The 286879-nt window shown below is 43.5% G+C and overlaps 10 protein-coding genes, 1 long non-coding RNA gene and 3 pseudogenes across 26 annotated transcripts; 7 read left to right on the top strand and 7 right to left on the bottom strand.

The window, feature by feature from the left end:
- Positions 1 to 60884: 60884 nt before the first annotated feature.
- On the bottom strand, positions 60885 to 147167 carry Znf70 (zinc finger protein 70). Of its 2 annotated transcripts, XR_011708811.1 has the most exons (7): positions 147051 to 147167; positions 77963 to 78094; positions 68179 to 68391; positions 66404 to 66474; positions 65831 to 65982; positions 62642 to 62867; positions 60885 to 61066 (listed from the first exon to the last, which is right to left on the bottom strand). XR_011708811.1 is itself a non-coding variant. In XM_071617687.1 (2 exons), the coding sequence occupies exon 2, from the start codon at positions 143716 to 143718 to the stop codon at positions 142387 to 142389; it is 1332 nt and encodes a 443-aa protein (XP_071473788.1). In that variant the 5' UTR covers positions 143719 to 143797; positions 147051 to 147167; the 3' UTR covers positions 139760 to 142386. The 2 variants fall into 2 exon arrangements, 1 of the variants encoding a protein (XP_071473788.1); XM_071617687.1 differs by lacking the exons at positions 60885 to 61066; positions 62642 to 62867; positions 65831 to 65982; ... (1 more) ...; positions 68179 to 68391; positions 77963 to 78094 and adding an exon at positions 139760 to 143797.
- Positions 71580 to 72444, top strand: LOC114081770 (KATNB1-like protein 1 pseudogene; annotated as a pseudogene).
- Positions 109142 to 109774, bottom strand: LOC139704978 (protein lin-28 homolog A). The gene has a single exon (XM_071609147.1). The coding sequence runs from the start codon at positions 109772 to 109774 to the stop codon at positions 109142 to 109144; it is 633 nt and encodes a 210-aa protein (XP_071465248.1).
- LOC114081793 (lysophospholipid acyltransferase 1 pseudogene) lies at positions 112117 to 114165 on the top strand (annotated as a pseudogene).
- A 1559-nt stretch (positions 147168 to 148726) lies between the features above and the next one.
- Positions 148727 to 150121, bottom strand: Vpreb3 (V-set pre-B cell surrogate light chain 3). Of its 2 annotated transcripts, none has more exons than XM_027923305.2 (2): positions 150008 to 150121; positions 148727 to 149151 (listed from the first exon to the last, which is right to left on the bottom strand). In XM_027923305.2, exons 1-2 carry the CDS (start codon positions 150057 to 150059, stop codon positions 148877 to 148879), a joined length of 327 nt encoding a protein of 108 aa, XP_027779106.1. In that variant the 5' UTR covers positions 150060 to 150121; the 3' UTR covers positions 148727 to 148876. The 2 variants fall into 2 exon arrangements, with proteins under 2 accessions (XP_027779106.1, XP_027779105.1); XM_027923304.3 differs by having other exon boundaries at positions 148727 to 149199; positions 150008 to 150119.
- Positions 150122 to 154206: 4085 nt separating this feature from the next.
- On the top strand, positions 154207 to 157253 carry C1H22orf15 (chromosome 1 C22orf15 homolog). Of its 10 annotated transcripts, none has more exons than XM_027923292.2 (6): positions 154222 to 154748; positions 155461 to 155547; positions 155640 to 155777; positions 156018 to 156092; positions 156174 to 156330; positions 156659 to 157253. In XM_027923292.2, the coding sequence occupies exons 1-5, from the start codon at positions 154724 to 154726 to the stop codon at positions 156311 to 156313; spliced, it is 465 nt and encodes a 154-aa protein (XP_027779093.1). In that variant the 5' UTR covers positions 154222 to 154723; the 3' UTR covers positions 156314 to 156330; positions 156659 to 157253. The 10 variants fall into 10 exon arrangements, with proteins under 10 accessions (XP_027779089.1, XP_027779093.1, XP_071473760.1 ...); XM_071617659.1 differs by having other exon boundaries at positions 154660 to 155333; XM_071617649.1 differs by having other exon boundaries at positions 154660 to 155333; positions 155619 to 155777.
- Positions 157225 to 159131, bottom strand: Chchd10 (coiled-coil-helix-coiled-coil-helix domain containing 10). Its single transcript, XM_027923294.3, has 4 exons — positions 158990 to 159131; positions 158513 to 158732; positions 157539 to 157680; positions 157225 to 157438 (listed from the first exon to the last, which is right to left on the bottom strand). Exons 1-4 carry the CDS (start codon positions 159028 to 159030, stop codon positions 157419 to 157421), a joined length of 423 nt encoding a protein of 140 aa, XP_027779095.1. The 5' UTR covers positions 159031 to 159131; the 3' UTR covers positions 157225 to 157418.
- A 3526-nt stretch (positions 159132 to 162657) lies between these two features.
- Mmp11 (matrix metallopeptidase 11) lies at positions 162658 to 172679 on the top strand. 3 transcript variants are annotated; one of them, XM_071617601.1, is made up of 8 exons: positions 162658 to 162787; positions 167485 to 167741; positions 168624 to 168767; positions 168847 to 168980; positions 169124 to 169365; positions 169461 to 169677; positions 170645 to 170764; positions 171761 to 172679. In XM_071617601.1, exons 1-8 carry the CDS (start codon positions 162677 to 162679, stop codon positions 171892 to 171894), a joined length of 1359 nt encoding a protein of 452 aa, XP_071473702.1. In that variant the 5' UTR covers positions 162658 to 162676; the 3' UTR covers positions 171895 to 172679. The 3 variants fall into 3 exon arrangements, with proteins under 3 accessions (XP_071473702.1, XP_027779082.1, XP_027779083.1); XM_027923281.3 differs by having other exon boundaries at positions 170507 to 170764; XM_027923282.3 differs by lacking the exon at positions 162658 to 162787 and having other exon boundaries at positions 167588 to 167741; positions 168521 to 168767; positions 170507 to 170764.
- LOC139707237 (uncharacterized) lies at positions 170375 to 173840 on the bottom strand. The gene is made up of 2 exons (XR_011708810.1): positions 172683 to 173840; positions 170375 to 171079 (listed from the first exon to the last, which is right to left on the bottom strand). It is a non-coding gene; the product is annotated as an uncharacterized lncRNA (long non-coding RNA).
- On the top strand, positions 173826 to 206246 carry Smarcb1 (SWI/SNF related BAF chromatin remodeling complex subunit B1). 2 transcript variants are annotated; one of them, XM_027923216.3, is made up of 9 exons: positions 173826 to 174109; positions 177753 to 177864; positions 179552 to 179681; positions 182800 to 182937; positions 185316 to 185443; positions 192949 to 193115; positions 198329 to 198519; positions 205510 to 205641; positions 205898 to 206246. In XM_027923216.3, the coding sequence occupies exons 1-9, from the start codon at positions 174017 to 174019 to the stop codon at positions 205935 to 205937; spliced, it is 1131 nt and encodes a 376-aa protein (XP_027779017.1). In that variant the 5' UTR covers positions 173826 to 174016; the 3' UTR covers positions 205938 to 206246. The 2 variants fall into 2 exon arrangements, with proteins under 2 accessions (XP_027779017.1, XP_027779016.1); XM_027923215.3 differs by having other exon boundaries at positions 177753 to 177891.
- Positions 206247 to 208312: 2066 nt separating this feature from the next.
- Positions 208313 to 210448, bottom strand: Derl3 (derlin 3). Of its 2 annotated transcripts, none has more exons than XM_071617684.1 (7): positions 210297 to 210448; positions 210107 to 210169; positions 209939 to 210012; positions 209736 to 209828; positions 209165 to 209361; positions 208658 to 208748; positions 208313 to 208538 (listed from the first exon to the last, which is right to left on the bottom strand). In XM_071617684.1, the coding sequence occupies exons 1-7, from the start codon at positions 210387 to 210389 to the stop codon at positions 208445 to 208447; spliced, it is 705 nt and encodes a 234-aa protein (XP_071473785.1). In that variant the 5' UTR covers positions 210390 to 210448; the 3' UTR covers positions 208313 to 208444. The 2 variants fall into 2 exon arrangements, with proteins under 2 accessions (XP_071473785.1, XP_071473782.1); XM_071617681.1 differs by having other exon boundaries at positions 210107 to 210172; positions 210297 to 210444.
- A 21407-nt stretch (positions 210449 to 231855) lies between these two features.
- On the top strand, positions 231856 to 253972 carry Slc2a11 (solute carrier family 2 member 11). The gene is made up of 13 exons (XM_071609142.1): positions 231856 to 232000; positions 232207 to 232323; positions 234584 to 234676; positions 240041 to 240201; positions 242855 to 242979; positions 245639 to 245768; positions 246316 to 246464; positions 252109 to 252296; positions 252427 to 252537; positions 252910 to 253011; positions 253084 to 253159; positions 253390 to 253517; positions 253732 to 253972. The coding sequence occupies exons 2-13, from the start codon at positions 232282 to 232284 to the stop codon at positions 253930 to 253932; spliced, it is 1506 nt and encodes a 501-aa protein (XP_071465243.1). The 5' UTR covers positions 231856 to 232000; positions 232207 to 232281; the 3' UTR covers positions 253933 to 253972.
- A 3512-nt stretch (positions 253973 to 257484) lies between these two features.
- On the bottom strand, positions 257485 to 259800 carry LOC114081792 (cysteine and histidine-rich domain-containing protein 1-like; annotated as a pseudogene).
- Positions 259801 to 267679: 7879 nt separating this feature from the next.
- On the top strand, positions 267680 to 268609 carry Mif (macrophage migration inhibitory factor). The gene is made up of 3 exons (XM_027923309.3): positions 267680 to 267907; positions 268065 to 268237; positions 268412 to 268609. The coding sequence occupies exons 1-3, from the start codon at positions 267800 to 267802 to the stop codon at positions 268476 to 268478; spliced, it is 348 nt and encodes a 115-aa protein (XP_027779110.1). The 5' UTR covers positions 267680 to 267799; the 3' UTR covers positions 268479 to 268609.
- The last annotated feature ends 18270 nt before the right edge of the window (positions 268610 to 286879 follow it).

The raw sequence follows: 286879 nt of genomic DNA, 5'->3' as shown, positions 1-286879 counted from the left end.
TCACCCACTGTGTAACACAGGACATATTATCTTGCAATACAGGTGCAAGTAAGGTAAAAGTGAGTTCCACAGTCTCCTCAGCAACAATGAGTTGATTGACAAGGGAATACACAGGGAAGTTTACATAATGGGTGATGGGATAATAGAACATAATATTGACATTGAGTCTTGCTCTATTGGGGAGCAATTTCCTCCACATCCACCTCAGTATAACTTTCCTCTCAACATGATGAATCTGGGTGCTAGGTGCACAGTGAACATTTAACCATCTAGCCTTGAAGTCCTGTGAGAGGTCATGCCTCTTTCAAGAAAAAGAAAGCAAACACATTTTGTTTTATAAATTTAAGGAGACAATGAGATATTTTAATTAATGTATACATTGTACAATTTCCAAATCAGGATAGACAGCATATTCATGATCTCAAACACTTATCACTTGTTTTAGTGAATCATTCAATACTTTCTTACAGTTATTTTGAAGTCTACAAATATTTATGATAATTTCAGTCACTACTCTGGCATAGAACTCCAGGAAATATTCTTCCTATTTAACTTTGGACTTCTTGACCAAATTCAATTCATTTTTCTCTGTCCTCTGACCTCTCCAGCTGCTAGCAAGGACTTTTATATCATCTGCTTCTATGAGATCCATTTTTTTTAGTTTCCACATTGAAATCATGTGGCATTTGCCTTTCAGATCCTGAATTTTTACTGCCCTTCCCTGCCCTGCTCTGCATCAACATGCCCTGTCCCTACCCAGCCCTACTTGTCATGCCTTACCTTCCTGTGACTTGTCTATTAGTGGGGAGGTAAGCCAACCAACCTTGCCTTGCATTGTTATGGATTCCCTGTTGAGGGGAAGCCAGGACAAACATGCTTTACCTTGACCTGAACTGTACTTCTTGTCTTCCCCTGCCTTTTCATGCCCTGTTCTGACTGCCCTGCTCTGCCTTAACTGGACTGGCATTCCTTGCCTTGTCATGGCTTGGTTATTGGGGAAAGTCAAGCTAACCATCTTTGTCTTGCCATGAATTGCCTATTGAGGGGAAGGGAAGCCCAGCCATTCTTGCCTTACCTTCATGTGACCTTGTTAATGGGTTGAAGAAAAGCCAAGCCATCCTTGCCTTCCTTTTTTTTCATGCCATATGATAGCTTGACTGTCACAAAGTAGCCAAGTCAAGCCAAGCTGGGCCTATTTTCTTCATGCTTTGTCTTGCCTTATATTTCCATATTTTAGCTGTCTATGAGAAGCCCAAGCGAGCCAAGTCTTTTCTTCCCTTCCCTTGTCTTGACTTGCCTTGCTACAACTTGGCAGTCAAAGACCTGCACTAGTTTTACCTGCCCTGCATTAACTTGCCCTCTTCCTGACCTACATTTTTTGGGGGGATGGGTGGGTAACAGGGATTGAGCCCAGGGGCACTTATCCACTCAGCTACATACCCAGCCCATTTTCATTTTTTATTTTGACATGAGGTGTCACTAAGTTGCTTAGGGTCTCACTAGTTACTGAGGCAGGCTTTGAACTTGTGATCCTCCTACCTGAGATTACAGGCATGTGCCACTCTTGCCTTGCTTGATTTCCCATGCCTTACCACTGCTTAACTACCAAAAATAAGTTAAGCCAAACCAAGATGTGCCTTTCCTCTTCATGCCTTCTCTTGCCTTACATTGTTATATTTTGGCTTTCAATGAGAAGCCAAGCAAAACAAGATTTGATTTCCTTTTCCTTTTCTTGATGTGCCTTGCCACAGCTTGGCAATAGAGGACAAGCTTTGCCCTGCTCTGCCTTGCCCTGCCCTGTCCTGCCTGTCCCTGTGCACATGAGAATAGAGTGTATTTTGATATATTATACAGACAAGGAGTATAATTTCCCATTCTTGTGGTTGTACATTAATCTATAGGATATACAAAGACTCCACTATTCGGAGACAAACTATATACCCCTAAGGCATGCCCTACATGCCCTACCCTGCCTTGCCTTGTCTTACCTTCCTAAGCCTTTCCATTATTTGTCTATCAGGGATCATGCAAGACATTTCATCCCTGCTTTGCCTTATGAAGCCCTGCTTTTTGAAGGAAAGTGAAGCCCTGCCATCTTTGACATCCCTTGCCATACATTGACCATGGAGGGAAAGGCAAACCCATTCATTCTTGTCTTGCCTTGCAAGACTTTGCTATTGGGTTGACTGCAAACCAAGCCATTTTTCCTTCCTTGGTTTCCCATATCTTGCCATGGTTTGACTATTGAGGAAAAGCCAAGTCAAGCTGTGCCCTTCTTTTTAATGCCTTGTCTTACCAGATGTTGTCATATTTTGGATATCAATGAGAAGTCAAGGCAAGCCAAGTCCCTCCTCCTCTTTTCTTGCCTTTACTTACCTTGCCACAGTTCAGCGATCCAGGAGAAGCCCTGCATTGTTCTGCTATGCCCTGTCTGACCCCACCCAACACTGCTCTGCTCTGCACTGCCCAGTACTACCTTGACTTGATTTGACTTCCTCTGCCTTGCCTGGCTTGGCTTACATCAGGAAAGTGACCCAAGATATCTTTGTCTTGTTTTGACAAGAATTGACTATTGAGGGGGAAGTGGAGCTCAGCTACGCCTCACTGTGCCATGGTTTGAGGGAAAGCAAACCAACCCAATCTTGTCTTCTCTTGCCAAGGATTGACCTACAAAGGGAAGTGAAATCCAGCCTTCCTTGTCTTGTCTTGCCATAGATTACTGTGGAGGGAAGGCAAGCCCAGTTATTCTTGCTTTGGCAAGACTTTGTTATTGGGTTGAAGGAAAGTCAAGTCATCTGTGCCTGCCTTGGCTCCCCATGCCTTTCCGTGGCTTTACTATTGAGAAGCCAAGCCAAGTCAAGCTGTTCCTGTCCTCATCATACCTCGTGTTGCCTTACTTTGCCATGCTTTGGGCCATCAATGAGAAGGCAAGGCAAATCCAAGCCTTGCTTCCCGTTTCCTTGCCTTGCCTTGTATTTCCACAGGTTGGCAATTGAGGAGAAGCCCAGCTCTGGCCTAGCCTAGCCTTTCCTGCCCTGTGCCACATTAATTTGCCCTCTCCCTCCTTTGCATTTACATTCACTGCTGTGCCCAACATTTACTTGTCCTGCCTGGCCTTGCCATTGCTCATCTATCAGGTGGAAATCAAGCCAACCAACCTTGCTTTGCCTTGCCATGGATTGCTTATTGAGGGGAAGCCTGTTCTAACAGGGCTTACTCTGCCCTGCCCTGGCCTTCCTGCCTTGTCCTGCCAGGCCTTCCCTGATCTTTTCTGCTATTCCCTGCCCTGCCTGAACTTGACTTGCCTTCCTTTGCCTTACTGTGGCTTGGCTATTGGGGGAAGCACAAGACTAATGAGGGAAAGTAAAGCCCAGTCCTTTTTGCCTGGGCCTGGCATTATTGTGCTATTGTGTTGAAGACAAGACAAGCCATCCCTGCCTACCTTGTATTCCCATGCCTTTCCAGAGCTTGACTATTGAGAAGTCAAGACAAACCATGCTCTGCCTGTCCTTTTCATGCCTTGTCTTGCCTTATGATGCCATGTTTTGACTGTCAATGAGAAGCCAAAGCCAACACTTGTTTTCCCTTTCCTTACCTTTCTTTGTCTTGCCATTCCTTAGTTCTCAAGGGGAAACCAAGATAAGACTAACTAAGCCTTACCTTTACTTCCCTTGCCTTCCCTTGACTTTCCATGACTGGGTTATTAATGAGAAGTCAAGGCAAGCTAAGACTTGATTTGCCTTGCCTTGCCATGCCTTGACTTCCCTTGTCTTGCAATGGTTTGGCTACAAAAGGGAATGGAAGTCAAACCATCCTTGCCTTGCCTTGTCTAGCCTTTTGCTGCATGGCAAGTCAGGCCAAACAAAGTCAGCCTTGCCTTGCATTGTTTAACCTAGACTTGAGATGGCTTCTCATGTCTTGAATATTGAGGAGAAGTAAAAACCAAGCCAGACCAAGTGTACCTTTGCCTTGCCATGCCTATCCTTATCTTGCTATAGGTTGACTATTGAGGGGAAAACCAAGCCAAAACCAAGACTTGGTTTGCCTGAATTGCCTTGGTTTACCTTGATTTGCCATGGCTTTACTATTGATGGGAAGTCCAGCCAAGTCAAATCTTGCTTTGATTTCATTTGTTTTACCTTGCATTACCATCACTTGACTTGCTTTGCCATGATTAGACTATTGAGGGGAATGTCAGCAAAGTCTCCTTGCTTGCATTGCCTAGCCTACACCAGACTAGCCTTGCCTTGCTTTGACTTGCCATTCCCTGGCTATCAAAGGGAAGCCAAGCCAATTCTAGCCTTACATTTCCCTGTTTATCCTTGTCTTGTTTTACCTTGCCATGGTGTTGAGGCTTAGATATTTTGTGTCTCCCAAAAGCTCATGTGTAAGACAATGCAAGAACATTCAAAGGAAAAATGATTGGGGTATGGGAACCTTAACCCAACCAGTTAATAATTAATTCCCTGATAGGAATTAACTGAGTGGTAACTCAGAGCAGATAGGGTATAGCTGGAGGAAGTTAGGTCATTGGAGTGTGCCTTAGGGGTATATATTTTGTTTCTGAATGGTGGAGTCTTTCTTTATCTGATTCTTTTTTCTTCCCTTTTTTTAAATTTGTTTTTTGTTTATATATACATGATAGTAGAGTGTATTTTGGCATACTATACAGGCATGGAGTATAATTTCCCATTCTTGTGGTTGTACATGATATAGAGTTACACAGATAATGTATTCATATATGAATGCAGGAAATTTATGTCCAATTCATTCTACTGCCTTTCCTATTCCCATTTCCCCACCCTTCCCTTCATTCCCCTTTGTCTAATCCAATGAACTTCTCTTCTTCCCCCTACTATTGTGTGTTAGTATCGACATAACACAGACAACATTCAGCCTTTGGTTTGGGGGGATTGGCTTATTTCACTTAGCATGATAGTCTCCAGTACCATCCATTGTCATAATTTCATTCTTCCTTGTGACTAAGTAACAATCCAATGTGTATGTATACCACACTTTCTTTATCCATTAATCTGTTGAAGGACACCTAGGTTGGTTCCATAGCTTAGCTGTTATAAATTGAGCTGCTATTAACATTGATGTGGCAGTGTCTCTGTAGTATGCTGATTTAAAGTCCTTTGGGTATATACTGAGGAGTGGTATAACTCGGTCAAATAGTGATTCTATTCCAAGTTTTCTAAGGAATCTCTGTACTGCTTTCCAGAATGGGTGCACTAATTTGAAGTCTCGCCAACAATGTATGAATGTACCTTTTTTTCCCATATCCTCGCCAACATGTATTGTTACTTGTATTCTTGATAATTGCCATTCGGACTGAAGTCATATAAAATCTCCATGTAGTTTTAATTTTGCATTTCTATAATTGCTAGAGATGTTGAACATTTTTCCATATATTTGTTGACTGCTCATATTTCTTCTTCTGTGAAGTGTCTGTTCAGTTTCTTTGCCCATTTATTGATTGGGTTATTGGAAAGTGGTGTTAAGTTTTTTTTTAATTATTTGTATAGCCTGTATATTAATGCTCTATCTGAGTTGCATACAGTAAAGATTTCCTCCCATTCTGTAGGCTCTCTCTTCACATTATTGATTGTTTCCTTTGCTGTGAAGAAGCGTTTTAGTTTGATACTATCCCATTTATTGATTCTTGATTTTACTTCTTATGCTTTAAGTTTCTTGTTGAGGAATTCAGTTCCTAACCTGACATGATGGAGATTTGGGCCTACTTTTTCTTCTAACAGGTACAAGGACTCAGGTCTAATGCCTAAGTCCTTGATCCACTTTGAGTTGAATTTTGTGCAGGTTGAGAGATAGGAGTTTAATTTCACTTTGCTACATATTGATTTCCAGTTTTGCCAGCACCATTTATTGAAGAGGCTATCTTTTCTCCAATGTATGTTTTTGGTGCTTTTGTCTAATATGAGATAACTGTATTTATGTGGGTTTGTCTCTGTGTCTTCTATTCTGTACCATAGTCTACAAGTCTATTTTGGTTACCAATACCATGTGGTTTTTGGTATTATTGCTCTGTAGTGTAGTTTAAGGTCTGCTATAGGGATGCCTCCTGCTTCACTTTTTCTCACTAAGGATTGCTTTGGCTATTCTGGGTCTCTTATTTTTCCAAATGAATTCCATGACAGCTTTTTCTATTTCTAGGAATCTGTCTCTGATTCTTGGTGGCCATGTCCTGACCTGCTTTTCTCTACCCCACTCTCTGCCATCGTGTTCTGCCTTACCTCAAGCCCTGAGGAATGGAATTGTTCATCTATAGACTTGAAACTTCTGAAACCATGAGCCAAAGAATAAACTTTCCTTCCTCTAATTGTTCTTGTCAGGTCTCTTGGTCACAGCAATAGAAAAGCTGACTAAAACCACCATGGTCATGCCTTTGACTTGCTTTCCCTTGCCTTGCCATGGCATGGCTTTCAAAGTGAAGCCAATCCAAGCCAAGCCCGCCTCGACTCACTTTGACTTGGATGTAAAGGGAAACCAAGTCAAGCTTAACCATGCCTTGATTGGCCTGGCTTGGCCTTGCCTGGCATGGCCATGGCTTATCAATAAAGGGGAAGTTTCACCTTGCCACGCCTTCCTTTGCTATGGCTTAGCAATGGAGGAAGAGCCTTTTCTTGTCTTTTCTTCTCTTGCCTTCTCTTTCTCAGCCACAACTTGGCTGTGTATGGGGAGCCAAACCAAGCCAAGTCTTCTGTTATGGGTGAGATAAAGGTGTCCCACAAAAACTCACTTTCAGAGATGACATAATTAGATTATGAGAAGTATGATCTAACCCATGGATTAATCCACAGTATTAATTGGGCAGTAACTATAAAATGGTAAGATATGGCTGGAAGAAGTAGGTCACTGGAGTTGTGAATAATTTGTCCCTGATAAGAATAGCTCTCTCTGCTTCCTCGTTGCCATGTCTTGAGCTGCTTTCCTTCACCACACCCTTCCACCATAATGTTCTGACTCATCTCAGGCCCAGAGCTATGGAGTCTGCCAAACATGGACAGAACCTCTGAAATTGTGAACCAAAGTGAACTGTTCTTTTTTTTTGGTTCTTGAGTATGTATTTTTAATGAAAAAAAATCATTCATAAATTAACATACAAAAACGTACAAACACATGAGTCAATAAAGTAATGACAAAGCACTATTTTTTAAAACATCTTTAGGTTTCAGTGCAAAAATGTACCCCTAAGTGAACTGTTCTTATTATACATTGTTCTTATCAGGTCTTTTGGACACAGTGACAAAGAAGCTGACCAAAATTGGTACTGGGAAGTTGGATTGTTGATATGACTAATCTGACCATTTGAAGGACTTTTGAAAACTTTGGAGATATAATCTGGAAAAGATTTACAATGTTGTTAACAGAGCTTAATGAGTGATTCTGATGGGAACTCAGACCAGAATGCTGATGGAACTGTGGACAATAAAGACTGGGCTCATGAGGGCTCAGAAGAAAAGGAGGACTCTATTAGGAACTGAACTAGAGATAATATGTGTTACATTCTGGAACAGAAATTGTCTGCACTTTACCCATATCCTAAGACTTTCTGTGAGGCTGAATTTAAAGGTGATGAACTAGTTGATCTGGTAAAGGAAATTTCAAGGCAGCACAATATTCAGGTGGTGGCATGAATATTGATGGCAGCTTTTATTCAAGTTTACTGTGATAATCTGGAGCAGAAAGCAGAGCAGAAGATTTTAAAAACCTTTCTGTTTGGCCAAAAACCAGTGCAAGTAAAACTGGAACTAATGGTGTGGCTATTAAAGATATTATAGCCACTAAAGAAATGCTAAGTACTTTTACCGAGAAACAAGACCATACCCATCTCAGGCTCAAGGGTATAAAAGTAAAAATTACTTTGAGAAGAGACTATGGGGCATGCTGTTTTCATGGGGTTTCCTAGGAAGTTGTTCCACTGTGACCAGCTGTGTAGGTACTCAGAGTCTTCTATAGCCATGTCCCAGGAGGCTTGTCTACTACTTAAGATAGTGTCAGACCTTGGCATCAGTCACTTGCTGTTGGTTCTGCAGGAATTCAGGATGCTAGAGTTAGGGGGTTATAAAGGTTTCTGCTAACATTTTAAAGGAAGGCTTGGGAGTCCAGGCCAAGCATAGCAGGGTCAGAAACACTGCAGGCTGCCTCTGAATGGGTGATGCCTGAAGACATGAGAAGGAAGCTGCAGCTACTGTGGAAACCTACCAAGATAAAGAGATACCAGTAATATGAAATGTATGCCTAGGAAAGAGCAAGAATGGAGCAGAGACAATCCAATAGAGAGGTCATGTGGGCTACAACCAGAAAGGTCATAGAGGCAAAGCTACACAAGCCTTTTGGAGAGAACATCACAGGGCCATGGTCCCCAGATGCTGGATGTGAAGCTACAGGATTTATTTGACCAGCTGGATTTGGCTCCATCCCTCCATTATATGCCCCTATGTCATTTTTTTTGTAATGGAAATATTTACTCTGTGCCATTGTATAATGGATATATGTAACTTATTTTTATCTTTACAGGGGTAACACCCAAGGGTTTTCCTTGAGTCTCAGATGAGATTTTGAACTTGGATTTTGGGTAATGCTGGAACTGTTAAGACTACAGGGACGCTTGAAAATGGAATAAATGTATTGTTCATTGTTCATTGATCAGGAGTCAGGAATGGAATGTTATGGTTTATATAAATATATTCCACAATCAATCATTTTCAGAAGTGAAATGATTAGATTACGAGAGGTGTGACCTAATTAGTGTATTGATCCACTGATGGATTAACTGGGCAGTAACTGTAGTCTGGTAGAGTATGACCAGAAGTAGGTCATTGAGGGTGTAACTTTGGGGTTTACATATTGTCCCTGATAATAATAGCTGTCTGATTCCTAGTTCTATCAGCTGCTTTCCTCTGCCACACCCTTCTACCATGATGCTCTGTCTCATCTGAGGCCCAGAGCTGTAGATTCTGCCCAGCAGGGACTGAACCTTTGTAACCTTGAGACAAAATAAACTTATTCTATGTTATTCTTATCAGTTATTTTTGTCACAGTGATTACAATACTGTCTGAAATGCCTTGCTTTGTTCACCTTTGCCTTACCTTGACCTACCTTGCCATGGCATGGCTATTGATAAGAAGTTAAGCCAAAAATAAGGTAATCCTTACCTTGCCTTATCTTGCCTTGCTATGAATTTGGCTTGCTTCTCTTTGCCATGGTTTGGCTATTGAGGGAAAGGTCATTCTTGTCTTGCCTTGCCTAGCCTAAACTTTTTTACTATGGTTTGGCTATCAAGGGGAAGCCAAGCCAAGCTAGGTCAAGCTTTACCTTGACTTGCCTTCACTTGACATGCTTTGGCTGTCATGGGGAAACCAAGCCTTAGCTTGGTTATCAAGAGGAATCCAAGCTAGGCCAACCCTTACCTTGTTTTGTCTTGCCTTCCCTTTCCTTTCCATGGCTTGGCTATTAAGGGAAAACAAAGACAAGTCCAGCTTTGCTTTGCCTTGCAATTGCTTTGTTATTGAGGGGAGGTCAAGCCAAGCCATCCTCTCCTTGTCTTGCCTTACCTAACCATGGCTTCAGTATCAAGGGAAGCCAATCCATGCAAGGCCAAGTCTTCCCTTGCCTTACCTTACATTGACTAGTAGCTGGGATCCAGGGTTGGAGCTGTCATATTCACACATTGAAGAGAGCTGTTAAATATTGGGATTCCATGCTCCTTCCCATCTGTGGCCACAAATATGGGTTGGGAGGTGAATCCAGAGTTAATGGGAAGTTTCATTTGAGTGGAGCAGAACAACCTCCTGGAAGCCAGGGCAGAAGTGTCCATGACTTAGGCCATGATGACCAGGAGGGGTGTGGGGCATAAGAAGGGCCCAGATAGTGCGGGGAATGCTCCCAATGACCAAAGCAGCAGGGATTGTGCCAGAGGAAGACTCCAGGAGGAGAAACTGAGAAGGGGTGAGCTGTTCAGGGTGTTGACCCCCAAGTAAGACATAAGCTAGGGAGCCAAGAATTCAGATGTGTTGACTGAGGGGCTAGGATTGAGGACAGAGGTAGTGATTGGGAGAATAGTGGAGAGGGAAGGCACTAGGCTCTGATGTATGAGTGGGACTCTGAGACAGGAGAATCCACACACATTAAGGTGAGGAACAACATTTGGGAGGTGCTAAGAGTATCAGGGAGGGCAAAGTGGCACCTCTTTGTTGCTTTGGGATACAAAAGACCTGGGTCATAATTAGAGGGCCCTCCAGATGGGCTTTGACATAAAAGGGTGGAAAGCCCCACTTCTACCACAGGAGCAGTCAAGGCAGGAGTTGGTCTTATGAAGCAGTCCTTACATGGATCCTAGGACTAGAATTTGGGGTCAAGGGACAGGTCATCTCTCTGGCTGTCCTTGATAATGGGAAGGAAGCAGAAGTCAGCAAGGTGACTGTGTCTGAGAATAGTGAATGTGAAGAGGGGCCTAGAAGTGGCGCTGGGGGAGGAGAAGAGTATGTGCCATGAGTCATGCTCCCTCCCAAACACACAGTGCACAAAGGTGGCCACTTGGACAAATCTTAGGGGGACCTTGGGCCCAAATAGTCCTGCCTCCTCCTGCACCTCCTGTGTTGCACATTCCAGATGGGTGCTGGAGGAACATCAAGAGGAGGAACAGTTCTTATACTAAGCAGCAAGAGACAGCAGGAAGGCTGCATTTCAGTCTCAGATGACCTGAGACTAATCTTTGAATACAGTGTTCATGTACCACTTGTTTCTCCAGGTCTAGATATTGAACAGTGACATGAAAACCCAGTTTGGGAGGAAGTGGCTACAGCAGAGGGTCCTTGCAAAGGAATCTTGCAATCTTGGAGTCTAGAATTCTTAGGGGTAGGTGTGCAATTCTTGGTTATATGTCTGCCACCCTCTCACACTGGGTGTTCCTCTGGGAAACCTCTGATGCCAGAGAAGTTGTTTTAGTCAGCTATTTCACTGCTGTGACCAAAAGATCTCACAAGAACAATGTACGGAAGGAAGGGTTTTATCTGGGGCTCACATTTTGGAGGTGTCAGTTCACAGATGGTCAATTTCATTGCTGTTGGCCCAAGATGGGGCAGAATATCATGACACGAGAGTGCGGAGAAAGAAAGCAGCTCAGGACACAGCCACCAGGGAGCAGAGAGAGTGAGCACCACCCACCAGGGATGAAATATATACCCAAAAGAGACATCACCATAACTTTCCTCACCCAGCAACACCCTACCTGTCTACAGTACCACCCAGTTTATGAATTCAAGGGGATTAATGCATCAATTGGATTAAGGTTTCCAAACCCAATCATTTCATCTCTAAACTTCCTTGCATTGTCTCAAACGTGAGATTTTGGGGGAGACTGCATATCCAAACAAGGCACAATCCTTGTTTACTTTTGTGGACAAGCTGCAGAACAGCCTGCAGTGTGATAAGGCTGGAACTTTCTGTGCAGCAACAGAAACCTCAAGTGGAGTTGCATGAGCTTGTGATGTTTTTTGTTGTGGCAGGAACTCACAGAGGTAAATCTGGGAACTCTGGTAGACTCTTTCTTTGCAGTTCTGGATATGAAGATTTCTCTGCAGAGCTCCACTCTTAGGCATGAAGGAAGAACAGCCTCTACTGACCTCCAGGGGCCTAAATGAGAACCATGCATCTCCAGTACCATTGGAGACTATTCTATTATGATCATGCTTGTCCATAACCAGATGTGACCAAAGCAGCAGGGATTGTGCAAAAATACTGCAAACAGGGTGCCAGAAACAGATGTACAAAACCATGCAATTCCCAGCTCCCAGTATGCTGGCCTCCCTGGGCCTTGGGATACTCCATGTAAGGCCACCTGGGGAAGGAAGGGATGTACATTGGGAAGTTTTTTTGCTCTGGTCTGTCCTTCCTGATGCAATATCCAGTGTTCCTGCCTTCTCCTGATTCCCTGTAAAGGGGGATGCAGATGCTCATGTGTTCCAAGTCTGTGCCAGCAAAAATTTTTTTGTAGAAATCCCAGTATAGGGCCACACACACACCCCCTTTGTTTGAATACCCTGACTTGTGCTGCTGTAGAGACCTAATTTCAGAGCCAAGCAAGAAGTGCCATCCTAACAGTGACTTGGAAGGGTTGAGGGAGGAGAAGTAAAAGTACAGTCTTTGGTATCTAGGAAGAAGAGTGACTGGATTCTCCATGACATTCTGGGGTGCTGTCCTTACCCTTATCTCACTACCAGGAAAGGGGAAGCCCTGGGATGTTATAGTATAAAACCAGTATAAAGGGTTTCAAAAGGAAGGACGGGGATATCTATGATCTAGCATCTTTTCCTAGGAATAGTAACAGGCTCATTGTGCTCTGAGTCAGAAAATATGTTCAGAGAACTTTTCTCTCCTCAGCTGAACCCTGTTGTCCAGTGATGCAGAACCATCTAGAATCCAGTGCAATTCAGAGCAGAGTTGAGTAGAGGCAGGGCAGGAAATTAAGTTTGAGCACTAGGGTCTCAGGAAGCATTGCTCTTGGGGCCTTTCTACCATGGCCTGGGCCCTGCTTCTCTTCACCCCCCTCAATCAGGAATTAGATGTTGCCTCCAGAGAAGGGAACATGTGTGATGATACTTTGTCTCCTCCTACCTAGGTTCACTTGGGCCTGCATTGATGTTTTTCCTTTTTCAGGGCCCTAAGCCTAGTCTATCCTAATTCAGCCTCCCTCAGCATCCAGGACCCTCAGGCACTGGACAGTACCAGCCCCCTGTGCCCTGTACTATAAACATCAGTGACATTGAGAGGTATATAATATCTCCTGGTACCAACAGGTTTCAGGCACCCACCACCTAAACTTCTGATTTAGAGTCAAAAACAGGCCTCAAGAATCCTTCACTGACTAGAACCAAATATGTTAAATTGAAACAACTTGCTGGAAGGAACTCTCTAGGGCTTATTTTCCAAAGAAAAGTAGAGGAACAAAACTAGAAACCTCCCTGGGTGTGTTGTATAGCTGTTTGAAAAGTAACTCAGCAAGGCTTATGAATGGAAACATAAAGTATCCAAGTCACATTCTGCTTTCAAGGAGTTTTTTAAAAAAATTCTTGATTCTCTGGATCCAAGTCTGACAACCCAGGCTCCCTGAGCATCTGAGAAGTCTAATTGCCACTGCTGCTCATAGTCAAGCCACAGCACTTTCCACAGTGATTCATGTACATAGAGAAGTGAGACCCAAACCTGCTCTGAACTCACAGTCTGCTCCTTACTCTGAATATTGCTTCCTCAGCTCTGTGCAGAGGGTGCTTCCTTAAACAAGGTCCTGAGAATTCAGTTTAAATTTTTAGGCAATGACACCTTCCTCTGCTCTTAGAGATGTGGGCTCAGTAGATGTGAAATTCTCCAATGTTCCTTGGAAAACAGAGGGTTAAGCCAATGCCCACAGGTGCCATTTAAACAGTTCCAGGGAAATCCTCATTGTAAATGCCTCCTATGATGCAAACCTGTCTTGCTTTATTTACATCAATGATCTTGTCTTAACCCATTCATGTCCACAATGCTCTAGTCAGGGGGAAGGAAAGAGCAACTGAGTAATGTTTAATGATGTTACAAAAGGAAAGAGACAGAGGGGAAACTGCAGGTTCTTTTTCAGTGTCTCTCATTTCTTGTCCCATTGTGTAGAAAACTGAGCATGGGAGAACATGGGTGTAGTCTGTCTCATGTAGCTCTGCCCTCCCCTCAGATCAATGAACTCCTGTCCTGGAAGGAGATCTGCATGTGGACTGCCCGCTGGATGGTGAGGGCTCTTACCTCAATGACTCTGTTGTTACATAAAACCAAGGATCTGTTGTTTATCCCCATTCCTTAGGGACCTGTGATTTGATTTCCACAAAGAGCCACGAATTATAATGAATCACTAATTACATATACAAAAAAAATGTTCCTTGAATTATGATGGCTGAAAAAAATTCAAATTTACAATATCATAAATTGAAATATGTTTAATACATATAACCAACTGAACATACAGCATAGCAAAACAGCACAATGTAGAGCATTAGGCGTTGATCCTCATGAATTCTGGGCTGACAGAACTGCACCGTAATGAAACTCACCAGAATCACAAGAATTTCAAATCCCATCTTTCTAGCCTGAGAAAACAGAAAAATTTCAAAGTATGATTTTTAATGAACATGTACTGTTTTGCACCATTATACAATCATAAAATAAAATTATTGGAAGTTGAAGAGTATCGCGACCCCTCGCCGGCAAGGGAACACACGACACAGGATTCTTCTTTCAGCAGTTTATTCAGGCCTTGATTCAAGTATCATCTTCTAGCGACCCCCCGCCGAGCGCCCAAGCATAGCCTAATAAAGCCTCCCGCATACCAATCTTAAGCCGCCACGTGGATCTTTCTCATAGGGTGGTCAGGGATTGCGCGCCAACTCTCCATAAAAGGAGTTGTTTACCACAGGCCACAGTGGAAGCCGGCACCATCTTCTAATGGCGGCCACGGTCTATAAGAATGGCTTACCACAGTTCCCCCTTTTATTTTATAAAACAATGCAGGTGAAAGTAGAGGTCCTATCCCACTGTGCAGAAGTGGCTGCAATGTATGGTTCAGTCCTAAGGAGGCGCCTTCCCCAGACCTGATCCCATATCAGCCGACGCCTTTTTTTGTAGGGCGGGGCGTGGACGTCAAACCCGCATGCAATAGGACATGCTTTCCTTGAGGTCCGTTGAGGGATCACTCAAGTGCAGTGCTTTGCCTCGCATCCTGCATCGTGACGACGGCGAGAAGTAGGATAACACAGGTAGCCTGGTAATAATAACAAAATTTAAGTTGGCAACACAATCCCCAAGCCCCGGAGGAAGGTAAAGAGTCTGTAGCCGAGAAGAAAGACCAGTCCTGAAACCCATCTGCGTGCAATGGTAACAAGACCTGCAGAGTGCAAAGGCTATTCAGCACTGGGAGAGAATAAAGAAGAGGACATGCCAATCCCAGTGCAATGTGAAACTAACTTGGGGTGCAATGGTCATGCCCAGAAATCACTGTTTAAGATGTGCTAGCCAGATTTGTGGAGAAATGCCATTTTCCAAGGCCGCAAGAGCCTGTACGATCATAGCCTTGTCTTGCGCATGGCGAGTTTTAAGGCGACAGAGAAGCCACAAACAAAGCACAACACCGAAGCAACACATTGCCCCAAAAATGCCCACTCCCACCCATTCCTTAAAGAAGGAAAAAGCAGAGGATAGCCAACTGGTGAATTGACCCAAAGTCACTGGTTCGACACGGGTACTGTTCAAAACAGCAATCTGAGTTAGTTGAGACTGGATCAAGTTTTCTGCTTCCATGGACCAGGTTCCGGATAGATACTCCCCGATGATGCGGGAGGCATTCCTGGAATCATTAAATCTGACAGAGGTTATACATAAATGTGCACGTTGATCAACACAAACTAAATGTACTAGAACAGACAATTCCTCAACTTGAGCTTGAAGCAGATCTATCCTTTGATTAGCAGCCAGAATCCCAGATAAAATGTGTTGATTAATTATACTTTGAGATTCAAGTATGGTGGATGTTTGTTGAATAACCTGATTAATAGTGGCAGCAGTTTGTACCTGGCTGGCCATGGCTACTCCAGCTGTAACTGCTGCAGCAGCAGATACCGCCACAGCTGTCACTATAGCTGCTGTAATTCCAAAATCTCTAATCAGTTCAACAATAGGAAAAGATTCTGGATCTGCAGTAACCGGGATTGGGACAAAGGTTGGAATTTTCATAATCACTGCCATAGTCCAGGAGCCATTCCAACACTCAGACAGATAGCAGGTAACATTAGAACAATTAAGCATCCCCTGTGATGTATCATTAGCCAAAAGAAACAGGAACGGAGATTGGAGACAGACTGCTGCTGAGGGTAACATAGCATTACTTAATTGTGAATTGTTTGCAGAAATTTTAAGCCTCCTACCTCGCTCCGAGTCTTGGGTAGTGCCAGAAACATTAAACAGCCAACTTTGGACTCCTCGTAATTGAGCCAAAGCGGAAATATCAGCTGTGGCTCCCTTTTCATTGGAAATCAACCATTGAAACCAGGACCAACCTGTTCCTACAGAGGAAGCATTGCTGGAAGAATTATACAAATATCTTTTGAGAGAGGGGGAAAGAGAGAAACCTTTAGCGACCTGATGTTTCTCCCAAGAGTGATCTTGACAAGGCGTGAATATTGGGGGGAAGCCATACTCAGGGGTGCAATAAGGAGAAGCCTTAAAATGAGTGGCATTAGGGGTCTGATTAGAAGGAGACAACGGAATTAACACCTGGGAAGTAATGGCCAGAGTGGTAATATTAAGCTCAGAAGTATTTGTCAAGTTTCCTGAGCCCTGGTTTTTCCCTGAGCTAATTTGTAGGAGCGCTGCAACCAAAACTCCCTGTGAGATCCGACTGTACTGCAATGGGTCCTCCCAGTTAGTCAAGTTCTTAAGTTTTAAATGGATGCAATCACCCTTGGAAAAACTGAAGCAAAAAACTCCTGTGAGATTGATGCTGGAGAGATTGAAGGATCGATCTTGGTCCCCTCTAGGGGAAACACAAGGAGCAGACATCTCACATGAAGTAGAAAAAAGAGTGGGGAGAACACTAGAATTGCTATGAACCGGCATCGGCATTGGCCACGTTCGAGCTACCGCCCACCACTGCATTGATGTCCCCTGTACCATCAATATCAGCATTAGAACCAGGGCACTCAGCAGAGTGATGGTCCTCATCATGAGATTGTTGTAGCGCCTCCTGTTGTTGGTTGATTGATGTCGGGACTCTTCTTGTCAGGCGTTCTGGAATCCACACCGGCTCCGTCCGGTCCTGTGGAAAAACACAGACAGAACCTCGTGCCCATGCCAGCACGGGATCAGGCCCATACCATTGTCCAGAAAGTACATCTTTCCACTTAACGTGCCCAAAGTTTGGGGCAGAGAGCGAACAGTGCCTAGTCGCAGCAGAGCGCCCTTGGATGTCCAGATTCAAAAAATTAATAGTGAATAGAGCCAGGGAGAGGCGCTCTTTCGGGGTGTGGCCTAAGCCAATTCCCCCTTTTTGTTTTATTAACATCTCTTTTAAAGTCTTATGAGCACGCTCTACAATACCCTGACCTTGTGGATTATAAGGTAAACCATGGACAAGCTGGATACCCATCTGGCTGCAAAAGGAAGAAAATTGTCGTCCAGTATACACTGGACCATTGTCCGTTTTAATGGTCTGTGGTAAACCCCATGCTGCCCAGGCTTCCAAGCAATGCGTGATAACATTTCCAGCCTTTTCACCAGACAAAGCGGAAGCATGGATAATGCCAGAACAAGTATCCACAGACACATGGACATACTTAAGCTTGCCAAAGTCAGGGACATGAGTGACATCCATTTGCCATATTGTTAAAGGCCGCAAACCACGAGGATTTACGCCCACAGAAGGAGGATGATGCAAAATGACACAATTAGGGCAATCTAAGACAATTTGGCGAGCATCAGCACGGGAGATAGTAAAGCGCTTTTGAAGTGCTCGTGCATTAACATGAAATTTACTGTGAAAGTTTCTAGCTTGGTCTAAGGAGGAAACGAGGAACATCCAAGAAGGACGAGTAGCAAGGTCAGCTTGGGCATTGCCAGCAGAAAGAGCACCCGGTAAACCTGTGTGAGCTCGAATATGTAAAGGGTAAAAACAGGCAGAGCGATTCCAAATCAGTGTTTGAAGATGGAGAAAAAGGGAAGACATTACTCCTGAAGTGTGTATGGGACCCACTGCTTCCAACACCTTTAAAGCTTGAACTACATAAATAGAATCTGAGATTAAGTTAAAAGGAAACGGACATTGTTCAAAGACTTTTATGACAATTTGTAACTCCACCCATTGTGGATTGCCAGGAGCAAACTGATGTTGGATAGGAGGTTGATCATTTACCACATAGGCTCCAATACCAGTTTTGGATCCATCTGTAAAGATATTTGCAGCTCCTGGGATAGGCGTAGAAGAAGTGATTTTAGGAAAAATGATAGGATGTTCCTTAACAAATGTTATAAGAGGATGTGAAGGATAGTGATTATCTATCTCTCCTGGAAAAGAGCATCGCAATATAGCCCAATTATCCAGGTTAGCACACAAAACTTGAATTTGTTGACATGTATAAGGGACAATCACAGACGTTGGAGGAAAACCAAAAAATTGTATACTTTGTTGTATCCCTAACATAGCTAAGGAAGCAACTGCATCAGGATAATACTCAAGAGATTTTCCAGGGGATATACGTGGATGTATCCACAATAAAGGACCATCTTGCCACAAAACTCCAGTGGGTTGCCGTACAGTGGTGAGCACACATAATTGAAGAGGCTTATCCTCTTGACGCCTGCAAAGGCTAGCATGTTGTATAGCCTCCTCCACTTTCAGCAGCGCTAACCTGGCTTCCTCAGTAAGATATCGAGGGGAAGAAAGGTCTAAATCACCTTTAAGAATTTCATACAAGGGTTTTAATTCAGCATTGGGAATATGTAAATAACCCCTAATCCAATTTATGTCACCCAATAGTTTTTGGAAATCATTTAAGGTACGTCAATTATCAGTCCTGAGAGTCACCTTTTGGGGTGTAATAGTTTTACAAGAGATACTAGCACCAAGATAATCAATAGAATCTCCTGTTTGTACTTTATCAGGTGAAATAAGCAAGCCCTTTGATTGCAATAAATGTACCAAATCAGTGTAAGCTGCTTCCAACATAGATTTGGTTTTGGCTGCCAGCAATATATCATCCATATAATGTATACACTTTAACAATGGATACTTTTGTTTGAGTGGAACAATGGCCGCTCCTACAAACATTTGACACATTGTAGGACTATTGGCCATGCCTTGAGGCAAAACCACCCATTCAAACCTTTGATCAGGCTCCTCATGATTACAGGAAGGCAGAGTAAAAGCAAAACGCTTGGAGTCCTGAGGATGCAATGGAATGGAAAAGAAACAATCTTTAATGTCTATACATATCACTGGCCAATTTTTTGGAATTGTTGAAAGCAAAGGCAAACCTCTCTGAATGGGTCCCATGAGCTGCATTTGAGCATTAATGGCCCGTAGATCATGTAACAACCGCCATTTTCCAGACTTCTTTTTAATAATAAATATGGGTGTATTCCATGGAGAAGTGGAGGGCTTTATATGTCCCAACTTTAATTGTTCTTGTACTAAAGCACAAGCTGCAGTCAATTTTTCAGAGGGGAGCGGCCACTGAGGAACCCACACCGGCTCCCCTGTATTCCAGGTAATGGGCACCTGATCCTCAGTGGCCCCTAGGAAAAACCCAGCCCATGTCTATTAAGTTTTTGCTGAGGTTCTAAGGGATGTCTACGTCCTTGCAAATTTTTTCCTAATCCAAGACCTGGTCTATACCCCATGTCCTGCGTTATCTTTTGGGCAACTGTTGAATATTCATTATTAAGTTGAAACCCCATGTCCTTCATAAGATCACGTCCCCATAGAGAGATTGGGAGATCGAGCACATATGGTTGAAAAGTGCCAGAACGTCCTTCAGAATCTTTCCATGATAAATGCCTGCAGCTGACTTGTGGAGCTTGAGCGTATCCCAAACCTTTTAGTGATTGATCTGAGAGCTGCACCGGCCACCCCTTTGACCAGTCCTTTAAAGCAATTATGCTACAATCTGCCCCAGTATCTAGTAATCCTAAAATTAATTTGCCTTCTATAGTTAACTTTAAAGTAGGACGGTCATTCATATCTAAGGACAAGTAAACGCAATTCCCTCCGGTGGTTCCAATCTCATCACTTGTCCTCAAAAAGGAATCAGCAGGAAAGCGGGTATGTAAACTGGGTAGAATTAGCAATTGGGCAATCCGATCTCCTGGGGAAATGGACACAATGCCTTTGGAGCCTCCACCATAACCTTTACTGTTCCCACCGTGTCCGGATTAATAATCCCAGGGAAAACATGAAGGCCTTGTAGGACAGAGGAAGCACACCCAATTAACAAACCCACAGTGCCAGGTGGTAAAGGTCCTTTAAATTCAGTCTCCACCAGTTGGACTCCCATTTTAGGTGTTAATACGAGTCTGGCGGCGGAGCAGAGGTCCAGTCCCGCGGCACCTGCAGTGGCTCTCCGCGATTCTTGGGATGGCGCAGGGACGGCCATGACTCGGTTTCCATTGTCCCATTTTCCATTGCCCCATATATTTGCGGGCCCTGGGGTTGGGGGCCCCCCCCCCCGGCCGTTTTTTGACATGTTTCTATCTTTTAAAGGTTGACCATGTATATCTCTGACGGACCTACACTCATTAGCCCAATGCTTTCCCTTTTTACATCTGGGGCATAAGCCCGGTGGACGGCTAACAGAGGCGGGCTCAATTTTGGATGTTCCTTTCTATTAGGACATTCTCGTTTAAAATGTCCTCCTTGGCCGCACCCAAAACACTTTCCGGCAACAGGGCTGGATTTATGTGATAATTGAAGAACAGCAGCAGCAAGGCCTGCATTAGTTAACGGCCCACCTATTTCTCTACAGACTTTCATCCAGGCCTCTATGCCTTTGTTTTTATAAGGAGTAATAGCTGCTTTACATTCTTTAGTACATTGCTCAAAGACAAGTTGTTTAATCAAGGGCATTGCTCTATCAGGGTCACCAAAGATTTTTCCTGCGGCGTCCACCATCCTAGCAACAAAGTCTGAGAAAGGTTCTGTGGGGCCTTGTATAATTTTTGTCAAATTACCAGACACTTCTCCTCTATTTGGGAGTGATTTCCATGCACGGATACAAATATTATTAATCTGTTCATATACCTCAGGGGGGTATCCTGTTTGTTGATTAGCAAACCTGCCTTGCCCCAAAAGCATATCCTTATCCCAGGCAGGGCGTCCCGCTGCATGATTTTGGGCAGCTTGCTCTACTGCACCCTCTAGCATAAATGCTCTCCAATCCAAGTATTTCCCTGGGGAAACACAAGCGCGGACTAGACTAGCCCAATCTGAAGGAGTCATGCAAAATCTAGTAAGTCCCTCCACCTGAGTGAGAGTGAAAGCGGCATCTATGCCATAAGTGCGGACAGATTCTGCCAAGGTTTTAATTATCTTAAAGTCTAAAGGCTCATGATATCTTCCCCTGTTATTATCCTGAAATACAGGGTATGCAAGTCCCATATCTGTATTAACTGTCCTCCAAACTTGCGCATGAAAAGATCTCCTGGAACCTTGGCTCCCCCCCACATACGGGGGTGGGGCAACCGGCACCATATCTTCTTCTAGATATTCTACCTCCTCCTCCTCAGAGTTTTGTTGATCGATATTAGATCCCTTCCCCTTCTTACAGTAGGCCTGCGTGCCCTGCATCTCCTTTTTCTTCTTCTTCATTTTTATCTTGCGTAGTTGTTGTAGCAATATATCAAGGTCCTCAGAACTCTCTGAGTCGCTTGTGTTCTCAGGCGTTTTTAATTTGGTCAAGTCTGGGTAGAGCCTTCTCCTATTTTTATTTTCAGGCTCTTTTGCCTTCTCACTACTCTTACTCTTAATACTCTCTGCCACTTCACTATGTGATCCTTCAGATTTTTCCTCATGTAGTTGCTCAAGAACAGCTTGACCCTCACTCACAGCTTCTTGGCATTTACTATCTACTATACATCCTCTAACTAACTTCCAAAGTGGTATAACACCACCCTCTAAGGTGCCTTGCTCACGAGCGAAATCTAGATCTTTCCCTAATTTGTCCCAGCTAGGAATCGTAAGACTCCCTGAAAAGGCAAACCAAGGAGCCGCTATATCAGCTTCTCTCAAAAACATTTGCAAAGTACTCTGCTTTACCTTAAGTCCTTTTGAACGTAGCAACCCATCTAGGGCCAACAAAATTGGGCTTGAAGAAGTAGCGCCCATAATGTTTTCAGAGCTATAAAGAAAGTGAAAGTACAAAAGTCCCGCTCTCTCTTAATTTACAGAGGAGCGTCCTATTCTATTATTTCCTCCCCCCCTCTCTCTTTGTTTACAGAGGAGCGTCCTATTCTATTATTCCCCCCCCCCCCTCTCTCTTTGTTTACAGAGGAGCGTCCCGCTATTTGCTTGCGGATTCCCACTTACCTGGGAACTTACCGGTGCACCACCCTGACTGCTGAAAGTTCTGGATCCTGGGTTCGAGGAATATTCTTCCCCATGCGGGCCACCAAGTGTCGCGACCCCTCGCCGGCAAGGGAACACACGACACAGGATTCTTCTTTCAGCAGTTTATTCAGGCCTTGATTCAAGTATCAACTTCTAGCGACCCCCCGCCGAGCGCCCAAGCATAGCCTAATAAAGCCTCCCGCATACCAATCTTAAGCCGCCACGTGGATCTTTCTCATAGGGTGGTCAGGGATTGCGCGCCAACTCTCCATAAAAGGAGTTGTTTACCACAGGCCACAGTGGAAGCCGGCGCCATCTTCTAATGGCGGCCACGGTCTGTAAGAATGGCTTACCACAGAAGAGCATGGACTGATATACAAATGCATATGTGTATGTGTGTGTGTGTGTGTGTGTGTGTATCTTTGGGAACTTTTTCCAACTGAGTGCTGGCCCCAGAGGATCTAGGGCAGTGATCAATATGAGTTTGCCCAGAATTTTCCCAGTGTTAGCAATTAAATTAAAATGTCTTAAATTTTACATGCTCACTCTCATATGACATTTTTGGCATTACCAATCCACTGGGTTCTTGTGAATGTGGAGATTGGAATTGCATGAACATCCTGTGCTTTCTGAAATAATTAAACTATATACATTTTTATTATTTTTTTAAAAAACCACAAGAACATGGTTTTGTTCAACCATTAAAAAGTTCAATGTTTCCATATTTCAAAACACCTACCAGTGTTTTACTCTTGAATGCCATCAGGTAATTGGCCCTCAAGGCAATTTGCATTCCCTCTAGGGATTCCTCAATAAAGAACCAAGGCGACATTCTTGCCTCACTCTTTAATTCTCCCAAGGAGTCCACCTTCAGGCTTATCTTTTCTTCTTTCCCACCTGCTGCCTGGACCTGCCCAGGCTGTGCTGCAGGGGAAAGAAGAATAGTACAGGCTTTGACCTCAGCCTCATCAGAGCAGTGTGAAAGTAATGAAGTCCTTGCTTGGCTCCATCTTTGTCTTCCCCTGTGCTCTGTTCATCCATTCTGGACGACTTTGTTCCCATTGCCTACAAAAGAAACCATAAGAGCATATTTCATTCATCCTTTATTCTTGCTTATTTTTTTCTAATGGAAATTATCTCTAATTTTACTTTTATTCTGAGCTTCTATTCTTCTTCATACTCAAGTCAGGTACATTTTATTTTTAAAATTTGCTACTGTGTCATAAATCATACTTGAAGAGAATTTTATGAAATAAACAGTTAAAACTCCAACAAATAGTAAAAATAACAAAAAAGTCTTTTACTTTACCATATTAACTTATCCAAACAAACCGGTGTAATGGGCTTTCCTCAGGGGTTGCTTATTTCCTCATCTGTCGTTGCTGAGCTATGTGCCAGGTAAAGGGCAATTTTTGTTGTGATAAAACTGACTGCTCTTTTCTCAATCTAGCTTGAGGAAAGTTGTTGTTACTTAATTTGAAGTTGAAATAGTTTCTGTGCTCAGTGAATGCGAAAACATGCTAATATGTATATTTTCCTATTATGATAGACCTGCAGTGTGAAACAATTGGTTAAAAACTGGTTAAGTGAAAACTTAGAAGACTCATGAAGTCCAGGAAGAATGACGTTTTCACCTTTACCTGCACAATATCCAGTGTCTTAGGTGAATACTAAAAACAAAATTTACCAGGATGACCATAAAAAGTCTTCAATTCTCTGAAACAGAGATATGGTAGTAGTTCAGCAAAGGGGGGAAAACAAGCATTTGTACAGTAGACTCTGACTGAATTATACCATTAAATCTTTAAAAGCATTTACTTTACAACCCTTTGACAACTTCATATGTCAAACTATGAAAAGTTTTAGCACAATGCTCACAGAGTTATCTATTTGAAAATTATGAAGTGGAAAAATGAGAAAAATGCCACCCCATCATTTTTGCTTGTTCCTTTCCATCCCACTGTCCTCAGGGCTCCCTGGTTTGACATAACTGTCTACATAGCCTCTTGGCCTGAATCATATCTACATTCCTAACAAAATTTTTAGTGGCAAAATTTATAGTTATGAGTAGATGACTTAATCCAATACCACTTTTCATTCAAGATACATGGAGACTTCTAGAGATAATGCACTATAATTTAAAAATAGGGTGGAAAATTTTGACCCTATCAAAACACTAAGACTGTTATGAAAATGTCATCCTGGTTGGAGAGTGTAAAGAGAACAAGAAATAAGAGACATTCACTGCCATTTGTAATGATGAAAAAAACAACCTTAAAAAAAAACAGATATGAATGACCCCAAGTTTATATTTGAAATATATGAAGTTGAATTAAATATTCCCCCATTGTCCTTCCCTCAAATCTAGAACACTATTTTTTTTATTTGTTCAAATTAGTTACACATGACAGTAGAATGCATTTTGACACATCATACGTTAAGTGGAGCATAACTTCTCAACCTGCTGGTTGTACATGATGTATAATTGCACCAGTCATGTAATCATATATGAATACAGGGTATTAATACCTGATTCACTCTACTATCCCTTCCATCCCTATACCCCCTTCCTTCCCCTCCCTACACTCCCCTGTCTAAAGTAGAACAGTATTATTTCTTGGGTGTGTGTTGGGGTGGGTAGGGGGTAAGACAGGATCTTACTAAGTTGCTGAGGGTGGCATTGAACTTGTGATCTTCCTGCCTCAGCTGCCTGAATCATAGAGATTAGAGGTGTGCATCACCAAACCAGGCTGTTTCCCTAGACCCGTGTCACCAAGGCTCCAGTTCATGCCTATATCTGCTTCTTTGTGGGTTCAATTCAGAAAGAAACCAAGATTCACTTACCCTCCGACTAATAGAGGTCTCTCTAGTGTCCGTTTCTGGACATGACTGAGGGTGCTCGGGCTGAGGCATGGAGCTCTGGAGCAAGATGACTGGGAGACTGGTGATACTGGTCAACGGGCCAGGGATGATGGTCCTCCAAAGAAAAAAAGTGTCGTCTGTCACACTGGTCAACTTCTGTGCCTGTCTACACATTATAACATGGAGTTTCCTGAACATTTAATGGTGATCTGAGAATAATCCAGTCTAAAATGGAATTCCTCGATACAAAGACAGAAATCATACTCTAAAGACTGATTTTGGAAATCAATGGATGTGTAACTGATGTGATTCTGCAATCTGTGTATGGGGTGAAGGTGGGAGTTCATAACCCACTTGAATCAAAGTGTGGAATATGATATGTCAAGAAATTTGTAATGTTTTGAACAACCCACAATAAAAAATTAAAAAATAAAAATAAATAAATAAAAAAAGACTGATTTTGGAAGAGAGGAAAGAGTACAGAACTATTTCTTTAAGGAGAAATTCTTGGTCTTCTGAAAAATCAGGGAACTGAGGAGGAAAAACATCATCCCAGAGTTTGGGTTTAGGTGAGAAGCTGAGGCTGGAAATGTGCTCCAGGTCATGCCCTTCTTCCCAGGACAATGAAGGTTTTGCAATGATCCCAGACCAAATATTCCTTATGTCATTCACCCCTGGGAGTGCCCTTCACACAAGAAATAAACAGTAAGGAGAGAACACGAAGGCACTACTGAGTCCTCAAAGTTCAGAAGGAAAAAAATCCTATTCCATCTACATCTATGCCCCACAGTAGTTTTAAGGATGTGCCTGTGAGAGAATTGGGTCCCACAAGATTCCCTCCATCAATACTCAAAACTCAAACAGTCCTCTCAAAACTCACAACCTCTCCACAATCCCCAAGGAGTGCACTAATAATCACCACCCAAAGCTTTGCTGTTTAGAAGTGCCTGAGGCAAGAAAGAGCATGTGTTCTGGGAAAGCTCTTTAAATATCAGCAAGAAATGAAGTGCATTTAAAACTCACAGACACAGCACTTGTTACCATTAAGCCATTAATCAAAAGAACAAGACTCACTTTCAAACATATTTTCTTTTTTCTCCCTTCTTGCCTCAGCCTCCTCGGCAGAAGGTATAACCTGACTATTCCTAAGACACTCTTCCATTTCAACCTACCTGGAATGTGGTTTACCTACCTGCACCATAGTCCTCCCAGTCACTGCTAATGCTTTCAATCTCCCATTCCTCGGCAGAGGCAACTAGAGGAAAGTCGACATAAAGAGTGACTTGCCCATTCCTCCCTGTATCAGGTGAAGCCACTTTGGCTCACACAAGATTTACCTAGTCTTCCCTGTGGTTCACAGGGTTCCCCAGGAGCCTCCATGGTCACAGCTCCATATTCATGAAAATCATTTTGTCTCGCTGAACCCCCTCAATCCTCCCTCCCAGCAGAAACCCAGAATCAAGATTCCCTAGACTAAAATCAGTCAGGTATTTTCTCAGCAACAGAGTGATTTCAGAATACATACCTTTGTTGATAATAGGAGAAATCTGCAATTAGAGAAAAGAAAACACTATAAGGATCAGACAATGCTGTACTTTTGGGGAGACAGAGCAGGGGGGGAAACTGGGAATTGAACCCAGGGGCACTTCACCACTGAGCCACATCCCTAGCCCTTTTTTATATTTTATTTAGAGACGGTCTTACTTAGTTGTTTAGGGCCTTACTAAGTTGCTAAGGCTGGTTTTGAACTCTCAATCCTCCTGCCTCAGCCTCCCAGCCCTTGGGATTACAAACATGCACCACCACGCCTGGCACCATGTGGTACTCTTTACACAGATCAGTTTTACTCTTGATGACTTAAAAAAAACAGATAAGGAATACAGTGTAGCGAAAGTTCATAGACCCCAAAAACTATGGTAGAGGATACCAAGAAAGAGCCCTTCTTGCAGAGCATACCTCTCAAGTCCATTTAGATTTTGTATTCACAATCCTCAATCCAAGGAGTAAAACTGGTGCATAAGGAAAAGCTTCTACTATACATTTTATAAAAAGATGCAGTTTGTAACTCTGGGGTCAAGTGTCAGTTGGTTGTAGATTCCCATTCAACTCTACCCAACCAATGACATTATGTTTTTTCAAAGATAAGGTACATGGTAAGATTCTGGTATCTAAATTTGATTGAAAATAGAACTACATTTCTATATGAGACACAAAATGTGGTCTTACTCTTTGCAGTGAGGGCATCTCAACCAGGTCTTCAGGGAAATCTAGGATGAAACAGAGTAATTGCTAGTGTGTTTCATTATTGGTAATTATGGATCACTTGGGGAGCTTTCTTGGTATAGACACAGGGGTGGAGTGTAGGGATGTTCATGGATAACAAGCATCTGGGTGGAAGGAGTTGGGAAAAAACAGGAACAGGAAACAAATGAGACACAGAGGCATTGGCCTTGTAGCAAAAGGCATCATAAATAGCCCAAATAATCTAAAACAGTACTAAAATGCACAGCATGAATCACTGTAAGGATCCCTTCATTCCACCCACATTTTGTAGGGATTTTTTATTTGTTTGATTTTGGTGCATTAATGTTATATAAAACTGTGGAGTTCATTTTAGCACAATCATAAATGCATATAACATATTGTGCTCACGTAAAATTTCCTCCAATCCTTTCCCTTTCCATCCCCCTCCTCCCTCCTCCTGATCCTCATCCTCTCATTTCCAGGTCTGCTTTTCATTTATTATTTCCTAAATTTGTGTATTATAATTATACACAAAAGAGGAATTCATTTTCATGGATGCATACATGCACCTAGCATGATTTAATCTATTTTGTTCTGTTTCCTTTTCCCACCCTACTTTCTTCCCCCCCCTCAATTCCCTTCCTCAACTTCACAGTTCTCCTTTTTTATTTTCACAAGAACCCCCTTTTTTATTCCTATTTCTCTGCTGTTTCTGCATATGAGAAAAAAAATTGAAACTTGACTGAGTCTGGCTTAAATCATTTAGTATGATTTTCTCAAGTTCCCATGATTACCAGAAAATGACATAATTTCATTCTTCTTTAGGGCTGAGTAAAATTTTATGGCATATATGTACCACATTATCTTTATCCATTCACCTGTTAATGAGTCCCTATGCTGCTTCCGTTACTTGGCTATTATGGATAGTGTGCTTATAACATTGGTATGCATGTCTCACTCTATTATGCTGACTTTAGGTTTTCTGTGTAAATACCCAGGATTGGGATAACAAAATCATAAGGTGTTTCCATCCCTAGTCTTTGTAGAAATCTCCATACTGCTTTCTGAGTGGGTTGTACTAATTTGCAGTCCCACCAACAATGCATAAATATACCTTTTCTCCTACATTCTCAACAGAAATTATTGTTATTTGTTCTTGATAATTGCCATTCATTTTAACTGAAATGAGATGAAATCTCATTGTAATTTTGATTTGCATTTCCCTGATTATTAATGGTATTAAACCTTTTTTCATATATTTGTTGTCTATTTGTATTTCTTGTATTGAGAAATGTTTATTTAAAACTTCTGCATATTTGTTGATTAGTTTGGTTTTTGATATTAAGGTTTTTTTTGTTGTTTATATGTTCTGGAAATTAACCCCATAGTATATGAGTAACTTCCATGAGGCTTGAGTTCATATACATAAAGGGTGTGCAATGTTTGTGTTCATGAGGAGTTTTAATTTTTAGGAAGTTGAAAGGAGCAAATAACTGCACTCTCCTAGTGGGAAATAATACATGGAGTCAAAGATATTCACAATCACACGTCACAGAACCACAGTAGGCACCCCAATCATCAAGGACACAACCCCACATAAATCTAAGGTGAGCACCATTCTCCAAGAGGTAGAGAAACCTGGCTTTAGGTTTTTTTCTCAATTAGGTTTTTCTTTGACTATCCTCATTTCCTCCAGAAACCCAGAATTAGGGTGACTCTTCAAAGAGAAGCTGGTAAGGATATCACACGTGTCTTCAAAGCAAGATTGTTTTCCTCGCCAAGAAATTTCAGAATACTTACTATCATCAAGTTGTTTTGAGAACTCCTGCAATTACAGAAGTGAAAGCATTGTGAGCACTATGTCATGCTGTGAGCATACAGTTTTTATTCTCTTAATATTGAAAGCACTTGAGAAACACTGGAAAAAGTCAAGGGTTCCCCAAAACAGCAATAAGGGTACACCTTTGGAAGGCACACGAGTTTTTTCCCACAGGTTGTACCTCAAATCTGTTTGTAATCAATTATAAAATGCTTAATCCAAAAAAGAGACATTTGCAAGGAAAAGCACACCTAGCACAAAATTTATAAACTGATGCTGTGATTTGCAAATGTGCTTTTGCAACCAATATTTGTCAAGAAGGGTCTATTTTTCCACCACTTCAGAAAACAGAATCTAATAAGGATAATGTTCATTTTCCTGTTTTAACAGCTGTATTTAACTGAAAAACAGGAAATTCAGAAAGCAATATTTATACTAAAAGCCATTAAGTTCATCTTACCTCAGTAAGGTATGATTCCTTGTCATCCTTCCTTGTAGACAACTCTTGCTCTTGCTCTTGCTCTTCCTGAATATCTAGAAGGACAGAGTGTCACTATCAGTCACTGGTGGTGTTGCTGATGATTTACTCTCCTTTTCCCTCTGCTAAGACTTAGAGGGAAAAGGAGAATTGCAACGTTTGGCTGTAAAAAGCACAGATTGAATTATTGCAGGAGCATCCTGCTCAGAGGAAGTAGACAATGAGGAGAAGGAAAGGCATGAGAAATTGAACTCATGAGTTTCTGCTGAGGGGAAGTCAAGAAAAAAGAGTTAATCTTCAATGGTAGTAGAATACCATCATTCATAGTGCTTGTTTTGAATCTCAGATAAATACTGTTTTAAAATACATGAAACAATTGAAGCTATGATTACTACTGAAGGCCACATAATAAAACTCTTGAGGATAAATTCTCATGGATTACAATCCAATGGTGTTCAAAAGAGTATGAAGAAAAAAGAAGAAGGTGGACTACAGGAAATCAGTGTTTCTTGTAGCTCAGTGACCCAAGATTCAAGCAGCAGGAATGCTGCTTCTCTGCGAGACAAGAGAGAGAAGGTCTTCACTAAAACTCAATATTGGGCAGCCAGAGTGTCTTAGACTCTGAAATTTTGGGTACATTAAACAAGAAAAAGGGACAAAATTAAAGTTAAGCTGCTTTCAGGAACATCAGAATTACATCACTAGGTTGGAAAAAGTTGAGAAGTACTATGGTCAGTTTTAGAGTAGAAAATCCTATGATTGGAGAGGCAGCCTACTAATAGCCCAATTCTGTCATTCTTTCACTCTTTTATATTTCTATGTTTTCTGCTCCCCCCTCATAAACATCACATCCTATGTTGCTTTTGCATTTCTCCAGTTCACCTTTTGAAATTGCAAACCCTTTTCTACCCACCTATCTCTTCTTTCCTCTTAATTAACTCTGTTCTTAACTTCTCTTATAATATATAGACTAATTGGTTTGTATAACACCAGACCCCACCACTAATGCTATAGTAATAATTAATACAGTGAGGGTCATAGGTAACAACTCTTGCTTGATTTTATGCAAGACCTAACACATGAATACTTACTGGTTTTACTTACAGCAACTGCAGATCCTACCATTTCTGCTTATTATGCCAATTAATATTGTATATGCCATAATAGAAACCAAGTACTTAGTTTAATGCTATATATTGTTTGTATAGGTTGTTGTTATTATTTGGCTACCCCAAATTTGTGAAGTACTGGAAACCTACAAGAATACTACTAATCAAGAGGGTATAAACTCTGCTGCTTCAGATCCATTCAGATAGATGGAAGACAAACAAACAATATGAAAAAGCAAGGGAACAAACTTTCTCAAAGAACCCATAAAATGCCTAAACAACAAGCTCAATTTACACCACATTAGAGGAAACATCAGAGAAGGCATTTAGAAAATTCATAGTTAAACTGATTTATGAGGTAAAAGATGATGTAAGGAGTGAAAGCAGAGAGAAAAATACAAAAAGCAAAAGATCACTTCAATAAGGAGGATAAAGATTCTGAAAAGAACAAATTTGAAGTACTCAATATGAAGGAATCAATAATCCAAATTAAGAATTCATTGGAAAGCATTACCAGTAGACTATACCACTTGGAAGACAGATCTTCAGGCCTCAAAGATAAAGTATATAATCTTGAAAATAAAGCTCAGCATAGAAAAAAGGTAAGAGATCATGAACAGAATATTCAAGAAATCTGAGATAACATTAAAAGGCCAAATTGAAGATTCATTGGTATAGATGAAGGCTCTGAAATACAAATTAAAGGAATGCATAAACCTTTCAGTGAAATAATTCAGAAATTTTTCTAAATATTAAGAATAAAATGGAAACTCAAATATGGAAGATGAACAGGTCACCAAATACACAAAATTACAACAGATCCACTATAAGACATATTATTGTGAAAATGCCTAACATACAGAACAAGGATAAAATTTTAAAACCTACTAGTGAAAAATGACTGGTCTCATTTAGAGGTAAACCAATCTGGCTCTCAACTGATTTCTCAACCCAGATTTCAAAGCTAGGAGGTCTCAGAATAATACATACAAAGCTCTGAAAGAAAGTGGATGCCATCCAAGAATACTGTACTCAGCAAAATTAAGATTCAGAAGTGAAGTTGAAATAAAAACCTTTTGTGACAAATTAAAGTTAAAGCAATTCACAACTAGAAAGCCTGCACTACAAAACATACTCAGTAAAACCTTTCATGAAGAAGAAATGAAAAATAAAATTAAAAACCAGCAGAGGGAATTACAACAGAAAAACTGTCAATCAAAGGAGAATCAAATTCAATTTAAACACTAGAAATAAATCAAAATTACATGAAATAAAAGTCATCTCTCAATAATAACATTCAAGTAAATGGTCTAAACACTTCAATCAAAAGACAGGTTGGTAGACTGCATTAAAAAACAAGATCCAACAATATGCTGTGTCCAAAAGACTCACCTCATAGGGATATATATGCATAGACCAAAGGTGAAAGGACAGGAAAAAAAAAACACACCATTTACATGGATCTTGTGAACAAGCAGTAGTTTCTATTCTCATGTCAGATAAAGTGGACTTCAAGCCAAAAATTAATCAGAAGAGACAAAGAATGTCATTTTGTACTGCTTAAGACAATCATACAACAAGAAGAAACAACAATCATAAATATTTATGCCCCAAACAAGGGCACATCTATGTACATCAAACAAATCCTTCTCAATTTCAAGAATCAAAGAGACCACAACACATAATACTGGGTGATTTTTAACAAGACTCTCTCACCACTGGACAGATCCTCCAAACAATAACTAAATAAAGAAGCTATAGAACTAAAAAATACAATTAATAATTTAGACTTAACAGACTATAAATATAGACTATTTCATCCATCAATGACTGAATATACTTTCTTCTCAGCAGCACATGGATCCTTCTCTAAAATAGACCCTATCTTAGTCCACCAAAATAAACATGAAGACCATTGGAATAGAATAGAAGACACAGAGACAAACCACATAAAGATAGTTATCTCATAGTTGACAAAGGTGGAAAAATATACATTAAAAAAAAAGATAGCCTCTTCAAAAAATGGTCCTGGCAAAACTGGAAATCCATATACAATAGAATGAAATTTAACCCCTATCTCTCATCCTATACAAATATGACCTCAAAATGGATAGAACACCTAGAAGAAAAATTAGAAATTAGACCAGAAACTCTGCACATACTAGAAGAAAATGTAGGCCCAACACTCCAACATGTCTGCTTGGGAACCAACTTCCTAAATAAGACTCTTAAAGCACAAGAAATAAAATCAAAAATTAATAAATGGGATGGCATCAAATTTAAAAACTTCTTACATTAAAGGAAATAATCAAGAGTGTGAAGAGAGAACCTATAGAATGGGAGAAATCTTGACACCTGCTCTTCAGATAGAGTGTTAATATCCAGGATATACAATGAACTCAAAATCTTAACAAAAATACAAATAATTCAATCAGTAAATGGGCAAAGGAACTGAACAGACACTTCACAGAAGAGGAAATATAGTCAACAATTGTATGATAAAAATGTTCAATATATCACTATCAATTAGAGAAATGCAAATTAAAACTAAATTGAGATTCCATCTCACTCTAGTCAGAATGGCAATCATCAAGAATACAAGTAACAACAAATGTTGGCTAGTATGTGGGGAAAAGGTATACTCATACATTGTTGGTGGGACTGCAAATTGGTGCAACCACTCTGAAAGCAGTATAGAGATTCATCAAAAAACTAAGGATGGAACCACCATTTGACCTAGTTGTCTCACTCCTTTGTATATATCCAAAGGATTTTTAAAAATAATCATACTACAGTGATGCAGCCACATCAATATTTATAGCAACACAATGCACAATACCTAAGCTATGGAGTCAACAACCAAGGGGCCCTTCAACAAATGAATGGACAAAAAATGGCATATATATACACAATGGAATATTAATCATAATAAATGGGATGGCATCAAATTAAAGAATGACTTTATGGCATGTGCCAGTGCATGGATGGATCTGGAGAGTATCATGCTAAGTAAAATAAGCCAGTTCCAAAAAAAAAACAAAGGTCGAATGTTTTCTCTGCTATGTGGGAGCTAACTCACAATAAAGGAAGCAGGGGAAACCTGAAATTTAGTGGATCAGACAAAGAAGGATGAAGGAAGGGGAGTGTGATGGGGAGAGGAAAGACAGTAGAATGAATCTGTACATAATTTTCCTATGTACATAAATGAACATACCACAGTGAATGTCACCATTGTGTACATCCACAAGAAATTAACTTAAAAAAAACTATGGGTTGGGGCTGGGGATGTGGCTCAAGCGGTAGCACGCTCTCGCCTGGCATGTGTGCGGCCCGGTTTCGATCCTCAGCACCGCATACAAAGATGTTGTGTCCGCCAAAAACTAAAAAAATAAATATCAAAAAAAAATTCTCTCTCTCTCTCTCTCTCTCTCTCTCTCTCTCTCTCTCTCTCTTTAAAAAAAACTATGGGTAAATGGTACAAAGATCAAAAAAACTATGGGTAAATTGTAGAAAGATCGATTGGGTGAAGAGAGTCAGGGATGAGGCGAGGGAAGGGGTAGAAGAGGTACTGTGGACTGAATAAGAACAAGATATAGTCCATGCTTTTTTTATGTCAAAATGGATTCTACTATCATGTATAATAAAAAGAACCAATTTTAAAAAGAAGATAAATGAGTGAAAACAATTAGCATACAAATAATCTAGTAACTTTTGTTGATGAACAAATGTATCAAAAATTAATGAAAGATGCTATTAATGGGGACAATGATGTGGCACTTGTATGAGAAGAGGTACGCTTGGGAACTTTATGTATTAATTTAGTCAATATTTTTATAAAACTCAAATCTCTTCTATATTAAGAAGTCTAATAATTTCAAATAAATAATCTGGTATAATATTTTCATGGAGAAAATCTCATTTGCTAAATTTCAAGGATTTGGTGACATCTAGATACTAGCTAAACATACTGTCTGTATTTCTATGATAACCCTGCTTGATATCTAAATGCATTTTTAAATTTTGATATTGAGACACTGCCAATTGACTCCGTAAATTGAAATTTTCACGTATTAAGAAAATACTGTTGAACCTCTTCAGAGTTTTCTCTTACATAAGGGACAACGAATAATCTACAGCTATTATTCCTGATTCAACCTAATTGTTGAATTTCCACCATACCTTCAGCTGAGTCAAATTCTTGTTGTATATCCTCGGGAAAAAAAACCATGCCTGCCTCAGTCTTGATGCGATTCTTCCTCAAGCGCTTCATCGCAGAACGTACTGAGAAATGCATTCATAATACGGAAAGAGATATATGAGCATCAGAGCACAAAATTACTAACAACCCATTCTGCATTTAAACTTTTGGTTCCTTAATTTACTGGCTTTCAAGCAGAGCCACCTGAGTCAGACAGGAGCTTCCAGAAGACCATGGAGTTCAATGTGCACTTAACACACATACTATTGGATTGTGAGGGCAATGTCTTTATGTACATACAACAATATAAACCTCAGAAAAGTAAAGTGATTGAGAGTTTGAGGGCTGGTGCCTGATGGCCTATGCCCATATGGAACTTGCAGAAGATTATGAAATCCCTGTTCTCAGTTCTTTGCTCTGTGGATGAAATTTTCCATATGGCCTGCATATATGTGTTATAAGACTAAAAATAACTGAGTGAAGGTAAAACCTCAAGAAAAAGGACCCATACTTCAGAAGTACTTTATAATGTTCATTGAATGCCAGAAGGAATGAGACGGATGGCAGAGGTTGAGTCCAGAGAAGGTGTATGGGTGGATATTTACTCTTCATTCTTTATGTACACATGAAGGTTAAATGATATCTCCAGAGGGGTGGAAAGATCAGGTGCTGAACATCCAATTTTTAATTTGAAGGTATTAATATTTATAGATGTTAAGTTATTTGCAGAATCATAACACTGTTGAGGGATGAATCTGGGACAACAAATACATCTGGTTCCCTGGAAACAGAAATTCCCAAACAACTGAGACCTCTAAATCATGCCCTGTGTTCTAAGAACTCTGCTCACTCTCTTTCTGGAATCTTCACACTTCAAGGTTTTGTGAGAGGACAAAATTGATTCTGAGATGCTTGAGGTAAGAGCAGATTCCAAATCACAAGCAACTCCTTTTCCTCTTTCGCTCTCTGATTCAATGAATTGAGAGTTTCCTCCTAAGAAAGTCCTCCAAGGTACTGTAGGCATTGCAACTGTGTGACCTTCACCACTGTCTTCACGCTGTCAGCTGCCCCTCTCCCTAAGTCCTTCTAATGACCTGGTGTCTTCACTGAGACCAGTCTCTGCTGATCTTTTGACACGATTCAATCCACACTATTCCAAATCCACTGTCATGTGATGGTTCTGCAAAGCATAAATCTCCCTTCGACTGACAAATCCTGGGGGAGATGTCATGTGAACTATCTGGAAATATAACCATTTTCACTGGAGTTTTGAATGTTTAATAACTGCATCTGTAACCACCACTTTCTTAGTGATCACTGATCTCATATCAAGTTATTTGTGCGGCCTGGACTAAGTCTGGCTAAGGAAAGGCAGTGTCCACAGTAGTACTGAAAGTGTACCTTCTCTGTTCATCCCTTCCTTGAGAGTACAGTTTCTATTCCATGAACATCTCTCTTCCAGCCACAGACACTGCAGAGGTAGTTAACACAGATCTATCACCTTTTAAGAAAACCCCTCCATAGCTAAAAACTGACCATTATGGACATTTTAGAAATACTGACACCTGGCCATACTTTTCTTTAATATATGTATAAATTCATCTAGTGTACTGGCTCCCTATGCTTGCACTTACAAACCAATATGGAGATACTCTATTGATGAGAGGGAAGCACTCTCTGAGCACAGAACCTCTAATGCACTTTCAAAAGCTGGTGTAACAAGAATGATGAAACATGGCTAATAAACAAGTGATAATTTGAGTTCTTATTAGACGCTATTCCTAGATAGCTCTTTGGGCTCATTATGGTAACGCTGTCCAGTACACTAAAACATTTCACCAGTTCTTACTAGAACTTGAGTAATGCTTTTAGGAGAGACCCAACTATGGCATATATCCAACACATTGCCCTACATAATGACTACCATCTTCAGATTCTATGATCTGACCAGAAAAGTGTGAGCTTTTTCTCTCTTTTCACACTGGTGCTTATGCTAATGTCTGCAGACAGATACATAGATGCTATCTTGGGATTGTGACCATTGAGGCAATCACATGGTGGATTATTTACAATTCTCTAACATAAATGAGTAGTGATCCTTGACAGAGGGATAATTTGAGGTTCTAGTCTAAAGCACCATCTTTGAAATACTGTCACCCGGCCATAGTGACAGTATGTCTGAGTATACATCTTGCCTCTTCCACTTAGTAGCTAGTGAGCTTAATCATTTATCTCTGTTCCTTGGTGTATTCATCTGTAGAGGGGTACAGTGAACAATCAAATCTTCCACACAGAACTGTAATGAGGTTTGAACTAGTTCACGGGGTAAAGTATGTACTCTTGATCTTTTAGTTGAGAAATTTGCCACTGGTGATTGTGTTGGGCAATTGGGGTGTTTGTCAAGGGGAAATACAGAGACAAATCTTGATGCACACAAACCCATGCCATCTAAAGGGAACAAAACTGATTCCAGGGACTCCAAACACATGGCTAGGGTGTTTGTTCATGTAAAGTTGCTTCCTTTTATGAAACTTCAAATTCTCATTCCTACCAGGTGGTTCAGATCACGGAAGTGCTCCTGACAAAAGCCAGACAGTATTTATACATTTCTGATCTGACTTATGTCTTCAGACAGAGAGTGATTGCAGAATACATACCATTATTCCACTTTTTTGAGGCTGCCTGCATGAGAGAAAAGAAAATGCTGTGAGGCCCACATCATGATGAATTCTGTTTGCATAAATCTTTGGTTCTACTAGTGAATCTAGATAAAGAAAGTACACTAAAAAGAGTGTACAGAAAAAGAGTGATAAAGTCAAAGGTCCTGAATTAGTCTGTTATGTACTGTTAGTCTGTTATATCACTTTGTAGTTTAAAAAGAAGTTTTATTTATTTCTCAGTCTTGTTGATGTCAAGTCCAGTATCGGGCAGCCCAATTCAGTTGGCTCTATTGCAACATGGCAGATGAACCAAAAGGGAATCAGCCACTTAAAAGGGGGTCTGAGAGTGTAAGGTGGCTTTGCTTTAAATAAAAAACTTTATTGTGATAACTAATTCATCTTTCAGGATTATCATTCATCCCTTCGGAAAGCTAGTCTGAATTGTTCTACCACCTCAACACTGTTACACCCTGTATATGAAGTTTGCATCACCTGAATCTTCAGGGAACACACTCAAACCACATCTAAGCCTCAGAAGTCCTCACAATCAAGAGCAGAGGACACATGAAAAACAACAAACTTTTCATGGATGATATATCTATCAAGTCAACTTCTGAGTGAAAATTACAAAACTCTTAAACAAAAAGAAAGGCTTGTTTCAGAAAGAAATTTCCCCTAGCATATAGTGAGCAATCTGACACTGCCAATTTTGTATGCCTTCCTGAATCATGGATTAGTTCTTAAAACTGCTTCTCCTCCTCCCCCCCCCACTAAGTAAACCACTTTAACAAGTGTTATAAAGGACAATCTGATTTTGATTTTAAATAATTAAAGAAACCACAAAAGTAATATTTCTGTCTCTGGTAAAGAAAGACTATCTTACTTGAATGCATGAGGTCGTTTTCCTCTTTGGATGCTCATCCACTGGGAAGTCTAAAAGAACAGAGAGTAACCGTTATGTCATTTGTGGTGCTGATCATTAACTACTTAGGGAATTTTAGTTAGGTCATTTGTGGTGTTGATCATTAACTACTTAGGGAATTTTAATTAATATGTACAAAGGACTAGACTTAATGGATATAATTGATTTCCTTGGTGGAAAAATGAAGACAAAGAGAGAGTATCAGGAAGCAAATGAGAAATAGAGTCTTTGACTTTCCAGATAATGGCAACCTAAAACAATATGAAACAAATCATCCTCAAATGGATAAACATTAAAATTAATCTGATGATTGTACAGATTCCTACCACTGCTTCTGACCATATGGAAGCCCAGTACAATTGTCACTACTTTCTTGACATCTAGCAAGTCTACACTAACCCCAGAGGTTCACATAGGCTGATCTGCATTTATCCTTCATTACAGCATTCTCCCCTTGATAATCGGACGTATCTTATTAGAGAAATGGATTTACATCATGTCCAAGATATAGCCATATTCGTTTATTTATCCTTTAAAAGAATACATTCTTAAAGAGTGGAAAATATTACCGAGTGACATTATTACATTTTAAAAATAACCACCAGAAATCATGCTTTTTACCTTCCAGACTTCCCTGTCTATGCCATGTGCTTGAGTACATTGTGTGAGGAGGATATTTTATTTCCAAACCAGCCATCCAATAGCACAATAAGGCTTAATGGGGATGTAGCCCCATGGAACACTAAGGCTCTCAAACCCAGCTCTGCAAGAGAGCGGCAAAAAGGGTAATACTCCAGGACAACCTGTTACTGTCCCCAGGTTTGGAGCCAGAGCTTCAGCACTTCTAAGGTTCACCCTTAATAATGGCACCAAATATCCCTGAAAGATCTCCCTACTTTTTTTCAGCTTTGCAAGTGGTGCTGAGGAGTGACCCAGAACTAATGGAGTTACGTCAAATAATAGGTTATGTCAAATAGTGTGTCCTAACTCAGACTCTGTTGACTAAAAGTACTGGGGCTTTCTATGTGCTTTCCACATAATGACCATGATGAAACGCGTAATATTACTGCATTAATACCTGCCATGTTGTATGTGACCTTGACACTACTGTATAATGTGGGATAATGTGTGGGATTTCTATAAGTCTGGATATTTCTAGATATTTATACACATGAATGTCTAGAAAGGACTTAAGTCCCTTGAATAGTAACTAACGATCTCACAGCTGAGTAGTGAGCACAGGTGAGTATTTTAAAGCATCCAAATTGGGAGCCACACCAAATCCTATTAATTCCAAAACAGGAGATCTAAGCCACTCTAACATACTGCCTTGCTATTAAGTATTGGGTGTAAAAAACAACTGCTCTCTTACACTTCATAAAGATCTGTTTCATCTATTTTGACAATATTAGTAGCCATAATTAAAATGGGCTGGACTTTTGTGGGTCGTAGCATTAAGCTGGTGGAAAGCATGGCAGGGCAGTCAGGCCTTTATATAACGTAATACAGAGATACCATTGGCCTTACCATCCACTCTGTCAGCCACAGGAACATCACCTTGTTTCCCTTTGGCATCTTCAGCGTTAAGCACTTTGCCTGGAACGTAGTAAGTGTTTAACAGATGCTTAATAGTGGAATGGTGTAGACACATTATTAGCATTATACTAACAAGAATGGACTCAAAATCAAACATAAGTGTGTTCAAATCCACGTTCCGCTTATTCAACGTATGAGTTTGGTACAAAATCTCCCTGAATCAATGTTTTTGTCAGAAACACAGTTCCCCCATAATTCATATCTTGTATTGTTAGAATGATTAAAATTAAATTAAATATTTAAAGCATTAAGGATGGTGTCTTAGAATGCAATAAATATTGTCTCCTGTTTCTTCAATTTCTTTTCTGCATAACCTGTTGCTTGAAAGATTAAAAAATAATAAAAAAAAAATATTCCCATTAAATAGGAAAAAAAAAGAACTGGGAGCCACACAACTGGGTTCTCAGTTTGGTTCTTTTGCTTAGGAGAACATGGACTTGGGTATATTCACTTCTGTGTCTCCTCTTCTCCCCCCAGAGAATGGAGATAGTTAATAAAGCAGGACATACATCTGGGATAAGGGTTGGATAATTTAATGGATGTAGTGTATTCAGTCTAAATTCTCAGGAGGTTAATTCTTGTGGAAATGTTCACAGCTTAACATGACTCAGACACTCATTAAAACGCTGGATTCCAAATTTGTAGGCCATTGTTCTTTCTATAATATGTACTTGCTTGGCCTGAAAGCAGACATTAAGATTTCACCCAGACTTAGGTTTTCAATAATCAAAGAGAATTTTTTTAACATGCTGCCCTTTTCTCCCTAAGTGAACCCTCTGTGTCTGTTCCACAGAAAGGCAGCATTGTTCTCCATTGTGTTCTAGAATATTCCTGATCATTCTGTTCTTATCGGACACTAGACTAGGTGAAGCAGCAGCATTCATTAAAAAGTTTATTATCTTGCTCTGTCCAATGGCACAAGCCTATAATATCTCAAAAACTCAAGAGGCTGAGGCAGGAGCATCAGAAATGAGGCTGGCCTCATCAAATTAATGAGATTCTGTGTTTAAATTCCCAATACCAAAAAAAATGCTATCACCCTAACCCTGTGAAAAATAAAAATATCATTGTATGTTATTTATTCCTATAAATACAAATGCCACTAAATTTAGATAGGGGTCAAGTCACAGGAGACTTATCATAATGTATAACAAGAGCATTAACATTCAACATATCTTTTGAAAGCTATAGCTCTATATGTAGATATATACAATTAAGTCTATATAATTCATGTTCGTCATCACATGTATCTACCTTATGTACTTCTGAGAGCAAATTACTATGTTTTACCCATTTACATTATTGTTTTACTTTTGTATACTCAAATGCTGACTTCTCACCTGTGGGAAAGTTGCTGTATGCTGAGCTTTATAAAGTAAAAGGGCTGAGAAATTACCTATAATTAATATCTCTGGTATACTGGATAACCCACAAAACATAAAATTGAATATGTGTTCAGTTCACTGACACAAATCGGTGCTCATTCTCAGGATGTATTACCTAAATGGAAAGGACATATCTCCTATATACTAAATAAAATAAACCTTTTGGGAAAAAGAAGACAGGGACTGCATGTTAAAAACAAAGACCTACCTCACAGTGTGGGATCCCTCAAAACAACCCACCATTCAAATTCATTCTAAATTTCTGAAATTTATAACTGTATATATATACATATATATATATATATATATATATATATATATATATATATATACACACACACATATATATATATATATATATATATATATATAAACTCCAATTACACTGAGACCTGCATTACAAAAGATTGTCATATTGACCTCAGAGAATGCCTGTATACCTAATTAGGGGGAACTTAATGGGTGCATATAATTGAGGAAATGTTTAAAAGCAAAGTGCTTTACATAAGAATCTAAACTATGACTTCAGGAATAAAATATAACAATGAAGAACTAATAAATATAGCATAACAGAAAGGAAACACATTTATATTAAATATTTTGAGAATAATTAAATAGTCCATTTAAAGGGAGATCATTCAATGGCTAATACTAACATACCTTTTCCGTAACAATTCAAGTTCCCCATAGCTAAACACTATGGAAATGAAAGAAAGTAGTTTTCCACCTGTTAAAAGTCTGAAAAACCTCAGCACAGATAGAATTTAGAACTGGGGAAAACGAACACATAATCACATAACCATGGAGACTGAGAGTCATAGAGCTTTCAGTGAATGCACAATCCAGACTATGGGGTCCAATAGCTGCTATACATACAAGCATGCTTATACTGTTGTAGGGGACAGATGAGGCAAGGCACCAAAAATAAAAGAAAACAGTTTTATTTGGCTGCAGCCAGGTTCTGAGGGCACAGCTTTCACTGTAATCAATTAATCCCCTGAACCCCAAGTTCAGGTAGTTTCAGAACTTTGAAGTTCACAGTCAGCAGAAGTTCAAATAAAAGCAGCTTTTTCTTTGACTGCTTTGGGCAAGTTAACCCTTCAAGGACCACCCCTGAGAAGGGGAGAGCTTCTCTTCCCCTTTCTTTCCTCCCCCTGCCAGCTAGTACCATGAAGCCCAATTGGTAACTTCTCTTATCTTTGAAATGGAGACATCTTTGTGAAGCTACAGCTTAAGGCCAGAGGACTTGTTAAAGAATTTGTTTTTTTTATTATCACATTTTGCATTTTTAAACACACTTTTACAAACTACTATACTGGATAAATGTTTTTGAAAAACTAGTAAAGGGGGGTTTAGCACCTGGAGTGCTGATTTCTCCCAGGCCACCGGCCAGGTAAAATAGAGCAACAGGAAAATAGGAAGTTTACCTACATTGAACTCTTTTGTAGAGACTCTTTTGCTGATAGTCCTAAAATCAATTATGGTGAAGATTTCTGGAGAAGCTTAGTTAAGATTTTCTGTGGAGGAGGGGGTGCCACTACAATACAACTACAAGAAATGTCATGTAACAATAAGCATGTTAATATACAACAATTTTTTGTCAACTTCCCCTCAATGAATGGGAGGGAGAGAAAATTAGAATAAGTGTGATATTTCATACAATACATACAATATTTTGTTCAAAATGGTCACATGAGAAAAACAGATGGTAAACAGTGCTCCAGGCAATAGCCCCAAAATAAAGCATAGAAGGCACTTGCGAAAATTCACAGGCTTTGTATGAAAAATTTCCCAAGCCCAGTTTGGTTGCCACATACCCAATTCTTTAGAAACCAGGAAATTTCTACAAGAAAATTCCCAGGGCTACATAGTCTGTAGCTGATTGTGCCTTTTAAGAGTGCCATCTGGAATGAGGTCAGTTGAATAAAGACTTATTGCTGACAATAAGTTGACAATCTTCCATAAAGGAAAATGTTTAGGTAATCTATGACATTCATGGCCAGATTTTCATATCTCAAGCAGACTGAAAAGGAACAAAACTTGAAAATGACCTCTCTATCTCAGGCAAAGAAAGGCAAGGCCTTACCTTGGCAGGATACTGGGCCAATGTAGACTAACTCTCAGTACCTTTGTGGTAGGGACTCTCTCAGAACACAGGAAAGATACTGTTGGCACCAATAATATCAATGTGCACATTCAACAACTCTGTTGTTACACTATTGCAACTCTAACTACAGAAATAGAAGGTCCAAACAGAACGTGTATTACTTTATATGGGAGACAAAGAGCTAGCATGAAAAAGAGGGACTAACAAGGTATGCAAGACTATGCCTCCAGTGCTGGGTGCTCAGCCTTTAGATAAGAACCTGCTCACCAATAATGGCACTAACAAACACTGCTTCCTGTGGAAGGCCCTAGTGCTCTGTCTCTATGCAAGCATCCTGCAACATTCCTTCAGGGCTCACCCAGGATGCAGAGACAGTGATTTCACCTCCCTTATCACTGAGGAATGGGCCCTTGGGACACCAGGAAAAGATGACCTTGTCTGGGGCCAGTGAACCAATTGATTTATAGGGGACTAGCCCTTCCCGCATGTTGGGGTAAGACACCAGGGAGCACAAAGGAACCTGGTGGGGTACAGGGACCAGTGTAGGGAGCACTGCCCACCAGATAGATAGGAACTGGGATAAAACTGCCCCTAAGAGGCAGAAAGGAAGCCTGATCATTTCCCAGTAGTCTTGATTGCACAAGAAGTGAAGGAGGACTGGCCAGCTTAACCTTTGATTTCAGCATCCACCATACTGACAAGGCTCTATTCCTAATGTTCTCAACTCCAAAGGCCCCTTTCAAGTCTGGGTCATACTGTAACAATCTGTGACAGGGTCTATTTTAATTTCTTAAGGGTTAAATCTAATAGAGACGTTAATAAACACCTGTAGCTCTTGTCTCCTACTTATGAAGATCCGGTGTCTACTAATAAGCTATAAGATCTATGTTTCCTGTCTGTTTTATGTATGTATGTCCACCTGTGTGTTTTATGCCATGTGCCTATATATGTGCTTGTGTCTATATCATGTACATGCGCAAATCAACATATAGATAAAAAGACTACTCATAAATTAAGTTAAATAATGAAAAAGAGAGTGGATCCAAATAACTTTTAGTTCATGTGACTTAAACACTTAATCAAAAAGTTCAATTTAGAAGGGGATAGGAAAGGCAGCAGAATACAACAGAGACTAGTATGGCAGTATGTATAAACGTGGATTTATAACCAACGTGATCCTGCAATCTGTACACGTGGTATAAATAAGAATTCTTACCCCACTTGAATCAAATGTATGAAATATGATATGTCAAGATCATTGTAATGTTTTGAGCAACCAATAAAAAAAAGAGTTCAATTTAAGCCAGGCGCAGTGGCACATGCCTGTCATTGCAGCGGCTTGGGAGGCCGAGATAGGAGGATCACGAGTTCAAAGCCAGCCTCATCAAAGGCAAGGTGCTTAGCAACTCAGTGAGACCATGTCTGTAAATAAAATACAAAATAGGGCTGGGGATGTGGCTCAGTGGTCAAGTGCCCCTGAATTCAATCTCTAATACCCCCCAAAACAATCAATTAAATTGGTTACACAGATAAGAGTAAAGATGTCTTTAAAACTACTAACCCACATATTTTTCTGGGTGATCAGGCAATCAATAGTGTTGGTTTCTATAAAATGTTTAAAGTATAATTCCATGGTTTCTATGACTCTTCTTTAGCAGGAAAAAATATGCCTATAATGTTAACTACACTTGTCTTATATTTTGGTTTTCTTGGGAAATGAAAGTCAGAACTGGGTAAATTTTAACATAATAGGATTAATTTTCATAAATATGTTTATTAAAGAAGACATTTGATTAATATGCAAAGTTAACATACTAAAACATTGACTGCTAAATATAAATTCAAGCACTCTTCACTTCTTGAAGTCCATTAGGTAATATATATTTGAGATTAAATGTGTTTTTATAAATTGGTAAATTTAAAAAGGGAGTTTGAGACTGCTTTGTTTCTGGTCTTCACTAAAGCAAGGTTACTAAGAGTGAAAAATTTTAACACATAATTCTATATATACAGAGTCCAAAAGTTTCAGCTTTGCTTCAATAAAAGTACTGCAAAAAGCATAAAATAACTCATCTTATAAAAATAGAGTAATATGACTGAATTCAGAAATTTCATAAGGATCATTTCAAATGTAAATTTAAGAGGGTCAGCAACTAAAAAAAAGAGATAAAAGGTTTAAGTAAGAAAATATATTTTAATATAAAAAATTAAAAGGAAAGAGAAATGTTTCTTGATGAGAAAGTATTCTGTATGGTAAACAGGTTACAGAGTGTCTTAAGTAAGCTGCCCAAGGTTTGTGGAGGGTAAATCTCAAAAAGTTGGTGAGTCATTAAGTTGGATACAATTAGCACAATCAGTTGAAGTTATTTAAGGGTTTTTCCTAAAGACAAATATTAGTGTACTGATATAAACTAAAAAATAAATTGGGCCATGAGGGGGGAATGTGAGAATTTTCTGTACTATCTATTTAATTTGTATGTTAACCTAAAAACCCTTCCAAAAAATTGCATTATTTTTTTTAAAATCTGATGCTACTGTTTCAGGAAGAGATCTGTTTCAACTAACATTCAATAATCAGCTGAATGACCAAGAATTAGCTTTAGATATTGTTTACCATTACAAGTAAACCAAACTTTAAGCTGTAAATAGATCTTCCCTTCTGTAGTTTTACCACCAATGATTGACTTAATAAATTTAAATTTACACACATGAAATAAGATTATGATATAGCACTTTTAGTATTTTTTCTTAGACATGGGGCACTGAATAACCTGGAATCATTATTTATGAATGAGTTATTAATGGACTTTCCACAGTACCTTCATTTTACTCTTCTGCAGGGTGCACCCTGTTATACACAGATGTGGATTTTTCTGACCCACTGCATGAGATGGGCAGTAGACTGTGCTTAATATCTGGCCCTCTGAAGCAGCAAAGCTTTGTCTCAAAATAAAATTTTAAATAAGGTCTGAGGAGGTAGCTCAGTAATAGGGTGCTTGCTTAGCATGCATGAGAGCTGAGTTCAATTCCCAGTACCAAAAAAAAGTACTCAGACCACTTACATTAAGCCTACTGTTGGGCAGAATCATCTAACACTAAACCTATTTTCTGTGAAGTATTGGATATTTCATGTAATTTATGGAATAATGAACCAAAAAGTGGAAAACAGAATGACTGTGATGATTGGTATGCTATCACACCATCATAAATTAAAAAATCAGTCAGATCATTGTAAATCAGGAATTTTCTGTACTCAGTAGCAGAATTGAATTGCCTCACTTAATGTGTGGTACACACCATATTGCCTTGTGGCACAGGCCCCAAAATAAGGTACAGTCTCCTCAGCCACAATGAGTTGACTGACAAGTGAACACACAGGGAAGTTTACAAAAAGGTCATAGGATAACAGAAAGTAATATTGACATTAAGTCTTACTCTATTGGGTAACAACCACATCAGGATGTGTGGCTTCTATACCTCACGGCTCCCTGTCCCTTCCTTTCAACACAATGAATACACTTCTGAGTGCTAATGTATTTGTGTGTAAGGTGCAGAGTGAACACTTTGTTTGCTAGACTTGAAGCCCTGTGAGAACAGAGGTCATGCCTCCCCTAGGAAAAGGATAGCTGACACATACATTTTTACAAATTTAGGGGGTACAATGAGATGTTTTTAATTCACGTATACATTGTACAGTTATCAAATCAGGTTACATAGCATATTTATCACCTGAAACATGTATCAGCACTTTGTAGGAAATCATCAAATCCTCTCTTAGAGCTGTTTTTTTTTTTTTTTTTTTTGGGGGGGGGGTAATAATTTCTCATTTTTCTGAGTGTCAACGTTGCAGAATCATATTGGTCATGTAGTCACATATATACATAAAGTAATAATGTCTGTTTCATTTACTATCTTTCCTATCCCCACATCCCCTTCCCTCCCCTCCCATTACTTCCCTCTGCCTAATCAAAGGCCACCCACCTTATTGTGAATTAGCATCTGCATATTAGAGAAAACATTTGGACTTTGGTTTTGTGAGATTGGCTTATTTCGCTTAGCAGGATATTCTCCAACTCCAACCATTTACTGGAAAAAGCCATAATTTCATATTTTAAAGCTGAGTAATATTCCATTGAGTATATATACCACATTTTCTTTATCCATTCATCTATTGAGGGACACCTAGAATGGTTCCATAGTCTAGCTATTGTAAATTAAGCTACTATAAACATTGATGTGACTGCATCACTATAGTATGCTGATTTTAAGTCCAAGGAGTGGGATAGCTGGGTCAAATGGTGGTTCCATTCCCAATTTCCTGAGGAATCTCCATACTGCTTTCCATAGTGGTTATACCAATTTGCAGTCCTACCAGCAATGTATGAGTGTACCTTTTTCACCACATCCTCGCCAATATTTATTGTTGCTTGTATTCTTGATGATTGCCATTCTGACAGGAGTGAGATGAAATCTTAGAGTAGTTTTGATTTGCATTTCTCTAATTGCTAGAGATGTTGAACACTTTTTCATGTATTTGTTGATCAATTGACTTTCTTCTTCTGTGAAGTATTTGTATGTTCAGTTCCTTAGCCCATTTATTGACTGGGTTATTTGTGGGGTGTCTTTTTTTTTTGGTGTTAAGTTTTTTTGAGTTCTTTATATATCCTAGAGATTAATGCTTTATTGGAGGTGCATGTGGTAAAGATTTTCTCTCTTGGAGCTGTTTCGAGGTCTACAAAATGTCTCTGTTAATTACATGCATCATACTGGGTGACAGGACACCAGGATTTACTCTTCCTATCTAACTTTAACATAGTACCTGTTGGCCAACCTCTCACCATTCTGTCTCCTACCCTCTTCCCTGACCAGCCTCTAGGGAAGAACATTAATCTCCTCTACTTCTGAGATCAATTTTTCAGTTTCCACATGTGATTGAAATCATATGGCATTTGTTTTTCTGTTCCTAACTTGTTTTACTTAATGTTCTCTAGATTCAACTAGGTTTTTGCAGATGACAGAATTTCAACGTTTTAAAGGCAGAAAACTATGTCACCGAGTGTATGTACATTGTTTTAATCAGTTCATCCACTGATGGACATTAGGATAATTCCATGTTTTTGGCTATGGTGAATCGCCTTCCCTACTGTAAACTGCCTTCCGTGATGGCCTGGCTGCACTGGACTGGCCTTGACATCACTTACCTGGTTGTGGTGCATTGCCTTTGGCCTGGCCTGGCCTGACCTTGTTTTGTCATCCCTTCACTTTTTTTTTCCATGTAACCATTTTACTTTACAGTGTTTGTAGTATTATTCTTAGTGGAAAAAATGTTATTTGGTTTTCATATGTAGGGTGTTTTTTTCTTTTTTCTTTTTAGTTATGCATGACAGTAGGATATACTTTTATATACCACACATACAAGGATTATAACTTCCCATTTTCAACTACATGATGTGGAGTTACAGTGGTCGTGTGTCCATCCTTCACTGGCTCTTATGAACTGACTGGTCTATCCTGGTCTGACCTGGCCTTGCCTCGCCTCGCCCTCCCTTGGCTGGCTACTATGAATAGCCTTTGTGCTAGCCTGTCCTGGCCTGTCCTTGACATCCCTTGTCTGGCTGATTTAACTTCCTCTGGCCTGACCTATCATGGCCTGGCCTGGCCTTGTGCTACCTTGGCTGACTATTGTGAATTGCCTTTTGCCTTGCTTGATCTGGCCTTGCATTGCCAGTCATTGAATGGGTACTGTGAATTGCCTTTGCCTGGCCTGGCACAGCCTGGCCTGGCATGGTCTGGGTTTTTCATTGTGAATTGTCTTTGTTCTGTCCTGGCCTAGCTATTGTGAATTGCTTGTGGTCTGGTCTTGCCTTGTTATGCCATCTCTCATCTGGCTATTGTGCATTGCCTTTGACCTGACCTATGACCTGACCTGAACTGACCTGGCCTGGCCTGGACTTTTTAGGCCATCCCTTGACTGGCTACTTTGAACTGCCTCTGACCTAGCCTGGCCTATCTTTGCCATCCCTTAATTTGGTGTTGTGAATTGCTTTTGATCTGGCCTGGCCAAGCCTGGCCTGGATTGGCCGCTTCTCAGCTGGCTACTGTGAACTGCCTTTGCCTGACCTGGTCTGGCCTTGTCTTGCCCTGCCATCCCCTGGCTGGCTATTGTTAATTGACTTTGGTCTGGCCTGGCCTTTCTTTGCCATCCCTTGGCTGTCTATTGTGAATCACCTTTACCTAGCCTGGGCTTACCTTGCCTTACCCTCCTTTGGCTGACTACTGTGAACTGCTTTGGGCCTAGAATGGCCTCATCACCTCTTCTTGTGGTCTCGCCTTGCTGCCTGTCCTGGGCTGGCTATTGTGAATTGCCTTTGGCCTGGCCTGGCCTTACTGCCTTGCCTAGAATGGTTATTTTGTATTACCCTTGAACTGGCTTGGCCTTGACTTACCGTCCCTTGGCTGGTTATTTTGAATTGCTTTGCCTTGGCCTAGCTATCCATTATCTGGATAATTGAATTTCCATAGCCTGGACTAGCCTGGCCTGGCTTTACCTTTCCATTCCTTGGCTAGCTATTGTCAGTGGCCTTTGTAATGGTCTGACTAGGCTACAGAGAATTTGCCTGGCCTTGCCTTTTTCAATTCCATGCCTTGAGTACTGTGAATGCCCTCAGGAGCTTTCCCAGTCTTTTTCTCCTTGTCATATCCTGCCCTGTTTGGCCTTTCCTTATAGTTGCTGTGGCTTAGGCTGGCCTTTCTGAAGCCCTGGCACTGCTTGCCCTTGGATATCTCTGAAGATACAAGGAAAAGTAATGCCAGATTCGTGGGACCCCCAATAGACCTCCAGAAGCCAAATCCAATGCAATCACACAAGAGGCTTTATTGCAAGCTTGAGCCTGGAATCACAACCATTTCCGATGCAGCGGTCTGAGGAGTGAGTCCTGGCCCTTAGTTCAATGAGGATTTATAGGTTTTGGGGGATACTCTAAGCGTCACAAAAAATCATTTTACACCACAGGAAAATCAAACCACAACTCTTAACATTGATTAGCACATTCATTGGCGGGAACAAGTCGGTAGGGGTGATTGGTTAGTGCAAGTGGTGGATAGTTTGAACTGATTGGTTTAGGCCATGAGGGGTTGCAAGAATGTATATGCTAAACTGCAGGGTTTCCTCATCAAGTTATCAATCACTGAAACTACTGGGAGGGTCACCTAGCATTTCAGGTATTTTCCCTGTCTCATGCTGATTGGTGGTTGCTAGGGGGTTGCTATGGGTCACCGTCAGGCATTAGGCCCCATTCTTTGGTCTTTCCAGGAACTAGCATAACTGAGTCAGGGACACCTGGCGCTGCAGATCTCTCCTGTTATTTGCAGACAAACAACTCAGCAGGGTGGCTATGTGCCTAGGAGCCTCTGTGGGTTTTTCCAAGGACAAGGGTCATGCCCCCTCCCTTTGGACAGGCCTTGAGGTAGAAGTTGGTATTTCAAAAATGGAGTCACATCAGTTTCTCAGAAACAGGATCCAAGTATAATATGTCCCAATACATATTTTCCTGTAAGGTTCAACAGATGGCTCCAGAATCAGCCACAGGCCCCTTTCTCAAATCAATGCTGTTACAGGATAGATATTGGCTGAGGACTTGTCTCTACTAAAAAAAAAAAAAAAAAAAACAACTGCAGATAGATGGATGAGGAATGGGAGATGATCAATGCTGTTTCTGTACCATGAAAGGAGGAGAGATTCAGATATCTTCCAGCAAGACTGGGTCCTGCTACTCAATCTTTTCCCACAGCATGCAAAAGTCCTGATTCCTCATCCATGTATTGCCACAATAGCCAAAAACAGGGATATCTCTGGACCAGCCCAATGTTTGGGGCACTGTAATAGGTTCAGACTGTCCTGACTCAGAATATCCAAGTATTGAATCCCAGTAATATAATCAGATTTCACTCTTCCACTGTAATTTTAAACTTGAAGCTGCAGGGGAAGGTGAGCACAGAAAGTCTTATAAGACCTTCTGAGAGTCATGGAAGGGACTCAGAGGCTTGCATTGGAGTAAATGCTCTGCATCTCCCTGAGTTGGATCAGACAGATCCCTGAACAGCTCTGGGCCTGATGAGTCAGGAACCTCAGCCAAGGTCTCTATAAGATCAGACAGGCTCACTCTACATGGAGAGTTTTCCTTTCCATATGAAAGAGCAGGATTAGGCATTGCTCTTGCCTCTAAAATGTAGTTTTGCCTTAACCTAAAACACTGATTTCTGCTTATGTTTATATCATTGTACAGAAATTTAAAATAATTTGTTGAAGGAAGATGGTGGATTAGAGGAAAGAAGCATCTCCCAGCACTCTCAGCACTGGACTCACAAAGTGAGAAGACAGCAAGGTGGGTAACTAAGGGAACTCACTGAAACTTAATACTGAACTGTTAACAAATTAAAATTATAAAGATGCACAAATCCAGAAACTTGAATGAAAGAAATCAGAATTTAGAGAAGCACCCTCTTGGGCCCCAATGAAGGAGATGGGTAATGCAGACAAAGGAGATAGCATGGCTGGTGGATTAAAATTTTTTAAAAATTGACTTGGGGAAAACTGTGTGTTAGACAGGTAGACTGATTTTAATGGCAACAGAGTCAGTAGGGAAAGCAGCTTAGGGTAAGCAAATCCACAATTACTTCCCCTGGACTGGGAAACACTTCAGGCATGAAATCACACCTGGTCTTATACACCTGAAAGGAGAATATAAGCTAAGCACAGTCCTACATGGACACTTAAAAGGAAAAACAACAATTTTGTTGTTATTGTTGTTGTTGTTGTTAATGTAATTTGAAATGAACACATGTGTCAGCCCTACCAAAAGTAAGTAAAGCTGGAGATTCTAAAGGAAGGGTTCTTGGGTGAGCACGCCTAATAATGATGATCACAAAGGAGTCTAGAGTTGCAAGTTTGTCCTGAGTTAATTTGAGCCTTATCTCCTACACCTACAAATTTTCCCAACCTCCTACACTGATAAACTCCGTCTATTTTTCACTGATATGATTATGAACTACTGTCTTCATGGATTTCAGAGGCTGCCTGAAATACTAATTGCTTTTGTGCTAATTGTTCACACACAAAAAAAAATAATGCTTCATCTTATTTATTGCTTTCTTAATATGATCCCTGCCCTATGTGTGCCTTGTCCAGTCACCTGCCATCTGCCCTGTGAACCTCTGGACTGCCCTGATGCTGAATATCCTTAATTGTCCATGCCCCACCTGATAGAGAACAAGGACTTGGGGTTATTTCCCCAAGAAGAAAATAGACCATATTAAAACATAATAGGGGCAACAGTGTTCTAGAACCAGACCAAGCAGGTTAAAACTCGAGAATACAAAGCAGTGCAGTATTCTGCAGCCATTTTGTAGAGGACACAAGTAACTAGTCGCCCTTTAAACCAACTGCAAGAGTCCAGGCAGGGAAGAAGCGCCACAGGCAGCCTCCGCAAAATGCTGGGCAAGGAGAGAGCACTCCATAGAAGCTGAGGCAGGACTTGATTACACAGGGAAAAAGCCTCTACGACATTACATCCCTCAAAGACCCAAACACAGCAATACTGGGGAATATCAATACACCCTTATCACCAATAGATAGATCATTGAAACATAAAGTCTTAATAAAGATATCTCCAACCTAAACAACACTATAAAGAGACTTAGCAGACATCTATGGAATATTTACCCCCAAACAGCTGAATTTACCCTCTTCTCACTATGCATGGAACTTTTTCCAAAACAGATCATATTCTAGGCCACAAAGCAAATCTTAGAAAATACTAAAAAAGTTCATATAATCCCATGCATACTATCAGATCACAATAGAATGAAGCTAGAAATCAATAGCAAGAAAAATAATAGAAACCACAAAAACACATGGAGTTTGAACAATAGTCTCTTAAATGAAGAATGCATCAAAGAAGAAATGAGAAAATAAACCAAGGAATTCTTAGAAACAAACAAGAACACAACACATTAAAATCTCTAGGACAGTATGAAAGCCATTCTAAAGAAAAGTTATAGCACTGAGGACCTACATTAAAAAATTAGAGAGATCCCAAATAAATGAGCTTATGCTTCACCTCAAGGCCTTTAGGAAAATAACAAACTAACACCCAAACCAGTAGAAAATAAGAAATAATTAAAATCAGAGCCAAATTCAGTGAAATTGAGAATATGGAAATAATATACAAGATCAATATAATGAAGAGTTGATTCTTTGAAAAGATAAATAAGATTAACAAACACTTAGCCAAACTAAACAAAAGAAAGAGAAGACCCAAATCTTGTTAGCTAAGAGACGAAAAAGGAGATATCACCATAGAACCATCTGAAATCCAGAGGATTCCCAGAACTCATTTTGAAAATTTATACTCCAATAAACTGGAAAATCTGGAAGACATTGACAAATTTATAAACATATATAACTTACCTAAATTGAATAAGGAAGATAGAAAAACAATATCAAGTAATGCAATTGAAAGAGCAATTAAAATCCTTCCAGAAGAAAGCCTCCAGGATTCTGATAGAGTTCTACCGGACCTTTTAGAAGAACACACACCAGTGTTTCTGAAATTGTTCCATGAAATTGAAAGGGAGGGAACTCCCAAATATTTTTTTTTTAAATAGATGGACCTTAATTTATATATGGCATTGAAAATCCAATCCAGTACCTTACACATGCTAGGCAAGCCCTCTACCACTGAGCTACAACCCCAGTCCCCCCAATATTTTTATAGCCCTGATACTAAAACCAGATAAAGATGTTCCAGGAAAAAAAAACTGCAGACCAATATCCCTGATGAATGTAGGTACAAAAATCCTTAATAAAATATTAGCGAACCACATTTAAAAACACCTCAAAAAGATAATGTTCCATGACCAAGTGGGTTTCATTCCTGGGACACAAGGTTGGTTCAACATATGCAAATCAATACATGCAATTCAACACTTAAAAAGAATTAAGAAAAAAAATCACATAATCATCTCAACAGATGCAGAAAAGGCCTTTGATAAAATCCAACACCCATTCATGTTAAAAATGCTGCAGAAGCTAGGGATCAAAGGAACTTAACCTCAACATCATAAAGGCCATTTATGACATATCTAAAGCCAACATCATACTAAATGGAGAAAAACTAAAAGCATTTCCTCTAAAATCAGGAACAAGACAAGGCTGTCCACTCTCACCACTCCTATTCATTATCATCCTCAAAACATTAAACAGAGTACAGGTGTGTAGGTGGGAGTGGAGCCCCAAGCAGGAGAATGGAGGAGAGGCGAAGGGGATCGGGTTCAAGTAGGAGAGTGAAGGCAGGAGATGGCAATGAAGTGGGGTGAAGGTAGGAGGGGCAGGGATGGGGACGGTATGGTGAAGGGGAGATTAGTGGAGGTAAGTGGAAGATGGGGTGGGTGCAGATAGAAGAATGAGGGTGAAGCAAAGAGAGAAGCAAGGAGGTGAAGGCAGGGTGTAGGGATAGGAGGGTGAAGGTGAGGGTATATGGTGGGGGCAGGAGGGTCAAAAGAGAGGGAGGAAGGGTGTCGGGTGAGACAGGGGAACCTGGGATGGGAAGAGTGAGGTCCTGACCTGAATCCATCCCAGGGTGGATACTTATGGGGGCAACCCCTTCCCTCCATGGTATTCAGGGTGCAGGGGTGCCTCTCATCTCCCAGCTCCACCCACTTGTTTCTCTAGAAAGATACCACTGCCCTTTGTAAGTCCCATGCAACCTTCTCTCTGCACCCATTTATGTAACCCTGACCTGAGTAACCCCCACCTGGATTCAGTTCACTTATCCTCGCTAGAGCATGCTTTCCTCAGTATTCCCAGCGGGTTTGGATTTCCAGGGCTTTTTCAGAGGTTCCCATGGTTTCCTTTAGCTCTACCACCTCCCTTAGTGCTGCTCCCCTACAGAGCCCTTCAGAGGACTTAAGGGCTTCTGACATTTCCCAAATTCAGGGCTTTTGACCCCCAACAGGAAATACCTGTTGGTAAATCAGGATGGGGAGCCAGTCGTGAAGGGCTGTGGATTTCCAGACTGCACCTGTGCCCCTTGACCACTATGGGGAATTGTGTGGAGCCAGATGGAGGCCTGGAATCTCTGGGATGGCTTGCAAAGCCTGTCAGCTTTTGACACTTACTTCCTCCCAGTCGCTTTTGTGGGTAGGGGAGGCAGAGTTAGGCTTCTGGAGAGATGTGGAGGATCTTTGTTAGATGAAGAAGTCGGGGAGGGGTTGCCACCAAAGTGGAAGCCACATTCAAGCTCATTCCAATGGGAGACAGTGATCTCTTTGGGTCTTTTGAATTCAACTTCTTCACTCATGCCTGGGGAATACTCAGCCTACACAAACTGTATTTTTTTTAAAGGTGGTGGGGGAATGGAGTCTGGGACTGTGTCCCTGTTTTCTAAGTGATCCTAAATCTCTGTGCCCAGGCCATGGTGACCCTAGTGTGCAAGAGAAATAGGCAGTATACTAGGGTTGCTGTATTTCCTGTATCTGTCCTGCTATTGACCAAACATCTCAAAGCCTGTGAACTAGGGGAACCTGAGGTTCCCAGCTACACAGTTGAAGGAATGAATGAGTGGAGGAATAGTGTAATAGGTACATTCAAATGAAGTCTTGGTATTGTTCCCCATTGGACTTGGGTTTGCTGCACAGAATGGGACTAATAAAAATCTTCCATTTTCACATGCAAATGGAGCCTCTCATACTCTTCTCCCTTTGACATTGTCCTTGAGGGCTGTGGATACAATGAAACAAGGAGAAAAAGAAACATACACACACACACACACACACACACACACACGATGACCATTATTTTAAGTGACAAATTGTGGGCCTGGGATGTATCTCAATGTCAGAGCACTTGCCTAGCATACAGGAGGCCCTGAGTTCAATCACACACACACACACACACACACACACACACACACACACAAAAGTCCTGTAAAGTGTCAAGGTGTCACTAAATCTCTGAGAAAACAAACAGGCTGGATGGAAAGTTACAAAGACCGATGAACTGGCAGGGTTGCCTAGCTATTACTTTCTGAGGCCTAAGCAGCAAGTAGCTGTAGGAGCTGGAAGGGACCGAATTCAAGGCATGGACACAGACTGCACACAGGCTGAGGTAGCAAAGTGCCTGTCCAGTTTGAGAACAGGAGGAAAATGAGTGGTGGGGCGGGGGAGAATAGGGCTGCAGTGAAGGCCAGAGGGATCCTGTAGCACTGGAACTGGGGGAAGAGGGAACTCAAACATTCCGACCTTAATGGTACTAGATGAGAAAAGGGAGATGTTGGTGCATATGTCATGACTCTTATGTCCAGTCTGTTGTGGATCTTCTGAACAAAACCAGGATTATCCTTCTGAAGTCTTGTATACTCGGCTCTTGTGTCTTCAACTTTATCCCACAATCTGAATCTACACTCACCAAATGGCACTTATTACTTCTCATTTCCTCTTCTTCGAACAGCAGCTGTTTCATAGGAAACAACCTGGAGAGGCCTCTCCTTGCCCATGTGGAATCAGATACTGATTCTCCTTTGTTTTTGTAACTAACTCCACTCAGGAGTGAGTCTGGTATCTTTGCAGAGATAAGAATGCACAGAATTTAACAGGTCATCATCAGGATCTTCCTAGGATCTGTGATTGTTACCTTATATGGCTAAAAATACTTTGCAGATGTGATTAAGGACCTTGAAATGGAGACATTGTCCTGGGTTATTCAGTGGGTCCTAAATGGAATCATGGTTGCCTCTATAAAAAGGAAGCAAAGGGCTGGGGATGTAGCTCAGTTGTTGAAGTGTTTGCCTTGCATGCCCAAGGCCCTGGGTTCACTCTCCAGCACCACAAAAAAACCACACCAACAAAAGGAAAGCTAAAAGAAGCCTTGAGGACAGAGTTTGGATAATGTAGCTACAACCCAAGGAATGCCAGCAACATCCCATATAGCTGTTGAAGACATGGAAGTGATTCTGTCCTGGAACCTCCAAAAGGAACCAACACTGTAGATACCAAAATTCCAACCCTTAAACCTCATTTTGGATTTCAGGCTCCCAGGACTATAATAAAATAAATTTCTGTTATTCTAAGCCCCTTAATTTGTGGTAATTTATTACAGCAGCAGTAGGAATTTAATATACCTGATATCAGACATTTTGGACATCCTGTCTATGTATTATACCCTTTTCATTTGTGCTGCACTTGGCCTCCTTAGTGCTATTGCCCTCTCACCTTGATAAACCTTGCGTGTGTAGGAAATTGTTTTTTAATATTCTCCAGTATATTCACTTTGGTTTTGTAAATGACAAGTTATATCTGTGAGAATTATCATGTTTGTCTCCTAATTTGCAGCAAACCAGCAGCTTATATCTATTGATTGGTTGAATGGGCAGTTTCTTCTAGAACAAATTAAATGGTCATACCTGCTTCATGGGGTGTCTGGAGGCAAGTATCACCTGCTAATTGCAGAGGAGAAACCTTTTGTTTGCTTCTTGGAGGAAGCACCTGGAACCTTCTTATTGGAAGCAGCCAGTGCCTTCTAGCTTTTTAAGGGAAATTATTCTCTCATTATACCCCAGGTGATGGGGCCTGGTCCCCAGTCCAGTGCACATCATCCATCTGGTGGGCATCTGACATGATTGTTTACACACAGACTTTTTAATTTTTGTTGTTGTTCTCACAAAAATAATTATTCATGCATTTGTTTAAGCTTAGAGTTTCTTTCTTTCTTTAATTGGAGATATTTCTTTGCTCCCATTCCTTAATAATTTTAAGTATAAGACACAAGATTTGCAATGAGAGATTTTGTGTTATACTGACATATAATAATCGTACATATTTATGGACTACAGTGTGATTTTTCAATACATGTATACAATATGTAATAATCAGATGAGGGTAATTGGTGGATCAATTCAAACACTTATCCTTTTTTTTTTGACTCACAGGTATTTTATTGTTGTTTTTAATCCTCTGATGATATGCAGAATTTGAAAGGTGCCCAGAAGGAAAGACACATAACTGAAGTCCATTCCTCCCAATTCCTGAGGCCTTTCCCCAATGGACCAGAGTCTCACAAGCTCAAAGTTTTCAAATGTATCATATATTATGTTGGAAATGCTTTTTATGTTTCATCTTCCCTAGGGCTTTTCATTCCCAGCACTTTGGCTGAGGGAAGTGAATTTCCCACTTGTTGAAGAGTCAATGACATGGATGCTATGCTCTTGGGCCCAGATCCTCCTTTAGGATTGAAGGGCGTTGCCCCACAGCCAGCAGTCAGCAGTCACCTTCAGCTTTCCCCTGGAGGGATCTTCCCTCTGCACTGTCCCCTTCCCATGTCACACCCTCCTTTCGGACATTAGCTACAGCTAGTGATTGTTGGACACTGGGATATATAGTCCATGTCCCCTTTCTGTACTGTGGGAGCTCCCTGAATGACCATCCCAGAGGTGGAGGTGGAGGTGGAACCCTGGTGGATGCAGTTCCCACATTGGCTGAGATGGAGCCACAGTGCAACAGGAGGGGTGGAGCTGTAGCAGGCTGAGCCCCTCAGACCTCCCTGCCTGAGGAACCTGCCCCAGGTTTGCTGTGGGCATCACCCACAGCCTCCAGGTGTGGGTATCCTAAGGATCTGCCTCCGCTTTCCAGCTGTGTCCTGGGCAGAAACTGAGCTTGTCATGGTTCTTGAGGTCATCATGAACTCTGATGGCTTGGGAGCCCTTTAATGTCACCTTTGCTCCACAGTTCTCTGTGGAGGCCAGGATTATTTTCAGTGCTGCTCTGCCTTCTGAGACTCTTGATCCCCAAACCCCATTTTTGTCCCTGCTCTCTACACAGGGGTCAATCTGTAGCTCCATCCCTACTCTAACTCTCTTTCCGCTTTATCCTTTGCTCAGGCCCACACACATCCACATCTAACTTGGTGACTTCCCAGGGAGAGCCAGAAGTGTCACACCACATGACCGTTTCCCCTAATCCTGTGCCCTCTCTTCCCTTGCACTGGGGTTTATGCCAAAAGCACTCCATGATAAACCTCTATGTGCTCATCTTGGCCTTAGTCCCTGTTCACAGGAGACCTGGCTTGTGACAGTTGTTACCAGTGAATCAGGTGGGAGAGATAAGACTAGGCAGATAGGAAATGGGTCCCCAGGCAACTTCCAGGGCAGTAGAGCACTACCAGAAGCTGTAGATTATTTTTTCCCCCAGTACTAGAAATTGATACCAGAGGTGCTTTACCACTGAGTCACATCCCATGTATTGTGCCCCTTTTATTCTTTTATTTTGAGTCAGGTTCTTAATAAATTGCTTAGGGCCTTGCTAAATTGCTGAAGCTAGCCTCGAACTCTCATCCTCCTGGCTCAGCCTCCCGAGCCACTGGGATTACATATGTGTGCCATCATACCCAGCTCAGCAGTAGCTTTTTGCTGAAAAATTTGCAAAAAAGGTTATTTTTAAATCAAGACATACTGACCTGGAGTTCACAGCCTCTCCAAAGAAAGAAAAATGCCTGATCTATGTTTTGATTGGACTAAATTCTGTATGAATGCCTCCTGGACACCTAGTTCCTTACTCAAGATTGGGCTGGGGGCTGACTTCCTTAAACATATAAATCCATATAAACTCCTAGACAATAGCCAATCACTGGCAACCCTCTTGGTTTCCCCTTCTAGGTGAGATTTGCTTTGTTTTGCTTTAATACATTCTTAAACTTTGCTTTTAGCCATTGCTGTCTGTCAATTTCATTTTTTGATTGCAAGACAAAGAACCTACCCAACTCCCAACTCCATGCTTCATGGTACAGCAGGAGAATGTTCCTGTTTGCCCTAGACCAAGAGGTTTCTCCAGGATATGGATCTTTCAGTGCTAAAACCAGGACAGTCCTGGGACCAGGAGTATCTCAGAAAAGAGACACTGAGGTAGAATTCTAGAGCAATGAAGACCCCAATATGATTGTGGGTGGCAGCGAGTTGAGAACACAAACTTTGCCAAAATGGAGTAATGTGATTATGTAAACTTTTACCGGTGTTTAATATGGATGCTTTACCTGTAGGAGTGAATGCAAAAAATAAAAAATAAAAAAGCCATGAGTCAGGCATTTGAGAAATATGAAAAAATGATATTTTAGGGAACATGGAACCTATTCCAATAGTGCCCGTGTTCAAGCAGTTTGGTAGCACTGTGGCCAAGTATGATTGATGATTTGCAAAAAGTAAAACACTGCTTATACAGAGGTGTTTTTCTATGATACATTTTTATTTTATGGAAAAAATCTTTAAAATCAATTGGTAGCAAGTGTCTGTTATTTAGCATAAAACATCAATATTAAATATTGCACTCATTTTCAAAATTAACATTTAGACTATACAAGTTAAAATAAACTGCATCTAATTTAAACTATGGAGAGAACAAGCAGGAAATTGCTCCTGTACTTTGACCTTAATGCTTCATTCTTGCTTCCCATTACTCAGGAAGCTCCAGATCCTCCCAGCCGCCAGGTGTCCATATAGGAATCTGCAAAACAGAAACAGGTACAAGGTCACTGGGGAGACACAGAGAAAAAGTAGGGTCTCACTGCGGGGGAGGAATACAGGAATAGAACGCTTCTCAGGCCCTGAAAAGTGACCCTGGGATCTGACCTTCCCAGGGGTTCAGGTCAGGGAGCACTGAGACCTGTTTGCTGTCCTCTGCTGAGGGTATTGTCTGTGGGCCCAATGTCTACAACTGTCCTTCAGGAGCAAATTCTCCTGTGCATACACCTGTGTATACAGCCTTCAGGGGCTGCTCCCATGGACAGTGAACTTGAGGCAGAGGAAAGAGTAGTTTCTATGACCCTGGAATGGAAAGACCTAGTCCCACACACCTGGGCCACCTGAGGAGCAGGAGATCTGATAACTCAGGGGGAAGGTGAAACTATGTCCCTACATCCATGAAATCCCAGGATACATCACGTGACCCACATGGAATTCTTTATTAATTCCTGGAATTCTTTATTATTTTCCCCTAACACTGTAAAACTTCTTATTTACACCCTCATCAAACTTGTTTTTTTTTAATATCCTTTGCTGTGGTTTAATATATATCTCATTATTTCAAAATGTTCCAGTGGGAAAATGGTTACTGAGGACAATACTTTTTTAAAGAGTGATAAAATTTATTATATTTGTTATTAAATTATAAAATCAGAAAATACATAAAATCAAGGTAAACAACTTATGATCTGGCTCTTTTAACTCACTCATATGAGCAATGCATTGCATTGCTTCAGGTGCTTGCTTTGTTCAAATTTGACAAACATACAAAAATTTGTACCATTCATCTCTATATCCAAAACCCTTCAAACCTCAGAGAAATAGTGCCATGAAGTGAACCCAGGCCCCCACAAGGCTCCACAGAAGATGAGGTCCCCAGAGGCATGATGAAATCCCACCTGTTCTTGGGTCCTGTAGTGTTCCCAGATACCACGACTTGCTAAGTGCCTATAGCACTCAAAGCTGAACCAAGAGGGCTGTCCTTCCTGCATGAGCAGGAGCCACTCTCCACCCCACATTCTTCCAGGAGGCTTGAACCACACAAGGTCAGGACAGCTTTCCAATGTCTCCCCATACCTAGTGATTCACTGGCCATGCTCCCTGATGGCTTTAGTGGGTTGGGCAGGCACAGCTGGTTACCAGAGAACGAGAGGTTGTACAACTTGGTGGCATTTCACAAATGACACAATGAGTAGCACCCTCAGAATTCATGCACATGTTGGATCTACCAGTTCTTACAGCCTCTCCTAGTTAAAGCGGCTATGGGAGGTTTGGCCTGACAGGAGTAGGAGAAGCTATGGAATGGGTATCCATTTCCTGTGACACTAGGACAATAAATGTAGTCACAAACACAATGCTGTGTAACAAAACCCATGAACACAAAGTTTCTTACTACTATGTCATTAAATGGTAAAATAAATATATCATATTTTTTTCCTTATTTTTCCTTTTTGTTTTTTCATTGTTTGTGATTTCATGCCCCCTTCCCCTGGCTCCAAAGCAACAGGTGTAAACCAATTGTTCCCAAATACTGGCTCTGATTGGTATTGTTACATACCTGGAGAGTCTTCCTTTTCATTATGGAGTCACTGATATTCTCTACAAGCAAATCTTTAGAAACACAAATATAAACAATGAGTTATTTGAACTTGGTGCTCCCTATACCAGTTGAGGATATGCAGGCTCACATAACATCTCACAGCTCTTTCCTCTGGGTGGTAAGTTGCGCTCTGGGCTCTACAGACTTGGAGGCCTTCATCAAGACATTGCAATCAGTTGCAAACCTTCAAGGGAAATAGAGGAGCTGAATAAATTATCTTTCAACTTCTCACTTCCACTAACCCATTATGATTCTAACTTCCAAACATACAAACCTGAATTTTCAACTTTGCTGCATATGCATTGAGATTTATGAGTTCAATGGACAGACCCCAGGCCAGGCTCAGAAAGCAACTGCCCACAAGAGGTTGGAATATTCTCTTGAGGTTCCAAATGTTTGATTTCATTTAGTTAAATTAAATTAAATATAGGTAGCAACCATGGAGGACTTATACATTGAATGGCAATGACCTAAAGTCCAAAGATGGGGAAGACAAAACCTCCCTTCCCTTGGCATTCCCTTTCAGAGTAATTTGCTAGCCTGATCCAATTATTCATTAACAAGTGCACTCTGAGAACATGCACAAGGGCCAGTATTTTATGAGTTCCTGGAGATGCTAAAACAATGAGGCTAAAGTCCAGGCCCATGTGGAGTCCCAATAGTGCCCAGGAAAACCTATCCGGAAGTGATGAGCCCAGTAAGAGCTAAGAGGCAGGGGAAACAATGTTGTCTTCAGGAGCCTACCTTTATCCTCCTGAGCCTGGGTCAGAGCCTGAACATCCATCTGCCTTGGGGTGGGGCACAACAGGACAGAAGAATTAAAGAGGAGACTTTTCCCACCTGAGGAAGATCCTAGCCCAGGGTATTTTAATCAGATACTCATGAAACTAAGACAAGCTTACCAGGACTAAGCTCAGGAATGAGAAGGAATGAAGAGTATATGGGTCCTGCCCATGTAGTGACTGCCCAGGGCCAAGACCCCCCTACCCATGAAAGGAGGACATAGACAGAATCTAAGGCTGGCAATTTTAGGATATGTCAGAGACACTTTCAAATTGATGTCCTCTGAACCATACAAGGAAGCAGCTACCTTATAGTAGAGCCCATGCATCCCACACTGCCATTAGAATGTGCTACAACTGCACTGACCAAACACAGTTTAAATATGTTTTCTGGGCCAGACAATCCTTAGCCAGCACTCTCTCCATGAGAACTGATTGTCTGAAAACTTTGAGAAGCAATAAAAAGTGGACTTCTGTCCCAGCATATGGAATTTCAGTCTTAGGACCAACCCTGAAGTCCATCGCTATAAACTTAATTCCTGCCAGTTTGGACCAGAGATGTGGGCACCTGACTGCTTTTCTCTAACTCTCACTATTTTCTGTGGGTATAACTGTCATCATTATAGTCATTACTATCACACAGGGAGATAGAAAAGACATGCACATGAAGAAGGCTTCTCTCTCCTGGCTTTTAAGAGACAATTGTGCAATGCTTATGTCACATGTAAGAGTCACATCTTGCTCATTCCCACTCAGGAAGGGCCTAATTGTATGACTTGCTCAGATAATGATATTAACCTGATTCTGTAGACCTGCAACCTTGGCATCCACCTTCATCCCAGGAGATGGATTCCTTTATGTCTTCCTCCAGCCTGGTAACTATTGTCCTTCATAAGGTCTATACTATGCTCTGCCCTTCTTCTCTCTCTCATGGAATCCACTGGACAGCTCTCCATAAATTCATGGAGCCCAAGGGGTGGTAACACTGGTTTTTATCTCACACACAGCAGAATTATTAGTGAGCTATCACCTAGAAATTCAAGATTTCTAGGATAATTTTGTCTCAAGTCCATGGTTTCTGAGGGTAACTAAGTGAAATTTGTAAATATTAGAGTCTGAGGGTAACTAAGTGAAATTTGTAAATATTAGAAATTTGTAAATATATAAGACTCTAATATTTACAAATTTCACTTAGTTACCCTCAGAAACCATGGACTTGAGACAAAATTACCCTCATCTTGTTTTTATGGGGAAAATATTCACACCTATAGGGTGATCAAATTTTATTAAAATTCAATATTTTCCACAAAAAAAAAATGTTGCCAAAGTAAACTCAAATCATTGCTTGGCTTATTTTATATTCATTTAGTCTTAGAACTATGTTGACCTTGTTTCATTGTAAAGATCTCAGAAACAACCAAAGAGATATGATGGAGATTCTTTTCCTTGGCTGCATTTATCTCTCTCCACCTTGCAGTGAATGACTTCCCCTTAGTCATTCTAGAAAGGAAGCTCAACCTGATGCTCAGTACCTCAAGCAAACCTCTTTTTCACCATACATTTTACAGTATTTCTGTCCAGTGCAACAAAACCATGACCAGAGTAAATGAGGGGAGACAGATTTTTCACATACAAAAGGCATGTGCTACTCTTAGTAACATTATCAATTATTAGACCTCCATGGAGAAATTTGGAGTGAATTTCCCAAACTCTGCCTTCAGGCTCTTTCTGTTAGATTTCTACTAGAACTGTGGTTGTACCAGGGTTTCATTACAAAGGAAATACCCTTCCCAGCACTCCATGTTCAAACTGGGTTGGATAAATTAATTCTAAGGTCTTTTTGAGAAAAGGGTTATGTATAAAAAAATTGTCAAGAATAAAGAATTATGACTAATCAAATGCCAAGAACAAGTATAGAGGCCTGCTGCCAGGTGATTCATTATAAAATGAAGTTGCTACTAGCTCATTAACAGGGATTATGAAACACATCTTTGTCCCCTTTATATCCTGGGAACATTGTCCTGGGTTTTGATGTGATATTTTCCATGTTAATTGAGGTATACTTTACATGCAGTAAATTGCACACATTTAGAGTGTATAATTTGGTTAATTTATATCTATTTATAATCATGCTGCAATAAAGATAGCATTTTTATTGAGAACATTCACACTGGTGACTAAGGGAATAAATATTTAGTAAAACCCACACACAGGCACAATCAGAATAATATCACACAAATGCACACACAGACACACTGCTTCCCTGAACACACATCCTCATACCACCTAAAGGGAACAAGTTGCTTTCAGAGGAAATGAAGAATAGCCATCAGTTCAACTGGAAAATCAGTTCCTACCACCATACCCCAGTCCTTATCCATGGCAGACAGTTGGAATCAGGGCGGCTCTCCACATGAAAGTTAGCAAGACAGTTCCACCTTCCTCATCATCTAGACAATTCATCAGCAAGTGAGTGATTCCACAGTGCATACCATTTTCAGTACCTCTTGCATCTACCTGTAATTACAGAGAAAGGATCACTAATGTTGACAGTCCATCCTGATTCTCTTCTTCATTTTGTGACATTAGGAAAACAGATGGAAAGCAGGTCAAGTCAGAAGAACCCAAAGGCAAGGACAAATCAAACCTGCTTTCGCCAGGACATCACATCTTCCCAGGTGACGTATATCTAAAGTCTCTTGTGGTTGGAAATTACAAAATTATTTTCCAGGGAGTTGCTGAGGAAAATGCTTTCAACTATACACTTTAAAATGATCATGTGATTTTTAAAAATTGTCTTGAATCTGGTATCAGTTGCTAATAGACTCTTCACCAAGGAAACTGTATATATCATCTAAACTATGCATCTTCAGATTTTCAGTAGAAAGAAACCAAGAAGACAATACTTCCATTTCAAACGAAGATAATGAGACCTTACCAGGACATTCAGTGGGTCCTCCTTGTCGTTTCTGTCACTTGCAAGTGATTCCAACAAGTCCTCAGAGGAAACTAAGAAGACAAAGAGTAATTGTCAGTATCTGGTTGTTTCTGCTCATGAATTATTGAGGGGCATTACTTGATATGGATGCACGGCAAGCGTGAAAGGCAAAGGAATGGAGCAGGAAAGAGATGAGAAACAGAGCCTTTGGCTTTCAAGCCAAAATCAAACTAATTGATGTGAAATAGTCTAAAAAGGAAATAAACACTAAAGTCCATGCTGTGTTTCAATAATTGAGTCCCAGGCCTCTTCTTGCCCATTCAGATGCAGAGCTAAATGGTCATAATCTTCTTGATATCTTCCAAGATCACATTTTACCCCTGGATGCACAAATGCTGCTACTATGAATATTGTCTCTTTAAAAGGTTTTTTACTTTATTAATAGCAACATTGTTTGGCAGACTGGATTCAATTATAGACAAAATATTCTACTACATTTACTTTCTAATTTTTATAGAAAATAATTTGTCACTAAAGATTTTAAAACATTAAAATCTTACCATTTAAAAATAACCACTACTGATCCCTCCCTAAATCTTTTTCCTTCCTTTCTTTCCATTATTTGGGATCAAACCCAAGGCCTTTTGCATGCTAGGCAAGCACTCTAGCACTAAGCTACACCCCTAGTGCTCTTGAGAGTGGTTATCACTAGGTTGCCCAGACTGGCCTCAAAATTGTGGTCAGTCCTGCCTCAACCTCCAGAGCAGATGGGATTAGAGGTGTATACACCATACGTGGCCCTTTCTGCCTTTTCTACACAAGATGCATATCCACTGTGTCACTTGCTGCTCACACTCACACTAGTCCTGGAATAGTGGGTCAGTTCATGATGGAGTTCAGCAGTGGTGAGTGCTGACACCCTAACCCAGCTGGAAGGGAGATTTGCAACAAGGGTGATAAACCAAGGCTAACATCTAAGTTGTAGTTTAGTTCTTATTTGTCACTATCCCTTGATTTTGTGTGCTAATGAGGTTGAGCATTTCTAAAGCTAGTGGTAGTCATATTATTAAATACTACAGAATAACTTCTTGATTCTTGTTCACAGACAGCAAGAACCCCAGCACTAGCAGGTGTGAACCTTGACTATCCTACTAGGTGCCTCACACCTGTCAAAATATGTGAATTTACCAGAACCCTGGTAAATGGTGGGCTATGTGTCCTTTGCATTATTGTCAGTACCAAAGTCTGATGTTAAATGTACCTAATGCACTCTAGGTTACTCGACTACAGGGATCACATAATGATTGACAATGTTTGGGACCTCTGTAAATATAATCCTTCCAGAGCAAACAGATGTGCTGAACTCCCTAGCCTGGTGACTTAAGTTATTCCATAGCTGAATTATGAATACAATTTTGTAGCCCAGAGTATCACCACTGGGACCAGTGCCTGGGTTCACATGTGCCTATTCTACTTACAGGGTCAAGAGTCTGATCACTCATCCCTAAATCATGTCCATCTAAGAATTGGTGACATTAAACTAACTTTCAGATTCTGCTGGGGAGATGGCTGAATAAATTGATTTATATTAAGTGTGCAGGGATGTGGGATTTTTATTTTTAGAAAATTGCCATTTGTGTTGTGCTGTGAACGTGGGAACATATCTTCTGGGGAAATGCACACAAGTGAACACATTCCCACCCACTATACACAGACTCACTGGTTAATACCTCCTATTGGTCATGCCAAAAACCACAAAAATAATAGAGCTTCACCTGGGGACTGTAATAGATGGTCATAAGTCTTCACTGCACTATCAGTTTCTTTCACCAAACCCCCAGTCCTCTTTTCCAGCAGGAATCTGGAATCAGGATGGCTTTGTAGACAGAAACAGGCAAGAAAGTTGAAACTTTTTCAGCACTTCAACTTTCCCTCAGCAAGTAAGTGAGTTGAGAATACATACAGTTTTCATTTGCTCCTGAGTCCACCTACAATTAAAGAAAGAAGGACACTTTGAGCATCACATCATGCCACATCCTGCTTGCACAGGACTTTGTTTACCATGATGACATGGGAAAACTAGATGGGAAACAGAGATCCAGGAAATGGTCAAAAAGTAAAGCCTAGAGGGCATATGCACCAAGGCCATCGTCTTTACATGGAATATTTCTCAAGTCCATTTTGGTTGATACATATAAAATTCCTTAATAACCAGAAAATGTATTATAAAGAGAAATTCTCACTGATTTTTGTAACTGATGCTGTCATACATGAATACAATCTGGAGTCAGGTATCCGTTGGCAAGAGACTTGCACTTGACATTCCTTGGCAAAGGGAATTGTGTAGATATCTATAAAGTACTTGGTCAGATGTTCATGTCTGAAGCTGATTAAAAAAGAAAGCAAAGGGGGCGGGGGAGCATGTATGATGTCAAAGAAAGAAAGACATCATTTCCTTGCTGATAGATAGAACTTTACCCTCTGCCTGGAAACTTGTGAGCTCTTACATCAGCACCACTGGGGAATCTAGGAGAATTCAGGATAATTTTCAGTACATAGGAGTTGCTAAAGAATGATTTGGGGATCTTTTTTGGAATAGACAGATAAGTGATTGAAAATACAGACTGAGTTTCTGCTGGAATGTACTCCTCATTGGATATAGGAACAAAAAGTAAATAGGAGAAAGATCAGTAGAGTAGAGAGGAAGGGAGAGGGGAAATACTGGGGACTGAATTAGAGCAAATTAATTTCCAATCCTAATGTATAGCTAAAAAGAATCAAACCAAAATTTTTAAAAGGAATAGAAAGGGGAAATAACAAAACCTTGGCTTTCTAGCTAAGTCTAACCAAATACACCTGAAACAGTCCATTTACGAATGGATTCATAATAAAATGCACTGTATGATTGAGTATCAGTAGCTTTTCAATCTTTCATCCCCATCTTGAAGCCCAGACATCTCCCCTAATTTTCACTTTAAATTTTGCCGAATTATTTGACTTTAACAGATCCATCACCTGCTGCTATTGCATTTATCATGTATTCTGTTTCACTTCTAGTCTTTGTGGTGAAATATATGTAATATTAATGATTTTAATCATTGGCAAGTGTTTATTTTGGTAGTATTAAAAGCTGAAAACTGGACTCAGGTTGAAGCTCATTGGTAGAGCGCTTGCCTTGCATATATAAGGCATATGGGTTCGATCCTCAGCACCACATAAAAATAAATAAATAAAAGTATTATAGGGCTGGGGCTGGGGCTGGGGCTCATTGGTAGAACACTGGCCTAGCATGTGTTAGGCACTGGGTTCGATTCTCAGCACCACATATAAATAAATGAATAAAATAAAGGTCCATCAACATCTAAAAAAATTAGAAATGTATTATATCCATCTGCAACTAAAAAAAAACATATATTTTTTAAAAGGCTGAAAACCTTCCACAAAATCAGCAACAGGTCAAAGATGTCTACTTTTACTATGGCTATTTATCACTGGACTTGATATTCTAGTTACAGCAATTAGATGAGAAAAATATTAAAGGTATCAAGTTTGAAGGGAAGAAATTAGATTATCTCTTCTCCCAGAGGACATGATCCCACACATTAAAAATCTCAAAGACTGCCCAAGAAAGTTCCCAAAAATTGATGAACAAATCCTGCAAAGTTGCAAGTCAGAAGATCAAAAGAAACATTTTGTCTGCCTGCACCAGTAATTACCAACACAAAAAAGACATTTTAAAAAGTAATTTCATGTATAAACACATCTAAAATAAAAAATACGTGTAGCAATAAATTTAAATAGGGAAGGAAATTTTGGTACACTTAAAACCAGAAATTGTTACTGAAAGAAACTAAAGACTAACTAAATAAATGTTAAAGCATGTGTGCTCGTAAATTTAAAAGACTTAATATTGGACTTAAAACAGTCCTCAGGACAAGAAAATGATTAGGGAAAATAGAGGCATTACCTAATGATAGAGAGATTGATTCTCAAAGAAGTCAAGAGAGTCTTTTTTTTTTTTTGTATGCACCTAACAACAAAGCATCAAAATTCTTGAGACCAAAATGGATGGAATCACAATGAGAAGTATATTAATACAGTATCATAGTGGAAGAGTTAAACACCCCTTTATCAGTACCTAAAGGATCCAGCAGGAATAGCATAAACAAGGTCATCATGTACTGAACAACTCTGTTATGGGTCAAATTATGTCCCTGAGAATAAAAAAAAAAAGTCTCACAACATGACCTTTTTTGGAATTACAGTCATTACAGATGAAATCAGTTAAGGTGAGGTCACCCTGAATTGGGGTGGACCTCTTATCCATTTGGCTGATGCTTTTGTAAGGAGAGGAAACAAATCCATGAAAAGGGAATGCCAGGCACTGGTGGAGGCAGAGTAAAGTGTTGAAGTTGCAAACCTGGAAAGCCAGCAAAGTGGTCAAAGGTAGAGGGGAGGGAAAAAAAAAAAAACAAGGAAAAATCTGCCCTATAGATTTGATACATGTCTACACTCTGATTATGGACTTTCAGCATTCAGAACTGTGAAACAGTTTATTTCTTTAAAAAACTGATTTATTTTATATATATATATAAAATAACTGATTTTATATATATATATATATATATATATATATATATATATATATATATATATATATATATATATATAAAATCAGTTATTTCAAGCCAAAGAGTTTAGTACCTTGTCATAGAAGTACCCCCAATAAAACTAAGAAAAGGGGCTGGGGCTGTAGCTCAGTGGCAGAGCACTTGCCTAGCATGTGTGAAACACTGGGTTCAATTCTCAGAACCACATAAAAATAAATAAATAAATAAATAAATAAATAAATAAAAGCATTATGTCCATCTACAACTGAAAAGTATTTTTTTAAAAAACTTCAAAAAGCACTATCATTCAACCAGACCTAATTGGTACTTGCACAATTGCCACTTCAACAATTAGACAATATAAGTTCTTCTCAAGGTCACAGGAAACATTTCTCAAGATGGACAACAGGGCCATCAAACATACCTTGACATAAGAAAACAAAAAGAATGGGAGTTTGAATGGCTCTGAGTGGGGCCTGGCCCTGCAGCTAACGGATGCTCTAGGCGGTCCAGTGGGTGGTTTGCCAGCACCAGTGCTGGTGTGAGGTGCCAGAATTTAAGAGATTATGACATCTGAAGCGCACAATGTTAAAAAGTGTAACTTTTGTAATAATATTGAGGATCATTCCATTGAAGAAAGATCTTCCTAGAAAAAAGATCTCTAATTTCACTAATAAAAACATGAAGCATGTTAAGAAATCTCTAAAAGAGTTGGCTGCTTTTATAAATACAACAGTTGAATGCTACATCCTTTCCCAAATCCTTGTTATAGTAAAAAAACAGCTCTCTAGATAAATGGGAACTGCTACATGGCAAATAAAGAAAATGAACTGGCTTGTGCAGGCTACCTGACTGCAAAATTATGCCATGATGATCATACATATTTGGTTAACTCCAGTGATTCTGGTTCTTCACAGACAGGAAAACTCATCATCTAAATACAGTGGTTTTTTTTTTTTTCCTGAGGTTTCTCTGGATCATGAAACAATGGCCCAAGCTTTATTTAGCAGGAGTTTGAGATTGAATGTAGCTTTAACTTTCTGGACAAAGAGAAGTATAAGTGAACTTGTAGCTTATTTAGTAAGAATAGAAGATCTTAGAATTGTGGTAGACTGCCTGCCTGTACTCACTAATAATTCACAGGAATAAAAATAATATCTCACTTGGCTGCTGAGTAGACTTGTTGACTCTTGTAAAGTCATTACTTAACAGCAAATTTGAAGAATATGTGATAGTGGTTTACACTGGCCTTAAGCTGTAATAAAAAGGTGGTGGTCATCCAAAACAAAAAAGTGATGAAAATATACAGATAAAGTTTTAAAATAACAAGTAAGTGGTTTGTGGGAACAAGAAAACCATCTTACTTTAGTTCCAGGATATACTGGTAATATAGCTAAGGATGTAGATGCTTATTTATTACAGTTGCATTGAGAGATTTTATTTACCAAAGAGCATTTGGTTATTCAAAACATCCTGGATTATGATTTCCAAAAATAGGCCTCTTCTGAGAACTGAGGAAGAACTGAAGCATTTTTTCTTTTAAAAATTCACTCAACAACCATAATTATGTGGGTTAGTCTCTGTATCCTCTATTCTGTACCATTGGTCTACAAGTCTGTTTTGGTGCCAATACCATGCAGTTTTTGTTACTATTGCTCTGTAGTATAGTTTAAGTTCTGGTATAGTGAGCCACCTGCTTTACTCTTCTTGCTAAGGGTTGCTTTAGCTATTCTGGGTCTCTTATTTTTCCAGATGAATTTAATGACTGATTTTTCTATTTCTGTGAGCAATATTATTGGAATTTTGATTGGAATTGCATTAAATCTGTATAGTGCTTTTGGTAGTTTGGTCATTTTGACAATATTAATTCTGCCTATCCAAGAACAAGGGAGATCTTTCCATCTTGTAAGATCTTCTTTAACTTTTTTCTCTCGCATTCTGTAGTTTCATTGTAGAGGTCTTTCACCTTCTTCATTAAGTTGATTTCCAAGTTTTTTTAATGCTCTTGTAAAAGGGGTAGTTGTCCTTGTTTCCCTTTCAGAGGATTTGTCACTGATATACAGAAATGCCTTTAATTTATGGGTGTTGATTCTGTATCCTGCTACGTTGCTGAATTCATTTACTAGTTCTAGAAGTTTTCTGGTGGAACTTTTTGGGACTTCTAAGTATAGAATCATATCATCGGCAAATAGTGCTAATTTGAGTTCTTCTTTACCTGTCTGTAGCCCTTTAATTTTTTTGTCTCTCTCATTGCTCTGGCCAGTGTTTCAAGAACTATGTTAAAAAGAAGTGTTGAAAGAGGGTATCCCTGTCTTGTTCCAGTTTTTAGAGGGAATATTTTCAATGTTTCTCCGTTTAGAATGATGTTGACCTGGGGCTTAGCATAGATAGCTTTTACGATGTTGAGATATGTTCCTGTTATCCCTGTTTTTCTAGTTTTTTTAACATGAAGGGGTGCTGTATTTGACAAAGGTAACAAAAACATACATTGGATAAAAGATAGCCTCTTCAACAAATGGTGCTGGGAAATTGGAAATTCATATGCAACAAAATGAAATTAAACCCCTGTTTCTCACCATGCACAAAACTCAAAGTGAATCAAGAACCTAGAGACACTGTGTCTATTAGAAGAAAAAGTAGGTCCAGATCTCCATCATGTGAGTTTAGGTCCCAACTTCCTCAATAAGACTCCTATAGTGCAAGAATTGATATCAAGAATCAATAAATGGGATGGATTCAGGCTAAAAAAGCTTCTTCTCAGTGAAAGAAACAATCAGTGAGATGAATAGAGAGCCTACTAACTGGGAACAAATTCTTACCACACGCACATCAAATAGAGCACTAATCTCTAGAATATATAAAGAACTCTATTTAAAAACCCAAAAAATAACCCAATCAATAAATGGGCCAAGGAACTGAACAGACACTTCTCAAAAGAGGATATACAATCAATCAGCAAATATATGAAAAAATGTTCAACATCTCTAGCAATTAGAGAAATGCAAATCAAAACTACTCTAAGATTTCATCTCACTCCAGTCAGAATGTCAGCTATTAAGAATAAAAACAACAATAATTGTTGGTGAGCATGTGGGTAAAGAGGCACACTCACAAATTGCTGGTGGGACTGCAAGTTGGTGCAGCCAATATGGAAAGCAGTATGGAGATTCCTTGGAAAACTTGGAATGAAACCACCATTTGACCCAGCAATCCCTCTCCTCAGTCTATACCCAAAAAACTTAAAAATAGAATACTACAGGGACGCAGCCACATCAATGTTTATAGCAGAACAATTCATAATAGCTAAACTGTGGAACCAACCTAGATGCCCTTCAGTAGATGAATGAATAAAGAAAATGTGGTATATATACACATGGAATATTATTCAGCATTAAAAGAGAATAAAATCATGGCATTTTCATGGATGAAGCTGGAAAATATAATGCAAAGTGAAGTTAGCCAATCTCAAAAAATCAAAATGATTTCTCTGATTTAAGGATGATGATCTATAATATACTGTGGGGGGCGAATTAAATAAACTCTAGATAGGGCAAAGGGGGAAAGGGGAGGGAGGGTAAGGGAGGGGGCATAGGGGTAACAAATATGGTGGAGTGTGATGGTCATCATTAAGACACGAAGAAGACACGAAGGATGTGACTACTTTTGTACAACCAGAGATATGAAAAATTGTGCTCTATATGTGAAATATGAATTGTAATGCATTCTGTTGTCATATATAACAAATAAAATTTTTTTAAAAATTCACATAATAAGACCTCTAATGAAAACCTAACAATCTATTTCACATCCAGTGGAAAAATATCCAAAAGGAGCAGCTTCAACTTCAATGATGTGAAAGTGCACTACAAAGATTGTTCGCCTTTGCTACATTTGGGATTTATGTGATTTTCTGGTAAAATTGTTTAAGAATTACTGGGTCTTAATGTAGTCCTGCTTAAAAATATGATTTATACTATGTGAAAAAATAAGACATGACTTATTACTAGGAACCACAAAGACCAATCATTAATTTTTATTGTATTTTATTAAAAAAAACTTGAATGTGTAGTGCTATTTTCTTTTGTTGAATAGACTTTCAAAGTTTAAAACATAATAGTAAATAACCAATATTAAAAACTTTTGTCCACACTCAGATATAGTGTATGCAAGTGCCTTAATTATTAATAATTAAGCTAATGTGTTATGACACCAATATCTTTTTTTTTTAAATAAAAAACCTCCCAGACACCATGGATTCTATAATCCCAGCCACTCAGGAGGCTGAGGTAGGAAGTCCAAGGCCAGCCTCAGCAACTTAGGGCCACTTTATCTCAAAATAAATAATAAAAAGAGCTAGAAATATAGCTCAATGATAGCCCTGGGTTCAATACCCAGTACCAAAAAAAATTTTTTTAAACTAAAAAATTAAAACAAACCATGTTTCTGGCATGATAAAATCATGAAAGTAAATCAGGGACTTACATTTATGTAGAATATTGTTGCTGAAATATTTTCCATGCTATTTTTAAAACTTGAGAATGTTGTTAGAAGCTCTGATTTTTTTTTTAGCCAGAATGTTCATGTCATGTATGTATGCTATCTCTATAAAGAAAAAGGTGAATTTGGGTTTGAATGAATGATTAACTGGAAGTGTCCATGGAGTTGACTAATTTATATTCATTTTTATTATGTATATATTTCTAATATTTTTCACTATTATATCATGTAAGCTTCATTCATTTGAGTAGATTCACTAAATATTTTGAAAAACAAAATAGAGTGGGAAAATATAAAATATGCTTCTGGAACAAAATTAGAATTCAACAACAGAAAGAGAACTAGAGAACTCCCCAAATATTTGGAGATTACACAACATAATGTACAAAACTCATGGGTCAAAGAAAAGCCTATATGAAAATTTTTAAGTATTTTGAACAAAATTAAATTAAAACACACCTTTGTAAAACTCTGTTGAATGCAGTTAAAACAGTGCTCAGAGGGAAATCTATACCACCATATACAATATTATAGAAAATCAGTAGACCTAAAATCAATAAGTTCCCATCTTACAAAAACAGAGGGGGAAATCACTGTAATATAAAACAGAAGAAAAGAAAAAATAACAATTATTTTGGGAAATAGTAAGGGAAAAAGAATATCAATACCTAAAATCAGAATACCTAAAATCTAGGTCTTTAAAATAATCCAAAAACTCTATAAAACTCAAGCCAGTATACCCACATAAAAAGGAAAATACACAATAAACCAATAGTATTAAATTAAAGAAAAGATATCACTAGTGAGTCCATAAACAATAGAAGAAGGAAAATGAAGCAATATTTTTAACAACTCTCTGCCCACAAATTTGATAGTTTTGATGAAATGGGCCAATTCTTCAATGGCAAAAACAACCAAAAACTCACTCAAGGAAAAAGACAATTTGAACCATCGAATATCTATTAAGGAACTTAAATCATCAACTAATAACATTTCATAAAAGAAAGCACCAGACCCAGATGGATTCTCTTCCGAAGCCTGCCAAGTTCCTACAAAAAAATATATAATCTTATCATTCAAGTTAGTAATCATAATCTTAGGTATTTGCCCATTAAATTAAAAATCTTTGTCCATCAAAATAGAAGGGAGACTATTAGACAAATGGAAGGGTCTCACAGAAAGGAGAAGGAGAGGGTAAGGGTGGGTAACTGGGGGTTAAGGGATGAATAGATCAAAGTATGTTATATTCATGTACAAACATGCCACAGTGAAATCCATTATTCTGTTCATTCATATAAAATTTAGAAATATATGCACACAAAAACATACACAGGGCCTGCTGTTGATATTTACATCTGTCATCCGAGCAACTCAGGAGGCTGAAGCAAAAGAATTGCAAATGCAAAGCCAGCCTCAGCAACTTATCAAGCCTGTAAGGAACTTAATGAGACCCTGTCTCAAAATAAAAATAAAAAAGGTTGGGGGCACGAGAATGTTTATGGCAGCTTTAATTATAGTTGCACAAACTGCAAGCAAATGAGATTCCCTGTAACAGGTGAATGCACCAACAAATTCTACTACATGTATCTAGTGAAATTTTATTCAATAATAAAATCCTTCAGTTACAAAGTTATAGAGATTTTAAAATCTTAATTGTGTACTGAAAAAATGAAATAAGTCATTCTGAAAAAAGCTGAATACTCTATGACTCAAACTATAAGAAATTCTGGGGGAAAAAACTATAGAGACAGAAAAAATGCTGGGCAAAGAAGAGAGGGATTTAGAAGTGAAGTTAAGGGAATGTTCATGACAGGAAAATTAATTACATGTAACTAGCATGTATGACATTATGCATTTATCCAAATCCATAGAACTGTGTAACACTAAGTGAATCATAATGAAACTCTGGACTGTAGTTAAGAATAATTTACTAACATTTGTTCAGTCCTTGCAGTAAATAAACAAATAAATAACACTATGGCAAGTTGTTTAAAAAAAGGAAACCAAATCTAACAATTATGCATAATTATAATGCACAACTAAAAGCATTTTTTTAAAAAGGAAACTGGGGTAGGGTTGAGAACTTTATATACTGTCTGTTCAGTTTGTATGTCAACCTAAAACTGTTTCAAATAAATCCTATTTTTAAAAAAATCTGGTGACATTATTTCAGGAAGAGATCTATAGCAGCTAATTTTCAAAATTTGGCTACATGTTTAAATATTGCATTGAGATGTTGTTTGTCTTTACAAATGAACCAAATTTTAAGATATAAATATATCTTTACTGAGTACTTGTAGAACTCCTGATTTGCTTAATGAATTAAAATTTTCATACAGAAAATGCAAGAATACTGCATAGTACTTTTAAAGTTTTCTCTTAAATATGGGACACTGAATAAACCTATATTCATTATTCTTGAATTTAGGAAATGATTGAATTTGCACAGTACCTTCATTCGATTCTTCTGCAGGGTGCACCCTATTGTGCAGACAAAGGCAGATACTTGTGACCCACTGTGTGGGGTTGGCAGTAGATTATCTTGACCTCTGAGGAGCAATTCTTCTAGTGGGGAGGCAAGAACCTGGGAAATGTATTGTAAGAGACAGATGTTGACATCTCACTGGCAGAAAACCATTGATAATTAGTAATTTTTTCATAGTTCCAACTTTTTTTGAATGTACACATAAAACATGTACATTTCTCTGAGTCCACTGTGACATTTTATACATGTATGTACAATGATAGTCATTAAGTTACTTTGTGGTGAGACCAGTCCTGTCCTTTACAAAAACAAGGGTGTACCTAAAGGACATTATGTTAAGTAAAATAATCTCACTCATATGTAGAATCTAAAAATGTTGATCTCAGAAGTTGAAAAGAGTAGCTACCAGAGACTGGGAATATGTTGGTGAATGTGTTTCATGTCACAATTAGATATTAGGAATAATTTCTGATGTTTTATTGTATAATGACTATAGTTCACAATAATGCAATGTTATATTTCAAAATAAAAGAGAGAATTTTGAGTGTTCTCAGTCCAAATTTTTGATCTCCCTTTTCACTGTGCATACATCAAAGCCATCTGAGTGAGAGCTGGAGTTCAGGAATATCCTTCAGGATGGTGCACACTAAAAACCTCACTGAATGATTATAAAGACAATGCCTTATTATGATGAGATCATAAAGAAAGGTGGAGAAGATTTACTCAGTGCACAGGGGCTGGGCCTCATAGCCTAGAATAAAACTCTACTTAGAAGCTATACCTGTGAAAGGCATCTACACCCCACTATACCTCAATCTTCTGTTTGGGGATGTAGATGTTAATATGGCCTATGTTATGTTGTAAAGATAACAATTATTTAAGAAGAGACATAAACTCTCCTTCCTTTGCATGATTTGATGCTTTGCAGCTCAAGGAAAATATCGTTACTTCCCAAGATCCCCACATCAGCACCACAGAGTGGGCAGAACAGGGGCTGACATCCACATCTTACAATTCAAGGAATTGAAATTTAAAGCCAATACAGATGCCTGATGGATCTGAGACAAAAAATGTAGTTACTTCCCTGGGGACAGAGATTCCTGAACACCTGAATCCTCTAGATGATGCCCTGGAGCCCTAAACCAAGAACTCTTTCCACTCTTTCTAAAATTCTCCTATGCCAAGATTTCCTCAAGAATACTGATACCCTGAAAGAAGTACCTGAGCCCCACCCCACCAAAAAAAAATTAGTTCAAGTTACAACCCCTACCTTTTCATTCCTGACCTAAACTTAATTTATTTTGCACCTATTGTTTAATTTCTGGCCTAAATGAAATAAAACCCATATGAAGGACAACAAAAAGCCCAACCTTCTGACCATCCTCCTTAGCATCTTCTTACTGTCAGCTGCCTCTCCTCAAGCCCTCCTGATAAGCAGTTAACCACTCCAAGTGACCAGTGGTCTCCCTGGCTCTCAAACTGGCTCAGAACTTAGGACATCCCAAATCAACTGCCACTTTATGGCTGTGCCAAAAATCAATGTTCCTTCAACTGTCCAACAGTGGGTGAGTGATTAATGCCAATTAAATGTTTCCTGCTGGGCTGGTGCTTTGATGGTTCAATGGAGGAAGTTGGCATATCCCTACATCTGCTACCTGCTGATCTGCCCACTGACAGAACAGCTGCACCAAGGCCTGGCTGAGAATAGGTAATGGCTGTGTCCACTCTGATCATGAGTCTTCCTGATAGTAATGTTTCTCACCCAAACCCAGGCTCACAACCTCTCATCTCTCCCCAGCTCCTTCAGGGGCAAGGGACAGTCTTACTTACCTTTTGTCACCTCACCCCAAGACCCTCCATGAGAGAGCCACTAGGCTCTGATTCCTCCCATCACCATATGTCCACACCTTTGGTCAGATGGCACTGTCCCTGGTCAATACATTCTCCCAGCATCCCCAAAATAGCAAAAATTCTGTACTCATCAAGCCCAGGACATCTCACTCAGAGATCTCAGTTTCTTTCCTTTTTCTTGAAAGGTTAATAAAATAGGTACTTGTCATTCCGTTTTTCTGTATGCTTAACAAAACACTGTTGAAATCTTAAGAACTGTTTGCTAATCTTGTTCCCAGAATGTGCTGTCCCCAACTGTGAACTGTTTGCTAATCTTGTTCCCAGAATGTGCTGTCCCCAACTGCCAAACTGCAGAATGTAACTTCCCTCCCTGCCCTCTCCAAGGAATGTATATAAGCTCTGCTTAAACTGTTCTCAGGGCTCTTTGCTCTATTCAAGTGAGCTCTGAGCCCCAGCATGCTGGACCCCCAATAAACCCTTTGCTGTTGCATGAGATAGTCTCTTGGTGGTCTCTTCCTCCGACGCTCGCCTGACCTTTACATTTGGAGGCCCCAGCGAGATCCGGCAGCGGTGGATGAAAAACCCCCAACGGGCCCCTCTCGGGGTAAGTAAGGCACCTCTTTCTGGTTTCAGGTTTCAGGTTCCAGGTTCCAGGTTTCAGGTTTCAGGTTCCAGGTTCCAGGTTTCAGGTTTCAGGTTTCAGGTTCCAGGTTTCAGGTTTCAGGTTCCAGGTTTCAGGTTTCTGGTTTCAGGTTTCAGGTTTCAGGTTTCTGGTTTCAGGTTTCAGGTTTCTGGTTTCAGGTTCCAGGTTTCAGGTTTCAGGTTCCAGGTTTCTGGTTTCTGGTTCCAGGTTTCAGGTTTCTGGTTCCAAGTTTCAGGTTTCTGGTTTCAGGTTAGGGCTGGCAAAGTGGCTGTCAGTAAAGAGTGTGAGCTCTCTCCGAAGGTGGCTAACAGACATGTCACAGAGCCACAGGCCAAGTCCCTGGGGGATGCCCCAGAGGACTCGGGAAATCGAGGAACAATAGTCTCCTCGACTCAGTGATATTTTGTTTCGGATTCAGTATTGCCAGCCCATCGGGTTTTGCCTGCTACTCAGTCCTAGTCTCAGTGTTAGAGGTCCATTGCCTGTCTTTATTGTCTTGTCTTATCTGTGTCGTGTGTCCTTGCTATCACTGTTTGTGTATCTTTCATTATGGGACAGAGCACTTCAAAGCCTCTGTCCCTGACCCTTGATCACTGGACCAAAGTCCGCTTAAGGGCTCAGAATCTTTCTTTTTCAGTAAAACGCCGGACCTGGCAGACTCTCTGTGCCTCAGAATGGCCCACCTTTGGAGTCGGATGGCCCCCAGGAGGATCTTTCTACTCCCCACTAATTCAAAAAGTCAGAGATATTGTCTTTCAGCTGGGGCCACATAGCCATCCAGATCAACAGCCGTATATCTTAACTTGGCAGGACCTCTGCGAATTTCGTCCTCCATGGGTGAAGCCTTTCCTTGTCCCTGCCCCCGCTCCTATTCCTTCCCCCACAATTCTATCTCTCAAACCCTCTGCTCCTCCTCCTCCACCACCCTCTGTTCTCCCTGAGTCTCAAGATTTGACTCTACTGGACTCTCCTCCCCCTCCTTATCTCCTGCCCTCGTCCCCCAACCCCCAACCCCCTCTAAGTGATTCCCCTGCTGCTGACTCAGCCTCTCCACCATTGGAGGAAACTGAGCAGGCCCAGCGCCCTCCAGATGACTTCCCCGCGGCACACACAGCCCCTCCTCCCCTGGAGGAAGCTGGCCTGGCTAAAGGAACTCGCCGGCGGCGAATGATTAAAAACCCTGAAGCCCCCGTGATACTCCCCCTCTGTCCTTACGGGCCAATGATAGACGATGGCCATGGAGGAGAAATGCAAGCCTACCAGTATTGGCCTTTCTCCTCTTCAGACCTATATAACTGGAAAAATAACAATCCCCCTTTTTCCGAGGACCCCACCCGGCTCACAGGTCTGATTGAGTCATTGATGTTTTCACACCAGCCTACTTGGGATGACTGCCAACAACTCCTAGGCACTCTCTTCATGACAGAGGAACAAAAGAGAATCCTCCTGGAAGCTAGAAAAAATATCCTCGGACCAGATGGGCGACCAACACAACTTCCCAACATAATCGAAGCCGACTTCCCCTTGAACCGACCCAACTGGGACCCCAACACCTTTGAAGGTAGGGAGCATCTGTCCACTTATCGCTGGGCTCTAATAGTGGGTTTCCAAGCGGCCGCTAGGTGACCAACTAATTTGGCCAAGGTAAGAGAGATTATTCAAGGGCCTGATGAATCTCCCTCTATGTTTCTAGAGAGAATTATGGAGGCATATAGGAGATATACTCCTTTCGATCCTTAGGCAGAGGATCAAAAGGCATCTGTCACGATGGCCTTTATTGGGCAAGCTGCCCTGGATAGTAAAAGAAAGTTACAACACTTAGATGGATTACAAGATATGACTTTGAGAGATTTAGTCAGAGAAGCCGAGAAGATATACTATAAGAGAGAAACTGAGGAAGAGAAGGGAGCAAAGGGAGGATGAGAGAAGCAAAAGACAGACTAAGTCGTTGACTAAGGTCCTGGTCACAACAGCAAATAGGCCAGAAATTAAGAAACAGGGAGACAGGAAGGAATACCTGGGCCCACGCCAAAAGCCACCCCTGGCCTCAGATCAATGTGTCTACTGTAAAAAAAAAAAAAAAAAAAAAAAAACACTGGGCCAAAGAGTGCCCTAAAAAGAGACAGCCATGCCAGCCAGCCATTCTGACTCTGGAGGATGACTAAGAAAGTCGGGGCTCAGATCCCCTCCCCGAGCTCAGGGTAACTTTTGAAGTGGAGGGGACCCCAGTAAACTTTGAAGTGGATACAGGGGCAGTATACTCAGCCCTTAAGGCCCCATTGGGCCCTCTATCAAATAAAAGGTCTCTATTTCAAGGGGCTAACGGCAGTAAATATTGGGCTTGGACAACTAAGAGGACCATAGACCTGGGGAAAGGAAAAATCCATCATTCCTTCCTAGTGATCCCAGAATGCCCAATCCCATTGATAGGCAAAGATCTGCTCACCAAGCTCCAGGCCAAAATAACTTTTAACCCTAAAGGCCCCCAAATGAAATTTCTAAATCCTTCAATATCCTCTGAGCAAAGAAGCTAAAGATGGGATAAGGCCCCATATTCAGAAATATCTGGCCTTAGGGGTCCTAAGGCCCTGTCAATCGGCCTGGAACACTCCCCTGCTACCAGTAAAAAAAAGCCAGGAACCGGGGACTATCGCCCCATACAAGACCTAAGAGAGATCAACAACAGAGTGCAGGACATTCACCCCATGGTACCTAATCCATACAATCTGCTTAGCACTCTGAACCCTGAACGAAAATGGTATACTATTCTGGACTTAAAAGATGCTTTCTTTTGCTTGCCTCTGCATAAAGATAGTCAGTTGCTGTTTGCTTTCAAGTGGGTAAACCCAAAAACCGGAACGTCTGATCAACTAACTTGGACCAGACTCCCACAGGGGTTCAAAAACTCCCCCACTCTCTTTGATGAAGCCCTCCACAGAGATCTCAACAACTTCAGAACTACGCACCCCGAAGTCACCCAGCTTCAATATGTGGATGACCTGCTACTGGCAGCTGACACCAAGGAAAACTGTGAGTCTGGGACCCAAGCACTATTATCCGAGCTTGCTCAACTCGGGTATAGAGCTTCTGCCAAAAAGGCCCAAATTTGCCAGCAAGAAGTAATCTTCCTGGGCTATTCCCTTAGGGGCGGTAAACGATGGCTCACTGAGCCCAGAAAACAAACCGTTGTGCAGATACCACCCCCATCTAACAGGAGGCAACTCAGAGAGTTTCTTGGGACTGCTGGCTTTTGCAGGTTATGGATACCTGGGTTTGCATCCTATAGCCTACTTATCTAAAAAGCTGGACCCAGTGGCTGATAGATGGCCCCATTGCCTAAAAGCTATAGCAGCGGCGGCCCTACTAATCAAGGATGCTGATAAGTTAACCCTGGGGCAGAAGCTAACCATTATAGCCCCCCATGCCCTAGAGAGCATCATCCGCCAGCCACCAGACAGATGGCTATCAAACTCTAGAATAACACACTATCAGAGCCTGTTGCTTGACAAGGACAGAATAATGCTGGGACCCCCCGCCCCGCTTAACCCGGCTACACTACTACCTGAACAATCATCAGGACCCGTCACTCATGACTGTCAACATATACTGGCAGAAGAAACCAGTATACGATGGGATTTAAAGGATCAGCCACTGCCCCACCCTGAGGTCATACGGTTTACTGATGGCAGTGGCTTCCTCCAGGACAATAAGCGGCGAGCTGGGGCAACAATAGTTAGCGGAACTAAAGTCATCTGGTCCTCTAGCCTCCCGGAGGGAACATCAACTCAAAAGGCAGAGCTGATCGCCCTCACAAAGGCATTAGAACTAGCGGCAAGCAAAAAGGCCACTATATACACAGATAGCCGCTATGCCTTCGCTACCACTCATATACACAGGGCTATCTACCAGCAAAGGGGACTATTAGCCTCGGCAGGAAAGGAAATAAAAAACAGAGATGAGATCCTCCGCCTCCTCTCAGCAGTGCAAAGCCCTAGAGAACTAGCTATAGTGCACTGTCCAGGACACCAGAAAGGAAACGATCCCGTAGCGGTCGGGAACAGGAGGGCAGATGAAGAGGCTAAATTGGTAGCCCTAAACAGAGTAACCATGTTAACACTTTCCACACCGGGGGAACATAAGTCAGGAGATTTAACTACATCGGAGCACCCCGACAACTTAACATCTAAGGACACTGACACTGAACTCCTCAATTTCACTGAGCCCAGCCTGCAATTTCAGAAAGCCCTACACTACGTTAAAAATGTACATCAACTCACTCACCTTGGTTCAAAGAAACTGCAGGCATTCCTGAAAGATCAAGAACAGAGTTTTCCACTAACCGACTCACAGTGAAAAGAAATAGCTGAACAGGTAACAAAAGCCTGTCAGGTCTGTCAATTGGTTAAAGCTTACCCTTCCAAGCTTCCTGCAGGAAAGCACCTACGAGGAACCAGACCAAAACAATTCTGGGAAATGGACTTTACTGAAATTAAGCCAGCAAGGTATGGACTTAAATATGTCCTAATCTTTGTAGATACATTTTCAGGATGGATTGAAGCCTTCCCCACAAAAAAAGAAACGGCGCAAATGGTGGTCAAAAAGATCCTGGAAGATATTTTTCCAAGATACAGCCTGCCTAAGGTAATAGGGTCTGATAATGGACGGGAGTTCGTGGCCCAGGTAAGTCAGGGGTTAAGCAGGACCCTGGAGATTAATTAGAAGTTACATTATGCTTATAGACCCCAGAGCTCAGGACAGGTAGAAAAAATGAATAGAACCATTAAAGAGACCTTAATGAAATTAAGCTTAGAGACCGGCATAAAAGATTGGACTATGCTCCTGCCTTATGCACTGTTTCGTGCAAAAAAAAAAATACTCCCTCTGTTTCTTTGTGTAACCTCACCCCCTATGAAATTCTCTATGGTGCCCCTCCTCCAGTAAGGGACCTGGTGGCAATCTCTCCACCCAGACATTTGTCAGCTGGCTATAGGTCTTTCCTATTGGGATATCCCTGATGAAGAGGATCCCACTAAAATTCCATTAAATCCCTTCCGTACCATAGATAATGGAAACAAACATTATGGATGTAGGGACACGCAAGCCAGATGCAGGTTGGCTAACCTAGATTACTATGTTTGCCTGGCGGACTATCAAAGCCACAGTCACGGCTGTGTAGGGGAAAAACCGACTTCTTCTGTAAGTCATAAGGATGTGAACATACAGGGGCTACCTGACGGAACCCAAACCTCCGCCGGTTCTCAGGCCATTGCCCCCTTGCTGAGGTAACAGGTACTGAGGTACCCCTCCACCCATTCACTCCTCTCTTCTCCTGTCAGTGCCCACATTGGGTCCCACCAGGTCCTCTTACCAGCTAACCCAAAGCTCAAACCAGCTGAGGACAGCCCTCAGACCCCTATCCAAAATGTAATGAAAATGGCCTTTAAAGTTGCTTTGTCATCACTGAAAACAGGTTACTAAGAATTTAAAGTCCCTCACAGGCTTTTTGGGATACTCACTCCAGTCTTCCCCTCTGCTCTACCTGTTCTACTACTCAAGTTTTTGTTGCTAGGAAAATCCCAAACCCCTTTCCCATTATTCTTTTACATCTCTCCTTCCTCATTCTCAGATCCACGGAGCTGCTCTCAGCCCCACTTTCCCCGTCTTCCCCCTCTGTACCAGGCCCACAGAAAAGTCTTAACTGACCTTCTCCAGAAGTCTTCACCATGGCTGACTTTAGGACTTTCAGCAAAAGAGTCCCTATAAAAGAGTTCAGTATAGATAAACTTCCTCTTTTCATGTTTTCCTGTTCTACTTGGCCACTGGTTGGAAAAATCAGCACTCCTAAGCTAGACACCCCCTTACTAGTTTTTCACAAAATATGTGAACAAGGCCTCTGGCCTTGAGCTGGGGCTTCACAGAGATGGCTACATTTCTAAGATAAAAAAGTTATCAACTGGGCTCCATGGTAACAGCTGGCAGGGGAAAAAAAGAAAGGAAAAAAAAAGTTCTCCCCCTCCCAGGTGTCCTTGAAAAGTTAACTTGCCCAGAACAGAGGAAAAAACAGAACTTTTTGTGAACTTCTGCAGACTGTGAACTTCTGAGCCCCTTCCCTTACATGTTGAGTACAAAAATTCTGAAACTACCTAAACTTGGGGTTCAGGGGATTAATTGATTACAACAGAAGCAATGCCCTCTGAATCCGGTTGCAACCAAATAGGACTGTTTCCCTGTCTTCGGTGCTATCTTAGGTGCCTTGCCTTGTCCGTCCCTACAACAGTATAATTCTATATACTTAAACATTATTTATGTTTTCATGAAATGGTCAACAGATGTGATTAATTGTATAATGGTGCAGATGTTTCCCAGAGTGCTCTATCATGACGCAGGTTCATTTAAAGATCAAATAGGGGGGCATACAACCCGGTTACGCCGGGAACCTGTATCCCTCACTTTAGCCATCCTATTAGGAATGGGAGTTGCTGCAGGGGTGAGCACAGGAACCACTGCCCTCGTCCATGGGACACAACAAATGACCCAATTAAAAGCAGCAATGGACCAAAACTTAAAGATATTAGAAACCTCCATCACAGCTTTGCAGGAATCTTTAACCTCTCTCTCTAAAGTTGTTTTACAGAACAGGCGAGGGTTGGACCTCCTCTTCATGAGAGAAGAGAGCCTTTATGCTGCATTGAGGGAAAAATGTTGTTTTTATGCCAACCATACTGGAGTTGTAAAAAATCTATAAATAAATTAAAAAGACGCCTTAAAGAGCATCAACGAGAGAGAGAGAGACACAAAAAGGGTGGTTTGAGTCTTGGTTCACACAGTCTCCCTAGTTAACTACACTTTTATCAGCCCTGGCCAGTCCATTAATAATCCTCATATTATTGCTAACTGTAAGACCCTGTTTGCTCAACCATGTAATTTCTTTTCTCCAAGCTCAAATTAGACAAGTTAAACTTATGGTAATCAGACAACAATATACCCCACTAGCAGACATAAAATGTGACACCCCCCAATGATCACTTTTATGATTAAAAGTAGCCAGAAGAAGAAGTGGGAAATGAAAGGTTAATAAAATAGGTACTTTTCACTCCGTTTTTCTGTATGCTTAACAAAACACTGTTGAAATCTTAAGAACTGTTTGCTAATCTTGTTCCCAGAATGGGCTGTCCCCAACTGCCAAACTGCAGAATGTAACTTCCCTCCCTGCCCTCTCCAAGGAAAGTATATAAGCTCTGCTTAAGCTGTTCTCAGGGCTCTTTGCTCTATTCAAGTGAGCTCTGAGCCCTAGCATGCTGGACCCCCAATAAACCCTTTGCTGTTGCATGAGACAGTCTCTTGGTGGTCTCTTCCTCCGATGCTCGCCTGACCTTTACATTCTTATTGGTGCATTACAGTTATACATAATAATGGAGTTCATCTTGATACAATCATACAAGTATGGAATATAATTTACTCCAATATAGTCACAAGTATGTCCTCTTTGTCTCCCCTCCTCCCTCTTTCTGTTCCCTTTTCTCTACTCTAATGGTCTCTCTTCTATTTACTTATAATTTTTTAAATTAATGCTAAATAGGTAGATAAAAGATGAAATTCACTATTATGTAGTCATATATGTACTTACGTGCCTAGCATATTTCACTGTTCCTCTCCTTTCCTCCTTCACCCATCAATCCACTTTCTTTGCTCCACAGCTCTCTTCTATTTGCCCACCCTTGTATGCCTTATTTGATCTAGCCACCCCATTCATATGAAACATTTGACTTTTGACTCTGTATCTGGCTTATTTACTTCACATGATGTTCTCCATGCCATAATTTCATTCTTTATTGCGGGCTGGTTCCATAACTTGGCATTGTGAATGAGCAATGTTTGTACATTGATGTGGCTGCAACACTACAGTGTGCTGATTTTAGTTTTTTAGATAAATACCGAGGAATGAGATAGTAGGGTTCTAGGGCTGTGGGTTGTGGCTCAGCAGTAGAGTGTTTGCCTAGCACATGCAAGGCCCTGGGTTCAATCCTTAGCACCACATATCAATAAATAAATAAATAAAAGATACTGTGTCCAACTACAACTAAAAAATAAATATTAAAAAAAAATTTTAAAGAGAGATAGCAGGGTCCTATGGTGATTCCATTCCTAATTTTTAGAGGAGCCTCAATACTGCTTTCAACAGTGGTTCTACTAATTTGCAGTGCCACCAACAATGTACCTTTTCCTCCACATCCTCAGCACTTATTATTATTGTATTCTTGATGATTGCCTTTTTGACTAGAGTGAGAAAAAATTCCAGGATGTTAGGAGAGAGCTAGACAGTGATCATGTCACTTGTTCATTCCCACTCATAAGGCGCCTAAACATCCTTAACTTGCTCAGTTGATGATGTTGATCTGCAACCTTGAAATCTACCTCCCATCCTGTGGCTTTGCCCTACTGTCTTTCTCCTGCTCCCTAACTCTTGTTCCATCCCAAGCGCCATCCCAGGGCTTTGCCCTACTGTTCTTCATGGAGCCTACTTAACAGCTCTCCATGAATTCCTGGAGCCACTTTTGAGTTTTATCTCCAAATTCACATAGCTGAGTCTCCTTCAGAATTCTTGGGAAACTGTGACCTGGAGATTTAAGCTTTTTAGGACAATCTTGTCTCAAGCACATAGTTTCTGGGTTAAACAAGTGGCATGCTGTTCTGTGGGGGAAATATTCTCACCCACAGTGTGATCAAAGTTTATTAAAATAAAATGTATTGACACAGAAAACATGTTGTAGAGGTGAACTCCCATAAAAAAAATGGGTCATTTTATGTTGTTTTTTTTTTGTTGTTGTTGTTGTTTTAAAATAACTACCTTGTCTTGTTTCCACACAAAGGCCTACAGAAGCAACAAAGAACTATTTCAACTTGTATGTTCAACAGGCATATTATGGAGATTCTCCTGTCCCAAGGCTGCATTGGTTTCTTTCTTACTTAAATGGATGTCTTCTCCCTGAGCCTCTTAAAAAGAAAGCCACATGCTCACCCTGATGCTCAGTCCCTCCAGCAAAACTCTTGTTTCTCTGTTCAGTTTACAGTGTTTCTGGACAGTATATAGAAACCATGACCAGGATAAGTGATAGGAGACAGATTTCACATGCATATGGCATTGCCTAGTCCTGGCAGCATTATCTGAAGGTAAATATGAGATCTACATGGAGAAAATTGCAGTGAACTTTCTTCCTCATTCTCTTCCAACCTCATTTTCCTGCCATTACTGGATGTGGCACATGAACAGCTATACTAGGGACTCACTGCAAAGGAACACTACCCAGAACACCATACTAAGATGGATTCTGGGAATGAATTTTAAGGCCTTTCACAGGAAAGTGAGTGAGAAAAGTGTCAAGACTGAATGACCAATGAAATGCCATGTGGATGAGGCTGATAGGTAAGATTTATGATAATATGTTACTAATCCAACAACAGAGACTAGGAACCAGCTTTGTCCATTTAGGGCCTTGTGAACAGTCTTGGGAGTTGATGGGATATTTGCCCATGTCCATTCAAGTATATGTAGCAATCAATATACATATAAAGTTTATAATTTGATTCATTTTCTTCTATATATATTCACGTTCCAACAGTGACAGCATTTTTGATTGAGAACATTGACACTGGCAGCTAAGGGAACAAATATCTTTCAGAAAGAAAGACACAAAACCTCAGTCACAGGCATCATCAGAATCAAACCACATGGATTCACACATAGACACACCCCACTCCCATGCACATATCCTCACTCCCAGGACTACAGAGAATGACTATGGTTCTTTATCTGAACAATTAATTTCTACCACAACTTCCACAATCCCCATCCACAGAAGGAAGCTGGAATCTGGGTAGCTCTACACACTAAAGCCACAAAGACAGTTTCATCTATCTCATCATCTAAATGATTTATTGCCAAGTAAGTGACTTCACAGTACATACCTTTCTTCGTCTATCTTGTGTCTACCTGCAATTACAGTGAAAGAATCACAATGAGGATCATGCCATGCTGTTCCCTGTGTGCACAGGCCTTCTGTTCCCTTGTTGATATTAGAAAAGAGTGGTCAAGTTGAGGAAACAAAAGAGTAAATCTCCTGCATCTTTACATGGAATGTATGTGTCAAGTCGACTGTGGTTGGCAATTAAAAAAAAAAAAAATCTTCTCCAAGGGGGAAAAATGCTGTTGATGAAAGGGCTTGCTGCTATTCAGCTTGTACAGATGTTGTCATTTTTCAGTGGTATCTTGATTGAGGTGTCAGTTGGTAACAGATTTTCCAATGGAATTTCTCCTAGCAAGGAAACTGAATATATCATGTAAACTATACATGTTCAGATTTTCATATTTTAATTTAATTGCAATAGAAAGAAATTGAGAAAGCAACACTTCTATTTCAGAAGAACACTTGTCTTCATCTGAAATAGAAGTGTTGCTTTCTCAGTTTCTTTCTTTGTTTCTCAGTTTCTTTCAGTGGGTTCTCCCACTGGACATTCAGTGTGTCCTCCTCATCTTTGCTGTCACTTGCAAGTGACTCCACTAACTCCTTAGTGGAAACAAGAGGACACAGAGTGATTGACTTTATATTGATAGTGCCGCTCATGAACTATTCAGAAGCATTTGCTTGACATGGAATTTATTTGTAAGTTGATCATTTTTATAAAGCTAACTTAAAAGAAGATTTGACATTACTGAAATCCCACCATTGAAAAATAACCACTATTGGGGCTGGGAATGTGGCTCAAGTGGTAGTGTGCTCGCCTGGCATGCACGGAGCGCTGGGTTCGATCCTCAGCACCACATAAAAATAAAATAAAGATGTTGTGTCATGGAATATTACTCAGCACTAAAAAATAACGAAATCGTGGCATTTGCAGGGAAATGGATGGCATTAGAGCAGATTATGCTAAGTGAAGTTAGCCAATCCCTAAAAAACAAATGCCGAATGTCTTCTTTGATATAAGGAGGGCGACTCAAAACAGAGCAGGGAGGAAGAGCATGAGAAAAAGATTACCATTAAACAGGGACGAGAGGTGGGAGGGAATGGGAGAGAGAAGGGGAATTGCACGGAAGATGGAAGGAGACCCTCAATGTTATACAAAATTACATATAAGAGGATGTGAGGGGAAGGGGAAAAAAGAGAGAGAAATGAGTTACAGTAGATGGGGTAGAGAGAGAAGGTGGGAAGGGAGGGGAGGGGGATAGGAAGGAGATAGGAAAGGCAGCAGAATACAACAGACACTAGTATAGCAGTATGTATAAACGTGGCTGTATAATCAATGTGATCCTGCAATCTGTACACGTAGGAAAAATAAGAATTCATACCCCATTTGAATCAAATGTATGATATATGATATGTCAATATCATTGTAATGTTTTGAGCAACCAATAAAAAAAAGATGTTGTGTCCACCAAAAACTAAAAAATAAATATTAAAAAAAAATTCTCTCTCTCTCTAAAAAAAATAATAATAACCACTACTAACAATGTGATATTTTTCCTTTCCTGTCTTCTTTTTCTACACAACATGTGCATATCTGTTGTGTCAGTGGCTACCAGTGCTCACACTAGCCCCCTGTGGGACAATTCATGGTAGAGTTCAGCATTTGGTGAATGTTGGTGCTTTAATTCAGCTAGAAAAAAAAATTTTTTTCAACAAGGTGGGTGGGCACCAAGCTAACAGCCACACTGTATTTTGAATTACGATTTGTCATTGTCCCTTGTCTGCTGTTAAATGTACCCATGTCCACCAGTGTTATGTGAACACTGAGGCCACGTTATGATGATGGAGAGTGTTGGGGATATCTGAATACTATAATCCCCCCAAGGGTACACACATGTGCTAGAACTCCCTGGCATGGTGACTAGTTATCCCACAGCTGAGTGATAAATACAGTTCTGTAGCCCAGAGCCTCAGCACGGGCTCCAGTGCCTGGCTTCTCATTTGCCTTTTCCTCTTACAGGATCTCTTGACCTTGCAGGGGTCACTGCATCATCTCCATCTAAGAAATGATGATATTAAAGAAACCGTCAGATTATGCTGTGGTGAGCATTAAGTGAATTGATTTCTATGATGTGTAAAGAGGTGTGGATTTTTTAAATTGCCACTTATATTGTGCTGTACGTGTAGGAACATATTTTCTGGGGAAACACGCACAAACACATTCACAATCACTACACATGTACTCACATATAGGTACATCCAAAACCTCCTGCACACAAATCCATACATGCAAAATGATATAAAAACTCCCAGTCCTCTTTTCCGCAGAAATCTGGAATCAGGGTGCCTTCCTTGAGAAAACAAGCAAGAAACTCCAACCTTTCTCAGCACTTAGATATTACCTTAGTAAGGGAGTAAGTTGGGAATATATATAGTTTTTATTTGCTCCTAGTATTAGAGAGAGGACACTATGAGGATCACATCATGCCATTTCCTGTTTACACAGGACTTTTGTCACTGTGGTGACATGAGAAAGCTGAATGTGAAACAGTGATCCAGGAAATGGTCAAAAAATAAAGCCCAGAGGGCACTTGCACAAAAAGCACGAAATGGCATGGAAGATTTCTCAACTCCATGTACAAAATTTCCTGTTCATTCAGAAAAGGTATTGTTTAGGGAAATTCTTAACCACCATACAGTCTATAACTAATGCTATCACACATGAATGCCATCTTGAGTTGGGTATCATTTGATAATATGCTTTCAGTTGACATTCTTCAGCATATAAAATTGTGTATGTCATCTATAATGATCAGATATTCATGGCTGAAGTTAATTTAAGAAGAAACAAAAAAGTCTATGTCAGAAAAGGCAACCTTAAAAAAAAGAAAAGGCAGCCTTACCTTCCACTAAATTGTGACTCCTCCTCTACTTTGTCCCTTGTTAGATCTTCCATCAGACTTCCATGGGATATAGAGGTACATAGAAGAACTGTTTGAGTACATTCACATTTCTAAAGAATGACTCAGGAAACTTTCCTGGTACAGAGAGATAGTTGGTTAACAATAGACTGAGTTTCTGCTGAATTGTGTACCTTAATGAAGGAAGGTTCAAAAAGCAGTGGAACAGGAATGAACAGAGCCTCAGTTTACCCAGCTAACTGCAACTTAATCTAAAAGAGTCCATTTACAAATAGGTTCTAGTTGAATGTCAGTGTCTTATAACTCTTCCTATCCATTTTGGGGCTGAGGTAACTCCCCACTTTCTCTTTAAATTTTACAAAGGATCTATATTTTCTACTTCATTTATTATGTATTCTTTTTGGCTTTTACAATTTTTTTCTGGTGAAGCATATATAATATTATATAAGTCTATATTTTAACAGCATTAAAAGCTAAAAACCGGGCTGGGGTTGTAGCTCAGAGGTTGAGCATTCACCTCATATGAGTGAGGCACTGGGTTCAATCCTCAGCACCATATAAAAAAATAAATAAATAAAACAAAGGTATTTTAAAAAAAGCTAAAAACCTTCCACATAATCAGCAGTAAGACAAAGATATACACTTTTATTATTGCTATTTATCACTGGACTTGAAATTCTACCTGGATCAATCAGAAAAGAACCACAGTAAAAGCATTCAAGCGTAAGTGAAAAAAATCAGATTATCTCTATTCATAAAGGGCATGATCCCATATATCAAAAATTCCATAAAAAGTCTCAGAACTAATAATCAAATCCTGCAAAAATGTAAGGCTTAATATTAATGCAAAAGTTGCTTTTTCCTGGGTGTTTCAACACCAATACAGAAAAATGAATTTAAGACAAATTTGTTATTCACAAAATAACATCTAAAATAATACCATATGGTGGGATAAATTTAATTAGGGAAGGAAAGATGGATACACTTCTAGAAATTATCATTGAATAAAAAAAGACCACACCAATAAATTTTAATATCTGTATGTTCATGAATCAAAAGAATATCAATACGATGGCAATATTACAAAAACTGTTCTACAGTGTCATGCAGTGCATATCAAAATTCTGACACTCTTTTTGTAGAGAAAGAATTCTAGAAATTAGCATGAAATTGAAAGAAATATAAATGGACAAATTTATCTTGAAAAATAGCATATTTGGAGAACTCAAATTTTCCAATTTTAGCATTTACTATCAGAGCTGTGTTAATCCAGTGTGGTACTTGCATAAAATAGACATAGAGAGCAATGGGATAGATATGTGATTTGAGAGCTAAATTAACTCATCTCTGGACAACAAGATTTTTAACAAGTCTACAAAAAGTTCTACTGTCTGTACAATAGTCCCTTCTACAAATGCTACTAAAACAACTTAATTATCACATGCAAAAGAGTGAAGTTAGACCTCTACTACATACTATATATAAAAATTAACTCCAAATAGATCAAAAGCTTAAGTATAGGAGCTAAAATAGAAGATGCTGATTAAAAAAAAAAAAAGAAGAAGAAGAGGGCTAAGTCTTTGTGACCTTGGATTATTTGATAAGGCATCAAAAGTAAGAGCAAACAAAAAGAATAACAGGTAAATTGGCTTTCATTAAAATTAAAAGACATTTTCAGCATAAATAACATATTCAAGAAAGGGAAAAAATCTATAAAATGATAGCAAATATTTTCAAATCATGCATTATGGGGAATTAATATATAAAGAACCACTACAACTCAAGAAAATTAAAGCAACTAAATGGAATATGGAAAAGGACTTGAGTAGATGTTTCTCACAGTTTAAGTCAGCTTAACTGAAGCAGAAGTCACTGGAGCAAGTACCTCCTGCAAACATTTCCATGGTGATTTTAATGAATTTCTGGAGACTGAATGTAGAGCAGCATCAAAATTGTTTAAATTAGTGTGTTGATGTTTAAATTTTCTGTCTTCCTGATTCAATATGGGTCGGTCATATTCATGATTTTCTATTTTGTTGGAGTATGGATTTTCAAAATAGTTTCTGTCATTTGTGGTTTAGTGGTATCCATGGTGATGTTTACTTTTTCATCACAAATGTTAGAAATCTGATTTTTTTTGGAAGCTTGGCTTTTTGTTTCTTTGTGGTTTTTTTTTTGTTGTTGTTGTTGTTGTTGTTGTTGTTCGTTTGTTTGTTTGTTTCAGTTTCCTTGGCTTCAGCTCTGATTTTAATTATTTCATGTCTTCTACTACTTGTGGTGTTGATTTGTTCTTCCATGTTTTCCATTGAATTTTTAATTTGGTTGATTGATTCCTTCACTTCAAGGATTTCTGCTTGGTTTTTTTTTTTTTTTCAGAGTCTCTATATCTTTACTGAAGTAATCTTTCACTTCCTGTATTTTCTCTGTGATTTCACTCCTTACATCATCTTTTTGCCTCACAGATCAGTTTATGATAATTCTAAATTCCTTCTCTGATATTTCTTCCACTCTGGTATAGATGGATTCTGCTATTGAATTATTTTGGTTTATTTGGGGTGATTTTTTCCCTTGTTTTTTCATGTTGTTTGTGTGTCTACCCATCTAACAATATAGTTTCGAGGGAATAGAGTTTCTACCCTGTGGACCTATAGTATCCCTGAAGTTTTACAGTACCTCACCATTTAGAGGGAGACAAATAATAAAAAGAACCAATGAAAACAACTTGCAGCATTAAACCAAATGGTTCCTGCTTTGGTCTCTGTAACATTAATTATCACAATAAACATAAATTAAATGATCATTTATTGGCCATGGTAAAAACAGCAAATTTACATAAGGTTTACAATTTTAAATGATGAATAGGGATAGAAAAGAAGTGATGTAGGATCTGATAATTGTGAGGAAGGAGGAGAGAAAATAGAAGTAAAAAAGCAAAGGCAGAGGGACTGGGGTTGTGGCTCAGCGGTACAGCACTCAACCTACCACGTGCCAAGACCCTGGGTTCGATCCTCAGCACCACATAAAAATAAATAAAGTAAAGGTATTGTGTCCAACTACAACTAAAAAAATAAATATTAAAAAAGTAAAGGTATGGGCTGGGGATGTGGCTCAAGCGGTAGCACGCTCGCCTGGCATGCGTGCGGCCCAGGTTCGATCCTCAGCACCACATACAAACAAAGATGTTGTGTCCGCCGAAAACTAAAATAAATATTTAAAAAAAAAAAAAAAAGTAAAGGTAGCATAAAAGATCATAGAGCTTGGCTGTTAGCAGAAGAAAAGAGAAACAGATGAGTGAGAGAGAAAAATGCATAAAATAAAAATTTCATAAAAATAAAAGAGTACAAGAACAAAACTGATATATACTACTCAAATATCTCAGTCCTCAAAATACTGATCCATGAAAAATAACTGCCTTCAAAAAATGCTAGGAATGAGAAAAAAAGAAACAGATATGAATATGTGTAAGTGTCCATGAACCATTCAGGTCACAATTAAACATAGAGAAAAAGAAAAGAAAAGGGGGGAAATGGGATCAAGGAAACATTAAGAAATTGTTTCTGGAGTTCAAAATATTCTCGGCCTTTCTCAGCTATGTTAGGTGGGGTTGCTGGAGTGTGGAGGGAAATCCTGTAGGTGGGGCTCCTGGGGGAAGGGTTTAGGCTTAGGTAGGATCCAGGTTCTTCCTTGAATGGTGATTGGTCTGAAATTTTTAAATCAGTACACCTCCCAGGCCAAACAGTTGCTGGACAATGCGGGGAGACTGTCTCCTGGAAAACCCCTGGTTTTCCCTTATGCAGTGGAGAAGCCAATCCTTGTTTCCCTCAGTCACTTGTGAACTCCACGTTTTCTGGAATCTCAGATTATCTCTGAACTCAGTCAATTCCTCCCCAGCTGTGAGAATGGCCTTAGGCCTGAGCCTAAGCAACTCCATTTTTAAAACTCCAGTTTAAAACCTGCAGTCTCAGTAGGCACACCTAATGGAGCCCTCCAGTATGGCCCTCAGACATAAACAAGTCACTTTCCCTCACCCTGATAAACAGAGTGAAGCCTCTGGCAGGCTGTCCTCGCCTGATAAGAGGGAAAGGTGAGAAGATCAGTGTGGAAACCACCAGACCAGATGTTTCTGACCCCAGGGTAAATGATGTCATGGAGAAATCCAGTGGTAGCTGATAAGGATTGAAGGGGGGGGGGGGTCAAAAGCCCCAAAATTTAGTATAAATAATAGAGCTAATGAATAGGGATTCAGCCAGCTGAAACAAGGATGCACTGGAGCCGGAGGGCCTGAACTGACATCCCATCATTTGTCATCATTTTCCTGATCCTCTATGTGATTCTCAGTCCCCTCAAACTCTACCACCTTATCGGACCCTGGTGAGAGCCACAACTTCTCCATATAACCCTCTCTCCAACCTTTTGTCCACTCCACACCAGTAGAAGCCTGCCTTGGTTCGGGACCTGATCACCGCTGTCTGAGTGAGTGTGAATTTGCTGGACGTAAGGCTTAAGACTTTTGAACTTAGCATGCAGAGGGAATGTCATTAGCCTTTCATGATTAAGTATGTTTGCAGTGCTTAGAATTAATCTAGAATTGTTTGCTGTGAATTGATTATGTCTATTGCAGTGCCTAGCATTAAGGATTGTTGTTTTCTTGATTAGGAACCTATAGAGTGAAATTGTATTGAGCAATTTGAGTGAATAAACCATTGAAAGGGGCAGAAGTGCATGAACATTCTTTATTTCTCGCCCTCTACTGCATGAATCACAAAAATTTTGCCCCTCGAGACACCAGCCCTTTTGAATTCCTGGTCAGGGGCATCTCTCCCAAACCATCTTTCAAGCAGCCAGAGTAGAGGGTATGGGAAACCAAATAGGTTTCCCCATGAGTTTTCCCCTGTAAAAACCCCTCACCATGTTTGATCTTCTCCTGGTCACGTAGGCACACTCTATTTCAAGATAGGCACAGTTGCCAGGATTTGGTTCCCCCATCTGTTAGCCCTCTGCACTGCAACTGCAAAACGGTTTCTTCCTCTGTTCTCCCCAGCAGCCAGGATAAAGAGATATTGTGGGGCTAGGGTTGTGGCTCAGTGGCAGAGCGCTTGCCTAGATGTGTGAGGCACTGGGTTCAATCCTCAGCATCACATAAAAATAAACAAATAAAATAAAGGCATTCTGTCTATATACAACAAAAAAAAATTTTTTTTAAAGAGAGATATTCTGCAGGACACCCTTTAGGTTAGTTGGGCAGTCTATTGTGCATACACCTTTCAGGTTAGTCTTTGATCTCTGATCTCTCCATACCCAGGAATGCCTCAGACCTTCTTAAAATGCAGATCCCTTTAATTAATGTATCCCTCCACTATTTTTGCACAGGGAGGATTTTGGGGGCACTGGGGATTTCTTCTTTATTATGTTATATCCATTCTCCTGTGTCCCCAATCTGCTTTGAATGTCCAGAATTAATCCCCAGTAAATTCTCTCCTTCTCACCTTGCAGAGAAGCTGCATGTCTGATTTCTTGGTTTCATACCATGGAGCAACCAGGAAAGTGACTTTCTCTAATTTGCCATTTTGCATCCTACAGTGGGGTTGTGTTCTGATAAACCCATCAGAATTTGAACATATAAGTGCTAATGCATACATACATAGCTTACTGAGCATTATAGCTTATCAACACAGTACAGTATAGAGTATTGGGTGTTTACTCTCATGATTGCTGGGCTGACAGAGAGCTCCACTTCCCAGTATCAAAAGAGAGTTTCAAGTCACATCTTGCTAGCAAAATTCCAAACTTAAGTATGGTTTCTGCTGAATATGTACTGCTTTTGCACCGTAATAAAGTCAAAAACTCCTACAGAAAACCATTGTAAGTTGAACACCATCAATAGATACATAAGTGTGTGTGTGTGTGTGTGTACATCCAATTTTATCTTCAGGAATTCTTTTATTAGCTGGTATGGGTCCCAGAGGACTCAGAACAATGATCAACATTTACCAGCTTGCCAGAACTTTCCAGTGTTAGCAATAAAATAGCCATGATTTAAATCTTCATGTTCACTTCTATATAACATTTCTGGCATTACCATTACACATTGCATTTTGTGTAAGTTGAGACTCAAAATTCATAAACATTTCCCTGTGCTTTCTCAAATAATTATATATATTTTATTAATTTTTAAAAAACATGAGAAAATGGTTACATTCAACTAAGATAATTTAAAATGTTTGAAGTTTCAAAATACCTGCCAGTGTTTTATGTTTCAATATCATCAGGGATCAGCACTGAGGGCAATTTCCATTCTCATTAGAGAATTCCTCAGCAAAAAGCCAAGGCCACATTCTTGTTTCATTATTTGAACCACCCAGGATTCCACTTTCAAGGTTATCTTTCTTTCATTGCCACCTGCTTTCTGGGCTGGTAGAGGGGCAAAAATGAGAGTTCAAACAGGCTTTGACCTCAGCCTAATCAGAGCAGTGTGAGAATGACAGTGTCTTTTCACTGGCTCCATCTTTGTGTTTTCCATTTCTTTATTCTTATATTCTGCAAAACTTTTTTCCATCATCTACAAGAAAACCCACAAAGGTGCTCCTTTCACTCTATTTTTTTAAAGAAAATTATATCTATTTCACTTTTATTTATTTTTTCTTTTCAAAAGTTTTTTAGTTGTTGATAGACCTTTATTTTTTAAGTTTTTATTTGTTTTAATTAGTTATATATGACAGTAGAATGCTTTATGCAATTTAATATTTTTGATCTTTAATGCCCATAAGAATCACCTTGGAATCTTATTTAAAAACAGATTGTTGAGTTCTACTCTCAGAGAGTTTGATTCAGTAGGTGGGATGGGACATGAGAATTTACATGCTCCCCAATGATGCTTAAGTAGCTGGGTGGAAGACTACACTTTGAGTAGAGCAACCTCTCTAGTGATGATTGTGGTGGGGATAAAATCAGGTTTCCCAGGACATCAGAGTTTCTGTTACAGCCAGGGATTATAACTTTATTTTATTCATTTATTTTTATGTGGTGCTGAGAATCGAACCCAGTGCCTCACACATGTCAGGCAAGCTCTCTACCACTAAGCCACAACCCCAGCTCTCCTTTTACTTTTATTCTGAGTCCCTGTTCTTTATCATTAAGAAAAGGAAAATAATTTAGGTATATTTCACTTTAATTTTTTAATTTTGTTATTGTGTCTTGATGCATCATGAAATAAGTATTTACAATCCAATGAATAGGTATAATGGCAAACATGGCCATATATTCCTATATCTCTTAATCCCAAGCAGGCAAGAATCTGGAAACAGATAAGGTCTTTTCTTAGCCGGTCACCAAAGTTTTCTGAGTTGTATGCCAGATAATAGGAATCCTGCAGGAATCTTGTCAGAAGGGATCATGTTCCCCATATTCTCTGCTCCTTAACCCAGCAAGGTCTCTGCAAGTAGGTCTGAGAACAGTTCCCTTGATGGGAAGAAGGTAGATGAAAATTCTGGATGATGGGGATTTGGGCATAAAGGGAAAACAGGAAACTTCCAGCAAGAGTAGCAGAAATGAGGAAGTATAGTCAAGAATCTGGATCTCACCTAGGCATTATATTCTCAGGATTATAAAATGTTCCTGCTGACAATGCCTTGGCAAGTCAGCTTCCCCTGGCGGAAGACTCTGAATGGGGGTGATCCTTAGAGGGAGGTGATCACAGCACTCAGCATTTGTGAGGCACATAGGGTTCTCCTTCTGATACTTCAGTGCCAGCTCTGCCTGGACTCTCCCTTACACAGATCTGTGCTTTACCTTCTGCAGAGAATAAAGAAGGGTAGAGCCATGGACAGGGAAGTATGGAGACCAATTTGCTTTTCAATCATCTCCACTTGTTCTATTTTTCCATTTTCCACACACCCATCTCCTCCAACCCTCAGACACTGAGAATTGCAGACATCTCAGGATGGCTCTGACTGCACACTGAAAATTTGGCTTTCTCAGGTCTAAGTACATTATCACCTGTCAATCTGATCCCAGCTTCAAATCTGTGTGGCTCTCCATTCTTCTGTTCCTGGAATCCTTGTTTGTGAATGTTTTTTAAATGCTTAAAATTTACTTAAACTGAATTGTCCAGTTTGAGTGGGGATTCAGGAATGAGCAATATGTAGGTATGTATTCACACCCATTCAGTCAGCATAATAAATGAATGCCCCTAGGGGCATCTTTCCTGAAGTTTTTTGGGCCATGAATAAACAAGTCACTTCTGATACCATCACCAGAATTCAGCTCCCCTGTGGAAGAATGAGATGGTGTCTTGAGACGGGTTTGTGTTGTGAACAGTGGGGCAGAATGAGAAAGAAAAAAAATTTCTGATAGAATCTTCAGGGAGCAAATTTCTGTAGCTAACATTTTATTAGTCATTGAATAATTGCTGAAGCACAATAGGATGCTAGAGGTTTTCACCAAGCTTTGCATTTGATGAGCCTTCATGTGATTCTCTCCATATGCCTTTGCTGACATTCCTTGAGCTTTTTGAATCTACAGATTTATTTGTCCTTAACAAACTAAAGATTTTGCTGTTATTTCTACCAACATGTCTTCTCCTTGAGGGCACTCACTGTATATATAATAGGTCATATGATTATCCCACAGGGTAGTGATAATTTTCTTCTATTTTTGAAGAGGATTCTTTTTTTCTCATTTGTCTTTCCCTTCCTTATTTAACCTTGATTCGTTTATATTGCAAGACCACTCATCTGCCACTCATATCTAATCTTCAGTCCATGCCTCCTTGGAGAGTTTTCCTTTATCATTCTACTCAGTTCTTCTTTAAGCTTTCATTTCCTTACTATAATTTCTAGCTTTCAATACACTTCAACAGGGTTTGTCCTTATTTCTGGGATGATTTTTATAATCACTGCCCTGAAAGCTTTGTCAGAGAGATCCAACACCTCTGTCATCTTCTGACTGTCTTTCACATGACCACTGAGGTTTTCTGGATCCTCTGTATGTCCATATTTTTGGATTCTGTCCTGGACTTAGGCAATATTATTTTATAAAATTCTGCATCTTATTTAAAATTCTGTTTGCATAGTTCTGTCTTAACAGACAATCTACCAAATCAAATTCAGGATGCAAATTCAAGCCTGCCGTGAGTGGATGATGGTTTCTATGCCTATTTAATTAACAAAAGCTTCTCAGTTCTAGCAGCATCTGTCCTATGTACCATGCAGTTTCCCATCTGAGAACTGGTCAGTGATCTATCCCTTAACCCTATTTTCAGTTTTCCTATCTTTTTTAGTATCAGAATAATATGTGTGCAGTACGGAGGTAAATGCAGAAAGTTAAAGGTAATCTGGGGGACATTGCGTTCCCAACCACATCCCTCTATACAATCTCTTTGGTTCTTTCTTCCTCTTGTGTTCTACTTTTTTCCCCTCTGGTCAAAAAAAAATGGGTGCATTTCTTGCTATGCACACCTGTTCCTATGCACATGTAAGTACCAGGGGAGTACCAGAAAGATACAGAGGGGAAAGGGAATTTTTGTGCCATCCTCTTGACAATATGCTCCTACATCCAAAAAATAAGGTCCTTCCTACCTCCACTGTGACTGTTGTCAGTGCTAGAGAGTGTTCTAGAGTCTGGTGTGTTTAAAATGGATTGTAGAAAACAACAAAAGGAAAGGGAAACACATTTTCTCAATCCTACTTTGAGCGTCAGGAGTCACCTTTCTCATGATGCAACCCTGAGCAAGGAGATTTTCCTGTCTCCTGTGGTGCCCTTTTCCATCCCAGGGCTGTGTGGAGTCCCCAACAGGGGAGACCAAAGAAGAAACAGAAAATTCACCTCTGAATCAGGGACACTTAAAACCCCTGTCTTCCTACCTGTGCTCTCCTCTCTGCTCTCCCTCCCCCTCCTCCTCTTTCTCCTTCTCCTTCTCCTTCTCCTTCTTCTTCTTCTTCCTGAAGTTCTGGGGATTGAACCCAGGACTTCATGCATCCTAGGCAAGTGTTCCCCAGCCCTCCTACCTTCCCTTCTATGATTTACATTTCAAATTACACACAGCTGTTTCATGCATTCTGGGAAGATTTTCTTTTTTATCTGAATTGATATGGAAAGAGAATAATGTGTGTTTACATCTTACTTGAAACCAAATCATAAATGCACTATTCTCAATATGAAAATTGAATCGGTATGAATCAAAGAAACTGAAAAATTGAGGCTGAAAATCATTTTATGTTTTCATGAGAAGCTTCAGGGCTATATATATATATATATATATATATATATATATATATATTTTTTTTTTTTTTTTTCTCTCTGATTCTGTATCTCTTATGTTCCAGGGTTTAAACCATCAATTGTATCATAGACTGTGGATGAATGGTATGCGATGGAAAAGACCCGAGAAAGCAAAGCAAAAAAAAAACTCCTGGTCCAAAAACTAATAAACTAGAATAAAACTAATAAACTAGAATAAACAGATAAACTAGAATGAATTTTCAGACAATTATGGACTTCAGATAAAGATGCTTCATTTTTAATGCTCTCCTTTTCCTTCTCAAACTCATCTTCTATAGGTCCCCTGCATGAGTAGTGCCATTGATAATCCTCATTTCAGAATTTTAATTCAGAGAGGGAGGCATCCATAAGTTCAGATGATTATCTGGCAGTCATACAACTGGAACAACATGAAAATGGAGCTGTAAATTTCACAAGTTGGTCTCTTAAAAATTTCAATACTTCTTGATACTATTTGAAGGTCCTATAAGAATTGCTTCCTTTATGATACATTATAGAGCTGAGCATGGTGATATACACCTTTAATCCCAGCTGTTCAGGAGGCTGAGGCAAGAGGATCACTTGAGCCCAGGAGTTCAAAGTCAACCTGGGAAACATAACTAGACCCCATTTCCAAAAAAGGGTGTGTGGGGGGGGGGGGGGGGAACTACACAAAGTTATAATCTATGTCCCAGCTCAATATTCTCCAGCCTGTGTTAGCTAAGTGAACTGAAGAAGAAAAGGGGATTTTTGTTTTATTTCCATCTACTTTTGAGCCTCTGATCAAGTCATCTCATGCTGTGTGTGTTCATCTTGTCACCTATAAAATGGAGGACACCCTAAAAAAATAGGTACAAAGGTTGTACAACTTCAAAAGTAATTGTCTTAATTTGTTTTAGAATACCAATGATATCTAAAGTATCACTGCAACCGATCTGGATATTTTTCTGGAACAACCCATCCCTAGTGTACAAGAACCAAGCTGAAGGTGCCATGACACTAAAAGAAAGAGAAGCAGCCTGTTTTATATTTGCACAGAATACAATCTGTTGGGAGCTTACTGAAAGAAATGTGATTCTATGCAACAGCAAGACTAAATGGATCCCTGCATTTGGTTGAGAAGGAAGAGTGTATATATTGGTCAGGATAAAAATGGCTTCATCTTCACCAAAATGTACCTGTTTTAGAATAAGCTAATACCCAAGTCAGGCATGTTCCTGGCTCAAGAGTCCTGTTGTAAAGTTCCATATGTCATTCTAATGGTTTCGTCTATTTGTACCATGTTGGAAAATCATGTAGGAAAACCAGACTAGAGTTTACTCCGGGACCGGCAATGGTGGCTATGACTTTAGATGGCTACAGTCACATCAAGATGAATCCATAGATATTATTTTGAGTCGTCTACTATGACTTTGTCAAAACAAAGAAAAGGAAATGGACTCTGGGAAAACTAGGACATTCCCAAGGAGACACAATTTTTTTGTGGTAGATGAGGGACAAGACCCTCATCTCCTGGATCTCACTCCATTGTTTTATCATAGGTCTTGAATACAGAGTAATAAACAGACTGGTACTACTACTCTCTGCCTGCACTACCTGACAAGTAGACCAGGAAGTGGATCCCATGACATTCAGTTCCCAGAGGAAACACGGTTGAGAGCTCTAGAGAAGACTAAGGAAGGGGTAGAAGAGAGAGAGAGAGAGAGAGAGAGAGAGAGAGGAAAGAAAAAGTGGATGGCAAAGGAATAAGAGGAAGATCAGGAAGAGAGAAACCTGTAGGATTTTGCAATGAGGAATTAGCAAAATCCCAATCTACCTCATCCCAGTGAGGTGATCCCATAGACTTGGTGTCTTCCATAAGCAGCTTCTCTGTGGCCATGATGTCCCCAACTCACACAGCCCTGCTGGATATGTCCTGACTCTGAGACAACCTGAAGCATATAAAACAGTGCTCTCTGACCCAACCCCAGACTGCCTTGTGATGCCAGAGAAGTTGGTCAAAGAAGTCCTGAATGCAGATCATCTGCCTAGCTCTCCAAGCTCCAAGGGTCAAGGAAGGATATGCAGGGTGAAAAGTCTTCATCTAGTACATCAGGCATCTGTTCTCTACCCACAGCTGCTAGTCATAAGCCCGGCAGAAGAAATTGTCCATGCCAATGATGGTATGGCTTCCATTACTTCTGCTAATGCCACATCTGTGGGGTCTAGGTGAGCTGTCCCAACCTTCTAACTTTCCTGGTCTTGCTATTGAGGAAGAATTAGGAACTCTGCTAATAACAGTCAGTGTCAAAAGAAGAGCAAAATCTTGGAAGTTAAAATGGAGGCCTTGGAGGGTAAAACAGACCACAGCAGACTACACGACAACTAATCCTGCCTCTCATTTTCCCCACCTGCTGCAGCACCGCAGACTCCCTGCCCCTACCCACTTACACTTCACAATTCCCAGAAATTTCTACCACAACTGACTTGAAAGACTAGGCTGCTGGGCTCCCAGTCATGTCTGACCCTCTACCTTCCACCACACCAAATGATGATAGGAGAATAATACACATACTCCCTCTCTTTGTCTCTCTTTGTCTCTTCTTGTCTCTTCCTCCCTTTAGATTCAGACCCAAATTTGGGGATTCCACCTAATGAGAACAAAGCTCCTAATCATTTAGTCAGAGCTTCAGTACCTCCCGTTTCTCATCTCCCACAACTCCTAACCCAGAACTTTTTCTTCTTCAAGATGGCCTCCTAACATTAACCTTTTTCCCCCAAATCCTCACTAACATTTATTATTATTTGTAATTTTTTAATATTTTGTTAGTTGTAGATGGACACAATACCTTTATTTTTTTTTTTTTTTTTTTTTTTTTTGAGTACCAATAAGTCTTTATTCATTGATTTTCCCAGGGAGAGGAGAAGGAAGGGAAGAGTCAGAATGTGTGTTATAAAATGATTAGAAAATAGGAAAGGAAGAAAGTATCTGGGTACAGCAAAATCAAATCATAATATAAAAACACCCCAATGGTGGGGGTCACCAAAGCCCAAGGGGGCTTAGTCTCCTGTATTTCAGGAATGAGGGGAAGAGATCAGGGAAAGAACAGATAGGTACATACTTTCCCACCCTCCCTCCCTCCCTCCCCATAAAATTCAAGATTTCACACAAAGCTTTGGTTTCTAGCAGTAAACATGGAGTTACATTCGTCCGTCTCCTATTAAACAATCTTGTGGCCACTTTGACATAAGTTTCTTGCACCTGAATAAAAGTTCCTGAGTGACTTGAACATACATTCATATTTTCTTTCCTGGTCTCCTGACCCCACTTTGTACATGGAAAGCCCCCAATTGCTTCTCTCTACTTTAGAATTACAGATTAAGTAGGTTTGATCCATGCAAACAGTAGTGTGGTATTTGGCATGAATTGCATCAAGAGCTGGTCTTGACTCCAGAGGTTAGGAACAAGGGGCAGGGAATCCCAGCTTCTTTAGGAATTCTGCATAAGTCATTTAAGAGTTGTAGAGACACTCAAAGGATTAAATGTGTATGTAGGTTTTCTTTTGAGGAAGAAGGTAGGATAAGAGTCAGGCTTTTAGGACAGAAGATCTGACCCAAAATAGCAAACAGGGAAAGAGGAACATAAAAGATGGTTTAAGACCCCCATTTCAAGAAGAGGGCCCCCCAAACTTATGTTTCAGATCCTTTTGCCTGGTGCAGAACCTTCTGTCAAAGATGCTTTGGCTATTTTTCTCTCAATACAAAAAGAAGTTTGTAAACAATAAAACCCCAAAAGAACATGGAGAAAGACCAACACATTATATTTACACAAACTAGGCCACCTAGCAATCACCAACTCAGAGACTCAGTAAAGTCCTACAAAGCCCAGACAAATATAATAACTAGAGGGGGGCAGCATCTGGGGGAGACAAGAAACCAGGATCAGACACACACCACCCAATGCGTTCTATTGCATTTATCCCGTTTCAACACAGTGAGGTAGGTTTGCGGTGATCTCACAGCATGTAAACGAAACCCCCTTTCTTTCCTCTTTTAGCTACCTTGACACTACTCATAATTATTGCAGCAGGGCAGGACACTGGCTCTGGGCGCCACATAGAGTCCTTGCTATGGGTCTCCCTGGAAGCCAAGAGTTTTGGAAGGTTAAGGATTTTAGCCCTTTGTTCATATAGCCTTCCTAGTACAGCACAGGGTGGGATAAGGGTACTGGTCTTTGAACTCAACCTTACTCTCCTTTTTAAAAAAAATTTTAAAACAAAAACACATATACACCCTGTTGTACATGGTAGGCCTAGGCTAATCTGGTGAAGGATGGGTCTATAAAGCAAGTTCCATGCCTTAGCATTAGACAACCATCACTTAACTTTGGCTTCCTCTCTGGACCTGTTAACCTGGCCCCCACCTCTCAAACTTCCCTGCACCACTTTTTTTTTGTTTAGACTAATTTCCAGTCTTCCAGTACAAGGAGATCAAGTCATGGGGCAACTCAATTAAAACCTAGTCTCCTATGAAACATTTAAGGTGGAGGGGGTTTCAAGAGGACAGTATAGCAGAAAAGCGAGCTCTAATTGGCAGAAATGAGGTAGTTCAATAGGCTGTGCACTCCAAATGGTTGCTCTCCATGGTGATAAAAACAACAACAAAAATTATTCCTGCTGTGCAGACCTGGAGCTGCTGCCGCCTTATCCCTGAGATTGCTCATGTACCTGAGAACACAGTGCAGGAATGAGGGCCTTAGATTAAAATATACAAAAATACAAAACCAGAATATTTATATTAAGGGGGGAAAAAAAAAGTTAAAATGCACAAGATACGTCATTCGCACACAGATAGTGCAGTTGGCATCCTGGAGAAAGTGGGACCCAAGGTGCAGTTATCCAAGGGAGCAAATAAATAAAATCACATTGGCCCAGAAAGAGTGGGAGTGAGCTAGGAGCAGTGGGTCTGCAGCTGTTTCCCCAACCACCCCTTTTGCCTATCCTCACAACCCATGACTTGGGACAGTTTCCAGCACTATATCCCAAGATTGGATTATGAGGAAGGTAACAAGATGTGAAAATCCTGCTTTGCTCCTGAGATTCTCCCACAGAATGTGGTAGTTTGTGGGTTGGGTCCATTCATCTGATCTTCTGTGTTAACTGTTTCATGCCCTGGCAAGGGAAATATTATTACATTTCCTTCTTTGAAAGGAAAACAACCTCCCTATCATCCAGGCCACTTTCAAAAGCTAGAGGTTTTGGGGTGAAGAATCAGATAAAGCACACAGGTTTTAAGGTGGCTTTGCCCCAAAGCCCTTACTTGCATTTCGATAGAGCATGGCTGGAGTTCCTTTGCCTCGCCCCTTCCCCCCACTGAAAGGGAAGATGGGATGATGCAGGGGAACCCCGGCCTGAGAAACTTGGCACTGCCAGCTACCCCCAACCCACCCTTATCCCCACTTTCTCCACTCTGCCGATTGATGCCTGCTCCTTGAACTCCTGATAGCAAAAGAATAGCCCCCACCCGCTATGGCTCAATTCTGGGCCTCTGCAGGGAGCAGGGCAGGGCTGTGGATCTCTTCTTCTTCCTCCCGGAAATAGGCTGGCTTGCCCTGGGAGCTGGGCGCCTGCTGGGCCTTCAGTGGACATGAGGCTACCATATGATTGATGCTTTGGCAGAAGTGGCACTTCTTGGGCTGGGGTGGCAGCTTGCATTCCTTGGCATGATGATCTAGCCCACCACAGTTGTAGCACCTGTCTCCTTTGGATCTGCGTTTTTGCATGTTCTTCCCTTTTGGCCGCCTCTCACTCCCAATACAGAACACACCACCAGGGCCAGTAACACGGATGGATTCCAGGCCCTTGGCAGACTTCTTAAAGGTAAACTCCACTGCCTCGCCCTCCTTCAGGCTCCGGAAGCCCTCCATATGCAGCTTACTCTGGTGCACAAAGACGTCCACTGGGGGATCGAGCGCGACCCCGGCGCGGGCGGTCATGGACAGGAAGCCGAACCCCATGCGCACGTTGAACCACTTACAGATGCCGGCACCGTGCAGCAACTGTGGCTCGTCTGCTGCCCGGGCCGCGTCCGCCGGCGCCTCCTCGGGCGCCTTCTCCGCCGCTTTGGTGCAGCCACCTGCAAACTGCTGGTTGGACACCGAGCCCATGGTCGTCTGTTGAGCCCGTGGCCCCGGGCCCCTAGTCGGGCGGCTGCTGGCCCCAGAGAAGTCCGCAGGCCACAATACCTTTATTTTACTTATTTATTTTTATGTGGTGCTGAAGATCGAACCCAGTGACTCACACATGGTAGGCAAATGCTCTATCATTGAGCCACAACCCCAGCCCAATTATTATTTGTATTCTTGATAGATTGTCATTCTGACTGGAGTGAGATGAAATCTCAGAGTAGTTTTGATTTGCATTTCCCTAATTGCTAGAGATGTTAAATTTTTTCAAGTGGTATTTGCTGACCATTTGTATTTCTTCTTTGAGAAGGGTCTAAGTCCTTTTCTCATTTATTGATTGGATTATTTGGGTTTTGGTGTTAAGGTTTTTTGAGTTCTTTGTGTATTCTGGGCATTAATACCCTAACTGAGGAGGAGGTGGCCAAAAATCTCCCATTCTGTAGGCTCTGCCTTGATCCTCTCATTTTCTTTGATATGCAGAGCTTTTTAATTTGATACCATCCCACTTCATGATTTTTTATTTCTTGTGCTTTAGGAATCTTATTAAGTAAGTCAGTTCCTATGCCAACATGTTGGAGAGTTGGGCCTACATTTTCTTCTTGAAGTTGCAGGGTTTCTGATCTACTTCCTAGATCTTTGATCCACTTTGAGTTTTGTGCAGGACGAGAGATAGGGGTTCAATTCCATTCTGTTACATATGGATTTCTAGTTTTCCCAGCACCATTTATTAAAGAGGCCGTATTTTCTCCAGTATATGTTTATGGCACCTTTGTGTGAGATAACTATTTATGTGGGTTTGTCTCTGTGTCCTCTTTTCTATTCCATTAATCATCATGCCTGTCTTGGTGCCAATACTATTCTGGTTTTGTTATTCTAGCTCTGGTATTTTGATGCCTCCTCCTTCACTTTTCTGACTAAGAATTGCTTTGGCTATTCTAAGTCTCTTGTTAGTTTTCCAAATTAATTTCAAAACTGCTTTTTCTAGTTCTGTGAAGAATATAATTGGAATTTTTAAAGGAATTGCATTAAATCTGTATAGTGCTTTTGGTAGTATGGCCATTTTGATTATGTTAATTCTGCCTATTCAAAAACATGGGAGATCTTTCCATCTTCCAAGGTCGTCTTCAATTTTCCTCTATAGTGTTCCATAATTTCCATTTTAGAGATCCTTCACCTCTTTTGTTAGATTGATTCCCAAGTATTTTTAAGGCTACTATGAATGGGATAGTTTTCCTAATTTCTTTTTCAGCAGTTAGGAATATCAGAATATAGGAATATAGGAATATGATTGATTTATGACTGTTAATCTTATGTCCTGCTACTTTGCTAAATTCATATCTGAGTTCTAGAAGTCTTCTGGTAGAGGTTTTAGGTTACCTTTGTACCTTTCTTGAAAATCAATTGTCCCTTTATATGTGATTCTAAAGAACCTCTGTTCTGTTTTACTGACCTATTGTAACTAACTCTTTTTTAATTTGTTTATTTTAATTGGGTATATATAACAGCAGAATGTGTTTTGGTTCATTGTATGCAATTGAAGCACAACTTTTCATTTCTCCGGCTGTACACAATGTAGCATCGTACCATATGTGCAGTCATACATGTACCTAGAGTAAAGATGTCCATCTCATTCCACCATCTTTCCTGCCACCATGAACCCTCCCTATCCCTCCCTCACCTTTGCCCCATCAAAGCCCCTCCATTTTTTAAAGAATATTTTTTAGTTTTGGGTGGACATAATATCTTCATTTTATTTTTATGCAGTGCTGAGGACCGAAACCAGTGCCTCATGCATGCTACACGAGCACTCTACCACTTGAGCCACAACCCCAGCCCAAGTTCCTCCATTTTTAACTCTTGATTATAATAAATTCTCTTCCTGACTGCTTTTCACTGGCTCCCCCTGCTTGATGCCCTCACCATTTTAATCCACATACCTAGACATACTGAAAATGAATTTTATGAGTTCAGTGGAACTTGGATTCAAACTAGGGTTACTTCAGAGAACCACTTTTAAAATATTGAGATGTAAAAACTGTATTTTACAGATAAATAAACTCAAACAAATTCATGGTCATCTGTCCCAGAAAGCTGTTCGGTATGTGTGGGAGCATGTAAAAGCCAGGTGAAGAAAGGTAATCCTAAAACATCGTTATTGGGTAATGAAAAAAAAAAGAGAGAGAATACAGATAGGAAAACTTGAGTACTAAATGTTAAAATAATTTATTTCTATAAGTGCTTTAAAAATTAATTTGCATTGTGAGATAATTGAACAAATCCTTATAAGATAAAATACAGAAATTTAAAGAATAGCCCAGCTTCCCATGGCCAGTGGCCACCATGCCAACACCAAGTTTGTGCTCAGATGGTTTGTGGCAGTTGCCATCCCCTGTCTCTCACTCAGTCCCCCACAAGGCAGGCAGCAACTGCATGCCTCTCTGAATAGGTATTCACAAGCACCCAGGTTGGAGGACACCAAGAAAGGTGGCATGGACTGGGGTCTTGGAAGCCACCTCCAGAAGATGCAGGATGACAGAAGGGCCCCTCCATCTGTCTGCTCCCACTCAGTGAGCATCCCATTGGACCAGATATACATTTTTTTGTGGCAAAGGGATATTACAACATGTCATATCAGTGAAATGGAATCATATGATATGTGACCCTTTGTCTTTGGCTTTTTTTTTTTTCTTCTTTGGTACTGGGGATTAAACCCAGGGGCATTTAAACATTGAGCCACATCCCCAGCCCTTTTTATTTTTTGAGATAGGGCTTCACTAAGTTGCTGAGGCTGACTTTGAACTTGCAATCCTCCTGCCTCAGCCTCCCCAGCTGCTGGGATTGCAGGCATGTGACACCACACCCAGACAAAATATACATCTTTCACTATGGAGTTCTCACTATGTATTTTTCCGGGCCTCTGATGATTGTCACTCAGAAGACCACAATCTTGACTTTCCATTGTGTCAAAGAGAAGACCTCTCTGCTAAGCAATATCAAGTTCCTATAAAAGCGAAACTCTCTTTTCTGGAATATTTAAACTGCCTTCTCAATCTCATGAGTGTCATAGCTGATCCTTGTAACAATTTCAAGGATTACATAGTCTTCACTGAAAGGAGACATTTGCACATGAAGTTTCTGGAAGTGAACTGGAAGCACAAATGTTTCCACAGCTTACCAGAGCCTTTTCCCACTGGAGCTATGCATTATGTTGGCGTCTCTCATTTTGTTTTTGACACTCATGAAGTCCTTCCCAGTTGTTAATTGCCTTGCTGATGACTGGTTTGTCCATAAAGCACAATTTCTGACTCAACTCTGCTACTTATATGTCATTGTGCACACCTCAAAGCCCAAGTATTTTTTTGCATGAACACTGGCTGATGCAGTGAACAACTCTGGCTCTGGCTTCAGTGGAGTAGATAAGAATCAAAAGTTCTAATGGGATCTACTTTCTATACCTGAACATCTGGAGAACTGAGACAGCCATAAGTTTCAAAATGTACTTAAAGAATTGAAATATTCAAACAGTGTCTTGGCTAAAGTACATATGTTATGAGTAGGTTCCATGGTACCCTATGATGCTCACCTTTATTCTACCTGTGGCATGGTGTCTATCCTTTATTCTACTTTACATTTTTTTTTCTACCTTAATTTTATCTGTGCACTATACTTGTACATAGTGGTGGAATTTGTTGTTACATATTCATTCATGCACACAATATAACAATATAATTTGGCCAGTATTGCTCCCCAGCATTTCCCACTTCACTCCCCACTTCCCACCCCTTGGTCCCTTTCCTCTACTGAACACCCTTTGATTTTCATGAGATCCACCCCCACCTTTCTTTTCCTTTTTCCTCTCTAGCTTCCACATGTGACAGAAAACATTCATTCCTTGACCTTCTGAGTTTGACTTATTTCACTTAACCTCATGGTCTCTTGTTCTATTCATTTTCCTGCAAATTACAAGTCTTGCTTTATAAAAATATTCCCTGAAGTAAAAAAAAATCATGTAAACACTGCCTCTAAGTCTTATAATTTCACTTTTCTTTATGGCTGAATAAAACTCTATGTGTGTGTGTGTGTGTGTGTGTGTGTGTGTGTGTGTGTGTATCTCACACTTTCTTTATCCATGTGTTCATGGACAGCTGGGCTGGTTCATAGTTTGTGTATTGTGAATTGTGCTGCTATAAAGATGGGTATTGCCTGTATCACTGTGGATACTACTTTACCCTCTTAACTGGCATCTTTATCTTAGTAGCAGCTAGGGGGTAAGAAACAACTACAGATATTGCATCTTTTCTTCAAACATTCTCAAGGTTGTTTATAACTGTTATGATTTAGATATTAGGTGTCCCCCAAAAGCTCATGTGTGAGACAATGCAACAACATTCATAGGTGAAGTGATTGGGTTATGAGAGCCGTAACCAATCAGTGACTTAATCCCCTGATGGAGATTAACTGAGTGGTAACTGATGGCATGCTGGGATGACTGGAAGAGGGATCACTGGGGGCATGCTTGGGGGGGTATATATTTTGTATCTGGCAAGTGGAATCAGAGTCAGTCTCTCTCTCTTTCTCTCTCTCTCTCTCTCTCTCCCCCCCCCCTCTCTCTCTCTCTCTCTCTCTCTCTCTCTCCCTCCCTCCCTCTCTCTCTCTCTCTCTCTCTCTCTCTCTCTCTCTCTCTCTCTCTCTCCCTATCCCTCTCTCTCCTTCCTGATCATCATGTTAGCTTCCCTCTACCACACTCTTCGGCCATGATGTTTTGCCTCTCCCCAAGGCTCAAGGAATGTAGCTGACTGAGACTATAGATTGAGACCTTGGAACAGTGAGCCCAAAATAAACTTTTCCTTCTCTTAAATTGTTCTTGTCAGGTCTTTTAGTTACAGCAGCAAGAAAGCTGATTAAAACCATGACTTAATTACTGGGGCTGCCACTCAGTATACAGTGCCACCCTTAGTTATGTTGGCAGTTGAAACCAACCATCACTTTATACAAGTCAATGTACTTTTTTTGCACATCATAAGTCTTCTGATAATATTTTTCTGCCAATCAAACCACAAGGTCATATTTAAAGGCAGTTGTAGACTGTGAATTCTGTTAATAAGAAGAAAACAGATTGATACCTTCAAGAACGCTGAACAATTAAAATTGCGAACTATTGGAAATATGAGACAAAAAGGCTTAAAGTTTTTCCCAGTGAATTGGAGGCAGTGTTTACATGATTTTTTTTTACTTCAGAGAGTATTTTTATAAAGCAAGATTTTTTGTACAGATAAACTGGCCATGTCAAATTAATTTCTTTTAATACTTTATAGGATCTTTTAGTGGTGTAGAGGTATGGAGAATGTGCCAGAGCTTTAGAGATGGTCCAATCAGGCTGCTAGGTCTTTGTTTTATTTTTCCTCTCAGTTTTTTATTGGTTCATTATAGTTGTACATATTGATGGGATTTTTACATATTCATACATACACACAATATAACAATATAATTTTGGACAATATCATTCCCCAGCATTTACCCCTTCTCTCCCTACCTCCCACCCCTTGGTCCCTTTCTTCTACTGATCTTCCTTTGATTTTTAGGAGATCCACCCCCATCTTTGTTTTCTTTTTACCTCTCTAGCTTCTGGGACTTTGCTTTTTTGATATGATTTCCATCCACTGAAATCTGGATGCTGGGAATTCAGGCATATTTGGCTCCCAAAGTCAGAAAGTGGTTGCTGAGAAGATCTGTCATAGATGTCTTAAATCTAAACATAACCAGACCTGGTTGTTCCTTGGGAAGCTCCAAATCCTCTAATGTGTGACATTATTTGTTTGTGGATACAATAACTACACTCAGAAGACCGTGGAGGAGAGGAATCTTGGAGGGAGATTTTCAGGGTACTGAAAACTCTGCAAGCTAGGAGGACTAAGTCTGAGTACTTGAATAGACTGATATGTCCTCAAATAGGCTGCATCGCCCCCCCCCCAAGGAATGTAACTCTTCCCTTTTGTTCTTTCTTATCTGAGCCAAGATTAGAAATCAAAACGCCTCCTGTGTGTGTACACCAGGAGCCTGGGAGGGGTACCGTTTCCATTTCACATACACTTGCTTTCATCTGCTTGCCCAGGGATGGCCTGAGAAGACACCCAATATTCATACATCACAGGCAGGAGAATGCCTTCTAAAGAAATAATCTTTTTGAAATAAAATTTGAAGTCATATAGAAGTTTCATAAGAAGAATCAGATGCTTCTCTCTTTTCTCCCCTCATTTTATGACGGTGTTAATGATCATGGTCATGATGTATGCATAAACTGATTTTCATTTTTTATTTCATATTTGATTAAATTCTGTTTTGTTTTAGTTAAACCATCATATTGGAAAGCAGAAATTGAAATACAGTTTTCTTTTCTCTCTTTGTAATAAATATATGGTGGTTCCTTTTGGGGATTTCGGTTGGGTAATATTCCATGTGGGAAAAGGAAACATGGTATTAAGTCATGTGAAAAATGCTAATGCTAATGATAAAATGCATGCTGTGAAGGTGTGCCTTCAATCAAATGACTTAGGAAGAGAAAACTTGTCCAAATCAGATGGTAGTTTCTCACTGAATAAACATAATTTAAGAATATTTTGAAATGTTTTTATTTGCCAAATGCATTGAGATACTAGGTATAATATAGAGCATTTCTTAGAACCAACTTGTCTTTATTTTTCATCCCGGTAGGGTGATTTGTTGTATGATAGTCATTGTCTTATACATGTGGGTGTAAATAAGCTTAAACTTCTCTTAGAAGTGAACAAGAAATACACATTGTCAACTTATTGAAAATTTTTTTATGTTCTGACTCCTTTTTCTTTGCATTGACAGTTTGAGAGATTTTGTTTTAATTGTTATTAAAAAAAACAAACCTTGGTAACTTCAGTGAAATCCCATGAAAACAATATAAGAACAGTAACAGTGAGGTGCTAATAATAATCAGAACTGGCATATTTCAGGTCAATATTCTTCTTTGCCTATAACAATCACAAATCCTAGATTAATTTGACTTGCTGACCTTCACCACTATCTGCGGGCTAAACTGGGTCCCTGGTGATGGGGGTGGCAGAAAGCTGCTTGTGGACAACCTTTGCAGCCCAGCCTAATCCTCATGCTCCCCCTCCCCAACACACACACACACACACACACACACACACACACACACATACACTGTGCTCCCAGAGAAAGCAGAATCTGATTTCAGGACAGCTGGATTCGACACCATTAGTCTTTGTTCTCCTGAGCAACTGACCCTTTGGGGTCACCTGCTATGAAATGGGGAGGCCTCTTCTGACCTTAAGAAACTCATTTTTTTTGAGAGGAGAGAGAGAGAGAGAGAGAACTTTTTAATATTTATTTTTTAATTCTCGGCGGACACAACATCTTTGTTTGTATGTGGTGCTGAGGATCGAACCCAGGCCGCATGAATGCCAGGCGAATGCGCTACCGCTTGAGCCACAACCCCAGCCCTAAGAAACTCATTTTTTAAAATCAAATGATAGAAAACCCTTGAAGGGGTCTAATTACTTAAAATCAGATTCAGAGGGGTCAGCCACTGACCCAGGTCTTGGAATTTCCCATACTTCTTTCATGACAGTCCCCGAAGGGGACTCAGCAAAGAGTTCTATTTGCTGGGAACAGTCATCTCCAAGTCTGAATAAGCAGGAGGTTTCAGTTTCATCAAATCCACCACCACAGGCCCAAAGCAACAAGGCCAACCAATCATGGACTAAAGTCTCCAAAGTTGTGAGCCAAAATAAACCTCTCTGTATAAGTTTATTTTCTCTAGTATTTGCTAAACGGACAGAAATTTAACACAGCAGGAATGTGGAATCAGAGTTCTGCTCCTGCATCCTAATCCCCACTCTCCCTGCTGAAGAGCTCCAGCACTTTCCAGTTCAGGCTTTCCTACTGTTGGTCTCTTCTGCCCCCTAGTGGATTCTCTCCTTCAGCTTGTACTCCAAGCAGCCAGGTAGAGAGTTTGAAGTTAAAGAACTGAAATTTCCCAAAATCCTAACCTCCAGTTCCAGGCTTGCTCCACACCATGTCCAAAAAGGACTGGTCTTCCTAGGTCCCTTACTGGTCCTGGTCAAGTCCCAGGACACAGTCTTTACACCAAGTTGCTAGGTGTCTTAGGCAAGAAATCCTCACTCTCTGTCTCCATTAACTCATCAGAAGGAGCTAGAAAATCTTTGCTGGGTAGGTAATTCTGATACATCTACAGAGGGAGAAAGGACTCTAACCTGATTTCCTGGTAAAGAGCTAAGGTAGGGGTTGCCCCCACCAAGGATCTACAAAGACAGTCCCCAATTATAAGGATTCTGAAAGACTTAGAACCTTGGTTAAGTTCCCAGGCAAATTCTTTGTCATTCTTTGCTTCAGATCATCCAGGGTCTTCCAGGGGGAAGATATAGACAATAAGGACCAGTGGCTAGTGTTTAGGGACAGCAGGGCTCCATGAGCATGTTCTGTATTTTGTGGGGGTAAGGGCAGTGGGGATTTAACTCAGGACTTGGCCCATGCTGAGCACTATTCTACCACCAAGCTATACCCCCAGCCCTGTTCTGTGATGATCCAAGAGAAGGGGTGTTCTGCAAAGCAAACTGAGAGGGGATCAAGGGCTTGTCTTGGTCTCCCTCAAGTACATACACTCACTGACTTGTTTATAAACATTTATTGGGGGCAAACCTGGGGACACAAAGAGGGTAGATCTGATCCAAGGGGGTCTGTCCAGTGATGGAGAGAAACCCATGGCTATTTTAGGAGCAATGAAGGGAAAGGAAGAATGCTCCCTTTATGGGCGGTATATCCATGTGGATCTCACAGATGAATGGGCACTGGCTGGTGCTGGGGGCACCTAGCAGAGGCAGTAGCAGGCAGTGGAGAGGGAAGGGTGTGTCCCAAGGATAACAAGAAGCACACGGGGTGGGGCCAGAAGACCACAAAGTTTCCAAGCATTGGTCCTGCAGTCCAGAGGCATACTTTAGAGAAATCTAAATAGGGGCCTGTTAAGAGTCAGGCTTCATTTTGAAAAAACGTTTTTCAAAAGGTGTGAGGCCAGATTTGAAGATGGGGACCCCAGCACTAGGGATGGCAAGAGGCATAGTTCCACATGGTGACCAGGAGCCAAAATTCCTATGAAATTGATGAGTGACAATACCAGAGAGGAATGGACACTTGTGGACTGTCTGTAGGCATTTAAATGTACAACCAACTTAGAAGAGGCAGCAAGTCATTAAAAGAGAGTGTTTATCTAAAGTATATAATTCCATAATTCCACTGCTAGGAATTTTTCCTGGTAGAGCAGGAAATAATCAAAGCCATAACCAAAGACTTACAAACAAAATGTTTAGTTCAACATTAATAATGATAGGAAAAAAACTAGAAATAGTCCAAATATCCATGAGAAAGAGTGGGACAAAGCAGTGTGACACAACCATCATAAAGCATCTTACACAAACCTTCAAAATGTTTGTGAAAAATAGAATCTGGCGTGAAAGTTAACACTCAATGAAGTTTTATTATTATTATTATTATTATTATTATTATTATTATTATTATTATGAAAAATAAAGACATCAGTATCATAAAAATATTTCTGAAGCATTTCTAATATAAGAAAATTCATATTTTCAAAAGAAAGATACTAATAAATAGAATGCTTCCAATGAAGTTCTGAATACATATGTGCTTGTAATGGTTAATCTTGATCATCAAATTGATTGGATTGAGAGACGTCCAAGAAATTAACAAACTGCACTCCTGGGTGTGTCTTTGAGGGTGTTTCCAGAGATAGTTTGTACATAGGACAGCAAACTGAGGGGGTGGCTCTACCCAATAGGTTGGAGACCCAGAGGAAAAGTGGAAGAAGGAGCAGGTACAAGTTGAATTCTTGCACCGAAGCGTCTTTTGCTGCTGCCATCACCCACGGACATCAGACAACAGCTTCTTCAGCCCTTCAATGTGCACTTGCACCAGTGGCTCTCCACGGAGCTTCCAGGCCTTCAGCCTTGGGTTGCATCATTAGTCCCTCTTGTTCTGAGACTCCAGCTTCTTAAACTGAGCAGCTACTGGTTTCTCTGGCTCTCCAGTATGTAGACGGCCATTGGGACTAGCCTCTGATGGTATAAACCAATCTAATAAATCTCCTTTTTATATGTGTGTGTGTGTGTGTGTGTGTGTGTATTCTGTTTCTCTAGAGAATCCTGACTGATCACTCCCCTTCCTCCTCCCAGTACAGGACCCCCCTAATCCCTGGTCCTTCCTGGACAGTCATCCATGGCTGGGACTTCCTGAGATACTTTTTCTCCCCACTCTTTTTGGGCCAGTCTAACCTACTCCATGTCCTTTCTTCCTCAGCCTGGAAACCCTGCTGTGGGCCAACCCACAGGAATCCCCTCTTCCTCTCCGTCCTGCTCAGCTCCTGCCCACCCCCAATCCCTCCCCATCACTCCTGATAGTCCATGGAATTAAGAACATTTAGTGCTGTTGACTTCACAAGCTCTTAAATTCTTCAATTTCTTATCCAGTGGTAGGTTCAGAGCTAAAAGAGAAATCAGAAGAAGCTGGGAAGAAACTGCCACACAAAAAGCCCACAAGAACTTTAGGACACTTGCCAAAGATAAGCTCCTAACTCCCAGGGAACCAGTGTGAGGAAGGAAATAGGTGCCTCATAATTTCTATGAGGCTAAACAAAGTCTTTGCTGGAGGGAATTTATGTTTTGACACTGAGAGAGGGTGTCTTGTACAATTAGAAGTAAGGACATTTTTACCTGAGGCTTCAGCACTCAGGGGACCTGGGCTCTCTCTCACACACACAGGTGACCAACCAGTGGCCTCAGGACATGGTGATTCTCTAAACTCTGTGACACAGAAGGTCACCTGTCAGCTTCCTTTGGTGGAGAAAGCAATATTCATTGGAAACACTTCATTCAATGGTGAATGTCAGCAGGAAAACTAGGTCCTTTACTGATATTTTCTCTGTGAGGCTGACTAGCAGGATCTAGAGCTCCAAACACTGACAATGAAGGAGACAACTATACCCAGCCCCATCCCAGCCCCTCCTGCAGTCCCTGGGCTTCAGCCCCTTCACTGTACCATGGGAGTTAGAGGCAGTGGGTCTCAAGACCAAGGGTCAGGTCTGTGTCACCATGAGTGGGGGCTGTGAGGGTACAAGGTGTCTCCCCATCAGCTCCTATCAGAGTCTCCTGTGGCTACTGAAACATATCACCTCAAATATAGTGGCTTAAACTAATATGCATTTATTCTCTCATAGGTCTGGAGGTCAGAATGTATTTGGGGTGGGGTGGGGATTAAAACCAACGTGTCAGCAGGGCTGGGCTCCTTCCAGAGGCTCTGGAAAAGAATCCATTTCCTGGCCTTTTCCAATTCTTAGAGGACACTGCATTCCTGGGCCACCTTAGTGACCCCAGATATCTATCTCCTGGCTCTTTCCTCCAACTTCAAAGTTGGTAATGCAACATCTACAAATCTCTCTTTCTGCCCTTTAAGTCTGTCTCTCCCTTTTTCTCTCCCTCCTCTCTTCTCTTTCTCTCTCTCTCTTCTCCCTCTCCCTCTCCCTGTTTCTCTCCTTTGCTTTCATCCCCACATCTTCTCTCACTCTGACCTCCCATCTCCCTCTTTCCCTTGTAAATACCCTGCCTTGAGACCACCCAGATAATCTGGAGCTATCTCTCAGGCTCCTTAACATCATCCTCTCTGTAAGATTCTTGTGCTCACACAATATAACACATTCCCAGTTTGTGGGGTTAGGAAGCACAGTCTTTGGAGTCCCTCATTCAGCTTACCTTAGCTCCATTCTCAGTTCTCTGGGTATTTGGAGAGCCTTCTTCCCTATTCCTCTCCCTCCATGTGTCCTGTACAGTCTCTGGTTTGGGCTACCATTGGGGCCTTCCAGCCCAGGCTCAATCCTGCCATCCTCCCCAGTCTCCCATGGCCTTGTCTGCTTTGGGAGTCATGCAGAAGGGGCTGCTTTCAGGCACAGCTCTGAGGCATTTCCTTCCTATGCCCCCCAACAAGTTCTCTCCAGACCTACTTCATTGCCAAACCACCCTTGAAGGAAGAACCTATGAGAATCCTCATCACATGGTAGAGAAATGATGGCCCAGAGACCCTGACTGACCTGATCAAAGCTACAGAAGAGACTCAAGTCCCAATCTCATTGCTAACTCAGGTGCTGGCTACCCTCAGTCCATACCAGATGGACCCCTGCTCTATCCAGCTTTCTCCATGGAGAGCTCAGGGCCCACAGGACCTAGGACACCTGCCCCAGGAACCATAACCTAGGGACAGGGACTTCAGACAAGGTTCCTTGTACTTTTTACCCTACTTCTAGATTAAAAAAAAAAAATCAAGGTTGAGACACGTGGGGAAGGGACCATGAAAGGGTCCAGACCTTGTGTGGAGTCTCCAGGAAGGGGGGGGGGGTCCCTCTTCCTGGAGATGCCACACAAGACCTGGTCCAGGGCTCTTGCTCTCCCCTACCTCTGGGAGGGTCAGTTTTTGGCAAGTGCCTCTTTCAGCCCAATATCTGCTCTCTATACCCAGTTGCTCCCTCTAGTTCCAGGAATTCTCAGCAATATCTTAATGAAGGACAGGGAGAGCTTTCCCAAGGGAAGAACCATGGAGCTTGGGGTTAGGAGTCCAGGAAAAGGGGAACCCATGGTCTTCTCAGGACCCAGAACTAAGGATCAGTAGGGACTCCAGGAATGACTGTTGAAGGTGACTGTGAAACTCCCTGGGAAAAGGCCAGGACAGCACACACATGTCCTGCAGAATACCAGGCCTGTCCCCATTTTCACCTCCTGATCCCTGTAGTATACTTCCACTCTTGTCCCAGGAACCATGGCCTAGGGACAGAGACTTCAGACAAGGTTCCTTGTACTTTTTCCCCTTCTTCTAGATTAAAAACCTAAAGTTGTTAGGGCCCAGAAATCAGCTGGTATGAGCTGGGTCATAGCTCAGTGGCAGAGTGCTTGCCTAGCACATTTAAGGGACTGGGTTTGATCCATAGCACCACATTAAATAAATAAATACATACATACATACATACATACATACATACATACATACATACATACTGTCCATCTACAACTATAAAAAAATTTTAAAGAAATCAGCTGGCACCGTGGACATTCAGTGACCATTGACTTGAGATGAGAATCAGGAAAGCCCTATCACTAAGTCCGAGTACTTATAAGGCCATAGGAATAGGGATCATTCACCATAAGGGGTGGTCTGTGTGGAAACATGCCTGGTAGATACCCTGGGAGTCATCCTGATCATCAGCTACTCTGTCCCCAGTATAGACACAGGGCTTCTGATGACTCTAGCTCTGTGATACAGGGCATCCTATGGGTGAAGGTGAGGAGGTCAGCAAGAGCAAAAGCACAAGAAAGTACACTTCTTGCTTCCTTCATGGCTAAGGCCAGCACACACAGGCCCCACTGAAGCACCCCGGTCCCTCCACCTTGAAGACCCCAGACTCCTGTTTCCTGGACTGCCATCGTGTTCATCAACCAGAAAATCCTTGGGTTCTGTGCCACATGGCTAAGCCCTGGTATGTTTCCAGGACTCTGCCAGATCAGGGGACAAAGGGAGGAAGGAGGTCTAGGGCCTCACCCTGGGAAGGAGGGAGAATCAAACACAGGAAGTAACCACTGGCAGAGAGAGGGAACTAGGAGAGGATGCTGGGATGCAGGCCCAGGGTGAGGCCTCACAGGGTGCATAAGAATTCTGAGAGCAGATGAGTAGAATAGGCCACAAGCAAGGGGAGAGGCTTTGAATAAGCAGAAGTACAGGGGCAGGGCCCAGGGGGACAAGTAGAAGCCCTGCAGACCTTATCTCTTATCAGATCTGCCATTTCAAAAAGCAGATCCAATATTGAGATATTATTGAGCTGACTTCCCCCTTCCTATTACATTTTTAAACACAAGGACACTAATTATTGGGCTTAGTACTCACAGATTTTGTGAGGCTGATATCAAGGATCATCATCCCATTCCACAGGTAGGAAAACTGAGGCTGAAAGAAGTTAAATCCCAAAGAGTGAGGCAGAATGAACTACTGGTGTCCTGACATTCCAGCCCAGGGTCTCCCATCTGAAGAAATGAGGCCAGGGGCTGGGATATAGCTCAGTTGGTAGAATGCTTGCCTCACATGCACAAGGCCCTGGATTGGGTCCCCAGCACGGAAGGAAGGAAGGAAGGAAGGAAGGGAGGGAGGGAGGGAGGGAAAGAAAGAGAGAAAGAAAAGAAAAAGAAAAAGAAATGAAGCCAGAAGAGGAAGGGATCTGCCGATGCTCACACAAGGGTACTCTTATATGGAGCACTGCCCTCTGTTAGGAACTAGACATGCTTACATGAAGGACTCTCCCTCCAACATTCCAAAGCCTAACCCCAGTCAGAGGTGCAGAAGGAGCCCCAAGAGCAGACATCAGCAGAGTCAGGGTTGCAGAGTCAGGGCTACAGACCCAGTGGCCATCCCTCTACTGAGTGGCCAGGGGGAGGAATGGCAGGATGGCAGCAAAGGGCCTGTAGGAACCCAGGATGTTGTTGTTCCCAGAGGAGACTGTACAGGGAAAAGAGGGGAAAGAGCTGCATTCAGCTCAGCCCTCATCAGCTCTTGACTTTGGGTAATTCACTCCCCCTCTGTGGGCCTCAGATTTCTCCTCTAAAAGGAATGATAACAACAATCTCTCACCTGCAAAATGGGTTTGGATAATAATTGAGACAATGACTACAGTTTGTCTGGCCCATGGCACCAATTCTCAACCATAGCTGTCATCTCCTGGCCTCTTATCCAAACCTACCTCAGACATGCTGTGTGACCCTGAGCAAATAACTTCCTTTCTCTGAATCCCAGCCTTACTATGTGCTGGAGCCTATATATTTGGGGCTGGGGGAAAGATTGAGAGACTATATTGGTGATCATTGTTCACATTCAGGACACAGGAAGAGGATTTGATCCCTTCTGCCCCAGCTAATACCTGGTCCCTTAGTTTATGCTGGAGGTCACAGTCTGGTCTTCTTGGAGTGGCTGCCTTTGATATAGAAGGTTGGTGGGATCTCCAGCCCCAGCACCTCCAGCAGCAGGGATTACTGCCCTCTTACTCTGCCTGGACCTCAAAGCCTGCACTGTCAGACCCTCAGAAGTCCCAACTATCCAGTCTAGCTGCCCCAGGAGCCAGAGGCCTAGGAGCACCATGGAATCACTGGGGGAGCCTGGAAAGGAGTCTTAGAGAATGGACCCTGGCACTCAGCTACACAGAAGAAACTGAGGTCTGGAAGGGTCACACCCAGAGCCCTATCCACCAGTCTCAAGTCCCAGTGCTCCCCACACAGGCTGTTGTCATATGCCTCTGACCCTAAGGGTATCTCTTCTCAGTCAGCCTTCAGCCCATGATTTATACATTGAGACTCAGCCAGGGACCCCAGGTCTGTGAATGGGGCCAAAAAGCCAGTGCTCCTTGCCTTCTGCCAGGCCTTCCAGCCTCAGGTTCCCCTCTGGTCACACAAGCTCATCACTGCCTGCCTTTGTCCCTCTGGGCCTATGAGGCTGAAGCACATTCATTGCTAAACATCCCATCCCCGATTATTGATCATGATTGACATGCAGAGGGTGAGAGGAGCCATTCCTCCTTCTAACTTCCAAGTGACTCTACATTACAGACCCAGACCCTACTCTCCAAGATCCCCCCACCCAGCCCAAAGGCCCCAGGACCATACTTGGGAGAGGAATGTGGAGTGGTAGGGAACTTACCCAGGACAGTGGACAGCCAAGTGGTCAGAATCCAGTCACACAGTGAAGATGCACAATTCACCTGCATCACCTGATTATTGTCTTCCATGGGCCCTTGGAAGTGACCCAGTTGTATTTCTGGCCAAAATATCCAATACTTCCTGTACATGTGTCCTCCTCACATACATATTCACACACACTCAACCACACACCTCCACACATCCACAAACCCAGAACTCCAACGTTCTAGCCAACAGTGTCCTCTAGAGGCCTCTGTTGTCCCCTCCCTAAAATGTCTCCACCCCATCACTAATAACCTCCAGGAGTGTGGTGGAAAATCCTCGGGTCATGGATCTTGGAACAAAATTGTCTCCTTCCACATGGGAAGGAAATGATTTCTCCAAGGCCACACAGCAGGCCTGGTCCCCTACTCCTGGTCAGTGTTCTCATCCTTTCCCACCTGGCCTGGGTATGTGGATTCCAGCTAATCCCAGGGCCCTACCAGAGCCCAGGGTTGTACCTTCTCCCAAGGGAGGGGCTGGGGCAAAGGATATTCAGGTGCCACATAACCCTCTTCTCCTGACACAGGATGTACAGCTCTCCAAGAGGGGAGACATCACCTTGAAGAGAGTAATTTTCAGACCAAGAGTACCAGAGATGTTTTCTCACTTCTTCCAGGTGGGATGAGTTATAGGTAGGGGAGAGAGCTGAGGTTTATGGCAAAAATGCTAAGAACATGGACACAAACACCAATACACCCCCAAGCAGAAGTAACAGATACTAATGTCAACTATTGCATATGCTTTTACTAAAAGGAAAAACAAAGGATCATGTTAGGTCCCCTTTGTTCCCCTCCCCAGCCCCAGATTCAAACCCTTCCTCCTTCCCCAGTATAACCTATAACTACTCATTCCACATATATCCACTGATCATCTCAATACCAAACAAAGCTTTGGGACCTGAGGACATAGCCTAAATGACCTAGGGTCTCAATCCTAGGGGAAAGTGCCAATTGATGACACAGGCCCAGAACAAATACCACATGATGTCTAATATGGTGTCATGTGTTCTTTAAGAGGGGAGAATGACAACTGCTGGTTAGCTGGATGGTCACCACCCTAAATGAATAAGGGGACCAACACTTCAGGTGCATGGGGAAGAGTGCTCCTGGCAGAAGGAACTGCAAGTGCAAAGGCCCTGAGGTGGAAAATATACCTAGCAAGTTGCAGGGACAGCAGGTAGGCTAGGAGTCAGGATCCAAGGAACAAAAAGGGGAAGGGATGCAGGACAGGAAGCCCCAAGTGTCCTTAAGGCCTTGCAGACATCTGTAATGAGCACTTTAGGATATCACGTGGGACATACCCTTTTTCTTTTTTTGAGACAGGGTCTTGCTAAGTTGCCCCAAGCCAGCCTGGAACTTGTGATCCTCCTACCTCAGCCTTCCAAGTATCTGGGATTACCACCATGCCCTGCTAGCAGCCCCATTCTTGAAGAAGCAATTCTATTTTTGCTAATATGAACATGAGTAGTGCTATGGTTTGAATATGTCTCCCAAAGGTTCATGTATTGGGAGCTTGATCCCTAATATGTTAATGTGGGAGCTGAGAAACCCTTAAGATGTGGGACCTAGCAGAAGGTCTTTGGGTTTATGGGGGAGCTGCCCTGAAAAGGCACATTGAGGTAGTTTTCATGCAACCCATTGGTAGTTTTTTTGCTGAGGGTTGTAACAAAAGCCTGAATCTAGCCTCACGATACAATCACTTGCTCCTGCACACACTCCCACCATTGTCATTGGCCATGAGGTGTTGAAGTCCAGGGAGATGCTTTCTAGTACCTGCACCATGCCATTTGGACTATGAGCTAAATTAACTTCTTTCCTTTATAAAGTTAGCCTGCATCAGGTATTCAAGCTCACTAATACAACAAGTATGCACTATTGTTTGTGATTTTAAAACAAGACCATTATAGACATAGGCACAGGAAGAACAAACCTGAAATTGGCTAACCAGGGCCAATTGTTTCCAAAGATCAAGAGCATGTGACTACTATCAGTGAGATGCTGGCTGCAGAAGCTATGTTCACTTAACTGCAAACAAAGAACCTATGGAGAACAAGGCTTGAAGGGACAAGGAGGCCACTTTCCTAGAATAATGTGATGGATCTGCAGACTGAAGAGACTAGAGGTGGGCTGGCTGTTTCTAGCCGCACTACAGAAACTCAAAACCTAGAATTCTCACTTCAAAAAGGGTCATTCCCATCATAGATGCAGGACCAAACATGTCTCCATCTTTCATGACTCCCATGATCTGTTAATGGGAGGGTGAGCCTGTTCTCAGTGCTCCTGGCTGTCTCAGCTCCCAGGACATGTCCTCACTTGAGGGGCAAGAAATAAGGGACAATGGGGGCTAGGGCTATAGCTCAGTGGTAGAGCACTTGTCTAGCATGTGTGAGGCACTGGGTCTGACTCTCCACACTACATATTAAAAAAATAAAGGTCCTTTGACAATTTGACAACTAAAAAATATGTGTGTGTGTATTGTGTGTGTGTATATATATACACACACACACACACACACACACATATTTTTTAAAAAGAAAAGAAATGAGGACATGCACCTCTCTGAAAGCCAGGGCAGTTCTCTTGGTTCACTATTTGCTGTAATTTAGATATTGAATGTCCCCTGATATTCTACAGGGTGATCCTATTGGGAGGTACCACGGACCTTTAGAAAAAGGAGTTTCGGAGAGAGGTCTTTAGATCATGGAGGCTTTCCCCCCAAGGGGATTGTGGGACCCTTGCCCCTTCTTGCTTCACCTGTTTTCCAACCATAAGGTGAGCAGTTTCCTCTGCCATGTAGTCCACACCATTGCCATTTGGCATCTGCACCAGAAACATAAGTTATGGTTCTGCCCAATCAGGGAAAAGAACCTCTAAAATCATGAAACAAAATATTTTTCTCTTTATAATTCAATTAGAAAAATTATTTTGTTACAGCAATGGAAAGCTGAACCCCCAGGTTCCTCACTTGGACCAAGGAAAATGACCAGAAAATACAAAATTTTGGAGTAAGAAATTTCAAACAGGGAAGGTATTGTGATATCCTCTGTAAGGAGAGGTAATTCTGACATAAGAGAGTTGGTGACATCAGAAATGCAGCCCAGCAAGCCTTCTACAAGCCATAGAGAAACTACTGCTATGATTTGGATGTGGTTTATCCCCCAAGAGTCCATATGTTGAAGATTTGGTCTTTGATGTGGCTGTATTGTGATGAAATCTTTACAAGTAGGAAACAGGTCACTGGGGGGGGGGGGGGGCTGCCCTTGGGAGGGATTAAGGTAATTCTCATAGAATGCCAGTTAGTTTCCGTGTGAATGGTTATGAAACAGCAAGCCTTGACCCCTCTCCACTCTGGCTTCTTGTCTCATCATGTGATCTCCTCATCTTGCATGCATTCCTGCCATGACACCATCCACTATAATGAGATGCAGTCAAAGGAGGCTTTCATCAGAGGCTGAACCACCTGGGCTTGAACTTTCAGCCTCCAAAACTGGGGGATAAATAAACCTCTAAATAACCCAGTGTCAGGTATTTTGTTATAATAACAAAAAAGAAAAAGAAAAAAAAAACAGACTAATCCAGCTAAATAAGCTTGTGCTAAGAAAAAGAAGTGCTGGACTCAGAATAGGCGAACCCAGATGGCCTGATAGAGGTGTACAATCAGACAGAGGTGTGCAGCCAGGCACCTACCAGGAACAGTGCATCCCTTAACCAAATGCTCTGTTATTCTGGTGAGTGTGCCCAGGGCTTGCATCTCTGAGGCTTTTGTGCTGCATTTAGGCATCTTTGACACAAATTCAAAACCACAAATATAAATCAATCACACCTGGAAAAGAAGACACCTGCCCAGACACACTGGATAACTATCTCTAGGTATGACCCCAGATGTGCCTGGGGTGTTGGGGAAGAGTACAGAATTCCAGAGAGGACTTGGAACACAGAGGGAAAATTCTAGAAATTCCTCTTAATCATAACCATGAAGCCCAGATGATCACAATGGGCGTGTTCTCCTCTTTTCCTTCAAGAGGATCCAGAATTTTCTTTACTCTTTTTTGTTAAGATTTCATGATCTATTTATCAAATTCTAACAAAAATGAATCAGAGTCTGAACTTTTGAATTGGTTTCCTGTTGAATTTACAGACTAAATAAGGAAGAACTTACATATTGACTGCTGAGCCCATCAATCTATAAACCACTATGTACAATTAATAGGTTGTTTTTACTTTCAACAAAGATGTATAAGTTTCTCCATTTAAATCTTGAACATCTTTCTAGATTACTCCCAAAAGTGATTTATGTTTTACTGTAAATTGTATCATTTTTAAACATACACACACAAAAATTGTGCCAAGTTTTCTTATTGATTCTATTAGTCTATCTGTGAATTCTTTGGGAATTGCTATATATATATATAAAACATATCATCTGTGAATAGTGACATGTCCTCCCAACTCTTGTATCTTTCTTTTCCTTGCCTTATACCCTTCATCCAGGCTAGCACCACACAACCATATGCAACAATTAAGGGGCATACTCATCCTGTTATGAGTCATAAAGGGATGTGTTTAAACAATTTACAATTAGACAAGATGGCCGATGTAAATTTCCTTAAAGATATCCTCATCAGGTTAATAAAGTTTTTTCTGTTCCTTGTTTACTGTTTTTATAAATAATTAATTAAATTTTATTGAATGCTTATTCTGCATATTTTTGTATGCTTATGATTTTTCTCTTTTCTCTCTAATGTGCACATAACGTACTGTTTCTGATATAAAGCTGACCTTGCATTCTTCAAATAAATGAACTAGATTTGTCCATCATGTGCTGTCACGTAATATTGCTGAATTCGGTATGATAGTGTATTGTTCAGAATACATGCATTTATATATCTGAGTGAGATTCAGCTATAATATTATTTTTCTGACTGTTCTCATTGGTTTTGTGACCAAGGTTATATTTGCTTCATAAAATGAATTTTGAGGGGTCCTCTCTTTCTTTGTTCCCTGGAAGAGTTTGTTAAAATTGAACAGTGTTTTCCTTGTATGGCTAATCAAACTTGCTAGTGAAACTATGTGAGCTGGGAATTTCTTTTGTTGAACAAATTTTAACTAATGAGTCAATGCCTTTAGTGGCTTTAAAAAAAAATTGAGATTTTCTGTTTTTATCGAGTCAAATGTGTGTTCAAATAGATTGTTTCAAAATTTGCTTATTTCATCTTCAATTACTGGCATAATGTTGTTTATAATAGCTTCTACATTTCAGGCTCTGCAAGTGTCAAATGTCCCATTTCATTTCTGATATAGGTGACTTATGTCTTTTTTCCTTTTTCTTGCAACTTTGCTTTTTTGTTGTCATCTAATTATTTATTTTCTATTCCACTAATTTTGCTCTCTTTCTTACATCCCTCATTTTTTGTCTTTCTTACATCCCTCATTCTACTTTCTTCTGTTTATTTTGCTATTCTCTATCTGACTTCTAAGGTATATTCTTAGCTCATTAATTTCATCATTTGGTCCTGAATAGATACACACTTTAAGGCTATCAGTTTCCCTTTATGTACTAACTTAGCTGCATCCTGCCTGTTTTTACATAGTAGTCTCATTATTACTTAGTTCATTTATATATAATCTTCAGTTCAAATATTACCTCATTTTCATTTTTTAATTTTCTGACTGTTGGACAATTTAGCAATGTATTAATCTGCAAACATGTAAAGGCATTCTAGTTATATACTAGTTTAATTTTATGTGTTTAGGGAAGATACTTTGAAATTTGACAGAGACTTACTTTATAACCCAATACATATTTGTCAAAGTTCCATGTCTATTCTTATCTCTGAAGATAATATACACATTGTAACTGTTGAATATAATGTTATATCTCTAAGTCCATTGAGTTGAGCCAATAATGGTCTTCCAATCTTCAATCTTCTATTTTCCTTTCGATTTTTATTTCTCTTCCTCTTAGAATTGTGAATATCTCTATATTTCCTTGCAAATTAATTAGTTATTTATATATAAATATATATTATATATAATACATAAATTCATATTTATATTTATATTTAGTGCCAGGGATTAAACCTAGGAGCACTTAACCACTGAGCCACATTCCCAGCCCTTCTTATATTTTGAGACAGGGTTTCACTAAGTTGCTCAGGGCCTTGCTAAGTTGCTAAGGCTGGCTTTAACTTGAGATCCTCCTGTCTCAGTCTCCAGAACAGCTGGGATTATTGGCATGTCCACCATGTCCAGCTTACTTTTTATTGTTTAGATTACATTATTAGGTATATACAAATTTAAAAGTTTCCTTCCTGATGAAATGAAAGTTTTATTAAAATAAAGTAACTGTTTATTTCATATGGTATTTTTTACCTTAAAGTTTCTTTTATCTGATATCAATATAACTACACCAGTTTTCTTTTGGATAGGAATTTCATGGTATCTTTTTCCATCTGTTACTTTTGGCTCTTCTCTGGCCTAGCCCACAATTCCTGAAAATGGGAGTTTTTCCCCAAATTACTTTCTTCATGGAGCATTTCCTTGTAAAACGTATACCAAGCACTTATATTACACAAGTCATGTCTGTTCTCCTTATGTTTCCAATTTAATTACATCTGTATTGTAGGATTTCTTGGCCTTTTTCTACTTCATTTATGGGTAGGAAAGAATTATCAGGTGCCCTTCCTTGTTGTGCTTTCATAGCATGTGTACTGATGTCTGCTATGGTCCATGTCAGTAAGCAATACTACAGGGTGCAGAAAACCCCATTCAAATGTCCTCAAACAAGAGACTTTTGAATAACTGAAAATCCAGACTCAGGGCTGCCTGCATTCAGAGCCCCTGGCCCTGTGTCTCTAGAATTCTCCCTGCCCTGCCCTGCCCTTACCCCACCTTGGCTGGTTTCTTTCATGGAGGCAAAATGGCTCCAGCAGAGCAGGGCCTAGCCCCTGCACATGGCACCACCCAAAGAAAGAGGTGGTCATCTGGACTGGGGTTATGGCTCAATGGTACAGAGCTTGCCTAGCATGTGTGAGGCACTGGGTTCAATTCTTAGCACCGTGTATAAATTAAGAAATAAAGGTCCATTGACAACTAAAAAAATAGTTAAGAAAAGAAAGAAAGAAAGAGGTGGTCATGAGACCAGATTCCAGGGCACAGAGAGGGCTTCTCAGTGGACCACCTCTGGTCACATGCCCACCCCCACCACTGTGATCAGGTACCAAGGATTAACAGCCTTTCCCCTGGGCACAACAGGAGAGGGACAACCTCATAGAGGCAACTGGCCATCCCCCCCAGGCCAGGGATAGTGGAGATTCCTGAGCAGGCACAGCCCAATAACCAACCAAAACTTCTAACAAGAGTTGACAGAATTCTGGAAATATACAGCTGGAATAGTGCCCAAGGCTTCTCAGTATAAGGAAACCCAGGGGTGGAATGTGATGAAGATGTTCTCATTGACCAAACTTTAGTCATGATCCTCTGACTAGCCACCTTCTCAATTAGGCTTGACTTTGGGCTTCAGTTTTTGTCCTTGCAGAGCCTGAACTGCCCAGTTTTAGCAAGAATCCTGCTAAATTAGGTTAGCCAGAGTCTCATACCCTGAATAGCTGTTTACCTCTGCTATATAAATTATCTCATCTTCCCCTACCTCCCCCAGCCCATGTCTGAACACCTGACTTACCTTCAGTAAGAATCCTATTAAACTGGTTTAGCAAGAATCCCTCTTTACCTTGGTGTTTTCTCTTAGTTGTTTTTCATCTACCAGCTCTGACCCTGCTCCTTAACTACAAATTCCCATTGGGCCATCATGTATCTGAAATTGAGCCCAATTTTATACTAAGGCCTCTTTTTTCCTTATTGTAATAGTTCCTGAATAAAATCAGCTTTTACTAATGTCAAGCTCTGTAACAAGTGGGGAATGTGCAGAGGAGATGGTTTCAGCCCATAGCAGAAAAGTCAGGTCAGCAGTGCTTTGTTCTTACAGGTCACTCTTGGGCCTACTTACTTCCTAAGAACAGGGAGAACTACCACAAATGGTAGTTTCAAGCAGATTCAACATTTAAGGAGTCCTCACTCTCAGGCTCTAACCCTTATTCTTGTGCAGCCCTGAGAATGGGTGCTTCCTATGTATAAGCTAGCCCCAGGGACCCTTGGCCTCACTCTAATCCTAGTATCTCTGCCTCTCACTATTACCAATTGTGATAGCTGTCACTTCCTTTCTACCACCCTGGTGTCTTTCAAATGTCTATTTAGGGCAATGCTGACTCAAAATCAAGTATTGAAGGTAATTCTGGGAAACTTAGCTCAGTTAGGCAGGTTATAACAGTACAAAACCACAACACCCCTTTGTCAATGTGGCATTTGCACACACCTCCTTTAACTATATCAACTTCCAAATAATAGATAACAAAATCATGTTGTGCCCAGGGAAAAGGCTGTTAATCCCTGGTACCTGTTCTCAGTGGTGGGGGTGCGCATGTGACCAGAGGTGGTCCACTAATATGATAGCTGCCTTGTATAATCAAAAACATATTAATCCTGTTCCTTATAGAGGACTCAAGTCTATATATCCTTCATTTACTGTTAGGTGACATCTATTCCTCTAGCTATTGTACACTTTACGTGCATGCACGTGCACACATGCACACACACAACACCTTTAATATTCTGTAGTTTAGCTACCAAAATCAAAGGTAACCCACTATAAACACATTTTGTGTTGGATCATAGGGAATTTGGGGGTGGGAAGAAAGTGTTACAATAGGTTTTGTGTCTCTAATCTGAAAGCCCAAAATCTGATACACTGCAAAATCTGACATTTTTTGAGCAGCAACATGATTATGGTTTCGATAACAAGCTCATGTGTGAGACAATGCAAGGATGTTCAAAGGTAAAAAGATTAGATTATGAGAGCTTTAACCTAATCGGTGAATTAATCTACTGATACAGATTAACTAGGTGGTAACTATAAGCAGGTGGGGTATAACTAGAGGAAGTAGTTCACTGGGGGCCTGCCTTTGGGGTTTACATTTTGTCCCTGGTGAGCAGAGCTTTCTCCACTTCCTAGCTTCTGGTAGCTTTCTGCTCCATGCCACACACACCTTCAGGTAGTACTCCCAGGACTGAGACACAGAGGGCACTGTATCCCAAGCTCTGTTCTCCAAATTTGTCCTGATAGATTGATGTATCTTTTTCTCTCCCTCCCTTTTACTCCCCTTTCTCCACATACTATGGTGAAATGAGCTCCTGCCAGCCTTCTTACTCTTTGAGAACATGAAATGACAAGGTCTTCCACTGTCACCTTGAAGTGGGAAGAGAAATCTCCTCCCCTCTCCCTGCATCCATGAAACAAGGAAGCAACCAAGAGCAAAATGAACCTTGACCATCATGAAGGTCTGCGAGAGGCCTGGGAGTTCTTAGCTGAGATATAGTTTGCAGAAGACAAGGGCTCACAGAGAATCATGGTTGGGGTGCTTGTGAAAAAGTTGTTTTTAGGAAAACATGAATATGGCATGCATTAAGATTACAACATGAAAGTATAACAGTGAAACACAAGATGGTTGCAACCTATTTTCTTATTCTCCACTAGCCAAAGTGCTGACCCTAACCCTAAACTTGGTCTACTTTCCTGGTTAAATAAGTGCACCTCAGACCCCGAATACAGCAGAGCTGATGAGAATGGTGGGTGTTGAGGGGGAGCAGGCTTTCTCAGAGTAGCTATCTTAGAATAGGAACCCCACCACCACCTTCAGCCCATGTTCCTTTGGTGGCTGGGAGAGGAAGTGGCTGGACCATGTGGAGTTAGATCAGAAAGGGCCTTCAGACTAGGCTGGATAGTTAGGTTTCCATGAAATTCAATATGGTATCTGAGGAAGAGAGTGACCTCATCAGAATTGCAGGTCACTCTGCAAAAAAAAGACAGGCTGCCAAAAGAAGAAAGGAAGGACAGAAGGGAAGGGAGGTCAAGGAGGACCTGTGTACTGGGCCAGCAGAGGAATGGCAGCAGCCTACACTAAGGTGGGAGCAATCAGATGAGAAAGAGAAGCTGTCAAGCAAAATACAGAAGCAGAAGTTGGGGGGAATTTGTGAACAAGAAGGCAGATGAGGAGGTGGTATCTGATTCCTGACTTGAGATCAGCAAACTGGAAACAGGAAACAGAGGGTGAAGAAACATTCTTGATTCACAGAGCAAATGCTAGTGGAGAGCTTACACCACAGCCCAGTGGGGTATGGTGCACTGTGAGACCTGTAGGCCCTTCCCAACCTAGTAGAAAGAAAGATGGACAGAGAGGGAGACCATGCTGAGTGCTTCTGGAGTGGGCACTGATGGGAGAGGGCTTCAAGTGTTGGGGTAAAACTCACATTTATAAGCCTTGGATACATACCACCCGCCTCCAAGGGAAGACCTGTATCCCCTGATCATCCCCTACTGTGAGCCCAGGACAGCTCCTCACTTTTGAGGGTGGTCAAAAGTGGTCCCATGGTCCTGAGAGGTGAGTCCCAAACCCAGGAGGTATCTCTCCCTTTTCTGGGAGATGAGAGAATGTGAGGATTAAGTAGAGAACACACTGACCCTAGCTTGGTTAGGTGTGACACCCTCTCATTTCTGGAGTTGCAAGAATTAGAAGATTTAAGAGAAGTAGAGAGGAGAGAAGTAAGAGGTGCTTCCAGCCATCTCTAGGGCGGGGAAGACAAACTAGCCAAGCTAGGATCAGTGACAAGGGAAAGGAGGGATTTAATTTAGGTTTGCTTTTGTTTTGGGTACTGGGGATTGAACTCAGGGACACTCAACCACTGAGCCACAACCCCAGCCCTGTTTTGTATTCTATTTAGAGACAGGGTCTCACTGAGCTTAGCGCCTCTCTTTTGCTGAGGCTGGCTTTGAACTCCCAATCCTCCTGCCTCAGCCCCTTGAGCCACTCGTGTTACATGCATGCACCACAGTGCCCGGTAGCTGGGATGGATTTAAAGACAAGGGCGGGGGGGGGGGGAAGAAGGAAAAGAAAATGAAGGCCAACGAAAAGACCTTCTGGACTTCTGGTGATCTACTAAAACCCTTTCAAATGCTTGCAGAGAACCACCAGAGGGCACTCGAAACACCTCCTTCCCTCACCACCCTCATTTGAAACACCAGGAGGGTGGCATAGTGGAAAGCCATCTGACTTCAGGGAACACAGATAGCCACAAAAGCAGAAAGTGAGTGAGGCAAACAGATGTTCTCCAGCACATGCCCCAATAAACATTTTGACAACTAGACCAAGTGTTTGGTCTCTGTGATGTGGTAGTGGTGGTCCACACATAGCATCATGGGGCAAAATCCTCTATCATTTTATACTCCAATTCCACACTCACCAAGCAACTTTATAACATGTTTTTCTGAGATATCAGATACTGATACTATCAGAAGGTAGTTTTCCTACAAGAAAAAGGTTTATCTTTCCTCACTCCCAGAAAATCAATACATCCACCTTATGTGATGATGGTGAATGTCCACTCATCCCCAAGAACTGAGCAACCATGGCCTGTGATGGCTAAACACATTTGCCACCTCTGACATGTTCTGGATTACAACAGACTAGGGCTCCAATATTATATTAAGAAACGTTCTTCCCCATGGTTGCTGGGTAGATCTGACACTAAATCACCACATACTTTGGGCAAGTCATCAGCTTTAATTTCCCAACCTGCAACTGGAGTGAACAGAAGTGACCATTCTCATAAGCCTTTGCAGCTGTGACAGCACTTCCCTCCTCCCACTGAAGAAGGTGCTGACAGTGTCTTGTGGGTGGGTGGAGTGGCATGAGAAGGCCTGGGCAGAAACAAAAAGGTGATAGGAAAGGGAGATGAGACTAAGTTCCCCCTCTCTCTTCAAATGACCATTACAGGTTCACTTAGGGAGGTGGGATGGATTTGGATGTGTATTTCTTTGCTACGTCTGCAAGATTTTCCAAAAAGGAAGGCACAATGTAATGTTAAAACAACTTTGCAAGTGAGAATAAGAACTTAAAAATATATATTGTAAGGCTGGAGTGTTGCTTAATGGTAGAGTACATGTTTGTTATATGTAAGGCCCTCAATTCAAGTTTGTTATATGTAAGGCCCTCAATTCAAAAAAGTTTTCAAAATACCAGTAGCTTAATAATCAGCTGTACCTCATAATTTAATACACAGGTTTGCTTTCTGTACACCTCTGAACCCCAAAAGGTTGTAGAGTGGCATCATTCTTCTATATTTACAACTAAGGACACTAAAGCTGTAGGTTATGACTTGAAAAGTTAGCTCCAGGCAGAGTGTGACACTGAACCCAAATGCAAGAAGTCAGAGAGAGGCAGCAGCAGGCAGACCTCTAGTCTACCCAGAAATAACACTCTACATGTGGTTAATAACTCATAGAGATGGGCAGGAAATGAGCATGGGCTACTTGGATTAATTGAGCTAATATATTTTAAAATATAAAGATGAAAATTAATTATGACTTGCTTAAAATATTAATAACAGAATTTCTTAAGTAACAAGAAAATAATTTTATAAAAAACAGAAAACAAAGTTCAACAATTTGCCGTTTATAAGTTACAGGCACACAGCAAAATATATACACAAGTTAAAAAAGTAAAACACTAAACTCAATCATGCAAATGCAAATTCAAGAAAAGCAAGAGGCTTCAATCACAATTTTGGAAAAGTTGAAGCTAGAAGCATTAAAAGAGGTAAACAGGGTACTAAAAGGCACAGTTTTTAATATGTAATTATTAAAAATGCCTATTTCTCAAAAGAAGATTTGAGAAAACTACACCAACATACATAAAAAGAGAAATAAATATTGAAAGTGAAATAGAAGCCAGACATGATAATGTGCACCTATAGTCCCAGCTACTCAGGACACTGAGGCAGGAAGACCACTTGAGCCCAGGAGTTTAAGGTCAACCTGGGCAATACAGTGAGACCCTGTCTCAAAATAATAATAATAATATTAACAACAACAACAAAAAAAAACAATTTAAAACTAAAACATAAAAGTGAAATATAAATCACACAAAAAAACAAAAGGAAAAAGCATACAAAATCAGACTATGAAGGGCATATGTGAGGCACTGGATTTGATCCTCAGCACCTCAAAAAAAATAAATAAAATAAAAGTAGTGTGTCCATCTACAACTAAGAAAAAAAATCAGACTAGGACTAGACCAGGTAAATGAGTGTTCATAACTGTTTGGGGGTCACAGAATACTTTCAAAAGATGATGGATGCTACAAGCCCCCTCCCAAAACAATCCATTAATCCACAAACACACACAACTTGTTCAATTCTTAGGGGCTCCTAAATCCCCTTCATGCTTAGTCCCAGGTAGTTCCTTAGACCCCAGATTAAAATCTCTAAATAAATGAAATTTATACAGAGTATGGATTTGAATTAAATAATCCAAAAATTGAGTTGACAAATAGAACTGATGAAATAAAAACAGTTTTTGAGAGAACACAAATGCTTTATAAAAGTTGATAATATACCCTGGCCCAAAGAAGTTCAATGGACATTTAGAAATGTTGATAATACAGTACAAGAAATAAGCAGCAAAGACCTACGCATTAAACAATTGGGAATATTTTTTAGAAAACATCTGGGCCAAAAGGAAATTTCCAATGCTGAAATAACAACCCCCCCAAAAAAAACAAAACAAAACAAAACATCAAAATGTACATAGAGAGCAAACAAAGCTATGACTATAATGAGAAAACCATAGACCAAAGTGCCTACATTTATTAGTGATAATAAAAATATGATTAATCAGCCAGTCACAGTGGCTGTAATCCCAGCATCTTGGGAGGCTGAGACAGGAGAATCGAGAGTTCAAAGCCAGCCTCAGCAACTATGAGGTGCTAAGCAACTCAGTGAGACCCTGTCTCTAAATAAAATACAAACTAGGGCTGGGGATGTGGCTCAGTGGTTAAGCAACCCTGAGTTCAATCCCTGGTACCAAATATATATATATATATATGAATGATTAATCATATCTAAATGATTAATCTTAGAATTGGAAAGTATTAAGCTGAGAGAGAAAACATGTTTTAACAAAACAAATTAGCAAACAAAATCAAAAACTGGAGTTTTATAACACTCAACAACATCTATATAAATCACTGTAGGAAGAAGAGAAAAAATGTAAAGCAAAAAAAGACAACTCAATTAAAAAATAGTTAAAATATTATCAGGGACCATATCTTATTATAACTTTACATTGTTTGGGAATCTAAATAAAAAGATAGTTCTAAAAAATACATAATAGAACAGTGAAAAAAATTAAAAAACAAAACAAGGCTCTGCTTATACATACATCCAAAAAATAGAAAAGTGCCTGGTCTAACCATGTTTACAGAAGAATCTGTTAACCCTTGGGGGATGGGTTAATTCCTATGTTATATAAAAAGAAGGAAAGGAAAGGGGGAGGGAGGGAGGAAGAGGAGATAGAAAGTGCATACTCCAAAAGGTGAGAACTGCATAAAGTGAATTATGAGAATCCAGGCATGAAAAGAGAGGGCAACAAACAGCCTGAATTCTGTGTGGCTTTTTCAGAGGAGGTAAATCAGTTTGGCTGAAATAAGGATCTATGTGCAGAAAAGCTCCTGAAAGATAGCTTTAAGGAGAATGGTGACATGTGCAAAGTGGTGCTTAGAAATCAATTTGGCTGGAACACGCAGGAAAAGCAGAGAGAGACCCTGATGGACGCTTCCTGGATAAGGACAGGATGACCAGGGCTGAGGTGGGATGCGGATGGGTAGTAAAAAAGAGGTAGATCTTTCAGGGGACTCTGCCTAATGCCACCTGCTGCCCCAACTGTTTCTTAGCATTCTCTCTTCACTTCTGATAAATGACAAGACCTTGGGTGAAAGCTGCCTGTAAACAGCACCTGGGACCACCTGTCAGGCCCTGGACCTCCAGAGTCCAGCTGGTTATGCACAGGATTCTTGGGGACACTGGGCAGTCAGAACTCTTAGCGGGATTTCTCCAGTCTATCACACCCATGGTTCCAAACCTCTGGCCTACCAAGCCTCACTTATTAAAGAACAAATATGGTTTTCCGTATTTATTCATCAAAACTATATATAAATGCCACACTGAGCTTCTGAAAAACTGAGATAACCAGCATCACCATGATAAATTCATCTGATTCCAGTGGTAAGTAAACTTTTGGAAAACTTCAAAAGAGCTCAGATTGTCTCTTTCTCCACTACCTCTGAGAAGCTGGGAGCCTGGAAAGAGGGATAGCCAGCACTAATATACCCATGATGCTGGGGATGTAGCTCAGTGGTAGAGCACTCACCTAGCATGTTCAAGGCCAAGGTTCAATCCCCAGCACCACGAAAATCAAGGGGGTATTCCCTGGCCAGGGACAAGGGCTTATTTATTGGCCAATCATCACTGCCTGAGCTTATACCCAGGGGACTGGGGGTAGGAAACTGAGACAGAATGGCAAACAGGCTTGCTTGGCCAGAGCAAGCAGGCTGACATTAGATGCTGTTGGGGCTGCATGAAAGCTCAGCACAGGGCTCCCATCTTGGCCACACACTATAACTTCTAATTACCTGGGGAGTTTTGAAAAAAACCATTGTCAGGGACCCAACTCTGGGGATGCCAATTATTGGTCTAGTGGGACATGGGTAAGGGGACTTTTTAAATAGCCCCCAAGTGAATTCCATTAGGACAGAGAATACAGGAGCATGGATGACACTGCTGCAGCAGAAGGCTCAAGTTGGTGTCTAGTCCCAGTATGTGGGACACTTCTCTGGTCTGCAGGGAATGTGCTTCTGGGTAGGCAGGGGTCACTAAGGTTCTCCATTCTCAACTGCCAAAACACTTTCAAGTGTAGCCTGGTTCCTACTCTTAGAGGTAAGTGTCCAGGTTCCATCACCCCAATCCCTTGGAAGGGGAAACAGACCCTGGGGCAAGTTATGGGACTTGCTCAATGTCATACAAATAGGATGAAGTAGTCCTGGGACTTGAACCCAGCCTCTTCCTCTCATCACCTGCTTCCAACGTCCCCAGCTAAGTCACAGCCAGATGTTGAATATACTTTGCCCACAAGAGGACCAAATTTCCATCCTCTTATGACAGAGCCACCTGACAGAATCTTCCCTAATGATAAGTTATAAGACCACACTAAGGGCTCACTGCTGTCACTCCCAATCCCTCTCACCCTCCTTTGTCCTATTAACCTATTTTGGTTCTCCCTAATGCCCAACCCCGGCAAACAACTCTATTTTGCCTCTGCTCTATCTACTGAATTCATTTTCTTCAGCTGACTTGGACTGTAAGCATGGTTTCTAACTTCTGAAAGTGTCAGACTGAGGCAGACTGATTTAAAGTTCATTTGACATTTTCCTGGGCTTAACTAAATTTTCTGCCTCTTGAAATTTCTTCTTCTTCTAGACTTGGAAAAAAATGAAGAGAGGGCAAAACAAAATTTCATAGGCTTGAGAGTCAAAATGAGAATGAGAAACTGAAAACCTGTTCTCTTTGGGGGCTCACTTCCCTATTATCCCATCCTCCCTTCACCCAGGAAGCCTGTTGAGAGCATGGTGTGCTTGGCCAGGTGTCATGTGGAACCTTCCTGCTAGGGGGAATGGTCAGGAGGGCCTTGTGGGAGAATTTCCATCCAGCATTGTTATCAGGGAGGTAGGTGGAGTCTAAGAGACAAAGAAATGTATGTATGGGCTCCATCTGGCAAAGGCTTCCAACATCTGGAAAAAGGCCCCATCTACAGCTTCTCCCCAGCATGGATTTTCTGATGCCGGATCAGGTGTGAGCTCCCCCTAAAGGACTTGCCACACATGTTACACACATAGGGCTTCTCTCTGGTGTGGGTTTTATAATGCTCAATGAGAGCTGACCTGTGCCGGAAGGCCTTTCCACATTCGCAGGAGTAGGGTTTCTTGCCAGTGTGTATTCTCTGGTGCTGAATCAGTGCAGAGCTGTGGCAGAAGGCCTTGCCACACTGACAGCACTCATAGGGTTTCTCCCCCGTGTGGATCCGCTGATGCTCAATGAGCGACGAGCTCTGGCTGAAGGCCTTCCCACACTTATGACACTTGTAAGGTTTCTCACCAGTGTGGGTCTTCCGATGTTCAATGAGGTTGGAGCTCTGGCTGAAGGCCTTCCCACACTCTTCGCATTTGTAAGGTTTCTTCCCTGTGTGAATCCGCTGATGCCGGATAAGGTGGGACCTATGACAAAAGGCTTTTCCACAAAGATCACATTCGTGGGGTTTCTTCAGAGTGTGGATTTTCCGATGCTGGCTTAGGCCTGAACTCTGATTGAAGGATTTCCCACATTCCTTACACTGATAAGGTCTCTCTCCTGTATGAATTCTCTCATGTTTTCGGAGACTGGAGCTTCTGCTGAAATCCTTCCCACATTCCCTGCACTCATAAGGCCTCTTTCCTGTGTGGATTTTCTGGTGTTGTGTGAGGGCTGAGCTCTGGCGGAAGGCCTTCCCGCACTCCTGGCACTCATAGGGCTTCTCCCCAGTATGGATGAACTGATGTCGGAGAAGGTGGGAGCTCTGGCTGAAGGCCTTCCCACACTCACAGCACTCATAGGGCTTCTCCCCAGTGTGGATGACCAGGTGTCGGAGAAGGTGGGAGCTTTGGCTGAAGGCCTTCCCACACTCATGACATGCATAGGGTTTGGCTGGCTGTGGGATATTGTGAGATACCTTAGACCCCAAGTACCCCCTGCCTGCTTCCTTACAATCAGGTGGACTGGACTCTTCTCTACCATGGATTATCTGACATACACTGAGATCAGATTTCTGGAGAAAGGTTTCACCAAATACCTCCTCATCCTGGGGTCTGGTTTCAGAGGGGATAGTCTGATGCTGAACAGGGCTTGAGCACAGACTGAAATTCCCCTCGTAATCATCCTGTTCCACATCTTGCTCCCCAAGAGGGACCTCCTTGTAGATAACAGCCATTTGTTCCAAACCTCTTTCCTGAAGAAAAGGGTGCCCCAGGTCCTCCCCTGGGAAAAGTTCTTGCCTGTCCTCAAACACAAAGGTCTCACCAAACTTCGTTGCTGAGGGAACCTCCATTGTGAATCTGGTATCACCCCCAATGACTGTGTATCTTTAAAAATGCTCTTCTTTGGGTCACCTTTACTGTTCTCACAATCTGAAAATAACACAAGGGACGTTGTCAAGTCAGCAAATCAAACAACTGTCAGGTACCTTCTTCCTTTGCTAGACTCTATGGTTGAAAAAATCTTGCCCTTAAGATGACAAGTTTCACTTACCAGAAACAATTGTAAGGAAGACAAATAGACACAATCAAATGCCACATCATTTCTAAGGGCTGAAACAAAGGTAGGTTAAAAGAGGAAGTGGAGCCATTGTGGAAAAGAAGGCAAGTCTCCAGCTACATGACAATGCTATGGGTGGATTTTCTTGGGAAAGAGAGACAAAACTTCTCTCCTACCCTAGGTTAATGACACAACCACCAATCAGGTGCCCATTCAGAACCCTAGTAGTTATTCTAGACCCTCTCCATTATTGCCCCACCTGGCCCATCCTGTCCTTTTCCTGGGGTAGCATGCAAAGGGTCTCTGCCCTCTGCCCTCTGCCCTCACTTGCCACTGTGCAGCTCAAGCCTGACTGCAACTCCCCAGGATTTTTTCAATACTCACCTCTTAACCAGCTACCTACCTACAGCTTCTATCCTTCCCCCTGGTCCATGCTCTATACTAGCACCAGAGTGAAGTACCCAAAGCACAAGCCTGACAGAGTCCTTTTCATTCTTGGATCTTCTAACATTCCAGCTCTTTCACTAGGGCCTTCACACCTGGTCCCTCAGTCTTCTCTCCTGTCTCTCTTTCCCACATACCAACTTTCCAGCTCAACATTCATTTGTACTGCTTTTGTATTTTCCCAAAAGGTCCTTCCCCTGTTCTTAGATTGCCACTTGCTTGTCCTTCCATACTCTGTCCAAATAACCACTCTTTTCTGCACCCTTAGATTCTTGACTATCTGAGACATGCCCCCTTAGTGACCTGAGGTAATGGGTATACCCACCATACTGCATGTTTATAATACTCTCCTCCCCATTAGCCTTCCAGCTCCCTAAGGGCAAATACTGTGTTCCCTCACCATGCAATCCCCAATCCCCAGTATAACAATACAATCCCATGTACACAATAGTTGAATAAATGATCAAAAGGAGGAAAAGTTATCTGATTTTGTGCTACAACTGCCACACATTTTTCTTTTTTGCCAAAAAAATATTTTATTCAAATAATTGTCTAGGGGAAAAAAAGAGAAAATCAAAACAGGAAAAAAAATAATTGTCTAGATGATAAAACCAATAAAAGAGACAGAAGCAGAATTGCTCCAGTGGAAGAAGGGTATTGTAGCAGGGACAAAGAAGGGAGTTAGACTATTCAGCTCTCCCACCCACTGCAGTGTCCCCTAAGAGTGCTCCTCAGCACTCCATTCAGAAACTTATCTGCTACATGAATGGGAAGTCCTCAAGTGATGGAATTATGACAGCAACACAACTCACAGTTTCCCACTATGTGCTGGGAAACACAAGGACTTTCACAAGCATATCTCATTTATTCCTCACAACTCTATACAAATGTATTATCCTTCCTCTGAAGCTTAGAGAGTAATTGACTCAAAAAAATACTAAATTAATCAGGTGGTCACCATGGAATTCATGCTATTTGGATTTTTTTTTTTGGGGGGGGGTACGGGAGATTGAACCCAGTTGAACTTAACCACTGGGCCACATCCCCAGTCCCTTTTATGTTTTATTTAGAGACAGATTCTCATTAGGTTGCTGCAGCTGGCTTTGAACTCATGATCTTCCTGCCTCAGGCTCTCGAGCTGCTGTGCCCAGCTAGAAATTTTGTATGCTTGTTTGTTTCAGCCACCAGGCATGGTGGTACACACCTATAAACCCTCCCAGCAGTTCAAGCGGCTGAGGCAGGAGGATCGTGAGTTCAAAAGCAGCCTCAGCAACCTAGCAATGAATGAAACATAAAAAGGGCTGGGGATGTGCCTCAGTGGTTAAGGGCACCTGGATTCAATCCCCAGAATTTAAAAAAAAAAAAAAAAGTTTCAGTCAGGTGTAGGGGTAAAAAATAGCAAAGCACAGAACTAAAGTATTCTCAAAAATCCTTTGATCCCTTTGACTCCTCTTACCCTTCCTCTCCTCTTCAACAGCCCATAGTAAGCCTAGGCTTACTGATCACCTCAAATTCAATAACCCCTCATTTACACAGGGTTCTCTTCTTTGAGTTCCACCCCTTTGCTATCTGGCTCAGACCCTCTCTCTCTACAGTAGATCTAACTATGAGCTTCCCTTCCACTCTCTAGCCAGGATCATTTTCCTCTTTTCCTCACTTCTTTGTATTGCAGCAATAAGCTTGCTAACTCCCAACCTTCCCTAGCAATTAAGATGTTAAGTGTTGCCCAGGAAAATCATACCACTATGCAAGAAACCACAACAGATACCAAGTTTTCAGTTTCAGCTGGAACCTCAGCACTCAACACTAGCATCCAATGACCTTATTTGCCAAATCTCTCTGTTCTTAGTCCTCATCTTCCCACCCCATCTGGCATTGCTAATCAATACCTCCTCCAAACAGAACATTTCAGAAGGTATAAACTGTCAAGCCTGGGGATACCGACACACGGACACATTTTGTTTGGCACACAAAGAGTTGGACTTTTCTTTAATGGTCAATATTTAAAACTCAGTAAGTCTCTAGCTTCCTCTTGAAAACCTGGAAGATGTGGCAATCTGGGCCCACCCTTTCACTAACCCACGTTGCCTACCTAAGTACCTGAAAACTTTTAAGTTGTCCCCATAGTCCCTCATCCCTCCTTTATTCCTTTGGCTTCTGCAAGTTTGCTCCACAATTTTCATACCCTCTGATCCCTCCTGCCTGATTATCTGTGGATTGCAACTCTTCCTCCACCCACCTGTTAACTCCTGGCGTTGCCAAGGTTGCCTCCTTAGAGGCTGTTCGTCACTATGTAGTCCCTACCCGCTGAAGTCTCCACTCAGGAGTAAAAAAAAAAATTAGTAATCCTTTATCTATCCCCAAGAATGTGTTACATGTTTTTGGACCGAAAATACAAAGGTCTGGAAACTCCATGTTTCCCAATTCTCTCGGTGCCTTTCCCAGCTCCTCTTGCATTCGTCACCCCAGCCTCCAGGTAGCCCCTAGGTCCTGGACACCTGGTAAACCCTTAGTGCGGTCAGGATCTCCTGACTGGAGGCCCGGGAGCGGCCGCAGACCCACACGCGCTCCCCAGCGCCCCTACAGGTTTCCCACCGATTAGGGACACCCATACGCGGGGACACCCGAGGGACAGGTGGTCAGGAAGACTTGGGTCACACTAGCGGATGCGATGCAACTCACCTGGGCCGGGGCGGGGCGAGGCGGCTCACCTGGGCCGGGGCGGGGCCGCGGGAGGGGCGGGGCTACACCTGACCCGCTCCAACCCCCGGCAGACGCGGCCTCACTCCGCCGCAGCTGCTGAGATCGCCGGAGTGCCCGGAGCCCCGCCCCCTGCCCCCGAGCACTTCCGGGACCGCTCTAGTCAGCGTGGAGGTCCCAACGTCTCGGTGGTCCTGCTGTACGCTTCAGCCACCTCGATCCAGAGGCACTGGGACAGCCAGGAGAGTCTCTTCTGGGCGGTGCGGTGATTCCGTCCGTCCCAATTGGGAGTCTGGCCGTGGAAAAAACAGCTGCCCCAGCTTTGGTCGGAGTACTGGGAGGAAACAGGCCGGGAAAGGTGGCAGATCTAGAGCCACAGGCGCCTGTACGACTTACCCTGGGGCTGTATGCAACAGAGGCCTTCAGGATAAGGAGAGGAAGGTCTCAGAATTGTTGACAGATCCAGGGGTCCGGTTTGCATTCACCACCCAGGTTAGATCTGGGCCTGCCCCTTCCCCACAGAGACAGGAACTTTGTGCATCTTTGTGCTGACCTCCAGGAGGTTAATCTTGGGGCACCAGGAAGGAAGAATAATGTGTTTGGGCTTTTTTATTTTGTTTTTATTTTGTGCTGGAGATTACATTCACGGCCTTGTGTAAGGTAGGCAAGCACTTACCACTTAATTACATCTCCAGACCGAGGGATGTCTGTTTTCCCACATTGGGGACTGAACCCAGAGCTTCACATATGATAAGCAAGCACTGAGCTACAACCCCAGCCCTTTTTATTTTATTTTTAAAATATTTTTTAAATTATACATGGACACAATATCTTTATTTTGTTTACTTATTTTTATGGGGTGCTGAGGATCAAACCCAGTGCCTCACATGTGCAAGGCAGGCGCTGTGCCACTGAGCCACAACCCCTGCGCCCTTTTTATTTTATTTTGAGACCGGATTTCAGTAAGTTGCTCAGGCTATGCTCAAACTCCCAAGCTTCCCAGATACCTGGGATTACAGGTATGAGCCACCATGCCCAGCAAGGCTGTGTTTTTGAATGTGCACATGCCCCTGTCCCAGACACTCAACTCGGCTTCTGATGGCTGCATCACCTGTCAGCTCACCCTCTCTGTCCAGTTGCTCCATCCCTTGATGTATCTGCTCAGACTGTGGGGAAGCCTCCCTCAAGAGAACACACTGTTCCCAAGAGGGGGGATATTGCTCTTGCCTTCTGCCTGCCTTCCTCCTTCAATACTTCAGCTCTAGCCCTCATATGCCTCAGAGTCTCTTCCATGTCCCACACCACCTACACACACCTTGCTATCTCAAGGATAAGTGGGGCCTTCGGCAAAAACCAGGTAGGGAGACAGAGTCTGCCCCTCCCCAAACCAGCTGGTCCATGGGGACCAGCCACCAGATTTGTGAGCGTTGGACCACAGTCAGCCAGCCATGCAGAGCCGGGGGTGGCAAGGGCTGGTTCCTTTTTCATTCTCTCTAGCACCCCAGGTCACCAGAAAGCCAGGCCACCAGTTTGAGCCTCTGGGGGCCAGGGGTAGGGCCGACCACTCCCCAAGGGTCTCAGGTGTTTCCTTTTCAGCAGCCATCCCCAGAAACCCCCCCCCCCCCACACACACACACATAGTCCTAGACCAATCACAATCACTTTTTCAGCCAGGATTTCATGGCTGTTATTGACATGTTGAATGTTATTAGCCCGTTTTACAGAGGAAGGCTCAGAGAAAGAGAGGTTCCAAAGGTCAGGGGCAGAAGTGGTAGGCAGGCAGGAGAAATTCACTCCGTACCCCACCCCTAAGGACCAAAGCCGTAGCCAACAGAGCAGTAGTAATCCGCATCATCCTCAGGCTGCACAGGGCTGATGGTTAGAATACAGGCATTGTGAGCTATGTCCTTGGCAGCTGAGAATCGGTCAGGAATGTCAGCAGGCCGGTGGTGGTCCTCCTCTGAGCGGTAGTAGAGAAGGTAACGGGGGGCACTGCCTGCCCGCTGCTGGTACCAGGATACACCGTAGTCCCCAATGGTGGTATGTGGGGGGATGAGCGTGCAGGAGAGCTGAGCCACTTGGCCTGGGAAGACCAGCAGTGCATCTGGTTGAGCCAGAACTGGCTGGGACACTAAGAAATACAGATTCATTCAGGCCCAGCCTGGGCCCCTTCCCTCCTGCCCCTGCCTATGAAGGCTTGGTCAGACCTCAAAAAGATGCCCATTCCCAAAGGGTTCATAACCTAGTGTGGTAGGACTAGCACTGAATCAGATGCAGGAAACCTTGTTCCATGTGACTTATGGTGTTGTTTTTAGGCCTCCATTTCTCTCTGTGAGTAAGGGCTTTGGAACCAGTGACCCTCATGTCATTGTTACTACCATGTCCCAAAAAAATCCATGTTCATTTGAAAGCCTAGCATTCAAAGAATTGGACTAGTGCCCTCTGGGTATTTCTGATGTCCGGCTCCCTTTCTCTCAAGATTCTTCCCTGTCTGTTTCACAAACTCTGGTTATAGGCTTACACCCCAGGAAACTCTAGGCTGCACCACCTGTCAGCTCAGCCTCAGTCCACTGGCTTCTCAGGACATTTTCAGTGTTAGGTTGCCTCTGAGGCCTTGTGGGATAGTAACTTTCTACTATCCCTTTCCTCTATAAAACTAAGGTGATTATCTCCATTCTCCTAAGACCCCAAAGGATAAGAGCCCTAAGGGACCCTGGCAATCTGATCATTCACAAATGGAGAAACCAAGGCCCACACAGGGAAAAGATTTACCCCAGGTCAGTGGCAAAGCTGCCTGGAGCCAGCTCTCCTCTTCACCTGAATGCCTTTCCCAGGATCCTCCTTATAGTCCCTACAGATTTGCTTCCTTGCAGGGGCCTTCTGGGGCTAGTGCCTCCCCCACCCCATTCTCAAATAAGCCAGGCCAAGGGAGGACTCACCTGCTAGGAAGACTCCCATCAGAAGGAGGACCAGGCACCTGGGGCAGACCATGGCCAGAGACTGGAAGGCTGGCAGTCTTTCTACTAAGCTTAGGTGCTTAGGGGCACAGGGCTAAGCAGGTTGCTGGACCACAACAAGGCATGCAAATCAGTCCATTGACTGAGAAGGGAGGGGTATAGCTGGGGCCAATGGCCAGGCCCTATCTTCCCAATGTCAGGATCCTGACACTAGGACATTGGGAGTTCAGAAGCTTGGAAATCCTCAAGTGATAGCAGGAGATTGGAATCTGCTTTTTTGTAGCACTGGTGATACAAACCAGAACCTCAAGCATGCTAGGCAAGTGCTCTACCACTGAGCCACATTCCCAGCCTTAGAATCTGTTTCTTCATTGAGATACAACTGATATACAGGAAAGTGTGGGAGATCATCCTTGCATGAGATTGAGTTTCCTCCCCGGCTGGGTGTGAGGCGCTCAGTCACTTTTTAATGTGGTAAAGAGCTTTCCACACCCTTCTTGGGTTTGAGAGTTTGTCATTGTGGAGGCGTGTCTCACCACTGCCCCAAAGATCCAACCACCGCACCTAACCTTGCAACACTGCCCCCCTTGACCTTCACTGGATGGGATTTTCCCCAGAATTCTTGGTTCCCCAATAAAAGCCCTCTTCCTAGTGTGCTCGCTCTCTCTCCCTAGCCTCTTCAGTAAAACCTCGCTGCCCCCCTGGGAAGCTTGAGGCTGAGGGTTCGAGGAGGAACCATCCAGGAGCTGGTTTAAAGGTAAAATGGAGTCTGTGTCTTTAATTTAAACTCCCTGAGGATTTTTCCGCATGACCGAACCACTTACACCATCTGTGCTGGCTGCAGACTAAAGGAAAGTGCACATATAATTAACCATATAGTTCGATGATTTTATATATAAATACACACAGATTTATATATAGTGTATATACGTGTAATATATAACACACATACAATACAAACATCCCTGCAACCCTACATCTGGATCAAGATTTAGAACATTTTCATGTCTCCAGAAGGCCCCTCAGCACCTTTCCAATCAGTAACAGCCTCCACCCCTGCTATAGTTTAGATCTAAAATGTCTGTTAAAGGCCCATGTGTTAAAGCCTTGGTCCCTGGCTTGGCTCTATTGGTAGACCCCAGTGGAAGACAGTCAGATCAATGAGGGTGTGACCTTAAAGGGGATAAATGGGACCCAAACTCCTTCCTCTTCCTCTCTTTCATTCCCTGGACTGCCTTGAGGTGAGTAGCTTTGCTCTATCTCATACTCCCCACCATGATGTGCTGCCTCAGCACAAGCCGAAAAGCAACAGAGTCAACCGATCATGGACTGAAACCTCCAAAACTATGAGCCAAAATAAAACTTTCCTATTTAGGTTGGTTATCTCTGGTATTTGTAATAGTGACAGAAAGCTGACTAACATAATCCCCCAAGGGAACCATCATTCTGACTTCAATCACTTTAGATTAATTTTGCCTTCTTTAGAACTTCTACTATAAATGGAATTATAGTGGGATATGTGTATGTGAACCTACTTCTACTGTCCAACATTATGAGAGTCCTGTGTGTGCAGCAATATGTAATTCAAAGTTCTCATAGCTGTGTATAATCTATTGTGTGAAGATACCACAACTAGTTTATCCATTTTATCCATTCTCTTATTATTAGATATCTAGAAGCTTTCCAGTCTTTGGTCAGGACCAGTAAAACTGCTGTGAACATGTTTGTCAATGTCTTTTGGTGCACCTATGTTGTCATTTTTACTGTAGAGCTACCCAGAGTGAAATTGCCAAGTGGTAGAGAATGTGCACATTTAGCTTTATTAGACACTGCCAAGGTTCCCAACATGGTTGTAGCCATCTGCACTTCCACCAGCAGGATAAGAGTTCTAGTGACTTCACATCCTCACTAGCCTTGACATTGTCAGTCCCTTTCCTTGGCCAAATGAAGGAAAGCTGAAATGGTTTTCACTACGGGTTAGAATCCCAGCTTCTGATCTCAACTGCATGATTCTAGCCAAGTTATTTCCCCTTCCTGTACCTCAGTTTCACCATCTGAAATGCACATAAGCACATTGGAAGCTGGAAAGCAATGAAGATGCAAAGATAGGATATATTGTTTCAGTGCTGAGCACACTGCATTTATTAAGTGCTATATTTTGGATCTTCAATATCACCAAAAGGCCCAGATAATAAAGGCTTGGTCCTCAGGTAGGTACTATCAGAAGATAGTAGAACTAGAACTTTTAAGAGGGGGCCTAGTGGGAGGTCTCAAGTCACTGGGGACATACCCTGGGAGGATAGTAGGAATCCATTCCCTTACTAACTGTCACTTTGCTTCCCAGTCAACATAAGATGAGCAGTTTCCTCCATCACACTCTCCCACCATGATCTGATGCCTCACCACAGGCCCAAAATAATGGGGCCAACTGATCATGGATTGAAACTAGCACTCTGACTTACAGGGGTCTGGTGGAGGTTAATGGGGAAGGGTGAGAAAAGAAGCAGAAAGAGGGGATGCAGTAGGCAAGAAGGAAAGAGAAAGAATGACAAAGAGAAACAGAGGAAAAAAGTCAAAGGAAGGATGAACACAGATGTAGATGCAGAGCAATAGGTTAAGTGTGAGACCATAAAAAAAGAAAGAGAGGAAACAGAAAGGAAAGGAGGAGAGACAGACAAACAGATATAAGGAGCAGGGAATATGGCAAAAGCTAGTGAGAAGATTAGGGTGAATGTAACTCAGTGCTAAAGCACTTGCTTAGCATGTGTGAGGCACTGGGTTTGAGCCCCAGCACTGCAAATAAATAGAGCTGATAAGAGGGACTAACTAGTAGTGAGAACTAAAGAGACAATTATGACCTGTTATTGATCCAGGAGACCCAGAAACAACAAGACAGAAGGCAGGAAAATGCAAAACAGTGAGGACAGGCTGAAAACAGTTGGAAGTTTCTTGTAAATTTAAACATACATTCACTAGATGACCCAGCAATCCCTCTTATGGTATTTACTAGAGAAATGAAAACTTTTGTGCACACAAGAACCTATAAGCAAATGTCTACACTGACTTTATGCAAATCTCACCAAACTGGAAAAAAACTCAAAATGACAGGACGTGAATCCAGACAATGGAGCACTCCTCAGCAATAAGGATACACACAACAACCTTGATGGATCTCAAGTGCATCATGTTGAATGAAAGAAGCTAGACACAACAGGCTGCATGCTGTATGGTTCCAATTATAGGACATACTGGAAAAGGCAAGGACAGAAAACAGAGCAGGAACTATTTTGACAGAAATAACAACTAGAGATTTCCCTAAAGATTAAGTTTATTGCTGAGCAGTGGTGAACAACGGTAATCCAGGGACTCAGGAGGCTGAGGCAGGAGGATCATAAGCTCAAAGCCAGCCTCAGCAACTTAGCAAGACCCTGTCTCGAAAAATAAATGAGCTGGGGATGTGACTCAACTGTTAAGCACCCCTGGGTTCAATCCCCAATACAAAAAAGAAAAGATTAAGTTTACCTGGGAATGTAACATTGCAATAGAAATAAATGATTCATAGTTAACTACCAGCATATTCAAGGAGATTGAGGCAAGAAGTTTTTGAAGGTGAAATGGATTACATAAAATGTTTTTAAATAATAATCCTTGGCTAGAAGTATAAATAACAAGGGTGGCATCAGTCCAAGGTTAAATACACAGTTGTTGGGCAGATGTCTGTGCAGAATTATTTCTGTGTAAGGTTGTTGTGGCCTTTGTACAAGATTGTGATTCCAGCCGAGACCTTCGTGAATATTTCTTATTATCAAACATGCATAGGTAAGATTCCCTCCTCTGTAAACCTCCCAACTTTATTAATTTCGGAGAGGGGTGTTCAGGGCTCGACAAAAGTGACTCCATTTTGATTCTGACAACTTTCACAACTACAAAGAGGCACAAAGGAATTTGGGGTGGCGATGGAAATGTTCTATATCCTGACTGTGATGGATGGTTACATGAGATTTCTTAAAACTCGAAAACATTAAAAACAGCAAATTTTACTGTTTGCAAATTTTATCTTAATAAACATGGCTAACAAGAAAGAAGGGCAGAAGAACGTGAAAGTTGAGAGAGGGAGGAGAAAAGAAAAACGAGCACAGGAAGATGGCCTCGAACTGATTGGTAGCCTGCAAAGATTGGTGACGACAGACAGACACACACACACACACACACACACACACACACACACACACACCTCTTCCAGCTTGGGCCTCTTCCTGATAACCGATGTGGTCTCCGACTCCTTCATCTGAGCACCCCTGAACCCCTGGTCTCGAGCCCCCACTGTGGGCGGGACCAGAACCCGGCCTCAAGGAATGCCCGCCCCTTCAGGTCCGTTACCCGGATACTGGGGCTAAGGCATTTCCTGCCTGGAGGTCTTGGCGACTCCCGCTGCCTTGGAGACCTGCTTGGGAGCTAGGGGACGCTACTCTGGCCCAGCGAGCGGCAGAAGAAAGAGGACAGAGGTCTTGGACTAGTTGAACAAGTGGCTGGCTGAGCAGGGATCTGGGCTTGGGACCACTCTCCCATCCACCCGCACTTGTACACACCTCCCCAACCCCACCCCGGAGTAGATCTGTCCCAGGCATTTCCCGAGTGAGGAAGTCCAGAGTTGGTGGCTCAAAGCCCCACCAGATCCGTCTCTTCCCCGCTGCAGCCATGTTTGTCACGGTGATGTTTGGAGGTAAGTGGGGTTCCCCAGCCCTGGAAGGCCGGTGGGGGTGAGTCACACGCAGAGGCGTGCCTCCCTCTGCCGTGGGAAAGCAGCGGCGGGAAGAAAATGTGCAGATGGGGAAGGGATACAGGGCTCAGAGAAACCGAAATAAGGAGGAGGCAAAGTGAGCACCTGGAGTGAGGCCCTTGGGGAAAATCCCGGTGGGTCCTGCCTTGATACTTCATGCAGGTTCCTCCCGGGAAGGGCTGCCAAGCCACCGGGCAGCACGTTTTTGAACCTATCGCTTTGCCATTCCGTTAGTGGTCCTCAAGCTTCAGCTCGCAACACACATCTGAAGCTGATTCACTGCTCCTCTGGTGGGAAGCTGGTCAGCGGGATGTAGGAGGCGGGGTTAGAGCGAGGGGGCGGTTCCAGTGCGAAGTAGGCCGTCGGGGGCGGGGCCAGTGCCGGACACCAAGCTGGTTCCTAGATCAGGGCTGGGGTCTGGCCCGTGCGGGAACCTTGAGTTGTGCGCCCCAGTTATCCACATCTGTCAAGATGGATGGATGTCTGCAAAGAAGTTTATGCAAAATTGCCTGGACTACGGTGCCTGGGGTAAGTCCTAGTTCCATAGCCCTAGTCGCAGCTCTAGGGAGGGGAGAAATGGGAGAAAGTGGCAGAGGGCCCTGATTGAGGAGAAAGTAGGGGATCATACCTGCTCACCTTTACCCCTACCCCACAGCCGGCTACGGGGAGCTGGTGAACCCCTGGTGCAGCCTAATGACCCTCACTGCCCACTTGAAGCAGAGGGGACAGGTCCCCCAAGATGGTAAGGAGATGGGGAGGGATCAGGGGAGGAGAGGCTGAGGGACCCCATGCAAGGGTACCAGCCCTGCCCAGCCTCTCTCCATGCCTTCCCAGAAACCATTGCCCTCTTAGCTGAGGATGGACAACTTGTGAGCCTAGGTGAGGACCTAGAGGAGAAGACTTCCCCAGCCTCCTCCAAGGGCAGTCCTCTTCTACAGGAACGAGGGACATATGTCCTTGTGAAAATCATCAGTAAGTGGACCCAAGACTCTCCCCTGCGGTTGTATTGGATTATAAGGCGGGACAGCAGGCCACAGACCACACAAAGCCCTGCTTAGCCCTCACTTTGACCAGGACCTAGCCCCAGCTTGTCCCTATCCATTACCCTGTCCTGACCCCCAGCTTGGGCCAACAAACAGATCTAGAGTAAGAGGTGGGATAGGGACCATCAGGCCAGTCAGGGGTCTTTTGTTCTCTCTCCATACTCCACAGGGGGGGAGGATGGGGCACCTACCCGCTATGAGTCCCTACTAGAGAACCTGGATGATCAGTGTCCGGAGCTGGCAGGTAAGTGTCAGGGTAGAACCCAGGGGGGAAAGGCATTTCTTCTCCCCCAGTCCCACCATCAGGGTTTCCTGGGTCTTTCAGAGGAGCTGCGCTGGCTATCAGGCGTCTCCACCATGGGCAATGGCCGGAGGAGACGCATGAGCACTCGGCGTAGCCATCGAGAACTAGAGCCCCCTTCAAGAGCTGGAAGGGTGAGCTCCCTGCCATCCAGGACTCGCTAGCTGGTGCCAGGAGCCAGGTATGGAAGAGGTATGGGCACCCAGAAGTGGAACCCCTTACCAGAAGGCAGACACATATGTGCTAAGAGAGGCAGACCCTCAGTGCCAACCATGCATATCTATGCTCCCAAGATGGTTGTTACACATTGTACTGGAGATGGATCACCCCACTGGAGTGTAAGCACCCTAAGGGCAGGACTGTTCTCAGTGCTTAGGGGATGTAGAACAGGGCATGTAGAACATGATAGGTGCTCAATGCAAAGTTGCTTAATGAACCCAAGGAAGGCAGAAGCAGTGTATGTTAGAGCAATCTGCACTGAGTTTGAAGGGCCTGCTCCTTTGTTCCAGCAGGTCCCTGGACATACCACAGCCTGGCATACCACAGCCAAGTGGACAAGCTGGACTCGGAGTCAAGGGGGCTGGCCGTGACCTCTGACTCTTGTGATAAGATGCAAATAGACAACAGCCCAGCAAGATTCCTCTGCCCAATCCAGAATTACTGAGACTTTGCATCATTAAGAGGAGCAAGGTCACAGAAAGGTTGTGAGGCCTCTGAGGGGGAAAGCCCCTATGATGTGGGTGCAGAGAAAGGCGCCCAGAGTCAAAAGCACAAAAGGTGCCTTCTACTGAGAAGTAGAAACAAAAGGCTTCTTCTGGGATTCCAGCCCCCAAAGTCAGATGCTCTTGAGATCACCTGCTAATGCCTCATCACCCCCCTTTGGGCTGCCCAAAGTAGTCCACCCTTGACTGCCCCAAGTACAGATTATTACAAGACTCTTCCCACCCTACCCAGGATGCCTGTTTCAGGTGATACACAGCACACTACAGTGAGATATCCATCCATCTCCCCTAATCCCAGTTCATTAGCTAGGGTGCTTCCAGCAGACAGGCCAGCAAGAGGACACACAACAGGCTGTGATTTAAAATAAACTCTTTAATTGCACATTTGTGTCTTGAGTTATCTATGGGGTAGGAAACTTCCTTCTTACTCCCAGTCCCAGTTACAATCTGTCTTCATGGTCCAGCTGTCCGTAAGGGGATGGGGTGGGTACAGGGTTAGGACCCAGGAGCCATCTCAGAGCTGGCCAATGAGTCTGCACCAACATGTTCAGGGGAGAGAGCTCAGACCTGTGGAGGGAAGGAGCAGCATAGGCTGTTGTCGCTTGCAGGTGCAAAAAGAGGGTCTGCCCCTTTCAATCCCCACCTGGGATAGGGTCCAATTTCTCACCATGGTTATATTTGCACTGCTTCAGGGCCTCACTGAAGCCCTCACACAGGGACAGGTCGCTCTGAGTGGTTGAGCAGTCCAGAAATTGTTTGATCTCATAGGAGCAGGGTCCCATCTGTAGTGGGGCAGCACGGGTAGGGGCCTACAGGGGGGAGTGTGACAGGCAAAACTGTCAGCTCAAGGTTGATACCTAGAGATAGGTTCCAAAGCTGGGGGCTGCCTGCCTCTCCCCATATCCTGTCTTGCTGCCTCAAAGATCCCAGGTCTGACCTGCCCCTGTCTAACCTCAGCTGAGCTGCTACATCCATGAAACAGAGCAAGCCAGCCACCCTCTTCAATGTCATTAAACTAATGCACACAGGGTTTCCTTGCTGCCTCACATTGGGCATGCTGGGGAGGAGCAAGGGAGGGAGGAGGAAAAGATTCTAGAATCTTTTATATACTCTGAAAATAGCCCCACCTCCTGGCTCAGCCATACTGATCCTTATGACCCTTGACCTAACTGCTAAGCGGCATTTGGATTTGGCTCAGGACTGGTAAGGCCTCAGTGGGGGACAGGTCATCAGAGACCGGGAGCCATGACACAGGCTGACCTTCACATTGGGCCTAGCAGCTACAATACTGAATTTGGGTAAGGAGAACAAGGGCTTGGTAAATTCAACATCCCTTGTCACTCTACTAGGGTTAGGTGAATTTGGGTAAATCTCTGGGTCCCACTGAACCTGGGTTTCCCATTTTTAAAGGGCTGGTTGGTATCAGTCCCTAAGCGTCCAGGGACCTTGCCCTCAAAGAGGGACAGAGCCTGCCAATAAAGCGACAGTGAGCTCAACAGCAGAGTGAGGAATAGGACCCTCCTTAGTCAAAGTCCTAGGCCTGAGGCAACTCTGTATACATCAAGACACTCCACTGGACACTCTTCCCTATGTGGCCTTGAGAGAATCCTGCCTCAGTTTCTCTTGGGTCCTGCTGCTTACCTGCTGGGCAGCAGGCTGGGCAGGCTCTGAGCTTCCTCCACTGAAGGCTCCAGTCAGGGCACTGCCCATGACATGTCCCACAGCGGAGCCCACGGCTACCCCAGCGGCCGTGGATGCCATCTGTGCCATGAGACCTGGCTGGCCCGAGGGGGCAGGAATCGGGGCAGCTGCTGAGGGCGGTGGGTGTGCAGGTGGATGGGCAGAAGGTGCCGCTGGGCGACTACAGGGATAGGAGGAAGCAGGGTTAATCCTTGCTGGACCCTAGGCCAGGGTTCTCAGGACCCTGCAGCTCCTGGAAACGACCGCCTTTACTCCCGGAAAACCAGGAGGGCGCCCCCGAATTAGATACTTGATTGCTGCCCCCCAGACCCTCCCCCCACCAAGATGGCGCAGTAACAACAAAGGTCACTACGGACGCCCTTGATAGAGTGCCCGCACTTTCCCCTCCTCCCCATGGGGTCCCTGTCCTTTTCACACCTGGCTGGCCGGGCGGCCGCGCTTCGGCTCCCGCGTGGCATGGTGGCTGTGGTGGGACTTGGATGAGCTGAGTCAGAGACCGCTTCGTCCCCCGGAAGAATGCATCAGCGCTAGTCACAAGGGGCTAAAGGAGGAGTCTAGGGCGGAGTCTTAGGGACACGCCCCCAGCTGAAAGAGGCGCTATCTCAAGCCCGGCCCTCTTTCGCGGCACCAAAGATCTGTCTCACCTGGAAAGGAGAGGCTGCTCCCTCCCTGCGCCTGATCCCAGTTATGAAAGCTGTAGGAACACAAGCCAAAGTCGCAAACCACCGAGGGCTTAAGCAGGGCGACAGGGCCAGGAAGGTATGGCTCACCCCTGTAATCCCAGCGACTCGCGAGGCTGAGGATCGCAAGTTCCCGGCCAGTCTCAGCAACTTATCGGGCCGGGCCGTAAGCAACTTAGCGAGACCCTATTTCAAAATTAAAAAAAATAAAAAATGTCTGGAGCTGTATGTAGCTCAGTGGTAAAGCGCCCCTGGGTTCAATCCCCGGTACCAAAACCCAAAACAAAAAAAAATACTGCGGAGAGCAGGGAATGAAGTTGGGGTTGTGAAAGGGGACGCGAACTCTAGTTCTGGCTGAATTCCCTGTCCCTGCTCGCCGTACAAGGTTGGCTGACCGTCACGTGGCCTCGGGGTTAGGAGTGGAGTTGAGCCGAGGACTGCAGAAATCTGTCCCCAGAACTCCCACTAGGGGGCGCACCGATACTTTTTGACTCTTCCAGCGCCCGCAACCTCTAGCAGTGTTGTCCTCGCACTCACCCACCCCGCGCGTCCGGGTGCTAGGAGGCTCTGCTACGCGACTGTTAATCCCGGCTGGTCCCCTGGGATCTTGACCCCACCGATTCAGCGCCAGACACTGATAGCATTCACGCGACATTCAAGTAATGTGTCCGTCCTAAAGGCTGTGACCAGAGTGCAAAGACATGTTTACTTGGCTAAGGGTCAAACCAAGTACACGAATTATGAATGTTTAATTTTGAAAATTATATATTTTCATATGTATCAGAAAATGTATTGATTCAATTCATGAATTCAATTCAAATACAGATGTTTGAATCCTGAGATCTAAAGATTTTAGCATCTTGGTTTCAGGCCAAGGTGAAGCCAGAGGCCTAGATTTAGAAGGCTTTCCAACCCATCAGGAACTCGAGGTTTTTATGGTCTTTCCTCGGTGACTTTGCTGTGGTCATATTATGACCCTTAGTTGGAGGCAGGGAGAACCCTGAATTCTTTCCCCTCCCTTTTCATTGTCTGGTGTGCCAGCAGAGGCCACCTGAAATCAGGAAATCACCAAGAACAAAAGCATCCAGGAGATGGGTGAAGAGCTGAGATCCCTCTATGAATAAGAGGGACCAGGGGCAAAGACAAACAGCTAGCTGAGTTGGATCTAGCCCTACCTGGTCCCACTCAGCTAAATGCAGGTGGAGCTGTTCCCAGCCACACATACTGTATGTGAAAGTCATGCAGGTTCCTATGTTCTTAACATTTACTTCTTTCAACCATCCTCTGCAGCAGAGCCCTCCCCTGCCAGGTCTTCAGTTTTCTTCTCTCTGAAGTAAAAGTTACCATCTACCTCCAGGGTAGGCTTCCCAGTAAGATGACCATGGCACTCAAGGCCATTTTAAGATAGTTTCACAAATGAATGTTTAATTTTGAAAATTATGTATTTTCATGTGTATCAGAAAACGTATTGATTCAATTCATGAATTCTTGAATTGCTGACACTGAAACAAGCATTGAAATGTCTACCTCTAAAAAGTAAGTCACTTTCTAAGTAAAATGAGCCAGACTCCAAAAATCAAGGGTCCGATGTTTTTTCTCATATGCAAAAGGTGGAGTACATGGGGTGGGAAGAGGATGTTGAACATCATAAAGATAGAAGGAAGATCAATGGAATAGAAGAAGAAAATAGAGAAGGAGGAGGGATGGGAAAAGGCAGGAAATGCAGAATGAATTTTACAAAATTATGTACATGTATAAATATACCACAGTGAATTCCACCTTTATATTTATCTATAAAGCACCAATCAAAAATAAACAAATGAGCTGGGTGTGGAGGTGCATACCTGTAATCCCAGTGTCCCTGGAGGCTGAGGCTGAAGGGTCATGAATTTGAAGTCAGCCTCAGCAAAAGCAAGGCACTAAGCAACTCAGTGAGACCCTGTCTCTAAATAGAGTACAAAATAGGGCTGGGGACATGGCTTAGTGGTCCAGTGCCCCTGAGTTCAATCCTCGGTACCTCAAAAAAATTTTTTTAAAAAAATGAATGAGTGAAAGGAAGACCAGTAGAGGGAAGGGAGGAGGGGCAAGGAGGCACCAGGAACTGAAATGAGTAAACCAAATTTCATGCTTATATGATTTTTGTCAAAATTAACCCAACTATTATGTATAACTATATGCACTAATAAAAAATTAAATTAAAAAGTGAATCACTTTAAAGGAAAAGATTGGCAGTCTAGGTAGTTAACTCTCACTTCTGTCTTGCCCCTACTCCCCCTCTAGGGGTCTCTGTGGAGTCTTTCTAGAGAAGCTGTGAAGTGCACCCCACCCCCATTTCTTGGTCCAAGCTTATATTACATCACCTTGCAGCAGCTCAGGGCCCTGCCTGACAGGATGGGAGGAAGCCACTGCCTGCATCTGGACTCTGCAGGGTTGCCCATGATGGGGAAGACTACCTGTTGCAGTGGGGAGGCCCTTCTTCATTACAGGGCAGGAGTGGGCACCCTCTTGCAATTGAGGATGAGACCTGAGGATCCCTTCCAGCATGTGGACACTACCCCATCCTTTGATTCTTACTTTTCTCCTTCATGTCTGAAATGGCTGGCTCTGAGATTCACAGGGACCTGTTGAGCCCTAACCAGCAGACGGCCCAGGACCCCAGTCACCTACTCAGATACCCTCCTATAGCCTTCTTACAGCTTACTCTCCCCAGCTGACCAGCTAGAGGGTCTCCTGACCCTCCACTCGCCTTCTGGCATAGAAAAGTCTGGCCCTTCCCTCACAGAGCCTCAGTTTCCTCATCTATAAATTATCTCTGATCTGTTCCAAGGTGAGGGACTGGCCAGTCTCTGCCATATGCCTGTTTCCCCCGGGACACTTTTTAATAGCCCTTTCTTCACAGTAGCTATTGTGCCATCTTCCAGAAGGAAGGGGGTGGAGATGTCTCTAAGGGATAGGAGAATTTGCCCATGGGCAAGAACACCTGTCACAGACAGGTTAGAGGTTAGGCCACCATTGAGACTCCGCCTAATGATGAGTCTTTAAAGGTGGGGGTAAGGCTTGGGAGGAGTGAATCTCAACCCTCTCAGACTCTTTATTAGGTCTGAGGCTCTGGACGCCCTGTCCCACACAGCAAGGTCCCACACAGCCCAGAGCAGCACTGGCTGGCCAGGGTTACCCAGCACCAGACTTCCGAGGGCTGGAGCTGGGGCCGCTCCAGAATCGGACTCTAGTCTCCAGGCTCCGATCCCTGCCGGTCTAGCCCCTCCGGATCTACCTCCCCCACCCAGGCTGCTGCGACAGGGAAAGTTTAGAACAAAAGGCAGCGGGGGGCGGGGCCGGGGCTGGGGCGGACTCGAGGGCGGGACAGAGGCTATAAGGGGCGGTGGCCCGGCGCGGCCCAGCAGGCCCAGCAGCCCCGGGGCGGATGGCACGGGCCGCCGGGTACCGAGGCGCGGACCCACGCGCGCTCCTGTTCCCGCTACTGCTGCTGCTGCTGCTTTTGCCGCCGCCGCTGCTGGCCCGGGCCAAGCCGCTGGTGAGTGCCCGTCACTGGCCTGCTGCTCATCCCCAAGGGAAGACCAGGCACGCGATGGGCTCACCGGCCGAGCTGGACTCATGGGGGCGCCCCGGGTGGGCTGCGGCAGCCGGTACCTGAAACACCTTCTGGGTCTCCGTGGGTATAATAATGAGCTTCCCGTCCTTAGAGGTATGCAAGTGGAACCTGCGCCGGGATCGCTCAGGCTGGAGGGGCGGGAGTCGGCGCTGGATTCACGCCCCCTCCCAGCTTGGCGACCTGCTCCCAGCCGCGAATGCTGGGGTGTGTGTTGGGAGAGCAGCAAAGGGAATGGTTAGAGGGCCCCCTATTCATTCCAGGGACAAAGCCAGCAGGTCTCAGGCAGTTGCCAGCTTCCAGGTGTGTGGCCACTGAAAGCGGGCCTGCAGGTGTGCAGTGGAAGGAAGGTACTGAAAGAGTTGGGGAGGGGAGAGACTTCTCTGGGGAAAATGGAGTGTGAGCCTGGAGAAGATGCCTCCCTCTGGTCACCTGCATGAGGCAGGTTTGGGAGAATTAGAAGTGCAGCGTGTGTGATCTTTCAATGGGGGTCAGAAAGAAAGGGGTACCATGAGTGATTGAGATCCTCAGAGAGTAATGGATGGGGAGAAAATGGAAAAGTATGAAATATGTGTTTGGGAGAGGAGAAGAAAATCCAGGTAAGAGAGCAAAGCTGTGTAAAGAAAGTGGTGGTGGTGTGTGGGGGGTGGGGGGGAACAGGCAGGGCTTAGAGCCAGAGTCTGGACCACTTCAGACCCACAGGGCCCTGGGTATCTGGTCTACTCGCTGGGCAGCTGAGGCATCCAGATAGCTTGGCCAGAGATAAGAGCAGGAGGATGTGACAGGCAGGCATCCTGGGATTTAAGGCTTTGTCCAGCCACATTGGCTTTGCCTGGGCCAGTCTTGCCTGGTGCTGGCTATGAGAGTGGAAGGGCATGGAAAGATGGGGTACAATGGGTAGAGGGCAAATCTATCTGGAGATCTTGCATCTTCCCCAGCCCTCCTCCGTCCCCTGGGTAGCAACTGAACCTATGAGTTCAAGAATTGGAGAGATTTGAACCATGTGATCCTGAGTGAGTCCTCTTCCTCTTCAGAACCTCACCCACTCTATCTGTAATGGGGAAGGGGGTAGGAGGGGTAATAGTGCCTACTATTGAGGATTAAATGAGGTAATGTCAGGCACACTGAAGCCACTCTGTCACCTGTAACTGTCACTGTGATGTTTATGCAGGGGGTAGCATTGGGGTTGGGGGCCAGGTGGAGTCTGAGCTGGGTTGTTGTCTATTGCTACTGACATACTTGGAGCATTTGGGGTCACCTCCAATGTGTTTATCCCTAGGCTGCCTTCAACAGGGCCAGGAGATTTCTGTAAATATTTATCTATCCCTGTTCCCAGCTTTCAGGGCTGATTAAAGCCCTGTCTGCAACTTAGTGGGACAAAGCTGCCTATCTTCCTAAAACCAGCAGAGAGGTGAGAAGATGGCCCATTAGGCAGAAGCAAAAAGAAGACAATCCTGCCTGTCAAGTGGCTGTGTGCCGTAGGCAGGTTGCTTGGCCTCTGGGACCCTCAGATGGGTCTGATGTTTCAGAGAATGGCCTGATATGCTTTCCTGTCTTCCTCACAGTGTAACACAGTGCTCTCTTCTCGAAATCACCTCTTACTAACAGCAGAAAACATAGCTGTGCTTAATTAAACCAATTAGAAAGCAAACTGGGGTCAAACTGGTTTCCTAGTCTGGGGTCCTCCCTTATCTCCCCTCCACCATTTTGTGGATTAGAAGTTGACCAGGCACTGTCCTTGAGTCTCTAAGCTCCACCAGAAGACTGGGTCAGCCAAGAAATTCCTTGAGTGTGTCTGAGGCTGTGGGTTGGTGGCTGTTAGAACAGAGAAGGGTGGGGCAGAGTGAGCCAAGCACCTAGCACAGGGAAGCCCAAAAGAGCTAAGAATGAGGGAATGCACTAGAAGCAGAAATTTCTCAGGTATGTGGGTTTGGGAGATAAGCCAAGAGCTGGGGGTAGGAGTTGGAAGTACTGGAAGGGAGAAGACATGAGTCCCGGTCTGAGACCAGCTCTTGCCTGACTTGCTTTGTGACTCTGAAAAAAAAAAGACCTTGACCTCTCTGGGCTCTGTTTCATCTTCCAAGAAAAGAGGTAAGGGCTGGTCCCCAAACTCCCCAAGGCTGTAGATAAGGCTGCAAGTGGTCTGTGCCCACTAATAATACACCTTATGCTGGATCACAATAGTCCTGGGAGGATAGAGAATTTGGGGAGAACAAATTCCCAAGTATGGGAGGGAAGGGCCTCAGAGGCAGAGAATGGGGCCAGATGCTGCAGTGGATATTACAGAAGGATGTCACTTAGCTCTTTGGTGCCATCCCCCATTTGAGGGATGGGGAAGGCTAAAAGAAGACAGTGACTGTTTAGGGTTGTCTGACCATGGTCTTGGTTCCTCATGAGAGAAGGAGTGGAAGGGACAGGGCATATGGGGTATATATATCAATTATTGTCCCTCTCTTCATGACTAGCTATACCAGGCTTCACTGGGCAGCAGAGGAGAGAGATTTCTAGCATAAACTGAGCTGACAGGCTGAACTCTCAGGTTGTTAGAGGTTCTCAGGGAGGGCCGCCGTACCCTGCTAGGGTTGACAGAAAGAATCTGTTTCTCCCCTAGATAGGCCAAATAGGAGCAGGTCCTTGCAGCTAGTCACACAGACTGGGGTCCACATTTTCAGGGTGAGACCTTGGATTTGGATTCATGCCCATCTTAGAGTGGAAGATTCAATGAGTAGAAGATTCAATGAGCCCATATGCAGAGTGCCTGGGAAATAGCAAGTACTTAATAATTTTCCATTTTTCTGTTACTAGGTGAGGCCAGCCAGGGTTCCTCCTCCAGGGGACAGATGATTCAACCCTCAAGAACAAAGCAGACAGCAAGGGAGGGGGGCCGATTGAGAGCACAGAAGGTCCACTCCCTGCCAGCTATTATCTGAGCAAGCTGCTCCATCTCCTTGTTTGAGAAATGGGGATGATGACAGTGGAGTTGATAAGAGTTCCATCAGGGACTAAGAGCAGGTCAGTGTAGCTATAGGCAGGGTACTGGTCCACCACAGTATTAACAGTAAGTCCAGAATTAACTTATTAACAGTAAGTCCAGAATCAGGCGAGACCTACCACTTTGGCTGTATTGTACAAGGTAAATAAGTTCAAAACTTAATTACTTATTATTAATTGCTCACATCTAAAGTAGCTCCAAGTACCCCGGATGGTTCAGAAGGGCCTTTTTTTGATGCAGTGTCCTTGGGAGTTGAATCCTCAGCTCTGGAATGAGGAGCTTGAAAGGCTGGTACCCTGATCAGAGCTCTGGGTGCCTGGAGTGTGGGAGAGCTGCCAGAGGCTGAGGCTGAAGGCGGAGACTGAGTGGTCAGGCTCCCACCCCAAATATGGCTGTGGGGAGGCTGCAGCTGCTTCAGTCAGACAGGCCCAGACCAGACAGGTGCTGAATGTCTCAGTAAACAACACAGCTTCATCCTCTCCTCCAGCCCAGGAAGTAGACCTGTTTTTTGTGCAGTGTTTTGGAGCCAGGCCCTGGCCTTTGGCCTGGGACACCAAGGTCTTCATTTAGCCACCATGCCCTTGCTAGGTGACCTTGCAGGGTCTCCCAGCCTCTCTGAGTTTCTGCTTTTCTCATGCATGAGAACTGTGACTTCTGCAATGGGGACTCTCAGAGGGTGAGAGGATGCAGCTCAGGTCAAAATTGCCATCTGTGGTCCTGGGGGTTTGGCACAGATGGGACTGGATATCTCGTATCCGGCTGCTTCCACCCTCCCTGCATGAAACGGGTAGGCAGATCACATATCTAGCTCGCACTGTGTGCCTAAACCTGGCAGAGTGTGAGCAAAACCATCTCTGCTAGGAATCAGATGTCAGGGGGGCTGGGAATATAGCTCAGTGATAAAGCATATGAATGTGAGACACTGAATTCAATCTCCAACACACCCAGCAAAAAAAAAAAAAAAAGGAAATCAGTCTTCAGTTACCAGGTACCAGGCCTCTGGTGAGTACTCTATATCCATCATCTTATTTCACCTTTAGATCAACCCTGGAGAGGGGATTATGACCCCATTTGTCAGGTAAACAAATAAAGGCCACAGTGCAAGGATGCTGGGAGAGAGAGGAGGGGACATCCTGGGCATCCTGTTATTTGCATAACAGGACAAGGTGTGTGTCTTTGCTCAATTAACACCAGAAGAAAGGGAGATAGCAATCAGTTTGCTCGAGCATTGGGGGAAGCAGAAGGAGTTTGCCTAATATTTCCTAGAAGCTTTTTGGTTCTATTCCAGGTGTAAATGGAGATTGCAGTTAGGGGCTCACAGGCTCATGGTCCCCCAAATTTAGTGTGCCCCATCCAGACTTCACTGACCTGAGCAGGGATTGGTGACAGGCAGCCCAGGGCTCTCCAGGAAGGGAAGATGAGAAAGCTTGATGCCTTGGAACAAGATGTCAGGAAACCATACAATCAGCCAGGGCCAAAGGACCCTGCTCTATGCCAACACCCCTCCCAGCCCTCACTCTTCACACTGTGCACAGATGCTGTACACTACTGTGCTGATGAGCCTCACCTTTAGCTATGGGCCATGAGGACTATGGTCTGACCTGGCTCTTGCATCCTCTTTCTTGCCCAGGATACCTACCACCACCACCACCACCACCACCACCACCACCACCACCCTGTGAGAAGAGGGCCGCAGATTCAGCATGCAGCTCTGCCTAGTAGCCTGGCACCTGCCCTGGCCACTCAGGAGGCCTTCCCACCTGCCAATAGCCCCAGACCTCCTCGCTGTGGTGTGCCTGACCCACCAGATGGGCTGAATGCCCGTAATCGACAGAAGCGCTTTGTGTTGTCTGGAGGACGCTGGGAGAAGACAGACCTCACCTACAGGTAGAGGCCAGAGGCCACCAGAGCAGGACTTTGTGTCCATATGAGAACCTATCATCCTGCTTCACAAGACACACACAGGACTAGATCTACATAGTTAACAAATTTGTTTACCCGTTGACCCCAGTCATCCTTGGACCAAAACTCTTTTGACACTCCAGTTCAGACACACACACAGTCTGATACCCTCCCATTGAACAGGGGGTGGGTCATCTGTCATCCCCCCAAAGAATCTCAGCACATGCCTGGGATGGGTGTTCAGTCTCCCAGGCAGGCTTTACTGGGGACTGTAAAGGCCAGGCCTGAGACTCCATGGTGAATGAGACAGAGTCACAGCCTGGTCCTCCCTGGGAGGTGGTTATTCAAATCTACCCTCATAATTTAGGCCTCATACAGGTGGAAAACATGGTGAGCAGGGACAGTAATAGAAGGCTCCTCAATGGGTGATATGGAAGGCCTCTGGGCAGGTGATAGTGGGCTGAGATTTAGCCTGAGAGAGAATGATCTAGTGACATACAGCATTAGAGCCAAGATTGTGGAGGCCTTGGGTACTCCCTGGGTGGGGAACTGGGAACCAAGACAGGGCTTAAAAGCCCAGGGTCTCCCCCACAGTGAGTAGCATTGGCAGGTCTTGGGATTCTCATTTTTTGTATTATTTCTACCAAATGTAGAAACCTGTATATATCTAAGTACTCACAAACCCATACAAAGATGTACCCACATGGCCAGGGAGACCAGATGGTTGCACCTAAGGCTCAGAGCATACCTGGCTTTCAACCTAGAGTACACCCACCCCCTGAGCATCCAGGGGCAACTCTCCGCTCCTCAGGCATCAGGAGCTTCTCTGCCCCAGGCCCAGGCCCAGGCCCCTCCACCTCCCCCCAGGATCCTCCGGTTCCCATGGCAGCTGGTACGGGAGCAGGTACGGCAGACTGTGGCGGAGGCCCTACAGGTATGGAGTGAGGTGACGCCACTTACCTTCACTGAGGTTCATGAGGGCCATGCTGACATCATGATTGACTTCACCAGGTGAGTATGCAACATAGGACCCCTGAGGGGAAAAACCCTACTTCCAGCAGCCACTGACTCTATCCCCACCCACCCACAGGTACTGGCATGGGGACAACTTGCCATTCGATGGGCCTGGAGGTATCCTGGCCCATGCCTTCTTCCCCAAAACTCACCGAGAAGGGGATGTCCACTTCGACTATGATGAGACCTGGACTATTGGGGACAACCAGGGTATGGGCTGGAGACCCGTTTTCCAGATGGAACAAGTGGAGACCAGAGAGAATGGGCACCTACCATGGACCCAAGCTCAGGTCTAGAGCTTTGGTAACTGGTGATTGAAGGTGGGGGATTACTAATCTACCTCCCTTTTCCAGGCACTGACCTGCTACAAGTGGCAGCTCATGAATTTGGCCATGTGCTGGGGCTGCAACACACAACAGCAGCTAAAGCCCTTATGTCCCCTTTCTACACCTTCCGCTACCCACTGAGCCTCAGCCCAGATGACCGTAGGGGCATCCAGCACCTATATGGCCAGCCCCGGCGGGCCTCCACCTCCCAGGCCTCAGCTCTAGGTCCCCGGCCTGGGATAGACACCAATGAGATTGCACCAGTGGAGGTGAGACTGAGGAGGGTGGAAAGTCAGGAGTGAGACCCCGCTAGCCTCTGAAGCTCCATTATGACCTCTTTTCTGATCCCTCTATTTCGCCCCAGCCGGAAGTTCCACCTGATGCCTGTGAGGCCTCCTTTGATGCAGTCTCCACCATCCGGGGAGAGCTTTTTTTCTTTAAGGCAGGCTTTGTGTGGAGGCTGCGCAGTGGCCGACTGCAGCCTGGGTACCCTGCATTGGCTTCTCGCCACTGGCAGGGACTACCAAGCCCTGTGGATGCTGCCTTTGAGGATGCTCAGGGCCACATTTGGTTCTTCCAAGGTGAGTATGGATTGGGAGTCAGCTCAAGTGACCTCCTATCATCAGGAATGTCATGGCCAAGGGTAGCAACAGACAGTTCCTCAGAGACATAACTGGTAGGGAGATGATGCCCAGAAGACTCAGGGCCAAGAGATAGCATGGATCACTCATCAAGCATAGCTGGGAGGCTCCCAAAGAAGGTAGCTATTGAGATCAGAATAGCATTGAAAGTTATTGCACATGCACGTTGGTGCACTCGACCCTCAAAGTGACCTTATGAGGTGGAATTCTAGGGATGGGGCCTCTGGAATGCTTACATGATGAAGTGACTCACTTGAGAGCACAGCTTGAAAAAGGCAGAGGAAGAATTTGATCCAGGTCTGGTGACTCTGAAGCCCATGCTTTCAGCTTTCAACTAGCAGAGATGAGAGCCTGGAGTATTCCAGGTGGCAGGATTTCATAAACAAAAGCACAGAATGGGAAACTCCATGTGGGTTCCTAGACAGCCAGGACCTGCTGTGACAGGGCTGGGTCCCAGGGAGTGGTCAACAGGCATTTCTGACAGGCAACTAAATGCTAGGGGATACAGCAGGAACCCAGGTAGCCCTCTGCTGAATAGAATAACCTTCCCCATGTGCTCTTTTAAAGACTCTTCACTGCCCTACTTATCTCAGCTGGGTTCCAACATCCCCCTGAGGCTGGGAATGCTGAGCAGATATAATTGGCTCATATATTTTATGGAAAAGGAAACTGAGTCTGGGAGAGTCTGTGGTGGTGACCTAGAAGGTACACAGTGGTTGGGCGTGGTCACAGTAGCTTGATAGCTCCTTGCAGCTTTCCCTCTCTGCAGGTGCTCAGTACTGGGTATATGATGGCGAGAAGCCTGTCCTGGGTCCTGCACCCCTCTCAGAGCTGGGCCTGGTGGGGTCCCCAATCCATGCTGCCTTGGTCTGGGGTACTGAGAAGAACAAGATCTACTTCTTCCGAGGTGGGGACTACTGGCGTTTCCATCCCAACATTCGGCGTGTGGACAGTCCTGTGCCACGTCGGGCCACTGATTGGCGAGGGGTGCCTTCTGAGATTGACGCTGCCTTCCAGGATGCTGATGGTGTGTTGTGGGTAGGATAGCTGGTGGGAGGTGGGTGCAGCAGTTGCATCCCCCATCTGGTGGCAGTTAAACCTCGTCACACCCACTTCAAGAGGCCCAGCTCTTTATAACAGGTCCTCTGTCTCCCCACATCTTACCCCCTCCTGGTGGCCAGCCATTGCTAGACCCTGTGTTGCAAATGAAGAGACTGAGTACCAGAGCGGTGCAAGGACTTGCCCAGATCCTTTGGTCACAGTTGGTAAACAAGGGAGAGGATTTAGCCCAGTGGTAGAGCACTTACCTGTGGTAAGCAAGTCCTGGGTTTGATCCCCAACACTGCAAAATGAATGAATGAATGATCACTGTACACTGAGGACTATGAATGCTCTAAGCATAACACCAAGCTCCTTCCGTGTCTCTTGCAATGCTCAGATGAGCCCTCTCATGTAACACCTCTTATGAACCCACTTTTCAGAGAGGCTCATGCAATGAGGTCCCTAACCAGGGCCACTCAGATAGACAGTGTAGAGCCAGCACTCCAATCCTACCACTGGGAAACTTTCAGTAGAGGACTAGAACCAGTTTGGAACTCAAAATCTAGTACTATCTCACTTGACTGCCCTCTCTTTGCTTCTTTGCTCCCCCAATTTGGGACCCAGTGGGAGAGCTGTTGGGTTAGCCTCAGGCTCTGGGACTCCAGCATGTCTCTGTGTAGTCTGGTTGGCAGGTGTGGAAGTAAGATGACCAGGTAAGTGAGAGGAGAAGGACAGGTAGGAATTGGGTTCTAAGACTCCTTGCACCTGTCAGGCTGGACTAGACTCTTGTATAGCTGGAAGCATTCCCTGGAGAGAAATGAAAGTTCTGAAACTAAAAGACTGGCTCTGGAACCTTCAGGTTTCAAGGAACTTAACAGTATCCAAGGCCTGTCTTCCCCAAGCCCGTACTTGGGCACAGCCTGACAGGCAGGCACAGGGCCCTCTATCCACTTTCCCAGGCCTGATCTTCTTTTCTCTTTAGGCTATGCCTACTTCCTGCGTGGTCGACTCTACTGGAAGTTTGATCCTGTGAAGGTGAAGGCTTTGGATGGCTTCCCCCGTCTAGTGGGCCCTGACTTCTTCAGCTGTGCTGAGACTGTCAACACTTTCCGCTGAAGCCCTCAGGGGCTCTGATCCCTGCCAGACCAATACCACTTATATCAGGATATGGACCCACGGCCATCTTTGTGTCTCAGGGCACCAGAATGGGACAGAGCTATGTTTACTCAGGGGGGTGGGATGGGGGTGCAACCACCATGACAACTGCAGAGAAGCACCATGCGGGTCATGGTCAACTGCCAGCAACTGTCTCAGACTGGGCAAGGAGGCTTTACTTAAAAGTGAGGGAGATCTTGGGGCTGGCCTTGGTCAAACCTGGCTGCCCAGTGTTTTCATCTCTGCCCCTCAGGGTAGGACCTTGGCAGAGATGGGGGAACTACAGCATCCTCACTCTATGCCTTCCTGTCAGGCTATGCTCAAGTATGGGAGATGCCTGCAGGGTTCTGGTACTGGAACTGGGGGGTGCTAGGAGCTCTGTGGCTTTCTACCCTGGTCAACCAACTGGGCCTTGGGGCAAGACCCTTTCCTGAGAAATCAGCTCTGGGTAGATGCTTGGATCTGGATGCATTCTCGTTGATGAGTCAAGAGATCTGTTCTCCAGGATGCAGGCTAAAAGATCCAGTCAGCTGGGAAGGGGGCTGCTTCCTCCTGGAGACCAGGAGCCTTAGAGGCCCCAACATACCTCAATTCTATCCCTGGCCGGGTCGTTCTGAAGCCCTCATCCAAATACTGGTATCCTCCAAAGCCATGTAAATGTGTGTACAGTGTACAAAGGTTTTTTGTTTGTTTCTTTTTTTTTTTTACTAAGGACTGTCATTAAACAGGATTGTTTTCTAATTACCTACCTGCTCTCTTTGTGACGGTGTTCCTTTGGGTTGGCCTTGTCTTCGGAGTCAGGATTGAAACCCCTTCCCCCAAGCCTCCTATCCTTGGGGCTGGGCACAATGCTCAGGGCTCCTTCTGCTCCATTCCTCCATCACTTTTGGAAGAACACCTGCAGTGGCTTCTTAACTAGTTCCTCGCTTCCCCACTGACCCCTGCAGTTCATGCTCCAAAGTGGCCGTCCTTTTATCTAATCATGCCACAACCCACTCCTATTCTAAAATACTTTAGTTCCCACTGCTGTGAAAACACAGAACAAAACGTAGTTATCATGGCCCTTCCCAGTTTTCCTGCATCTCCTTTCACTGTTTTCCAGTCCCACTTGTCTTCCTCATAGTAGTACCCTATTACAGCTGCAATTTTATTAGACTGAACTGTATAAAATCGTCACTAGTGGGCTGTTTTTGACTTCATGCCATTACTGCTGTATGGTTGCTGTGACACTTTCTTAGTGTTGCCCCCACTCCCTTTAGGCTATAAGTGCTACGGGACAGAGCCCCAGGGCAGGGCTGGACTTGTTGTAAGAACAAAGCACACAGCAAAGGAAGGAATGAAGGTGTACCCACCCCCCTCCAACGTTCATCTAATGCACCAGCCAAACCAAATAACACCTGGGTCTTTGAATATTGCCAAACTCCAAAGCCTTTGCCCAACCCAGCCCCCACCCATTGTTGCCATTCTGCCCATCCCCGAAGCCAGAGGAACAGCTGTGGGTATGAACTGGGATATCTATTCCTATAATCCTTCTTATCTGCTTAGCTGCACTGTGTTTCTGGATGCGGAAACCGAGGTTCCGGCCTGGGGTCACAAAACATAAGGGCCTCTCAGGTTTCCAGATGTAGCTCTGTCTTCCTCCGGGTCTTCAGGCCTCACTTCCTTTCTTCACCCCTGGGCTGAATGCCAGTCCTGGCTGTGAGACTGGGAAAGCCACCGCCTGACTCAGGCCCTCAGTGGCTATTTCGGTCCATGAGAAGCCTTCATCGCACAAGACTTGGGAAACATCCTAGAATGGAAAAGAAACTGGTAATGGTTCCTTTAAGGATTTTGCGGGAACGCGCCTGATCTTTTGTTTGGGCGGCGGCGCGCGCGTCAGCGTCAACGCCCGCGCTTGCGCACTAAGGGAGGCCTGGTCGTCTTCTGTGGCGGCAGCTTAGGAGCCCGGTGGTGGCGCGAGCGCCTGCCCGGCCCTCCCTTCCCCTCCTGGCCCCGGTTCCCCTCGGTTCGGCGCGCCCCGGCCCCACCCCAGCCTATCTGATCCTTCACATCTCGGCTCCGGCCGCTCGCCTCCGCCGCCGCAATGATGATGATGGCACTGAGCAAGACCTTCGGGCAGAAGCCCGTCAAGTTCCAGCTGGAGGACGACGGCGAATTCTACATGATCGGCTCTGAGGTAGCCCGCGGCGCGTTCTTGCCCTCCCCGGCCCCGGTCCCGCGGGAGCCCCGGGGCGGGTCTGTGCGCCGGGAGCGCGCGTCTCCATTCATCGCGGCGGCGGCGGCGGGCGGGCGGGCGCGTGCTTGGGGCTGCGGGGCGTGGTCTGGTGGGCGTGGCCGGTCCGGCCCCTACTTGATCTGGGTTTACTTACCCATTTCAGTCGTCTCGGACGCTATCTGCTGCCAGGGCTTAAGATACCACCGGACTTGCGCTAAGTTGGTACAGCTCCAGCCCGACGCAAAGGAATGGGATCTTATGTTAGCCCTTGTGGCTCCTGGGGGCGGAGTGGCTGCACTACTGCCTTTGAACCTTCTGAGATGTTGGAAACCTCAGGGGCACTCCCTCCCGTTGCTCCAGGCGAAGTCCTGAAATCTGGGGTGGTGAACCTGAGACTTAGAAAAGGCCCATCCCCTTTGTCTTCATTTCCTCTGAGGTGGGTGGTGGAGGTGTTTTGGCCTTTGTTTATCTGAAGAAACTGATTGGGAGAAGGATGTTTGCTTTGGGGTGGATAAGGCCCCAGTGCTTGGAATTGGATCTTTCAGCAATTGAAGCAATTGATACGTTGATTATCTGTGAACTGATCCTGAATTATTACCAGGGAAAAATCTTAAGGATTCTTTAATCCTTAACTAGAAGTGGCAGGGCTTTGTTGAATCAGCTGGACGACTGACTTTAGGAAAACCCTACAAATGGCCCATCAGTGGGGGTTTGTACTGAGTGTATATATATATATTTTTGCAGCTAGCCCTGTTCTTTTAGATCTCACAGCAGTCCTCAGCTATTTGATTTTCCTTTAAAAAAAAATTAAAATGGGGGGCCTCCCCATGTTGCTCTGGCTGGCCTAGAGCTCAATATCCTTCTGCCTCAGCCATCACAGTAGCTGGGATTAGATATGCAGTACCATGCCCACCTCTTTATATTCTTTTTTGTTTTTAAATTGTAGATAAAAAAATCACATGAGCAAATATCAAGCAGTAGAGTCTCTTGTGTAAGGAGGTAAGTGCCAACTCTGGAGAGCTAAAGTCATTACAGAATGCCAAGGATTACCTCTCCTTGCAGTGGTTTTCAGTATCACACACCAACATTTCATTCATGTTGTTAATATTTTTTTTTTTTTTTTTTTACAATTGAACAGTGTGATGAATGAAGCCTCATACTGGTCACGCCAAGGTTTTTAGGACACCCCCATGATTCCTGTTATTGCTGTATCAAGTTATTGTTGTCTCATCAGAACTTTAGTGTTTCCACTTTTCACCAGTTTTTTAATAAAACAAAAAGAGCAGGATGCAATAAACTTTACATGTTGTCACTTTAAATGCTGTTGTTCCAGGAAGAGTGTTCTGAGGACATGGAGTCATGTCTATCCATCTCCCACGGCTTAGAATGGTCCTCAGCAGTGAGTAGGTATCTGTATAAATGCAGGGTGTAAAAGGCAGTTGAGGAGTTTCAGTGTGTGATATTGGGCAGGTTGTTTTAAAGAAACCTATACCTGATCTAATGAATGAAAAAGGAATCTGTTTGGCCTGGACTCTGAGAGGATGGTACCTTTTTTGGGTATTAGGGATTGAACCCAGGGACGCTTAACCACTGAGCTATATCTTCAGCCCTTTTTATATTTTTATGTTGAGACAGGGTCTTGCTAAATTGCTTAGGGCCTGAGCCACTGGGATTACAGCTGTGCGCCACCTCACTTGGTAGAGGGTAGTACTTTTGAAAGGAAAGTTCTCATTTTTTTGATGGAGCAATTGAGAAGCAGCACGTGGCAAGGTGGGAAGAAAACCACTGGAGGCTTAGGTTCAGCCCTTCCTTCTGTCTTTGGGGATCCAACCTAGGGCTTTGTGCATGCTAAGCACATGCTCTACCACCAAGCTCTGTCCTCAGCTGATATCTTCGTTCTCACATGTATAATGAAATGTTTAGACTAGATGGTCTCTAAGAATCAACCCCAAATGCATTTTAGGTTCTAGAAGGCTGACTTCAGTCTTCTCATTTAGCCCCTTCCCACCTGGTTTTTTCTGTTAAGTGAGAATAATCATCCTGAGACCCAAATGGAGAGGCGGTTTACTCTCTTGGACCCAGCTTAACAGTCACCAGGTCTTTGGAGTTGAGGGAAGGGTTTAGGTAATAGCACTATTTTCCAGTAGATCCTGCAATATTAGTCCTTCACCTTGGAAAACAGGCACTATATTCAGAGTGGTAGGCTGGCCAGAGCAATACAGATGGTGCCTCTGTGTGACATTGTGGAGCTGTCATCAAAGAGTATCTGCAGTCATTATGAGTATGTGTCACTGTTTTCCCACCTTCTATAGGCAGCTAGATATACCAAGCCAGAAGCATAGAGCTAGAGAACTCTAAGAAATCAAGTCCAGCATCTTCATTTTACATTTAAGGATTCTGAATTCAGAGAGGGCAAAGCCTGGTTCAGGGCAAAGCCAGGAAGGCAAACCTCAGTATCCTAAGTTTTGAAGGGACCTTGGAAGGTGTGTAGGGTCTGAGAGTCCTGCAGAACTTTCAAGGCAATCATGGTAGCCAGTATTGTCAACATATTTTCAAAAATCTAATGGAAACTATACTTTTACCCTTGGATGGTAACAATACGCATGCCAGATAGCAACAAGATGTCTGTGTTCTCTGTCTGGCGCTGAGGGACTCACTGTGTCTTTGTCTTTCTCTTCTTATGATGTTTAGGAGCCTTGGTTGTTGATCTTCCCTTTATGAAACATGGAGATATGCACTTTTACTAAATAAATATATACTATTCTGGGTAGATAGAATGGGAGAAATATAGAAGTGCACCTTTGTAGGGCAAGTTCAGAGTTGCTAAGCATATAAGTCTAGGATGCAGTTGAAACTAGCACCTGGTACTCCATCTGTGGCTGTCTTCTACAATGTGACTCCGAAGCAACTGTTTCTGAAAAGTTGAGACTATGGGGTATCTTTATACAAACTTTAGGACTAGCTTTCTTTTCATGAAAAAAGTTACTTTCTATATAGTACAAACTGAAGCTGTTGTTTGGGGAAGTAATGATTTATGTGGCAGCCTGGTGATTGTCAATAAGTGATTTTTAACTCTTTGGAAAATTCTTTTGGTATCCTCAGTTTAGGCTTTGTTACTAAACAAAGCAACACAGGCCATGGGGAAATTACCGTGCATCTGTCTAAAATTAAAAGACTTTTCAGTGTTTATTACATCATAAAAATATCAAAGTCTGCTTCTTAAGATAAAAGAAGGTCAAAGAAGCTTTGCGTTTATGGAAAGTGCCAGAGATCCTTATTCTAAAATCAAATCACCATAAGCTTCTTGCTAAACTCTGGGGTCTTCTTACTAAGCTCTGGGGGCCTCCCTTGTAGACATCTGGTCAGACCCTTCGGAACTTGATTCTGTTGTCAGAATGCACAGATGCAGGCCAGATGTGCACTGCTATTGAACCCTTGATGTCAGCAGAATGTGTTTTATTGTTGCTGAAAGCCTGGCGCCTGGGGTCCACCTGAAGGCCTGTTTGTTGGACACTCAATCCAACAGATCCTCTGCATACCAGGACCCTCCCCTTCTACATGGAGATGTGACCCTCATAATGAGCCTTCTTGCTTTACCTCATAGGTGGGAAACTACCTCCGTATGTTCCGAGGTTCTCTGTACAAGAGATACCCCTCACTCTGGAGGCGACTAGCCACTGTGGAAGAGAGGAAGAAAATAGTTGCATCGTCACATGGTAAAAAAACAAAACCTAACACTAAGGGTGCGTCTTCACGAGGGTTTGTAAACCTGTTTCAAAACCACTCGCTTATGTCATGAAGATAAAACGTTTTCACTCCAGTGTCTTCACTGCAGCCTTGACCTTAGCCAAGCAGGAGCATCCCAGGGGCAGGGCTGCCCTGTAAGCACACATGCAGCTCAGGTGAGAGTGCAGCTCAGAGAGCTATTGGTTATCCATTGTCAGGTATTTTCAGCTGGGCCAGTGGGGGTTGAGGACCAGGGCTGGGACAGTAGCAGGTGCTGTGAAGACATGTTGGTTTCAAAACGTTTTAGGAATGCTGCGATGCTCTGTCATCTGCCGTGGGCGTGTTGCCATAGTCATCCTCCATGCAGCCCTAGTGGTGGGTGGTGGCCCCAGCCCCCACTCCCCTCTGAGGCTTTCACTGCTTGCCTCCCAGAGCACATCCATCCATAGCACTTCATTCCCCCAACAGCCAGTGTGCTAAGCTCATGTGCATGTCCCTGCTCAATGTGGCCTGCCATGTGCCTATTGCTTACTAGGTGAGCTGCCTGACACTAGTGAAAGTAGCATGCTTCAGGCCATGGCAGCTCTGTGTAGGGCAAATATGCTCTTTAGCCATTCTGAGGGCTTCATTGGAAGACATATCCACAGGGACACTGGATGCAGTGTGCCATGTGACAAAACTGCTTCCCGTTTGGTAATGGTGCCTTGTAGAGAGCTGCCCTGAGCCTGAGAATGTGTGTGTGTGTGTGTGTGTGTGTGTGTGTGTGTGTGTGTGTTGCTTTGCAGTCTGTCTTGTTTGGTTGCATCTGTAAGTACTGCTGTGGTTTTGCCCGCTGTGGGCAAACTCAGGGTTCTTTTAACGCAGGAGCCGGAGCTGCTTTATATTTGCTGTTATAACATTTCCACTCATTTGCTTAAAATGGTTTTTCCTCTGTGTTCCTTCTGCCCCAAGTGGAGCATCAGTCACTAATGCAGTGACTTCCTAGCTTTGCTTTTCCCTCGGCAAGTCCCTGGTGAAATCTTGGTGATGCTTCTGCCTTGTGCTTTGGACATACCTTCTCTATAACCAATTGATTCCAGGAGAAACCAGCTTGGGCCCACATACAGGTAGCAGCTCTTGACCAAGGTTCCCTGGAAGAGCTAGAGGTCAAGTTGCCTAGAATCTCTCCTGTTTTCCAGATAGCATGACAACACTTGCTTGGGGACAGAAATTTCTGGTGTGAAGCAGCTCTTCCCAACTCTCTGGGCTCTTGTTTTAAAAGAAAAGTGTTCTTCATCTTTCATTCCATCTCCCCACCTTGCTTTGTGTTGTGAATTGTGGTGGTGTCAGACCTCTTCCCACTGGGGTGTTATTCTGGAGCCTTCCTGAGTCCCTGAGCTATTGTAGCCCTTAGTGCTGCAGCTGCCCCAAGTGCTTCCTTTGCCCCTGAGCTAGTGCTCTGGAGAAAATTAGTCTAAATCAATCCCAATGGAGGCTTTACTCAGTATGACTTCTAAAAAAAGCCCACCATCCAGATTACCCGTTTGGAAGAGGCCAGTGTTCAGCAGTAGTAAGTTTGACACTTTGCTTTTCCCACCTCCTGCATGTGAGGACCTTGATGTGCTGTCTCCAATTGGCTGGCTGCTGTTTACTGCCACTGCCAGCAGGGTGACCACAGCGGTGTCTTTCCACTTACAGATCATGGATATACCACTCTGGCCACCAGCGTGACTCTGTTAAAAGCCTCAGAGGTGGAAGAGATCCTGGATGGCAATGATGAAAAGTACAAGGCTGTGTCAATCAGCACAGAGCCCCCCACGTACCTCAGGTAATGTACTCCTGACCCAGGTGTACTCCAGGGATACCTGCAGGGATTCTTCTCATACTCAAGAACAGTTTGGGGTGGAGTTGAACTGAAATGTCTTTCACCACTTTATCCACTGAGCATACAATTGTCTAAGTTTCTTCTTTGTCTCTGGATTTCCTAAGAAGCATAGGCTAAATCTTGAATTCTGGAGAGTGGTCAGGAGTGCCTTGAACAAGGGATTCATTTGTCAGAAAAACAGTGGCTCAGATAAACTCACAAAGAAACAATATATTTGAATGTTTAAAAACTTATAATCTTTTCAGAGACAATTAAAAAGGCCGTGTAATTAGAAATTTTGTATGTTGTAATTTAGTCTATACATCCAGATTTATTTAAAAAAATTTTTTTGGATGGTGATGCTGGGATTGAAACCAAGGCCTTTGAGCACATGTTCTACCATTGAACTCCCAACCTCCAATAGATAAATACAGGATGGTTCAGACCTGGAAATACAAGAGGTACACAAACACTGGAAGACTGTTTGTCCTCATGTTTAATATTATTTTTTTGAGTGCTGAGAATTGAATCCAGGCCTTTGTTCAGGCTAAGCACATGCTCTCAGTTATACCTTCATACATTCACTATAATTTTAAAAATTCAAATAAAAAAAACAAAGAATTGGGGCAGGTTTGATAGAACTGGCCACACTTTCATTCTGGAGATAGCTCTAAAGATAAGTATAAATTTTTTTGTAAAGTGTTAAAACATCAAACTTTTTTTTTTTTTTTTTTTTTTTGCTGGTTCATTAGTTTCTCCCTGGGAGTTGTCCTAGGGAAATAATTTAAAAGAATAAAATGAATACATAGACCCATTATATGTACAGAGATGTTTTTTGAAGAGTAATGAATAATAATGGAGACTATGGAGCCTTTCAGTGTCCAGCCTTAGGAAGGCCAGGTATTAGAAACTGCAGCCACTTGAATGGACTAGAATGTGACCTTTCCGAGTCATGATTAAATAGACTCTTCAGCCATCTTAGAAGTGGCTCACTTGAGTGAGACATGCAGAATACAAGATTGTACCTACTTATTTTATGCTTTTTTCTCTCAAGAAAAAATGTGCTTATATACACAAAAGCAAAGAACACTAGGGGAAAAAGGATTATTGTTCAGAATTGTATGGTTGTGGAAAATCATTTCTTTGTAGATTTTCTCTCAACTCTGCTATTGAATTGATTCTCCCCAAGAAAAGTGGCATGCATCCAGTCTGGCTAGTTTTGTAGACATGTGCTCGGCAGATTCTTATTCCCTCAAGGGATGTGGTAGGAACATAAAGATGGCTAGACTTTACCAGGAAGTCATAGAAGGAAATTATGTACATATGGACAGCACTTTTAAGTTTGCACAAGTCAGCTGGAAACCTTTTATGGAGTGTAAACAGAGTCTTGATGATCATGTCATCTGAGGACCAGCTGAGTGAGTAGAATCCTCTTAGCCTGGAGGTCAAGATAAACAGGGGTAAGAGATGTCAGAGGTTCAAGGGAAGCAGCTTTGACTGGCTCCACACTATTCAGTCAGCTTGACAAGGGGCCTGTCAGCCTCCCCACCCCATCACTGGACAGTTTGGCAGAGGCGGAATGCCCTCTCATGGGGCCTCTGGGAAGATCTTGCATGAGGAGTAAGGTTAGAGTTCATGACTTAGATTCTCACATTCTGTGTATGACTAAGTCTGTTTTTTTATATTTGTTATGTCTGTGATGTGTAACATCGTTTGAATTGTCTAGTTAAGCTGACTGGGTACTGTAAATTTCTCCCTGCTGCCACCCACACTCAAGGGGTGATCCCAAACCTCAGCATTGGGAGCATAAGTGGCCACAGCTTTAGAAAAAAAAAACAACAGTTAAAGGACCCAGGGCCAAGGCAGGCCTGGCTACTGTCTTTGCCCTTCATCACCCACGGGAAGGAAAAAGGCTTATGTGTTACTTTCCCCAGATTGCTCCTTGAGAATGCTGTCAAGTGGTTGTCACCACTTTTTCTGAACAGAAAGTTATTGCAGGAGTCATTTGTGCAGATATAAAGGTGTTAGTAGGGATATAAAGGTGAATGACAAACTCATTGCTCTCTTGTTGCTCACCTTTTTGCCAGGGAAGATGAATACACAAAGAACCTGAGTGCTCTTATCTGTCCAGAACTTCAGTGTAAAACAGTTTTGGGGATTTTCTCAGTCATAAAAGTACCTGGAATTCAGAGAAAAGAATGAGTCCTTCATGGGACATGGGTTATTTAAATTACCTTGGGTGTCACTTTGTAAAAGGTGTTCACCAATCCATCTTTTCACCTCCGCTGCTCTGGAAGCTCAGGAGCCAGAAGACTTGCCAAGTTCATCTCAGGATGCCTGGCACGTCTTAAGTCATGGTCTGTTGGGCATGGTGGCACAAGTCTGTGGTGCCACTTACTTGGAAGGCTGAGGCAGGAGGCCGAGGTGGGAGGATCTTTTGAGCCTGGGAGGGCCAGCTGGTGCTACATGAGTGAGACTGTCTTTAAAAAATAAAAATAAAAAATCACAGTCTAATGATATCTCTCCCTTTTAACCCTGAGGACTTTTAGCCATGTGCTGGGTAAGTCAGTTTCTCACAAAACTCTTTTTTTTTTTTTTTTTTTCTCACAAAACTCTTGAGACCCTGTGATGGGGTATCTCTGTCCAGCCTCTACCACTCCTTTGAAAGCTCATAGAGCTGTTATCCCTCCTGTTTTCCTTAAACACACTTTCCTCCCCACAATGAACCCCTCCATGACTCAGTGTTTAAAGCTCCTCTGCAGCATCCACTCCTCTGGAAAGCGTTCATTCCCATAATTAAGGACATGCTTCTGTGGGAGCCAAGCCTAGCATGTAGCCATTGCTATGGGTTAGCACCAACTCATGCTCTGGACCATGTCTAATGCTCCTTTGCACCCTTCCCCGCTGTACAATGCTAGTGAGAGCCTGAGGAACAGAGCCCTGTAGAGTCAGGGTGTACAGGCATCCTTCATAGGTGGGAGCCTAGCAGCAGTGTAGTAGGCGTCCACGAGTAGAGGACTGGTGAACAGAATTAGTCTCCTAGTCTTACAGGGCTGGGGTGCTTTTTCCTGTGTCTCTCCAGGGAACAGAAGGCCAAGAGGAACAGCCAGTGGGTGCCTACCCTGCCCAACAGCTCCCATCATCTGGATGCTGTGCCATGTTCCACCACAATCAACAGGAACCGCATGGGCCGGGACAAGAAGAGAACTTTCCCCCTTTGGTGAGGAAATGCTGCCATGTAGATTCCATGTCTGTTCCTCAGCGACTTTCAGTCCCCTTTCCAGAGAATACTATGCTGTGACATTGTGTTTTTCCCATCATGCTACATTACTGCCTCCTCCTCCTTGAGAGACTATTTTTCCCTGACTCCCAGGACTTGTCCCTGGCTTTCCTCAGTCTCCCTGGCTCTGCCTGTTTTGATTCTTTCACTTTTTTCCTCCTCTTTTCTCCAGTATCTCAGGCGTCTTCCCAGGGGTTCAGTCCTTTCCTCTGCCCTCCATTTTTTACGAGCTGGCCACTGCCAGTCTGTTGTCCACATGACTCTCACTATATCAGTTCCCTGTGACTGCTAGAACTAACCACCATTAACTGGGTGATTTAAAGCAGCACAGGTTCTATTCTTTTGCAGTTCTGTAAGCCAAGAATCTAAAATCATTTCACTAGGCCAAAATCAAGGTTTGGGCAGAGCTGTGTTCCCTTTGGAGATTCTAGCGGCAAATCTGTTCCTCGTCTCTCCTGGCTCTGGTGGTGATCATTTCTTGGCTTATGGCCACATCACTTCAGTCCTTGCCTCCTTGGTCACATGGCCTCTCCCTTTGTGTGTGTGAAAGGTCCCTCTGTTTCTTCTTAGAAGGACACTGATATAATATAGGACCCAGCTGGATAATCTCTCAGGGTCCTTCACTTAGTCACATTTGCAGTCTCCTTTTTTGGGCCCACATGAGGTAATGGTCACAGGTTTTAGAGATTAGAACATAGATATCTTGGGGAACATTTTGCAGGCTTCTATCCCCATTTTTGTCTCAGAGGCCCAGACCTCCCTGACCACCACCCTTCCTTCTGTCCTTAGCCAGGCACTTGGTAACTGCAAACTTCTCTATTGTGAGATTTGGTGTCCATCTTTCCCCTTGCTCAGGCCAAAAGCCTTGCATTCTTTCTCTTCTCCTTCCTTTTTCTCACACCACAAGTCTAGTCTTTGCAGATTATTTGCACAAACCCCTGAGTTTCTGGAATTGGGCCACCCTTGGCCAGCTTCCTCTCAGGTCTCATGGGAATTTGCAGCAGCCTCTCCTTGTCTCCTCGTTTTGCATTTTGAACTCTGCAGTCATCATGGGCCTCTGCTTGGACAAATTTTATTGCCGCTCAAAGAATCCTCCAGACTCCCAATCACACTCAGAGCAGAGGCATGAGTTCACCACCACCAGCCAGGCCAGCAGAGGCCTGGCCTGGTAGTGGTGGTGCTACTGTGCTGTGCTCTGCATCACTCACCCTGCCTCAGAACCATCGACCTCCTTGTTGCTCTCAAATGGCCCAGGACTGTGTCTTACACTTTATTCTGCTGGAGCTCACTTTTAGCAGCATCTGCAAGGCTCATCCTTACCCCACTCATCCTCCCTTTTCCCCCATTCCCTTCTTTTTACTTTCTTTCCTACCTTCCTTCACTTCTCCCTCCCTTCCTCTCCCTTCCTTCCCATTTCATACTTGAGTGTCATCTCCCCCTTGCAAGTGGGCACTCCTCTCTCCAGCATTCCTACCCGTTTCCCTGTCTGTGTTCCCCAGAGCACTCATCCCTGGCAATTGGGAGTGTTTTCCTCATTGGTCTGTCATCTGTTTCCCTAGCTCTCTGAAGGCAGTTCACAGTCTGAGAGGAAGAAGACAACTGAGGCTTCCGCTCTATCCTGTCACCAACATGCCTGCACTGTCTTTTCCCTCTTTATCTTCCTAAAGTACATCAGTTTCTTCCTCAGAATCTTTCTGGAACTCCCTCAGGGCAAGAGCCAGATTTCGCATCCTGAGATGGAGAACTGTCATCACTTTGACACCCATCAGCTTTGTGGTGTTCTCCAGGACCACTCTCCCATGTGATCTCTCTCTACCTTCAGCAGTCTGTTTGCTGCTCCCTTTGCAGTTCATCCATTTTCCTGTCTCTTGGCCTTTCCTTGGGTATTTCCTCTTCTGGAAATGCCCTTCTTCTTTCCCATAGTTTTCTTTGAATGTTCTATTTGGGGCTTAAATATTCCATTAGAGTACATCTAGACCTTGTTCCACTTTCAGAGTCAGCAGCTTCCTGTCCCTTCCCTGTGCATCCATGAAGTGTGCATCTCTACCCTGTTGCAGCATTATCTGCAGACAGGCAGATACTTGTCATTTATGGCCCCTCCAGTCTCTATTCGATTCTGGCCTTGGGACCTCTGCTGGACTCACTCATCTGTGCTGCCTCAGTGTTAAGTGAAGGTCCTTATAAGAAGTAGTCTTTCCCCTTCAACCCATTTACAATGATCCAGCAGTACAGAGGAAAGCAAAAACTCACATGCTTGGGGCCACAGGCACAGGGATGCATAATTTCCTGGCTGACTGCTGCTGCCATTTCACTTTCAGCTTTGATGACCACGACCCAGCTGTAATCCATGAGAATGCATCCCAGCCTGAGGTACTGGTGCCCATCCGGCTGGACATGGAGATCGATGGGCAGAAGCTGCGGGATGCTTTTACTTGGAACATGAATGGTATGTGGGTGGTTGATTTGGGCAGGACCTTATGTGCAAATAACTCCTTTTACCACCAGCTGCTGTCTGGTGGATTTTGGACCTGACATTTAGAGCATTGGGGCATAGTTCTTAAGGGTGTGGACTCTGGGTTCATCCTGGTTCTGCCACAGTACTCTATTCCTGTGGGCTAGGCATGTGTCTTAGGCTGTTTTCTGTTGCTATAACAAACTACCTGAGAGTGGGTAATTTATAGAGAAAAAGATATTTACTTTGGCTCATGGTTCTGGAGGCTGGTGTGTCTGAGATCAGGCAATTATAACCTGTCAGCTTCTAGTGAGTGCCTCATGCTGTTTCAACTCATGGCAGTACAGGGGGAGGTGTGTGAGAGAGACAAAGCAAGGGGTGGACTTGCTTTAAAACAATCCACTCTTGTAGTAATTAAACCAATCCCACAATGGTGAGAACTCACTGGAAAAAGCCATTCATCCATTGGTAAGATCTCTAACTCTGTGACCCAAGCACCTCCCACTAGGGCCAACCTACCAACCCTACTGCATTGAGGACCAAGCCTCAACATGAGTTTTGATGAGCATAAACCATATTCAGATTGTAGCACTATATGAGCTTCAAGCTTCTTCACCAGGTGAGCCTGAGTGGTTAAAGGGCCCTGGCAGGGCAGACTGCCAGTCCCCAAATGACAAAGATGCTGCTCAAACAGGGTTTAGACACCTGGCCCTTCCCATACCTTCCCTTCATCCCTGTTCACCACCCTCTTTGACAAAGCACATGTGTGTTCTCATGCCTCTCCCCTCACCTCTTCAGACATCTTTAAGTTTGTTCTGCTATTTCAACAAAACTCTTGGTATAAATATAAACAAGTTAAGAGGAAATATGCCCTAGAGTGTTTAGGGTGCTTCTCCCATTTGAGAAGGAGGATTCTGTATGTGTTTACTTTCTTCTTTACATTTTTTCTAAATTTGTCAGACTTTTTTGTTGTTTCCTTGTGATGCTGGGGACCAAACCTGGGACTTCATGTATGCTAGGAAAATGTTCTACCACTGAGCTAAATCCCAACCCTTCTGTCAGATGTTTTAAAATAATCATATTACATATATTCAGACAAGAAGCAGTATCATTTTTAAGTGGATAAAAGTTTAAAATTACCAGGATCTCATTATTAATATTTTTAGTTTTGCCTTTTCTTTTTTGGTCATTTCTGCATACATGTATTAATATAGTTGTAATTACAGCATAAGTATTGGAATTTTCAGGTTTTTTTCCCCCCCATTTATAAAGACCTTCCTTGTTTCTTTCATCTTCTTAATTGGTGCAGAATTTTCTGTTGAGTTGAAGTGTCTTATTTTCCTGGAACTCCCCTGTTGTAGATGTTTCCATGGCAGATAGCATATTCATTTATGACATTTCTCTCCTAGAGGGGATTTCCTAAGGAGAATGTGAGAGGTTGTTGCTATGAGGCTGTCATGAGCTTTCTGGAAGGATCAGGCTGCTTCCTTCTGTCATTCCCAGACATTTGGCATTCCAGATCTGAGTTCAAGGGCCTTTGCTCAGTTCTGGAAATAAGTCTTGCAGGCCAAGTTTCAATCTTCTAAAGCCCATAGATTATCTAGCGAGGGAGGACATTGGCAAGGGGTTCCAGGAGATTGTATTGAGTATAGATGGTGCAGGTACATATCACTGATGAGTCCCCTGCATAGGGCTAAGGCAGACGATGAGTACTAGGCCACTGCTGGTGCTACACAACATCCGTTCCCTGCTTATCTCAGCTGGCCTTTGTCATAGTTTATATTAGCTTCACATTACTATAATAAAACTGAGGTAATCAACTTCTAAAGAGATAAGATTTATTTTGGCTCACAGTTTTAGAGGTTTCAGTCCATAATTGGTTGACCCTGTTGCTTTGGGCCCATGGTTGGCACAACATTACATGATAGAGCAAAAGCCATTCACCTTGTGACAGGGAAGCAAAAGATAAAGGACAATCCACTTTGAGGTCATATCCCTAGCAATCTAAAAACCTCCCATTGCCCCCTACCTCCCGTTTTTTGCATTTTTTAAATTGATAAGTTATAATTAAACAATGGTGGGATTTGCTATGCCATGTTCATACATGCACATGGCCACCTCTTTTAAGTTTCCACCATCTCCTGATAATGCCAATTAGGAACTATGCCTTTATTGGGTCTTTGAAAGACATTCCAGATCAAAACTATAGCATAGTTATTTGTTAATTCATTTCTTTCCCTCTGTGTTTCAGCCCCTTGAGGGCAGGGACCTTATTTTTAGATTTTTAAAATTTTTTGTCGTAAGTAGACACAAATTTCTGTTTATTTATCTATCTATTTATTTATTTGTCTGTTTATTTATTTATTATGTGGTGCTGAGAATTGAACCCAGTGCCTCACACATGATAAGCAAGCGCTCTACCACTGAGCTACGGCCCCAGCCCAGGGACCTTGTTTTTATTATTGCTTTTCTTATGGCACTTACTGTAAAACCTAGCCCAATGTAGGAACTTAGTTGTCCAAATTGAATATATATTGTCCTGCTCTTTTTCTTTCAAAACACACAGAAAGATCCTTTGTTTGCTTATACCCTCACTCTGTTCCAGAAGGGATGTAAGATAGGTTACATAAGGACACTAGATACGAAAGATTAGTTTAAATGAAAAAGTTTTTAAGAAAAAGGAGAAAATGAAAGTAAGCAATATAAGAGGAAGCCAGGGCTCTGGTTCATATTCCGATAGTAATCAGCATACATTGCTGAGAGGTTGGTGTTGCTCTCAGGTCTTTAGAAACAGATGGAAACATACATGAATGATCAGTTTCACAATTCTCAGTATGGTCAAGAGTAGAAGCAGCCTTTGTTTCAGAAGAAACAGTATCACAAATAGTACTTAAGTCCAGGAGAAACTTTCCCCATGACCCTTGGAAAGGATACAGTATTACATAATGAAAAGCAGCATCAATCTGTGTCCCCACAAGTTTCACTGGGCTGTTCTTCATAGGAGTCCTCATGTAAAATACAATAAACACTGAAGATAATTTAGTATAACTATGTGGAGAACCAAAATAGTGTCCTGCAGACTCTTCCTCTGCGTTGGGTGCTATGTAGTGTATATTAGAGCCATAGCCAGGGCTAGGGTTATGGCTCGGTGGTAGAGCACTTGCCTAGCATGTTTGAGGTACTGGGTTTGATTCTGAGCACTGCATATAAATAAACAAAGTCCAGTGACAACTAAGAAGGAAAAAAAAAAAGAGCCATAGCTAGGTGCAGTGGCACACGCCTGTAATCAGCTTGGGAACCTGAGGCATGAGGATTGCGAGTTCAAAGCCATTCTCAGCAATTTAGTGAGGCAGTAAGCAACTTAGTGAGACCCTGTCTCTAAATAAAATACAAAAAAGGGCTGGGGGTGTGGCTCAGTGGCTAAGTGCCCCTGGGTTCAATCCCCAGTACCAAAAAAAATAAAATCACTGGTGGTTAAGATGCTAAAATTGCTGTTGAATTGCTGTGTTTTTAGTTATATTTATTTACTTTGAAAATATAAAGCAAAAACAAAACTGAAAGGAAAAAAATCCACAATTATGTTGGAGACTTTAATAGCCCTCTCTCAGCAACTGATAGAACAAATGGAAAGAAAATCAGCAAGATTATATAAGAACCTAAAATCACCATCATGACAGAATTTGATGAGCATGGATAGTACACTCCAATACAGCTGAATATGCATTCTTTTTAAGTGCCAATGAAAATATATGTCATATAAACCATATCACATGTAATAAACCCTAACAAATTTAAGCGATTTGAAACCATATAGAATGTGTTTCCAAATTTATTTTTTTTATTTTTATTTTTTTTTAGAGAGAGAATTTTTAAATATTTATTTAGTTAGTTTTTAGTTTTTGGTGGACACAACATCTTTATTTTATTTTTATGTGGTGCTGAGGATCAAACCCAGCGCCTCGCGCATGCCAGGAGAGCGCGCTACCGCTTGAGCCACATCCCCAACCCTGTGTTCTCCAAATTTACAAATTAAACAATATACTTCTAAATAATTCATGCTTCATTAATTCATGGATTAGAAATAAAAATACAACATACCAAATTTGTGGAATTAACTAAAATAGGGCTCTGAGGATAATCTTAAGCACTAGTGCATATAATAGAAGACAGGAAAAACTTCAAATCAGAATTCTAAGTTCCCATCTTAAGAACTGAGAAAAGCAGCTGGGGATATAGCTAATTGATAGAGTGCTTGCCTCACATGCCCAAAGCCCTGGGTTCAATCCCCAGCATCACCAAAAAAAGAACTGAGAAAAGCAAATAAAACAAAAGCAAGGGGAAAAAAAGGATGTAATAGGGCAGAAATCATTGAAATGTAGAAAAAAATAGAGAAAATTCATGAAATAGCTGATATTTTGAAAGATCGTTAAAATTGGTAACTTCTAGCAAGACTTAAGAGAAATGTGAATTACCAATATCAGGAACGAAATACATTAGTACAGACCTTGCAGATATCAAAAGAAAGGGAATACTACAGTTGTACACACTAAACTCAAAGCTTGCACAAAAATGATCAAATCCTTGCAAAACACAAACTATCCCAGTTCACCCAATATCCTAGATAATTTGAACTGCCCTATAACCATTAAGGAAAAAGAATTTGTAATTTAAAAAATCCTAAAAGGCCAGGCACAGTGACACACACCTGTAATCCCAGCAGCTCTGGAGGCTGAGGAGGATTGCAAGTTCAAAGCCAGTCTCAGCTATAAAGCAAGGTACTAAGCAACTCAGTGAGACCCTGTCTCTAAATAAAATACAAAATAGGGCTGGGGATGTGACTCAGTGGTGAGTGCCCCTGAGTTCAATCCCTGGTATTCCCCATACACACACACACACACACACACACACACACAAAAAAAAAAAAAAAAAAAAAAAAAACCTCCTAAAAGGCCTGGGTTTATAGCTCATTAGTGTACTTATCTAGCATGTTCAAGTCTCTGAGTTTGATCCCCAGCACTGCCAAAAACAAAAAAATTCCCAGTAGAGAGGTTTATTCCAGGGATGCAAAGATGGATTCAGTGTATTAACAGACTAAAGAAAAATCATGTGATCATATCAATTGATGCAGAAAAACATTTGATAGATTCAACGTCTGATCATGATAAAAGCTGTCAGAAAAATAAGAATAGTAGGAACCTTCCTCTATTTGATAAAGAGCATCTACTGAAACAAAAACAAACGAACAAAAACCAAAAGCTGGCTGGCTGCCCTGGCGCACGCCTGTAATCCCAGTGGCTCTGGAGGCTGAGGCAGGAGGATTGTGAGTTCAAAGCCAGCCTCAGCAAACAGCAAGGCACTAAGCAACTCAGCAAGACCCTGTCTCTAAATAAAATTCGAAATAGGGCTGGAGATGTGGCTCAGTGGTCACGTGCCCCTGAATTCAATCCCCAGTACCAAAACAAAACAAAAAAACACTGAATTCTTTGTCTAATATCAAGGACAAGGCCAGGATATCTGCTGTCACTACTCTTACTTAGCATAATGCTGGAAGTTCTTGCTAGTACAAGAAGGCAAGAAAAGGAAAGAAAAGCCATACAGATCAGAAAGGAAAACATAAAACTGACCCTATTTACAAGATGATATGATTGTATATGTTGAAAATCCCAAAGGGTCTGTAAAAAAACACTTAGAACTAATAGCTAAGGTCATCAAGATCAGAGGATATAAGATAAATATAAAAATTAATTGTATTTAACAAACATGTTGACACTGAAATTTAAAAATATATTACTGCCATGGTTTGGATGTGATTTGTTGCCCCACAGTTCATGTGTGGGAAGTGTGACCCTCAATGTTGCAGTATTGGGGTGCTGGAGCTTTAATAGGTGGGGTTAATGGAAGGTGATTAGGTCATGGGGGTGCTGCTCTTGGAAGGTACTAATGCTGGTCTCATAGAATGAATTAATTCCCTTGAGACTGGGTTATTATAAAAGAGCAAGATTAGCTCCTTCCTGGTCTCTGGCCATGTGATCCCTTCTACAAACACTCCCACCATTGGCCATCCATCATAAGGCTCTCAGCAGAGTTGAGCAGAAGCAGGTGCCATGCTCTTGTACCTCTGACACAGAGCTAAATAAACCTCTTTTTTATATAATATCTTCACAGCCTCTTTTTTAAAATATTTTGTTTAGTTGTCAATGAACTTTATTTTTTTATATATATATGTGGTGCTGAGAATTGAACCCAGTGCCTCACACGTGCTAGGCAAGCGCTCTACCACTGAGCCACAACCCCAGCCCCCTCTGTTGTTTTTTTATAGCAACAAAACATTGTCTACTATAATTACCATTTATAATTACTCAATAGCAAAAAGAATATTTTAGGAGTAAATATATATATGTCTTGCATGCCAGAAATCTTTATAAAACACTGATGACAGCAAATTTTAAAAATCTAAGCGGAGAGATATACGGTGTTCATTGATAAAAGACTCAAGATGTCAATTCTCGCTAAATTGATATAGAAGTTTAATGCAATTCCTCTGAAAATCCTAGCAAGATTTTTGTTTTGACAAGATTATCCTAAAATTTCTATTGAAAGTCAAAGGAACTAAAAAGCTAAATCAGTTTTGCAAGGGGAGAATAAAGTTTATGCTAAAGCCTACACATGAATGTTCATAGTAGCTTCATTCATAATAGCCAGAAAGTGAAAACAGACCTGATGTCCTTCAGTGGTTGAATAAATAAAATGTGATTCCTCCATACCACGTAATGCTACGTGACAATAAAAAGGAAATGACAACCTGGATATATCTCCAGAGAATTTTGTTGAGTGAAAAAAATGTAATCCCCAGCCAGGTATGGTGGCACTCAAAAACCTGTAATTCCAGCAAATAGGGAAGCTGAGGCAGTTGAAAGCCAGCCTAGATAACTTAGCAAGACCTTGTTTGAAAAAAATAACATTGGGGATATAGCTCAATGGTAAAGTGCCCCTGGGTTTAATTCACAGTACCACATAAAAAAAGGTGATCCCCAAAGGTTATATACAATATGATTCCATTTATATAACATTCTTGAAATAACAAAAATTATAGAAATGGAGATTAGTGGTTGCTAGGGATTGAGGAGAGGGTGGGGAGGTGGTTACAAAAGAGCAACATGAGGGATCCCGATGGTGATGGAAATGTTCTATTTCTTGACTATACCAGGTTCCTGGTTGTGAGATTATACTCTGATTTTATAAGTTGTTATCCCTGAGAGAAAGCCCCAGGGACATGGAGGAAGAAATATTTGCTGGATGAGGGCCAAAAAGGAAGGATACTTATCATGTGCTTTGTCTTCCACTCCCAGTGTCCTGGGGGTCCCCCTGAGTTCTCTAATCATCCACATCTGGATTCAGAGAGGTTTAGCAGAGATGGAGAGTCCCCAGGAGGCTAAGTTTGAACGGTGAGATGAAGCCCTATAGTCTGTTGTGATGCCTTCCTGCTCCATTGATTTCAGAGAAACTCATGACTCCTGAGATGTTTTCAGAAATCCTATGTGATGATTTGGATTTGAACCCACTCACGTTCGTACCAGCCATTGCCTCTGCCATCAGACAGCAGATCGAGTCCTACCCCACGGACAGCATCTTGGAGGATCAATCTGACCAGCGTGTCATCATCAAGGTAGGTGACTCCTCACCCTGGGCTGAAGGGAAGTGTATTGTAGGGTGCTGAGTGTACATTAAGGTCTTGGCAAAAGCCTATCTTTGGGTTCTTTGCCGTGGGACAGGGCTTCTGGGAGCGGTCTTTCAGACAACACATGATTCTGTTTCTCCAGGCAGGGGCAGGCTGACCTCTCAGATTAAGGTATCACATTCTAGGCAGATTTAGGTGATGTTGCTCTAATACTACCAGGCACTGAGCAAAGTCTGGTTCAAAGGAGGTGAAGGCTGCCCGTGGGCAGAGCGGGAAGCCCTTGGTAAAGTGGGCAATCATCTGGTGGATTGGGCCAAGTCCAGAGATAATTTAAGACTCAGTAGTACTCCACTGCACATATATAACACATTTTGCTTATTCATTCATCCATCAGTGGGCACTTGGGTTGCTTCCATATTCTGGCTATTGTGAATAATGCTGCTATGAACAAATGTGCATGTGTGTCTATGTTCCTGCTTTCAATTCTTTGGGTTACATACCCACAAGTAGAATTGCTGGATCTTATGGTAATCTATTTTTAATATTTTAAAGATATTTTGAAGGACCACCAAACTTTTTCATTGCAATTTTACCAATTTACATTCCAACCAACAGTGTACAAGAGTTCTATCAAATCCTTTACCTATTTCAAACTAGGTTTTTGCTGAGCTTTATAAGTTCTCTATTTTGAATATCAAGGATATCAATCCCTTATCAGATACGTAATTTGTAAATATTTTATCCCATTTTGTGGGTTGCCTTTCTACTCTGTGATAGTGTCCTTTGATGTATAAAAGTTTATTTATTTATTTATTTATTTGCATTGCTTGGGATTGAACCCAGAGCTCCAGACATGCTAGGCAAGTGTTCTAATACTGAGATACATCCCCAGCCCCAAAGTTGAATTTTGATGACATCAATTTGACTAATTTTCATTTGTTGCTTGTACTTTTGGTCTCATCATATCTCAGAATCTCAGCCATATCCAATGTCACAAATGTTTCCTTCTCTGTTTTCAGCTAATAGTATTAATTCTTAACATTTAGATCTTTCACCTGGGTTTGTTTTGTTTTGTTTTTCTCAGTACTTGGGATTGTACCTACGGAAATGCATATGCTAGGCATGTGCTTTACAATTGAACGACTTCTTTGTCACTTTTCATCCATTTTGTGCTCATTTTTGTATATAATACTAGGTAAGAGTCCGATTTCATTCTTCTGCATGTAGATATCTAGTTTTCCCGCAACATTTATTTAAAAAGACTGTCCTTTCTCCACTGAATGTTCTTGGCACAGTTGTCAAATTTGATCATATATGTGAGGGCTTATTTCTGGACTCTCCATTCTCTTCCATTGGTCTATATGTCTGTCTTTATTTCAGTACCACATTGTTTTGATTATTGTAGCTTTGTAGTAAATTTTGAAATTAGGATGGGACTTCTTCCAGTATCATTCTTCTTTTTCAATATTGTTTTGGTTGTTTCAATATCCCTTAGATTCCAATTTCAAGATAGATTTTTTTTTTCTATTTTTGTGGGGAAAAAAATTGGAATTTTGATAAGGTTTGCACTGAATCTATAAACATTATTGAAATCTTAACAATATCAATTCTTCTGACCATGAACATGGGACTTCTTCCCATTGATTTATGCCTTCTTTCATTTCTTTCAGCCATGTCTTATACTTTTAAAGTGTACCAGTCTTTCATCCCTTTCTTTAAGCTAATTCTGTATATCTTCTTATTCTTGATGCTAATTTTAATTGAATTGTTTCCTTACTTTCCTTTTCAGAGTGTTGTAAGTGTATAGAAAGGCAACTGTTTTTGTATGTTGTATCTTGCTACTTTGTTGCATTCATTCATGTGTGTGTGTGTGTGTGTGTGTGTGTGTGTGTGAAGTCTTTAAGGTTTTCCATAAATAAAGTATCATGTCTTAATAGAGATAAACTGGGCTACAATATGTTTTGCTTCACTTGTGTCTTTAAGCACAGCCTTCTGGCTCTAGAGGACAGGATTCTGTTATGGACCTGTGCCTTGTCTTACAACTATGGTGAGGATGAGGCCATGAAGGTTAGCCCTGCTCAACCATCTGATTCCAGATGGGACCAGCCACATGCAGGTTGCTGGTGAGTCTGACATTACATATCTAGCCAGTTTCCCTGGTATTTTTCTCATTCTGAATGCCAGGTTTAGTTTTTGTTGTTGTTGTTACCTTGAAGCAACCATACAGAAAATTGTCCAGCAGCTACAGGTCCTTCAGGGGCCAATACCTGATTCCCCTAAGCAGAAGCTTTCCTAGCCAACCCTCTGATTTAGTTATAATTCTCAAGTGTGAGACAGCATTTGCTGGTAGGCTGTTGGGAGACCATCCTCAGGTCAGGTTTCTTCCCGTCTTGCCTTCTGGATGAGTGGCAAGAGGGCCCACCAGTACTAGGATCAGACTGGGTACCACAGGGAGTATACAGCTAGCTCAGAGAAGCTTGTGTTTCTTGGAATAGTGCTTTGTTTTTCAGGCCAGAAGCCTTGTGGGCAACTTGACCCCTGAGGTGGTGACCCATCTTTCAGGTGAGGAACTGAAGGTCACACTTTGGATTTCTCATTACATCTGGGTTTTTCTTTGAGGACAGACTTCTTTGATGGAGGATAGGAAGAGTAGCACTTGAAAATGTCTTTTTCCTGAGAAAGTAGTGACTTAGTTCTAAGCAGCCTTTTACATATGATCTTGGCAATGCCAGGACCAATGCCCAGGCCTGGCTACCTTTACCAGGGAACCTGGCCTGCTTTGGATCCATTCAATTCCAGGGTGAGTAAGATAGACACAGGTCAAAGCCTGGTCCTGTCACATGCCTGCTTGGAGGATCCTAAACCAGCTTAGTCTCTTTGAACCCACGTGGAGTCCAGCTGTTTCTTACCACCCGTCAGTATCATCAATGTCTCCTCTACTCAGAATTTTCCAGAAGCTCCACAGCTCCCTCTGTGTAAGCTGAGCCCTTCTGACAACCCTTTATCCCTTCTTAGCCTGGGCCCTGGTCCCTTACCATTCTCATCTTCTCTCCTATTTCATCCCTGTTTTTGTTTTTTGTTGTTTTTGGTTTTGTTTCCAAGTTTCTGGGCCTTATTTCCTCAGACCTTTGCATTACCCTGTCCCCTGCCTGGGACCCCTGCTCCCAGGGAACCACGTTGCCTGTTCTCTGGGTTCATTCACTTGTTTTATCCCTGAGAGCCCTTTCTAACCTGACAAGTACAGCTGGCTCAATTTTCTAACCTCTCTCTTGTTTCCCTCCCTGGTCTAGCATTTAGTGCTGACATACCATGTATTTACTCGGTCAACCCACTTAGCGTCTGTCTCTCCCTGACCCCAGGACAGCTTTTTCTGTAATTTTGGATAAACAAGTAGATTAGTGACTAAATAGCAGGAACGGGCAACATAGTCCATCAGCCTGGGGTGGACAGCTTCTTGGATGTGAACAATGTACCTGTGATCCAGTCAGGTCCCACTTCAGTGTTTCTGTGAGCTGCCTGCTGCTGGATATTCTTTCCTGTCCGAGCGCTTATATGGTTTGCCCAGAATTGGATTCCAGTTGGGAACATGCAGCTCCAGTTCTATTCCAGAAACCTGGGTTGATTGCCAGGCATGGTGCAGCATGGAGACAGGAAAGGCCTCAGGGGCTTTGACTGCAGCCTACACTACCAGCTATGTGCCTTGTGTGGGTTACTGCAGCTCTGCACCACAGCTTCCTCCCTCTCCTTGCCAGTTCTGTCACAAGGACTGGTTGTTTCTCAAAATGCCCTCAAGCTTGTACTGGGGATTCCAGGAGTTCATGGGATGGCAGAGAAATAGAAAACAAGCAGATGACTGAGATGGTCTCAGAGTCCTAAGTGCTGTGAAGAAACAGGAGAGGAAGGTGTGGAAAAGGACTGGTGGGGAAGAGAGGTCTCAGGAGTTGGGACTTTAGCTGAGGCCAGAGTGCTGAAAAGTGTCTGGTCTTGCCCAGATACAGAGAACATTCTAGTTAGTACAGAGTGGTGCAAAGGGCTCAGAGGTTCAGGGCTTCATGAACATGGTCAGGGTTTGGAGTTCCCTTGTTTCTCTGAAGAAAGGTAGAAGTCTCTGGGTGGACTGGGTCATAAGGGCTATTTACTGGCCATGCCTCTTGCTCATCTGCCCACTCAAGTCATGGTCTTAAAAACTAAAGGACAGCAGGGAGAATGGGCAGATGCACTGTGGCCTGCTCACCCAGTGGAGCATTGGGCAGTGATGAGGGAGGGTGCTAGCCCCCTACTGGAATCTTATAGGCAAAATGCTGAGGGAACAAAGCCAGACCCCAGAGGGTCCATCCTGTGTTGTTCAGTGATGTCCAGTTTTAGAATAGGCAGAACTAATCCGAGGGAGGGGGCGGACATTGGTAAATGCTTCTGAAGCACAGGGCTGTTTTTTCTGGATCTGAGTGTTGGCTTCCTGGGCATCCACTTGTGAAAACTTCCAACTGCACACCTAGGCCTGGATACCTTTGGCTATGTGTCACATGCTGTGAGGGGTCTGTAGGGGGAACATGGGAGGAACTGGCAGTTGCCTCTGTTGCACTTCCAGGCTACCTCTTGCCTTGCCACATTGGCACAGGTGTAAATGCATCTGTGACATGTTTGGCAAAATTATTTCCAAGAGGAGTAAGCTCTATAAAGCAACAGAATTCGGGCATAGATGATGGTTTAAGACAGGCTCAGGGACAGTTTCTGATCAGTAACATTTGAGTTGAGTCCTTTCTGGTCAACAAAGTCACATAAAGATCAATTGCTATAGGGTAAAGAGCAGATAAAGGAATGATGAGGATCCAGGGGGATGAATAAAAGTGAAGTGAAGGGGCTGGGGATATAGCTCAGTGGCAGAGTGCTTGCCTAGCATGCATGAGGCCCTAGGTTCAATTCCTACCACCATGCACAAATAAAGAAAGATGAAAAATAAACCTTTAAAAAAAAAAAAAAGTGAGATGGCCAGAGCCCCTTGGAACATTTGTGGGGTCAGCCCATTTTGCAGATGGTGAAATGGAAGGACAAAGACCAGCCCAGTTCTTAGCTTGTGAGTTGTTGGCAGGGTCCACTCTAAGCCTCATGGCTCCAGAGCAAGCTGTTCCCATTTCCTCACAGCCTCCTAGGCTGAGGACGGTCCTGCCTGCTCTCACTTTGCACTTTGGTTCTTGCCACAGCTGAATATCCATGTGGGAAACATCTCCTTGGTGGACCAGTTTGAGTGGGACATGTCAGAGAAGGAGAACTCACCAGAGAAGTTTGCCCTGAAGTTGTGCTCAGAGCTGGGCTTGGGCGGGGAATTTGTCACCACCATCGCATACAGCATCCGGGGACAACTGAGCTGGCATCAGAAGACGTATGCCTTCAGGTAGGATGGTGTATGCCTCTCTCCCTCTCTCCCATCTCTAACCACTTTGGGGAAATACTTCTCTGTGGGAGCTGTAATGCTTTCACAGCTTTCTTGAGCTTCTCAGTGACCTGGCCATGGTCTGTTTGTCGGCTCTGTTCTTTCCCTGCCTCATATCTCAGCAGAGCTCACCAGTCACAGGCAGGGTTAGAGCTAAAGAGATGGCATGTTGGAGGCACTTAATAGGGTCCCTAGCAAAGATTAGAGTTCTGTCAGCGGGATCCTGACGTCCTTACTTCCATTTTCCCCACATCCTCCTAGGACCACACCTGAGATCTTTTGCCCCTCAATCCTCCATCCTCATAGCAGCTGCTCCCCAACTGTCGTGCTATTCTGTCCCCTCTGCATTCTGTCCCAACCTATTCCTTCTATCAGGGTTGCTCCTGCCCATGTTCCGGGTTTTTTTTTTTTTTGGTTTTTTTTTTAGTTGTAGATGGACATGATACCTTTATTTTATTTATTTTTATGTGTGCCAAGGATCGAACCCAGTGCCTCACACATGCTAAGCAAGCGCTGTACCACTGAGCCACAACTACAGCCCCCCCCACCCCCGCTCTTCATCTTTGTAAAACAAGGTCCCTCCTCTCTCACAAGCATTAGGGAGTCCTCTGGCAGCTTCTTTCTGGATATCTCTGCCTGGTGAGTATACTGCAGGACTAGGTGCCATACTGAGTGCCACTGAAGAGGAAAAAACAGGTCAACCTGATCTCTGCCTGCAGTATCAGGCTGGCTGAGTAACTGAAAGTGTGAATACAACCTTCAACCCCTCACCAACACCAGATAAACAAACCAACCCTTCCAGGCTGAGCGCAGTGGCATACTCCTGTAATCCCAGTAGCTCAAGAAGCTGAGGAAGGAGGATCACAAGTTCAAAGCCAGCCTCAGCAAAGGCAAGGCACTAAGCAACTCACCCTGTCTCTAAATAAAATACAAATAGGGCTGGAGATGTGGCTTCAGTGGTTGAGTGCCCCTGAGTTCAATCCCCAGTATGTCCCCCACAGAAAATAAAAACCCCTTCCAGGGACTCTGCTTGTGGCCTCCGAAAGTCTGAGGGCTCCTGCCTCAAGCCTGCAGGAACAGAAGCCCCATCATTTCTTTCTTTGTGTGTGTGTGTGTGTGTGTATATATATATATATATATATATATATATATATATATTAGTAGTAGATGAACACAATACTTTTCTTTATTTATTTTATGTGGTGCTGAGGATCGAACCCAGTGCCTCACATGTGGCTCACCACTGAGCCACAACCCCACCCCCGATCCCCCATCATTTCTGATCTATCCTCCAAGTGCCTTTTTTGATTGGAATGGTGTCTGGAGTGGGGCTGCCACCAAGTATTACTTCATCAAAACAGGTATTAGGGTTGATTACACCCCTCATACTGTCATCATTCATTTGCACTGATCACTCAGGGAAGACAGACTCAAATGCTACAGGAGGATCAAGGACAAAGATTTTTTTTTTTTTGCAAAGATTTGACAATTCATGGAGCTTTTAAGTAGGTTTGCATCTTAGCTCGCTTTCTTGAATATCCCAAGAGGCATCTTTTTTAAGGCTTCCCGTAAATCTGAGCAAGAAAGAAGGTATGAGGCATACCTTTAACCTTGGAAACAGCTGAGCCCTTCAGGCTGAGTGCTTGCTGTGCTGAGATGCACATCATTGTCACCTGTGGTGACCCTCCTTCAGCTCTGCCAAGTGGTTTTGTTTCCTACATTGGGGATCAACCCTGGTGTCTAGCCCACTCCTCTCTATTACTGCAGGAGGGCTGCCTGAGGGTGCAGTCATGGTGTCTCCTGTGGAGCCAAAGCCATTGGATCCAATGGGCCCAAGAGTAGTCTAGGGAGTTAACTTTGAAATCCTGTGACATTGCACAGGTTCTGGGAGTGACAGCAACACCAAGCACCCCTTCCTACAAGCACCAGTCAAGCTGGAATTCTCCTTCCCAACTGACAGGTACAGGTGACAGACAGGTTTGCTGCTCCCAACAGCCAGATACTGAGATGTTGACCTTCACTCAGTCATATGGCAGCCACCAATGCCCAAGTCAAGGTTCAGGAGATGAAGTTTTGGGGCCTCTTGATGGGTCCTCCTGGCATCCTTTCCCTTGGTGGCCAGTGTGCAGCAGCATCCCTTCTATTCAGACACATGACCTGAGCCATTAGCCTTAGTTCCTTGCCAAACTCCTAGTTGTGTCCAGTTCCGAGTGGCTCCAGAGGAACCACTGTTGAGGAACTCCTATTGAGGCAGTTCAGGATTCTGTCTGATCCTTTAAGGAGCATTGACCCCTGTCCAGATGCAGTCTCTAGTGCAGGTTTCAAACCCTTGGGACTAAAGACAGACTGCTAAAGACTTGGCTAAACACACATTCCCTCCATAGTGGCCTGCCAGGGGGCCTAGTAAGTGTTCCAAGCATCTCTTTTGGCACCAGGTAGGACTATTTGTGCCATTCTATGTGTCATGTCTCAACTGGGCAATGAGGATGCTCCCCACATTGGAAGAGACCTGGCAAGGACTGGATGGGGACCTTTTGTTAAAGGGTTCCTAGACTTCACAGTCTGAGAGCAGAACTGCAGTTCACTGTGGCAAGGCTAGAAGCCAGAACTTGTATCTCCTGACCCCAGCTCACATTCTACCCACTGTCCCATCCCACCTCATGGGAATTTAACTGTTCTCCCAGGGAGACTATTGTCAACCCTGCTGTGCCCTACAGGGCCTGCTTCAGGTTATGCTGAAGCTCTAAGCTCTGCCCACCAGCCCTGAGGTTTTGGTTTTTTTTATAACAGCTTTATTAAGATACAATTCACAGGCTACAGATTCACTCATTTAAAGTATACAAGGTACTGGTTTTCAGTATATTCATAGAGTTGCAAAGTCATCACCACAGTTAATTTTAGGACACCCCAAAAGGAAGCTCCATACCCTTTAACAGTCACTCCCTGCATTTTCCAAGTCTCCTAGACCTGGGCAACCAGTACTCTACTTTCTATGAGTGGATTTGCCAATTTTAGACACATACTATAAATGGAGTCATTCACTATTTGGTCTTTTATGACTAGCTTCTTAGCATACTGCTTTCAAGGATCATCCGTGTTGTAACATGTATCAGAACTTCATTCTTTAGGACTGAATAGTGTTCCATTTTATGGCTGTACTACCTTTCATTTATCCACTCATCAGTTGATTGGCTTATGGTGTTTGTTTCTACTTTTTGCTGCTGTGAAAAATGCTAAGAACATTCATGTATAAGTTTTTGTTTGATCACTTGTTTTCAGTTTTCTTGGGTATATATATCTATGAGTAGAAATGCTGAATCAGATGGTATTATCCTCACTGTTATTTTATCATTTTGAAGAATTGCCAGATTGTTTTCCAAAGTAGCTGCACCACTTTACATTCCCACCAGCAATGTGAGGGTTCCAGTTCCTCGAAATCCTTGCTAGCACTTACTTATCTACCTTTTCTTTCTTTAGTTTTTTGTATCATAGCCATTCTAGTGGATGTGAAGTAATTGGAGTTGCATTTCCCTAATAACTAATAAAATTGAGCATCTTGTCATGTATTAGTGGCCACTTGTATATCTTCTTTGAAATCATGGCTTATTCAAGTCTTCACCTGTTTTTAAATTGGATCGGGTTTTTGTTTATTTTTTGGTACTGGGGACTGAACTCAGGGGCACTCAACCACTGAGCCATATCCACAGCCTTATTTTATTTAGAGACAGGGTCTCACTAAGTTGCTTAGCATCATGCTTTTGCTGAAGCTGGCTTTGAATTGCAATCCAACTGCCTCAGCCTCCCAAGCTGCTGGGATTATAGGTGTACACCACCACACCCAGCTACTGGATTGGGTTTTTATTATTATAAGAGTTCTTTATATAGTCTAGATACAAGTCCCTTAACAGACATGATTAGTATGGTTTTTCCTATTCTGAGGGATGTCTTTTCACTTTCCTGAAGGTGTTCTTGGTAATTTCCATGTCATATCTAAGAAACCATTCCTAATCCAGTCTGTTGTCCCAGCATCATGATGAAAGACTGCCCTTTCCCCACCCATCCAGGAAGCTTGGTTGCAATTATAAGAGTCACATTGAATTTGGTCTCCTCCTTCCCAGCTGATGGAACAGCTATGGACACTTCATTTTCCCTTCAGGTCTCATTTATACAGTGAGAATAATAATGCTTCTCAACTTATCTGGTTGTTTTTTGTTTGTTGTTGTTTTGTGGTTTCCCCTAGGTGTTGGTGGTCTGAACCCAGAGTCTGTTACATGCTAGGAAAGTACTCTACCACCTAGCTACATCCCCAGCCCATTGTAGTTGTTTTTTTTTTTTTTTTTTTGGAGAAAGGGTTTCACTAAATTGCCCAGGTTGGTGGCTTTAAACTCACAATCTGCCTGCCTCAAACTCCCAAGTAGCTGGGATTGCAGGCATGTGCCACCATGCCCAGCTTCAGAGCCTGTTTTGTTATATGAAGTCACAAAAGTGAGATCACATTGAAAATAAACCTGAGGCTACTCAAGGAGCATCAGTCCCACTATGACCTCAGGCAAGGCCCTCCTGTCTGGGTGTCTTTGTCCCCACCACCTGGACACTTTAGAATGAAAGGAACATCCAGAGTCCCTGGCAGCCTCAAAGCCCATGAATCAGAATTTTTCTCAGGAGGAATGGGAGTCTCCCAGGGGCCCAAACTTCTTGGAACTCAGGGAAGCATCTCTCTGCCTGCATGTCCCCCCAAACCTGAGACAGTCTAGTGCCGCCTCCAGGCTCATCCTTACATGGTTGACTGGAACAATTCTTATTTTAGAATAAACCCACTGGAGTGGAATCTTCCCAGAGTAAAGGGGACGTAAACAAAGAAGCCTCTGGGTCTGCTCATCAGCTCTTGTTTAAATTCTGAGGAAAACATGTTTTGCTTCCCTCAGCGTGGGCTTGGTGCTTTTCATGTCTGCCCTCCTAAGGAAGATAGCCAGGAGCCCTGGAGGTGAGGGATGATGTTTGGGGTTTGTGGCTAGGCATTCCTGGATTGCCAGACCAAGCTGTTGAGGAGGAGTTAGCCCTAGGGGACCACAAGGGTGAGGGCTGCCAGGTCCTAGGCCTCTGAGTCACCAGCATGTGCTCAGGCTTCCTGGCCTCTAGGTCTCATGGGCCCCATGGGCTAAGCTTCAGCAAGAGGTCAGGCCCATTTCTTCTGGGGCCAGGGCAGCTCTGGTCTGTGGTACTAGCCTCAAACAACACCCTAGACCCAGGCAGGAGGGCCCAGGGTCGTTGAGACACCTTCCTCTCCCCTCTCCAAGCTAGGGAGAATGGCTCCCAGCCTGGCCTTCCCAGGCCATAATGGGTCCTTGGTTGCCAGTGCAGGGTGTGTGTTGGCTGGTGTGTTGGTGAGGGGCCATGGCTCTGCATTCAGCCCTAGGGGAATGCTTCTCTGCAGCTGATCAATCATATCACCTTCAGGGAGGCCATTTGAGAAGGTGCCTGGCCCCTACGAAGTTCCCTTGATGGAGGGATGTTGGTTACTTTAATAATAATAATCCTTGGGGCTAGAGATTCAGTTCAGTAGTATAGCACTTGCCTAGCATGTGGGAAGCCCTGGGATCGATCTTTAGCACCACACAAAAAAAAATGTTGTTGATAATCCTTCAACAACCCTTTACAGCACTAGATATTGTTCCTATATTCTGCATGAAAACCCAAGCAGCCCTGCCAGGGATCTGTTCTTTTTTAGCCATTAGTGTCTGCCAGGCACTTCCTGGGACCCTGCCTGCCTTTTGCTCCTCCTAAAGCTGATGGGCACTGCACAGTGGCAGGCTGCGGGTGGGTAGGATTATGGTAGAATAGGGTAGGGAGACCACTCAGCTAGAGAGAGCAAAAGACTCTAGAAGGCCAGAGTAGTAAGGGGAAGGCCAGGAAGGGAAGGAGAAGATTATGGTTAGGGCTTTCTTCTGAGTCTTTCTGCCAGGCCAGGGGTTCAGTGCAACACGTGAGTAACTTCTTAGCTTCCTGTTGCAAATCTGAAAACCAAAGCCCAGTGAGGCAGCAGCTCAGCCATACCTTTCCCTCTCCAAGTGCTCCCATGTGCATAACCCTGTGCCCTCTTAACCTTTGCCCATGCTGACCCCACCCCTACTTCTGTGCCCACTTGGCCAGAGGAGGGCACAGGGAACCCCTCAGGGTGGAGCTGGGCTCTCTGAGGGATTATAGGGTTGGGCATGGTCTGAGGATATGGTTTCTGGTTCCAGTTCTGGCAGCCAACTGTCTCTGGCTGTAAGCAAGTAAGCTAGTTTCTCTGGGGCTTAATGTGGACCCATGAAGTGTGCTAAGCTGCAAGTGAGTAGAACACTCAAGAGTGACCAGCCCTGCCCAGCAGCCCTCAGTTAATGATGCAGAGGCCTCCTCCTTCCACCCTCCATGCTGTCTCCTTGATCAGTGGGTTCTGATGGGTTACTGCACTGGACAGAGTAGGACAAACAGGCCTCGGACTTCCAGCTATGGTCCAGTGACAGTAGCCTGGCCTAGTCCACACTTTTCTGTCAGTGGAAATTACTTCCACAGCCAGCAGCCCCCTTCCCAGTCTCTCAGACAGTGATGGTGAGGAAGCAAAGGAACTGTTGAGAGTTGACTTTGAAGAGAGGCTGCTGGGTCGTGGGCCTATTATTGCTGGGGGAGGCCCTGGTGTCTCCAGCAGCTCCCTTGAGGTTCAGGTGACAGGCGTATCCCCCAGCTTCCCCCATGAGCAGTGCTGCTGTGAGGAGTGAGGACACAGAAATGGGCCTTGGTCCCTGTGTGGGCCTAGTAGCAGAGGCAAGTGAGAAGTAAGAAAAAACCTACTCTTTTATGCTGTGTGCTGGCCACCTCTTGGAGGGCTGGGGTATGGGAGAACAATGGTTTCTGGGGACTTCCCTATTCTGTGAATTGACCATTGTTCCTTTCACTGCCTCCCCTCCCCAGTGAGAATCCCTTACCCACGGTGGAAATTGCTATCCGGAACACGGGTGATGCTGATCAGTGGTGCCCGCTGCTGGAGACCCTGACTGATGCTGAAATGGAAAAAAAGATCCGAGACCAGGACAGGAACACAAGGTATCCTTCCCCTGTGATCTGTGGGCTCTGGAAGCAACCTATGTTGCTAGAGGAAGGTTCCTGGGTGTTGAGACCTCTTCTGTCCCCCAGGATGGGTTCCCCAGCAGAAAATAAAAGCAAATTTTCCAGTCAGATCTGACCACAGCCAGAGCAGATTTCAGGGTTCCTGGAGAGGCGGGCATAGCAGACAGGCAAAGCCAAGAGAAGGCTGGGAGCTGGAACTAGCCCCAGCTGACCATCCCCTCCCCTCCTCTAGGCGGATGAGACGTCTTGCCAATACTGCCCCAGCCTGGTGACCAGCCCATCCGTGCTTGGCTCCCACGGAGCATCTCAGAAGATTGGACTGCCTCTCTCCTTCCTCTTCTGGCAAGGAGACAACCCGGTGCCATCCCAAGGGACAGGGGGTGGGGTGGGCTGCAGAGGTGGGAGGCCTCCAGGTGCCCTCCCCCAGCACACATTCCATTTGCTGAGCCCCAGTCCTGTCCTCCCAGCACCCTCCCCCAGTGTCTGGGGTCAGGAAGAAGCTTCGTTTTGGGTTGTTTTGTTTTTGTATAGGAGCCCCAAGCAGGGCTAGCAACACTTTTTAAATAAAAGGCAATAGGTCATGTTCAGTTTCTTCAGTGTCTTGGCATAAAAATAATGGGAGAACCAGGAGTAGGACCAAGCAGACTTAGAGGAAGAGGGTGGTATGTGGCCTAGGCTGACATGCCAAGCTTTACCCTTCCCTGCCTCCAATTCCCAGGTAGATGATAGATGGAGGTTAACAGAACTCCACTTTCAAGATACCCCAGCACCCTCTAAGACCATTGAGGCAGAGCCCAATCCGCTTTTCTTTGAGCCTTTCAGCTTCTTATTGGACACTTATGCTCAGCATGTCCTTATAGAGGAAGAGAAAGGAGAAGTGTGATTGTGAGGCTCGGGGAGGGGCTCAGCTATCTTCCAGTGATACCTGCCCCTGCTGTCTTCACTTGGCCTTAGAAAAGAAGTGCAGCTCTCCTGTTTTATGTGTACAACTGCAGGGCACACATTAAACTGGGGTCTGTCTACACCTGTAGCCTGAGCCAGGCCTATTGTGAGGAATGTGAGTAACATACCTAGCCTAGTGCTAGCTTTTTGGGTTGATATGGTGTGTACAGAGGAGACCCAACTCACAGCCCCCCCTCTCCATTGTGCTTCTGATTAGATTATTGTACCATACCTTGTCTGTAACCATGGAATTATACCCATTCTAAAGAATGACTTAGGCACCATGAGGATGGCATATGTGGATCTCTTTGCTGAGCCAAGCACTGCTTGGCAAACTGGGCACATAGCTTCAGTCTTACTAAAAACAATGACCCCAGACCCCAACCACCTGGGCAGTTGCCACCCTTGGCTGCTGGCAGGTCCTCTCCTTGCCAGGGTAGGGCTGGGGGCAGGTCAGAGACTGTTGTCTTCCCTGGGCACATGATAGTGCCCCCAAGCAACCTGGCTTTCAGCCTCAGCCTGTGCAGGCCAGAGGTAGAGCTCTTGAGTAGGGATTGGGGCTTTGAGCATGACTATTCCTGGGGAGGAGAGCAGCTTGTGACCTGAGTAAAGCTCTCCTCTCACCTTCTCTGGCAGAGCCTATCCAAGAGTAGAATTCACCAGAAACAGCAAGAGCATACAGGCTTTACTGGGAGAACGTCAACAAAGTGCAAGATTCCAGGCCCATTTGGCCTGGAAATGAACAAGCTCTATTGCTAAGGGGTTTGCTGAGGCTGGTGGCAGCCCTGTGTCATTATAACTGGTAAGGTAGAAACAACCCCAGCTGCCTTACTCTGCTGGACAGAAAGGCCCACTTTCCTGGGAAGAACTAGTGCACCAAGTCCTACCTGCTTCTGGACCCTTTGAGTACCTCCAGCCTAATGCAAGAGTTGCTACTTTATCAATTTTCCTACAAAATTGAGGTCAGACTCATGAGGAATAGTTTCATTACAATGTAAATGACTAACTGCCTGTGGCTGGAGAAGCCCCTGTGGTACTGAGCATCCACAAATAAGATGGGCAAGCGTACAGCAACAAGGAAACCTGGCCAGCATCTGATGTACACATTCAGAGGATATGGGGAGATATGGGGTCAGAGAAGGCTCACCTAGATTCTCGGCCTAAATGGTAGGGACAGAATTCCCCAGAGGTCTGTGTCTGAGCCAGTCATAGGACTCTGCAAATGGAAGTTTTCTAGGCTCTGGGGTCACAGAAGAGGCAGAAGACACAGTCCTGGCACTCTGCACCTGACTTCATAAAGCCTTCAGTTCACCTGCTAGAAAATGAGGTCCACTTGTTGAGGTTTTTGGTGAGGATGAGAAAGGCCAGGTGGACATGAGCCTACAGACACCACAGACTAGGCTGTGTCCTGCCCCAGCCATTAAGGTCTAGCTAACCCCCTTGATTAGCAGGGAACAGAGGCACAGGGAGATAGGACTTGCTCTAAGACTTCATCAAGGCACTGATAGGGCTGGGACAGTAACCCTGAGTCTGTCATTTGTGAGCTCAAAGCTCTGCTGGGCATCCATGGGCAAATTGTTTGCCTTCTCTGGGCCCCCTGTCCTACCACCTTCAGTTGGGCAAAGAGGGCAGGCATGGAAAGGGATGAGAGGATGTGGCTGGCTGAGACAGGGGGTACCAGTGCTGTGCTTCCAGAGGCTGCAGGTGCTTCCAGAGGCTGTTTATTCAGGTGAGCCCTTTCATCCTGGCCCCAGACTCCAGGATGGGTTCTACTGCAAGCAGTGGTTAGGGGTAGGTTGGAGGCCTCCCACAAGAGTCAGACTGGCCCAGGGTGGGCTTACTGCTGTGGGTGTGGTTGATGAGGTCTTGGTTGCTCCTCAGGAAGGGGCAGATAATTGGGGTCCTCTTCAGGGGCATCCAGTAACAGCTTCCTGTGGGGAGGGATCCACAGAGAGCTGAGGCCAGCACAGGTCTCCAAGGGCGTGGAAGTTGCCTGAAGGGAAGGGAGGGAATGGGAAAAGAGGGGTATGCAGTCATCTCCAGCACTCACAAGAAGCTGGGTGTCAGCAGCAGCCTCTTGCCTCCAGGCTGGTTGGGGAAGACATCCTCCAGGAAGTAATAGATGTGGCCCACAGCAATCCCTATTGAGAAAGCCACAGAATGTCAGAGGCCACCCTACACAGCCCAGAGTGACCCCAGGCTTCAGAGCATGGGCACCCCCCAATGTCCTGTACAAACTGCCAGCCCAGAGACAGGCTTAAGGAGCCTAGAAGTGAGCAGGACCCGGGGAAGAAAAGGAGGGCCTGTGAACACTAGGGGAGCATGAACCATGGAGCAAGAACTCTTCCTTACCTACCCATCCCTCCCCCAGCAGGACCCACCCAAGCATCAGCAGGTCAACCATGAAGATGCCGCATGAGGGGTTGTAAGAACTGAGGAGCTGGGAGGGCTGTGGCTGAGAGGACCAGTAGAAGTAGGAGAGGATGCCCTGAGGCAGAGCAGCATGTCCAGAAAGGACCAGCCAACCTGGGGCAGTGGAAAGGACAGGCAGGCTCACCCAGCAGGTCCACAAGGATTGAGTTGCCCAGCAGCAGTGAAAAGCCCATGAGCGCCCAGGGCAGGAATGGTGCCTGGAAGGTGAGGAGGCCGAAGAAGTTGACTCTCACCCCAGGGCTGCGACGGCTCCACACATACACCAGCATGGCCATGAGGGCCTGGCCCAGGAAGAACAGACTACCCAGAAGTCCCAGCAGCTGGACCAGAGTCAAGGTGACTTGGTACAAGTCTCGGCTACATCCGGGGTCTCTCTGACTTCCTTAGCCCCCAGAGTCCTTCCACTGGATCCCCTTCCCTCGTTGCTCTTGTTCATTCCCCATCAAGACAATATCCCCTTCATCCCAGGCTCCAACCACTGCCCATTTCTCCTGGATACCTGCATTCAGGGCTCAGAGCTACCAACACCCCACCCGGCCTTCCAATTAAGATGGCAGCGAAATAACATCCTAAACTGAAGTAAATGACTGTGCCCTCTCCTTGGCCCCAGGCGGTCACGTCAAGCACCAGAGTCAACATAGGCCAGACCTCAAGGAGTTGTGGCTTGAGGTTCCTGAGCCCGTGGGAAGGATATTGTCATCAGGACGCCACCGAAGAGAAACATGAAGACGAAGTCAGCTGTACGGCCGCGAAAGGAGCCCTCCTCCAGCATACGGCAGTAACGGAACCTGCAGCGTTTGTATAGGAAGTGCCACCTCCAACCTAGCCTCAGTTTCCCCTCTCCCAGCCCAGGGTCCCCGCCCCCATACCCTGCCCAAATCCTTGCGACATAGGATACACGAAGAGCATGTTGAAGAAGAAGCTGAATCCTAGGGGCCCGAAGAAGAGGAAGTTGGTGACAAGCCTCCAGACCTACGAGGTGGGGGGGGGGGGGGGGGAGTAAGGGTAGTCAGGCGTGGGGAAGGTGGGGCCAGGCCAGCAGGTGCAAGGGACGCGGCGGCCTCACCTGGAACTTCCGGAACACAAGATGCGGGTTGAAGTAGAGCTGGAAGGGGCTGAGAAGCTCCAGCTGCTGTGGAACCAGGGGCACATCAGGGGATGTCCCCGGATCCACGCCGTTAACCCTGGCTACCTTCCCTAAAACCCCCTAGTTCCCCTCCAGGGTCGGTAACTATAGCGACGCCCAGTCTGCTCACCACGGCGGCTGTGGTGAGTACACAGGCTGCGGTGTAGGCCCTCGTCACCGCCGGCACCTGCAGAAACTCGGCCGCCAGCCCCGGCCAAGCCATTGAACCTTCTCCGGCACGCTTAGCCAGTCCTGAAGCGCGCTCTTTAACCGACCCGTGAAACCGCCTCCAAGCCCCGCCTAACTCCTGCTTTTGGCCAATCCTGGTGGTAGCCGCGGAACAACCGGGCTGGAGGGAGGGGCTCTGGGCTTGGTAAGCCAATAGAAAGAGGAAGAGAGAAGTTGGAAGTGGAAAAGAAAAAGCGGGCGGGTCGGAACAACTAGCCAATGAATAAGCCACACAGTTGAGCACGTGTCGGTTGTTGTGGCTGCAGTGGCGGCGCGGGAGAAAGTGTGGCCAATGAGGAACTGGCCTCTTCAAGATATTCTAGAGGAGAACCAATAGCAAAGGACCACGAGGCCACCATGGGGGCGGGGCTCGGATTACCGCCTCAGGGGGGAAAAAGACCCGCGCCAGGTGCTGCGAGGCCGGAAAGGGGCGGAGCCACGGGGGTGGGTGAGACCAGAAGTCCGGAGGTGTTAGTCCGGGTCTTCCCTCCTACCCCGCCTCTCCCATAGTGATCTTGGCGTGTTCTACCCTGTGAGAATCTGGGGCAGGGCCGCCTACTCCGCAGCAAAGGAGGCGCTTGGTAGCATGTCCAAATTTCCCCAGACGTTCAGGGTTCCCTAACCTCTGCTTGCCCCTGCTGGAAATCTTCCTGGCCGCTCTCTGGGGAAGGGGCTGAGTTTGGGGGACTTGTGGCCTTAGGCGGAAAACAAGGATAGTGGGGCAGGCCAGAGCAAGTGGATAAGATGGAGAGGGACTTGATATTTTGATAGAAGAAAGAAACTTCATACAGTCAGTCATTCGACTGTCATGTACAATGTATTGGGTGCCCTTCTAAATGCTGGGGATACAGCAGTTAATGAGCTAGAGATAGTGGCTGATAGAAAATAAGACAAATGTGGGGTGTGACCAGATGGTGGCCTACCAGCTGCGTGGGGTGATCAGGGAAGCCTCTGTGAGGAGGTGATTGTCACTTTTTTAAAGTGCCCATTAGGCTGGGCATGGTGGCGCAGGACTTTAAGCCCAGCTATTTGGGAGGCTAAGACAGAAAGATACAGAGTTCAAAGTCAGCCTCATCAACTTAGCCAGACCTATCTCAAAAAAATAAAAAGGGCTGGGGATGTGACTCAGTGGTTAAGCGCCCTTGGATTAAATCAACCTTATCAATAATAATAATAATAGCCCATTAGGATGGTTATACAAACAAAACAAGAAGACAGAAAATGACAAGTGCTGTCCAGGATACAGAGAAATTGGAAATTTTGTGTGCTATTGCTGAGAATATAAAATGGTGTGGCTACTATGGAAAAACAGTATGGCTATTACTCAAAAGTTAAGAATAGAATTACCATATGACCCAGCAATTCTACTGCTGGGTACATACCCAGGAGAATTGAAAGCAGTAACTTGAATCAGTAATTTATTTTCACACCCATGTTCATAGCATATTCATAACAGCACAAAGGTGGAAACAACCCAAGTGTCCATTAACATGGGAATGGATAAACTGTGGTATATACGAAAATGGAGTATTATTCAGCCCTAAAGGAATGAAATTCTGCATCTTGAAGACATTATGCTAAGTGAAATTATACAGGTACAAAAGGACAAATACTGTAGTATTTCACTTAAATGAGAGGGGAAGTGGGAAGCTGTAGTTCAATGGGTAAAGAATTTCAGTTTGAGAAAACTGAAAAGTTCTAGAGATTAATAATGGTGATTGTTACACATGAATGTGAAAATACATACATAATACTATTTAACTATACACCTTAAAATGGTCAGAACAAATTTTATGCTTTATGTATTTTATAACTTATAAAAATTTTATCTATGTCTCTCCTGAGGGCAGTGGATTGTCAGAGGAATCAGTAAGCAGAGGGACACTTCAGGTGACAGTGGTGGCTTGGGCAGGATAGAACTGTGGGTCCAGGAGCAGGGGAGGTGGTTTTGCCCACAGACCAAACATGGCTGTGAAAGATTGTTTCCCAGGGACATTGTTAGAGAACAGAAAGATAAAGATGGCGGGAACATGAGGTTAAGAGAATAATTCTATAAAATGGGCCCATTTTTGCTGACTCTCCACATGCTATCTTTTCCAAGAAGCAATTCACCTGCACCCCTGCATGGGCCTACGTGAACATGATATGTTACTATCATGTTAACTATCTGTTAACTACAGGAGAAATGCAGGCCCAAGATAATGTCGATGGAAGAACTCAGGAGGTTTTTTGTGACCAGGTCCTGAAACTCTGGGAGATAAGGGTAGTTCTTCCTAACCATAAAATATGTAAGAATGTATGGTTAAGAATCCAATTAGAGGGCTGGGGTTGTGGCTCAGCGGTAGAGTGCTTGCCTAGCATGTGTGAGGCACTGGGTTTGATTCTCAGCACCACGTATATATAAAATGACATAAAGATACATTGACAACTAAAAAAAAAAATTTCCAAAAATCCAGGGCTGGGGTCAGTGGTAGAGCACTTACCTAGCATGTGTGAGACCCCTAGGTTTGATCCTCAGCACCTCATATAAATAAATAAAGGTATTGTGTCCACCTACAATTTAAAAAAATATTTTTAAAAAATCCAATTAGAACTGATCAGCATGGGCCAAATTGACCTAGAGCTGCTATGACAGTGGGGACTTGAGAGTCTGATGTCATCCTGCTGTCCGCCAAAAGTCAAGAGGTAGACCTGGGCAGAACTCTCTGGAAACTTCTCTGGGATCTCCAATAAAACTGGAATGCAGGAGAGGCACATTGTTCCTCTCTTCTGAAGAGGACCTGCTCTCTCCCTTGAGAGTGTCCCCTTTCCCTTTTCCTTATCCCTTCAATAAACTCATTCCTATTACTCTGAGCTACATGTCTGAAATCTTTCTGACTTGATTGCAAGAACAGGGGTTTGAAGAGGCAGTCTTCACACTGCCTCAGTATCTTGAAAGGCCCCAGCTCCATAACATCCATGACTGTGAGAGAGAAGTCAAGGCCCACACTTGGGGCCTAAGCCAGAGTAGGTAGATGGTGATGGCCATTGCAGAGAGGAAGAGCACTTGAGTAGAAGGTAGAGAGATGGAGAGTTCTATTCTGGCCTCATTGATTTGGAGAAATCTTTGTGACATCCACTGGCAAAACTACTGAGTATGGCATTGGGGGAAAGTAGGGTCAACAGTGCACATGTGGGTGTCAGTCACAAGTAGACCAATGGCATCTATAGCCTGAGCCTGTGTGAGATGCCCAAGGGGTAAGGGTAGATGGAGAAGAGAAGCCAGGCCTGGCAACCTGACTTTCAGTGCTCTGAGAAAGAAGGCAAACCTAACCAATAGGATCAAAAGGTTGGGGGAAGGGAAAGGTTTAGGAGCTGAGCCCAGGAAGTGCTTCAGAAAGGACCATGCAGTGAGAAGTTCAGGGAGATGTGTGCCTTGGGACTGTGGGATGTAGCCATGCCAAAGTCTCTGGTGATCAGGATAATGGTAAGCAGGAAGAAAAGGAAAGTGCTCATAAAGTCAGCACAGGGAATTCCGCCTTGGATGTCCATGTTTGTACATAAGACCAGAGATCCTCTAGTCCAGGTCCTGAGGTCCCTGGAGACTAAAGCTAGCTGAGAGAACTGGTTGAGCAGGATACTCAGAGCACAAGGGTCCCACAAGGATACCGAGGGGGGGTTCCCTGGGGACCAGTGCCTGATGAGAGTGGGTCAAGGTGCCACTGGAGGGAAGTGGAGAGCTGGCAGGCTGAAGGGGATGTGCATTTGTGTAGGGTATTTGTTAAGTACCACTAATACAGCAGATTGGACCAAAGTGCTAAGAGATTGGGGTTTGGGGCAGGCTGAGAGAAACCCCTCAGATGGCCTTGGTTTTCCAGTAAAGCAGACCAAGGTCATATTTGAAGTGGGCCAGGGAGAGCAGATCCCTTGGTGGCAGCAGTGTGCAACAGGGCAGGGATCCAGGGCCTCTGACGCCAGGACAGGCGCCACCAGACTGGTAATGAACCCAAGGAGGGAGGGAGGTCAGGTTTCAAGCCAGCTTGGGGAAGGAGGGAAGGTATTCTTCCTTAAGGCATTTAGCTTGCTGGCCACCCTCCACTTGGGGTCAAGATGGGGCTAGCAGGAGGGGCTCTCATTGTCAGCAGGGACGTCTGTCTCCCCTGTGATTGGGGGCTGATAAGGCAGGCGCCTGGATTGGGGGCTGTGAAGCACATTCCTGGGAGGCTGGGAGTCCAGGGTTGGTGGGGCAGCACGCCTGACAAAGGAGAAGACAGGCGAAACATTAAAGGGAGTAGCAGCTGGGTTCTGCTGCAGATGCACCTTCTCAGAGACGTGGGGAATCCTCAGATAGGGGAACTGAAGCTTGGTGGAAGGCAAAGCAAGACCTGGGGCAGACCTCCATTTTCAGTCCTGTCCCATCTCAGGACAAAGGCCATTCTGCAGACAGAAGGTCCACTTGTCCTTGGACCTTCAGGTACCTCTTAGTTATTTATGAAGAGAAGCTCTTGGTACCCCAAGTTCCAGGAGCCGGAAGACACAACAAGTCCTGGATGCTCTAATATCTGGGTGGCAGACCTGCCAGCTGGGCCATCTGCTATTTCCTGTGCAAAGACTGCCGACGTGAGAAAGACCTGTGGTCCCTTGGCAAAATGGCTATGAGCTCTGCTGTCCATGCCACCTTACTGACTCGGCAACCCTCCCTGTGGCAAAACAAGAAGAAATCCCCAAATTCCCAGGTCTGGTGAACCCCAAAGGAGCCCTAAATCTCCTGTCCAGGCTCTCGGTGGTGCTCACAGGCAAGACCTGCCTTCTTCCTCAGAGCCTCACACATAAGGGCAGACCCTCTTCAGCCCTGGTGACCACCCAGAAACCCAGAGCCTCCCCTGCACACACACACACCCTTTTCCCCGTGTTGTACGTGATGCTCCCACAAGACTCTTCAGTTCCTTCCCTCCTCTCCAGTAAACCTCAGTGCTACTACCACTGCTTATTCAGGTCTTGGCTTTTCTCCTCTGAGACTTCCCAAGTTCTCTGAACCATTCATTCATGCATTCCTTCATTCATTTTCTTCCCTAGCAGCCTAGATGTTCTGTTAAAAGAAGAGAGGAAGAGCAGATGGCAGAATTGCCCCCTACTTCAGGAATCCCTACCCAATCACCCACAAAGGGACCAGAGCTCACCTCTCTTACAATAGCACTTTATTTTTAAATGTGTTTTAGTTCAAAGGCTGTCCATGCAAGTGGTATCAAACCAAAAGAATTAGTAACAAGGTAAATGCTCTGTCCATGCTGAAGTTCTTGACCAACACATGGTAGGCTTTGTGGGCCCTGAAGACTCATCTGTCTCTCAGAGACCCAACCCCTTCTAATATATGGACCACTGTGGTGGGTGGGCCTCCCCTGCAGCTCCAGCCAGCCCCTCCCAGAAGCAGCTGTTTCCTGGTAAACCCTTCCTGTCTGGGCCATTGAGTATTTTTAGCACCAAATCCGGAAACCATGTACTGGGCAGCTGTTTACAGCCAGAGTGTAAGAACAGACCATCCAGGTAAGCTGTTTCAGACCTAGACCACAGAGGGTGCTACCTAGGCCTGGCCTGTCTAGTCCTAGTAGCAGAATCCAGATTTTCCAGGAATAAGCTGGCCTCCAGGTTGTATGGCAAGGGAGAAGGCAGAGTCAGGCAGAGGATGAGTCACAGTAGCCAGGCCAAGAAAAAGTGAATGGCCTGTGAAAAGCCTCTGAAGTACCTGGTGGGGACAGGGAGACAAGCAAAGGCAGGGACGAGAAAGGGACAGGGGTGCATATAATGTAAAGCAAGAGAGGGAGCCAAGCAGAGTTGTGTCAACTGTGGTCTGTGACAAGGACAGTGGAGGGAGAGTCATGGAAGGGTTTTGAGTGTGGTGGTGAGTCATAAGCAGCTGGCAGCTAAGGGACAAGAGTAGAAGCTGTCACCGAACACAGTGGTGCACACCTGTAATACCAGCAACTCTGAAGGCTGTGGCAAGAGGAACCCAAGTTCTAGACCAGCCTCAGCAACTTAGCAAGACCTGTCTCAAAATAAAATTAAAAGGGCTGGGGATGTAGGTCAATGATAAAACACCCCTGGGTTCAATCCCCAGGACAAAAAAAAAAAAATCATATGCAGTCATCTGAGAGTATGAGAGGAGGAGGGTGGCAGAGAAGGAGGAAGCGGATCCACTGGCAGCAGCAGCATGCAGCAGGACTGGGGTTGAATGATGCCAGGACAGATGGCTGCTGGGCATGAAAGAGCCCACAGAGGGAGGTCAGACCCATGACGGGAAGCCAATGGGTCAAAGTGGGATTTAGTGTCTCTCCGTGGCCAGAAGAGCTCCTGAGGGACAGAGATACCACTATGGACATTCCTGACCATAGGTACATGGGAGCCCCGGGCTTGGAGGAGACAAAAGAGAAAAGGCCTGAGAGAGTGGACTGGCAGGGGCCCTGCAGAATCCATCCTTGGATTCTGACCTTCATGAGCTTGGCAGTGCGAGTGAGGGCAAGATGAGGCTCACTACTGGCTTGCAAAACCCTGGGGACAGTGAATCTTCCCCTGGGGAGACATAGATGAAGGCCTGGTTTGGGAGGGACACCATCTGTTGAATTTGGATAGGCTATTTGGGGTGCTGTGGGGACATGACAACCTTGAGAAAGCCTGGTCCCCTGCAGAGGCACAGTAGTTGTACATACAAATGGCAACTCTAGACCTGATGTCTGCTGGAGTGCAGGAGGCGAGGTCTTGGTAACCATGGATATATGTGAAGTCCAGGGCCAGGTCTTCAGCTTCATCAGCTTCAGGGATAACAGTGGGACATGACTGCTAACTGCCTCCGCCCCACCCCCACCCCCATGTCACAGTGATACTGAAGCCCAGTGTCTCTATGAAACAGGCAGATTGGAAGGGTCCATGTATATGTATAGAGTGTCTTTCAGCTTGCCAGGTTGGAGGGTCCATATTTCTATATGGGAGCTCCTTCCTGGGATAGACGCTGCTGGCCTCCCCCTCTGAGGCCAGTCTCAACCCTGAAGGAGTAAATGTCTGTGAGCAAGAATATACCAAGGCACGCTTGTAATCCTGGCAGCTTGGGAGGCTGAGACAGGAGGATTGTGAGTTCCAAGTCAGCCTCAGCAGCAGCGAGGCACTAAGTAACTCAGTGAGACCCTGTCTCTAAATAAAATGCAAAATAGGGCTGGGGATGTGGCTCAGTGGTTGAATTCAATCCCCGGCAACCCCCACCCCCACCCCATATACATATATATATATATATATATATATATATATATATATATATCTCAAAGACGGATTGTATAGGGCCCATATCAGTCCTTTATTTGGGGCCTATTTCCTGCTGTCTTCTCCCAGCTGGAGTTGCCAGGTGCCTGTGATCAAGAATGTGTACAGTGGCCATTTTTGTACCTCAGGAGCTCTTCTGACAAGGGAGAGAAATTGAATCCCACTCCAAGCAGGGAGAGAAGACCACACCAGTGAGCTATCCATGGACAAACAGCCATGGCAGGGCCACAGACAAGGACAGTGGTAGAATAGGAAGAGGGCAAGCTAGGCAGGGAAAATGGCCTGGGCAAAGTGAAGAGGCAGGAATGGACCTTGTGGCTGCTCAAAGGCAAGGCAAAGACACCGTGAAATGCAGGAGACTGTAGTTGCTCAGTGATTCTGGCCAGACTCTGCAGCATGGTTTGCCAAATTCACTTAAATCTCACCACTCTCTGATGAAGCAGTTTACTATTACAGATGAGAAAGCAGAATCAGTGTAGTTAAGTAACCTGTCTGAGGACACACACATAAAGAGGTACCAAGATAGCAGGGTGCCGGTCCTGTCTTTGTCACCCTGAGGGGCAATAGAGGTGCCCAAAGAAGGAAATTAAGTAACCCCCACCCCATCACTGGGGCACAGAGGAGTGAGGGCCATCATCCCCGCATGTCAGTGGAGTGCATTACCAGCCAGCAGTGTGCAGCCTCAGACCAGTGCTGTGAAACCTCTTTGTAACCTTAGGGCTCCTCAGGCTCTCTGCTCCTCAGCTGCTTCCCTGTGTCCATGCCTGTTTCATTGTCTCTAACCCCCTATGGCTGGATGAGATGGCTCCTGTCCAACCCCTAGCTGTGCTCTGTGGGGCTGACCTGAGCCTGTCCCCCACGTCCCCCACTCCCCAGCCTTCACAGTCCTCAGCAATTGCCAGTAATTCCCACATCCTCCAGTGACTGCTGTTGGAATGTAAAAGCCACCTCCGGAACCACCTCCCAGAGCATGTGTGTGCGGGGTGGCTTCCCCTCCCCCGCTGCTGCTATTTTTGGGCTCAGAGCTTCAGGCTGTGTTTTGGGAGAAGCAGATTATCTGCTTGGCAGAGTCAGCCAAAGGGTTACAAGTTCCCAGAAACAAAACCTGGAGAGGCAGTGAAAAGACTTCAGGCCCTGTGAGCGTCTGTGCTGCTTGTCTGCACACCCAGGAGCTGTACTCTTGGGTTCTACACAGAGGGGGTTTGGCTGTATGATCCCAGGTGTGTATGTGTGTGCAGCCTGTGGGCACATTGTTCTGCAGTTGTCCTTGAAATCATCAAGCAGTGCTGGCTTAAAAGAAATCTGGAGGGACAAGGGCCACTCTGGGAGCCCTTGCCCATGACTCAGAGCCATGGGCAGGTGGAAAGGAAAAGCCCAAGGTTCTCCCCACCTCCCATCTGGCTTATACTCACTGACACTCCCACTGAGCAGCCAGGTCCTGCATGTGTTCACCACACACACACACACACACACACACACACACTCACCAGGGATTGTCCAACCACTAGGAAAATAAACTCCTACCAGTGTGCTGGGACAAGAACCCAGGTGTCCTTGTCTTCTCACAGTGACACCATCAGCCAGCATTCCTGCCTCCACATTGTTCTCAAAACATTCTCTCAGTTCTTCTTCTTCTTCAGGAGGTATTGGGAGGCCTCTTCAAGAAAAAAAAAAAAAATGAATGCACGACATGTGACATCTGTTCTGTGGTCTCAGCATTGGGAAGGCTGAAATAGGAGGATCAATTGAGCTTGAGAGTTCAGGGCCTGTCTGGGCAACATAGCAAGACCCCATCTCCTCAGAAAGTTCAAAGAAAGAAGGAGAGAAAGGAAAGGAGAGAGGAATGGAAAAGTATAGATGTAAGATTAGGTACCAAAATGAATATTTATTTAAAATGAGAATGCAAACAAAACACACGACAAATTCATAAAAGCTGACAAACCACCTGCAAACAAAGTGCAGGGGGAAAAAAAAATCCCCTCTCTGATAAGAAGATGACTTGATGGCCCACCCTGCCCAGGTCAGGTGGGGCTTGAAAAAAAAACCAGCATGTACTAACCGGGCCCTTACATGTCGATTACCATGTAATGGAGAAACCGAGACCTGGGTATAGGGAGGGCTCACATGAAGTGGTGAGGGCTAGGAAGAGACATATTGGCTGTTTTGCTTCCATATCCTAAACCTGCAACAACTAGCCCAGCCATGAAGGGACTGGCTACCTTGGCGTCCACCTCCTCTCCCGTCTCTGTAGAGAGAAGATGACCCCTGCCCCAGGAATGCAGGCGTCAGAGCTTCTGAAGCTGGCCTAGCCATCATCCCTGTTCCCCACACCCCCCACCCCCCGCCCTTCCCCTCCAGATGTGGATGCAGCTGTATTTTTAGAATAACCCACCACAGGACATTCTTTCCTTCTAATTAAGATGACTTTCAAATCTCTGGGCAATCAGCCTCATTGTTCAGTCCTCAAATATCAAAGGGTGGCCAGGAGGCACTGCCTCAGCTGGTTATAGGGTGGGGTTTGTTTTCTTTTGCTTTTATAACCATTATATTGAAAATGAGACCCAGAGCCTGAGTGAACCCATGCCAACTCTGAGGAGGATGGTGAAGCATTATTTCGGGAAGAGTTTGCAGGAGTTGCCCCAGGCCTCGCCTTGTGTATTTTATTCCCTATCTCAGTTAGGGATGCTTAGCTATAGACTGCAGTCCCCTGGTTAAATCACCCAAGGTTAGGTTAGGGTCTGTCTAGGTCAAGTGTCTGATCTGGCTTCAGATATCCACCCTCAGGATTATTGGTCCAGGCACTTTTAGGAGCTATGGATACACTGTGCAGTTGGCTGGCCAACTATTAGAATGTCCCCATTTTACAGGTGAATAAATGGAGGCTGGGAGAGAGGATGTGCTTGTTAGAGCTGCAGGAGCCCCACTGGTGTTGGTCATAGCCAGGCCTGTGGCCAGCCTACTATGCTACAAGGTAGTTCATTGCCTGTCTTGGCCCCCTGGTGCCCAAGGTCAGCAGGACTTCCAAACTTCAACCTAGAAGGTCGAGTGCCCTCCTAGGAGGCTTCTGGTATGGAACAGACAGCTAGTCCAAGTGGAGGACATAGGGAAGGCAGCAAGAAGGAGGACATCTGCACTCCTTTGAACACCTGGAATACAGGCTGCAATACATTCTCCATTCCAGAGCACAGAGTCCAGTGACAGATGAGAAAATAGAGGCTCAGAGAGGTCAAGAAGACAGAGGTGCTCTGCCTGCTGGTGATGATGTGCTAGGTATCACTACCACTCAAACCCAGTGACGGGTCAGCATAAGCTCTGGGGAAAAGGCCAAGGGTCTTGGGGTCCAGCCTGAGCCCTGACTCCAAGTAGAAAGCATCTGCCCAGACCCCTGTCTGACCTCGTATGAACCAGAGTTGAGGTACATGGCCAGGCAGGGCCAGGCCGAGCTAGGCGATGTCGGCGGGGGTTGGGTGGGTGGGTGGGAACACCAAGCTTTTCAACTCCCATCCAGGCCTTGATCCACCTTGCACTTCTGCACTGGGTACTGGGTAGGGGTCAGAAATTAAAATTGCCCCAGGTCAGATGGGGTAGGGCGGAGGCTAGGGGTAACGGCCAAGACTCAGGGCGCACGGGTGCTGAGGGACAGGGCGAGGGAAAAAGGGGGAGATTCCCCCGGATGAAATGCCACTCCTCCCATGGGTGCACAGCACAGTCCTCCTTTGTTTTATCGCTGCAAGAAGCCTTCAGGAGCAGGCGGACCTCGGCTGGGCGGGCTCCCAAAGAGCCCGGGCTTTGTCGCCCCCTCGAGGCTAAAGCCGGTCTCTGCGGCGACTGGGAAATCCCAAGAAGCAGGCGTGGTTGGGGTTGGCTGGGGGCGGGATCCTTGAGCCGGGCTGGGGTGCCCAGGCGCAGGGGCGTTTTCTGAGATAGCCCGGTAACTGGAAAGGCACACCGCTGGTCCCGTGGAGGAACTGTAGAAGAGCTAGCGGGCTCCCAGGGAGGATGCAGTTTGGGTGGGGATCAGTCTCAACAGCCGGTTTCGCTAGATTGTTTTTTTACAGTGAACTGTCCCCCTCCGTTTCCTGCTGTGTGACAGGGGAAGATCTCCGCCCGTTTGGGGCCTCAGTTTCCCCATCAGTAAAGTAATGAGCCTAGCGTGCAGGAAGGTGACTGTCGCAGTTCACTTCTCCACTTCACCTTCCTACCTAGGAAACAAACTAGGTGAGGATCTAGTGCAGTTGGTTGGCATCCCTCCCACTCAGCTAGTGCGGCTTGGTCTCACCCTGGGGCAAGGCCAGCGAAGACCCTGACCCTGTACGATTACCAGGCTGGACTTGGCAATCTGAATTAGAGCAGCTCCTATTTGCAGGGGAGCTGTAAGGGTGGGCATGAGTGTGGACACGTGTTTAATTTCCCGTAGCTTCAGGGTTTCCTCTGTAAAAGAAGAAGTCACCCAAGTGTGGATTGGAGAAATGAACACCTGGGGCTACGCAGGGCTCAGGGCTGATGCAAGCATCAGGCTGCTACAAATAGAACTATGACTTTGACATACTCAATTAACTCCCAGTTAATGTTTGCTAGAAGAAACTTCACCTTCCTGGTTAAAGGTCAATACTTACTGGTTGGGTACCCCACAGTACACACCAGAAGCTCTATCTAACTCTGGCTGGTGGAGGGGTGGGGCGTCCAGGAGGGATTTTGGGGTGAACCGTGGGGCAAAGAGCTATTATTCTAACAGTGGTAAGAGTGGGGTTATGAACACAAAAAGTTAAATCCAGTTCTAAACTCAGTACTTATCCCCATGCCCACACTCAAGCTTTTATTACATAACCATACATTCTTTTTTTTTTTTTAATTTTTAGTTGTAGATAGACAAAATACCTTTATTTTATTTATTTATTTTTATGTGGTGCTGAGGATTGAACCCAGTGTCTCACACTTGCTAGGCAAGCATTCTACCACTGAGCTACAACCCCAGCTCCAATCCATGCATCCTTATACAACTTAAGTATGATTTTGCATATTTCCAAACTCTAAGGCAATATATGTATGTTTATTTCTGCAACTTTGTTCTTGGGGCATTGTGAATTGGCCCATACTGATATTCTTCCTCTTGTCCAGTGAGTGATATTCTATCAAATATCACAACTCCTGTCTTCCTTCCCCTGGCAGTGCAAGGGACCAAACCCAGGGCCTTGTGCATGCCGGGCACACATAGGCACACACTCTACACTGAGCTCCATCTCCAGTGCTGTGTCCATCCCCCTGCCCTCTTTTTTTTGATACTGGATATTGAACCTAGGGGTGCTCTACCACTGAGATATATCCACAGTCCTTTTTATGTGCCCAGGCTACCCTTGAACTTGTGATCCTTCTGCCTCAGCTCCCGGAGTAGTTGGAATTAAAGACATGCACCACCATGGAGGCTTTCCATTTTCTTGATTCTTGATATTTGGGTGGTTTCTGGTTGTCCTGTGTTTCAACCAATGTAGAATTTTTGAGCATTGAATTAAGAATTTCTCCCAAGGCATACCCAGGAACTCTTGGAATTACTGGGTCAAATGGTATTTTTAACTTCAACTTCCTAGATATGCCCAAACTGCTGTTCTAGCATGAAAACACCAATTTATATTTTCAGCAATAATACATGAACATTTCAACTGATCCTCATCAAGACTTGGTATTGCCAGAATTAAGCTGTTAGTCTGATGAGTGTGAGATAATATGCTGTTGTGGATTTATATAGGTGAGCTTAGTCCATTATTTTTTGCTATACTAAAACATCTGAGGTTGGCTAATTTAAAAGGAAAAAGGTTTATTTGGTTCCAAACAGCATGGCATCAGCATCCTGGTCATAACATAGTAGAGAAATGAAAAAGAACACCCTGCAATAGAAAAGATCAGCCTTTATAATAACCTGGTCTCTAGAGAAACAACTTACTCCAGGAACCCAGCATTAATCCTTTCATGAAGGTGGAGCCCCCATAACCTAATTACCTTCCACCAATGTTCCACCACCTCAACACTGCTACTCCTGGGGACCAAGCTTTCAGCACACGAATCTCTTGGAAATCACATCCAAGCATTTTTCCATTAATTTAAAAAAAATTTTTTTTGTATTTGTAGATGGACAGAATGCCTTTATTTTATTTGTTAATTTTTATGTGGTGCTGAGGATCAAACCCAGTGCCTCACATGTGCTAGGCAAGCACTTTGCCATTGAGCTACACAGCCCCAGCCCATGTATTCTTATCTATAAATTCCTTTTGCCCATTTTGTTTAAATTACTCTTATTTAGGAATTCTTTATATACTTCAAATACCATTACTTTTTTCACTTTAAAACTTTTAATTTCAGAACATTTTTGTATTTATAAAATGTTGTGAAGATAGTAAGGAAAATTCTATAAAATCAAATAGTAATACTTATTTGGTCTTAAGCTTGTAGGTATCTTCTCATATTGGGTAGCTCTTATTTTAATCAATTAATTAATTAAAACATTGTTTGGTACTGAAACTTGAACACAGTCTCCCACATTCCAAGCACACACTCTATCACTGAGGTATAACTCCAGCTCCAGGTAGCTTTTAATTTTTTAGTTTCACCTTTTAATTGTCTTCCCCACCTCCTCACTTTTTTTTTCTTGTACCAGGGATTGAACCCAGATGCACTTAACTACTAAGCCACACCCCTGCCCCCCCCCCCCCTTTTTTTTGGTGCTTGCAATCTTCCTGCCTCAGTGTCCCAGGATGCTAGGATTACAGGTGTGTGCCACCACACTGGCAGATTTTTAATTTTTTTAATTAAAAAAATTTTAGGTGTTGATGGACCTTTACTTTATTCATTTATTTATTTGTGGTGCTCAGAATTGAATCCAGTGCTAGGCAAGTGTTCTACCACTGAGCCACAACCCTAGCCCCCAGATTTTTTATTTTAATGAAGGTAAATCCTCATAAGAAATGTGAATAGTTTATTTACCCTTAGATTATAAAAATATTCTAATTTTTTTTTCTAAAATGTTTAAAGTTTGCCTTTCACAATAAAATTTGTGTGCACCTGGAATTATTTTTGTGTATGGGGTGAGACATGATTCTGTTTAACCTTAGGGCTGCAAATACCCCAAGCATACTGTTTACCAACTCCAAAGAAAGAACTTGAAGGAGTTAACAGAGAGGTCATGTTATTATTTATATACTCCTCTGAGGTGTCAGGCCAGGATGCAGTAGATGGCCATACCATACATACAAGCAGAGAGAATATATGGGACAGAGTGCATACCCATTGTGCAAATGGGTTTCTTGAGATGTTTTATGAGTCCATTCTTTTACTTTACAACTAAGGTCATTCTTCTTTGTTCCTCACCTAAAGCTTGGAGGCAAGGAAAGTGGCCGGTTTCCCCTATTTCCTTCCTACCATGTTCTTTAAAGTTCTTCTTAGTCAGGTGGGGTGGTACATACCTGTAATCCCAGTAACTCTGGAAGTTGAGACTGGAGGATCTCAAGTTCAAGGTCAGCCTCAGCAAATTAGTGAGAGTCTGTGTCAAAATAATACATAAATAAAAATGGCTGGGGATGTGGCTCCATGGTAGAATGCCCCTGGATTCAATTTCTGGTACTGAAAAAAATATATACTTTTTATCTCAATGTCCTAGGCACTAACTAGTGTTTACCCAACATTCTATCCCTTCAGTGTCTTGAAAAGCCCCTCACAATCTTATACATCCCCAGGTCTTCTGTGAAGCCCTCTGAACAGGAATATGGCGTCACATTGCATCCATATCTTACAATAGCGGTACAAAAAGCAAGAAATTATCAGCAAGTGTGCTAAGGTAATTAAAATAACATTGATTTATTTGGACACTTGGGTTAAAGCATGAGTGAAACTGTGTGTAGACCAGTTCTATTTTTGTTGTTGTTGTTGTTTGTTTGTTTTGTGGTGCTGGGGATTGAACCCAGGGCCTTGTGCATGCAAAGCAAGCACTTTACCAATGAACGATAGCCCCAGTCCAATGTTTGTTTGGTTTTTGGTACCAGGGATTGAATCCAAGGGTGCTTTACCACTGAGCCACATTTCCAGCCCTTTTATATATTTTATTTAGAGACAGTGTCTGCTAAGTTGCTTAAGGCCTCGCTAAGATGCTGAGGCTGGCTTTGAACTCGAGAACTTCCTGTCTCAGCCTCCTGAGCCACTGGGATTATGGGTGTGTAGTGCCACACCTGGCTTCATTTCTGTTTTATCCAAGTACATTAGGTCTCATTTGTAGGTTGGCTTCCCAGGAAAGTCCTTGTGTTGCAGCCAGAGAGTTTCGAGAAAGATCCAACAGTCAGTCTGGTTGGCATGATGTGCAACTTCCATTGCCCAGTCCAGGAATAAGTTATGCTAAATTATGGAGAATATGACAAATATTTAATAGGCATCAATAATGGAAAATTAGCTCCATGGAACAGTATATAGACTACTGTATGATCTTGTATTAGTAGAGTAGCCTACACAGGCCTGGGCAGGTGTACCAGACCAATCTATTTGTTTGAACTTCAGGGATATAAAAAGAATAAGACACCTCTGGAATATATAGCTGCCATAAACTGATATGTAGTGTTCCTTAAGTGATGACTCCCAAGAGTAACATCACCATACTTGTTAGGGTCAGGTTCCCAACACAGTAGGCTTTATGTGTAAATTCAGACATTCTCTTTCCCCTCAAGGGGTCAGTAATGCAAACCACTGGAGGCTCATTTGTACAGCCCATGACCAAGGAGCATTAGCTCCTTGTCTCTGATATGAGGTCTTGAGACTCCAGAAACAGTAAGTTGTTACTTGTGCCCCACGCCTGCTTAAGAAAATGTTCAGTGCAAGTGTCCTTTATCTGTAACCTTAGTGCTGGTGCCCATGGGCAAGTTAACATGGTAGAAATGGCTACAAACTGCTGATGTCTGTGTTTCTCATTTAATGTCCTCAGTTATCTCAGGAGTTAGAGTTATTTTCAGTCTTTAAGACTTATTTCATCAGGCCATTCATTTTTTTTTTCTTCAATTAATCCAGCTCCTGTTGGATTGTATGACAGGTAGGAAATCCATAATATGTCCTGAGCTCACTGTGGTATGTCATGACCTGTGAAATGGGTTCTTTGGTAACTCTCAATTACCCCTCGTGTGCCATACATGGCACTCAGTGGGGTCAGTCCCTTAATAGTTGCCTTTTGATTAGTTCTTATGTTTATTTTGGCCCATTCATGTATGATCTCCATTATCTCTTGATGACCATATATCAATGTACAGTGAGTTTGCATCAAGCCTGTAACTGTGTCCACAAAAGTCAAAGCATATTTGACCCCTTCCAATAGCGGGAGATGGCTAGCGTAGTGTATCTGCCATCACTGAAAAGGGATGTCATCTTGTTTTATGTGCCTTTGTATCATCTGATTAAATGTCTCTGTATGATGTTGTTGTAGGTATAGCTCTGAGAGTAGGCAAGACGGTTTTAGCATGCAGCAACAATATCATTTTTTTTTTTTTTTTGGTACCAGGGATTGAACCCAGGGGTGTTTAACCACTGAACCACATCCCCAGCCCTTTTCATTTTTTTTTATTTTGAGACAACTTGCTAAGTTGCTTAAGGCCTCACTATTTGCTGAGGCTGACTTTGAACTTGTGATCCTTCTGCCTTAGTCTCCAGAGCCACTGGGATTACAGGCATGCACCACCGTGCCCAGCTAGGATTCTTTTCTTTTTGGTACCAGGGATTGAACTCAGGGGCACTCAACCACTGAGCAACATCCCCAGCCCTATTTAGTATTTTATTTAGAGACAGGATCTCACTGAGTTGCTTAGTTCCTCGCAGTTGCTGAAGCTGGCTTTGACCTCACAATCCTTCTGTCTCAGCCTCCTAAGCCACTGGGATTATAAGCGTGTGCCACCGTACCTGGTTTAGGATTCATTCTGATATAATTATAAAACCATGGAGTATAATTTGCTTTAACTCAGTTCCTGGTACTTGCCTTTCCCCTCTCCTTCTTCTTCCTCCAGTTCCCTTCCCTCTACTCTATTGATCTTTCTTTTTTTTTCCGCCACATTTTTTTTATCGGTACATTATAGTTGTATACTATACTGATCTTTCTGCTATTTACTAATATTTTTTAAATTAGTGCCTTGTGGATATACATAATGGTGAGATTCACTGTGGTATATTTATGTATGTATGTAGGAAAGTTATGTCAGATTCGTTTCACTGTTCCTGTCCCTTCTCCCTCTCTCTCACTCTCCTTCCACTACTCTGCTGATCTGTCTTCTATTTTGATGGACTCCCCCACCTTTTTTTCCCCACCCTTTATTTTGGATTAGCTTCCGCATATCAGAGAAAATATTCGGCCTTTGACTTTCTGGGTCCAGCTTATTTCTCTTAGTATGAGAGTCTCCATTCTATTTATTTACTAGAAAATCCCATAATTTCATTCATCCTGCTTTCTTAGCAGCCACATAGGGTAGTTAAAGGGACTGTGGTTTGAGCAAATTATGTTTATTTTGGCCCATTCATGTATGATCTCCATTATCTCTTGATGACCACCAGGAAGCCAGTATTGTTTGGTGGTAATTATCTGGCCAAAAGGAAGCTGTTTTATATGCGCCCTTAAGATTGGCTTTACAATAAGTAAATAAATAAATAAATAAATATTAAAAGAAAACATGAATAAGCAATCAGCAAAGAAGTAGAAAAAATATATTGGTTTTACAGTTGACACATGTTTAATCTCCCAGCAATGCAAATAGAACTTTCTTACTGTAGAGAGTAAGATATTTTTGTAGTTTGTAGATATTTACCCCATAAGTTATCAATATCTATAATATATCGAGGAATGGGAGCTATAAACACCAGGTGGGGTGGGTGGCAGGAGTCAAAGCTGCAGTGTCAATGTTATGGTTCAGACTTTTGATATTTTCCCCTCATGTCTTTTGAGGCAGCTAACTTGCTTGAGAATTTGTCAGGATTACCATATATCAATGTACATTGAGTTCACATATCCACTAATACTGTTACTCTGAATATTTTTTGAAGAGTAACGTATTGCCAATTGTATATATGGCCTCTGGTCCAGAGACATGGCTCAGACCTCTGTGCCTTGATTTTTCCCCCTAGTCAGCCCATAACCAGGTGTTCATAAACTCCTCAGGGGGAGCTATGACTCTGCTTTCATTATTTCTCCTAATAGGAAAGGCTTGTCTTTGTATCCTCTGGGCATAGGAGACACATTTACCTTTCTGTCTCCTTCCCTTTTTCTTATTGAGAGGTAATATATGAAACTTTCTGTCCTTTGGCAATTGCTTACATAATTGTACTAGAGTGCCACTAGGTTTTTAATTTTACTTTCATCCACTCCTGCTGTTATTAATCCCACTTACATCTGCTCACAGGAGTCTTGGAGAGATCCTCCAAGTTTTAGCAGGGTTTTTTGGATTTGCATTTTCTGTGGCAATCTTTCTGTCTCCCCTAGGTCTGATATCAGTTGCACTTCTCATTATCCCCTACTAATGGGGATAATATTGATATAGGATACCATAAATGGACAGAGGGGCTGTGTGTAATGCTGCATGCCTCATTGCAACTTTGAAAATCATACTGTCTGGTCCTGAGAAAGGCTGCGTATAAATAGCATGTTTCTCCCCCAGTTCCCACAAATAGTTCTTCCATAGAAACCCAGATGCCTCTGGGCAAAGGAACATCTGAATTTGGCCATGCGGTATGAGTGGCAAAAAGCAGCCAACCTAGTAAAATGACTCCACATTTTCATCAGTGGCACTGGTATAAAGTTACTGATGCAAAGCAGGGTGAAGAGTTACCAAAACCATTTTAGACAATTCCATCTGACATTATCCCATCTGCTCCAGAGTACCACAAATGGAACAGCCATGCCGGTATACTTTTTTTTTCTTTCATTTCTGCCTGTAATTGGACCCCAGTTCCTGTAGTTCTGCCAGGGTATATAGAGAGATTTGGTATATCTCTCCAGAGTGGGGGAAGAACATCTGGATCAGTCCCTTCAGGTCACTCCTGCTGGATCTTTAACTTTTGGACCATTTCAAGACTAGCTTCCATTACGGTTTTGTTCTCTACCTCAACTTCTGAATCACTGGAGCTAGTGGACACCCTGAGTGGGTCCCAAATATGAGGATGCCAGTTTTCACTAGTCACTGACACCTTAACATGGGCTCTGGGCCTGCAATGTCCCCTTAATTTAGCATAACAGCATGCCAGGAGCTGTAGACATTTGTCTGCAAGTTCTAAACGGTGTGACAGCACATCCTTGCTGTTAGCCTGTATAAAACAGGCATCTCTTTCTAGTCTTAACTTTTCTGTACTATGTGTAGTTGAACCTGACTAGCTAACTCCTGTTCTGTGGCTAACTTTAATGCACAGGGCAGGGGCCTTACCACCACTCCAGAAACATTCTTTGTTTCCTTTTGCTTTCCCACAACTACTTTGGATGCTGCTTTCAACACTTGTAGCACTCCTCCTTACATTTTGGCATGTCCCCATAGGCACATGGTAGTCCCCACCCCTCTAATATGGAAGCCACCTCAAACCACATCAAGGCTGTGACTAACCCAGGATTTCCTCTCCAGAACCCATGTCCTTCTCCAACTCCAGAGCCAACACAATACATTCCTCTTGGGGATCCTTCTGACTGTGCCAGTTGTTCAACCCCAGAGCTGCAGTATTCCCCAAGAATACTGTTTACCAATCCCAAAGACAGAACTTGGAGGATTCAAAAAAGAGATTTTGGTCATTTAATTATTCACACACTCCTCTGAGGTAGCAGGCCAGGATACAGTGGAGAGCCAAACTGTGCCTACAAGCGGGCACCTGCAGGATAGGCTGCATGCCCACTGTGCAGATGGATTTCTTGAGATGTTTTATGAGTGTATTCTTTTACCTTACAACCAAGGTCACTCTGCTTTGATCCTCACCTAAATACTGGAGACACGGAAGTGGCCAGTTTCCCCTCTCCATTTCCTTCTTTATTGTTTAGAGTCCTTACTTCACCACCTAGAACAAGATTTCCTAGGTACTGACTGGGTATACCCCAACAAGATCCAATTTAATTTCCCCTCCATATAATCAATTGTCATAATACAGTTTATTAGTCCATCATTTCTCATTCATTTTTATGGTGCGGGGAAGCAATTGTTGTCTTGAGAATAATAACTATCTAAACAAAATATAAGCAGTTGAAACCAATGAGGTTTTAAATTTTGGGGAGGGGCATATTGGGAATTAAACCCAGTGCCACTTAACCACTGAGCCCAGCTGCCCCCCCTCTTTTAAAAAATATTTTTAGTTGTATATGGCACCTTTATTTATTTGTGTGGTGCTGAGAATCAAACCCAGTGCCTCACCCAGTGCTAGGCAAGTGCTCTCCAACAGAGCCATAGCCCCAGCCCTCCCCAAACTTTTTAAATATTTTATTTAGAGACAGGGTCTTGCTGAGTTGCTTAGGGCCTTGCTAAATTTCTGAGGCTGGCTTTGAACTCGCAAACCTCCTGCCTCAGCCTCCCAAGGTGCTAGAATTACAGGCGTGCCCCACTGTGCCCTACCCAACAAGTTGTTTTTGGAAATGATAACAATATTATGAACAAGTTGTTTACCTGGGAATCAAGAATGGTTCATCATTGGAAAGTCTAATAATGTGATTGATCTCATAAACAGGTTAAAGGAAAATATTCATATCATCATCTCAATAACTGCAGAAAAAGAATGTAATAAAATATAATTGCTAATATTTTGTTTTTCCTTAAATTCACTCTTTCTATAAATTATTAAAAAATTCAGAGCAGAAAAAAAAATCAAACTAGAAACAAAACAAAGAGACTGCAGTGCCTTATTATGGTGTCTGCCCTATAGCAGTCTTTGCTCAAGATGGCTTCATAAGGTCACTTTCAGCCCTTCGCTTCTGTGACCACAAATAGCATCTTTGGCAAACCTGGTTTCAGTTGGGCCTTTGCTCACCTCCTGAATTCCACGCAGGGTCTTAAAAACCCTTGAGGAATAAAAGATTTAAGCCTGCCCAATGGACTCCGTGATTCCGTACTTATAAAAGTGCCCCAAACGGGGGTGGTGGGGAAGGAGGGGACGGATGCCTTAGGAGCAATCAGAGACCGGTCTGCGCGATCTGCCAAGTCACTGGCTCTGCCTAGGACCCAGAAATGAGAACGCTCCCGAGACTGGTGGATCTGTCCCTCCTCTGGAGAAAGGATGCGGGCACCCGATCTAAGGTGCAGAATCAAGGGTCCGGCTGTCTGAGAGCGCTAAGAAGCAGAAGCCTCCTAGGTGTTGGTGGCAGGCAGGGTCACCAGGCTTGGGGATCCGGAGGCCTGGCGGAGAGATATACCAAGGGCAGCAGCGGGGAATCAGAAGGCGAGCGAGGAAGCCGCCGAGACTCAGAGAACTCAGGAGCGCTGTTGGGACCTGTGAGGGGTCGGATGTAAGGGGCTGGTTGGGACGACCCTAGCCCAGAGTTCCCTTCTGGTCTACAGAGACGTCCTCTGGACTCGGCGAAGAAAGGAGTGAGTTGAGTGGCTTTCCAGCCTCAGCGGTGCGGAAGTGCAGCAATGACGGAAGAACCAGAGCGGCCTGTACGGCCTCGAACTCAGGTGAGCCACTCTTCCCAGATGCCCCGAATATCCCTTAACATCCGGGCCTCCAGAATCCCTTGCCGCCACCTCAGCGTCTCTGCGCCCCGTGGGCCTGCACCTGAGTCTCCAGGGCATACCCTAGCTTGCCTTGCGCGAGACCTTTATTCCAGGGAGCCCCCTCGACACCCACTGCGCTTGCGCGTCCGCTTCTGCCTTTATTACTTTGCCAGGCTCAGAAGCCAATTGCGCGTGCGCTGTCACTTCACTCTCTGTTTGGAACTGCTGCATTGCCCTCTTTCGGCTCGAAGGTTTACCTGCTGCATGCGGCTGGCGGCTGAGGTTTCCCTGGCACCGGGCAACTCGCAGGCTCTTCATTCCGCTGAGTTTCATGCCCTCCTGCTATTTGGAAAGCTCCGAATTCCAAAACTTGCCCGGCCCAGTCGTTTCTGATGAGGGACTAGGGACCTGCAAGTAACTATACAGGAGCAGTCCTCCTTGAAGGCTTAACGAAGGTGTTCATTTGTACAAAACTTTTGTGGATGTATGTACAGTGGAGTTAGGTGCTAGGTCAAAGGAGCATAAGCAGGTATTCATGCCCAGGGATGGCCTGTGGGACATCCCAGTCTAGCAACCCTTTCATGATTGTATTGCTCCCAGGGTCCTTGCTCCTTGTGTGGGCCAGACAGACCCCAAGAGGCAGTAGTCTTCTAAAGAAGGCAGCCCTGGCAACTCACTCCTGTGACTGTTTCCCGCGTCACTGTCCCTCTTCATTGACCTGTCTTCCAAACTGTGGCAAGGTCTTTTGCAGAATCCTGTCCTCCAAAGCCTCTTCTAGTACTCCTCCACCCCTTAGCACAGTATGTCAAAGAATGGTGAATGTACTTCTGTCTTTTTTCTGATTCTATCTGTCCCCCAGCATCCTTCCTCATTGGAGCAAGCACTTGATAATAAAAAATAGATTGTAGATTCTGGAAATTCTACACAAAACCTTTAGCCATATATTCTTCTGTCATAAAATTTGTATTTAAGTATTCAAAAGCAATAAAAAACATGGCTTAATGAATTTGACTTGTATTACTGTAAATCTGTAGGACAATTTGCCAGAACAAGAAAAGCAGTGTGATATTTGGGGGGAAAAGGTTAATAATTTTATTTTTATAAGATCAACTACTTCGTGAATGTGTAGGAAAATATCTGAGGGAAGCAGTTCATCATGTGCTTTTAGGGGAGTGAAGAACTTTGGTATAACTACATTTTCAAAAATCTTAATGGGTATGTCTTTTTTGTTTTTCTCTTTTGCAGTAGTGAGAGTAGAACTCAAGGTCTTCTGCATGCTAGGCAAGCTCTCTACCACTGAACTATACCCCCAACCCTGATCATGTCATTTGGTAATTAGGAAATCCTAAAAGGAAAAATGGAAATGATATTGTGAATTTCTAAAAAAAAATACCAATGACATGGAATGGAACATCAAGGTCCCGAGTCCTCTTGACTGGGTGTCTTGGGAAATCCTCCCACCTTCTCTAAGGGAGTTGTGCTAATATGAAAAGCTGTCCTTTCTGTCCTGGCACACATGCATCCAGCCTGGAGTTAGGTATTATCTTTAGGTACAGGCAAGGAAGTGACTCCAAGAGTACAAGGGAGTCAGGGAAGAGCTGGCTCTGGAACCTAGACGCCTCCACCATATATGGCTACTTGTCTATTGCTTCATTTACCCTGCAAGTTCCCTCACATGTAGGACTACATGGCCACTTTCTTTTAGCTTCATTGCAAAACAGGCTGGTGAGTGATAAGAGGAAGCTTAGTTCAGGTTCCTGGGGCCCAGTCACTCTATTGGAGAATGTTTCCCCGTGGCCGGGGGTGTGGGGGGGTGGGGAATCATTGGGACTCAGGGGCTGCTGTCCTGTTAGAGACAGAGCTTCACTCCACTGGGTCCCCAGCTCAGGGGATTGTCCTCATAACCACAGCAGACATGCCTAGGGGAAGTCCAACAAAGAGGCTGCGAACTGCTTTCCATCTCAGGAAAATGCTGGCTGAGGGAAGGAGGGGTGAGGTGGAGTTACCTCCGGGACTCCGAGCAAAAAGCTTGATTTCCCCCTGCTACCTGCTCGCCATGTAACCTAGGTAACTCCTCTCTCAGGTTTCTCATTTGCAAAAGGGAGACATTGTTGCCTGGCTCAAATCAATGGCCAAGCTGTGATTGGTAGGTCTGGCCCAGGGAGGGAGGATGAGGTTGTCTTTAGTCATTTTGTGTCTTCCCTTATCTCCTCTGATTCAGGGTAGGGTCCTGTTCCTGGTCATCTTTGCAGCTGGCATTGGTGGAACTTTTCAGTTTGGCTACAACCTTTCCATTATCAATGCTCCAACCTTGGTAGGTACCTTCTGTGCCCATTGTCAAGGTCTGAGTGGGTACTGGGTCAGGGCCGAGAGCTGTCCACTGTGGGACTTTAGCTCAGCACTCACTTAGTAGTGCCTCTTCCCATCTCTTCTTTTCCACTGGCATGTCCCACAGATTTCTGCAGCTTTACATGGAGCTCTTTGCATCCTCCCCAAAACTAATGTCCTCCTGAGTCTCTGATCTGAATCACCTAATACCTATTGATGTGGGGATTATCCTTGACACTTCCCTTCCACTCTTGGACACCAAGCCCATCCTAACTACCTCTAGAATCCAGATATTTCTTTCCATGTTTCTGCCACAACCCCAATTCTAGTGCAGCCTCCTCATTGGCCTCCCTGCGTTCAGCAGCCTTCCTGTCCCCCTCTCCCTCCTTCCACCCCTCTCCCTTCCTTCTCCTCCTCATTTTCTCCTCCTCCTCCTCCTCCTCCTCCTCCTTCTATTCCTCTTTCTTCTCTTCCCCCTTCTTTCCTTCCCTCCTCACCTTTCTCATTCTTTTGCTCATTCTTCTTCCTTCTCCTCCCCTTTCCTGTTCTTTCTTTCCCTCCCTCCCTTTCTTCCTTCCTTTCTTCTTTCCTTCCTTTTCTCTGGGTTCTGGCTTTAGTGCCAAGGCTTGACTCCATTCTGTATTCTCCTCCTGCCTCAGCTTCCTGGGTAGCTGGAAATACAGACATGTGCTACTGTACCCACTCAGCTTTTTCCTTTTTTGAGCTCCCCTAAGTTTGTCAACTCATTCCCCTGCCAAGAAACATTCAGTGATTCTCCCCAGTGCTCATAGGACAGGACAGATTAATCCACCTGAAGTTCAAGGCCTCATGGGATCAAAACCTCTCCCTCTGTCATCCACTTTCAACCTTGATAACAAAGCATGTTAAATGTAGTTTCCCAAATGTCCATGACACAGCCTCTTCTATAAGCTTCCTTCCACTGGGAAGCACTCTCTTCTCTCTTGCTGCATGTTTGCGTCCCCAGCATTTTACACTATCTGGGCCCATTGTAATGTTCAGTGAGTTCCTATGAGAAAAGATGAATTTTGCAGCCCCAGTGAAAGAAGTTCACCTCTAAATTGCTTGAGTGTGAAGGACAAGTGTCTCGTTACAGAGATGGGAACCATGTGGGGCTTCACCCAGATAGGAGGGAAAAGCTACAGGGACCAGAACCTAAGACAAAACTGTGATTCTGTTGCTCCTGCCTGGCCTTGTTCTCTTCCCAGTGGGCAAGAATGCAACCATCACCAGATTCACTTCCTACCAGCTGAGAACTATTCCCCCTCCCCAGCAGTTGAAAGGTCTGGGAAGAGTCCAGTTGAATCATTTTGGTCACATGCTTACCCCCCTAGACTAATCATGTGGTCAGGAGGGTGGCATTTTCAAATTGCCTAAGTCTGAGTCTGGTAATCATTTGATCATTTTTTTGTGTGTGTGTGGGGGGAGTACCAGGGATTAAATTTAGCGGCACTTGATCACTGAGCCACATCCCCAACCCTATTTTATATTTTAATTAGAGACAGGGTCTCACTGAGTTGCTTAGCACCTCGATTTTGCTGAGGCTGGCATTGAACTAGTGATCCTTCTGCCTCTCAGCCTCCTGAGTTGCTGGGATTACAGGCTTATGCCACCATGCCCAGCAGGTGATCCTATTTATGGAGGCAGAAGGAGCTATAATTGATCAGTGAAGAAAACTTCCTCTGAAGGACTATTTATTAGCAGAAAACGTGAGTATTCTGGGCAGACACAATGATAACAGCCCAGCCCCTTAAAGAAAGGATAAAATGAAATGTTTCAAGAGGTCTGAACTGGCTACATTGGTTTATAAATTTCATTCAACAAGCATTTTAGTGCCCACTTAAGTGCAGATTCACATATTGGGGAGCAATCTCTTCATGGCAGGACAGTATCAGATCTTTTCTCCTGTGGGACAGCACCATCCCTCAAAAATGAGACTTTCTTGGGCTTGGAGGCTCCTCTTAGTCTGCTGAATGATGTTAAAGAAAATATACTATTTTGTTAAAGAAAAAAAATAGAATCAATGACACTTGTTAAACCACAGTAAGAAAGAATTTATTGATGGGAAGCCATGGCAATAAGTATAGGGACCACTCATGGGGTCCTGCAGTGGAGGAGAGAGATTGGGTTCAATTCTGAATACAGCAAAGGCAAGTGGGAATTTATAGCCAAGGAGTAGGGTTGGAGTCAGTGGATGACAAATGACTAGAGGAAACATCAGGGATAAGGGCCAATTCTGGCTAAACCAATCTAACTGGATTCTTGTGGAAGGCAGGTGGGGTGTGTTGGAGGATGTGTACCTCATCAATCATCAAGGATGATCCACTATGGACTGCAAGAGATTCTACCTAAACCAACTTATAAGATGTTAAATAAAAAGTACAGAAGGACTTTGTTTTGGATTATGCTTTGTTTTGGATTGGGCTCCAACAGACTAAGCTAAAAATCAAAATGGAGTCAAACTAAAAGTTCCATATCATCACAATGAACTAAACTGTTGTGTTAGTCAGCTTTTTGTCACTGTGACAAAAAGGAAAAGTTTATTTTGGGTTCATAGTTTCAGAGGTGCAGTTTATGGTCAGTGGATTCCATAGCTCTGGGCCTGAAGCAAGGCAGAACATTATGGCAGAAGGGTGTGGTGGAGAAAGGCTTCTCAGCTCATGGAAGTGGGGCTTGCAATCCTCCTGCCTTAGCCTCCCAAGCCACTGGGATTCCAGGCATTCTCCACCACGCCCAGCTGACTCATGGCAGTTGGAAAACAGAGAGAAAGAGGAGCCAGGGATAAGATATAATTCCAAGTGCACACTCCCGGTGATCTACTTCTTTCAGCTATTTACCCCTATAGTTACCCTATAGTAGTCCTTTCAAATTACTAATCCATAAAAAAACCCAAATTATTAATCCATCAAATGCATTCACCCACTGATAAGGTTATAACTTTCATAATCCAATCTTTTCACTTCTGACATTGCTATATTACCTAACATCTGAACTCCTTGGGGGACTTTTTTATTTATTTATTTTTATACCAGGTATTGAACCCAGAGGCACTTAACCACTGAGCCACAACTCCATCTCTTTTTATTCTTTGAGACAGGGTCTCACTAAGTTGCTTTGGGTCTCACTAAATTTCTGAGGCTGGCTTTGAACTTGCATTCTTCCTATCTCAACCTCCCAAGCCGCTAGGATTAGAGGCATGTGCCACTGTGCTCAGCTTGGGGGACATTTTTAAATCAATACCATAACAGCTGTTTATTTGACCTTCTGAGATGAGAATTAGAAAACAGTCAAATTTCCCAAACAAGTCAATTTTAATACACGTGATAATGAAGATTTCACTGCTTTTATCCTTACAAAGAAGTAATCTGAAGAAAAAAATGAAGCTAAATAATCAGTTTCCTATTGTTCTGTCTTCCAGTCTCCACCTTACAAGAAAAATAACTTTGAAATGACTGATTTGCTTTTTGTTTTTGTTTTTGCTTTCTTTAAGCACTTTGTAAAACCAACCTTCTTGGCTTGGACCATGAAAACACTTATTCTATTTTATGGAATGAAGTGTTGCCTGATTCTAAGGTAGAAAATAAGACCAGTTAGATCAACTAAATTGTTGCAGTTTGTCCTTTGACACAAGATTCTTGCTAGTATTGGATAATGCAGCAATGAACACAGAAGTCCAATCTTTGTCAGTGGCCACTCTTGAAAGGTTAGAGCCAAGGTTGGGGAGACTGGCTCTGGTTCCAGCTCCCCTGGATAGCAGATGAATGTGGCAAGTCCAGGCTGTCAGTCATTACCTTAACTGGCCAGGGTAGGGGAAAGAGCTGGCTCAATAACTGAACGGATTGTTCTCCTTCATGTCCTGATGGTGGGGGAGGGGGCGTTTAAGACTAATATTTCATCCTTAGCCAACCGAAGAGTGTCCAGGTTTTCCCCATACACAGGCTTTCCTAACCATGGGGCTTCCATTCACTCACCTGAAGTGGCAGCTTTGGAGGGCAGGGCTTAGTGGAGTCTGAACATCCTGGGTGTAATCTTGACCTGTGGCTGAGGACATGGGCAAAACGTTTCACCTCTCTGGGCCCAATTCCAAGACTTAATGAGCAAAGTAACGTGTATTTAATAGAGTACAGTCATCCCTCAATCTTCATAGGGTTGTAGCCAATCTGCAGTGACCTCACAAGGATAGAACAGAGGGAGCTCCTGCATCCCTCTCTGGCCACTTCTAAGGTCCTGCTGGTGCTCATCATTGGCCAAGTCCAACAGAAAGCCAGTCAGGGAGGCAGCCGAGTGATGTGGGCTGTACTGGTGGCTTCCTGGGGCAAAATCAGGGTAGAAGTAGGACATAGCAGGCTTAAAGGATGTAGTTTAATTAGAACCATATTTGGTCTTTGACTCTGGTTCCTGGCTCAGAGCTCCTAAAACCCTTGGAATTTTTCTGAATGATAGGAGTATCTTTTATTATTTAGAATGAGCCCCCAACATAAGTTTATAGTAATGAGGTGATTTAGGACTAGGCCCTAGATGGCCTCTGAATAGAGCTGATCATCAGAAAGGCCAAGTGATTAGAGTTAGCTTCTAGACCCACCCGATGACCTCTGGGAAGGAGAGAAGGGCCTCAGACTAAGCTCTTATAAAAACTGTTGAACAATGAGATTTGATGTTCATACAGGTTTTTGAATATACTGAGGTCGTTGGGAAGGTAGTGTGCCCAGAGAGGGCATGAAAGATCTGAACACCACCCCCTTCAGGACCTTGTCCTCTGTTTCTCTTCCATCTGGGTGTTCCTGAGTTATTCTCTTATAATATACCAGTAAACATAAGGAAGTGACTTTCTGAGCTTTGTGAGCTATTATAGCAAATTATTAAACCCAAGGACAAGGTCATAAGAACGCCCAATTTGTAGGTGGTCAGTCAGGATACAATTGTAATTGGACTTACAATTTTCATTTGAAATGGAGACAGTCTTGTGGGACTGATCCCTTTGACTTATAGAATTTGATGCTAAATTTCAGGTGTAAAGTTTCAGAGTTGGACTAAATTATAGTACATCTAGCTGGTGTCCAGAGAGTTGGAGAGTTGCTTACTGTAGAAAAGTTCCACACATTTGCTATCAGAAGTATTGTGTGAGTATAGAAAAATAGTGTGATTCCAAAAAAGGGGCAGATAGAGACTATCCAGTGCTAGGAGTTTTCTTTTTTTTCTACACCATGGAGAGCTCAAGAGACTTGATGACTGAATTACAGAATCACAGAGCCTTGTGGAGGAGAAGGCCTGTCCTGTCCAGTACCAGCATCCCTGTCATCCCCAGGAGGCTGACTGCCATCTCTTTTCACAGCATATTCAGAAATTCACCAATGAAACATGGCAAGCACGCACTGGAAAACCACTGCCTGACCACATGGTTCTGCTTCTATGGTCCCTCATTGTGTCTATTTTCCCCATGGGGGGACTTTTTGGAGCCCTGCTTGCAGGACCCATGGCCATTAAGCTGGGAAGGTAAGTGATTTCTGTGTAGCACCCCCTCACCCAGTATCCTCTAATGAGGGGCATCCCAATCTGTAGGTTGAGGAATGTGAAAGAAGGACAATGCCCAGCACCCTCCAGGCCCAGATCAGCTCCTCACCTAGTCTCTCATTCCAGCTGTGTTTTTACATTGAGAGTCACATTTTCAAGGAAACTTGGTAGAGAAAGGAGTTCTGTGCAGTGAGGGAGGGAAGATTCCTGGTTTCTAGTTCCATGTCTGCCAATATGTGCAATTTGATCTTAAGCAAGTATTTTCCAGGCTTTGCTCTCCCCCTGTGTATCTGATGCAGTTCCTGGGTTGCAAACAACAAACACTGACTCTAGCTCACATGATCAAAAATTGTAAGAACTGGATGGATATTGAGGCAGCTCACAAGGAGGAAAAGAAGTGTTTAAAAGCCAGGCCTTAGCCACAGGTGGTGGCACATACCTCTCATCCCAGAGGCTTGGGAGGCTGAGGCAGGGGTTTTGTGAGTTCAAAGCCAGCCTCAGCAACTCAGTGAGGCCCTGTCTCTAAATAAAGGATTTTAAAAAGGGCTGAGGATGTGGCTCAGTGGTTAAGGCCCCGCATTCAAAAAAAAAAAAAAGAGAAAAGAAAAAGCCAGGCCTCAAGAAGGGCATAAGCCCAGGTGGTGCCAAGGGTCTCAGCAGCCAAAGCTTGGGAATTTTCTTTAGGGAGGATGCCTTCAGCACGCTCAGCTCTATCATTCTATCTACAGTATCTTCATTCAAGATCCAGAATCTAGGAAGACAAGTTGTTCTTGGGTGACATGACTGCATTTATGAAGGAGTGGGAAAGAGGCAAATCCAGACAGAACACAAATGGCTACCAGAGTTAACCCCTTTGCTAGCTACCAGACTATATGGACCCTTTCTCCCATACGTGTGGTCTAAAAGTGACCCCACCTAACATGCCGTATATGCCAGCATCTGTATCCACTCTTCCTTGTGTGATTACAGATGCATTGTTTTGAACACTCAGAGCGTTGTTTTGTCACAGCCACCAGGAGCAATGTAATAAGGGTATTCTTCCTGAGTGTGGGAGTTTTATGGGATCTCCATTCTTCTGCCAGCCCTGCAGTTAGTTAGGCCCTTTTGATATTCTGTACTTTATGGCAAATTTAAGGACAATATTTTCCTCTTATCTGTGGGGGATATGTTCTAAGACCCAGTGGATGCCTGAAACCACCAAGAGTGTCAAACCTTATACTTACTATATTTTTTCCTGTATACACATACCTATGATAAATTTTAACTTACAAATTAGGCATAATAAGAGATTAACAATAAAAACTAATAAAACATTGAACAATTACAATAATATATTAAAATAATATTTTTTAAAGAGAGAGAGAGAGAATTTTTAATATCTATTTTTTTTAGTTTTCGGCGGACACAACATCTTTGTTTGTATGTGGTGCTGAGGGTCGAACCCGGGCCGCACGCATGCCAGGCGAGCGCACTACCGCTTGAGCCACATCCCCAGCCCCCTAAAATAATATATTGTAATAAGAGTTCTTCAAAACATGAATTACTTACTTGACCCTCATTTGTACTCTTTCACTCTATGTCATACCTTACTTACCAAGACATATAGGCTACTTGCTTCTTCCTCTTCTCCAGGTCCTTTCAGTGTGAACTCATCAAAGTAGTGGGCCAGCAGGATGCTCCATGGAATAATTGTGGCCCACAGCATACAACTGTTGTATCATTAAGGCAGTTTGGTTGAGGTGTATTGCTGTCCACGCTAGGTGAAAGTAAAGTGTTTCTGGCATTATCTGTGTATTGAAATAGAAAAAAAAATGCATTCACGGGGCAAAGTCTGTTTTTTGTTTTGGTACTGGAGATTAAACCCAGGGATGCTTTACCATCAAGCTGCATCCCTGCTCCCCCCTCCCACTTTTGGTACCAGGGATTGAACCTAGGAGCGCTTAACCACTGAGCCACATCCCCAGCCCTTTTTAAAATTTTATTTTGAGCCAGGGTCTCACTGACTTGCTTAGGGCCTCACTAAATTGCTGAGGCTGGCTTTGAACTCACAATCCTCCTGCCTCAGCCTCCAGAGCTGCTGAAATTCCTGGCCCTTTGTATATTTTAAAACAGGATCTCACTAACTTGCTGAGGCTGACCTCAAATTTGCTCTCCTCTTGCCTCAGCCTACCAACTTGCTGGCTTTATAGACATGAGCCCCCATGCCTGGTTTCTTCTAGGGTTTTCATTAAGCCTAAGAAATGATATATGAGTTCCTTCATTTTACAAAGGAGTTTTGGGGAAAGCAATGCTTATTCTAAAAAGCAAAAGCCATAAAATATAAATTATGTCATTTCATGCTGCTGTGCAAGCAGAAAGGAGAGTAATTTGGGGGGAGGGTGTTGGGGGAGGAGTGTGAGAATGTGCATTTCAAGGCATTCCACAAGTGAGCCAAGATGCAATGGCTACTGCTCATTTCAGTTTATATAATTTATTCTCATTGACAGCACTCACACATGCATACACACATGCCTACTCACACGCACACACACACAGGTCTGTGACTGATCAGGACTGGGGGTGATACAGAAAGGAAAAGAAGGGTCCCTCTGAACCAAACCAAAGTGTCTTTTTCCTGTGTCTCACTTTCCCCAAGGAAGAAGTCGCTCCTGGTGAATAACATCTTTGTGGTGGCTGCAGCGTTATTATTTGGCTTCAGCCACAAAGTAGGCTCCTTTGAGATGATCATGCTGGGAAGACTGCTCATGGGAGTCAGTGCAGGTATGGGGGCATCTCATCCTGCCTGTCTATTCCTATTCATTCATTAGTTCCTTTATTTCCTTCTTTTGTTCCTTTTATTCACTGACATATTTTCATTCACGCCTACCTGTTTTGCAAAATAATTAAATATGGTTTATCTTAAAAGACTCAAATAACTAGATATTTACAGTAGATGTATAAAAATGAAGAAGTTGCAGGACTGGGGAAAACATCCTCAGACTTGCACTACCAACACTTTAAACCTGAGTTTCCTGGCAGCCAAGGTATAAAGAGACATAGGATTACTTCTCTAACATTCTCTTCCCCTTATCTGTGACAGATATGTTATATATCCCCTTTTCTGTGGGGAAAGGATAGCATCTTAGGAACTCATGAGTTTCTGAGGCTTGATATGTGAGGGAGAAAAAGTTTTAGTACATCTACTTCAGCTTTTAGGGATTACAATTAAGTTACAACTTGACTCTCTACTTTTATACAGCCAGATATTGATATCCGTATTAGTTACCCATTCCCGTGAAACAAATCACCCCTAAAACTTAGTGGCTTAAAACAACCATCATGGTTTATGTGCGTGCGTGCACTGCCGGGGATGGAACTCAGGGCCTCGAGCATGCTAAGTAAGTTTTCTACCACTGAACTTAGCCCGTAACCATATTTATAATACCAGTTTCTGTGGGTCAGGAGCCTGGGAATGCCTTAGCAGGGTAGCTCCAGCTTGAGGTCTCTCATTAGGTCATGCTCAGCTGTCAGTTACAACTGCTACCACCTGAAGGGGCTGGATGATCTTTTCCAAGATGGTTCCCTCATAGGCCCCTGGCAGGAGGCTCCAGCTCCTCACCCTGTGGGTCTCTCTGTAGTGTTCCTTGAATATCCTCATAAAACATGGCAGCTGGTATTCTCCAGAGTGAGTGGAGAGAGAGGCGGGGGTGGGGGTGGATGAAGAGGAATTCTTAGTGCTCTTTGTGTCCCCGTTTCTGAAGTCATGCACCACCAGTTTTCCCACATTCTGTTCATTGAAAGTGAATCTCTAAGAACAACCAACACTCCAGGGGAAAGGAACTAGGTCAGACTTTGTCATTTTTCCCTGAATAAATCCAAAAAAGAAGGCATCCCTCCTCAAATGTTGGAAGGAAGAGCAGAGGTAGCCCTGAGACTCCTTGACAATCAGAGCAATTGCCTTCCTCTGAATTCTCTTCACCCATGAGAAAGGGGCTGACACTGATGGGAGATGTTTCCTGACCTCAGGTCAGAGAGTGGGGTGGAGGTTTCCCAGGTATATGATATCCTAATGTGGCCTCCTAGCTTTTTGGCATTGTAATGAATGAATAGTGGGGTGGGCAGCAAGGGCACTATCCAGTTTTGTTTTCCCATTGGCTGTATAGGTGCCAGGTGTGTCCATGGGGGAACTGGAATGAAGTGAGGACCTACATCTGTAGTGGTCAAGGTAAATTCCAGGTTGTCATTGAAATGAGAACCCAGAAAGCTGGAAGGCATCCAGGACATGGTCCTTCCCTTTTCCTTCCACCCCCAGCACTTGAGAGACTGTATTACCAACTTTTCATCACTATAATGAAATACCTGAGGCTATTAACTTATGAAGAGAAAAAAATTTATTTTTGGCTCTGGTTCTGGAGGTTCCAGTCTAACATTGTTTGTTTTGTTCTGTTTTGTTTTGGTACTGGGGATTGAACCCAGAAGTGCTTCACCACTGAACTACATCCTCAGCCTTTTTTATATTTTATTTTGAGGCAGGGTTTCACTAAGTTGAGAGCCTCACTAAGTTGCTGAGACTGGCCTTGACCTTGCAGTCCTTCTGTCTCAGCCTTCTCAGTTGCTTTGGATTATAGAGGTGCACCACCATGCCCGGCTCCAGGCCAACATTGGAGTGGCACTTTTGCTTTAGTCCTCTGGTGATGACAACATATTATGGTGGGAGTATGTGTAGGAATAAATCATTCATCTCATGAGCCAGGAAGCAAAGAAGAAGAGTAAGAGACTGAGGTCCTACAATCTCCTTTAAGATCATGCCTCCAAGCCAGGCGTGGTGGCGCATGCCTGTAATCCTAGCTGCTAGGAAGGCTGAGGCAGGAGGATCACAAATTCAAAGCCAGCCTCAGCAGTCGGGAGGAGCTAAGCAACTCCAGGGAGACCCTGTCTCTAAATAAAATACAAAATAGGGCTGGTCGAGTGTCTCTGAATTCAATCCCCGGTACAAAAAAAAAAAAAAAAAGATCAAGCCCCCAATGACCTAAGGACCTCTCATAAGGCCCCACCTCATAAAGGTCCACAGCATCTCCCAAGAGCAAGCACCTGGAGACCAAACCTTTAACACATGGGCCTTTGGGGGACATTCAACATTCAAACTGTTGCAGAGACTTTAATACCTAGAAAGATCCCATGAATATGTGGGATTGTGATGAGGGACCAAGGGATGGGGAGAGCCTATCTGGGAAAGATGACTTCTCTCCCAGGAATCCTGAGGCATTGAGCTGGGATCCTATCATCCCTATAGAAGGTGAGGTAGAACCTCTCAGAGTGTGGGGGGGGGTGAGAGAATGGCCCACTGAGTCACAACCCAGCAGACAAGAGGCAAGAAAGACATGCAGGCCTCACAAGGACCCTCTTTGTGGTTAAGCACCCTTGCTTTGCGCATGTCCAGGCGTGAGCATGAACGTTCAGCCTATGTACCTGGGGGAGAGTGCTCCCAGTGAACTCCGGGGAGCAGTGGCCATGACCTCAGCCATCTTCACAGCCCTGGGGATCGTGATGGGACAGGTGGTCGGATTGAGGTGAGTACCCCTCCCCCTATGCATTTAAGTGCTTTCAGGGACGCCAGTAAAAAATCTGTCTTCACCCAGATTTCTTCCCTCCCCACCATTTGATTAAAGCATTGCTTCTATGCGCGAGGGCATCAAAACCCTGTTCACAGCCATGTGTCTAATACAAAAAAAGAGCTTTTCAATCAGCCAAACTTTGGTGTGAATCACCTTTTCCCATCTTCTCCAGGATAGGGAGCAAAGAACAGTTCTTGACAGCAGGGAGGGTGAAGATTTGGGCTTTTGAAGAGGAACTTGTTCTGGCCATCATAGAAAAAAAAAAGGAAAGTGCAGAGCTTGGATCCCCAGGGAGAAAAATTGCTAGGGATAAGGTGGGGCAGGAGCCCTTCCCTCCCTCAATTCCTACCTGGTTTGGAAGGATCTTGATATCCAAACACAGAGCTAGATAGAAAGAGTCACAGGCCAACATGACCCTTTACAAGCAGGTTAGTAAGGCAGGCAGGGGGTCAAGGGGGAAGGTGAGGAGACAAATGTTCTGTCCTGTCCTCTGCCTCCCCAGGGAGCTGATGGGTGGCCCACAGGTATGGTCCCTTCTGCTGGCCAGTTGCCTGGTGCCTGGGGTACTCCAGCTCGTCTCATTGCCCCTGCTTCCTGAGAGCCCACGCTACCTCCTCATTGACTGTGGAGACACAGAGGCCTGCCTAGCCGGTGAGTCCCTGCCCTTGGACCTCTGGACTATACTTGTTCCAAGGATGCATCTCAGCAGTACAGGTCCTCATCTTTGGGGTTTTATTTAGTAGGGAAAAGCTCTTCTTTTCTTTGTGTCTCAACTTCATGATCTATTCACATATGCCTTCAAAATTCTTTGTCAAAGGGATGTCCTAAATTATAGGGTAATAGGATGAGTCAGACCACCTTTGTCATCCAGGAAATTCAGGTGTACATAAAAACACACACACACACACAGGAGAGACACTTATGTAAGACCTCACCTGCCCAATGCCAACTGGGTGATGATTGTTGTATCAGTTAACTATAATAAATATGGTCAAGGAACAATTGCAAAATCTCTGGCTTAAAACAACAATCATTTACCACATCTTTTACTCATTTATTCCTTTGGCAGCACAACTCTGCTGATCTCAGCTGGGCCAGGAATTGGTCAAGTCTGGTCTGAGCTGGGCTGCTTCAGTTCTGTATATTTGTCCTTCTTCTCAAACTCTTGGTACTAATGAACTCAGGGATGTTCTTAGTGTGATGGTGGCAGAGGCACAAGAAAGCAAAGCAGTTGCACAAGTACTTTTAAAACTTTCATCCCCCAACCCCATACCCATTAACATCCCATTCTGGTGAACATCCCATTCACATGCTGGTGAATCCAAAGCCACAGGATGGGAAAATCAATGACGTGCTCTCCCATGGCAAAGAGTGGGGTTTAAGGAGGGATGAAGACCAGGGCCCAGGAATGTATTCTTATTGATTGGCCATCATGACCACATTTTTCTTTTTTATTTTGAGATGGGGTCTCTGTATGTTCCAAAGCTGGTCTCAAACTCCTGAACTCATCAAGTAATAGGCATAGTGCCATGCCTGTCCATGGTCACAATTATTATGTATGTCCCTCCTCTCTGCAAAACATGTTTAGTCCCATCTCAGGATCCCCCAAAGTCTCAGTCATGATATCAGTTTTGAAGTCCCAGATTCTTTTTTTTTTTTTTTTTGGACCATGGATTGAACCCAGAGATGTGTGACAAATAAGTAACATCCCCAGCCCACCCACTCACCCACCCCCGCTGCCTTTTTTAAAATAATATTTTTTAGGTAGATGGACCCAATATCTTTATTTATTTATTTATTTATATGTGGCACTGAGGATTGAACCGAGTGCCTCACACGTGTGAGGCAAGTGCTCTACCACTGAGCTACAACCCCAGCCCCCCCAGCTCTTTTTTTATTTTACTTTTTTGTTTGAGACAGGGTCCTGCTAAGTTGCTTAGAGCCTCACTAAGTTGTTGAGTCTGGCTTTGAACTTGTGACCCTCCTATCTTAGCCTCCTGAGCCACCGGAATTACAGGCTTGCGCCACTGAGCCAGAAAAGAAGTACCAGATCTTAGGATCGCATTGAATTATATGTACCTTTTTTTTTTCCCCCCTTAGTACTGGGTATTGAATCGAGGGCCTTGCACATGCTGGGCAAGCACTCTCAGCCTTGAAAGCTACATTCTAAACCATTTTATTTATTTTTGAAACAGAACCTGGTTAAATTGCCCAGGCCGACCTCAAACTGGCAATCTTCCTGCTTCAGTCTCCTGAGTCGTTGTTATTAGAGGTTTCCACCATGCCCAGCTTTTATTATTTTTTTTGAGATCAGTTCATTCTAAGTTGCCTAGGTGGGCCTCAAACTTTCAGTCCTCCTGCCTGAGCTTCCCTGTAGCTGGAGTTACAGGTGTGATCACTACTTCCGGCTATGTGCCTTTTTCCATCCAGAGACCATGGTTTTAAAAAAACAGGTCTTCTAAATTTAAAACTATAAACTTCTTAGAAGGAAACAGATATAAATATATGGGCTTTGGATTCAGCAATCGTTTTTTTCAATATGACAACAAAAGTATGGTCAACAAATTAAAAATATAGATAAGTAGATATCACAAACTAAAAGAAAAAAAACTGTCATGCTTCAAGAAGATAAGAAAATAAAAAGGTGTCCGGTGCGGTGGCACACACTTGTAATCTCAGGGGCTAGGGAGGCTGAGACAGGAGGACTGTGAGTTCAAAATCAGTCTCAGCAACAGTGAGGCGCTAAGCAACTCAGTGAGACCCTGTCTCTAAATAAAATACAAAATAGGGCTGGGGATGTGGCTCAGTGGTTGAGTGTCCCTGAGTTCAATCCCTGGTATCCCCCCCAAAAAGAAAAAGAAAGTAAAAGGCAACTTGTGGAATGGGAGAAAATTTTTGCAAATCATTTAACTGGAAAATGAGTTGTATCTAGAATATGTAAAGAACTCATAGCTCAGCAACAAAAAGACAACCAATTTTCAAATGGCAAAGGATCTGAAAAGACATTTTTACTTAGAAGATATACAAGTGGCTGATATGTGCATGAAAAAATGCTCAACATTGGGGCTGGGGAGTTAGCACAGTTGGTAGAGTGCTTACCTTGCATACACAAAGCCCTGGGTTCAATCCCCAGCACCAAAAAAAAAAAAAAAAAAAAAAAAGCTCAACATCATTATTCACCAGAGAAATGCAAATCAAAATCATAATGAGATGCAATTTCACATCCATTATGATGGCAATAATTTAAAAAATCACATAGAAACCAGTGTTGGCAAGAACATAAAGAAATTGGAACCCTTAATGTAAAGTGGTGTGATAATTTAGGAAAACAATCTGGGAGTTCCTCAAATGATTTAAATAGAGAGTTACCATATAACCCAGCCATACAACCCAAGGGAAATGAAACCTATGCCCCCCGCCCCCCAAAAAAACTTTGTATGTGAATATTTGTAGTAGCATTATTCATAATAGCCAAAAGGTAGATGCAAATAAAGCATCCATCAACTAATGAATAGATCAATAAAATGTGCATATTTATACATTGGAATATTATTTAACCATAAAAAGGATTGAGTAATTGATACATGTTGCAATGTGTATGAACCTTAAAAACTTGCTACAATTCACAATATCCAAGTTATGGAAACAGCCTAGATGTTCATCAACAGATGATGGACAAAGAAAATGTGGGAGAGATACACAATGGAGTTTCATTCAGTCATAAAGAAGAATCAAATTATATCATCTTAAGTGAAGTAAACAAGACAAAGAAAGTAAAGGGCTATATGTTTTCTCTGATATGTGGAAGTGAGAGAGGAGAAAGGGAAGGAAAAAAGGAATCTCATGAAAATGGCAGGAAGACCCATAGAGTAGAGACAGGGGATGGGGGAAGGATGAGGAAAGGGCAGGTTAGGGGCTAAGGAAGGAAACTAAGCAAGTGTGTCATGTACGTGTATAAATATGCCACAATGAAATTCACTATTCTGTCTGCGCCAATAAAAAACTTATGCTATGTAAGAGAAGCCAATCACAAAAAGCCACATGTATGATTCCATTACATAAAATGTCCTGAACAGGCAAGTTTGGGATTTCTCTTCATGGTTCTAAAATTCATTGTGGTGATGGTTGCACAACTCTGAACTCATTAAAAACCACTGAGTCATGTTCTCAGAAAAAAAGGACCTAAAAGGGTGAATTGTATGGTATGTAAATTATATCCCAAAATAGATGTGTTTTTTTAAAACGATGAACTTCTAAAACTGAGTAAAAGAAGTGGAAGAGGTTGTAAGTTAAAACAAGTTCACTTGTTGAATTAAAATAGTTGACGGAATTTCCACCTGAAAATGTCTATGTTCTCACTGAGATAGACTTCCTAGCATAACCATATGCTAGTAAGAGTTTGTAATCCGAAAATGATGTGTCAGATACAAATAATGCAGAGGTAGCACAGTTCCAGGTAATGACAAGCTGCAAGGTGTGTCCTGAGCGTGGGTGGCTAAGGTGGAGTGGAGGAGGAGTCGCCAGAGACCAGGGAAGTCAGGGAGCTTAATGCAACCAGAAGTATTTGCTAAATTGAATCAAGGAATTACTTCTTTGTAATTACTCCTTGTATCAGGCAGTATTAAAGCATCAATGTAACTTTTAAAGTCTTAAAAATTATTACTATATTTTCCCTAGGCAAATTTTATTTTTATTCTACTGAATTCAGGGTTAGGTGTATGAATTTAAAGGAGACCACACTCAAGTTACTTCTCATGTGTGGAAGAAAAAAGAAAAGGAGATTTTTTTCAATATTCTATAATTACACTAAGAATATATATAAAAGAAACTTTAGGAGAATAAGCTTCCAGAAATTTAGAAGCAAAACAATGAATATACAAGACCATAAATAAAATACTAAGCACCTTTGTCAATTGATTCCAAAGATTCACCTAAGACCATCTTCCTTTGCAGCTCCAAGATTAGCAGAGTCAGAGGGAGGGTTTCTGGGAACCCCATAGGCTTTTTTCCTTCATCAACCCAACCCAGAGGATTTTTTCATGTCCCAACTGATCTTTTCTTAGAAGCCATCATTTGCTTTCACCTGTGGGGTCCCTACACTCCTGGTCTCCAAGTATAGTTTGGAGTATAATTTCCCCAATTTCATTGTTCCCAAACCAGTCTCCTCCACTAAGACACACTAAGAGTCCAAGGAAGGATATAGAATCCATTGCATTCAGCACTGAGTAATTTAATAAGGAGAATTGGATGGGTGTTTACAAATTAACTAGAATGATTGGAGGACTAGGCTCTAGGTAGTGGCTACAGGAATATTCCCAGAGAAACACAGAACTGAGCATCCAGGCAAGCTCCTGGCTCTGCAGTGTTCAGGATGATGACCAATCAGTCAACTAACACTGGAACTGCTGAGTTTATGAATCTGCAAGCATAGCTGCGATCCTGGAATCAGAAAGTCAGGACCAGGAAACTACCACTGTCACACCACAACTGTTTCTCAACACCCATAAAGCCAGTGACTGGATACTAGACCAATTCAGAGAAACTTCAAGATTTTGGAAATGGTCCAAGATCTTGTTCACCAGCAGAAAAAGTAAAAACTTGGAAGTGAGGTAGTTTCTGTTTCACTTCTACTTTCTAGGCTAAAATCAGAATGTGTATAATAAATTCATCCAGGAGAAAAAAAAATAGGTCTTCTTCCCATCCCACACTCAGTGCATAATGGTCAAAGTGAGACAAGGTAACCAGAATTTAAGAGTTTAATTTCAAACACAAGGTGGCCAGAAGGCACAAAGCAGTCATTGATCCATAACAATTCTGTAATGCCACTGGGAACACTTGCCAGGTTTCCCTGGCTTAGAGGTGGGGCTTGATCTGCCCCCTGGGAGGGGTTCTCCATGGTTTTTGCTTCTGCCCTCTGAGATAATCCTCCTTTTCTGTCACCTTCCTTTATACTTTCTGGAGAGTATTGGGAAGTGTGCTGTTTTTAGTGGTTGAGCAAATTTCTCAGCTGCTGCCTGTAGGAAGTTAGGGTATTGAGGTCTTTATATTTCAAACTGTTGCAGTCTTTTTTTGTCTAACTGGCAGAGCTTTTGCTAATACAGTCTTCTCAAAAATGATGTGAATTTTCTATGTATTTGATTTACATGCCGAGAGAGAGAGAGAGAGAGAGAGAGAGAGAGAGAGAGAGAGAAAGAGGTATGTGTGGAGATATTTTGGGGTGAGGTGAAGGGTTTACTGCTGGGTAGTATCAAAGAAAGCTGAGGGAGGGGAAGTGCAGCACCCTTCTCTGTCTCAGCTCTGCAGCTGCTGCGGGGCACCCAGGATGTGGCAGAGGAGATGGAAGAGATGGAGGAGGAGCGTGCTGCCTGCCAGGGCCGCCAGGCACGGCGCCCATGGGAGTTGTTCCAGGACCGGGGCCTGAGGAGGCAAATGACAAGCCTTGTGGTGCTGGGCAGTGCCATGGAGCTCTGTGGGAATGACTCGGTGAGGCTCTGCCCTGTCTTGTCCTGCACCCTAGGTCTGCTGAGGGTTTGTGCTGTAGGCAGGTGGGAGCCATGGAAGGTTGAGGGGAACCAATGCTTCAGAGCTGCCTCTCCTGCTGGCCCAATCCTAGGTGTATGCCTATGCCTCCTCAGTGTTCCGGGAGGCAGGAGTGCCTGAAGAGAAAATCCAGTATGCCATCATTGGAACTGGGAGCTGTGAGCTGTTTGCAACTTTTGTTAGCGTGAGTCTAGATTTGGGCCCCACCCCTACCCCTAGTCCTGCCAGGAGGGATGCTTGGGATACTGATGCTCTTAGGACTTTGCATTAAGCTATTTTCCACTCCTGTTCGTGGTGGTAAAGTACAGCAAGTCGGCAAGCATTCCTACTGTTGGCTGGGCATTCACACCATTGCTTTGAGATGAGAACCCTAAATGAAGTTAAGTAATTAACCAAGGTCCTCTGGGATATTAATAAAGCCGTGACCTTCTGAAGCAATAAACTGCATCTCCCTCTTAACACACACCAGCTTTCCCATGAGGCCCCTCATATTGTCTGTTCCCAAACCAAGAGCCCAGTGTGTGGTACCTTCCTGAGTGGCTCCTTTCTTTTGCAGTGCGTGGTGATTGAAAGGGTGGGTCGGAAGATGCTGCTGGTAGGGGGATACTCTCTGATGACCTGCTGGGCCAGCATCTTCACAGCTGCGCTGTGTCTGAAGGTAGCTGGGGGTGTGAGGGGTGGTAGCTGGGCCAGGTTTGATTTCCACCTCACTCCACCTTATCTGCTGCAGAGCTCCTTCCCCTGGATGCCCTATCTGGCCATGTCCTGTGTCTTTGCTTTCATCCTCAGCTTTGGCATCGGCCCTGGTGAGTGGGTCTGAAGGCCTCTGGTCTTTGGGCTGAAGGAACAATGGGTGTCTGAGTGAATGATGGTGGATGTGACTGTAATGTCATTTTCAAATCCCAGACCCACTTGTGCTGAGGCTTCTGGGAGGACTAGAGGAGGACATCCAGGGGCCCCCATGCAGATGGCACTAAGATGACAGAGAGGCAGGACAAAAAGCCCTGGATGATAGCCCTCTGTCCTCTTCTTGTAGCTGGAGTAACGGGAATCCTGGCCACAGAGCTGTTTGACCAGACAGCCCGACCTGCTGCTTACATGGTCTGTGGGGCCCTGATGTGGACCATGCTCTTCCTGGTTGGAATTGGGCTCCCCTTTGTCATGGTAGGCTTGCCCTTCCCCCTGGGTGGGAGGCCCTGCTTCAGGTTTTGTCCCTATCACTGGAGCACCCCAGGGAGTGGTGCCTCTGTACGTGAGAACTGAGGCCAAGTGGGAGGGACCTTATGTGAACCAAGGGAGCAAGTCTTTCCTCATAACTTGTCATGGACCTTCCATTGAGAAGGGGCCAACAGGTCTTGGGGTCTCTGTTAACCCACAGGAGAGCCTGTCCCACTTCCTCTTTGTTCCTTTCCTCTGTATCTGCGTCTGTGGAGCCATCTACGCTGGATTGTTCCTCCCTGAGACCAAAGGCAAGACATTCCTGGAGATCTCTGAGGAATTACACAGACTCAGCTTGCCCGTGCGGGCCCAGGGCCCCACAAGGAGCAGCAGGGAGGTCATCCAGTCCACAGAGCTATAGCTGCACAGTTGTGGCAGGTGCTAAAGGTGGCTGCTGCCCTGTCCTTTGCTTTTCAGAATGACTTGCATTTTAACGAGTGTTTATTCAGGACCTACTCTGTGCAGGCATGGTACCAGGTGTTTAGCAATTATTGGTGAGCCAGGGAGGCAGGACATGCAACCACTTGATGCTCAATGTCTAAAGATAACCAACAGGAAACCAATTAAAACATTACTTGTCGGAATGCAGTGGAAGAGAAATACAGGTGGTGCTGGGACCCTGACCTGGTCTGGGAGGAGGTGGTCAGAAAAGGATTTTCTGAGAAACCGATTTTTGAAATCAACTTTATTGGAATATAATTTACATACAATCATATGTATCCATTTTAAGTAAACACCTGCCGAGTTGCGACAGATGTATACACCCATGAAATACCACTATAATCAAGGTAGACCATTCTCATCACCTCCAAAGCACCCTTATACCCGTTGGCTATCAATAACCCACTCCACCCCCTACCCCAGGCAACCACTGATCTGTTTTCTGCCACTATCAGTCAGATTTGCCTTTTTTATACTTTTATATAATTCTATATTATTTGTACACATTTGTGTCCGGCTTTCTTTGGATAAAGTTTAGTTGCATGTGTTAGTATACATTCCTTTGTGTTGCTGAGTAGTTATCCCCTGTATGGATATACCATGATTTGTTTATCCCTTTGCCTGTTGGGGGCTGGGGATATAGCTCAGTTGGTACAGTGCTTTCCTTGCATGCATAAGGCCCTGGGTTCAATTCCCAGCACTGCCAAAAAAAAAAAAAAAAAAAAAGTCCCTTTGGTAGACATTTGGATTACTTCTAATTCTTGGCCATCATGAATAAAGCTGCTGTGAATATTCCTATGCAAATTGTTGGATAGATGTGTATTTTCATTTTCTGTGCATCTGTTTGGGCTGCTATAACACAGTATCATAGACTGGGTGGCTTATAAACAATGGAAATATACTCCTCATAATTCTGAAGGCTGGAAAGTCCAGGGTTAAGGGCCCACTTCCCGGTTTATAAACATTTATTTTCTCGCTGTAACCTCCCATGGCAGAAGTGAAGAGCTTCATCTCTTTTATAAGGCACTAGTGGATCCCATTCATGAAAGCTCTACCCTCATGACCTAATCACGTCTTAAAGGCACAACTTCCGAATACCATCATATTAGGTAGCAAGAAATCTCTAGAGAGTAATATTTATTTGGGAATGACAGAGCATTGCAATGGGAATATGTGGGCCAATACTAAACTATGGGTGCATTCAAGAAGGTCAGACAAGTAGTTTTTATAGGGAAAAAAGGAAAATTTTTTGGTGAGCTGCGTGGATAAAAAGTATTCATTGGTCTGTTTTGCAAGGTGATTATAGTAGTGTTTTATACTCTCACTAGCAGTGATTTGAGAGTTTTGGATACTCCAAATCATCAATACTTGGTTGGTATTGTCAGTCTTTTCAATTTGGCCATTCTAGTGAGTGTGTAGAAAGTAGTGTCTCTTTGTGCTTTAATTATGGTATTTCCTTGATGACTAATAATGTTGACCACCTTTTCATGTGTTTAGTATGACCATTTATCTGCTTTTGTGAAGAATCCTTTCATATCTTTTGTCTACTATTTTTATTGAGTTGCCTTATTTTTTTAATTAACAAGCATTTTTATTAACTTTTTTTGAAAAATTGATTATGAGTTTAATATTATATTTTTAATATTATATTTTTACCTGGGCGACACATTTAGAGGTTCTTAGGAATAAGAATCAAAATAGTCATTAATGTAACTAGACTACATAGTTGTATCAAAAAAGAGAAAAAAAAAATCAGTGTTTTGTAACTAAGTCTGAGTTTAGAATATATCACCTGCTTTAAATAATATTTAAATCCTAAAAGATGAAAGACATTTTGCAGGAGAAAACAGCCTCAGGAAGGAAACATTACAAAAGATATAATAATAATTACTTTGAATCAAATTTATGAATCAACTTCTTTCTCCAAACAAGATTCCATGTCTCTAAAGAACACAGGTTTCTAATTCCAGAAAGATAGTTGTCAAAACTTTAAATACTTCTCTAACAATTACATTCTCTATCTGGATCAAACTTTTACCGCCCAACATTTCTTGCCATTTGTTTTATTGTCAACAAAGCCTAGGTGCCGGACTTTGTGAACTATGACACAGCTAGACCTTTAAGTAATTATTATAACTAATATATCTAATAGTTATTTGCTAAGAGTAATAGAATGATATACACAAACCCCTTATGAACTAAAATAGTACTTCTGCACACTTTTCTTTGCAAGAGTTTTATTAACCCAGAATACACTCAAGGGGTTTGGACTTTCATTTTGACTTTTGACTTTCATTTCTAATCTGTATAGGCCTATTAATAACCAAATTTATTAAGTTATGACAGTTTGAACTGCATAACATTTCTTAAAATTTCCTTCTTGAGCTCTGTATTACCTCAAAAAGCAATCTATTCACTAATGGTCTGTTAAACATAAATAAATATTTAATACCAATAAAATACAATATATAATCAACATTGTATAACAAAAATTATCAAGCTCTACTTGAAAGCCTTAAAAAATGACTCTGGAAGAATTAAGCTATTTTATTTAATATGTAATAGATAGTTGGCATAAAGCAAAGTTTATGTATTTAGTTTTCTCATATTTTATTGTATTTCCACAAACCATTAAGATATAACTTTAGGTATTTTTCCATCAGTAAGGCCAGATATAGATGATTTCTTTTTATAGGTAACTGAAGGTTTTAACAGGGTTTAGACTGAAAAATCAGGTACCGTTTAGTCATAACATCATATAAAGACCTTTAATCAGGAAAAATATTTTTAACATTATTGCTTAAGTCTTATAAACATGTTGAATTTTAACCAAATTGATACCTCTCCAATCTTGTTTCCTTTACTCTTAAGTCATACTTTTTGGCAAATATATAGGTAATGATGTAATTTTAAAATTAAATTAACTGTGAATAAATTCTAATTTGTTGGTCAGTGCATATATTTTGCCCCCACTTTACCTAGTATATTCCTCCTGGAAAAAGTGACTGTCCCACATGAAAACAACAACAACAACAACAACAACAAAATTCAGAGCTTTATTTCTTCCTTGAAGATTTTCAGGTATTATAGGAACAAAAAAGTCCATAAAGAAAAAAAAACTGGTTAAAAATTTGACATTTTCATCTTGCTTTACTAATTATTGGATAACAGAAATATAAAAAAAATGTCCCTTATTATTTCTTTAACATAATAATAATACACTAAGAAATACAGTAATTACACTCGAGATATTTTCTGGCTTCTTCAAGTAAGGGACACAACTATGGTTCTACCAATGAGGAGATATGAATAATCAGTCTCATGGAACACAAAAAGATAAATTGACTTTGGCTTTTAAAAACAAAAACCTAATGTGACCCTGAAATGCCTGATTCAGCAACAAAAATTTACAGCTGCAAGCCACCACTTCACTACACAGAATTCTGAAAGAGGCAACAGCCCTCCCTCAACCTCAGTCTGTGATATCTTCTTTTTATTCTGTTTTTTTCTGCTTTTTGGATGTAGACAGTTCAAGGCTTGCCAACTGCGTAGGTTCAGCTTTTCTCATGGTGATCTCAATCTTTGTTGCAATCATAGTTACATAGCTCTGTTTTACATCAGTCACACCCCATACTTTGACATTTTGACGAAATTCCTTCTCTCCTTAAAATATAATGTGTACATTTAATGATGTACTATGAGCTTCTACTCGACTAAGTTCTGGAAGTGAATTTTTAGCATATACTGAAATGGTGACTTCACCCCCAGTCTGATGCGTCGTGTCTACATGGAACAACTGTTTTCCCAGCACCCTTTCTAGTCCACATGTGTTTCCCTGTTTTACATAAAGCCTTCTTAGGCTAAGACTGTTTTAAAATCAGAGGTGTTCCTTCTACAGCTGCTCCAATATTTCATCCCCTCATGGAAAATATCATTCCTCCAGAATGATATACACAGACTTCTTCTAGACTCTGTAGACCTGATATGTCTTTGGACACCCTCCATTTTTACATGAGTTCCCAATCTTAATTTCATCACTGTCATCTTCTTTCTTATCTTCCTTCATTCCCAGACCATAATTTAAGTTTATCAAGTGCTTGTTTTAGGGAGGCAGATTTTTTTTAATGACATATTTTAAACCAAATATGTCACTGGTTCACTGGTCTTGGCCTTTTTATCGCTTCCTCTGGTTTAGGGGCTTGAATTATGGGCTCCTGAAATTTGGGTTTCAATTCAGATAGTTCTTTCCTTTCAGTAGTCTTGACTTCAGACTTGACTGGCTCAGGTGGCTTCTCACTATTATGTCTACCTTTTATACAGCCCACAATGTTTAAAAAATCAGAAAAATCAGTTGTTGTTCTTTTACAGCAAGTCCAACCCTTTAATGCATCATTAAAGACTGGAACACCTGGGTGATATGTGCAAGTATCACCCGAATTGTTCTCGGGGTCAAAGCGCTGGCCACAGCCCCTATTGTAACACAGCACGGCCCACTTCTCCTCCCACCATTACAGACAAGGACCAACCACTAGGAACCGCAAGACAGGGCGACTAACTCTGCTGTAGCAAGCGCTGACCTGATGCTTAGGGCGGCTGCAGGCTTCCTGAAACCACCGGTTCCCGGGTTGTCTTTTTTTGTTTTGTTTTGTTTTATGTATTTATTTTATTATTATTATTTGGTTTTTAACTCATCTGCATTTATTACTCTTTAAAGCAGAATGTTGACTTGGGTACTAATATTTCCATTCAAGCCTTATTGAGTTACTTTTTGAACAGCTTTGTAACACACCTATTGAACCATGATGCAAAGAAAAGACCACTGGTCTTTTAAATCAATGAAAGCAAGCTTGTATCATGTACACAAGGAAAGCTGGCCACCAGCGATGGTCTCTCCCAAAACCGGGCTAGAGATCAGCCCAGCTCTCAGAGAAGGTTTATATAGCACAAAAAGTTACAAAGGGGGGTGTCTTGGGAACTTACAGCTAACAGGGTTTTGGCAATCATAACACAAGGGCAGAGAGCAGATTAATGATCCACATGCCATGATATTTCAAGGTAGGGAGTAAATTCAGATCCCAACATCAGAATTTATGAGGTGCTGCTGAGGTTTCAGAGAGGATTGTTATCTGGTCAAGTAGACCCAGGAATGGGTGAGTTCAGAGCACGGGGAGGAATTCCAAACAAGTTTAGAAATCTCAGTAATTTATAGTAAAACAGAAATGAACTTTCATGACTTTGTGACGAGATGGCACCCAATCTTAAAATGGAATTAGGCTGGGTTTATCAACACCTAAGGGAGGATTAAGCTCTGTTTCTCTAAATACTCAAGCCATTTTAACAAATATTTTTCTTTTAAACATCAAAGTCTATCTTGAAACACTTCAGGGAAAAAAGATTGGGTCTGGTCTACTAAGAGATACAACTTGGTAGCGAACACTTTGGACCCCAGAGTTAACGATAGGTTACATGTCTTAGAACAAACATCTCAACCTGTTAAAATAAACCAATGTGAAACTAGAAAAACCATCACCAGCTCTGCTATAGTGCCTAAAGTATCACAGTATCACTTAAAAGTACAGAGAAATCTTATCTCCCCTTTAAGTAGATATCGTCATGCCATACAGATTTTAATAAATGTTAACAAAAACAAAGAACAACAACAACAAAAACTTTGAAAACACATCAGGAATGAAGGTAAAGTGGGGGACACAAGTATGAGTGGTTCTTCAGAAGCTTAGTCTACTTCTTCCATGCATGATGTGTCGTCGTCTCCTTCCAGGGGTGGCATCTCTTCGGTTACAGCAGCCTGGTGTCATCGGCAGTGGGATCATCCTCATCAATACCTAGACCAAGTTTGATCATCCTGTAGCTCCTGACCCAAACTGAGGCATGCTCTATACATTTTGGCTGCCAGTGTTTTGTCAGATATATGTGTTGCAAATATTTTTTGTAGTCATTGCTTGCCTTGTAATTTTCTTAATAGTATCTCAAAGCAGAAGTTTTTATTTTGATTTCTTCAGTGTATCAATTTTATTTTTTATGATTTATGCTTTTTGAGTCCAAAGACATCTTTGCCTATCCCAATATTGCAAAAACTTCCTTTTAAATGTCTGCTAGGCTTAAATTTTACATTTATTGATGATCAATTTCAAGTTAATTTTGGTGTATGGTGTAAGGTAAGTGTTGAAGTTCTTTTTAAATGAATCACCAGTAGTATCAGCACTGCTTGTTGAAAAAGATCATCTGTGCTCCATTGAATTACTTTGGTACCTAAGTTAAAAAATCATTTGGCTACTGTTACATAGTGAGGAATTTTACTGGCATTTGGCAGGGAACAGTGGCCATTAAGCAGAATTGACAGGTCTGTGGGTTTTTTGTGGGGGAAAGAGACATCTCTGGATCAAGGGGAGTTAGAAGCAATTTCCAGAAGGTGAGCCTGAGCTGGCTGCCAACTCACAGGCTCAGCAGGGGGCTGTTTTAAGGCTAGAGCCATTTAGAGGCAGCTGTGATGAAGGATGGAAATAGAGATCCCATGTGTCTGGTCACTATAAAGTCTTCTGAAAGGTGACAATCTTCCCAGGAGCTCCTGTGTGGTCACCCTGCTTCTCTCTCTCTTGGTCTGCCTATTTCTGCCCCTGTTGACTTGCCTCCCCAGCTTAGCCTCAGGCATCAAAAAGGCTGCCCTGGCTGCTGCGACTGCAGGCCTCCAGTGAGGATTCATATGAGAAAGAATCTGTTGACTAGCACTCCCTAAAATCCCACGGGGCACAGGCAGTGAGCATAGCAGATGATGAGTGGCACCCAGGACTAGGCCCACGTTGGTCACACTTTGGTGTCCCAAGTCGAGACCCAGACCTCTGAGCATGTCATGCTCACCATCTACCCAGCCAGAATCGGCTCTGGCTTCTCTCTTGGACATTCCAAGTCCTTATTTCCCGGAGAAACTCTCAGTGGGGGAGAGGACACAGGGATTCAGGACAGGACCCTGCAGATAGGAGGGGCAGTGCTAAGAGGAGGAAAAGAAGCTGGTTAGACATAGTAGGGGAAAAGAAAAGGGGGTCTGGCCTGGCAGCCAACCTGTCTCTGCTGTGCCTGTGTATCCAGCTATGAGTAGGAACATCTAGTCCTTGTATCTGGAAGGTGCCTCCAAGGCACTCCCAGGAAAATGGCCATGCTCCCAGCTTTAGTCTATCTGCCCAGATTCCAGATCTAGAGTGGCCTCTCCCCACCTCTCAGGGCACTTGGTCAGCCCCACTCCTGACCCAAATCGTTCCTTCCCCTGCTTGCTTGTCCTTCCCTGCTTGGGAGTCTCAAGGACGTGAGCCCAGGGCCAGGGCCCAGTCTCTCCCCTACAAGGGAGCAGGGTTCTGTGGTCATCTGGCTGCCAGGTTCTGGGTGGTACTCATGAGGTTCTAGGGTTATATAGTTTCCAAATGGCATGCAATTGTTCTCATTCTCTCCCCTCTCAAACTGTCTGAATCCTGAGGCCTCCCCAGTCCCTACCCTCAGAAGGTCCCCAGGATTTTGAGAGCGGGGGTGACCTACACCTTAAAAAAAGTCCAACAGTCTCACAACAAAATGTTTAGAGTGAATATCTATGGTTTTCAATGTATCAGGGCTGTGCTGAGTACTTTACACATGTTGGCTTCTTTAATTCTAACAGGGAATCTATGAAATTAGTACTTTTACCATTCCTTTGTACAAACAAGAGACTAAGCTAGTAAAGGCCAGTGGCTTATCCAAAATCATGCAGCTAAGTAGGAGGGCCAGGATTAAACCTAGGTGACCTTGGACAAGCTTGACCTTGTCCATTGAATGTTGATCACCCTGCACACTGCCTCCAGGGACAGGCAGATGCCTGAGTTCAACATCAAAATGGTTCTGAGATTCAGAGTACTGACAGGCATTGTAGCCTGCAGTCTGTTTAGTCCCCATTTCCTTTTGGGAGGCCCAGAAGCCAACAAAGGAGTCCAAGGCAACACTTTGGATTAATGGTGGAGCTGGGGGGAGGGTATGTGCCAGTACTTTCCAAGGTTGGACCAGGGTGGGCTAGGGTAGTAGGTTTCCACACAAGCTGAAGGACATGGAGACCAAATGCCAGAAAGCAGTTGTCAAGCCCTAAGGATGATGCTTTCTCCACTCTTGGGCTTTGTTCTATAGGCAGCACGGAATTATTAAAGGTAAGAGATAACCAGACACCAGAAACAAGGATGCTGAGGGGGAAGTCCAAGTGCCCATCCTGGTGGCCTCAGCAGGGGGCCACATTGCAGGGACAGATGTCAACTTCTCACCTACTCAGCATCATAGTCTCATATGCACACTCACAGACACACAGGCTGTCTTTGGAGGAGACCATGAAAATGGCCTCTTGAGAGGCCTGGGTGTGAGGAAGCTGAGAGATGGTGGTTGTCTCCAGTTGGAGGTACTGGGGAGGCCTCATGAATACCACAAGTGCTGTTGAGTAGAGATGGAAAGGCCTTGTGTACACAGAGAGAAGGTGCTGGAAGGAAGCCCATAACTCATTGGCCTCCACAGAGGGATCTGGGGCAGGAGATGTGGTGGGTAGGAGCATTTCAGTAGAAGCCTGAAGGCCAGGTTGAAGAATTTATTCTGTAAGGATGGGGAGCCAAACCTCCACCCATCTCTTCCACACCAGTCCAATGACCACTGTCCCAACTCCAAGGGGCTCTCCCTGACCCCAAAGTTTATGCCAACACCTCTCCACATTCCAGGAGGTAAGGATTTCTGAGAAGTAGCCCAGGACACACCACCTTTGGACAGGTCACTGTGAGTTTCTTATGGCCCTCATTAGTGATGTGTGGCCTGTTGATTCCTGTGCTCTGGGGCTCCCAAGTAGCTGGTCTTAGGTTTGCTAGGATCTGGTAAAAGTGGGTGGGGACAGGGAAGGAAAATGTCTCTCATTCTGCTCCAGTGCCCATTAGGGTCTCCATCCTGTAAATTCATTTCCAATTCCAGGTTGTTTGGTTACCAGTACTGTAATCAGGGAGCATTTACTGAGCATTTACTATATGCCAGGACATTGGTACTTGCTGTCTTCTCACTTAATCGTCACACACATCTATGGGAAAAGACTCACCACTCCTTTTTGAGATGAATAAACTGAGGCTCTGAGAGCTTAAGCAGCTCAGCCTAGAACAGCCTCCTTTTACTGGTGTCCCAGTTTCCTGTGGGGATAGATAGTGTTGAATGCTGGTCCCCCATGTTGGTCAGCTCCACCACTGTGATAAAATACCTGAGGTAAACAATTTATAGGGAAAGAAGATTTATTTTGGCTTATAGTTTCAGAGGTTTCAGCCCAGAGTTAGTTATCTCCACTGCTTTCGGGCCTATAGCAAGATGGGAGTGTGGCAGAGGAAACTGTCCATGGAAACCAAGAAGCACAGAGAGGGAAGATGAGGGGTCAGAATCCCGATATCCCTTCAGGGTCACAGCCTCAATAGCCTAACTTCCCTCCACTAGATTCTACCTCCTAAATATTCCACCATTTTCCCTTACCCACGGTCTGGTGACCATAATTTTAACACATGAGCCTTTGGGGAACATTTATCCAAACTATAGCAATCCTCACCCAGACTAGGGTGACTGCTGGGAGAAGATATTCTGTGGTGGTCTCTTGGCAGACACCCCTCTTTGCAGTCCTGTGCCTTCAGGTAGGGCTGAGCTGGGTAGTCACTGGCAGAGATGATGAACACACCCACCCTGGTCTTTTTTCACCATAAAAAGTGCTGGGAAATGGGGCTGTCTTTGCTTCAACTTTCCTAACATTCCGTGCCCTGAATATGGGCATAGGAACTAGTGAGTCCAGATAGTTGGGGCTCGAGGCCAGCTAGTTCTTGCTGTGGAATACCTGGTGAAGGGGCAGGTGTGTGCCAGTGGGAGGGTGAAAAGCCCCAGAGCAGCCAGCCAAGTCTCAGGAGCTTGTGTCAGAGAGAGGCAGTGAGGGAAAGAACAAGTATCCCCTGCTCTTTTCCAACCTTCCATGATGGTGGTATCTCCTATCCACAAAGGTGGTCCACTGGAAGGCTGGCTGCCCATCCACAGGATCTGCCAGGCATTCATGTGAACTGTCTTCCTCTTTATCCAACTGATATTTTTTCACCCCTTCTCTGCTCAGAAGCCCTTTGCATGTATGAGCTGTGGCTCCCAAGAAGTCCTCTGTGCCAGCCAGGAGATCCACCGGCTTTGCACAGGACAGAAACCCTGATGAACAGTGACTTAAGCAGAGAGGGGCTTGTTTTTCTTGTGTTGCCAAAGGCAGTTAAAGGGACTGAGCCAACCCCTGTGGTCCTTGAGTTTCTACTCCCCACTCCTTGGCCTGTGCTTTTCCAGCCCATGGCTGTCTGACACTTGCTGCACTTCAAGGTGTCATGTCCAAGTTCCAGACAGGCAAAAGGACAGGATGGCACCTCCAGCAGATACTGCATGGGTCACAGTCATGCTGTGTGGCCACATCTGTCTGGCGCTCTGGGGTGATAAATATTCTAATGAAACAGAACGGGGATGATGCTTTCAGTGAGTAGGAAGGGAGAATCAGCAGCCATGTCTGTCAATACCCCCGGTGCACTGCCAGCAGAAAATTATTGAGCCTCTGAAGGTGCCATGAATATTACTTTTCTATTGCTCTTATAACAAATCACCACAGATCTGGCAGCTTAAAACAACACACATTTATTATCTCACAGTTTCTGTGGGTCAGGAGTCCAGTGTGACATGGATGGGCCTTCTCTTTAAGGCCTTGCATGGGCTGAAGTCAAGGTGTCTGAAGGTCAGCTAGAAAAAGAATTCACTTCCAAGTTCATTCAGTTGTCGGCAGATGTTAGTTCCTCACAGTTGTACGACTGGGGTCTCTGGCTCGCTTCATCTTCAAAGCCATTAACAGCACATGCAGTTCTCCTATTTTAAATCTCTCGGACTTCTCCTACCACCACATGTCTCTGATTCTAGCTAGAGAAAATTCTCTGCTTTTAAGGGCTCATGTGATTAGAGTGGGCCCACCTATTTACTCCACGAAAATCTTCCTTTTTAAAGGTCCATAACCCTAAATACATCTGTGAGGTGCCTTTTGCCATGTAACGTAACATATTCACAGGTTCCAGGATGAGGACCTGGGCATCTTTGGGGGTCATTTGCCTATTGTCAAGGAAATTGATCAGGAAGTAGGCATATAGCAATGATCAAAAAGAGACTGTTCCCCACCTTCATGGGATTTGCTGCCTAAACATGAAGCATTAACTCAAATAGAACTATGGAGTCAGTCTCAGGGGATAGGACAGGTGCTGTTCTCTGACTGAACCAGAGGCTCTGGGGGCTTTCGAAAGGCACTAAAGCCACATCAAGGTCTGCAAGATAAGCCAAAGTCCAGTGAGGGGAAGTGTGGTCAAATTTCACCTCAGGACCAAGGCTTGAGCCAGAAGTATGCCTTGAAAGTACAGTGTGCCATGAGGGAGGGTCAGGGGAAGCTGGCAGGAACTAGGTCACACAGGGCAGTGACAGTACTATCTCTAGTATCCAAGGATACACTATTTAAATCACTTGGTCCTCAGAACACTAGGTGGACACTATTGTCATCCCTAAATTATAGGTGGGGGAAACAGGTTCAGAGAGGTTAGCCAAGTGTCCAAGCTAGTAAGAGGTCGATCTGGGAACTGCAGCACCTGCTCAGATGCCCTTCTAGGAACAGCTGGGGAGGGTAAAATAGATGACAAATGGCTCAGAGGCTGTCCTGGTCAGGAAATAAACCCCTATACTATGTTAAAAACCTGAAATGCACAGTGGCTCACCTACAGGGGCAGCTCAGTGCTTGCTGGTGAGGCTCTAGCTTGTCATTCACATCCACTATCACAGAGAATAGGTCAACCAGATGCTGGCTCTCCAATCTTTTGCTTGGAGTCACTCAGGTCACTGCTCACATTTCACATGGCAAAGCAAATCAAGAGGCTAAATCTTCTGTCTGGGGACTGGGAGAGACTCCTCCCTCCAGGAGAAAAAGCTTACCTCAGAGGTATCACAGCAGTTCAGGAGAATGGCAATGCCAGGTAGCATACACTAGGTGGCAGTGGGGGTGGGCAGAAGGGAGGACAAGCAGACAGTGGAGAAAGTACATTTCACTTTCAGGGAATCAGGTGTGGAAGGAAAAGTCACGCACTTAGGTTTGGACATAAGCAGCAGGAGATGCTGCCTTGGTGGCTTTCAGCTGCTGGGGCTAGATGAACATACCCATTTGGAAACATCTCATGGAGCATCATCAATGCATCAGTAATCATGGAGCCATGGGCTCAGGTTAGACTGGAGATGTGAGAGCCAGAAGGGAAGGGCCTGGGGCCCAGCTGGAGGAATCAAACTTATGGGCTATTTGCACAAATGGGTCATGGGGCTTCTTAACTTCTTAACAGGCTGGCTGGTGGCAAGTAGGTCTCAAAGTCACTGTGTCCTTGATGTAAAACAAGGCCATCACCAAGGCTGGTGTGTGCTAGTGCCTTCATAACCAGATAAGACCTTCCTGGAGAATTCTAAGGACTTAGCTAAGTGCACAGCACCCTATCAAGGGCCTGAGAGAGGTCAGTCATGGAACATGGAACCCTAACTGGGAGGCCTCCTAGGTGTGGTAGTAGGAGTAGTCACTTAGAAATGGACTCTTCTGCTCAATGATAGCAAGGTCTGCAGGTTCATTCTACCTTCAGCTGCTATAGCCAGGGCCCCAATGCAGTTGCCATTCTGTACTCTTTCTGCAGTGTCATAGCTATAAACCCATCCATTCATTCAACCCTACTTAGTCAAGGTCTCCTGTAGGCTAGGCACCTGTCAGGTGTTCTTTTGACCTTACCACTAGTGGAAGAGTTATACAAAACCCACCAAGGGCTCTCTGACAGGGTATCCCAGCCGAATCTGACTAGGGTGGGGCTTCTTTAAGGAGGTGAAGTTGCCTGGGAGCCCTGGGATTTGGGGTTTGCCCAGTTTAGGGGTGCACCCTGAGGCCTGGAGCTGAGCATCTTTGACTTATAGAGCTCGTGTGGATTTCACTTTCTGCTCCTTTTCTTTCACCTGGCGGCCTCCCAGCATCCTCACCCACCTTGAAGAGCAGGGGTGCAGGGAAGATACCTGGATGGTGATTTGGAGGTGGCAACCCCCTCCCACACACAGCAATGGTGTGTGCTCCCTCCCCATCTCACACACAAAACCGACATGCGGGACTGCACCCTTTGGGGACAGTGGTCCAGGAGACTCAGGACACACAAGAGCTCAGTGGGGGTGGGAGGAATAAGCTAGGCTTCCTCTATTTGGCCGAGCCCCTGGAAGGCAAGGGACCATCTGTCCCGTCAACCTCCGCGTACCCACTCCTGGCACAGTGCCTTGGAGTAAATTTTAAGTGACTAAGTGAAAGGACTAAGAAACGAGGCGAGGAAGGAACAAGCACATTTCTGGCGCCACATGAAGAACTGCAGAGAGCGGGTGCGCAGGGTTCTGTAGTCACTACAAAGGAGCGCAGCTGCTGGAGGAGCGCGATTGATTGCTGGAGAAGCGGTTTGACCCGCCTCGGCTGCCCCCGCGACGGGGCGGAGCCTCAACCATCGGTGACGTAGTCCGGAAAGACGGAGCCTCAGCCTCGCGAGGGTGGAGCCTGCAGTCGGTGGTGGCGTCACGAGAGGCGGAGCCTCGGTCGCACCAGGGGTGGAGCTGAGGCAGTCACGTAGCTCAGGTCCCTGGGCTTTGGCCGTACCGCGTGTGGTCTTGTGCTTCTGCTCCAGTCTCACCGTCTCTCCGCCATCATGCCGATGTTCGTCGTGAACACCAACGTGCCCCGTGCCTCCGTGCCCGACGGGCTCCTCTCAGAGCTCACTCAGCAGCTGGCGCAGGCCACCGGCAAGCCGGCTCAGGTTTGCCGGGAGGGGACAAGATAAGGGTGTACTCGCTGGACTGAGTGGACCAGGGATGGGGAGCGGGTAGGGGAGAATGATGGTCTGGAGTCCGAAGTGGACACCTGGGGTCCGGCGTGATCGTTTTGGCCGACTGACCGCGCCCTTCCTCCCTCAGTACATCGCAGTGCACGTGGTTCCGGACCAGCTCATGGCCTTTAGCGGCTCCAGCGAACCCTGCGCGCTCTGCAGCCTGCACAGCATTGGCAAGATTGGTGGCGCGCAGAACCGCTCCTACAGCAAGTTGCTGTGCGGCCTGCTGGCGGAACGTCTGCGCATCAGCCCAGACAGGTGCGTGGGGGCGCGGAGGGGGAGGGGCGCGGCGCGCGTAGTCCCTTTGGCCCCCCACCTCTTTCGGCTCCCCAACCCCCCATCTGCCCCCCAACCCCCATCTGCCCCCCCACCCACCCCTGCCTGCTCTTGGAGGTGTTGCAACGCGCTGAGCCTGGTTCCCACTCCCTGCAGGATCTACATCAACTACTACGACATGAATGCGGCCAATGTGGGCTGGAACGGCTCCACGTTCGCCTGAGGGTGGCGGCGTCCTGGATTCCCTTGCAGCGACCCTCCCCGCGTTCTGGGCCCTACTCCCGCTGTGTTCTGTGCCTGTTCTCCCCCATGCCAGCTCCACCACCGGGAGAAATAAATGGTTTGGAGAACACAGAGCTGACTCGGCTTCCCTGACTTGCGAAGGACGTGCAGGCATTGAAAGGGAGCGGAGGCCAGGATGGGTGGGGTGGGATGGCAGTCATGCTGTTCGGGTATCCCTTTGTCCATCCTTTCCCTCCAAATTCTTCGTCCCTTTTCAGTTCTTTTTGGAGTGTTGGGATGAGGAGAGGTTGGCATTCTGCCTGGGTCCACAGACTAGAAATCAAACACTAATCAGTTTTCAGCTTTGCCCTCCCTGGGGCAGGTTCGCTATTTTGGTTCACACCAGAAAACTTCTCCAAGGGTGACCCTATGAGGTTCTGTGAGTTGGGGTTGGCCTAGATGAGGAAGGAGAAAGGTTGGGATAAAAATCTGATTGCCTGGGAGGTAGCAGGTCAGTGGGGCCTGGGACTTCCTTAGCCCCGACTTCCTCTACCTTATAGATATACAATAACTTGCTGAGAGAAAGTTTCCCCTACCTAGAGTAATTTGCTGCCTGGCCTGTAATCCAGTTTCTGGAAAATTACTTATTCTGGAACTTTGAGACAATGGTTCACTTGTATTGGGGGGGGGTGCATAGAATGCAGAATTCTCATTATATTACCCTGGCCATGCCCATCTCTGCCTGTCCCCCTCAGATGCCCAAGCACATCACACACACACACACACCAGTTCCCAGAGTAAACACTAGGCATGGGAAGCCCATTGGTACCATTCATGTTTTATGGTTGTGATGGCTCTGGAAAGCCTTCAAGTGGTCTGTTCACCCTGTTAGGACAGCAGGGCATGGTTAAGAACAAAAGCACTGTCAAGGTCCAGTATGACTAGGGGCTCCTAGCCCTGGAGGAATCCTCTGGGGAGGGGGTGTTGGTAGGACTGCAGGCAGTGTGAGTGCCTTTCCAAGGTGGCTGGACTGTCCTGCTGCTGCTCCCTAGCTGGTTGTCTTGGGGGTAGAAATTTCTCTTCTGCAAGCCGGATAGGTCCAGCCACTAACACTGGGAATTCATCACATGGCTGGAGCTGGTTAGTTAGGGCCAGGCTTATGTCTTCCTTAAAGAGAAGGGCTGTCCACTTTACCTGCACTGTCTGCCCTTTGGGAGAAGTCAAGTCTATGACAGCAACTTACACAGAAGAGCTCACAAACCCCACTCTTAGGGGCCTGCTCAGAAAAATTTGTGTTGGCTTAAGTGTGAATCCTGCTGGCCTTAGGTTGTTGAGACCTCCTTAGCTTCTATCAAAACAAGGACATTCTAGATGGAATGTGATTTTTTTTAGAACTTTACAAAATCTAAATGAATTTGCTTTTGAAAACTGAGGGGCTCTATTGAGAAGGGGTGCTGCCTTGGCCCAGGAGCCCCTTACTTTAGTTCTGACTGTGGGAGTGAGGAGCAAGCCTGCCTTTGAACAAACTAACAGGGACTGCCCTGTGCATGTACAGAGAGGCTGTACAAGAGGCCTGGGGTCTTGAGTGGGCACAGGCTCCTTCCTTCCTGGGCATAGTTGCCAGGGGCCCAACCCATGCTGTGCCCACTGTCCTTGCAGTGACCTGTGTTTCATTAGTGGACACCCACTAATAGGTGGGGCAGGAAGCTTCAACCCAGGCTTGAAGCAGAGATCAAGTCATGGGCAACTTAAGAACCACCCCAACCCCATAGGCAACCCAGTCTGTGGGTACTATTCCTATGGATGCACACACTTTTCTCCCTCCTCCTCTTCCATCACAGCCTTCTTGGCAGAGCCTGCCTGTGCCTTCTGCCCTTGCCAGTTGACTAACCTGCTGTGTTTCTCTTAGTCTCATGAGTCTTGACCCTGGGGCATGCACTCCCAGTCCCCAGAAATCTCAACCCCCACCAAGTCCTGGACTGGAAGAGCAGTGGGTTAAGAAGGGTGATGTTTAGGAACAGGAAGGAGAATCAAAGCTCAGGGGAATCTGGAAGTGTGTGTGATCCATCTTGGGGTGAGGATGCTGCTACTTTTGGGGAGAGATTCCTCTTCCATAAAGGTTCCCAAAGCAGGAAGGAAGCTCCCCCACCTATGGCACCCCTAGCTGTGAGGGCCTTGCTCCAGCACCCCTCAGTCTCATTCTGTCCTCAGTGAAAGGGACGTGAAGCCCATTTCTGCCTCCATGCTGGGGTAGGTGGAGAGTTGGCATGATTCCTGCTATAGCCTAAGGTCCCACTCGGCAGGCAGGCTGGAGCCTCCCTCTTGGATCTGAGCACCTGCTGTGTAGCAGGCTTCCTTCTCTCCTTGGCCTTCTTCACAGCTCAGCTCAGCCTTTCAAGCCTGGGAGCTTTGCTCAAGCCCCTTAGTTCCCAACTCAGAACCTTTTTTCTCTGCTTCAGGCCCTGCCCCACATGGCCTGCACTGGCTCTATTTGCTTGGGCTCCCCTTCCGCCCTTTGATACTCAGAGCCTGCACCATAGAGAGCAGGGACTCAGTACTCCACTAGCTCTAGTCCAACTCCCTCATTTCACAGATGAGGACACTGACCCCGGGTCCCCTGGATATGCTGCTGCTAGGCTGGCTGCCTCTTTTTGCTTCAGGGCCTCACGTGAATTAAGGGTAGGGGTGGGTTTCCTCAGTTAAAGTTGGAAGTCTCTGAAGGCACAGGAGGCAGGCAGGGCCAGCTGGACACTTACCTACTAAGTGGGAGTGGTAGGGCTAGGGCTCTTTTCACTCCATAAATGGGTGAATTTTGAGGTTCTAAAGCTGGCTGAGGGATACACAAGGTGGTAGTTCCTTGGAATGCAAGGAAAAGGGGCCAGGGACCTGCATTTTCATTCCTACCCACCATATTCCTAATTTATCTTACTAATAACTGGTCCTGTGTGCTGGGGAAGGCAGCTACTACATCCCACCCTCAAGCCATACTTAGGCCTCCCCTGAGTTCCCCACCCCCTGCCAGCCACACTTTCTCCAAAGCATGAACTCCACAGCCCACTAGATGACTGGATCCCTTCCTCAAACCCCAATAACTGCCCAAGGCCTGTGGGTCAGTCTTAAAAAACATTGATTTCCAATGACACTTCAAACCTTGAGTTTGCATAGATGTGGGTGGGGCCATCTTTTCCCCCATCGTTTCTCCAGTGCTGCCATGTCATCTGATGAAGACCCCTTACCTACAGGATGACCCCAGACTATCCTCATGGCTACTACTTGCTACCAGTGGCCCACTCTGGCAAGCCTAAAGTCTGGTTTTGTGGGTGCTATTCATTCTGCATGGAATGCCTGTTACCCATCTGCCTGTGTGAGCCCCTGAAGTTGCCCAGGCCCACCCCATGCATGTCTTTCTGGTTTTGGAGAACACTCACAAATTCCTTTGCTTCAGCCTAGGCCCTGTTAGCTGGAGTTTCTATCTCCAGCAACCCGTGAACTTCCAGAGGGGCAGCACCCAGCTCTGTGATCTCTGGGCTGCTGACCCCAGGGGACTCTTGAGGCTTGTCCATTATGGAGAATCCAACAATGTAGACTCTCCCTTAGGCATCCCATCCTGCACACCTCCACCAAGTAGGCCTTCATTGCAGAAAACTCACCACCCCTCTCCCAGACCCCTTTTTCAGGCCCTGCCACCACCCCATTTCCATCCATCCCCAGCCAACTCCCTCTAGGAGTCTGATCTCTGTGAGGTCAGGATCAAGTTCCTGCTCTGTTCCCTCTCCGGGCCTCAGTTTTCCCCATCTGTGAAATGAAGGAATTCACCAGATGTCCTTTCTACATTTCATTCAACCATGAAGGCATGACAGGGACATCTCACACCCCAGAAGCATCACTAATCTGGGAACATGGGAGAGGAGGAGAAATTAAGTAGTATGGGCCTGTACTCAGGTCTTGATAAATTGTGAAATCCCTCATTCACCCTTTCCTCTGAAGGCCCTATTTTTTCCTGATGTGCTACCCTTGATAGCAGTGAGCAGGCAGGTGGGAACAGACACAGTGAGGGATATGATAGGTATTTTTGACTCCTTATGGAGCAGGAAAATTCAAGGAGGCTAGTGCAGGGCAGGGTGGAGGCCCAGAGGGGCATAAGGGCCTCTGTGAGAATGTGTTCACTGCAGATCCTCACCTCTACCAGCCCCACACTGGAGGATTCACCAACTCTCAGGAACTGGAGGACAGATCTGGTGGTTGGGGCTACTCCATCGCCTCTAAACAGTAGGTAAAAATAGAGCTGACCCTTTAGATCAAAGCAATTTCAGTTGTCTGGGAAAGGTCTATTGATCCCAGGAGCTTAGGAATTTTCCAGAGTTTCTAGGGTCCTGATAGTTTCCTTATCCTTACCCTACTGGGAAGCTAAGCATAGGCCCCACAAGACTGTTTCAGTAAAGCCCTCTCTTGCCATCCAGTCCCATTCCCCAGGAAACAGTGGCAAAGTCAGGTCCCAACCCTCCAAATTTCCCTGTGTGAATTCTGGGACCAGGGTCGGGACACACGCAAACCCACCCATCAGTTGCTTAGATTTCTCCTCCTGGTGAGTGAGGTGATAAAGTGAGTCCACTTTATCTCTGCGTTTAATCCTGTGTAAAAGAGATAGAAATTGGCTTTGTCCCTTCAGTCCTGGGAGCCTCTGTCCTTATCTGGTGACCATGGAGTCTGGGACTTATAGTCTCATCCCCAAAACAGCCAGATAGGGCTCAAAATCAAAAAGCTACCAATGAGGTCTTATTCCTCCCTGTCCCCTGGTAACTTGGTTCTTTTATATGTAATTATCTTCTCTTCTCATGTTAATAGGCAACATATTCATATAACACAAATTCAAAACATGCTCCAGAGAGAAGGTTCTGTCCTCCTACCTTTCTCCATGGGGTGACCTGCCTTCAAATCCTTCCAGAGATATTTTATGTACATACAAGCATATATGTATAACATCATCCCCAGTCCCAGCTTTTCTCAATGGTAGCATGTTCTATACGTGTTCTGTACCTTGCTCTTTTTTCTTAAGGATCTACCTCAATACCTGAAGACTTTCCAATATTTCCATGCAGGATGGGTTATGATTTTATTTAACCAACCCCTGCTCATGTACATTAAGCCAGTTTTCAGCCTTCTGCTCTTTGTTCTGCCATATTGAATTTCAGGTAGGGTAAATTCCTAGAGGTACATTGCTTGCTCAAAGGTGCTTCTGTTTTAATAGGGATAGACTTTCCTCCTAGAGGTAGTTTAGATTTAGAGAGGCATGGGAGTCCAAGTTTTGTCATTTGACTGTCTGATGGGGACATGCTTTTCTCTCAAGCCAAAAGGCTTTAAGTTGCCATTCTCTTATGTGGTAGAGTACCTTTTCATATGGTGACCCATTATCATTCCCTTTGACTTCTCAAATAAATCCTCAAGCCTGTGTTACCATTGGATTGTTTTTTGGCTCTAAGCTCTTTATATATTGAAGGAATTGGCCCTTGGCCCTGAATTTATACGTTTTCCTCAGTTTTTCATCTGTCTTTGAACTTTGTGGGTAGGCTCTGAACACAATGCTTAAACTATTCTTCAGGATTGGTGTCACCATTAGTCTTTTCCTACTCTGATGAACAAACTCTTTTCCATTGTTTCTTCTAGGACCTAATGTGATTTTGTTTGTACATTTACATTTTTATTCTGTTGGAAATGACTGCCCCCCACACACCCGCCCCTTGTGTCAGGTAGGAGATATAGTTCCAACACTTATTGTAGGTGCTACACATCCACCATTGTCATCTGCTAAATCAGTCATTTTACCCCAGAGATAAAACCCTAATTTTATCCCAAATTAAATCTCCTTTCGTTTCTGGGCCTACTTCTGATCTCTATGTTCTGCTTCCCTGATTAGACCATCCTCGTGTCATTAGTAACAGGTGGAGCTTGCTTGCAGGATGCCCCAGTCCCTTGATGCCACACTGGACATCTTCCTAGGGCTCATTCTGATTTCATGCTGAGCCCTCTCCTTTTACTGCCCCTTAATACCCTTAGTGCCTCCCACTGGCTGCCTCCCCACCTGCTATGTTCTGAACCTGTTCTCCTAAAGAGACTTTGCCAACTGTGTTGGCCAGTCAGCCCACAAGGGCATGGGGGACTCAAGATGTCTCTTGTATGGTGAAGATGAAGCAGTTCCTTAACACACTAAGGCCATCAGCAACATAAAAGTAACTGACACATTCCTAAGTTTTCTGCTTGGCTTGTGAAAGGAGACCTACTCTATGAGGAGGAGTCTGTTCTCTCAGTTTAGCAGCTGTGCCACCATCCTCAAAGCTGGTTTAAGGTGTCTTGAACCTTCTGGATGTTAAACCTGGCCAGCCAAAAAAGTAAGTTGAAATCAGGACTTCCACCCAGAAGAAACTCAGGTTGAATTCTGTCAGAGCCTCACAGTATTTCTCCAGGAGAATCCTTCTCTCTGAAGGTAGTGAGGCTCCTCTCCACACCCCTGCCTCCCCATCCCACTATAGCTTAGAGGGTAACATGCTTGATTATACATTCAACACATTACCTTGTTGTTCAGAGAGAAGTGAAAAGAGACTTGAAATTTCATTCCTTTTGACTATTCTTCCAATGTGGGTGGAAATGCAGATGAACTCTAAAGTTGGATCTGGAGGGAAAAGGGCAGGAAGGGGAGGAGTAGCCAGAGAAAGCAGGAGGTAGACTGTCCCATTTAGTACCCAGAGTCTCAAAATAAAATTGTTTTTCTAACAAATCTAGAAGTTGTTTTTTAGAATAATATTCCACAAGCTACCCTAAGGAGCATGTGCCAGTGACTGAGAGGCAAACTTTATTTCATTATAATATCAAAATCTCCACCTACAGAAGGGTTGATAACATGAAAAGTAAGAAGGAGCATGTTGCCTGTGTAGGATCATCACTGCCTATGTGTGTGATGATTTTCCTCTCTTGAAAATGCATTTCCTGCCCCAATAATCTGCAGCTTGTCCTAGTTAAGGGAGACCGGCTTTGGAAATGATTCTCCATGGTCTCCTTATTTGTGTTCTGTTCTGATTTGATTTCCACCAAAAGGTGGACCCATTAATTTCAGTGACAGAAGCAGACCCCTTCCAATGGGCACACAGTTTTGGAGAATAGGAATAAATTTTCCAGCCCACAAGATGGGACTGATAGTATCCAGGTGATGTTGCTTTTGAGTGTCTGGCTGTGTGGGAGCTGAACCAAAGAGGAAAAGCAAGAGGAGACAGGAGTAGAAGTTTTCCTTCTACCCTCTTCATGCAGACTGTAACAACCCTGGCCCTCCAGGATTTGTTTTCATAAGAAGAAACCAACAAGGCACTAATACTGTATAAAAAGAGGTGAGTAACTCAGCCTTTGACCACCACCCATCCACAGAACTTCTCTTCTAACTGTAAAGTATGAATGAGAACTATATGCTAAGAAAGGGTTGGGACAGAAGCTATTTCCAAGAACGGATCCCTCATGATCTGATGGGGTGAATTGCTGCCTGTCAATACAAAACAAACAAAAATAGCCAAGGAGGAGATGCTACCTTTAGAATCCTTCTATTGTCATATCAAAGTATTAAGAAGGACCATCTCTCTGTGTTGACATTAAGGTGCTGGTGACCGTGGGAAAATTAAAAAAAAAAAAAAGCTAGAGGACATGAAGGGTGTGGAACTTACATAAATTTAGCATTTTATGTGTATGTAGAAGAACTACAATAACCTGTATACCAGACAAGAAAGACAAAGTATATTTAAAATACATATGCATTGAGTGTTGATTCAGAAACAAACATTTCTCAGAATAAAATATGACTTTACAGATACCATTAAAGAATATCACTTCATTAATACAAAGAAGAGAAAATATGAGGAAGGAAGGAAAACAGGCAATAAAAAACAAACAATAGAAAATAGGCTGTAGGAATAAGTATCTAAGATGTACAAAACTGCAGAAAAAACTGACATCCTGAAGGTGACCAAAGAACTAAATAAGAGACCAACCACACGCCAGTGGATTAGAGGCAATATTGCAATTGTGACAACTCTCTTCACTCTCATTTAAGATTCAACACTGTCCTAATAGAAATTCCAAAAGATTTTTGGTGGAATTTGACAACTCAATTCTAACATTTATATGAGGAAGAACCAAAACATTTCCTTAAAAAAAATTTTTTTTGTAGTTGTAGATGGATAACATGCCTTTATTTGCTTATTTTTAGTATGCAGTGCTAAGGATCAAACCCAGGGCCTCACATGTGCTAGACAAGTGCTCTGCCACTGAGTCACAACCCCAGCTCCCCCAAACATTTTCTTAAGGAAGACAAGGTGTGAGGACTTGCTTTCTCATTGTCAAGATATATTTATAAACTACAGAATTGAGGCAAAGTAGAATTAGCACATAGGTGGAAAATAGACCAATGGAAAGAACATTCCAGATATATAACTACCCTCACACATATGGACATAATAAATGTTTGGAGTGACATTAAAATCCATATGGAAGGAAGCATTATTCAACTGCGGGACAAGGCAGCTGGCTAAAAGGGAAGAGAGATCAAACTGGATTCCTGTTTCCCCCTACACAAAAATTAGTTTTATGTGGATTAAAGCCATAAAGAAAAGACCATAAAAATCTTAAAAGATAAAACAAGAAAATATCAGCTTAATGATTTCTTAGATAAGATATAATTAGCACATATTATTAAGAAAAAGAAGAACATGTTTGGCCTTATATAAGAATGAAAAAAATGAGCTATAGTTTTTGCAACTCATATTACTGACCAAAAACTCCTAAAAAACATAAAAACTCCAATGAGTTGTTACTAGACAACTTTTGTGGTTTGGATCTTAAATGTCCCTCAAAGACCATATGTTTAGGGTTTGGTCACCAGCCTGTATTGTTACTGGGGGGTGGCAGAACATTTAGGTGGTAGAGCACAGAGGAAGGACATTGGAGATGTGCACTTCAAAGGGATATTAGGACCCCTGCTCCTTCCTCTCTTCTGCTTCTTGGCTGCCATGAGGTGAGCAGTTTTGCTTCACCTAGCACTCCCCACCATGATGTCTGGGCCTTGCCATAGACCTGAAACAATGGAGCCAATTGATCATGGATTGAAACCTCTGAAACTATAAGCCAAAACAAATATTTACTCCTTATGAGTTAATAATAATTATCTCAGGTATTTTGTCACAAGGACGGAAAGCTAAATAACACAGAAAATTGGTACCAGGAGTGGGGCTGTTGCTATAACTATACCTGATAATGTGATTCAGAAGTCACTGGAATTGGTTTGTGGAAAGAATTTGAAAAACTTTACAGAAGTAGGCTGGAAAAAGACCTAACATGCTACCTACAAGCACAGTTTAATGGCCAATTCTGGTGGGATTTCAAAAAATGAGAATACTGATAGGAATATGACAGTGAAGTCTCTGCTGATGTTTTTTGTTTTTTTTTTCCGTGTGTGTGTGTGTGTGTGTGTGTGTGTGTGTGTGTGGGTTTTGTGTGTGTGTGTGTGTGAAAATGCAGCTCCACTGAAAGTTGTACTAAAGGTCATTCATTTTACATTCTGGGAAAGAACTTGTTTACATTTTGTGCACTTCTGAGACTTTGTGTGAAGTTTAATTTAAAGGCAATGGACTACATTATCTAGTGGAGGAAATTTCAAGGTGGCACAGCATTCAGAAAGTGGCATGGATATTGCTGGCTGCTTTTAACTAGATTTACAGTGAGAATCAGAAGCAAAACAGAACAGAAAGTTTTGAAAACTTGCAGTTTGGCCAGGCTTACAGAATTTTGTTTGAGAGCCACAGATGCCTTCCCTGTACACAGGACAAATGGAATTATTTCCAGAGAGATTCATTTCCCTATGTTTACCCATTCAGATACTCAGAAACTCTTGTAGCCATGATCCAAGTGGGCCTGACTACTGCTCACAGTAAGCAGGTCTTGGTGTCATCCACATGATACTGGTTTTGCAGGCACACAGAATGCAAGAGTTGTGGCATAGACACTTCCACCAAGACTTCAGAGGAAAACCTGAGAGGCCAGGCAGAGTATGGCGGGTTCAGAGTTCCTGCAAGCAGGCCCTGAGAAGGTAATGTGTGAAGGTACTAGAGTGATACAAATCTGCATTGGAGACTCCAGGAAGTTAGAGATGTCAGGAACGTGGAATATCTGCCAAGAAAAGCCACAGGTAGCAAGCAGAGCCAGCCCCCAAAAGAGGCCATTTGGGCTCCAGCCTGGAAGGTCATAAAGTCCTTGGAAGCCCACATCCCGACACGATGTGCCCTATATGCTAGACACAGAGCTAAAGGATTTATTGTTAACCCTTGCTGAATTTTGGTCTTGCTTTTATCTCATCCTCCTTTTCTATGCCTCCATTACTCCCCTTTGGAATGGGAACACTTACTGTGTACCTGTCCCACCACTGTACGTGGAAGATTTGAAGGGTTATGGAAAACAACATTCCTACAAGACAGCCTCCAGGAAAAATGGAGGGACTCTGTGGCTTGGCAGGAGTGAGGGAAATTAGCCAAACATTAAACCTCTCCCAATAACAATGGAACCCAAGGGAAAAAGCAAACTTTCATCCCTTCCCAGGTTCATCCCCAGCATCTCCACCAAAAGAAAACAGTCACCCCTTCCCAACCATGATGGGTCCTGAAGGGAGGAGGCAGGTACTGAAAGGCTGGGCCCTGGACTTTTACCCTTTCCCATTGCAGATGAGTCCTGGAAGGAAAAGAGCAAATCATAAATCTCTAGGTAACAATGGGTTCCAGAAGAAGGAGGATAAGCAGTGAACATCGAGATGTGGGCTTTTTCCAGTGACAATGAGTTTCAAACTTTTTACAACTTCCTTCCTGAGTTAAAATTTTAACCTGCACAACTAGGAACCTGGCTGTCTGAACAGCATGCCCACAGTCTGATAAATTCACCCTCATTGTAAACTATAAAACTCAGACTCCTTCTGTAACCCGGGGGCCATTTCCATACCCAGAAAATGAGCCCTCCAGTGACCAATTGACTTGGCTGAGAAATAAAGGAAAGCTTGCTGATCTGATGTTTGTTTCCCATCTCCCACATCTGTCATTTGTGCACCATATGCTTACAGTATTTTTTTTTAAAAATGTAGTTGTAGATGAACAGAATAACTTTATTTTATTTATTTTTTTAAGAATATTTTATTAGTTGTTGATGGATATCTATTTATATATTTATATGCAGTGCTGAGGGTGAAACCCAGTGCCTTACACATGCCAGGCAAGTGCTTTACCACTGAGTCACAACCTCAGCCTATATATATATATATTTTTTTTATTTTATGTGGTACTAAGGATTGAACCCAGTGCCTCACACATGCTAGGCAGGGTTCTGCCACTAAGCTACAGCCCCAGCCCCTATAGTACTTATTTTTTCACATGGTCTCACAGCTGAGTTTTTCTTGAATTTCAGAGTAAGCTAGGACTTATAAGCAATGCTGGAATTGACACCTTGGAGACTCTTGGAGATGTCCTAAATGCATTTTGCATTTTGTGATAGACATGAGCCTTTGGGAGCCAGGGGCAGAATGTTATGGTTTGGATCTTAAATGTTCCTCAAAGATCATGTGTTGAAGACTTGGTCACCAGCCTATGGCATTTTTGGGAGGTGATAGAACATTTAGGAGGTGGGACCTAGAGGAAGGTCACTGGAGATCATGCCCTTGAAAAGAAAATTGGGACCCACACCCACTCTTATGTTTTTTTTTTATGCTTCCTGGCCACCATGAGATGAGCAGCTTCATTCTACTACACACTCCCTGCCATAATAGTATGCCTTGCCACAGGTCCAAAGCAATAGGGCCAATTGATCATGGACTGAAACCTCTGAAACCATGAACCAAAATAAATCTTTCCTCCTTATAAATTGATTATCTCAGGTATTTTTTCACAGAAACTGGAAGCTTATCAACATAGCAACTTCATAAAAAATGAGCAAAGGACTTTAGAAGGCACTTCACAAAACAGAATATCCAAATGGAAATGTTTTCAACTTCAGTAGAGATCAGGGACATGCAATGGAAACCCACTACAAAATACCACAACCACCTATCATGTTGGCTATGATTAATGCCCACAATTCCACTTATAGGTATATAAATTCTAGAGAAACTTATTTCCAGAAATGACCCAGATATTCAAGAATGGGATGGATAAATAAATCCTGGCATTCATGGGTACTATATATCAGTCAAAGTAACAAGCTACAGGGTGGATAAATCTCACAGACATAATATAAAGCAAAAGCCACAAGATACAGATTATATGATCCCATTTATTTCATGTTTGAAAACAGAGAACCCCAAACTACATTGTTTAGAGGTAGTAAAAGCTGTCCAAAGTCAGGAAACAATTTCCCCTCACAGTCTGGACAGGACAGTAGCCCTGGCTGTGATGGAGGTTGTCACATGGAAGTTTGGGTGGTGGGGTTTGCTGTTCTTACAAATGTCTGTTTTGTATTTGTTAAACTGTTATGTATTTTCCTGTGTGTATGTTATACTTCATGATATAAAAGACACACATCAACAAAGCCAAGGGAAAAACATCACAGGCTGTCCTTTGAGTACCATCCCCCACACAAGGTACTGTCCACCACCCCATCCCTCTAGGACCCTGCCCAACTCTGGCCCATGTAGAAGGCTATCCTCTCTTCCCTACCTTCTCCCCCACCTACCCCCAGCCTCCTTGAGTTTCCCATTGTAGTGTTCCTGTTGGATTTGGGGGGATTTTTTTTTCTTTCTCATCTCCTCCTTTTTCCCATGAAGTGCTTCCACCCCTGGAAAAACCTACTCCCCACTTCTGCACTCTTGTGAGAGTTGAAATGGGAAGAAAGGAGTATTTTTATTTAAGTCTCTTCAAACTCAATATCTTGAACACTGGCTTTGAGCTTTGAGTCCACACAAGTCTGAAGCTTTGGGGATTGCCCCCTGTATGCATATGCACAGGGCCTTCATGGGGACCATACTGGCTTCTGACCTTGATTCCCTACAGTGCTTTGATGCCATGCGGCTGGCTTTTAACTAATGGCCCTGGAAGGAGGTTCCACCCTGCTAGTATAAGCAGGGTCCACGTGGGAGTGTGACTTTGGAAGTTCAGCCCATATGCTGAGGTCTGGTGATCTGTGTGAGCCCCTGGGTGCACCTTGACCCAAACAGGTAGCAGAGACTATAGAAGGCCTGGAAAATTGAGAAAACCTGAGGCCTTTCCTGTGTTATCAGTCAAGTCTGATGTCAGTACTTTCAATGGCAAAGGCAGCAAGAAACTGGAGCACACTGGGGTCTGAATCTTATGTCACCCATAGGGAGGTAGTGAAGAATGAGCTGTTGCCTCCTACTAGAACAGGGGCTATGGAGGGAGTCCCTCCTGAACCCACAAAGCACATCCCCAGGCTTTCAGATTTGGTACCCTGTGTGTGACACAGCTGTGCTGTAGATTTTTTTTTTCATAAATTCTGACCCTGAATTGGAAGACAGATAAAGCTGTGGCTTCACCCTCAGAAGAGCAATAGTTTGTTAATGAACAATGGCATTAAAAGGAATCGGGGCCCTTCAGAGAATATGCTATTTTCTTGAGTTGAGATAAACAATCCAATGAAGTCAACGCACACTCCAAAACTAGTAGAGGCCATATAAATAGCTTGTGTCAGGAGCTGTCTGGTCCAGTTTGCTCTAAAGATCCAGAAAGAACTGGAATGGTTTGAAAAAACATGCCAGCCTTACTCTTGTGAGCGGTGGGAAATGAGAAAAAGAGACCAGCTATGAAGAGTGCCGCAGTCTGGCTGGGCACAATCAGAAGCCACTTGTCAAAAGAAACTAACTTTATTTTTAGAACCAAACACGCCAAACAAAACAGCCTCTCAGGAAAAATCCTCAGAGCCTCAACTGCCACCACCGGCTTTCCACAAGCCTGTCTCTCCCCCCACAAGCTTCTTTTCACCTCCCATAATCCTCCTGCTCTTGAGGCCGATTGGCTGGGTCACGTGGGCAGAGCCAAAAAGTCCCCCAATGAGCAGCTCCGTGGTCTGAAAGGGCAGGGAAACAGTCCAATGAGCATCACCGCAGAGGAGCCAATCAGCTAGATGTTGCTGGGGCCGAGGAGCCAATCAGCTAGATGTTGCTGGGGCCGCTGTGAGCCAATCATCAGCCGGCAGCTGGATTGCTGGCAGCTGGAAGTTTGCTGGGGCCCCTTCGGCTGTGGCTCTCAACATCTCCCCCTCTCTGTTTAAACAACAAGCATGTGGCTTAGGGACCGTGCCTGTTAGGCAGTCCAATTCAACATATGGTCCTTACTCGTCATCGGATGAACTGACCTCTAGGCGTCAGCCTCCTGTCTTAGGTTGGTACCACTGCAATTGGATCATACCCGTCACTGACTACCGGTCCAGCATACAGCTATACTTGTGGATAGGCCTTTGCACCAGTGGGGGGGTGAGGTTCTTTGCCTCACCTCTGTTGGCCCCCAAATTTTAGACCATCACTAGTAGAGGAGGATGCAAAATGCCATGACATTAAGCCAATTGAGGGCTCCTTTGAAAAATTGTACCACTGGTGACATCATCAGCAAAAATACCCCAACACTACCACAAGTCGCTGCACCAACAGATAGTTCACAATGCATACAGGTGAGCTCACAATGTGTCCAGGCAAGTTCTGCAAGCAGTTCAGTGATGGCTATTGTAGAAGCTGTAGATTGGTTTTATCTTTGACTTCACCAGCACTGGGATGAAGATAGGAATTCTGGCAATAATGGCTAAAGAAAAAATTATGTAACATTACAGAAGGCACTAAAAGAAAACAATTTTCTTAACAATTTACATTATCTTTAAGAGAATTATTAAATATAATGAAAAGGAAAGGTGAAAGTAAACAAACAGATCTGTTAACCTTCTTTTTTGTTTACATATTAAAACAATCCTCAACAGTTGTTTACCCAATTTAAATTAAACCATATAAATCACGAGAAAAAAAATTTGGATCCATTTTATCATGAGCGCTCATCATATATGATATATGGACATACATACATTCAAACATATAACACAAAACACAAGTGTGCACACGTAATGTAATACATACAACACATAACATTATAGTAAAGGCCTTATAACTTTTACAGGTGAAATCTCCATTGCAATGTTTAAAAACTCTATAGTCAAAAAATAGAACTGATCAGCAAAACATTAACCTAGGTCTGTATGAGCTCAAAAAACAAAATAGAACTTCATGATATGGCAAAGGGCAATAATAAAATAGATATTGAAAAAAGCATCCTGGTTCTGTTGCAGATGTAAGAATAGCCAAACTGGAGTTTTGGATATCAGTTGTTATGGATTTGAGCCAAATCATCTTCTTTTTGGTCTGTAGAAATCGCTTTAGTTAATCTTTCTGGAATCCAAATTGGCTGCTGTTCTCCCTGTGGAAACACATAAACAGACCCCCGACTCCAGACAATCACTGGGTCAGGACCTTGGTTAATCTCTCTGGAATCCAAATCGGCTGCTGTTCTCCCTGTGGAAACACACAAACAGACCCCCGACTCCAGACAATTACTGGGTCAGGACATTTCCATTGTCCTGTTAGAATATCCTTCCAAAGTACCTTGGGCTTATGTACATTTTTTGGACACATATGCCTTTCCGCAGCACTAAGTCCTGATGAATCCAAATTTAAAAAGTTTAGAGTAAAAAGGGTTATTTTAAGTTTATCTTTGGGGAATATATACCCCTTCCCAATTCCTTCTTTTTGTTTTAATAAGTACATTTTAATAGTTTGATGAGCTCTTTCAACTATGCCTTGTCCCTGTGGATTGTATGGAATTCCTGTTATATGAGTAATGCCAAATGTTGAGCAAAATTGTTTAAAAGAGGTAGAAGTATAACCAGGGGCATTATCTGTTTTTAACTGTTTTGGAACACCCACAGTGGCAAAATTTTGTAAGCAATGAGCTATAACATCTTTAGTTTTTTCTCCGGCATGAAGGGAGCCCATCAAAAATCCAGAAGTATCAACTGTAACATGCAAATATTTTAATTTTCCAAATTCTGGCAAGTGTGTGACATCCATCTGCCAAATATGGTTAGGTATCAATCCTCTAGGATTGACTCCAAGATTAACTTGTGGTAAAAAGGTCACACAATTTTGACATTGTTTTATTATTTGTCTAGCTTGTTCCTTAGTTATTTTAAAACGCTTTTGTAAAGTATTAGCATTGACATGGAACTTTTTATGAAAATTTATAGCTTCTTCTAGTGTAGAGAAAATATGTATGTCATGTGTAGTTTTATCTGCTAAATCATTGCCCAAACTAAGGGCTCCAGGCAATCCTGTATGTGCCCTGATATGTCCTATAAAGAATGGATCTTTTCTGTCCCAGATTAGACTTTGTATAGTGGAAAACAAAGAGAAAACAGTAGAAGAAGGGGAAATCCTATCAGCATCTTCAAGAGATACTATAGCATTAACTACATACTGACTATCAGAAAATAAATTAAATACGGAATCTTTAAACATCACAAAAGCTTGTAAAACTGCATTAAGCTCTACCTTTTGAGCTGATTGTTTGGGTACTAAAAATGTAAAAGTTTGATCAGGGGTAACTACTGCTGCTGTACCATTATTTGACCCATCAGTGAATATATTTGGAGCATTCATGATAGGTGTTTTTCTTGTCATTTTTGGAAAAATTACAGGATGCAATGACCAAAAAGACAATAAAGGATTAGGTGGTAAGTGGTTATCAAATGAAACATTAGATTTCCACATGATTATTGCCCAAGTATTTAACTCATTAGCTAACTCATCAATTTGATTCATAGTATATGGAGTAATAATTTTATTGGGAGAAATTCCAAACACTCCCTTTGCTGCTTTTATTCCTTTGAGTATTAATTGTCCTACAGCCTCAGGATACCTAGTAAGAATAGTGTTAGGAGAATAAGATAAATGTATCCATAATAATGGACCTTCTTGCCAAAATACTCCTGTAGGAATATTTTTTGTTGGTAGTACAATAAATAATAAAGGCAAACTTATATCAATTCTATCCAAATGCTTATTTTCCATATATGTTTCAATGATTTTTAATGCCTTTCTTGCTTCAGGCGTTAACATTCGGGGTGAATTTGGATCTGATGGACCTTTTAGGATATCAAATAAAGGTCCCAACTCTCCTGTTGGTATACCTAAATAAGGCCTTATCCAATTTATGTCTCTTAATAACTTTTGAAAGTCATTAAGTGATTTGAGTTGATCTACTCGTATTTGAATTTTTGGTGGACGGACCATGGTTGAGGATAATAGAACTCCTAAATAATTAATTGGAAAATTTAATTGTACTTTATCTATTGCTATCTCTAGATTATAATTTTTTAATAAGTTTGTAAGTGTGGCATAACATTCTAGCAATGTGTTTTTATCTTTGTGTGCTAATAATACATCATCCATATAGTGAAATATTTGTAGTTCAGGATTTTGATTTCTAAGTGGCTGGATTGCTTTGTTAACATAAATTTGACACATAGTTGGGCTGTTAGCCATCCCTTGAGGGAGTACTTTCCATTCATATCTCTGATCAGGACCTTCATGATTCAGTGCAGGGATAGTAAATGCAAAACGTGGACTATCCTCAGGATGAATTGGAATTGAAAAAAAACAATCTTTAATATCTATAACTAAAACATACCAGGTTTTTGGCAAAGCAGACAACTGAGGAATCCCTGATTGAGCAGGTCCCATAATAACCATCTCATTATTAATGGCTCTTAAATCTTGCAATAATCTCCATTTACCAGATTTCTTTTTGATGACAAAAATGGGAGTATTATGGGGAGATACAGAAGGTTGTATATGTCCTTCCGCTAACTGTTGTTTGACCAGGTCATGGGCTGCTTGTATCTTTTCTTTAGTCAGGGGCCACTGAGGAACCCATACTGGTCTTTCTGATTTCCAAGTAATTTTTATTGTCTCAGTGGCCCTTTCTGAAAATCCAACCCATGTCTTTCTGTTCCTTGATCTATTTGTATTGGTGCTGCTATACCTTGTTCTTGTTTTTCTAATCTTTTTCCTTTCCTAAAACCTTGTCTAGTCATAATAGTGGGTGCATTTTGGTTGATGTTATTTGTTAATGTCAAACCTAATTGATCTAGGACATCTCGTCCCCATAAATTTACGGGAAGATGATCCAATACATATGGCTGTATAGTTCCTTCACATCCTTCAGGATCCTTCCAATCTAATACCATTGCACTTCTATGGGGATTAGTCGCCACTCCTAGGCCTCGAAGCGTTTGAGTGGCTTGTTGTAATGGCCAATGTTTTGGCCATTCTTGACGAGAGATGAT

This window comes from Marmota flaviventris, chromosome 1, assembly GCF_047511675.1.
Source record: "Marmota flaviventris isolate mMarFla1 chromosome 1, mMarFla1.hap1, whole genome shotgun sequence".
In the NCBI taxonomy this organism is placed as follows: Eukaryota; Metazoa; Chordata; class Mammalia; order Rodentia; family Sciuridae; genus Marmota; species Marmota flaviventris.
This window is presented reverse-complemented; position numbering and strand designations above follow the sequence as displayed.

Excerpts from the sequence above, each read along its gene's own strand:
- Derl3 (XM_071617681.1), bottom strand. The coding sequence starts at position 210,389 with ATGGCTTGGCCGGGGCTGGCGGCCGAGTTTCTGCAGGTGCCGGCGGTG. Across the intron at positions 210,013-210,106 it reads TTGTGTTCCGGAAGTTCCAG|GTCTGGAGGCTTGTCACCAA; the intron begins GTGAGGCCGCCG and ends CCCACCTCGTAG. Across the intron at positions 209,829-209,938 it reads TTCTTCAACATGCTCTTCGT|GTTCCGTTACTGCCGTATGC; the intron begins GTATCCTATGTC and ends CAAACGCTGCAG.
- Smarcb1 (XM_027923215.3), top strand. The coding sequence starts at position 174,017 with ATGATGATGATGGCACTGAGCAAGACCTTCGGGCAGAAGCCCGTCAAG. Across the intron at positions 174,110-177,752 it reads TCTACATGATCGGCTCTGAG|GTGGGAAACTACCTCCGTAT; the intron begins GTAGCCCGCGGC and ends TTTACCTCATAG. Across the intron at positions 193,116-198,328 it reads ACCAGCGTGTCATCATCAAG|CTGAATATCCATGTGGGAAA; the intron begins GTAGGTGACTCC and ends TTCTTGCCACAG.
- Chchd10 (XM_027923294.3), bottom strand. The coding sequence starts at position 159,030 with ATGCCACGCGGGAGCCGAAGCGCGGCCGCCCGGCCAGCCAG. Across the intron at positions 158,733-158,989 it reads GCGGCCGCCCGGCCAGCCAG|TCGCCCAGCGGCACCTTCTG; the intron begins GTGTGAAAAGGA and ends CTATCCCTGTAG. Across the intron at positions 157,681-158,512 it reads CCCAGCCTGCTGCCCAGCAG|GCCCCTACCCGTGCTGCCCC; the intron begins GTAAGCAGCAGG and ends TCCCCCCTGTAG.
- Slc2a11 (XM_071609142.1), top strand. The coding sequence starts at position 232,282 with ATGACGGAAGAACCAGAGCGGCCTGTACGGCCTCGAACTCAG. Across the intron at positions 242,980-245,638 it reads GCTCATGGGAGTCAGTGCAG|GCGTGAGCATGAACGTTCAG; the intron begins GTATGGGGGCAT and ends GCGCATGTCCAG. Across the intron at positions 252,538-252,909 it reads TGTTTGCAACTTTTGTTAGC|TGCGTGGTGATTGAAAGGGT; the intron begins GTGAGTCTAGAT and ends TTTCTTTTGCAG.
- Vpreb3 (XM_027923304.3), bottom strand. The coding sequence starts at position 150,059 with ATGGTCTGCCCCAGGTGCCTGGTCCTCCTTCTGATGGGAGTCTTCCTA. Across the intron at positions 149,200-150,007 it reads GATGGGAGTCTTCCTAGCAG|TGTCCCAGCCAGTTCTGGCT; the intron begins GTGAGTCCTCCC and ends TGTATTTCTTAG.
- C1H22orf15 (XM_071617627.1), top strand. The coding sequence starts at position 155,285 with ATGTCTGCAAAGAAGTTTATGCAAAATTGCCTGGACTACGGTGCCTGG. Across the intron at positions 155,334-155,460 it reads CCTGGACTACGGTGCCTGGG|CCGGCTACGGGGAGCTGGTG; the intron begins GTAAGTCCTAGT and ends CCTACCCCACAG. Across the intron at positions 155,548-155,618 it reads GGGACAGGTCCCCCAAGATG|CCTCTCTCCATGCCTTCCCA; the intron begins GTAAGGAGATGG and ends AGCCCTGCCCAG.
- Mmp11 (XM_027923281.3), top strand. The coding sequence starts at position 162,677 with ATGGCACGGGCCGCCGGGTACCGAGGCGCGGACCCACGCGCGCTCCTG. Across the intron at positions 168,768-168,846 it reads ATCATGATTGACTTCACCAG|GTACTGGCATGGGGACAACT; the intron begins GTGAGTATGCAA and ends ACCCACCCACAG. Across the intron at positions 169,678-170,506 it reads CCACATTTGGTTCTTCCAAG|GTGCTCAGTACTGGGTATAT; the intron begins GTGAGTATGGAT and ends CCCTCTCTGCAG.
- LOC139704978 (XM_071609147.1), bottom strand. The coding sequence starts at position 109,774 with ATGGGCTCGGTGTCCAACCAGCAGTTTGCAGGTGGCTGCACCAAAGCG.
- Znf70 (XM_071617687.1), bottom strand. The coding sequence starts at position 143,718 with ATGGAGGTTCCCTCAGCAACGAAGTTTGGTGAGACCTTTGTGTTTGAG.
- Mif (XM_027923309.3), top strand. The coding sequence starts at position 267,800 with ATGCCGATGTTCGTCGTGAACACCAACGTGCCCCGTGCCTCCGTGCCC. Across the intron at positions 267,908-268,064 it reads CCACCGGCAAGCCGGCTCAG|TACATCGCAGTGCACGTGGT; the intron begins GTTTGCCGGGAG and ends TTCCTCCCTCAG. Across the intron at positions 268,238-268,411 it reads CTGCGCATCAGCCCAGACAG|GATCTACATCAACTACTACG; the intron begins GTGCGTGGGGGC and ends CACTCCCTGCAG.